At 36.8% G+C, this 256,295-nt stretch overlaps 5 protein-coding genes and 1 long non-coding RNA gene across 8 annotated transcripts; 3 read left to right on the forward strand and 3 right to left on the reverse strand.

Moving 5' to 3' along the window:
• Window positions 1-17,112: 17,112 nt before the first annotated feature.
• LOC139125224 (putative ankyrin repeat protein RF_0381) lies at window positions 17,113-68,669 on the forward strand. The gene is made up of 11 exons (XM_070691322.1): window positions 17,113-17,411; window positions 21,308-21,736; window positions 29,200-29,298; window positions 31,924-32,022; window positions 32,902-33,000; window positions 40,002-40,115; window positions 41,578-41,721; window positions 42,408-42,494; window positions 67,301-67,453; window positions 68,132-68,245; window positions 68,619-68,669. Exons 2-11 carry the CDS (start codon window positions 21,338-21,340, stop codon window positions 68,667-68,669), a joined length of 1,359 nt encoding a protein of 452 aa, XP_070547423.1. The 5' UTR covers window positions 17,113-17,411; window positions 21,308-21,337.
• A 3,145-nt stretch (window positions 68,670-71,814) lies between these two features.
• Window positions 71,815-195,635, forward strand: LOC139125597 (serine/threonine-protein phosphatase 6 regulatory ankyrin repeat subunit A-like). Its single transcript, XM_070691695.1, has 33 exons — window positions 71,815-71,940; window positions 74,911-74,997; window positions 94,905-95,003; window positions 104,089-104,187; window positions 126,294-126,392; window positions 127,856-127,948; window positions 139,696-139,830; window positions 146,649-146,747; window positions 147,552-147,650; window positions 147,983-148,081; window positions 148,685-148,783; window positions 149,007-149,108; window positions 149,416-149,508; window positions 150,282-150,380; window positions 160,109-160,207; window positions 164,101-164,199; window positions 167,624-167,722; window positions 168,396-168,494; window positions 180,061-180,186; window positions 183,094-183,192; window positions 184,023-184,121; window positions 185,512-185,610; window positions 186,121-186,219; window positions 186,774-186,866; window positions 187,651-187,732; window positions 189,306-189,463; window positions 189,615-189,771; window positions 190,722-190,834; window positions 191,073-191,284; window positions 191,814-191,913; window positions 192,545-192,798; window positions 193,975-194,081; window positions 194,526-195,635. The coding sequence occupies exons 1-29, from the start codon at window positions 71,848-71,850 to the stop codon at window positions 191,115-191,117; spliced, it is 2,961 nt and encodes a 986-aa protein (XP_070547796.1). The 5' UTR covers window positions 71,815-71,847; the 3' UTR covers window positions 191,118-191,284; window positions 191,814-191,913; window positions 192,545-192,798; window positions 193,975-194,081; window positions 194,526-195,635.
• LOC139125602 (uncharacterized) lies at window positions 131,205-138,321 on the forward strand. Its single transcript, XR_011550294.1, has 7 exons — window positions 131,205-131,523; window positions 132,174-132,263; window positions 133,900-134,065; window positions 134,516-134,570; window positions 134,930-135,042; window positions 135,414-135,502; window positions 137,205-138,321. It is a non-coding gene; the product is annotated as an uncharacterized lncRNA (long non-coding RNA).
• On the reverse strand, window positions 132,585-134,054 carry LOC139125600 (uncharacterized). The gene is made up of 2 exons (XM_070691700.1): window positions 133,831-134,054; window positions 132,585-133,081 (listed from the first exon to the last, which is right to left on the reverse strand). Exons 1-2 carry the CDS (start codon window positions 134,033-134,035, stop codon window positions 132,660-132,662), a joined length of 627 nt encoding a protein of 208 aa, XP_070547801.1. The 5' UTR covers window positions 134,036-134,054; the 3' UTR covers window positions 132,585-132,659.
• Window positions 195,636-215,171: 19,536 nt separating the features above from the next.
• Window positions 215,172-223,259, reverse strand: LOC139125599 (NXPE family member 3-like). Of its 2 annotated transcripts, XM_070691698.1 has the most exons (7): window positions 223,031-223,259; window positions 222,641-222,701; window positions 221,842-221,983; window positions 220,106-220,305; window positions 217,033-217,587; window positions 216,706-216,758; window positions 215,172-216,064 (listed from the first exon to the last, which is right to left on the reverse strand). In XM_070691698.1, exons 3-7 carry the CDS (start codon window positions 221,842-221,844, stop codon window positions 215,262-215,264), a joined length of 1,614 nt encoding a protein of 537 aa, XP_070547799.1. In that variant the 5' UTR covers window positions 221,845-221,983; window positions 222,641-222,701; window positions 223,031-223,259; the 3' UTR covers window positions 215,172-215,261. The 2 variants fall into 2 exon arrangements, with proteins under 2 accessions (XP_070547799.1, XP_070547800.1); XM_070691699.1 differs by lacking the exon at window positions 222,641-222,701.
• A 4,066-nt stretch (window positions 223,260-227,325) lies between these two features.
• LOC139125598 (NXPE family member 4-like) lies at window positions 227,326-237,322 on the reverse strand. 2 transcript variants are annotated; one of them, XR_011550293.1, is made up of 5 exons: window positions 237,084-237,322; window positions 233,423-234,132; window positions 232,781-232,827; window positions 230,479-232,068; window positions 228,229-230,330 (listed from the first exon to the last, which is right to left on the reverse strand). XR_011550293.1 is itself a non-coding variant. In XM_070691697.1 (4 exons), the coding sequence occupies exons 1-4, from the start codon at window positions 237,153-237,155 to the stop codon at window positions 231,239-231,241; spliced, it is 1,659 nt and encodes a 552-aa protein (XP_070547798.1). In that variant the 5' UTR covers window positions 237,156-237,322; the 3' UTR covers window positions 227,326-231,238. The 2 variants fall into 2 exon arrangements, 1 of the variants encoding a protein (XP_070547798.1); XM_070691697.1 differs by having other exon boundaries at window positions 227,326-232,068.
• Window positions 237,323-256,295: the final 18,973 nt, after the last annotated feature.

The following is a 256,295-nucleotide window of genomic DNA, read 5'->3' on the forward strand; positions in this document are numbered from 1 at the left end:
ACATTTCTGTCTCACATAGTTTTCATAGTGTTTAGTGTGATTGGCAAATGGAAATCAGATCATTGATTTGCGTGGTTGACGAAAGCTCTTCAATATTTTGAATCGGTTACGCAGTGACTATATTTCATGAAAAATAGTGTAATTTGGTTGATTACTTCTCGGTTATCGTCAAGTCGAAAATATAATCTGACAAATTTTAATCAAATGATGACTGTAAGACCCCTGCTACATCGTCAAGAACAGAGCATTGAATCTACTGGGGCGGGTACAATTCAATGTATGAACCATGTAATAAAAGAACTCGGCCCCATAGTATCACCGGTTACGTGGGTAAGCATTTGTTAGTGCCAATTGACAAAGATTATCTTAGCTGCGTATTAGCAGCCACACGGTATAATTGTACTGTTTCTACTTTAATATAGATTTATCAGTTTGCCTCAAACATTGCAGATGCTGATTGTACTGTAGAAAGTCATTCTTGCAAAATGGAAAGTAATGATGACGTCATTATAAAAGGGACTTAGCTATCTAACAGGGCAAGCTTACCTAATATGATATCCTCAAAATCAAGGTCTTGGTCAGAGTTCTGTTGAATTAAGGCTGCATTCATTGACAGTACTGACTGGATGTCTTCAGTCACTAGAGAAAATAAAATATTTCATTCTTCAGACTATTCCGAAAAATATATCTTTCTTCACGTTGCTACAATGTTTTCAGTACAACATTCTTATAGGAAGGTGCAGTAACATAGTCTTTGTAAAAGAATTGCAATTATTTGTACATCACGCTGTCTTAATATACGAAACTTTCAAACAGCTTTGATGATGACTATTAAGCGTTTATCGTAAAGTATTGTTAGTTGTTTGTAATCCCTCGTCATGTGGCTTCCCCTATATTTTTGGAACTGACAACAGTTACATATACAATCATGTTCATTGCATTACAAATGCATTTACACTCACCTTCACATGGGTCATTCCCTCCATCATTTCCACGACGCTTGGCTATTTCCGAAATTATCGCTTCAGAAATCACCTCAACACAATCTTCTCTTTCCATATCCATTAACACAGCAACGATCTGTCGCAGTGTCCTGGTACATAGCGGTGCTGTTGTCAGTGCGATGCAGGTTGATTGGTGTACTTTTCTCCCATGAATGCAATCCAATCGTATGAATATCCTAAGTTTTGTAGAAATATCTGGTAGTCCAATCCGAGCGGGTGACTCCGGTCAAGACGGAGAGACAAATCGCAAGCTAACCCAAACCTACTTGGGAAAGCGTTAAATGCTAAATCGCCAATGAGACGAGTAGACATCTTCACATGCAGGGTGTATCTAAATAAGTTTGTCGACCGCCAGACTATATAGTTTTGATTCACAATATCTATTTACATTTCTGAGGACACTCAGGTGAACTATGCTCCGGCGTAGAGTACTGACCCAAATGTCACCTGTCATGGGACTATTTATAGCTTTGTGATCAAATTATATTTGATGAGTATTTTGAAGTTGTAAACGGTTGTTTGTCATTTGTGACACTCAATCTTTCTATCAACATGTCAGTAAATACTGCAGACATAAGACATTAATTTTAGAAGTAAGCAGTTACCAACATCTACCAGCATTACGGAAGTATTTTCTTCAGTCTTTATGTTTACGTGATACAGTGACAAAAGAACCACGCAAGACCGCTCCGGTGGCAAAAATTCCACCCTGTACTGTCCGCTAAAGTGAGTCTGTCACACCTGACAACACAAACATATGGAAAGCAATTGGTTTCTTGTAATAATTCGCATCTTGTAACATCTTTAGTTACCGAAACAGCTTTCAAACCGCGTTAAAATGTTATACTGACTTGTCCAATATATATACAAAGGCCCTGATTCAGCGCACAAATTACACGTGTTTTTACAGGTCACCAGGCGACATTAAAAAATTGCGATTCATTTGTTTAACTGCGCATGACGTGTGAGCCCACGAACCATCTACGGCAATTAAGTGCAGTCTAAAAATATCCATGAAATCATAAACTAGTGTTCGATGGTGAATGCGTAGACTGCGTCGCTGTTTCACTTGGTAAGTGTATTTTTACCGGTCATGTTTTCAACATCATCCCTGTTCTCTGTCTGTAGAATGTTATGAAACAGCAATGAATTCAGTCTGAACAAGTGATATTTGGACTTGATTGTACGCAATATACATTCAAAAAATCTCGCTCAAATGAAAATACGATCATTTGAAATTAGTGGTGTCATGTCCAAAAAATTGCAAACCGTATCTTTTTGCATTTTACGAGCTGAGTACATGAAGTCGATTGTAAAAGATTGAAGTACAAGATTGAAAAACAACATATTTTCGTAAATGTGAGTCTTCCAAAAACACTAGATATTGTTTAGCGAGCTGTTAGAAGTCTGTTCTCTTAATACCGATTCCAGGCATACGATTCATCATCAGGTATTTTCAATCGTCAGGTTTTTTTACTATTTGCGCGCAAAGCCGATGAGTTTAACAGATCACAAAGACCGGTTGTCAATGTCATAAATATACAAGCTAACTCATAACGCCTCAGACTGGAGACAGTTGTATTAAATATCAAATAGAACCTCTCCCCTTTTGGCTGTAGGCTTTGTGCCATAATGTAAGGCGAGGGATAGCTCTCATGGCGTGGTCATTTCTCACCGAGTCTACAGTGCCGCTGAAGATACATAATATGAAACCACCATTTAACAGTAGTTTAAGATAACCCTATGACTATTTACATTTCTTACTTGTTCCGGTGACCCGGTAAATGATATATTCATATTGATTGACACTGGCTGTATGACTAGTTTTGATGTCTTACTATATGAGTATAGAGTTATGTCACGCTTGACGAGCTACAATGAAACGATTTGTAACGTAAGACTCTTCCAAGATCTCAACATTGACATGTATTTTTCGGCGCGCCCTTCGGGCGCGTAACTTTAATAATCAGTCTGAGTCATATCTTTCAGCACGCCCAACTTTAACATATCAAGCATATATACATCAGAGATATCTGTATGTTCAATATTTTTCAGCGTGCTCTTCAAGCTCATTACTTTAATATATCAGACATTTTTCAGCATGCTCTTCAGGTGCATGACTTTAATATACAAGGCATATATATCAGAGATATCAGATTGTTTCATATTTTTCGACGCGCCCTTCGGGCGCCATACTTTAATAAATCAGAGATATCTTGATGTTTGCTAAGTGAAAGTGTACCATTATGAAATCTGCATTTCATATGAAAAGGATGACAAATTCCTGATACTTTTCTGTTCTCTCTATGAGAATTCAGTATGAGAAAGCAACATGCACAAATATTTCACAATATATATTTGATACAGTGACTTTAATATTTTAGAGATAAAAAATGACAAGATATCTTTCCTTCTCATTGATGCAATTATTTTCCTTTGTGTCACAGGTTTTCTGAAGAAAGATGCTTTTTTATGAACAAAATAACATTTAAAAAAGGCAGTTTTTGTCATTATTAGCTGTGCTTTTATGGTTTCAATGTTACAAGAGAAGGTCCTCTCAGACACTGTACACATCAGATTTGGCTAAAAAAGCTCTCTATGGCTCCTCAGGAGATTTAATTGGATGGTTGGCAAGTCTTAACACCCATCAAAGTTTTTGATTCACTGCTTTTTAGTCCCCACGGACACCGTCCGGGGGACTTATAGGTTTGGTCATGTCCGTGCGTGCGTGCGTGCGTCCGTCCGTTCACGCAGATATCTCAGAGATGCCTGGAGCGATTTCATTCAAACTTGGTACATAGATTACTTCATATGTCATACATATGCACGTCGATTTGTTTTTTGATACGATCCAATATGGCCGCCAGGCGGCCATTTTATTACGATTTTTTCATGTACAGAGCCATTACTCAGGCATATCTAAACCGATTTTATTAGCGACGAAGTTACGTAACTGAGGAAGCTTATAGAGTTGGGAGAAGCAAAGTTGACGTCACTTCCATCAACAACTTCCGTAAAACTATTTTGTCACACCACGTGATCAGTGTTATCTAACGACTACAGCATACCATTCACGCTGCACACTCACTATCAGCGAAAATAGTATCGTGTTGGATTGACATTATAATTGAACCTAGAGCGTACGTGTGAGTGTATTGGCTTACATGAAAATGCGATAGACAATGATGCATTTACGTTAGAACGTCCATGCTCGATCAAATTGTTTTTGTTCTGTCGGTGTAAATTACGAGATTGGTGGATGTGGATGGACATCTTGCGTGCGTTTGGTCTTTGTCTGACATGCATGTCGTTTCGATCTCCTTTTTACTTTGCAGGGGAGAATGAATTACGTTCCTCATGGGTTTCAAATATGTAAAAAAAAAATACGATTTCGTTTGCAAAATTACGAGCGAAAATTTCAGCTTCCCATTTCATTGGCGCGACCGTGCAAGAAACCTCAGTCTCCTACTACCTCCATGATCACATGTTGTACTAGCCCTGCGTACGATGCTGTGTGTTCCGCTACAGCTAATCGCCCCACTCACCACAGCCCTGCAAAGACCCGTACGTAGGGTCGGTGACTTCAAATCCATTTTGGGACTTGACGTAAAAAGCCAAATTACTGCCGAAATTCAGCATTCTTGGGCCCAAGTCGTATCCCAGCCTACCTCAGCTACTCGATCGCTTCCAAAAATGCCAGTCTTTTATTCACTTCTCGTAAATAACTGTCGATGTCGGCAACTCTCTCGCTAGCCCTGCGTACGATGCTGTGTGTGAACTACACCTATCAATAAAATGTTGTGAGATGTTGAAACAGTTTACCCTCCTTCCTACAAAGTTGCAATGTATTGAAACAGTTTAATCTCCTTCCTACAAAGTTACAATGTATTGAAACACTTTACTCTCCTTTCTACAAAGTTACAAATCCCCTGGTACGTAAAACAAACACTGTTGCTGTTCGATACTACAATACATCATGAACGTAACGTCCATGAATACACTGAGGCCTGCTTTGCCTCTGTGAGTCCTGCAGGGTCGTCCTTGAGTCTATCAAATTGTTACCTACTTTGCTGTATCAAAATTTGGCCTGCAACTACTCAGTTTGATAGTAAAAACCATTATTTCAAAGGAAACTTTCACAAATGGAGTCATAATACAAAGGAAAAGGAGAAAAACTGAGGTTATCTGAAAGGTCAAGTCTAGGTCATCTCATCATGTGATGTCAGGCATGAAGACCCCTAATTACGCAATTATGGTTCACAAGAAACTACCTGGGGTGGTCCAATAGGTGAAAGGTAATTTTGCTGCCTTCCAATTTAAATGACATTTTGCTGCCTTCAATTTAAATGGCATTCAGCTTGATTGACTCCCATTCGGCCTACTTTCAAACTGCTATAACTTTAAACAAGAAATTATGTGATTCTGAATGATTTTAATATTATTGTAGATTCCACCAGTTTAATGATCTAGAAGTGAACATCACCAGACATTTCTTGATGATATCAAAATATCAAATGAAAATATATCTGGGCTAAAACTTTTGAGACTGAATTTGTAAATTTACCAAGAATTTTCGGAAGCTAGAGGGGAAACAGACATAACAGTGTGATGGGCGGACCAGAAAGTCCATGGAAATCAAGCAGGTTGTTCTTACATGAACATTGCTGTTTGGTGTGTTGATTTGTAACACGTACACTATGCTAACATGTTTCAACACCAAGGAAACATTTGCAACTTTATAGTCATACGACATATTAATAAAATTATTTTAATTTTGTATCGGAATATCACAAAACAATGTTGTGATCATGCGTGCATGTTTTCCTGTTATAATTCAATAGGGTCAGAATTTTGTAGCAAGGAACATACAAAATCTTGCAGATAAATCAATTTGGATGATCTATGTACATCTATGCAAATTCCAAGTTTGGTGGACATGTGAAAATTATGTTTTTTGCCTTCATGTACAAGATGGCATGTTTACCAAGCTGGACGCTCACTGCTAAAAAAACAATAGGTTTTATTAGCTCACATTTGGTTTTACCAATGTGAGTTTATCGTATAGGCTGAAGTCGATGGCGTCTGTATGTATGTGTGTATGTATGTATGTATGTATGTATGTACAGTATGTCCGTCAACATCAAAAACACGCAAACCGCTGCACGTTTCAGCTTGGTATTTGGTGTGTGGATGCATCCTGGGCTATAGATGGGATTTTGTCCAAATGAAGTCTGCATTGCCAAAATTATGCAAATGAGCTTACAAAATGTGAAAATGGTCAAGAATTAATAACTCTAGAACCGCTGTTTTGATTGCTTTGAAAATTTGTGTGCAAGTACCTTAGGTTAACCTTATACAGTTTTATGAATATTGTGAAGATATCCTTAATTTTGTATTTTTGCTGAATTTTTTTGTGATTTTTCTCATTTTCAGTAAAAGTTCTTCTTCTCTGAAACCGCCGGCCCAATTGCTCTCAAATTTGGGTTGTCTCTTTGCAAGGGTGTTACTCTTCTAATTTGTTGAAATTATGACAAAATTGGGAAAATTACTATTTTTGTGCAATTTTCTCATTTTTGGTCAAAAAATCTTAGACAGTGTTTCCTTTTTAAAACCCCTGGACAGACAGCTTTCATATTTCGTACACAGACGTACAGAGATGACAATAGTTAGATATGTGGAAATTGTCCTGAAATATAGAAAATTGTATTTTTAAGACAATATTGTCATTTTTGGTCATGAAAACTTTATCTCAACATTACTTGTTTGATAGCTTTGTAATTTGGTATAAAGTCCCTTGTTTGATAGCTTTGTAATTTGGTATAAAGTCCCGAAAGATGTTATTAGATAAATTTTCTGCTCAAAGTTTGGGAAACCCCAAAATTTGTATATTTTAGGTACTTTTCTCAGTTTGTGACCTTAAATGACCTATACTAACCCAGGATATGTTGTGAGACAATTTTGAAGGCTGTGAACATAATTTTGTCATATTTGATACCAATTTGTAGGAAAATTTGATCCAGAAAACAAAGCTGAGGTGATTTTTTCATTTTGGACCAATTTTTGCAACTTTTCTATGTAAGACATACAAAAACTGATGAGAAATTTGGATCCAAGATAATTCCAGATGTTGTAATCACCACCCACAGTGGAAGGCATTTCACTATCTGTAACTAACTTAAGTGCTGTTTACATTAGAATGATAACACTCATGGCATTAATTAAAAATCTCCAAGGTTGTAAATGTACTTCCTGTCATTTGGTCTTATGTAATACCAAGGGATGGAACATTTGATATGCAGGAGGGGGTAGGGTTTAGAAGATCAATGATGTAGCATTACTTTTTTACCAGATCCCTTGTGCATTTTTTGCCCACTCCCACCTTTTCTTTTTATCAAGCCTTCTCTGTTTTTTGTTGTTGACATTTGCTTATGTATTTAGGATCTGCTTCTCCCATTGCTATAGAAGTTGATATGCATGTTCCTAAAGATGACCTCCAGTACCTAAGTTGGAGACCTTATTTGCTTTTGTCATTCTTGTTTTTCCTGGTTTAAATATTTCTCAAATGGACCAATTCAAACCGAATGTGAGCACATAGTGTCCTTGACGGTATTTTTACAGTTTCACATTTCAACCCTTTCTTTGCATCTTTCTCAGCAACATTCCCCAAACCCCTCTCCTTGCATCCCTACCGCTAAATGCACTGAGGAGCACAGTGTCATCATTGACGCTATTTTTCAAATTTGGTACAAGGACATTGACTTATGTCATACATATGCACTTCGATTTGTTTTGTGATACGATCCAATATGGCCGCCAGGCGGCCATTTTATTACGATTTTTTCATGTACAGAGCCATAACTCAGACATGTTTCAACCGATTTTATTCAAAGTTGGTACAAGGACATTGACCAATGTCATACATATGCATGTCGATTTGTTTTGTGATACAATCCAATATGGCTGCCAGGCGGCCATTTTATTACGATATTTTCATGTACAGAGCCATAACTCAGACATGTTTCAACCGATTTTATTCAAAGTTGGTGCAAGGACATTGACCAGTGTCATAGATATGCACGTTAATTTGTTTTGTGATACAATCCAATATGGCTGCATTGCGGCCATTTTGTTACAATTTTTTCATGTACAGAGCCATAACTCAGGCATATCTCACTGATTTTATTCAAAGTTGGTACAAGGACATTGACCTATGTCATACATATGCACATTGATTTGTTTTTTGATACGATCCAATATGGCCACCAGGTGGCCATTTTATTACGATTTTTTCATAAACAGAGTCATAACTCAGACATATCCACCACTATCATTCAAAGTTGGTACAAGGACATTGACCCATTTCAGATATATGCTCGTCAATTTGTTTCATGTCATTTAACAGTATCATGTCAATTATTGAAGTTTCATAATTAGGCTGATTGTCAAGAAATACTGCATCAAATTTCATGAAACTTTGTACGGATGTTAAGCTCACATTCAATAACATGAAAAAGACATTTATCAATGTCGTTTTAATTAATTTGTAATTGCATATGTAATGAACTTTCCTAATTAGAGTGATATATCCACAAATACAACGTCAAATTTGATGAAACTTGATACAGATGTTGATCTCATAGTGTTGTAAATACTGCATCAAACTTTATGAAATATGGTACCGGTGATTATCTGTTAGTGTTAGGTTAGTAGGCAAAAATGTTTTGCAACATCCTGTCGATGAATTCCTAGTTGACTCATTTAATGACCTTTAGGATAGTGGCCTACATTGGTTTTATGTTTTCATCAGCATGGAACTCATTCTTGGCCATTGAGCGCCATCTGTATCAAAGTATTTTTATCACAGACCTAATAATGAAGAGGATTCTATCCTCTCTGAGGACTTGTAATCAAAGTATCAACTAACAAGTGGGGACTGTGTCATCAACGATGACTTGTTCATTTTGTTTCCTCTTTGATATTAATAATTGACATCCATTTCTGTACAACAGTTCAGGACATCTGGTTAAGCTTAGAAAGTGTGAAATACATTCACAGCTCATTCAAAATACAGTTCATTCAAAATGTACTGTATTCAAACTTTAAGATTGACACTTTAAGTTTGAAATTCCTATCTTACAACTGACATGTCAACGATTTCATTAAAACATAGAATGACTATTTAAAAAATAAATATATGTAAAATGTAAAATATAATATATATATATATATATATATATATATATATATATATATATATATATATATATATATATAATATTTATGTCCACCTTTGTTTTACCTATGTCGGCGCCGGGGGGGGGGTCACCTTGTTTTTGAAATTTGGAATAGGGGGGGGGTCACCCTGTTTTCAAAATTTGGAATAGGGGGGGTCAGCCACTTTTTGACGTCGGCAAAAAATAATCCACCGCCCCCCCCCCAGGCCGAAGAAACTGACCAGTCCCTTATACATTTTGGTACGTTCAGACTGACGACTTTGCGTCGGCCCAGGTCCCGACCAGGGCCGGGGCCGACGTAAAAAACCAATGTGGACACGCTGAGTCGGCCCTGGGCCGACTCAGTTTGGTCCCGGTTAGAAGGGGGGGTTCAGGGCCGACTCAGGGCCGACGCAAAATTTGGTCCGACGCAAATCGCCAGTGTGGACACGTTACGTCGGCCCTGGTCCCAGTTGACCAGGCCTCCGCTATGGATCGAAGTTGAACTAGTCACACTATTCGCACAAAACAAACGACGTTTGAAACTAAAGTTTACACCTATCGAAAGTTTTCAATCCAGTCTTTACATTTTAATATCATCCCATGTACGCTGAACTTCCCACCAACCTTTGTTCCGCAAACGTGACCATGTCATTCGATTCCACAGTGCACGTAATAGACTAGAGAGGCATGTCAAAAATGGGGGCGACTCGCAGCGATTTCGAAGCTGTTATCCAATTGGGTGGCTGAATCTTACCAATATAATGAAAACAATACAAATAGACTCCCTAAGTGGCTGTGAATAGTGACAATCGACCAATCAGATATAACCTTGCAAACACGGTGCGAGTCAGCCCGAAAAATGCCGCGCACTGGTTATTTCTCCACCGCGGTCTTATATATACCATATGCTCATCCAATAAATGGTGAAGATCTCTCCGATGATTAAAAGGGTGAGTGGTAGTCATATTTGCCCTTCTTGTGCGTAAAAACACAGGAAAATCATGAACAGTAGAAACAGCATGCCATATTCAAATGCGCCATTTTGAACTTTGACAGGTCAGAGGTCACAAAGGAAGGTAAAGTTACGTCGGCCCTAATTCTGGTACCGGTAGGTGTGGACACGGACCAAATTTAATCCCAAAAGGACAATTATTTTGCGTCGGCCCAAATTTCAGTTGGGTTGCCAATGTGAACAAGATAAATAACATGTATATTATGTGGTTACCTACTGTGAGGTCAAACTTTTAAAGTTACTGATGCCATGACAATAAAATATATAGATTAAGTTATAGTGACATTCATGGTAATAGTGTGTTAATACAGTTCACATCGATTTTGAAAAATGAAATATATTGAAATTCATTTACAACTGAAACATTGAAATTGAAATACATTTATAAATTTTTTATTTTATGTTTATTGCGTTACAGTATTGGCGCTGTCTGTAAAAAGCAAACATACAAATGAGTGGGTATCGCTGAAGTCAATGCAAATGATTAATAGTTTGAGTGTCACAATGTGCCACAATTTTGCTGGAACCATCGTTAAAATACCGGGTTCAAATGGCTGCCATGCCAGGTCAAGTAGGACTCAGTTCACACAAGGTCAGCCAACACCGAGTTAATAAATAATAATAGTCACTGATTCTGTTTAGGATTGACATTCTAGGAGAGTTTGGCTTTTATTTAAGGAAGACTTCGACTCTATCAAGGGAGAGAAATGTATTACCATGTCATCATCTGTGGCTGCTTAGACTCGTTGTCTAGATAATACTCTTAGTGACTCAATTTGTCCTCCAAGGTGTTGATATATGAAAGCACAGCGTTCCTATATAATGCTGACTAAACTCGTTCGTATTCTGAGATCACGGAAACAATTCTAACGTCACTGACATAGTTTCAAAACATTTGATGTGTCTGGTTCATTTCGCAAAGGTTCTTGTCTAAGGACATTTCAGTAGGAACCATCTATCTTTCAAAGATTTGTTTTTTACCTCTTTAGGTGTCACTTCGTTGATCATTGTGTCGCTAATTACTATTACAACGGTACCGTTTGGCTTTCCAAAGACATTTTTCAAAACACGTTACTTGTTGGCATTCGGGGTAGCCGTTTGCCGTAAAAGAAGTAGAAATATAACGTATACGCATGGAGGGAATTGGTTACTGACTACAAATAACTTCACATCCGATAAGGTTGAATTCGAACCAGTGTTAAACAACACTTCACATGGCTCCTGCGGCAATCATTGTCGCCTCGTATGACATCATGTATTATATTCTTAGTTGCTTGTTGAACCAAATGACATGACAAATATCACGCCGGAACTCGAATATGTTTTGTTATAAACAAGTAAGTTGTCAATTTGTCTATCTCTCGTTACCGTAGCCCGGAATACACCTTTGCTTTTTATACTAAATCATCTTGAATCAGAATCTTTGCCTAAATTAAATTTTGTAACTTAATACTCGGTGACATCAAAACAACAATAGAATACTGTCTTATCAGTTTTGGATTAAATATTTGTTTTAATGATATAAAAGAGTTTAAATCTTCCAAGACTATTGTGTTAAAAAGGTTTGCATAGAGCGAATCAAAGATATTCAGTGGAATATTGGCAATAGTGCATGTTGCCACTGACCGAGTTTCCACTCTAAAAAAGTTATTCTGATCGCTGGTTTAGAGAACAGTGCTGTTTGGTTGAAACTTACAGACTAATATTTTATTTAGTATGATTTTACATGGAAAAGTCCTTGCCATCTACGGATAATTTTTCTTATTCAGGCAAATTATAGTCTTTATATAGTCTTTATATTAAAAAAAACGAAACAGGAGTCCCAGCTACATGATAACGGATCATTTGATTAACAGTTATGGAAAGAGTCACTCATGAAGAAAATAATAAACACTTTATTACCATATGTATCAAAACAAAAATACAATTTTATGGAATTCTGGTAGGATCTGCAGAGCTCAGGCACGGGAATGACAAATAACAAATAACACATGAACAAAAAAGACACCAAAAGTAACACTACCAGCCGTTTAAAAGTCGAACAGCTATTGGATCAAAACTATTTTTGAAACGTAACGGTTGGTTTTTGTCCTAATCGATCTCTATCGAATGCCTGACCGTAGCAAAGTGTCTGGATTAGGTCATGTGGTTAGTTTGTGTGAAACAAGCACATGTTTGTTTAAACATGCAATAGAATGTAGTGTATGAAAATACAGAACGTCAGATACAATTTGTGTTCCATTTGCTTCAATTTCTTATTAACATTTTGTTGCATGGATTAGACGCTTTTGCTGGTGAGTAGTCAGATCTTGGGCGATGCACTTCTTATGATCTGTGCATCAACTTGAAGAAAACACCATCTAAGTCTTCCACGCAAAACTCAACGCCATAATAATTATCAACACAGTGAAAGTGACAAGTACGGGGACCTGTTGCAGTCTCTCCGCGCGTTGTTGATTCCAAAAGTAACCAAGTCCTGAAAGCAAACGGTGTGATTGTATTTCAATGAAATATTGGTGATACCATACTATCATGGCTGGAACTGAAAGTAACGATGCTAATTCATATATGGTTCAAAAATTTATCCATATTGACCAACATTTCATATTATATTCATGACAATGTCGCGATATTTCCCCCATACAAAATGTTTTCGCGTACATTAAATCTACACACGATTCCCAAGTATCAACAACGCTTCAGTAGTAACACCCATGTATAGAGAACACTTGTTGCACTCGAAGCTCCGGCGTCACACCTCTCTAAATCATGACAAATTACCAACGAAACAGTCAGTGAACTTTTCTGAATACCTGAAACTACCTTGGTAAACATTTACCATGATTATAATTAATATATGATGAACAGTTATTTACGAAACGCTTTCACTTGTATCGCTAAAGTGCAGCAATGAAAACTCGTCAAAAGGCAAGATAACCAAACACCAACGTTTTGCATAGCTTTCCTGAGAACACAAGTCCTATAAATCTTACCAATGAGGCATCGGTCTAGATCAAAACTGAAAAAGTCATTTCTATCAACCTGAAACGAAAAAATACCTGGTATTGAAATAAGACTCTCATACACGGGTAGACGGTCAGAACTCCATGATAGAACGTCTTCAATGTCATTTTCTGTAAACAGTCAAAAAAGTAATATCTTCATATAGATATGTCATACGTTTCATATACCGCGTTGTCCATTAGTGTAGTAAAAACCGATTGTTCGGTATATGTTAGTCGACGGTGACAACATCGCCAAATTTGGAGTAAAATATGAAAGTATATCAAATTTTACTACTGAAAATGTCGGCCCTTTCTGAACAAAATCGTCCGTCGCCGATAACTTTTTGTCTGCATTGAATAATCAACTTGATCTGCGTGATCGGAGTCCTAAAATTAATGTTTGTTTGTGACAAACCAAGAAAAACTAACAGACCACAAACCAAAACTATTTACCTTCATGTAATCCAGGATTGAACAAGTCGTGCAGATGGTCAGCTTTTCTTACTTCCTCGATGATCAGATCTTTTATAATTTCAACACAGTCACCTCGATTAATTTCTTGTAAAATCTTTACGATTTCTCTGAGTGTTTTGCGACCCGATGAACAATGGATCAATGCTTCCATGGTGGGATTCGTGTACCTGGCCAGGAAGAGGCATGAACTGTACTCAAAGCCAAGTTTTTCAAGGAACATCCTGTAATCCAATCCCAGTGGATGCTCCACGTCCAGATTTAGGGATAATTTCCTTGCAAGGCAATACTTGGCAGAAAATTTGGTGAATGGTAGAGAACCGATATTTGCATCCATGTTTGACGCTTTTGAAATTTCAAAATGTGACAAGAAGTCGAATGTGAACCACATAATATATATATATAACTATGAACACTCCGGCGACATATGCGCATACTTTTAAGTTTTAGAAGACTTGCACCACGCTTACTGAATTGTTTCCGCACAGAAAGAAGTCATGTGACTTTTTGTAGAACTGGTAACATTACTTCTTTCTCTGCAGCCGCTCGGTCAATCGTCAAAATTTCTTAGGTTTTGAATAACAGAAGTGTGACCAGGAGGAAGCTACAGCAACCAGAGAATGACCGTAGCGCACGTTACTTATGATGTTTGACTGGGTAGTTTAGCAAATATTTCGTGATTAGGTATGTAGCGGTTCATATGTAAATGAAAAACAGACTAAGAAAAGCTGGACTCTAGTTGGTCAAAAGTCAACGCGAACAAACGATTTATGACTTTATTCTTCAAGGAAGGATAATCGAGTTGCGCCTGCAATTATCAACACATTTCTAAATATACAGACATTTTATGTCAATGGTACGAACCAGCATCAAAACTGCATTTGGATTAGGCTAATACTGCGTTAGATGACAAACATATCTGATATACAAGTACATTACTTGTCATCATGTAATAAGACTTAAAGTTCCAATAAGGACTACTGTTACCGTCTGCGTTGAACAAATGTTCAAGAGCATTTTGTAACTTTAGATTGATTGTCGGATGAAATATATGTTGTCGTTATTCGGAAAAATTCGATAGGTCTACCACCTAGTCTCTGCCGGGGAACTTTCATTATTCTTTCCGACCTATATGAGACTGATATGTCATTCTGCAAAATGACCCTTTTCTTGTTATTTGAATTCCAATTACACAACTTCAAAATATGAGCAAGGAGGTCATGTTTGCCGTCTTCGTGAACATTAACATTAACGATGGTTTCGAAGGGTTTATCTGTCAACAAATGATTTGGTGAGAGCCGCGAATTTACACTGAAGCACGCTGGATATCTTGGCAGTATGACATTTCTTTTCACATTGCTCCCCCCCCCCCTCCAAAAAAATTAAAAAAAAATATTCGGATAGCACGAACCCGTCAGCGTCTGTACATGTATTAAAGGAATGTTGTTACGTGCATGCACCGTGTTTCGATAATTACCCAAAGACACTACTATTTTTGAGGATATATCAGTAAACGCGCATGTCACCAAAATCTCGGCTGTAGAAAAAAACGAAAAAATTATCTAGCAGACCTTTTGGCGGCGTCCTACAACACCCAAGACGGGCACTGCGAATGGTCATCTTTAAAGTCACGAGCAGAAGGGCCCTGTACTTTTCGCCGAAACTGACTGATGGCAGTTTTGTTTGTGTGGATTTTGGTGAAATATGACTCTTTAAATAGGATTTGGACTTCGTACTTGGTTCAGAGGCAACATCTGAACACTAAGGCCGACACAGATTCTCAAAGGTAAAGACCACAAGTGTATGATTGTGTACTGTGTACTCTGTGTAGCCTACACACATCTGTTTCCGGTTTTAATCAAAGGCAAATGAGCGAGACAAACTGGTTTCTGACGGTGCAAAGTCATTCACGCGAGAATATTATCACCAATCCGTTTGTGGAGAGCAATGTTTAATTCACGGTTACTATTTAGAGATGTCCCCAACACGAAGCTTGTGAAATTGACTGCCCCGAGATGATTGGTATCGGCCACGCCGCGGACAGCGGGGAATCCGCTTCGCATCCAGCTCTGCGTGGCTGGGCTGTACGTGTCTTACCGGCGTTATAAGGCCTCCCACCACATATATAACGCCGGTAACACACATCCCTGCCACACAGAGCTACCTCACTTCAAGCGCAGCAAGCGATAGCTATGGGTGGAACTGTGTGTGGTTGTTAGAGCAGGTCATGTACTTTTGTTCTGCCGAAGTAATTCACACTCTCTCGTACTAGTTGTGGTCAACCCTAGCCCTACGAGTATGGCGAGAGTGTCCGGCTTTGGAGGTGGGAGGCGGCGTAGCCAAAGCCGGACACTCTCGCCATACTCGTAGGGCTATGGTCAACCCCAACCCAGTGCGTCTGCCATTCTTACACGGCAAAGGCCCCTGGTAAAGCATACACATGCTATTAAAATACAGAGCCTTTACCGGGGACTAATCACAAGCAACTGTGGTAGTGTACCTAGCCACAAGCCGTGTACTAGTGATAGACTTCCTAGCTGCAATAATTGCATCCCTACCCGTACGAAAGATCAAAACTTGCTACATATTAGTACATATATGTTACAAATTTGATACACACTTTAATTGAACATGTGAAATATGCACCAAGTTTGTACTAGTTTGGTACACACTATGGGATTTTCACCATGGTAGTTGTGAATTTGTACCAAGCTTGTAGATATATGTGAAATACAAATCAAGTTTGGTACGAACTTCAGATTTTTTTAGCTGTCCCACGTGGCACTGTTTTGTCACAGAATTGAAACAATGATCGAACTACGTACCCTGTGTTCATTGTACAAAATGACAAATTAATTCTTTTTTATTCAAAAAATTTTTAAATACTCTCGGTTGTTAAACACATATGAATTCAATGAGGTTACGCGTGAATGCACAAATTTATCAAACCATGGAGGTAGCTACCTCCATATCAAACCATTGCAATATCATGAATGAAAATATCAAAAGTCAACTAAAACGTAGTTCAGCTGCCATGTTTTTAAACAATTTCCTTGGACATATTTTAAATAATTAGGATCCAAAAATGGTACTCGAATTCCATTTAAAGACTTTTTTGTTCCGTTCACGAGTCGTAACCACTGAAAGTACCTGTCAATCATGTGTCCGCCAAAACACATTCACGCTGTCATACCAGTATGCTCAGAGCAGGGAAAAGTCATTGCCACGGCTATAAATCATGATCGTTACTTGCATTATTACACATGTCCTAAGACCATGGATCCCAGATGACACCAAATGTCTTCAAATGATTGATTTCAAGTGCATAAAAGTTGGTCAAAAAGTAATATACTCTCCCATTTCTCGAGAAACTGACGTTTCGGATAAATGAGAGCATCGAGGTCACAGGTCACACAGACTATTATGTATTCGAACTTCGACCTTACAAGATCACATGTCGTGAAGAGAGACACTTGATTGGCTAATTTGGCCAACACCAGCATTTGAATTCCACTGCACCATAGCAAGTCATGGATCATGCACTGCTTCAGCAGTCAAATTTACAACGTTTTTACCTGCCGTTTTGGGAGAAATTGTAGACTATTTCTGTCATCCGACGATTAAGGGAACAAAGAAGAGTTTTGGGAGTACAATTGTTGTTTGATGAAGGACACATTGCCTCCGTTCGACACCGAGAGTTTATGTAAGTTAAACACATTCAGTGGATCATGGATATGTCCGTTATACACTCAAATGACCTTGGATAATTCCGCGGGATTTCAGTTAAGTTTCAAGCTAGAGTTTGCTGCTTTGACACTTTCCATGCCACAGAGGACCATTTCAAACCAACCACTGTTCATTGAGAACATCATGATGACAAGAAGTGAGACTGTCCCTATCGATCATTGCATTGGTTCTTATGATAGAAACTCCACTGCATGCTGTGCATTGGACAAATCGGACATGGCAGAGTTATTTTCGTCACAGTTGTCAGTATCTTACGGTGGAAACAATATTTAGGACTCGGCGGAACTAATCTATCATCCAAGTGATGTGGAATGTGGTTGTGTTTAGTTGTTGCTTTTTGAAGTTGGACTGAACACTAAGTGTCTGTTCAAATATCGCTGTTAATTAAGTCAAGGTCATCCCATGAAGTTTTTATTTTTTGTAGCTCTGGACAATGTTTTTCGATGATTTTGCGTTTGATTTGAACATGTAATAATACAACATTAAGTTAAAACTCTTATGTTTTCCATGTACATTCAATCGGAAAGGTATTTTGAAATGTTTAAAGTGAATTTTATTCGTCAACAAAAGTATATATGTCACAAAAATTACAAAATTTTTTGAATAAGTTTTTCATAGTTAACTATCTATGAGACTTTAATATTTTTTCACCACTCAGTTTCTATTTGGTACACATTTAAAAAAATTGTGATCTGTATGATCTTCTTTAAAGAGACAATTTACCATTTTTCAATCAATTCCATTGTCAGGGAATGTTTTGAATTAGAGTGTACTGTACATATATGCCAAAAAGATATATTTTACAGCTCATTTTATGTATAAAGTACAAAGATTGTATGTTTATTATAGTAGAGATACTGTTTTATTCTGCAGTAATATATTGTGTTTTTTAGTTAACAAAATTTATTGTGTGAGAAGTTTTTTCTTTTTACAGTGTAGTATAGTTGAATGTGTCGTAGGGTGAGTGCGTGTTGGATGTAGTAATATCCTCTCAACTTTTTCATAGATGTTCAACCTAACATCTGGATACATGACTCTAAGGTGAATTTTAGAATCTGCTGCTCACAAGGTAAACATATCTAAAGAGTGTACATTTATAAGCCAGTTTAGAAATTATCATTTGTATACAATACAATGGGGAGTAGCAGCACGATGATGTCATGTACCACATGTTGTGTGAGCATTACTTTGAAAAAGACGCTGTCAGGAATTACAATCATCTAAATCCCCTGAAATGTAACCAGGGCAACAGTATATGTCTGCTGTTGCTAAGGCAACAGATACCATGCCCACGATATTGAATCCCCCCCCCCCCCCCACATCTCCAAGCTTGGTGCACACTCAATACAAACAAAAACAAAATGACCTCTACATTCTCTTTACAAACTTGGTGCAATGTTCATCACACTCTCCACACATACTTGCTGCAAACTTAGCCTATTCTTGAATCAAAGTGTATATAACTGACTAGCAAGATTGGTGCTTGTTTGGATGTCAGAATTTGTATCAAGTTTGTAACAAATAAGGAATGCAAACTTGTGGCAAATTTTGATCTTTCGTAGGGTATGGCTAAAAGCCTCATTCTTGTTTCTTTTGTCATATGTTGGATGTGTGGTGCCGGCCTGTAGAGCTGTACACAATGCCAGACAATTAAAAGTGCAGAAATTTTGCCCAGGAGATCTGGTTGGCACAGAAGTGGCTACATGGTAGCAAATTTTCCCTTATTTCATGGAAATTTCACTATATATAGTGTTTCCTGATCATATATAATGCCATCAATGCTAACAAATGATCAACACTGTATAATTCAGACTTAAGTTGACGGTTTAATGACTCTGAGTGAGGTTTTCCTTCAAATGCCTCATAATTGACCATCTTTCAGTCTAGACTGTATACTGTCAAGATCCACCGGCGTAATTTCTGTGCTTTTGATGGCCTGGCATTGTAGCCCCACACAGCCGACACGACAGAAGAAACCGGCGCGCGGCTCGAGGGCTACAATTATTGCAGCTACAGACTTCCATACCATTCAGTATGCACTCAATCATGGCATGTTAGCTCACATTTGGTATATACATCAAAGTCTGCGGCATCTGTAACTCACGCCATTTTTTACAAAAATGGATAAAAATAGTGGCAAAGTAGCAGTTTAGGGCTTCATCAACTAACTTTTGAATCATGGGAAAAAATCCAAGTTTGACGCTTTCATCATGTGATATGGCAGGGACAATCTTCCGATATGGATTTGCCACTCATGCCCACACCAGGCTGTGCATATTTGCATTTCTATTGTTTATGCTATGCAAATACACACAACCTGGCAGAAGATGGTCCCTGCCATATCACACGATGAAAGTGTCAAACTTCGTGTTTTTTTCTGTGATTCAAAATACATTAAAGTTAGTGAAGCCCCTAAAGTGTAACCTCTGCCACTGTTTTTATCTGTTTTTGAGCTAATGTCGCAGCGATATCTGTCTGCCTGTCTGTCTGTCTGTCTTTTTCTTCATCTGTGTGCTCGATATCTCAAAAACGGCTCATCAGATCAGAATCAAATCTGGTACATACCGGAAGATTAAGTTTGCAAATGGCAAGAACTGATTAGTTTTTGGTGGATGTGGCTTGCTTACTTTTTGCTCATTTGCATAATTAATGATTTTAGAAAAAACGGATGTACATTGAGAATGACTGTGCACAATCTGATGAACTTTGCTACAAATGTTGATCATACCAAGATATATCAGCCGTGACAAATTTTAAGGGGTGACATGAAAGATTATTACTAATTTGCATATTTAATGAACTTTCTTAATTAGGGATGTATATATGAATTGACTGGATCAAAGTTTATGAAACTTGCTACATATATTGAAGATAATATAATACAACATTCTTGAAAGTTATTAGCATTTTTACTTCGTCCAACTCCTACTTTGCATATTCATGTCAGTTAATTTATAATTTGCATATCTAATAAGCTTTGTTTGGCATATATAGCTTGAAGGACTTGACCAAAGGCAATTCCACATGCTATATTAAGTGGTGATACAATGACAGCACTCAAAGAAATTAATTATTTTTATTTCAGCTAATTACTTATTTGAATCCTTAATGACCTTTAGAGTTGATCTGTAGTGAATATTGTTCATTATGTTGATCATAATACTTTCAATGAAGTTGCAAACATGTTGCAAAGGTTCAAATTTACACGTAAATGCAATATATAATGAAACACGTGAGCATTTTCAGTTCATATCTGGTTGTAAAATATCACTTGAGTTATAAAAGGCAAAAATGTCTTTTCCAGAATAAGCCATTCCAAAGCTAGCACATATGTAAAAATCAGTCTTAGTGAACTTCCCCTTTAACCATAAAACAAACAAATAATTGAAGTGTTGAAGTGTACACCATAAGATAGTTTCCACAAAACAATCCCAGCTGATAACACATATATCTTCTGTGACAGTCAAGACAATCCTTGAGTTAGTGGTAACATTACTAACAGTAATGTAAATATTCATTTTTTATGCCAGTTCTTGCTTTCAGGTAACCTAACAGATGAAACTACATATTGATAAATATGTTGATATGTCATGTTCATGCATAACTCATTTACCAGATTTAAACAAACCCACAAAAACCTTACAATGTGACAAATTGCTGACAGCCATTCAGGTCATTAGTACTCTTATGGTATTTTGTGTATGGCACCCCTGGAAAAGGTGAAAGGCCTTTTATGACGATGTTTTTTTCAGGTCACATCAACATCAAATCTGAAGACAAAGTTATTCTTTTCCATTCCAGGCAACTGAGCTCCAAAAAATGATCTTTTTCTAAAATTTTGTAATATTACAGAAAAACTGTGATGTTGATCAAAAATGAAAGATGACGTCATCAGCGTCAGCGTCTACTGATATTCAGGTATCTGGAGATCAGAGTGCAGAAGATAACACAGAGCATAGGGCAAGACAGACAGATGAGAGTTCAGAGATTGATGATTCAAATGGAGAGCAAGAGGAAGAAATGAGAATGGATGAGTCGTTGAAAGAGAATAATGGGGATGGAGACGGAGACGTTAAAGGGGATGATGGGAGTGAGGACGCTGAAGATGGTGATGGGAGTGGGGATGACAAGTCAGACAGGGATAATGAAGAAGAGCACATGGATACAGACATGGATACAGATGACACTATTACTGATGGAAAAGATTCGTCATCTGATGAAGAAAGTGATGAAGTATACAAAAGATATAGGATTAGTTGGTGGGGAAGAGAAAAGGAACCAGTAAGTATAACCCACATACTATTTATCATTTTGTGACGTAATATTTATTTTCAATGATAGAGTTTTCAGCCATTTTAAAGATCAAAACAATTTCAGGAAATACGATTTTCACAAACACAAACTTAACCCTAATGCATTAGTTCTGAAAACAAAAGTAATGAACTTTAAAACATGTGTAAATGAATCTTCAACTGCATGAACAATACATCAGTTGAGTGCTGATGAACGTCTGTACTTAATTATTTTAGATGATTACTTGAATTTAAACTCTGGCAAGCACAGATTTTTAGCTCCCATAGCCATATGTATATATGGCAATGTATGTCTGTATGTCTGTCCGTCAACATCAAAAACTCCAAAACCGCTCTACATTTCATCTTGATATTGGGTGTGTACATGGATGATGGGCTGTAGATGAGATTTTGTTCAAATGAAGTTGTCATTGCCAAAAATATGCAAATTAGGTGAAAAAATGTAAAAACAGTCAAAATTGAAAAACTCAATAACCACTGAGCAGATTACATGAAAAATTAGCATGTAAGTACTTTGGGCTGACATGAAATGATTGTGCACATCTTGGGTCAGTATCTTGGACTTGCTATTTTTCATGATTTTTTTTGTAATTTTCTCCCATTTTTGGTCAAAAAATCTTCTTCTCTGAAACCACAAGTCCGATTGATTTGAAACTTGGTATGGAAGTGCATAGGAGTGACCTTTCCCAAATTTGGGCAAATCGTGGTGAAATTTGCATATTTTTAGTTTACACGTCCATAGACTCCCATGTATAAGGCGGATCTCCATAGACTCCCATGTATAAGGCCACGAAAAATAAAAATTTAGTTTCTCATCGTATTCATATTGCAAAAAGGATGCAGTGACACAATTTTTAGTCCCCACGGATGAAGTCCAGTGAGCTTATAGATTGGGTCATGTCCGTCTGTTCGTCCATCCGTGAGTCCATCCGTTCACGCATATATCTCGGATATTTTGACAAAATGTCATGTGACCTTGATGACCTTTGATCTCAAATATACATATTTGTCCATAACTCAGTAACCACAAGTGCTACCACCCTTCATATATGGTATGATGGGACAGCTTATGACGCCACATATTGTACCTCATTAATTATGCACATATCTAATTTTGAGCGAGCCAATAGAGCTAGAGGTCTGATTTTTGGTATATAGGGATAACTTAGCAAAACAATTTTTTTGACAAAATGTCATGTGACCTCGGTGACCTTTGACCTCAAATATACATATTTGTCCATAACTCAGTAACCACAAGTGCTACAGCCTTCATGTATGGTATGATGGGACACCTTATGACGCCACATATTGACCTCATTAATTATGCGCATATCTAATTTTGAGCGAGCCAATAGAGCAAGAGGTCTGATTTTTGGTATATAGGGATAACTTAGCAAAACAATTTTTTTGACAAAATGTCACGTGACCTTGGTGACCTTTGACCTCGAATATACATATTTGTCCATAACTCAGTAACCACAAGTGCTACAGCCTTCATGTATGGTATGATGGGACACCTTATGACGCCACATATTGTACCTCATTAATTATGCACATATCTAATTTTGAGCGAGCCAATAGAGCTAGAGGTCTGATTTTTGGTATATAGGGATAACTTAGCAATACAATTTTTTTGACAATGTCACGTGACCTCGGTGACCTTTGACCTCAAATATACATATTTGTCCATAACTCAGTAACCACAAGTGCTACACCCTTCATGTATGGTATGATGGGACACCTTATGACGCCACATATTGTACCTCATTAATTATGCGCATATCTAATTTTGAGCGAGCCAATAGAGCTAGAGGTCTGATTTTTGGTATATAGGGATAACTTAGCAATACAATTTTTTTGACAAAATGTCACGTGACCTTGGTGACCTTTGACCTCAAATACATATTTGTCCATAACTCAGTAACCACAAGTGCTACAGCCTTCATGTATGGTATGATGGGACAGCTTATGACCCCACATATTGTACCTCATTAATTATGCGCATATCTAATTTTGAGCGAGCCAATAGAGCTAGAGGTGTGATTTTTGGTATATAGGGATAACTTAGCAATACAATTTTTTTGACAAAATGTCACATGACCTTTGACCTCAAATATACATATTTTTCCATAACTCGGTAACCACAAGTGCTACACCCTTCATGTATGGTATGATTGGACACCTTATGACGCCACATACTGTACCTCAATAATTATGCGCATATCTCATTCTGAGCGAGCCAATAGAGCTGGATGTCTCATTTTTGGTATATAGAGATAACTTTAGGAGAGAAATTTTTTGACCAAATGTCATGTGACCTCGATGACCTTTTACCTAAAATATATGTTTATGTCAATAAATAAGTAACCACAAGTGCTATGTCCTTTGTATTTAGTAGGATGGGAGCCTTATGACAACACACGCTTACCTCATTAATTATGTACACATCTAATTCTGGGCAAGCGAATAGAGCTAGAGATCGGATTTTTTGGCATATAGGGATTAATTAGCAATATAATTTTTTTTTCAAAATGTCATGTGACCTCGATGACCTTTGACCTTGATTATACATATATATGCATATTTCAGTAACCACAAGTTCTATACCTTCCAATTTTGATAGGATATTAGACCTTAAGATGTCACATCTTGTACCTCATTTATAATGCGCATATGTATTTCTTGGCTGGCCAATACTGCTAGAGGTCTGATCTTTTTTCCCAATTTTGAACTTAGACATGCCTCATGTGTTCAAATTGGGAACAACGACATAGACCTATGTGCCCATAGATCTCAACATATACACTCCAGTGATACTTCTTAATGACCACATTTTCCTGCCCCATCAAGACTAATACTCCTATTACAAGTGGGGACTATGTCATTGTAAATGACTTGTTGAGTTAATGGTTGCATCACAGTATTCGATATATCTAATTCTGTATTTTTTCCATGTTATATTCTGAATAATTACATTAAACATATTTCACTGTCTCCAGTACATTTCATTTAAGTATTTTCACTTCATGCACTTTATCCCTTTCACACATGTTCAAATATCTGACCAGAGAACAAACACTAAATAGTCCAGGATGGGAGCTACAGTGTCATTGACGCTATTTTTCTGTTCTTAAAATCCCTGTTTTAGCTGCATTGTCAGCAACAAGTTGCTTGTCAGACATATTGATCATCAATTGTCTTTATTAAACTATAAATGCAAACTCACTGGAAAACTTATTGGAAACATTTTTCGCTAAAGGTCTTAAGGGTTGACATGATTTAGAACTCTTTCAGTGATGACAAGGTTTACAATGTTAGGGCTAATTATACCTCTTTGTCTTAACATTTTTATAGCTCATATTTGGTTTTATATATAAATACCAAAAAGAGCTTATATAATGAGTCTGAGTGCCGTCTGTATGTCTGTATATTTGTGGGTTTGTATGTGCGGATGTATGTCCGTCACACACAAAGGCTCCCATACCGCCAAAGCTACCGTCTCATTATTTGATGTACAGGTAGATGTAGGGGTTGAGATGTGAATTTGTTCAAATGAACACATCAGTGTCAAAAATGTGCAAATGAGGTAAGAAAAAGGGAAATACTGCAAGTGTGCAGGAGTGATGGCAGTGAACTGAATCAGTCCACACAGTGAATAAGAGGATTTTGACCTTTAATCTATTTGTATGCAGGGTAACTATTATGTTTGGGAGTGGTAGCAGTAACTGAAACAGCTAATTGGTCATATGTGACATATTAACAGATCTGCTGAAGCCATGGATGTCTATTTTTGTACATCCATGGTAGAAAGATTCTCTGCTATGCATGTTGCTGAAGTTGACCTTCAGTACCTAAAGTTTCAGACCTTAATTACTTTTGTCATTCTTGTTTTTCTGGTTTAAATATATCTTGTTGTTTTTCTGGTTGTACTGTGCAGAAATCATTGTCACAACATCACCGTAGAATTTTCCTGCACTGAACAGACAGAAACATTTAACATTTACATTTATTGTTGATCTTTGGTACCCATACTGGTATGTACCAATTCTGATCAAATTTGAGCGACACCGTATAATTGCGGTATTTTTTTCTGAATAGATTTAATAAGTATCTTATCCTTATTCAGATTATTTACAATCATTGCTTAACTTTTTTGTGCTTTTCTCTTCAAATATAATTTCCATTTCTTATCTGATAGGATTCAAAACAGTCTGTAGATCACTTTATTCAGGTTTTATGTAATAATGGGGAAAGTTGCAAAAATATTTACGGCCAATATGCTCATATTTTGTAAAAATCTGGTTGTGCTCTGTTATTGGACTTAGTTTCGTGACTGTGGCTATGATCCAATTTTAACCAATTTTGTCTACGGCAGTGTCTTCAAATAAAATTGTGAGGCTCTGCTCTATATGCTCAGCAAATACTGTTATAAAATTGTTTTGTCTAAAAGCAACAGGAGATACTAGAACTATTTTGGTTGACCGAGTAATCAGGGCATGAGATTTGAGGCGAGCGATCGCTCCGCTCGCCTAGCGCTCGCGCAAATCAAAATCCACGCGAACGATTTTCCGCTCGCGTGGCAACTTGGACAGGACTGCGACATGTTCACAGAATGAATGCACTGCAAAAAAACTGGCGTCTGAGCACGTGTTCATCATCGGAATGACAGGCTACAGCCTGCAGACTTTCAGCTTCTTTTTTGTAAAAATTAATTAAATTGTAGCGAACATATGAACAAGAGAAACAAAGGCCATGCGTACGTGTGCCAATACCGTGTCTTCTATTTCTAAGCTTTGCTATACACGGTCCCTACAGGGGATTAGCCGTGGCCGTGGCTAGTAAAACTCATCAAATATTGTGTTGCTTTATATGCGATGTCTGTACAGAGTACGCAACCAGGACTATATTGAACGTAAGCCTTGCATCTGTCCGGAGCGGGCGCTCCCATAGATCATTACAGGCAATTCATTCAACACGAATTTTGCGATCCTCCCTCATTTGTTCGTACTTATTTTCTTGAAAAGCGTTTAGCTGACTTCATAATTAGGAAGAACCGTATTCTCGATGAATTAGGAGCACAGAGATTTCGACAAGAATTGAATATGCAGTTTGGAGAAATATTTGAAGACGTTGATGCACGATCGCCGCTCTCATATTATGCGTACTATGAAAACCTCCTCGGAAATACGGCGCGCAGTTTCTCCGCCGAAAACAGCCGATTTTGAATCCAAAACTTGCACTGATCTTCGTTTTCGAGCACACCCACCTCGCCTAGGTACACGATGTGCTCAGCCGCGCTTATAAACTTAGCCAAAGCCTAGTTTTCTCTATCTATGCGAGGGAAGCGTTCGTATCCGCGCGGCCATTGTTAATCTCATTCAACCCATGAGCACTCGGGCGAAAACCAGCCTTGCAAACAAAAGAGCATCGCGATATCGAACTTCAAAAGTAGACGTTCTGAGAGGAGTGCAACAAGAGAAAATTGTGAAGTATGTAAAACTTCTGAAGCGATGAAAAGAAAAAATTATTTTGTCAACAGAAAATGATCATCGTAGATTGTAATTAGCTAATAGGTGGTTGGTTATAAATAATGTTAATTACAGAGTGCTATATCGATAGTGTTACCGGTATATCATAGCACAGCAAGTTGTCTGTATTTTGTGACTTGTCCAGTGATCAGGACTGTATTGCCGATACTGGTTCTTACTATAATAATACTTACATTAAGTTCCTATAACAAACAAATATAACAAAAACAAAAAATAAGAAAAAAAAGTAAAAATAGATATTCTCAATTAGAATGCACAAGACACAATTAACGATTTCATAATTCTTTTTATTTGCTTCACTCTCCCTATGCATTTCAGGGGAGTAGTTTTATCACTCTCGTAACACTCCCGCAGATAATTTTAGGAGAGTGATTTTCAGCTCACCAGCACTTTTTAAATCTCATGCCCTGAGTAATATGAATTAGGTCCTATGCTATGCATTGATTCTGTTCGTGAGTTTCAGTCAAAATAGCATTGACTGTGTTAGCGCTGGGTTTGGAAAGCTGTTAGCCACTGTGGCGAATAGTATCAAATTTTTATTAGCCACAGACAAATTTTATTAGTCACACATTTTTACAAAAACAAAGCTTTCTATAATGCTATACTCTCCAATGTCGGTTGCATGCACAAGAATAAACTATCAACACATCAACCTTGTATTCAATTGTCTTCATTTTAACACTTGAAATTGCTTGATTCTGGACCGTGATGCAAATCGACAGCAACACGCAACGTTGAGACCACGATTAAAATGAACTGCAACACGGAAGGTTGGGACCGCGATGCAAATCAACAGCATGAAAGCAACACTGAACGTTCGGACTGCAATTAAAATAGAAGTTTGGTTACACGTAATTACGTTCCATCAGTACATGTAGCATCTTTGTCACGTTATAACAAGACGTCGGGTACATGTGGCACAGACGTTCGGAACGTCATCAAACGACACTTCTACACGTAGTCTTAATTACGCGTAGTAATTTTTAGATTTTCTTGGTGATTTGCGGAAATTTAGACAGGAAATCTCGTTAAGTATGAGTGTCATTGTAAATTAGCAAACATCTTTGATATCAGAAAATTCCGTAGAGTTCATCTGTACAAGACGTACGTGCTATGATTTCCTGACATGTTGTCGTCTAATTCAACTTTTTACCTGAAGCTGTCACTAAGATTTCCCTAAACCACATAAATAACTGTATTACAGGAAATCGGTAAATTCAATGCGAGGATACAACAAGCGTGAATAGTCCTCGGGTAGAGAATTTAATTGTTTCTTAAAACTTAGACAAATTTCGTATGTTTCTGAAAAACCAATACTGCAAAATCAACCAAAAAAATCACAACTGAGCATGGGTACGCGTACGCCACTGTGTGCCTTCAGACGTACACCTAATTAGATTATAACCTATGATGAACAACAACACGGAACGTCGAGACCGCGATGCAAATCGACAACAACACGGAATGCGTCATTGGGATGGCGATTTTAATGAACATCAATACTGGACCATGAGGACCGCGATGCAACTCGACCACCATTAAAATAAGACCTCGATTAAAATGCGCAACACGGACAAGCAACCGACAGTTTCCTCATAAATTATATGAATCCATTGTGCTGACAGATTTGGTTTTAAATCTTTACGAAGAGCATGGGCCAGAAAGCCAGTAATGAGGCCATTTTCACAGTTTGCATTACAGTATTTTTCAAAATAAGCAATATTGGTCCTTTAAAAGAAATGAGAGGTCTTTTTTTTAATTCAATAGCACATCTATAGCCGAGTTGTGAAGAGAATTGTGTTCATTTTTAGTTCAGTGAAGACATTTATGTCATATTACGTGTATCACTGATTGTATTTTTATCAAATTTTGTAACTTGTAGGGTCACGACACACCATTGCACAACTCAGCTGAAAATGGACACCTTGATATTGTTGAAAAATTACTTAACAGTGGAATGGATGTCAATGCGAAGGGAAAGGTAAACAAATACAGCAGAAACTGAAAAGATAAAGGAAAGATTACATGATTGTTATGTTTATCTTATCTGTGTCACCAGGAAGGGTGATTCCATGGTTCTCAAATACTTTCATTCACTGCAATGATTTATCTAATCCTGTACAAACTACATTCCCTGTAAAACATTTCAGTAGAATTATAATCCAAATGTTTCCATCCAGGATAGTTTATATAAGTGTGACATGACTCAGTTTTGTATGTGGGAAGTTCAAGTGGTTGATTGAGTAAATTCAAAAATGACCTCTCAATGTTGATAAACCATTGCCCTGATAGCATTATGCTGTAGCATATTCATATTTTTGTGATTTATATTCTCTAGTATAAACGCACAGCTCTTCACCTAGCAGCAAAGAAGGCTGACAGTGAAGTGATATCTTTACTCATTGATAAGGGTGCTGATGTCAATGCTAAGGATTTGGTAAGTTTGGTATACTTCACCTATTAATGTGTATGAGTTTATTTATTTTGACTGAAATAATGAGACTATAGCCCACGTTTAAGATTCTCACCAGCCGATGGTGACAGTGTGGACATGGACAATCCTTGTCAGTAGTCTAGGAGACAATGGTCACCAGAGTTAGGGATGAGACTGTAAAACATACCCATCAGTCATTGACAAGTCCACAGATTCTAACAAGCAATAGGTGACACTTGATATTCTTATCATTCATAGCTGAGAATATGAAGTATTCACATCAGAAACAATGCATGTTTGTAGCAACATTTATGCTTTTTATGCCACCTAAACTAATTTGAACAGAAACATGGCAGGGTCACAAAACAGGTTACTAGGTAGACTGGGTTTAACACTTTCACCGCGGGAGGGCGCATTCTGCGCCAACGGCCAGAGTGCGGGAGGCGCGTAAACGCGCCAAGAATGTACGCGTTTGTATGCGTTCGATATACGTTGGCTTTGTCTGATCTACATCATGTTTGTTGACTATTTCCTCAAGTCTAGCATAGTGCATGAGGTAGAGGTCAAACCTAAATGAGCATGCGCGCCAAATTTGTAAAAAAATGCCGCCATACTCTCAGTCTTTCTTCGCCGTGATTTGTAAGGATCGTGTGATCGGTTGTTGTTTTTCTGTCAGAGAGTATTTAAAAATGGCGACGCGGGCACAGTTTAACAATGACTAAGCCCTTGAGCATGTTTTTCTGGACAGTGATAGTGGAATTGTCACTGATTGTGAAACTGAACCCGACGGAAATAGCGGAAGTCAAATTTCAAATTACAACTCTAATACCAAACTTGAACATGTTCCCAAACCAGTTGAGCAAAGACAGAGATTGCAAGCAAGACAGGAAGGTAGGCCAGCTGAGTGTGCTGAGAGAAAAGTGCGACAAAGGGCCGGTGACCGACGTCACAAACGCTGATGGGGTATCCTGTGGATGTTGTACAACACCAATCCATCAATGAAAAATACACATCGGACTTGCTGACAGTATATAAGCTTATATATAATATTGCTCTTTTGAATGTCGGATGATACCTGTAGTTCGAAGATGAACTTGTAATAAATATGCATATTAACCTCATTTATGTGGAATATGTTTTAGCGTATGTGTTCCCCCTACTGAATTTGAGTTAATAAAACGTATGTAGTACTTTTTAAAGTGTTACGCTGAAAAAAATACATTTATATATAGAAATAACAAAAAATGCAACATTTTTTTATTTTTTTTTGTAAAATCCAATATGGCCGCCACGATCACGTGACCTTTTAGGTGTGTCACATGACTTTTTGTGCATTTTTATGATGCTCTGTCATATTGCAATACTCATTGAAAAAATTGTCCCGAATACACTTATAATTACAAAGATACAGCTCATGCATGTAAATCAATATCTATAAGGCCATATTTCCATAGAAAACTACGCACAGGAATGCACGTATAAAAATTAATTACGCAGTGAAAGTGTTAAGTCACATGGGAAAGCTTTAACTAAATGACAGCAATTCCACCCTATAGTCTATGTTGCATGCATTTGCGTTAGATTTACAGCCAGGGTAGTGGATTAGCACATGCATGGAGTGAATGTGATTAGCAGTACATGTACCGGTACATTTCTCCCTGTAACTCCACCACGTGGAGCTCAGAGAAAAAAGGTCTGACTACATCACATCAGTGTGTCCTCTTAGCCTATTTGGCGCGCCATGACTCATGAATATTCTCTGTGACGCAAGAAAATTTTCAGTTGAATCGGAAATTATACATCGTGGCTCAAGAAAATTTCACAACTTTTTCAATTGACTCAAACGTTTCCTGAAATCTCTTTTGTTAGAGGCCGCACTGCATGATCACATTGACTATATTACCTTTTATTCACACACTTGTACCTCGTCTAGTTACTAGTTTGTGTTATGTGATGGCAATGGTGACATAGAAATTTGTTTTGAGTTTATCTTCTTAATTCTCGATGTCATTCTCAAGATCACGATTATTATCCTGCCTTTGAAATGTGTTTGTAAATTATTCATACAGTTTGGATGTTGGAGTTTAAAAAAAATAAATTTCAGTAAAACTAATGTGAAGGAGACACATCAGCATTAATACTAACCAAGACTTTGTGATTTATATTCTGTAGTATGAACGCACAGCTCTCCATCTAGCAGCAAAGAAGGCTCACAGTGCAGTGATATCTTTACTCATTGATAAGGGTGCTGATGTCAATGCTGAGGATTTGGTAAGTTTGGTATACTTCACCTATTAATGTGTATGAGTTTATTTATTTTGACTGAAATAATGAGACTGTAGCCCACGTTTAAGATTCTCACCAGCCGATGGTGACAGTGTGGACATGGACAATCCTTGTCAGTAGTCTAGGAGACAATGGTCACCAGAGTTTGCGATGAGACTGTAAAACATACCCATCAGTCATTGACAAGTCCACAGATTCTAACAAGCTATAGGTGAGACTTGATATTCTTATCATTCATAGCTGAGAATATGAAGTATTCACATCAGAAACAATGCATGTTTGTAGCAACATTTATGCTTTTTATGCCACCTAAACTAATTTGAACAGAAACATGGCAGGGTCACAAAACAGGTTACTAGGTAGACTTGATTTAAGTCACATGAGAAAGCTTTAACTAAATGACAGCAATTCCACCCTATAGTCTATGTTGCATGCATTTGCGTTAGATTTATAGCCAGGGTAGTGGATTAGCACATGCATGGAGTGAATGTGATTAGCAGTACATGTACCGGTACATTTCTCCCTGTAACTCCACCACGTGGAGCTCAGAGAAAAAAGGTCTGACTACATCACAATGATCACATTGACTAAATTACCTTTTATTCACACACTTGTACCTCGTCTAGTTACTAGTTTGTGTTATGTGATGGCAATGGTGACATAGAAACTTGTTTTGAGTTTATCTTCTTAATTCTCGATGTCATTCTCAAGATCACGACTATTATCCTACCTTTGAAATGTGTTTGTAAATTATTCATATAGTTTGGATGTTAGAGTTGAAACAAATAAATTTCAGTAAAACTAATGTCAAGGAGACACATCAGCATAATACTAACCAAGATTTTTATAATTTATATTCTGTAGTATAAACGAACAGTTCTCCACTTCGCATCAAAGAAGGCTCCAAGGGAAGTGATATCTTTACTCATCGATAAGGATGCTGATGTCAATGCTGAAGATTTTGTAAGTTTTGTATGCATAATATTGAAAGCAATTAGTATGTGTTTATTTATTTGGACTTAAATAGTCAGACTACCTGTATAGCCCTTGGTGAGAATCATTTTGTCTCACGGCTGAGACAGAAGATTTTCACCAGTTGATGATGAGAAGGTTTACAATTCTTCCCAGTAGTCCAGTGAACAAAATTGCCACCATAGTTAGGACCGAGACTGGAAAACATCCTAATCAGTCATTGGTGTGTCCACAAATTCTCACCAGTAGTGCCTGAACCTTGATATTCTAACCATTTATAGCTGAGACTATGAAGCATTCAGATTAGACAAAATGCATTTTTGCAGCAACACTTTCTACACTTTCGAAGCCACAAAACAAATATAATTTAAAAAAAGGCAAGGTCAACCATCATTTCACTTAACAATATTTTACGACATTGCTGATGGTTAGTACCCGTATAGTGAAGAAATTTACAAGTGATCTATCACTTCACAGGTAACTTGGTAGACTTGAAAAGTGATAAGTTATTTCACTTCAGTGGCATATTAGCTGAAAATTGAACAGAAATGCATTTTTGTCAAGTCCGTGGTTCAAGTCGGTGACTATGTACCGGTAAAATAAAGTCATACGTCATTTCAGCAAGTAATAATGCATTAATGTTAAAAGCTTTCACTAAATGACAGCAATTCCATCCTATAGTCTATGTTGCATGCACTTGTGTGAAGTGAAAATCTAACTATAGGGTAGTGGATTAGCACATGCTTGGAAGTTGGAGTGAACATGATTGGCAGTACATTTCTCCCAGTAACTCCTCTGCGTCGAGTTCAGAAAATAAAGGTTTGATACCTTACAGTCTAGTAACTTGTTTGTGTTATGTGATATGGCAATGCTGACATAAGTCTCTTGTTTAGAGTTCAGTTTACCTACTTTATATATCTCTTAATATAATTTCCAGACCACAATTATTACCTAGGCTTTTAAGTGTGCTTATTTTGAATTTGAATTAAATTTATTTCACCAGATGAAAATATATATACATGTCAAGTAAGTAAACTTATCAAAAATCTGGTGAGGTCACGGAAATAGTTCGATCAGAACTAGTCTAGTCCGTGACCCAGACAACTTAGTATACATATACACAAGTATGTAACTGCGAAAGACATATAAATAAATGTACAAGACTTGCACTAATCTGTAACTGTACATATAATTGAAAAATGATATTTACATTAAATATAACTGAAAAGTAATAATTATACAAGAAAATCATGCAAAAACTGTTCAATGGTTAGAAGGTGAGTTTTTAAGATAGTTTTGAACGTATATCTGTTTGTTGTATTTTTTATGTAGTTAGGTAGAGAATTCAAGTTGCTGGTGGCTGCATATTTTACATCGTGTTTACTTTGTGAAAGGTTGACTTTGGGTAAAGGAAAGTTGTCTTGAGTAGCGAATCGGGTTGGGTAGTCATGCGGTATGGTCTGTAAATAACGACTTTTATCTTGAGCAAATCGGTTATTTAGTAAATCAAAGGTAAAAAGACAAGTATGGAGTTTACAGAGTTTGTGGACGTCTAAAATACCAAGTTTCTTAAATAAAGGACCGGTATGAGCGTTAAAATCGGAAAAAGTGATGAGAAGTGTAATTTTCTTCTGTAACAAAAGTATTGGCTCCAGGAAAGTCGAGAAAGTGTTACCCCAGATTTCGATACAACAAGTTATGTGTGGAAGAATGAGCGAGTTGTATAACAGTAAGAGAATAGATTTAGGCACATACATGTAATGTCGGAGATGTGAAATGATTCCTATTTTGGGGGCAATAGCTTTAACGACTTTTTGGATATGTAATTTCCAATTAATGTTTTGATCAAGTGTAACCCCCAGATAAGTTGCCAATGACACATTCTCAATTTGATGGTTTTCAATGTATAAATTACCTGCTAAATTCACTGTTTTACGCTGGGTTTTGATAATCATGTAGTTTGTTTCTCGACATTCATATAGTTTAGATATTAGAGTTGAAAAATAAGCTTCTGTAAAACTAATGTCAAGTCGGCAGATCAGCATAATACTGACAAAGACTGATGAGCAACATCAATCTGGTAATCAACAGCAGTAAGGGTACAAATTGACCATACAACTATAGGAATAGCATTGCAGTTTTAGTAGCATTATTTGAGTGATTGAGTATTATGGATAGTTATGAAGATCTAATACATGGCAATAAGAGCTATATTTCCCATTGGCCACCTCAAAGAGCTTTGCGTAACCAGAAATACATCATTTTTAAGATTTTTTGTATTCAAAGACACACCGTCTATTCATCATCATGTGCTGTCCATGACATACTGTAAACAAAAGAAGAAGAGCAATCCTGGAAAATATAAACTGTGACAATGAACAACCCAAAACAACCAACACACAAAAATCACTTACCGGTATAAAACTCAAGCTGGACATTCCTTGCAGTTCAGATTTCCAGTGGTAACAGGTTCAACAAAGATGGCATGCATATTACAAACACTCTCTGTCCCTAAGCCTCACTATAGTGACCGAGGTAGAATAACATATAAATTCTGTGCCTAATGTAGCTATCTAGCTTGAACATACTGCTTGATCAGCTCCAGCAATGACACCAGTCCAGATCTCTTCATTAATTTTAAAGTAATCAACATATGTGCTTCAGCAGGCATTCAATGTAATCAACTACCATAGGTGACATGATAAAACTTGCAAGATTGACTAACTTAACATACCACAGCATTTTGAAGAGATTGAAGATGGTAGCTGGACTTTGTTAATCCATGGAGGGTTCCAATTGCTAATGTTAATTTTTTATGAAGTGAACATGCTTGGTCGTAGATTTGCACATGTGTGGAGTGAATGTGATCAGCAGCTAGTTTATCACACATACATATAACTCACGACTCACGACTTCACAGTCAGAAAGAAACAATTAAGAGACTAATTGTAAGTCAAGATGGTGACCTGATATTTTTGATTTCCATAGAGAAATCTATTACAATAATCTAGCTGAGTTGTTACAAATACATGGATAAGTTTCCAAGTAGTGTCTTTACCCAGAGGTTTACAGACCCTGTCAATTGTATAGAACTAGATGTAGCCATTTCTGCAAAGTTCTTTATGTGATCAGACAATGAGCTGTTTCAGTACAAGATCACACCGAGATGATAACAGATTTACATAAGACAAATATCACAGTCACTGATTCTCAGGCTATGTTGTTCCATTGCATTGGATTTAACATATGAGGGAAAAATGGACAACTTCTAATCATGTTTTGTCATTGTTCAGAATTAATTTATCTAAATATATCCATCCATGGAATCAATCCCCAACGTGTATTTGCACATCATTTGGCTGCTGAAAATTGACGTACTCTAGACGGCCGAGGGAAATGGTAATTGTTTCAGTTCATGGGAGGCCTTGAGTGGCAATAAAGTTTTTCATACCGGTATATGCTCTGCAAAAGTGTATGGTTAAAAGTCCACTGGATGAGGGTTTTTTGCTGGCCCAGTGGTGTCCATATTTCTTCACAAAGTGAAAGGAAATGACATCAGCATATTGAATGATGTCCTTGTTACCTAGCTGGCTCTTCTTGAGGCTTGTAGCTCTGATCATTGTTGCCTGACTGGCTGGTGACTTATCAAGACTGAAGATGACTCTTTGTTCATCATTCATGGTAACTCATGAACTATTTGCCAGGAAAATAAACTTTGGACAAAAGACCTTCTGACTTCATTTTTTGAGTCATTGTTAGTAGCCACAATTTTTTTCCTGTCAAATGACTTATTCTAGTGGATTGCAATACACAATGAGCATATCACTCCTGCCACCAATGGGGTTCATCTGCAGGATGGTGTATCACTGTAGAATTGTGCGCAGTTCAAACATGAAGTCAGTATAATACACATGGTGTAAAATTGACATCATCTGTTAGTAATTATAGAGTGGTAGATTACAAGCACTGTCATTGGCCACTTTGACCCTAACATCAGTATTACCAAGTGTGATAGCCTTTTTAATTAGGAAGCATTTTATTAGCCCCACGGACACCGTCGGGGGGGGGGGGGGGGACTTACAGGTTTGGTCCGTGCGTGCGTCCGTGCGTCCGTCCGTCCGTCCGTTCACGCAGATATCTCAGAGATGCCTGGAGCGATTTCATTCAAACTTGGTACAAGGATTACTTCATATGTCATACAGATGCACGTCGATTTGTTTTGTGATACGATCCAATATGGCTGCCAGGCGGCCATTTTATTACGATTTTTTAGCTACTATAGACTATAGTCTATAGAAGCTATTGGGATGGGTATCCGTCCGGCGTCCGTCGTCAGTCTGTATGTATGTATGTATGTATGTATGTATGTATGTATGTATGTATGTCCGTTTGTGAGGCGTCCGTCCACTCAAATATCTTGAGAACCGCAGTACTTGCTGATTTGATATTTGTTGTGTAGATGAAAAATATGATTTTGAGAAACTGTTTTTTTTTAATTTTTTGATATTGTTGAAAATAGGCAAATTAATGCCAAAAAAGTTTTTTTTGGTAAAAATTTTCTTCTTCATAACCCCTGATCAGACAGCTTTGTTATTTGGTATACAGGTCCCTAGGGATAACCCAACTTAGATTTGTTCAAATTGTGATGAAATATGCAAATGTGTATTTTTAAGGATTTTTTTTGTCATTTTTGGTCAAAATTTGACTTACATTGTATGTAATTCTTGTACTGTATAAACCCTATCAATTCACCCAGAAAAAATAATTAATATGATTTTAAATAATTGAATTAACTAGGAAATCATCAAAGCCAAAATAATTTTAGTGTGGAATTATCAGAAAGTTCAACTTTTTTTGACAGTTCGTAGTGAAATGCTTACCATCTTGGAGGATTAAAACATGTAAAGGCAACTTTCCTGAATCCCAACTTTGATATATTCTGAACCACCATTTATGTTATCTAAAAGAAATTGCTCATAATAGTTTGTCATTATAGGGTGGTCAAATAAATAGAGATAGAGAAAGTTCTAATTTCCATTTACGGTTGACTTGGTAAGGATAAAATAAGATTACTTTTTGAGGAAAAAAATAGAGTGGTCAATTAAAAGAGTGGTCAAAGTGATAGGGTTTTTATGGTAAAGCTGGGCTGTAAGATTCCTTGTGCTATTTATAGCAATTATGCAATCTGTGTAAACAGTGAAATGAAAGTGTAACATGATTCCTTATAATGCTTTTGATGACCTTGAACTTCTTAAGTTACAAACATTTGTCTCTTCAGTGTACTTTCTCTGAGTATGTACAGTCTCAACTTATTCAACTGAACTTACTTACAATGTTAATTTGAAAGTTAAAATGTGCTTGGTTAATAGGATGAAAATAAAAGATAACCAGCTCAAGATTCTTTATAACCTGACAGATATGCTGTTTTATTATGACGTAAATCTTGATTTAAGCAAGTCTTGTTTACTTTAATTAGAATGTAATTAACTCTCGTTTATTTGCTATTATAGACTAATATAGTCTGATGAAATATGCAAATCTGTATTTTTACGGAATTTTTTTCCATTTTTGGTCAGGCTATCCTGAAATGAGCTATCAAAGATATCCACCTTCATCAATACATGTGTCACAAAAGGTTATTCTCTACATAACACAGCAGAGCTCTGTCAACTGTTGAGTCGCTTGTTTTTTCAAAACCGCTGGTCAGACAGCTTTAATATTTGGTTTACATGTCCCTAGGATGACTTTAGTGAGATAATTTCATACAGTCAGGAAATACTTAATTTTGTATCCATGTCTATAGTAGCTTCAGGGACTTTGGCCCTATGTTTTAAATTATAGTATATTAGTACTTCAAACAGATTAACAGTAATCGTGATGTCAACCCATAATTTTACTTCATCATAAAGACTGTAATTCTGCCAATTTTTTTTAATTTTTCAGTCATTTTATAAATTTGCACTGCACATGATGATTGAACAAATTGCAATGTTTGAATTTGTAAACTCAAAGAATAAAAATCCTTTCGTCACAGATTAAATTATTTTTTGAAAAGAAATTTACTCTTAAACACTTTTAGCATATATTCTTTAGACGGTCATGTATTTCAAGGAAAATATGCCTATTAAAAACAGTAATTTCTTCACTTTCAATTTTTTTTCAATACTATGACAATTATCAGCCATGAGGTTTTACAAACACAAGACCAGATAAGTGTTTTTCATCATTTCCTCAGGACTCTTTGGAAAATCCATTAAAAACAGTTAAAAGTGACTTAAAATGATCACTTGGTATACATTTAATTTACAGATGCCAGGTTGTGTATTTCACATGCACTCAGGTCAGTAGGGAAGTGCGTCATTACTATTTTGGACTGTTAATTCTTATTTCTGAATTATTTAACTTTTTTCCACATTGAACTATGTTTAGGCAGTTTATACTGTAGCTTAGAATGTTTTTGATTGATGTATTTAATCATCTTTTGGGTTCTTTGGGTCCATATCCCACCTCATGCCCCTACATCATCAACTATTTACCAACAACTCCATGCCAACAACCAATTACCTGACCTGGCCGCACATTAGAGAAGGTACAGCGTCATTGACAGTTTTTATAAGTTGAGATGGTGAGACAAAGTGTTCCAAGAGGGAAATGGAGAAAGAAAACATTTGTTTAGAAAATGCCAATCATGAACTTAAAAGATCATGCCAATCCATTGTATAAGTACCGTCAACCATTTCGTATACACCAGTGTTTTCAGATTGTGCATTCTCTTGTACAGAGAAAAAATGCATCCATATTCATAGGAGGTACTGTGTACTGCTGTTTCACAATGCATGAACATGTGAAAACAATACAAATGTTAACCCTTTGCACCCTGACCCCCTAGTACCCTATGACATCATGCGGACATTTTGTCCAATTGGGGTTCAAAGTATTAATAAATAATGTCAAAAAAGCTTATTAACTTGCCTTTCTTTCATTGTTTATAGCTGCTGCAAACACCTCTTCACATTGCTGTGAAGGGAAATAATACCAATGCTGTTAAATATCTGATTGAACAGAACGCTGATGTTGATAAAAGACAGAAGGACCTCAGTTACCGTGTGAGTGTTATGCTTCCCTATCATAAATGTTATTACCTGTAACAGTTGTGTAGCTGGTAACAACACAGTATTTAGAATAACTCTCTTCTATCTCCACAATAACAACATGATCACCAGGTTTGTAGATTCCATGCAAAGTCAAGTGAATGTACAAACTGTTTGTAGTCCTAGAACAAGTAAATAAAAATGATCAATCTATTGTAAGTCAATACTTGGTAAGGTCATTCTCCCCCAGTATTTTTGCTAGCAAGTACACATACACACCTCTTTTTCTCAACTGAATAGATCATTATATCAAATTGAGAATATCAGTATACGAATAGTTAACATTTCTTCTTCAATTCATTTTGTACATGACCTGTTGATAGCTTATTAGGCATATAATAATAATAATAATAATAATAATAATAATAATAATAATAATAATAATAATTTATTTCACCATAAGAAATGTTTAACATTTCATGAAAATGACTGTATGTACAATTGGTGGGGACCATGAAATATAGTTCAGCAGAACTAATCTTCCTTCATGGCCCCAACAAAATATATGAAATAAATAATTTTATATAATGAAGGTATTTAGAGTTGCAAAAATATTATACATGTAGAACAAAATAGGTGCATACTCTGATACTAAATACATAAAGAAATAACTTCAAAAAATAATCGGCATTGGTGAGGATACGAGCATACGAGTGAACATGCTGCTGTTATCAATTGTTCAGTGGCCAATGCATCACTGTTTAACTTGGTCACAGAATGTTTATAACATCAATAAAAACTTGTGATTTCGTTTACAATGCAATCTCTTTATGCTTTGCTGATTTGATTTGTATCCAAATTGATTTGTTAAGACTGTATTTCATAGGTTGTTTTTCCTTCACCCATTGAGGGTGCATGTGATATTTGTCAAAGTTGGCAGAACCTTCACAATATCTGTACATTCAAACAAATGGTCGTTAACTCTACATGATACCTAAGTTACTGGCAGTAGACACTTCAGATATAAGAGTAGGATATCTGTGTATGTACCTTCTAGCAAAATATTACAGTAACTATAATTAGATAAAAAGATAGATACATAGTTGTCTTGATAGCATAATAATCAGCTTACAGACCTTAACTCCCAGTGTCTGTTGCATCATTATCCAATACATATTCATGTACACTTTAATCACAGACATTTTATATAAAATTCATCTATTATTTTATTTTTTGATTCATTAGTCTTCATTTTCATGCTCTCAGCAATACAGAGCAATTAACTGATAATTCACCCATTTTCATGTAATATATAAGTATAAGATTGAAATATGTACACAAGTTTATTCACTCTAAGATTCTTCTATCTAGAAACTAGGCTAAACTAATCCCGGAATTGTACATGTACTTTTGAAGAAACGATGAATTTACAAAAAGAGCAATTTAACATTGATGTGTGTTACCTTATCAACCCTAGGATGACTGGGGCGGCTGGTCACCTCTGTACATTGCTGTGAGGAATGGATTTATGGACCTGGTTGACCTTATGGTTTCTAAAACAGCAGACATCGATATGGGATTCCATGGAACTAGGGAAGAAGATTATGATGGATATTGGAGGGTAAGAACTACAGTATAGTGATAAATTACATAATTATGATGCCCTGCTCAGTTGCATGTATATATTGCACTTGCCTATAGTAATGACATAGAAATTCACAGTGGTAAAATGTAGCAAGATGTGACTTTGAACCTTGATCTAGTAATATCGAGACTGTAATAGGAAAATTACACATTTCCTTTTTCGAACTCGCTGATGTAATGCAATGATTGTCATCAGCATTTGAACTTTGTGAAATATCTCTTAAGGCATATTTGTTTTGTAAAAGCCTTTGTTGAAATCTTATCCCAATTTGGATCTTGTATATTCATCAGGGTAAATAACCTACTCAATAAGTGCTGAGTTTGTAATATTATTAATAGATGCAGTACCTGGTATATGACCCTACATGTATTTCTTAAATTCGTCTTAAATGCATATGGAAACTGTTGAACACAAACTTTTGCAGGAACGGTCATGAATTTTTGGCAGTTTGAAGTTAAAGACGCAACTGTTACAATGGTTCACTTGTTTCGACAGTTAACGCATTGTGACAGTTTAGACATGATATTATCATCCAGTGACACTCTTGTATGCGTGTGTACATTACAATTTATGAAGTTTTATAGAGTCCTACAGACCAAACTTCTTTAGATTGAACCCACAGTAAACTCAGATTCATCTTAACCAATCTGTTTTGACCTTAGCTCACCTGTTTGGGATATGCTGTGAAAAGTGGAAACCATGACATGGCAAAATGTCTGTTGGAGAAAGGCGCCAATGTCAACTATGGAGTAAGTATCCTAACAAAACAGAGGATATACTGTGACTGGTGTCAAATCGGTTCCCAAAGGTTTATTTCATGATTGATGAATTCATTCTGTTCAGTCTCTTACATACTATTATCATATTAATATTGTTATAAAATGTATTTAGTGGACTACATGCAATGTATCCTTTTAGTACATAGGGTGGCTGTTACTGAATTATCGTCAAAGAGTTCAGAACGGACAGAGAAGAGTGTCATAGTTATTGTTATGGAAACGCAAGGCAAAGCACATCGCTGCTTCGAGATCATGTGAATCATGTCATTGTTGTTTCAGCATTTTCTAAAAATTCATTACAGCCAGTCCAGCCCATATTTTACAGGGTTTCTATACATTGAACAGATATATAGATTTCTGTAGCATGGTTTCTTCTCACTTCATGAACCCTAACAACAAGCTTGGTCAAAAATAATTACTGGGGATTTATGCTTTTAAACAGTGATCCTGATCTTTACATTTTTCTGTTAACATGAATGATGCTTAGATTGTTTGCCGTACCATTTTTAGCTCGCGTGTTCACACATGGGGCTAATGTCATAGTCTGTCTGTCTTTCCGTGTGTGTGTTCGTGTGTGCATGCGTCAGTGTCTGTGTGTGTCTGTCTGCCTGTCTGTTTACACGAAAACTCAAAAGTGCCTGAACGGATTCAAGTTAGATTTAGTAGACAGGTACATGTACCATATGCTACTTGCAAGAACTGATTAGATTTTGGTTAGTGTGGCTTGCATATTAATGAAGTTATGCAATATCATTTTATTTTCATATTTCCCTATGGAGACAGTAATGACAGTGTCGACATAAATCAAGAAATACTGCACAAAATTCATGAAACTTTTTCACAGATGACAATCTCAGAACATTATGGTGATACTGTGAGTGTTTTGTCAATTATCTGATCAATTATATGATTTGCATATTTAAAGGGATAGAAGCGGTAACTTTGATCATTTTTTCTGCACGACCATAATAAAAACCAAGCTAGATTATATCTGTCCCACCCTAATTGTCGTTTGACAAGGAAATACCGGTAAGTCGAAACGAACACCCGATTGTGAATAACGAATGGTAGTAAAACTGTTTGCTGGCCTACCGCTAAGCGAACTTTATGGCGCTTGTGTTTACAAAATGTTAGGGGATGAGGTGGTATGGAGCACAAGGATTGATGATATCACTAACTGTAACAATGGAGACGGAGAGCGTCGTTATGCATATTTATATCCAACTTACGCACATGTGTACCGGTATCTGTTTTAATTGTAATGTACGTCCACTGTTCGTTTGAATCTGGAGTGTTATTTGTTCAAACTCTTTTTTTCTGTCACTTAAGTATGAGAATACTTTTTACCTTTCAAGTGGTGATGCATTAGGTCAGAGTAAAAGAAAGGTAATTTAGGCTGGACCCGGCATTGGCAGTCGATGCATCGTGTACGTGAGCCAGCGCCAGGGCCCGAAACCACGGTCACTGCGTCAAAAAAACCTGAAACGTCGAGCATTTTTTCCACCAACTATTCTTTACCAAAGTTTAAAACCAGTGATGCATAATTCGGTCAGTTTGCTTTGTCATTTATAAGCGAACAAGTCAACTAGTTCAACGTAAAGGTGACGATGCGTTGCTGTACTTCAAGTTAACGGGATCGGAGAAATTACACTCGGGGCTCGCAGACACTAGTTGTGTAGGTACGTTTGATGTTGACCTACACGATCCGCCAGCAAAATTTTGGTGGTATTTGTAGTTGAGTCATTACATTTGCTAACTCTGGTTACGTTTCCTAAATACCAAACCAATAAATTTAAACATGCCACATTGTTTCTTCTACAGCGACCACTACAAGTACAGTGAGCAGTGACAGTTCGCGAGCTCGGACGGGGGGCCCGGGTCACCATCACTAAATAATCCTTCAGTGTACAACCGTCCGCGATGTGTACGGGGTGTTGCATCTGCTTATTTTCCTGAAAGAGTGTTTGCATTTTGGCTAAACAATCACTCTGAAAGGCGCTTTCGTACTTTAGACATTTCCATCGTTAGTATTGCCTATTTCAGTCTATTTTAAATGATTTTTGTTTGTTTGTTTGTTTTTAGGGGGGCATTCTTATAAAAATTTACTTCTGTCATGAGCATCACCAATATCTGATTATGGCAATTACAACACTAGTGTACATGCATGGTTACAGATATAAGATTATTTCGCAAATGAAAAAGACAACATAACTGCAAACTATATGTCATGCGAAGACTTTCTTTACATAAGTGACCAAATTTTACCCAGTTACCCGCAACTTAGCTCTGCGTAGCATGGCTGTGTGTTACCGGCGTTATACGGCCTCCCACCACAGCCCTGTAGACTGCCATAGACAAAACTGTGGGTAGATTCTCGGAAATACGGCGCGCAGTTTCTCTGCAGAAAACGGTCAATTTTGAATCCAAAACTTGCATTGATCTTTGTTTTCGAGCACACTCACCTCACCCAGGTACACGATGTGCTCAGCCGTCCTTGTAAACTTACGCAAAGCCTACTTTTCTCTCTCTATGCGAGGGAAGCATTCGTGGGCGGACGTATAATGCCGGTAACACACAGCCCTGCTACGCAGAGCTACCTGCAACTCAATTTGGTCTCCCACATTTGTAAATTTTCAGTGATTTCGAAATGTTCAAGGGTCTTGACTTTGAAGGCTAACATAAACATTTTACGTCCCATAGCCACACAGTGGTGGACATGTGAATAGGCTTCCTTGTTTAGACATGATAAGGATTGGATATTGCCATACTGTCAGTTATATTTCCAGCTGTCAATGTGAATGACAGATACATTGTTCGGTTGACCCATTGGTCGCTTGGGCTGTGGTGTGGACGCCATGTTGAACCAGAGTTGAACCGTTCGGTACTTCTCTTGCACATGCGTACAAAGTCGATTACGTTGCATTCCGTGTGTCAACATCGTTGAATTTCTGTCTGTTAGAAATTCACTTTGTCAACATTCTTTATCACGAGGAATTGATACACGTTACGTACTGAGGTCAATTAGTAGGTGATTCTTCATGATTCACTATGCTTATTCATGTGAATAGTTCGCAACGTGCAACAAAAATAGTGAAAATATTCTCAAAAGGTACAGCTACCATCCCTTTAATGAACTTTTGTAATTATGAAAATTCCTGCATCAAATGTGATGATACATGCAACACATATTGATCTGATATATAGCTAATTATACTTAGAAGCATTGGGCAGTGTCAAGTTAATAAATAGCTCATTTGCATATTTTATGAAGTTTTGTAATTAGTCATATAACTCAGAAATAAATGCACCAAATTTGATGAAATCTGCTGCAGATACTGATCCGACAGATATCTAACTGTGTTGTAAAGCATTTAGTAGTGTGAAGTTAATTAAGGGTCATTTACATATTTAATGAACTTTGTAATTAGGCATATAACTCTGAAATTACGGCACCCAATTTGGTGAAACCTGCTACAGATATTGATCTGATAAATATCTAATTCTACTGAGAAGCAAGGGGCAGTGTCAAATTAATAAATAGCTCATTTGCATATTTTATGAAGTTTTGTAATTAGTCATGAAACTCCGAAATAAATTGACCAAATTTGATGAAATCTGCTGCAGATACTGATCTGACAGATATCTGACTGTGTTGTAAAGCATTTAGTAGTGTGAAGTGGATTGCACCTGTGGCTTTCAAGGGTGTGCATCGTGCGGACCGAGCTCCTGAACTCGACAGAGAATGTCATTTTTCTTCTGTGAGTTTCGACTTCTTCTAACAAATTTGTTACCAACTGAGTGCAGTGTGTAGGATAGGAGTCACTCTTAGTGCCTGGCGTTGTCGTATTGGTGGTTTTCTACAACCAATTTCTTGGAAAATGGTAGATTTACCGTCCGAATACAACCCACACAGCAAGTGGTCCGAGCAATGGTATTCAGCTATCGATTAGCATGCACGCTAATAATAGCCACGACCATTCTGCTCTTCGGCACAGTTCTCTCTGACGGTATGGTACCATGTATTGGCTATAACGGATGCGGACGGAATGAAATGAACGGTAATAATGAACTATTATTGGACTTTAGCCTAATAACTTGTGCCACACGCATAGTATATGAAAATGGGCCTGTGATGTGAACAAGTACTGTCTTGGTATGTCACGGATATGTTATCGTGCTGATTTATTAATTCTGAGTGGTGATGTAGAATTAAACCCGGGACCAAACCAGTTCATGCAACCAAACAACCAAAGATAATGGAGAGTGTAAGTGTTGGGTTTAGAGAACTACGTAACCGTTTGGTCTCCATAGAGAATGTGACTTATGAGGCAGGTAAAGCTGGCGATAAAAACTATACAATGAAAGACATAATGGAAGAACTAGGTGCTGTAAAATCATCAATTACCACGGAAATTAAATGTCTCTCAGATGAAATTCATACCAAGATAGGCAGGATTGAAACGGAAATGACAGAAGTGAGACTAGAATTACAGCAAGAACGTGAAAAGGTGAAATCGCTGCAAATGGAAAACGCCCATTTCGTGAACGTATCACTAAAGTAGAGACTGAGTCTGACTACGTCTCATCACAACTAAAACGTAACAACATTGTAGTTCACGGCATTGAGGAAGCCGAAAATGGTCATGAAACCTGGGCAGAAAGTGAAGAGAAAGTGAAAACCCTGTTGGAGGACGAACTTGAAATTGACACTGTGGAATTCGAATGAGCACATCGCCTTAACACCCGTTTCAGACCATGGGCAATAATAGTGAAGTGTGTGAGCTTCAAAGACAAGGAACAAGTGCTATCTGCAGCGGCAAAATGGAAAGACACTAATACTCAGTATCGTATTGCCGAAGATTTTACAACAAGAGTCCGCCACATCAGAAAGAATCTATCCAAGTTTTTAAGACAAGCACGCGAGCAAAATAAACGATGTAGACTATCCTATGATAAGATTGTTATTGAAGGCAAAACATATACCTACGACGCATTGAATGACGATATCAAACTTGTTGGGAGCCTAGAAAGAGGTCAGGCCAAGGCCCAAAATTGGCGCATTGTATGACACATAATTATGCATAATAATACCTCTCCAGGTGTTTTAAACATACTTTCACTAAATGTCAGAGGTCTCAAAAACAAATTACATGCCATTGATTTTCATTTTCTTTTATTTCAAGTTATGACATTCTGGGATTTCTTGAAACTTGGCTCGGAATCGAAGAGTTTCCAAATATAGCATGTTATACAGGTTTCAATATGCCCAGACCAAAACGTTGTAAACGTGGACGTAACTCAGGCGGAGTTGCTGTTTACATTCGTAATGAAATTGCACAGGGTGTTACTCAATTGCATTGTCAATGCCAAGATGTTATTGTTTTACTTTTCATAATGATTTCTTTCACTTCAAACCCGCTAAAGATGTAATTTATTTCTGTGTTTATATCCCACCTGAGTACTCCACAACATACAAGGTGCTACCTGAGCAAAACGGCATTGAACTCTTAGAAGACTGTACAGCGGACATTTTGAAAGATTATCCATACGTAAATATAATTTAACCGGAGACTTTAATGCAAGGACGTCATCAGAAAACGATTTTATACTAGATGACTCTGTTGATTATCTGCCAGTAGATTTATACAATTCTGATACACTGACGCTACTTCGTAAATCAAAAGATAAGGTTGTATCAAACTGTGGTAAATCCCTCTTATCTCTGTGTAAAACATTTGATGATCATATTTTAAATGGACGTAAAGAACTGGATATTCCGGGCGAGTTTACATGTTTTACAAATAATGGTTATTATTATTAGTATAGCGTTGTGGATTACATATAATTTCAACCGATCTTGTTACATCTGTGATATCCTTTATAGTACTTGAAAAAGACTTTTCTGATCATTTAGCTATTGTTTCTAAGATTGAACTGCAATCAGATGTATTTCATTTCCCGAACTTTCCCCAAAATGATAGAAATAGTAACAGGGGATAGTCAAATACAAGTGGAAGCCAGAACTGAAGGATGCCTTTGTCAGAACCTCTGAGATATGGGACCTTATTAGGTCTGCAATCGATAGAGCAGATATTAATGATACTGTTAAGTATATTTGTGAAATTTTTCATCATGCTGATAAAGATATGAAAATTAGTTCTAAACAATGTATAAAGTATTACACTCATGTACCTTGGTTTGATATGGAATGCCAACAACTGAAGTCTGCCAAAAACAAGGATTTGCGTAGGTTCCGTATATTGAATAGAGAAAGTGATTTTCAGGATTATAAAGTAAGCAGAAACAAATTTAAATCGGTTGTCAAGAGAAGAAAAAGGCATACCAAGATGAATTGAAACAAAAATTATTGAGTGATGTCAAAACTAATGATTCGATGTGGGCGAGATTTAGACAACTAAAGAGCAAATGTATGGGCCTTGACATTCCGACTGACAAATGGTTTGAGTATTTTCAAAATCTATTCTACTCTATCCCAACTGACACCGAGAACCAAAACCTGACCATTGATGATACAGATAGTGAAAACTACCCAACCCTAAATAATGCTATCACTGAACAAGAAATTCGTAACGCTATACAGAAACTTAAATCTGGTAAAGCCCCAGGTGCAGATGGTCTGTTGGCTGAATTTTTCAAAGTCTCTGATGACATTCTTCTTCCATATCTCGTTCAACTTTTCAATTTAATTTTTGATTCTGGCTGCTTTCCAGAAGGTTGGTCGTTGGGGGTAATAGTTCCTTTTCACAAAGCAGGGGATATAAATAATGTGAAAAAGTATAGAGGCATTACGCTGTTAAGTAATTTTAATAAACCCTTTGCCATTGTTCTGAATGAAAGGCTCACTAATAAGGATGTAAAGTCTTGTGTTAGAGTAGGCAGTCATCATACAGACAACTTTGATTGGTAAAATGGGAGTAAGACAGGGCTGCATTCTAAGTCCGTTTTTATTTGCTATATTTATAAATGAACTGCAGACTATGGTTGAAAACGCAGGGTATATGGGAATTCAGATAACACAAGAATTGAAAGAAGTTTTTTCTTTTATTGTATGCAGATGACATTACACTATTTGCTGATACTGTACTAGGCTTGCAGAGACTTTTGAATGTCCTTAGTCTGTTTGCGGATAAATGTAAAATGACTGTGAATCTCCAAAACAAAACTCATCGTTTTCAGAAATGGCGGTAAACTTAAGAAAATAGAACAGTGGTTTTACAAGGGAATGAAAGTTGAACTTGTATCTTATTATAAATATTTGGGAATTCTATTCTCAAGTCGTAATGTTTGGTATAAGGCTACACAAACTCTTGCAGACCAAACAAAGAAGGCTATTTTTAGCTCCCATAGCCATATGTATATATGGCAATGGAAGCTATTCTTATAGGCTAGGAAAATGTCTGTATGTATGTATGTCTGTATGTCTGTGTGTCTGTATGTCTGTATGTCTGTATGTCTGTATGTCTGTCCGTCAACATCAAAAACTCCAAAACCGCTGTACATTTCATCTTGATATTTGGTGTGTACATGGATGATGGGCTGTAGATCAGATTTTGTTCAAATGAAGTTGTCATTGCCAAAATATGCAAATTAAGTGAAAAAATGTAAAAACAGTCAAAATTGAAAAAACTCAATAACCACTGAGCAGATTACATGAAAAATTAGCATGTAAGTACTTTGGGCTGACATGAAATGATTGTGCGCATCTTGGGTCAGTATCTTGGACTTGCTATTATTCATGAATTTTTTTGTAATTTTCTCCCATTTTTGGTCAAAAATCTCCTGCTCTGAAACCACCAGTCCGATTGATTTGAAACTTGGTATGGAAGTGCATAGGAGTGACCTTTCCCAAATTTGGGCAAATCGTGGTGAAATTTGCATATTTTGCATATATTTGCATAGTTTACACGTCCATAGACTCCCATGTATAAGGCAGATCTCCATAGACTCCCATGTATAAGGCCACAAAAATAAAAATTTAGTTTCTCATCGTATTCATATTGCAAAAAGGATGCAGTGACACAATTTTTAGTCCCCCCACGGATGAAGTCCAGTGAGCTTATAGATTGGGTCATGTCCGTCTGTTCGTCCATCCGTGAGTCCATCCGTTCACGCAGATATCTCGGATATTTTGACAAAATGTCATGTGACCTTGATGACCTTTGATCTCAAATATACATATTTGTCCATAACTCAGTAACCACAAGGGCTACCACCCTTCATATATGGTATGATGGGACAGCTTATGACGCCACATATTGTACCTCATTAATTATGTGCATATCTAATTTTTAGCGAGCCAATAGAGCTAGAGGTCTGATTTTTGGTATATAGGGATAACTTAGCAAAACAATTTTTTTGACAAAATGTCACGTGACCTCGGTGACCTTTGACATCAAATATTCATATTTGTCCATAACTCAGTACCCACAAGTGCTACAGCCTTCATGTTTGGTATGATGGGACAGCTTATGACGCCACATATTGTACCTCATTACTTATGTGCATATCTAATTTTGAGCGAGCCAATAGAGCTAGAGGTCTGATTTTTGGTATATAGGGATAACTTAGCAATACAATTTTTTTGACAAAATGTCACGTGACCTTTGACCTCAAATATACATATTTGTCCATAACTCAGTAACCACAAGTGCTACAGCCTTCATGTATGGTATGATGGGACACCTTATGACGCCACATATTGTACCTCATTAATTATGCGCATATCTAATTTTGAGCGAGCCAATAGAGCTAGAGGTCTGATTTTTGGTATATAGGGATAACTTAGCAATACAATTTTTTTGACAATATGTCACGTGACCTCGGTGACCTTTGACCTCAAATATACATATTTGTCCATAACTCAGTAACCACAAGTGCTACAGCCTTCATGTATGGTATGATGGGACACCTTATGACGCCACATATTGTACCTCATTAATTATGCACATATCTAATTTTGAGCGAGCCAATAGAGCTAGAGGTCTGATTTTTGGTATATAGGGATAACTTAGCAAAACAATTTTTTTGACAAAATGTCACGTGACCTCGGTGACCTTTGACCTCAAATATACATATTTTTCTGTAACTCGGTAACCACAAGTGCTACACCCTTCATGTTTGGTATGATTGGACACCTTATGACGCATATCTCATTCTGAGCGAGCCAATAGAGCTGGATGTCTGATTTTTGGTATATAGGGATAACTATAGGAGAGAAATTTTTTGACTAAATGTCATGTGACCTCGATGACCTTTTACCTAAAATATATGTTTATGTCAATAAATAAGTAACCACAAGTGCTATGTCCTTTGTATTTAGTAGGATGGGAGACCTTATGACAACACACGCTTTACCTCATTAATTATGTACACATCTAATTCTGGGCAAGCGAATAGAGCTAGAGATCTGATTTTTTGGCATGTAGGGATTAATTAGCAATATAATTTTTTTTTTCAAAATGTCATGTGACCTCGATGACCTTTGACCTTGATTATACATATATATGCATATCTCAGTAACCACAAGTTCTATACCCTCCAATTTTGATAGGATATTATAGACCTTAAGATGTCACATCTTGTACCTCATTTATAATGCACATATGTTTTTCTTGGCTGGCCAATACTGCTAGAGGTCTGATCTTTTTTCCCGATTTAGAACCATAACTTAGACATGCCTCATGTGTTTCAAATTGGGAACAACGACATAGACCTATGTGCCCATAGATCTCAACATATACACTCCAGTGATACTTCTTAATGACCACATTTTCCTGCCCCATCAAGACTAATACTCCTATTACAAGTGGGGACTATGTCATTGTAAATGACTTGTTGATTTAATGGTTGTATCACAGTATTCGATATATCTAATTCTGTATTTTTTCCATTTTATATTCTGAATAATTACATTAAACATATTTCACTGTCTCCAGTACATTTCATTTAAGTATTTTCACTTCATGCACTTTATCCCTTTCACACATGTTCAAATATCTGACCAGAGAACAAACACTAAATAGTCCAGGATGGGAGCTACAGTGTCATTGACGCTATTTTTAGTGTTAACCGTTTCACTAGGAAATTTGGAGAACTGCCCTGTAACTTGTATTTTAAAGTGATGTTATGATCCTTCCAATTTTGTTATATGGCTCAGAAGTTTGGGGATATCAAATGTACACATGTATAGAGAGAGTTCATTATAATTACTGTAAACGTTTTTTGGGTGTAAAAAGGAGTACTCCCAATGTTGCTGTGATTGCTGAGCTTGGGAGAATGCCAGTCTTTATTTCTACATTTACTCGTTGTATAAAATGGTGGCTAAAACTTCTGACCATGCCAGATAGTCGAATTGCAAAACATTCATACTTGATGTTACTAAGAGAAGATGATAGAGGTAAAATAACCTGGGTAACGCATATTAGAGAAATGCTGAACAGATATGGTTTTGGTCATGATGGATCAACCAAGGTGGTTGGAAACGAGCGTAATTTTATTTTTACTTTTACACAAAGAATAAAAGATAGCTGGCAACAAGAATGGTGGGGGGAAATGTCCAGCATGAGCCGATTGAATTTACTTTGTCAGATTAAGTTTCGTCCGAATTTTGAAAGTTATATATCAACTGTCACAGTAAATAAACACCGTAAAGCATTATCACAGATACGATGTTCCAGTCACCAGCTTGCTATTGAATCAGGTCTTAGTAGGGGTCTCGATCGCATAGAGCGACTCTGCGAAATTTGTCATGAAGGTCTTGTTGAGGACTAATTTCATTTTCTTTTCGAATGTCCACTCTTTCAAAATTTGAGAGAGAAGTTTTTGCCATGTTGGGCGAATGTAAATCGAAGACAACAAACTCTCATACGGCTTTTTACTACTAAAGATAGCAAAATTCTTTGTAATTTAGGGAAGTTTATTTATAAAGCATTTGAACTAAGGAACGAAGCTATGGAAGTGTAAGATCAATACTTTTCTTTTCCTCTTTTCCTTACATTGTAATATATTTATTTGGTGTAATCATGATATGTAATATTTCTTTGTCATATGCTCCAAGCAATGGGCTGGTGGCCTGTAAGCTAATAAAGTATGAACTGATGTAGTAGTGTGAAGTTAATTAAGGATTCATTTACACTTTTAACGAACTTTGTAATTAGTGATATTTCTCCAAAATTACAGATTAATTTGATGAAACGCGCTACTTATGTTGATCTGATAGATATCAGGGATTGAGGGCGCCCTACTAGAAGCAACAGGGCTGTGATTACGCTCCGCAATTTTTTAACTTCTACATGTCCAAACGTAAATCTACAATGAAGTGCAACGATTGCCCGATGACTAGGGGAGTGAAGATCCGTCAAGGAGATTTAATGTTGTGCCCGAACTGCAATAAGAAGAGGTTTGGCAGGCTATCGCCAGAGCAGGTCACGACACCAACCAAGATGGCCGACAACAATAGCGAAGTGAAGGTCATTGACGCCGACTGTGATCAACTTCAGCGTCTACTTCAACCGGTTTTAGCACAATTCGCGGAGATAGGGAGGGACTTACAGGATGTCAAACATCAACAAACACATCTGGCTAGCTCTATGGACTTTTTCAATGCCAAATTCGAGGAAATGTCAAACCGTATCGAAATCATGTCTCGGATCAACCTACAACTTCAAGAAGACAATCGAGAACTGGGTCAACGTGTACAGGCACTGGAGAAGGAACTAGCCAGTCTCACCAGTATCATCGTAGAGTCAATCTAGAAGTCTCTTGTGTCCCAGAAAGTGACAACGAGGACGTTACCGCCAAAGTGCTGTCAATTTTTAAGAAGATAAACCCGTCAATTTCTGATAGCGACATTGACATAGCCCACCGTACGAAAGCTGTTGACCAATCCAGTGCCACGTCTTCCCGCGCTCGACCTAGACCTATCATCGTTAGATTCACAACCAGGAAAGCCAGAAACTCCATATACGACAACAGAAGAAAATTAAAGGGTACCACTGCCAGAGATTTCGGACTTGATAGTACGTCAAAAATTTTCATCAATGAAAATCTACTACCAGCAACACGTCAACTACTATACAAAGTAAACATATCCAGAAAGGAAGCCAGATACCAGTTCATGTGGACTTACAATGAGAAAATCTATATCAAGAAAGACATCAATTCAAGACCACTCATCATATCAAGAGAAGCTGACCTCAGCCGCATTATTTAGTACAAGTAAGACACTTAAGAGACAGCCATTCAAAAAATCTACTCCTTTTCTCTATTTGGTATGGCTAACATCTAACTACTACTTTTCTAAACCATGTTTGAAGATATTGATGTAAATGACAGTGAAATAGTAAATGTAAGCCACTACTCCATGCCACCGCATGATTTTGATGATTGTTTTAATTCAATATTTCAAAAGTCATTCTGCTTATCCCATGTCAATATCAGATCTCTACAAAAAATGTTGACAGCTTAAAGCTACTGTATGAAGACATCATTCACTCTCAATTTGCAATAACAGGCATTTCAGAGGTTTGGGACACAGATAATCTAAGTCTATATAGTATACAAGGCTACACACTAGAAGTCAGTTCACGAGAATCAGGTAGGGGTGGTGGGGTTGGGGCATACATTCACTCATCATTAGTTTATAAATTGATTAAAAAGAATGTGATACATTCAGAGTCTCTTTGGTTGGAGGTATCAGTCAATAATACTAAAATAATAATAGGAATCATCTATAGAAAGCCAAATACCGATATCTCTGAGTTTCAGATTAGTCTGCTTGATGTGCTAAATACGTTCAAACTTGATAAAACTAAATGTATTTTAATGGGAGATTTTAATATAGATGCCAGAACACATACAACTAATGTTAATTCCTATTTTACATCTCTTGAATGCCTTGGTTTTCACCAGTTGATTTCTACACCTACCAGAGTGACCAGCTCATCTGAAACATTAATTGACCATATCTACACTAATATTATACAGTATCCAATTCATGCCGGTACTTTAATTACAGATATTTCTGACCATTTTCCAGTTTTTATTGTCATAGAAAATATGACAACAAATCTCTCAAAACAGTATAAAGTCTCATATAGAAATTACAAATTCTACAATTCTACTCGCTTCTGTGAAGATCTAACTCATGCTCCGTGGGATCGAGTTTATAACTGTAAGGATGCAAATGAAGCATATAATAATTTTCAGAGTGTTTTCGATGAGTTGTGCAATATGCATGCTCCCATTAATGTACAAATTCGCAGTACAAAGAAAAACCGGAAACCATGGGTCACTAATGCAATTAAAAAATCAATTAATACAAAACACAAATTGTATAGTAAAGTGCTCAAATCAAACTTTGATGTCATTGTTGTTGATAGATATAAGAAATTTAGAAATGTGTTGTCTACTGTTCTCAGGAAAGCTAAAAAATGTATTACAACAGCATTTTTATGGAAAACAAGGGTAATACCATGTAATTTGGAAAACTATCAAGCAAGTCCTCGGAAGTCATGAGGAAAAGGCTAAAAATACCTTGCCAGACAGCCTACGAGTACTGACAAATGGAGTGCATAATACATTGTCAGCAAAACCTGACATAGTAAATGCATTCAATAATTATTTCGTCAACATTGGACCTGACCTTGCCAACAACATCGATTCTCCTCATAAAAACTTTAATAGTTACCTCACTGAACCCAAAACACATTCCTTTTTTATGTCCTCCACTACACAATCTGAAGTTCATAACATCATCTGCACCCTGAATCCAAAAAAGGCATGTGGCCATGACAAAATGCCAGCCAGACTTATAATTGATGGGGCAGCTATAATATCAAAACCCTTGGCATATATATTCAATCTTTCATTTCAGACTGGAATTTTCCCCAATCTCTAAAAATAGCCAAAGTCACACCAATCTTTAAAAAAGGCACAAAAGATGATCCAGGAAATTATAGACCTATATCAGTATTGCCCTGTTAAGTAAGATTCTAGAAAAAATTGTCAATGCACGCTTAATTCAGTACATAGAAAAAAACAATATTTTATATGAGCATCAATATGGATTTCGTCATAAATACAGCACCTTTCAATTGTAAATCTAATCAATTATCTTATCAAACAACTTGATAATGGCAAAGTAACACTCGGTATTTTCCTTGACTTCTCTAAAGCTTTTGATACAATCAATCATGAAATTCTTCTTTCTAAACTTTCTCACTATGGTATTCGAGGTCTTCCTTTACTTTGGTTCAGAAATTACTTACACAATAGATCCCAACTAGTCTCTGTCAATAATAATGCCTCATCATTCCTTAATGTTACATGTGGAGTACCACAAGGATCTGTCCTTGGACCTACCCTATTCTTACTATTTATCAATGACATTGCCCGTTCCTCCACATACTTCAATTTTAGATTGTTTGCTGACGATACCAATCTATTTCATACTTTCCCTGCTAACCAAGTTAATATAAATTTAAATACTGTCGACATTCACCTCAATACTGTAGTGGACTGGTGCAGGGCTAACAAACTTACTGTAAACTACCTCAAAACAAATTACATTGTCTTCAGAAATCATAACAAACATATTTTCTTGAATGGTACTCTACACATCAATAATACAGTTATCAATGAGGTTGAAGTGACATCATTTGTAGGTATTCACATGGACAGACATCTTAAATGGTCAAAGCACATTAAATGATTAATTCTACTATCAGAAAAAAGGTTGGCATCCTTTTCAAATTGAGACAGTTTTTACCACGCAATATCCTTATTCTTCTATATAAAACTTTCATCCTACCACACATCACTTATGGTCTTGAAGTTTGGGGTTCAACATATTCCTCACATCTCAATAGTATCTTTCTTTCGCAAAAAATGGCAGTCAGAGCTATAACTTCAGTGACTTCACAGCAAACTCAGCTACTCTTTTCAAACAACTTAATATTCTCGATATATACAAATTACATAAATTACATATCAGTACATTCATGTATGATCTTATAAATAATAACTTGCCACACAGTCTTACAACATACTGTCAGTTGCCTTCTCATTGCTACAGTACTCGTCATAAAATTAATGGTAACCTTTATGTCCCAAGTGTCAACACTTCCTTGGGTAAATTCTCGATATCATATACAGGCTGCATCTATTGGAATACATTACCTAAACAAATTAAAACAAAAACCACTAGAAGTTCGTTCAGACACTCCCTTTCAAGTCTCCTCATACACGGTTAGTGTTTTACATGACGAAGAGTTATATTCAACTTTACAAATATGTATATCATAGATATATAAATATATATATTTCACTATACATTTTGTTTTTGTTTTTTTTGTTTTTGTTTGTTTTTGTTTGTTTTTTTTATTTTATTTTACATATTTTCTACTTATTCGTAATGTATTTTTGTAGTTGTTCTTATTTACTTAGTTAGTTACTTAGCACTTTCAAGTCTACTTTTACACGATTGTTTTTTGGTTTTTTTTTAAGTGATGAAGAGTTATATTCAACTTTACATATATGTATATCATATTTAAATATATATATATTTTATATACGTTTTTTTTTTCTCTCTTATCGTTTTCTTTTTTACGCATTTCTACTTACTCGTAATGTATCTATTTAGTTATATATTTATTTATGTAGTTGTTCTTTTATTCACTTAGTTACTTTGTTACAATTAGGTTACTTTGCAATCCCACTACTTTCATGTACACTACCCTCGATATACTTCAGTTTTCTTTTTTCTTCTTCGTTTCCTTGCTTTAACATCAAATGGCTTTGGGAACGGACTAGACTAGCATTTGCTATTTTCCGTTTCCATTTACCTTTATCACAGCACATCTCAGATGTACATTCATCATTGAATTGTAATATTATTATGATTAAGGTAATAAAGATTATTATTATTATTATTATTATTATTATATCCAATCGTCCCATTAAGCATTGAGGAGTGTCAGGTTAATGAACAGCTCACTTGCATATTAAATTAATTGTTGTTATTAGTGATGTTACGCTGAGAGTACTGTGCGAAAGTTGATGAAACCTGCTACATATAATGATCTGACGGATATCTTATTGGTCTGTGAAGCATACAATTATTAATGAACCTGTTGTGAAACACATGAGCACATTCAATTTAAATCTGGTTATGTTAAGTGCTCAGCAATACATGACTGATGCCTATTCACCCAGGGTCTGTACTAATGAGTCCATACTTTCCCTGGGAAGTCCTTGAAAGTTTTGGAATTTTAAGTGACTTTGAGTGTATGGACCCTTACGGAAAAACATCACCACACTTTTTCTTGCCAAATTCCATACCAGTACCACATTTCCAGCCTCTGTGTAACGAAGATCCATACTCATAAGCTTCAATAAAAATATTCATAAGGTATCATGTGAAGCCAAGTCAAAATCTATGTATAAATAACCTGACACTAATTCGATGATATGGTCGCAATTACTTTGACCAGCTCATCGAACCTGCAACCTTTGCAAATCAAGAATTTCATTACTTCCATCAGATATAAAAAATTGGTAACCCTTTGGTTATCAGAAATATAGTAAATTTAAAATGTGCTACACAAAATATTACTCTAATACTAAATTTATTAAGTACATTCGTTTTCTGCTGATAAATCCTTTCTTGATTCGACTAATATATTTTAAAGTGCATATATTGCCCAAAGTCTTCTCTTGGTGAATTGGCATAAAGTAGTCATCTGGATATTTTAAAATCTGGATATTTTCCTCGATTTTTATTCCAATGGTCACCTTTCAAGTAGGCTATATGACAAGAGAGATGATTTCAACTCTTTACTATCATCAATTTCCAACACCTCATCAGAAATATTCCACTCTCACCAACATACAGGTTGTATATTTCCTAGCTCATTCAATATGCAAAGCATGCAGTTCATATGGTGTTTTTGCAGAGAGACATAGCCTCTCCCTTACAAACTTTAAATCGAGGTTAAATTAACTTGTATATTGTATTTTTGGGGGCAATTTTTGCAAATTTTGGTCAAAAAATCTACTTGAAACTGTTTATCCAATACTTTCATAACTTTTCATTACGTTACTGACGCAGTGAAACTTTTGGCAAAATATTAATTTTGTATTTTTGCAATTTTTAGTTCCCATAGCCATATGTATATATGGCAATGGAAGCTATTCTTATAGGCTAGGAAAATGTCTGTATGTATGTATGTATGTCTGTATGTCTGTACGTCTGTATGTCTGTATGTCTGTATGTCTGTATGTCTGTATGTCTGTCCGTCAACATCAAAAACTCCAAAACCGCTGTACATTTCATCTTGATATTTGGTGTGTACATGGATGATGGGCTGTAGATGAGATTTTGTTCAATGAAGTTGTCATTGCCAAAAATATGCAAATTAAGTGAAAAAATGTAAAACAGTCAAAATTGAAAAACTCAATAACCACTGAGCAGATTACATGAAAAATTAGCATGTAAGTACTTTGGGCTGACATGAAATGATTGTGCACATCTTGGGTCAGTATCTTGGACTTGCTATTTTTCATGAATTTTTTTGTAATTTTCTCCCATTTTTGGTCAAAAAATCTCCTGCTCTGAAACCACAAGTCCGATTGATTTGAAACTTGGTATGGAAGTGCATAGGAGTGACCTTTCCCAAATTTGGGCAAATCGTGGTGAAATTTGCATATTTTTAGTTTACACGTCCATAGACTCCCATGTATAAGGCAGATCTCCATAGACTCCCATGTATAAGGCCACGAAAAATAAAAATTTAGTTTCTCATCGTATTCATATTGCAAAAAGGATGCAGTGACACAATTTTTAGTCCCCACGGATGAAGTCCAGTGAGCTTATAGATTGGGTCATGTCCGTCTGTTCGTCCATCCGTGAGTCCATCCGTTCACGCAGATATCTCGGATATTTTGACAAAATGCCATGTGACCTTGATGACCTTTGATCTCAAATATACATATTTGTCCATAACTCAGTAACCACAAGTGCTACCACCCTTCATATATGGTATGATGGGACAGCTTATGACGCAACAAATTGTACCTCATTAATTATGTACATATCTAATTTTGAGCGAGCCAATAGAGCTAGAGGTCTGATTTTTGGTATATAGGGATAACTGAGCAAAACAATTTTTTTGACAAAATGTCATGTGACCTCGGTGACCTTTGACCTCAAATGTACATATTTGTCCATAACTCAGTAACCACAAGTGCTACTCCTTCATGTATGGTATGATGGGACACTTATGACGCCACATATTGTACCTCATTAATTATGCACATATCTAATTTTGAGCGAGCCAATAGAGCTAGAGGTCTGATTTTTGGTATATAGGGATAACTTAGCAAAACAATTTTTTTGACAAAATGTCACGTGACCTTGGTGACCTTTGACCTCAAATATACATATTTGTCCATAACTCAGTAACCACAAGTGCTACAGCCTTCATGTATGGTATGATGGGACACCTTATGACGCCACATATTGTACCTCATTAATTATGCGCATATCTAATTTTGAGCGAGCCAATAGAGCTAGAGGTCTGATTTTTGGTATATAGGGATAACTTAGCAATACAATTTTTTTGACAAAATGTCACGTGACCTCGGTGACCTTTGACCTCAAATATACATAATTGTCCATAACTCAGTAACCACAAGTGCTACAGCCTTCATGTATGGTATGATGGGACACCTTATGACGCCACATATTGTACCTCATTACTTATGCGCATATCTAATTTTGAGCGAGCCAATAGAGCTAGAGGTCTGATTTTTGGTATATAGGGATAACTTAGCAATACAATTTTTTTTGACAAAATGTCACGTGACCTCGGTGACCTTTGACCTCAAATATACATATTTGTCCATAACTCAGTAACCACAAGTGCTACACCCTTCATGTATGGTATGATGGGACAGCTTATGACGCCACATATTGTACCTCATTAATTATGCACATATCTAATTTTGAGCGAGCCAATAGAGCTAGAGGTCTGATTTTTGGTATATAGGGATAACTTAGCAAAACAATTTTTTTGACAAAATGTCACGTGACCTCGGTGACCTTTGACCTCAAATATACATATTTTTCCATAACTCGGTAACCACAAGTGCTACACCCTTCATGTTTGGTATGATTGGACACCTTATGACGCCATATACTGTACCTCAATAATTATGTGCATATCTCATTCTGAGCGAGCCAATAGAGCTGGATGTCTGATTTTTGGTATATAGGGATAACTATAGGAGAGAAATTTTTTGACAAAATGTCATGTGACCTCGATGACCTTTTACCTAAAATATATGTTTATGTCAATAAATAAGTAACCACAAGTGCTATGTCCTTTGTATTTAGTAGGATGGGAGACCTTATGACAACACACGCTTTACCTCATTAATTATGTACACATCTAATTCTGGGCAAGCGAATAGAGCTAGAGATCTGATTTTTTGGCATATAGGGATTAATTAGCAATATAATTTTTTTTTCAAAATGTCATGTGACCTCGATGACCTTTGACCTTGATTATACATATATATGCATATTTCAGTAACCACAAGTTCTATACCCTCCAATTTTGATAGGATATTAGACCTTAAGATGTCACATCTTGTACCTCATTTATAATGCGCATATGTATTTCTTGGCTGGCCAATACTGCTAGAGGTCTGATCTTTTTTCCCGATTTAGAACCATAACTTAGACATGCCTCATGTGTTTCAATTGGGAACAACGACATAGACCTATGTGCCCATAGATCTCAACATATACACTCCAGTGATACTTCTTAATGACCACATTTTCCTGCCCCATCAAGACTAATACTCCTATTACAAGTGGGGACTATGTCATTGTAAATGACTTGTTGATTTATGGTTGTATCACAGTATTCGATATATCTAATTCTGTATTTTTTCCATTTTATATTCTGAATAATTACATTAAACATATTTCACTGTCTCCAGTACATTTCATTTAAGTATTTTCACTTCATGCACTTTATCCCTTTCACACATGTTCAAATATCTGACCAGAGAACAAACACTAAATAGTCCAGGATGGGAGCTACAGTGTCATTGACGCTATTTTAATAAAAAAATATTGTCTATTAGATGTGATAATCACATTACCTTTTGTGTTGCCGATTTGTACAGGTAACCTGAAGAAGACATGGTGAAATTTCATGTTAATTTTTGGGAATTATTTTGCCATATTTGGTCAAAAATATTCTTCTCTAAAACCCTTACCATTTTATTTGTTGTGCAGATTCATAGGGGTGTCCAAGGGGTCATTTGGTTAAATTGTGGTAAAATTTGAATATTTGTATGTTAACAGCCGTTTTGCCATAGCTTTGAAATCTTGCTTTCAGTTGCTTTCAAATGTGGTAAGCATGTGAAATGTAATACATCATTCATCCAATGTCAAGTACAGCCTATGTGAATGGTTTTGTATATGAGAAGAGTATGATTACCATGATACAGAAAGCGGGGCCTGTGTGTTTCAAGCTAATTTGTCATTTCTAAGAATGATGCAATTTTAGAAGCTTTATAAGGAAAATGGTATTTTAATTGAATTAGACTTACAGGTCTTTCAGGTTGACTGTTTACACTTGCATGTTCATCACACACATTTTCGTCAAAAAGTACACACAGAATGTGTTGATAAGCTAGACATTAAAGTTGCCAACTCATTTAACCACTGGTTAGAAAAACATGAAAGTCACTGGAGTCTCAGAAAAAAGTATCTCAAAATTGCAAGAAACCATCCTATATGGTCTTGGCAGAGACTGAACACTAATTGCCAGAACACAGGGTGCCATTTATGACCGCTTTCACAGAAACAGAAAGGCTGCACACACACATACAAATTAACCGCTCGCACACAATGATTAAATGAGTATCAGCACCTTAATGTCTGGCTTATCAACAAATTCTGTGTATACTTCAGATGAAAATGTGTGATGAACATACAAGTGTAGATGATCAACCTGAAAGACCTGTACATTGTATGTAACTCACATAATTCTTGTCCACAGGATAGCTTATGTGTTATTCATAGCAGTTATGCAATCGGTGTAAACTGTGCGATGAAAGTGGTACATGATTCGTTTTCTAATGCTTTTGATAACCTGGAACTTCTTTTATTGCAAACGTTTGTCTCTTTACTATATTTTTTTGGGTACTTGAACATGTAGTATTCACCCATTCATCAGCAGTTAATTAGTTTGTGAAAAATAGACTGGTAAAAATAATTGACAGTGACAGCTTAAGTTTCTTTATAACCTGACAGACATGCTGTTGTACAATGTACTTACGATGTGATCTTGATAAGCATGGCATGTATACGTTAGTAAGAATGTAATGTATTCTTGTTTATATTATTATAAGCAGCTGTATTAAGATGAGCAAGCTGATATTTATAATGTAGGTTGGTCTCTTATTGGAGGTTATCTGGTGTAAAAATGTATGTTATGTCAGCCTATCTGTCTGTCTGTCCAGTATGTATGGTATATATGTATGTGTGTATGTATGTTTGTTTATAGGTATGTATGTATGTATGAACGTATTTACGTATTTATGTATGTATGTATGTATGTATGTATGTATTTATGTCCATCTATCCACAGCAGTATGTATCTATCTATGTACCAGCATCTCCATCCACAGCAAGGAGCTGTATGGGTCAAGCTAATTTTTGGTGTAATGGTGCCATATAGAATGTATATGAGACGTCCTTAAAATGAACATGTGAGCATTGCAAAAATTTAAATGAGGTAGAAAAATCTGAAAAAGGTCAAAAATCAAGAACACAGGAACAACTAATCTGATTATTGTCGTACTTGGTTTTTAGGTACCTTAGGCCACCCATGTTAAGCCATATTGAATTGATGCCAATACCAGCTGCTTTCTATTTTTAATGAATTTTTTCTCCTTCTTTGCCATTTTTGACAAAAAATCTTTTCTCTCAAACCATTAGTCCACTTGCTTTTATATACCCCCCGTATGTTTACAGGTTTCTAAGGATGACAAAAATAGGGTTCAATGAAATTATGGTGGAATTTGCATATCTGTATTTTTGAGCTATGTTTGCCAGTTTTGGTCAAAAAATCTTCTTTGAAATGGTTTATCCCATTAATTTCAAATAATTTAAGGTGTGCAGGTCATTATGAGGTGAAGCATTTCATATCTGCTGGGGTAGGATTGATTTTCAGTGGAATTTTCCTGGTAATCGTTCTGCTGTAAGAATGCAATGTCATGTGTGTACTAGTACTGAGTATTTCTGTCAAATGTAAAATTAGATAGCTTGGTAATATAACATGTCTTGAGTATTTCATTACGTTTATGTATATGTCGGTCCTTCTTTTTAGTGGCATAAATTACTGGGTATATTATGTTATTATCTCATTGTACAGACAATGTGCGGTACTCTATGTGTAAAGGATTCACATGAGTCCCTAGAATCAAGACTTTGGCCTTCAACCATGTTTGCAAGCTACTTGAAACCTTGAACAAGGTTCCTAACCAGCAGTTCATTTATCTAATCGTCTCAAAACGGACGAACTACGAGCAGACCTACGAGCTCGTACGAGCAAAGTACGAGTGACGTAATGTGTCGTACTTTCAAAGTACGAGTGACGTAATGCAGGTCCCAAAATCGACAAAGTGAGCGTCAAGCTGAGCGTGGAAAACAAAAACAGCGTCGAACTGAGCGTTGAAAAAAAAAAGACAAAATAGGATTCGAAATGAACGTAGAAAACATGCCAAACAGAATGTCAAAGAGGGGTTCTGAGTACGGGTGCTAAAATATAGCAAATATGTGAAATAAACACGTAATGACTTGACTGATTTCAGCTTGAATGTAGCAAGTACGGGAACGACTTCAAAACGTCTTTCACGTGGGTAGGCCCTACTACTGACTTTGCAGCACTATATTTATAACACTGTTGACAAAATCTCAACAACATTAAATTGTGGGTTCATCGTAATTGGTATTGCATGCATTAGTGAATTTTCAAAAATGACATTCATAATTGCATATATTTCAACTTGGGTAGCAAGAAAACCGACGACTCTGAGTGACTGGCATTGGGCGTTCGTTCGTGTGCAAACATCGCGTGCAAGTTACAGACGATGGGCGGTACGGTGGGAGTAGGCACTAATAGCGATAAACAAAACGGCCAGTTTAGCCTACCCGGGATATTGTAATACATACGTCATCCACCCTCTGATGTGATTTTCCTCTAATTAACGCCAAATAAATAAATATATTTGTAAAAATACATTATTACGTCGACGCCGACTTCATTGAAGTCGACAAAATCGACGTCAGCATTTATACTACGAGTGATGCCTGGAACTTATCTACCGAACTGAGTGTAGCTAGGTAAGTTTGGAATGAGATGAGTTGGTTTTGAGTGATGTTTTTTTGTTGTTCAGGAGCGCGAACGAACGAATTGAATATAGAAGTATCGAGCATCGATATCTTGTATGGCTTCTGCAAGTTCCGCGATGACAAACAGGAATATTACCCCACAGTGAACTGACTATACCATTATTCAATAGGCGGGGCCGTATTCTCAACAATACACACCAATAATAGTGTGGTTCCGATAATGTGCTTTTTCAAAACTTGAAGTTGAATGCGAGGTCAGAAAAATGTTAGTCTTTAAAATCATTGTTGAGTAGAGGTCATTTTCAAATAGACTGTACAACATGAGGTACACACGGGTGCCACAAAAACACCCGCCAACTCATAAAATCCTTCATATTATTCATTGTACACTGTGATTAACATAATGTGGTGATCAGATTATTTCAAGGTCATAAGCTGACTCGCGAGCCACGCAGGTTTTATGTCTGTGAAATCATTGCACTTTCGAATTCGAGAAAGTAAAAAAGATTTACAACGGCGGTAGGTTCAAGTGCATTACAACCAATCGAGGTCTCTTCCTTGATGTTCGGACATTGCAACCTCTTCTTTGGTTCTTCTTTAACAGCTTAATGTTACAATCGACGTCTGCAAAAAAGTCTACCATCGTGGCGTATAATAAGTCAGAGAGTGTCGCGTCGTCTCCAGTCTTGACCCGTACGTACAGACTCGTCCGAAAGTCAAAGCCTAAAAGTATTCCTCCGCACTGCACTGAACCCGCTCTCACGACCAAAAAAATAATCATACGAAGTTCACACCCGCTCCTACTTCCGAGTTTCGAATATACACAGAAAATGTGTCTAAGCGTTCGTTTGTCGTAAAATCCTTTCACATAAACAAAAATCTTTCATCCATGGAATACAACATAGTCTTAAGCGTATTCATAAAAAAATTAGGTCAAAAGACATGTGTGACTTATAGCTTGCATACGTCACTTGTAATATGAAAGTACGAGCCAGTACTTCTGCTCGTACAATGTCAATTTCGAGACAATTACATACCTCAGCAGTTCAGCTCTTCCTTCATTTTTATGCACTATGCATTTGTATATTATTTATGTCATGGTACTTAAATTGCAAAGACATCATATTTAGTCTTAAGACTCTTATTACGTGAACATTTTAATCTTGAACAGCTTTGCTTTGCTTGTTGTTTATTCATGCTCTTATTGACTAGTTTCTTAGAGCCTAGTCTTTTTCTACTTCTTTAACTCATTTACAGAGAATAAATTATTTGTGTAATCTGAGTAGCTGTATCCATAATGAATTTAATTTTTCTTAATTTTTAGGGTGAATGGTCTCCACTATACATCGCAGTTAGGGAAGCAAAATTTGATCTTGTACCATTGTTATTGAGCCATAATGCTGAAGTTGATGCACTTAGTGAAGATCGTGGGTACTATTGTGAATGTACAAGCTACATGTATGGCGACTGTGAATATGTAAGTGTGTCATATGCTTTGCAAAAAGTTTTTAACAGCAAACACTGGACTCCTTAACTAAACTTAACATAGCTCTGGGAACATGTAACACGTCTGGGAACATATATAATTCTTCGAGGTTAACTGACTGGTACGGGTATTATATCCACATATATTCTTGTGATGTGTCCGTATTTTGACTCGTTGCTGCGCAACTCGTCAAAATACAGACACATCACTTGTATACGACTCGGTGTTGCCCAAACTTCCTGTAATAACCCTTAAATACCAACTTTCTCACAGTTAAATACAATAATGTACTCTTTCTGGTTCCTAATTGTTCCAACATTTTATGAAACCTTGCGCATTTTCGTTTATAATAGTTATGAAACATCTCAATGCATGACAGGAAGAGTACAATGTTTAATCTCTGTATGCTGTAACCAAAGTATGCTGATGGAACAGCATGCATATTTCAAGCATATTTTCTTTTACAGAATCAAAATGTTAATTTTCTAGTACAGAAACATTCTTTTTGTGATTGCCTTCATTCTGATTATTCGTCCTGTCTTTGAAGCTGAAAACATTGGTATACTGCTGTTCAAATATGCTACAATTTATATAAAAGTCTCAAAGAATGCAAATAATGTCCAAAACATACACTGTGTGCCTTTAATTATGAATTTTCTGTTTTGATAGATTCAACAAGCACCTATTCACATAGCGGTAATGGAAAACAAAATTGATGTCACAAGATTATTAATTGAGCATGGTTCTGATGTTAATCTGTCAAGAAGTTGCGCCAATGGTCACGTAAGTGTTGATACAACCATGTTGTATATATGATGTATTGTTAACAGAGGTGAAATACGTGATTGTACAACTTTCTCAATTAGATAAGGATATTGTTTTTGTCTGACTTCACCATAAGCATGCAATCACATGAGTTAGAGGTTATAAACGGCAAGCGAGGGTATTTGGTTGCGTATCTGAGAGCTCTGGGATAAAAATTAGCATATTTGGCAGGAAATAATCACCGAGAGAAGCGAGTTGGTTATTTCACCCGAATATGCTAATTTTCAGCCCAGAAGTCTTATATCTGCAACCAAATACCCGAGCACACTGTTTATAACCTCATTATAAATTGCTGAAGTTAAAAACAAGTGGACAATTGTCATTCTTTTAGGCCAAAGTTGGAACGAGAGTTCACGAGCGCCCAGCCTCACACAAACTCTGAAAAGAACGTTTCAGAACGCGCGCGTCCACAGTTGATTCAATAATTTAATACTGTAAGGTAACGCATCGATATTGCGACAACGAATTTGAAGAAATTTACTTGAAAAAACGCTCAGAAAACTTAAAAAATTATGTTGTTGTCAAATAGCCGTCGCTGCCTACAGAAATTCTTCATTTGTGTCTCATCGAGCTGCACCAGACTAAAATTTAACAATCAAATCTCAAGCCATAGACTTGTTCGATATTATGGCGCGTTGACGCGTTGAACTCTCAAGCTGGCGTTCGAAATTTGCGCGAGCTCAAAAATGTTACGCGATGCGCAGGTCTTGTTGTTGAGGATATAAACCCTGGCTCCAGCCAATCAGATTGCCGGATTCCAGCTAAGCATATTATAATAATATACCGGTATATATGCAAATTCTACGAAAGCTAATGGTGCTGTAAGTTGTTGTAGCAGGTTAAAGTAAAATGAGAAGATTATACACAATTGCCTGAGAGAAAGATGATTATTTACATGATCTTTTATTGACTGGCACTTGCTACTCACATCCTTCTCCACAGCGTTGATAACTTTATCAAATATGACAGTATAACTACTTTAATAAACCTTTTCACAATTCTGTGCTGTTGTGTTGTTGTACAATAAAGCCAGGCGTAGATCATTGTTTTGCATCTACATTTCAAAACATATATAAGTAAGGGCTTCAAAAGAATGCAGAAACGTTAATACATGTGCAAGTATATATTACAGTATTTTACTTGAATATTCTTGTGGACTTTAGGGCCCATTCAAATCAGAATCAAGGCACAAGTTCTTTTTCACCGCCAGCATTTACACTTCAGTGTGAATTTCTGCTAGCATGTGAACATGAATCAAACCGTGTCACAAAAGATAAGTTGATGCACAGTCCAGTTGTGTGCTGCCAATTCACCAAAGTGAATTGAAAGCTCAAGAGGCAAAAGAAAATTGTACCTATTATTAATGCATGGCCAAAAGGTGCTACCTAATGGTCATAAGGACAAAACAGATTTTTATCTCGACAAAGTTGTATAACAATTATAAAATACTGGACCAGGTTCTTTGTAGTGGTTTGTTGACTCTTGCTTCTTTCTTGATGGACAGCTACAACTGTGTCTATTCCTGCACTCATTGCATCTATTGCTTTCTTAGACATCCACAAATTAATGCCCTAATGTTGCAAGAGCTTTGACGTTAGCATGCATATGCATATGGGCAGTCTCTCAGGTATGATGACTGAGTAAAAATAGCCAGCAGACGCGACATATTGTGCCCGTTGTAGCAGTAAAATAAATTTTTCATGGCAGTATTTAATGGTCCCAGCCAATATTTTCCTAATTCACTAATTCACTCGCTCATTTGAGAGAAAATTGCTATACAAGGAGGATTCAAGCTGCGAAACATCAAGTAAAAGAGTTCAACTTAAAATATGATGAACTTCCATTCAGGATACATTACTAAATGACTGGTATACTTCTATGGTATACAAAGAGAATTTCTATGGCTGGTGATGACACTGATGGTTTTGATGTGTATAAACATGTAGATGCAAACCTACATAGAAATAACTGTCAGCAAAATCGAAGACTTCAAAACAACGATATACTGTTTATGCACTAAATATTGTGGTATTCAGCTGTGTCATTATGCATGGAAGCTCATTAAAGCTGCTAACTGCTTTTCCGCCTTCCCTCCAGGGTTAGAGATATACCGCTAATACCTCCGAAGGTACCACCTATTTGAATTTGACCTCTTCCTTTAATGTTAAGTCAAATGATCAAAAGACATTACCTGTAGACCGTCAGCAATGATACATGTTTGTTATGAGACGTTTTGATAGGTTCTTAATATAACATTTGGCCGACTCATAATGATTTCTTGATGCCTTATTGCATCAGCATAATTATATTAATATGTAGTGTCTCAACATTATTTTACAATGTTCACTTTCGTCAAACAAATATTCTTGAGTCATCACACAGATTTGACAATCACATTCGAGAGATTAAAGCCCAAGTATATTCAACTTTTGACATTATTTTGAAATTGATGATTTTACTTTCAAACTGTGATTAGTCAAAGTAATTAAACTTACTGTTTGGTGTGCACATACATGCATATCATCAACCTCTGTTCATGACGGCATTTTCAAATGTGAACAAGATAGTCGCTAAACAGGAGTGGCACTCATATATTTGGCCTTGAAATGCCATTAAAGTAATTGTATAAGATGTATCTGCATTATAAGTTGCACCCTCCTTTGATTGGCTTCTGTAGGATGAAATCCGTAAAAAAATCGAAAATGGAGAATGTATGCATAATAAGTCGCACCCCTTTTTCAGTAGATCTGTCACACTACCGGCCACCACTGAGGTTGGCTATGTTCATCAAAAGTTGATACTTTATTGTTCCTTGTGTTTTAATAAAATTGTATTACAGTACTTCACACAGTTCCCAACCTTCTGGTTGATGAAGGAGTATACCTCTTTTAAAAACACAAAAGTACATGTTATAAGTCGCACCCCTTCTCTCGGGAAACAGTTCAAGTTCAAAATTTGCAACATCATAATAAAAGACGCGTCTTATAAAATGACTTTAACGGTACCAAACTTTATTCAGCTATTCCATCTCCAATAGGAGGCAAATAGTGTAATAGTAAGAGAAAATTGGAAAATTTTATCATCATGATAAAATGGAAAAATTATATGCTAAAGTCACAGCTTTTGGATATTTACAATCAGTGATATGTTATAGTCTTAGTATTTGACAAAGAAATGTTAGTTCCTATTTATTCTCAAGCTATCAGCAATGTCTGCCCCTGTGTTCTCACACTTTCTTGAAGCGAAGAGTGTGACATTGATTGATTTAAAATTATTAATCTGTACTTGCATTGTTACAGCAGTTTCATGAAACCCCATGCAAGTTGTCTAATTTTAGTGTACCATTATCATGTAGAGCTAGTAAGGGATCCAAATCAATATTATACAGTTACACAATTACTCAAATAAGTAATCTTTTATATCTGTGAATTTGGTTAAACTAAAAAAGAGTTCCATTTGTGAAGTAATGAGGAAATCACAGTATTAGTTATAACCAGTGACTGTTGTTTTCCTTATCAAAGGAATGCTCACCTCTGTATCTCGCCGTGAGGAATGGATTTATGGACATGGTGGACCTGCTTACTAGTAAAGAATCCGACATCAATGAGGAATTTTATGGAACTGAAGAAGAACGGGAAGAGCTCTGTTACTCGGTATAACCTACAGCATAACAACTTTAATTTACTTAATGGCGTGAATCATGCCATTACAGTTTATGTTGCATACTGCTATGGCTGGATATGACTTTACATTCATATCTCTTATCAACCAACCTCTAATATCCCCTTTCTGATTTTATTCACTCTGATGTGAGTTAGCTTGCCTTTACAATGGTCTATGAATCATCATAAATTAAGATGGGATCATATATTGAATGAACAATAACTTATCATAACTGGACTCAAAGCATTTTGTTAGCAAAGGGACATGCACAGATTATAGATTTATGCTCAGCACAAATAGTGTCACTAATGATTTCACTTTCCCTTTATTTTTAAGCATAAACGTCAACATATATTATTGTTTGTGGTATTTTATCCCCTTGCATAGCAGCAGCAGAATTGAAAAAGTCAAGCCAGACACAGATATCAGTTGTCAGTCACAATTCCAGATTACTGTGAAACTCATCGATTGCAATAGTTTCTGTAAAGCAGCCTAACATGTTTTCATTTATCTGTGAAATGTTATTCTGTCTGCTTGGCCAATATAAAATACTGAAGCTGGGTGATCCTCATTATTGTGTTCACTTTACGTTTTATGAAGGTCTAGTTTCATAAATAGTTCATGTAAAATACCTTTTTAGGGACATAATAACTCATATAATAAAAGGGGGACATCCACTTCTCAGTTGCATTGTTAACAGTCAGGCTGTTCAGACTATAATTTGAGGCAAAAATCTCAAAACATGCATTTATGTTAGGCATTCCTGAATCTGACAACACTCTGCAAATCTGCATGGATATTTACATAAATGTAAAATCTGAGATCAATTTGATTTGCCGTTATTCAACATATTGAACAAATGAGGCCTTTGACCTTGCATCTTGATATAATTTGTTGTGCATACACTTCTGTTATGAGAGAACAACGTACTCACAAATAGCTCAAGATATCAAGCAATCCCAACAATAGATGACAAAGTTCATTTTCAAAATTAAGTCCTTTTCACAACTTTAGGAGTACTCTCTAACATAGCAAATCATTTGATTTAAACCTGAGATAGAAAATCTTATTATTAACATGTTGTTGCAATACCAGATTGATCCAATTTCCCCTCCGTGTGATTTTACAGCTACCTCCTGCACTTTCCTTGTTTTTCTATAGCAAGATGGTCTGTATCAATAACATATTAATTCACATAATGCTGGAGGGAATAACGTCAATAAAGTTAAAGTTAAAGTTAAAGGTATTGAGACCCAATAACAATTGTACAGTACTCAACAGTAATACAGTCAATACACAATGTAAAATAATTCTTTTTCCGTTTCTCCTTAATGCATGTGAGGAATGTTGAATACAATATGTCGAAGAAAAAGAATATCATTTTTAGCTCACATTTGGTTTTACCAATGTAAGTTTATCGTATAGGCTGAAGTCGATGGCGTCTGTATGTGTGTGTGTATGTATATATGTATGTATGTATGTATGTACGTACGTACAGTATGTCCGCCATCATCAAAAACACGCAAACCGCTGCACGTTTCAGCTTGGTATTTTGTGGGTGGATGCATCCGGGCTATAGATGGGATTTTGTTCAAATGAAGTCTGCATTGCCAAAATTATGCAAATGAGCTTACAAAATGTGAAAATGGTAAGAATTAATAACTCAAGAACCGCTTTTTGATTGGCTTGAAAATTTGTGTGCAAGTACCTTAGGTAAACCTTATACAGTTTTATGAATATTGTGAAGATATCCTTAATTTGTATTTTTGCTGAATTTTTTGTGATTTTTCTCATTTTCAGTAAAAATTCTTCTTCTCTGAAACCGCCAGCCCAATGGCTCTCAATTTGAGTTGGATCTTTGCGAGGGTGTTACTCTTCTACTTTGTTGAAATTATGACAAAATTGGGAAAATTACTATTGTGCAATTTTGTCATTTTTGGTCAAAAAATCGTAGACAGTATTTCCTTTTTAAAACCCCTGGACAGACAGCTTTCATATTTGGTACACAGACGTACAGAGATGACAATACCGGTAGTAAGATATGTGGAAATTGTCCTGAAATATAAAAAATTGTATTTTTAGCTCATATTTGGTTTATTTATAAATACCAAAGAGAGCTTATATGATGAGTCTGAGTGGCGTCTGTATGTCTGTATATTTGTGGGTATGTGCGGATGTATGTCCGTCACACACAAAGGCTCCCATACCGCCAAAGCTACCATCTCAGTATTTGGTGTACAGGTAGATGCAGGGGTTGAGATGTGAATTTGTTCCAATGAACTTGTCAGTGTCAAAAATGTGCATATGAGGTAAGAAAAAGCAAAATCCTGCAAATGTGCAGGAGTGATGGCCATTGTCTGAAACAGGCTTGAGTCATTTCCTGTCATTGTTTATGAACTGTTACATATTAACAGACCAGATCAAACCATAGACATTAGAGGGGGGGGGGGGAAAGACTGTCTATGGTCCAACTAAGAGGGACTAACGTTTTCTGCCATGCATGTTGCTAAAGTTGACTCTAGTACCTAAAGTTTCAGACCTTATTTACTTTTGCCATTCTTTTTTGCTGGTTCAAATATTTCTTGTTGTTTTTCTGGTTGTACTGTGCAGAAATCATTGTCATAACATCAGCGTAGAATTTCCTGCACTGACAGATAGAAACAATATGTATTGTTGATCTTTGGTACCCATACTCGTATATACCAATTCTGATCAAATTTGAGCGACACCGAATAATTGCGGTATTTTGTGAATATTGAGTGAAGAAGATTGCTATCAAAATAATTTACTTGTTAAATTGCTTTATGTCTTTTCGTATTTTACACACTGCATCAACTTCCTCTGACAATTGTAGATGCATGTTTACATTACAGAGTTAGATAAATTTCAATTTGCCATACCAGACTTTATTGGGATTAACTCAAACTAAAATTTAACCTAACTCATCTTTCTGACCCCAGCTAACCTCTCTTGGATATGCTGTGAGAAGTGGAAGTCAGGCAATGGTGAAATGTCTTTTGGAGAAGGGTGCTGATGTCAACAATGGAGTAAGTACTGCAAAAAATAGTTGCTGCCCTTTAGGATTTGTATTTGTATTTACATGTGTGTCTACAGTATATACACACCACTCCATTACCATGAATTAAGTTAGACTGTTTTCTTTTTCACCTGCCTGAAACATATTCAATAAGAAGAAATGATAGCTTCTTGCGTATCTACAGACATCTATTGGTGGCATGGTGTCACCCTAATGAGAAAATCTGAAGTTATAAACAAACTAAAAAATCAGCAATATACAAGAGATATTTAACGATTTAATTGACACACACAGTATAAAGGAGGAGTCTTTCAACACATAGTAAACATTCTTTAAAATCCCATGATATTTCAAGTACAATGAAATGTAGACAATGACATTTTTACCTCCCATATATGCATATGTATATATGCAAATGGGAGGTATTCGTATAAGGTGGAAAAATGGCGTCTGTGTGTATGTATGTAAGTATGTATGTATGTCTGTTAGTCCGTCCGAATCAAAAACTCCTAAACCGTAGCACCTACTGTCCTAGTATTTGGTGTACAGGTGTACCCAGGGGTGGAGATGTGAATTTGTTCAAATGAACATGTCAGTGCCAAAAATATGCAAATGAGGGGGGTAAAAGGAAAAATCCTACAAATGGCTAAAACTCAGTAAGCATTGGTCAGATTTGGTTGAAACTTGTATGCTGATTTCTTTAGGTATTCTAAATTATGTGTGCAAAAATTGGGATGAAATTTGCATGTTTGTATTTTTAGGGTATTTTTTCCGTTTTTAGTCAAAAAATCTTGTTTTCTGAAATTGCTCCTCTGAATGCTATGAAACTTAATATTCATGTTCCTCAGAATGACTTCAGTCATGCTTGTACAAATTGTATTGATATTGTCATATTTGTAATTTTGGGGCAATTTTCCCATTTTTGATAAAAATTTTTTTAATCCAAAACTGCTGATTTGATAGCTTTGATACATGATTTGGTATACAGGTATCTAAGATTAATCTCAATATAATGTATTAAGGTATGTTGAAACTGGCAATTTTTTTTTATTTTTGGGGCAATTTTTGCCTTTTTTGGTCAAAAAATTTTTCTCCTAAAACTTCTGATCTGGTAGCTTTGATATCTAGTGTACAGGTTCCTAGGGTTTATGTTAATTAGATATATTCAAAATTAGGATGAAATCTGCAATTTTGTATTTTGGGGGCAATTTTTCTCATTTTTGGTCAAAAAATTTGTTTCTCAAAATTTACCAGTCTGATTGCTTTGATATTTAGTAAACCGGTCCTTAGGGTTTTTGTTAATAAGATATATTGAAATTAAGTTGAAATCCGGAATTTTGAATTTTTGGGGCAACTTTGCGAAACTTTCAGTTTTACTGGGATATCTTTCATTTTGTATTTTTAAGATTTTTTTGGTAATTTTATACCTACTGGAACTAAGAGTATATAATGTGGTGATTTAGTAAGCATTTGATATGGTAAACTGTATTTGGTGTTGAAATGCAGCAAAAAAATCCTGGCAGATTTTGACAAAATTCCTAACAAATGCCAATAAAAAAAATTCAGCCAGAGAAGGTTTTTACAAAAAGAAAAGGTGAGAGAGTGGGGAAAAAAGAATGTACAATGGATCGGATAAAAAAGATAATGCACAGGTCTCATTGAAAGGCATAGTCAAGTTCATCACAGTTTAACTTTATCTCTTGTGTCATCATCCTTGTGTAATTGGTTAAGTTTGTAAGTTGTTCCAGATGTGGATGTACCAGCTGTTCTGGAAGAAAACAATGTTTACTTTTTCCTGTAGGGTTTCTGAGTTGATGATTGTATGTTGAAATTTCTCCATGTATCTGGTGTATGGGCAAAGTGTAAACATTGTTGCATGTTATGTATTTCAGTCTATGTCAAATATTGTAAATGAAAAATCAAGAACAGTTTACTGTGTGCTTGTAAAAGATAACATATTGTCAATACATAAACTGCTTGCAGATTGATTGTCTTAAATATTATCACAGAAGTAGAAAAGGAAAAGAAACTATTCAAATTGCTGTAACATATTCACCTTCAGTGCCTGTATAGGCCTATACTTAACTATTTTATCATTACATTCAGCTGTTTGTTATATCTTTATCACTCTCCATGGGCCAAGGCACACTTGGGGTCAATGTCATCACTCTGTGCCAGTCTGTGTATGTCAGTCTGTCTGTATATGTATGTCCATGTTTCATACAATTGTTGACTTGTTTTGATAACTATATGGGAGCGAACAGTGATGTTGTCACTATTTTTCTGTCTCAAGACTACATCCATTTTTTGCTCACGTGTTTACACACGTGAGCATATGTCGCAGCGATGTCTGTCTGTCTGTCCGTCTGTGTGTGTGTGTGTGTGTCTGTCTGTCTGTCTGTCTGTTGGTCCGATATCTCAAAAACGGCTCATCAGATCAGAATCAAATCTGGTACATATATTCAGTTAGCAAATGGCAAGAACTGATTAGTTTTTGGTGGGTGTGGCTTGCATACTTTTTGCTCATTTGCATAATTAATGATTTTAGAAAAAACGGATATATAATTAAAAACGACTACACACAATTTGATGAGATTTGCTACAAATGTTGATCACACCAACATATATCAGCAGTGGGAACCATTAAGGGGTGACATGAAAGATAAATGCTAATTTGCATATTTAATGAACTTTCCTAACTAGAGATATATGTCTGATTTGACTTGATCAAAATTAACCAAACTTGGTATGTATATTACAGATACTATGATTTAACATTATTGAAATTCATTAAGCGTTTTAGCTTCAGCCAATTCCTAATTTGCATGTTTCATAAACTTTGTTAATTAGGGATATATATTTGAAATGACTGGACCAAAGTTGATGAAACTTGCTACATGTATTGAAGCCACTATGATACAACATTTTTGAAAGTCATTAAGCATTTTTACTTCAGCCAATTCTGAATTTGCATATTTAATGAACTTTCCCAATTAGGGATATATATCTGAATTAACTTGATTGTAGTTGTTGAAACTTGCTATATACATCAAAGATATTGTGATATAACATTATTGAAAGTCAAAAGACATTTTTACTTCAGCCAAAACCTAATTTGAATATTAAATGAATTTTCATAATTAGGGATATTTATCTGAATTGACTTGATCAAAATTGATGAAACTTGCTATGTACATTAAAGACACTATAATACAACATTATTGAAAGTCATTAAGCATTTTCTCTTCAGCCAATTCCTAATTTGCATATTTAATGAATCTTTCATTAATTAGAGATATATATCTGAATTGACTTGACCAAAGTTGACAAAATTTGCTACATATATTGCAGATATCATGAAACAACATTATTGACAATCATTAAGCATTTTTACTTATGCCAATTCCTAATTTACATATTTAATGAACTTTGCTTATTAGGGATATATACCGGGATTTAATTGATCAAAGTTGGCAAAACATGCTATGTACATTGATGATTATACCAGGCACTAGGTTAAAACAATATCGAAAGTCATTTCACATTTTCATGTCAGCTAATTTATAATTTGCATATCTAATGAGCTTTCACAGCTCGGCATATATGGCTTGAAGGACTTGGCCAACGGTAATTACACTTGCTATATAAAGTGGTGATACAATAAGAGCAGTCAAATAACTTTAATATTTTTATTTCAGCTAATTACATATTTGTATACTTCATGACCTTTTAGAATTAATCGGCAGTGATTATTGTTCATTATGTTGATCATAATAATTTCAACGAAGTTGCAAACATGTGGCAAAGGTTCAAATTTACACATAACTTCAATATATAATGAAACACGTGAGATTTTCAGTTCATATCTGGTCATTGATTATATTGCACTTTTCAGGAGTGTCAGCACATGCCCAATTTTTGCCTCAAACACTAAGTTTGCAAACTTCATCTGTTTTCTTTAAAACTTCTAAAACTGTAAAGTGCTGATGTATGAATAAATTCATTTTAATGTTGAAGAGATGTCAATGCTTCTGAGTGAACCTTTCAACACTTGGAAATTTAAGTAAAGTATAAGTGAATAAATAAAAAAGACTCTGAATGTTATCGAAGAAAGTATTGTTTCTCAAGAATGAACATTACAGCTTGCTATTAACTATCTAAATCGGATTACATTATTGCTTGGTCAAATGTTTGTTGGCAGCATAATATTACATATTTTGTGTGGCAAAATATTGTATTTACTGCCCTAATTTAACTACATGTAGAAGTTATTGCTACATGTAGGTTAATTGACACACTGTCTAGCTAAATTTAACAACAGTTACTGTGTGAAAGTTTTGACTGATCATTATCAGTACTGATCATTATAAAAAATGAAATTTTGTTTTCAATGAAAGTGTAAGCTTATTAGTCACTGTTTACATCATGTATTTGATCAGTGTGATCATTTTGAATTATTCTGAAAGCAGGAAAAAGTGATTTGGTTGTAGATGGTAAATATTATTCTGGGATAATTTGGTATATGTACTTCAAAACCATACTACATGTTCTCCCGCTAAATGGACAATTTTTAGCAAATAATTTAAATTGCTGGATGATAATTCTGTATGAGTTAACAGTCAGATTAAGGACACTGTTGGAAATTGTGATATGAACCAAGTTGTGTTGTCGATCCTGACCAGGATGTAACTAGGTTGCAAGATGCAAAGGTATTTGGCAATGTGTCACATGTTTTGTAGTAAGGTATATAGCATTATTAGATCAGTAAGCATTTATTTGAAAGCTGAAGCCATTATATTTGTCCATGATCATTCATTAAAAATCAAATGTCTTTATTTTGTTTCACATATTAAAACATTCGGTTATAATTGCAAATGTACTCAAGCACTGCTTTGCTGACAAGGTATAAACTCATTGCCACTAAGTTTGGTATGTTCCAGCATGTTGGCTTGATGGTTCAATACAAGAAAAGATATAAAGAAAATGTAGTAGATATTGAATTAGCTGATACTTAGTAATGCCACAATGCAAAAGGCAGTACGTACCCTATGTAAGAAACAATTACTGAACAAATGTTTTGATATGATGCAACAAATCAACTTAAAAACTATCTACTGTTGATTGACCAATCAGAGTGCTCAATTCGGGGTGTTTTATCTACTCATAAAGCCTTGGTCACCAAAGTCCAGAAACGAATGACAGCGCCGTAGTAAAGTACTGTCCAATCAAAAGTGAACATGTCATATTCTGTAGACATCTGGTGCGTTTTAATATTCAAATTTGGTAACACAGTGGCAACCAGCTGCAACACAAATCTGCTAGGCATTTATATAATGTGCCCTAGGGCATTTATAGGATGTTCCATTACATTGGAAGGTCATTTCACAAATAAAAGTTTTTAATTCATATCCTAATCATGTTACATTGACAAAGGGGATGGTTGACGTAAACACATTGAAAACGAAAATATATCAGTTAGGGGCAGTAGTTTTTAAGTTGGATAAAACCCACATACTCGGGCTCTCCTGGTATATAAAGTCCAACCCTACAATAAAATGTCTCGGCCTGCGGCCTCGACATTTTATCGTTGGATTGGACTTTATATACCAGAGGAGCCCTCGTACTCGGGCTTTATCCTATACTTGGAGAACTGCAACGAATAAGAGTCATTAGAAATCACCCCACAAATACTGCATGTATAGTCCAGTCAATCTACGAGATTTTGGCACCTAACCCACCACAAATTGCAACAGAATTTTTTTCTTCAGAATGCATTTTAGAGAGGTACCCAGAACAACATATTAAAAGTTTACTCGAATCAACCTTGGGGAAATATGTCTAATTTGCATAAATCAAATATGGCTGCCAGCCGTCCTACAAAATAACATAATTGGGCATATATCACATGTTAAACAAGCTATTTCAGTGATTTCAAAGTCTGAAACTAGTTATTTGGCTCGGGGAATCATTTTTGGAGGTATAATATTTTACATAGGCACTTCCTTAATTTGCATAATTCCAATATGGCGGCCAAAATTCATCCAAAAGACATTTTCGGTCATATACTACGTATTAAACAAGCTATTTCAGTGATTTTAAAGTTAAAAGTATATTTCTTTGGCATGGACAAACGATTTTCAAGATGCAGTGATTTGTATTGGTACTTTGTTAATTTGCATAAATCCAATATGGTGGCCAACATACCTACAATAGACATTTCTGTCATATACTACGTATTAACTCTTTGGGCGCAAAAGTCTATTTTTGTCAACTTTATAAAATGTAACACAGTCAATTTTTCTGCTTTTAGCCACATTTTTGATAAAAAACTGTAGCTGCCGAAAAATGAGATCCATTTGGTCCAAAATTATGAAAAAACGTACAGAAAAGTTCACAGAAATTGGTAAAATATTGCATTAAAATTTTGGTTTAAAAAATTACAGCAGTCAAAGGGTTAAAGCCATTTCTGTGCTTTCAAAGTTAAAAGTATTTTTCTTTGGCATGGAAAAACAATTTTCGAGATGCAATGATTTGCATAGGTACTTCGTTAATTTACATAAATCCAATAGGGTGGCAAACATACCTTCAAAAGACATTTTCTGTCATACACTGCATATTACCCCTTTGGGCGCTAAAGTCTATTTTTGTCAACTTTATAAATGTACCACAGTCAATTTTTCTGCTTTTTGCCAAAATTTTGCCAAATTCTGGCTGGGTCAAAAATATAGCTGCTGAAAATGAGATCTATTTTGCCCAAATTATGAAAAAAACGTACAGAAATGTTCACAGAAATTGGTAAAATTTAGCATTAAAATTTAAAGTTAAAAGTATATTTCTATGGCATGGACAAATGAATTTTGAGGTGCAATGATTTGCATTGGCACTTTGGTAATTTGCGTAAATTCAATAGGGCGGCCAATATACCTACAAAAGACATTTTCTGTCATATATCATGTATTGAACAATCTATTTCAGCCATTTTGAAGTTTAAATATATTTCTTGAGCATGAAGAAACATCTTTTGCGGTTCAAAATTTTTAATAGACACTTTGATAATTTTCAGAAATTAAATATGGCTACCAAATTAATGTCCAAATAGCTTTTAATATAAACAAGGTTCTGGTAGAGTTTTTAGGCAATAGGAATATCAAGAAATAACTGTTAAGAAGCACTGCACCCAACACAGCGTATTTTTTTCAAAATAATATTTTTTTGCAAATATTGGTCCAATTTTGCTTAATTTGTTAACCCAAGATTAAAAATTGGTTAGGTTCACCTTTTAGCTGGGCAAGCAGTCGTAAGTTGCATGATATAGAAGGGTTAATGTATACAAATATATGCAAATCACCGATTTCCTGCTTCCCTTTTATCCCAATTTCAAGATTTCCAAAGAATATAACTCTAGTCTGGTTGGGTCAAATTTTCTGAAATTTTCACATTATGTTTTCTGAATGCTATATAACAAAACTATTTTGTTTTGCAATAAAATTCTTACATTTTGAATTAGAGGCATTTTTATTTTGCTAATCACGATGTTAAGCACTTTTTGAGTGTCAGTCTTTCAGCCCATGCCATTTTAGAATGAGGATAGATAAAATAATATTGTCGTATTTTTATACATACATTTTTATTTCAAGTGAAATATTACATTTCACAAAATAGTTTCTATGGGTTTCCTCGTCATATTAGATGAGAAATATTCTTTGAAAAACACTGTGTTGGCAACGTGCAGCACGACCTTCAGTCCTTGAACATTTATTTTTAAAAATGTGGAAAATATACTATAAATTTACTTACAATAACGATCCATTTAAGAATAAAAGTTTATTTTAATAGGTGTCTGTGATACCTGAATTTGTTAAAATACTCAATAAATATATTGTATTTTGAAAAGAATGTTAAAGCAAATTTGGTAGACTTACATATATGTGCTTCCAAACGGATTAAAATACGTATATGTTGATGTGCGTTTACTATTGAGATATAAGAAAGTCATGCAATTTTAATTATTTTGTAATTTTTCTAAATATGACAACCGTTAATGATTCTTAGTCGTCTAATAATAATCTCTTTCTGAATATAACATTGGATTCATCTGTGTACGCATTAGTTGTGATTTTAGAGGTGTTTTATACTCTACAGTGTTAAAACATGAAATCTTTAATGTTTACTGTTTTAAAAAAGTCGTGTACAAAATCTTTAGTTTATATTTAGAATTAACCCCCTCCTTATGGACGACTGCATCTTTGGTACATCCCCCTAGATGATAGCAAGAAGTCATCACATATAACAGCAAAAATACAATAAACACAACAAAGATAATAAAACGCAGAAAATAAGATAATGTGACCAAAAATAACACATGCCACAATACAGACAAATTTAAACTTAGCGGTGTTGCAAACAATGTCAGACTCTTAAAAAATTGATCAACAAACAAATCACAAAAATTGAAAATTGCATGCTTAGCAAAGGCTTAAAATTAATTCAAACAACTCATCAGCCCAACAGAATCCAACATTACACCATACATACATGATAATCTGGAAAAATGACACGTGGAAAAGTGAGTCAAGATGTACTTGTTTGTATTGTGTAATAGTTGGATTCTGTGTTGGATTAATGTCCTTTGCTAAAGCATGCAGTTTTCAGATTTTTTTTGAGTTTGTGGGGCCATAAAGTTTTTTTTTTATGAATCTGACATCGTTTGCATTAGTGCTAAGTTTTAATTTGTGTGTATTGTGGCATTTTTATTTGGGTCGTATATTTTTTCTCTGTTTTTAAGCTCTGTTGTGTTTATTGTATTTTTGCTGTTATGTGTGATGACTTCTTGCCTATCATCTAGGGGATCTTATAAAGATGCACCAATCCATAAGAAGGGGGTTCAGTCTAAATTAAAAACTAAAGATTTTTAACACGTCTTTTTTTAAAAGTAAACATTACAGATTACATGTTTTGACACTGTACATTGTTAAACACCCTTACAAATCACAAAAATGCCCTACACAGATGAATACAATCTTATATTCAGAAAGAGAATATATTATTCAGAAGACTAATAATCATAAATAGTCGCAATATAAAGAAAAATCAAAATTTTAAAATAAATATCCAATGACTTAACAATTTCTTCTTGATAGTTTCCTAGTGCTAAAAACTATACCAAACCCTTATTTATATTAGAAGCTATTAAGCAATGGGATATTAATTTTGCAGCCGTATTAAGTTATGCAAATTATCAAAGGGCCTTTGTAAAAGTTTAACCACTTAAAGTATCTTCATACCCAAATAAAATCACTGAAATAGCTTGTTTACTGCGTGGTATATGACGGACAATGTCCTTTGTAGGAATGTTGGCCACCATATTGGATTTATGCAAATTAACAATTACCTATGCAAATCATTTTACCTCGAAAATTGTTTGTCCATGCCTAAGAATATTCTTTTAACTTTAAAATCACTAAAAATAGCTTGTTTAGTACGTGATATATGACCGAAAATGTCTTTTGTAGGAATGTTGGCCGCCATATTGGAATTATGCAAATTAATGAAGTACCTATATGAAATATTATATTTCCAAAATGATTCCCCGTGCCAAATAAGTAGTGTCAAACTTTGAAATCACTGAAATAGCTTGTTTAACATGTGATATACGGCAAATTATGTTATTTTGTTGGATGGTTGGCCGCCATATTTGATTTATGCAAATTAGACATATTTCCCCAAGGTGGATTCGAGTAAACTTTTAATATGTTGTTCTGGGTACCTCTCTGAAAGCATTCTGAAGAAAAAAATTCTGTTGCAATTTGTGGTGGGTCTAACCCTATTTTGACTGGACTAGTAGGGTGATTTCATCTATACTGTGCTGTAAGTAGGGATTTACATGAAATTGATAGATAGCTACACTTATGATAAATTATATATCAAAAGAAAGTTCTCTTCAAGACCAATTGATTGCATTTTGTTGGATGAAAATTGGTTCAGTACGTGCAGAGATATGTCCTGTTGAATTTGAAAAAATCAGCTTCCTATTTAGAAATTATGCCATGGTAGACACCTGTATTTTTCATTACAACCAGGTGACCCCATATTGAACATTATTTGAGGAACCTAGAATTGCAATTTCTAGTGCTTTTTGCAATAACTCGAGCATTTCTTATTGAATATTGATGAAATAATTAAGAATTAACACGAAAGTTCGGACTAGACCTGCATCGAACGCGTACGTTCAACACAAATGTCATGTGACCTAAAATCCCTACTGTAAGGAATTTGTATACAGACACAAGGCTTTCTTTGCAGACAGGAGTGGGCATCATCAATTGACAAAGAAGAACATCATAGATTATTAGAATGAAGCTCAAAAGGGCACCTCTGTTAGAAAGAATTTTTTACTGTCACATTAATTGCTGTCATTCCTAATCCAGTGTAGGTTACAATTGGTATTGATAATATCAATCACCTCACTACCCCTATCTTGACTTATTGATTATGTAGGTTGCAATGGCTGAAATTATAGGTTAACATTAACATGAGACTTCATTATTAGTATAACCAGGTACAGTACTTCTGTGTAAGGCATTTACATTTATCAGAAAAACTTCAGCCTTTAATCTTTAACAACATTTACAGGTCACTTGACGCTCCAATGAAGGTTCCAAATCAATAGTGCTATGTATTTCAGTGATTATTGAATTGTGGAGATATCAGATTGAGTCCTGAAGATTCTTATTATATGAACACTTTACTTAATGAAAAGCAGTAGTCGGTGCACTTGTTTCTTGTTCAAGTTGATCTCACCTTGCAGTTATGACATTGGTATTCTTTCTTCTAATGCTCATGCATTGGGACTATATTATTTTGCATTGTTTGCCAACTGTCCTTATATGAACAGATTTGTATATAATGCACTTAATAAATATGTCACTTGCAGGGTCATTGGTCTCCACTGCACATCGCTGTTAGGGAAGACAAATTTGATATTGTACAATTATTATGGAGTTATAATCCTAACGTTGATGCTGGTCCTGAAGATATTGATTACTATGGTAATGAGTGTGTAAGTATTAAATTTTCATACACCAAACATATAGGTTACTTCATGTACTAAATGGGCATTTTAACAGGGAATAACTGCCTCCTCAGCTGAATTCATCATGGTAGTAATTGCATCGATTTACATGTAAACTTTGTCAGCTTTCACTTCAAGTTAAGGGACTTTTGTTCTAGTGTTAATTCTGTCAATCAATGCTAGCTTTCATATCATTGATCACTCCAAGTTTATCATCTCATATTTTTGTCCAACACCAAAGCATGCATGACTCAAGATCCTCCCGTTTGTCCTTCATATCAGGTTTAGGTTAGTCTTGTTCTTCCACATGTAAGATGATCAAGGACAGCAAAGTCAAAAGGCAAAAGATGTGAGACAGGAGAGCTTATATATATACATGTAGTTGTTCCAGTCTTCCGCATCATAGAATACAACGTAAAAATTGTGGAAACTCCCACCCCCTAAAAATATTCTTTGACACTGGATTAGCAATACACTTCATATTAATTATTGAGTATTGTTCAATATGAGTGACAATGCAGGAGAAATTAAACAACTTTTGTTGCATTTTACTTAATTTGTCAAAGGTTTGTTTTTGTTTGCTTAGGGTACACAAGTACACAAAAAACTTGGTGTCCTCTGATCTGAATTCACTCATGGTTTTAAAATATGGCAGAATCCATTTGAAATAACAGTAAATATTACAAGAGTCACAACAACAAAGTTGAACTCGGCTCCTGAGATACATGTACATATGCCAAAGGTAGTACTGTATGTGATTGTGTGACTAATTTTTATAATGAAACACTGAAATCATTTGTCTATTTTTTTTTCTGTTAAGTGACTGTTTCACAAATAATAAAGTTATCCCACATTTTTAGGATCAAGTCATAGTGCGTTTTATACAATGCTTTATACTTATAAGAAACCCAAATGTTAAGTGTTAAAACAGAGACACTCAATGCTATCGCGATCGCTATACTATATAGCACTAAAACATAATTGCTGTAATTTTGAAATGACATAGCAATTATAGCATATCTGACAATGAAATTTAAGTGATAAAGTAGTTTCATGAATACCTGTCATTTGTGTGGTCTTAAAGTATACAAGTGCATGTTAATTAATCCAACAACTGACAAGGCCATATAAGTTTATGCCTACTATGCATGTTATTAGATGTACTGTAAGAATGTGCATAATAACTGAACAGTATAAAGCGAGGACTGAATGAGTGGTTGTGTGATGGATATATATTGCATGAGATTGAAAAAGAAGTTTGAATAAATCATATACTAGGTATGAGACTTTGCATAGATATAACTAAAGTAGTCCTCATTAAACCTCAACAGAATGTCACTCCTCTGGGTTTAGCCGCTGAGAAGGGACAAAAAGAAATCCTAGAAATCCTACTGGAGCACAATGCAAGTGTTGATGTGGGAGACTGCACCCCTTTGTTGCTAGCTGCTAGGTGGGGACAAACACAAATCGTGGAAATCCTACTTAAGAACAAGCCGTCTCTGGACAAGTGTGATAGAGTAAGTAAAGCTGTAGACATTAAGTATGTTTGGTTCCACACCATCTGTCATCAAGAGGCCTGTATAATGTTTTGTCTATAACGATACAACGTTATAATAGACTACCATGTGTTTCAACCAGTTGAGAAACTTTTATTGGTCTGATCAATAAAAGTCTCAGCCTGATGATTGACCATTGAAGGGGTAGGTTTCTCATTAAATTCATCTCTTAACAAATTGCTTAACATCTTTCATTTTTGGGGGCTATTGAAATGACAAACTGAATGAACGGATTTCAAAAATCTGGTAACATTCTCACACAGACACCGCTCTGTAATGCGCCCATTGTTAATCTGTATGGTATATGGGTTCTTACTTGTCAATGTTCCATGGCAAATCTGTTCCTTGCAGACAAATTATCACAAAAGGATTGTCTTTGACTTTTTGGGTATTGTAAGAATATAAGGGCTCTGTGCTGACCACTGATTTATTGGCATAGTTGAATGAAAGGTGTGTCCCATTATTATTAAGCTTCTTCACACTTTTGCTCATGTATAGACGAATGATAATGGTCAGTGCGTCACTTATTCTTCCATTAGTGAGTTCAGTGTCCCTGCTCTGGCAGTCCATCAGCATTGGTATTATTGGTATCTGTCATTTGACCACTTGAGTTGTGTGATGACACTCTGATACAGTCTTATTCTCTTATTCTTTTCCATACTTTTAAGATGACAGTCACAAAAAAGAACGAATTTTTCCAACAAAACCTGTTATTTTACACAAAATAAGTATGATTATTTATCATTCCTCAACTCATCAGTTAGTATGACAGAAGTTGTATTAAAACAATGTTGTTTACATCAGCAAGAGAGTCTGTTATGAAGATCGTACACCAAGCATAGAGTACTGATACCACTGCAAAAGGTGAAAAAATTACCCCTCACCTGATATGAATGTACTATGACATTGTAAGGTTTCTACATGAACAGAAATTTAAGAAACCTGAGACAAAGACGGCATAGAATTTAAACCCATCTTTGGTATGGTTGAATAAGCCAGTCAGAGAGAAGAATTTCATTACAGCTTTGTCAGATTCCCTCAGTGGAGCCAGACATTCACCAGAAATTCCCTCCTTGTCACTGTAATCACCATGCCATGAGGGGGGGGGGGAGGACAACATGCAGCCTAACTTCATACTGCATTGAGATCTATGGTAATACTTTTAAGACTTGCCTTGAGCTAATACTATAATTACAGAAGAAGATTACCTGCTTAATTACATTTTCTTTTTGTTTTTCAATTTACTAAATTCCAAGACTGAGTATGCCCATGACAAAATGGGGTACCTTCATACAACACCCCATCACTATCCCACTCGTTTTTCAACTGGAAATAACTTTCATGTCCCTAAAATAAATTTATCACCCCCCCCCCCAAAAAAAAAGTCATATAAAATATTCAGAAAGCAACAGCTGGAATTCTCGCCCAAAGAAAAAGTATCACTTGAAGACGTGTATTTATTAGATAACATTGAACAATTATTTTAATGTATGAATAGTAGATATTTTAAACGTTTCTCAAGTGCTTTGTTTGTCATGTATTACTTTATTGTTTCTATTTGTACATGCGTTTTTCAGTATGCCATTCCTATTTGGGCCACATCAAGCAAAAACCTACCTGATGGTCAATATTATCAATTTTGTTTTTTTTAGCAATTTTGATGGTTCTCTATCTCCAGATTATGTCACTGAAGTTTAAGGTCCGAACCGCGATCAGAAGTATGATTTTAGCTCATTTGAATATAACCCCTGACCTTAGATTTGCATACTGGTTTTTCTTTGCTCTTCAGACATCATCAAATTACTGTATCTCTGCATTGTTTCTTCTACAGAAAAATCATGCTGATGAAAATTGTTGTTATTGGCAACATGATATAAGACAACAATGTTTCATTTAAGCTGTGTAGATGTCTTATTAACATGATTTCCAGGTTTACAAACAAATTTATGCACTTTCACTTTCACTTTGATTGATTGATTGATTGATAATACAACACACTTGTCCACTCTCACTGCAAAATAATACTTCAAACAGTAGATGTACTGGTACATAAATAAGAAATACTCAATCTTTTTATGTTCACTTTTCAAGTGTGGTATACATTTTACTTACAAATTTTACAAAAGTTGGCCTGAAAAGGTGGCCTTACATGCTGTTGAATAGTATCATGAAGTTGTCTATGGCGGGCATATCTGACAAACCTCCACATTCAAGTTTCTCAGGAAATCTTCCTTGTTGTGGGCGCCAAGTTACACTAGCCTAGATTCTATTCGTCTGCTTGCCTCCGTACCTCCGACCCACTCCCGTCTAGTCTCGTGAGCAGTATTTCGAGCAAGAGTCGTAAAAACTGCTCATTTGAATGTCAATGGTCACCAACTGAGACCATGACGTCACTAAGCATCCCTTTCAAAGTCAATCACTGAAAATGACCCTCTCATGATTGGCCTATGACTTGGTTGGGCAGAGCTAATTAATATGACGTCAAATATGTTAATTATGTTGACACTGCAGCTCTGCCCAACCAAGTCATAGGCCAATCATGAGAGGGTCATTTTCAGTGATTGACTTTGAAAGGGACGCTAGTGACATCATGGTCTCAGTTGGTGACCATTGACATTCAAATGAGCAGTTTTACGACTCTTGCTCGAAATACTGCTCACGAGACTAGACGGGAGTGGGTCGGAGGTACGGAGGCAAGCAGACGAATAGAATCTAGGCTAAAGTTACACCATTTCTTACCAATGCTATCTCAGTTTCAGTGTCATCATGGACCTCTCTTACATAGACTTTACCTGGATTATCTTTATTAAACCTAAGATGGTGATATTTCCGTATGCCTTTCAGTGGTTTTAGATATGCAGATAGATATGTATCCCACTGATACCATTGCCATGTGTGATCAGACTCTGAGTCTTGTTGTAGGACATGACTTTGATTGATATTGGCACTCTTGTTGACAAGAGTAGCTAACTGATCCATGGTATCCACATCACTACGCCTGTATCACAGACACATTTTACCAAAGCATGCATCACAGATACATTTTGTGTACCCAGGTTCCATAAAATGAATTTGAATTTAATCATGCAGACCGGTACTGGTTCTCCATGATAGTGCACAAAAGATTTGTTTTTATTTTGAACCCCACAGTTGTCAGCATGAAAGGAACACTGTTTCTTACCCAAACTGTGATCTGAAAGATGGTGATGCAATATGCTTATTACATTATTGGTCCTACACTTTTCTTCCCCTTCTGACCAATGCTATCAGCTTCAGTGAAAAGATAATTAATTTGTTCTTTACAAACTTCAACACCAAAACAGAAAACTTTCATTGCGCCAAGGAAGTACAAGGGACCAACTTGTTTTGACTGATGAGGAAGTGAAAAATGTTGTGCATAATCAAAACTATAATGAACAGAAAATAAATCTTGTGAACAAGGACTGTGAATACCAAGAATCTTATTTTGTTGTGGTAATGATTCATACTCTTCATGTCATAATCTGAACCATCCTCTTTTAAACAAATGCCTACTGCAGTCAAATATTGCCATTGATCTGTATGTGTAACACATCTGATGGGGAAAATGAATTAGAAACATATGTCGCATTGCCTCATATGATTACATCATAACCCCTTAAGAGAAAACCAGAACTCTGACATATTAAGCATCCAAACATTGCAACGTCACAGGACGTGAAAAGGTGACAAAGAAAGAAGGTGATAGTGAACAAAATAAGATGCACAGGAAGTGGCTTACTAAATGACATTGAACCAGAAGCCAAGAGAACGATATGATCTTTGTATGGCATCTGATCTGACTGTGATATGAGGCACTTGTCTGTTGTAAATAACGCATTATAGTATGCGGATTTCTATTAGCTGTTAAGGTCTCTGAGATTGGTTGTGTTTGGGAGGTAAATGTAACTAACACTAATATCAGTGGACAGTGTGTTTGCTATTGCTTACCACTTTTTTTCTTTTTTGCTCACGTGTTTACACACGTGAGCATATGTCGCAGCAATGTCTGTCTGTCTGTCTGTCTGTCTGTGTGTCCGTGTGTCTGTCTATCTGTCTGTCTGTCTGTCTGTCTGTCTGTTGGTCCGATATCTCAAAACGGCTTATCAGAACAGAATCAAATCTGGTACATAGATTTAGTTAGCAAATGGAAAGAACTGATTAGTTTTTGGTAGGTGTGGCTTGCATACTTTTTGCTTATTTGCATAATTAATTATTTTATTAAAAACGGATATTCATTAAAACGACTGCACACAATTTGATGAGATTTGCTACAAATGTTGATCACACCAAGACATATCAGCAGTGGGAACCATTAAGGGGTGACATGAAAGATAGGTGCTAATTTGCATATTTAATGAACTTTCCTAATTAGCGATATATGTCTGATTTGACTCGATCAAAATCGACCAAACTTGGTATGTATATTAAAGATACTATGATTTAACATTATTGAAAGTCATTAAGCGTTTTAAATATGCAAATTCGGAATTGGCTGAAGTAAAAATGTTTAATGACGTTCAAAAATGTTGTATCATAGTAGCTTCAATACATGTAGCAAGTTTCATCAACTTTGGTCCAGTCATTTCAAATATATATCTCTAATTAGCAAAGTTCATTAAATATGTAAATAAGGAATTGGATTTAATAAACTTTCCAAATTAGGGATATATCTCTGAATTAACTTGATTGTAGTCGTTGAAACTTGCTATATACATCAAAGATACTGTGATATAATATTATTGAAAATCAAAAAACATTTGTACTTCAGCCAATCCCTAATTTGCATATTAAATGAATTTTCATTATTAGGAATATTTATCTGAATTGACTTGATCAAAATTGATGAAACTTGCTATGTACATTAAAGACACTATAATACAATATTATTGAAAGTCATTAAGCATTTTCTCTTCAGCCAATTCCTAATTTGCATATTTAATGAACTTTCCTAATTAGAGATATATATCTGAATCAACTTGACCAAAGTTGACAAAACTTGCTACATATATTACAGATACCATGATACAACATTGTTGAAAATCATTAAGCATTTTTACTTAAGCCAATTCCTAATTTACATATTTAATGACCTTTGCTTATTAGGGATATATACAGGATTTACTTGATCAAAGTTGGCAAAACATGCTATGTACATTGATGATTATACCAGGTGAAAACAATATCAAAAGTCATTTCACATTTTCATGTCAGCTAATTTATAATTTGCATGTCTAATGAGCTTTCACAGCTCGGCATATATGGCTTGAAGGACTTGGCCAACGGTAATTACACCTATATACAGTGGTGATACAATGCCAGCAGTAAAAGAACTTGATATTTTATTTCAGCTAATTACATATTTGTATACTTCATGACCTTAACGGCGGTGATCATTGTTCATTACGTTGATCATAATATTTTCAATGAAGTTGCAAACATATGGCAAAGGTTGAAAGTTACACATAACTGCAATATATAATGAAACACGTTTTAACTTTAGCCAATTCCTAATTTGTACATTTAATGAACTTTGCTAATTAGGGATGTATATTGAATTGAGTGGACCGACGTTGATGAAACTTGCTACATGATTTGGAGCTACTATGATACAACATTTTTGAAAGTCTTTAAGCATTTTTACTTCGGCCTATTCCGAATTTGCATATTTAATGAACTTTCCCAATTAGGGATATATATCTGAATTAACTTGATTGTAGTTGTTGAAATTTGCTATATACATCAAAGATACTGTGATATAACATTATTGAAAGTCAAAAGACATTTTTACTTCAGCCAATTCCTAATTTGCATATTAAATGAATTTTCATAATTAGGGATATTTATCTAAATTGACTTGATCAAAATTGATGAAACTTGCTATGTACATTAAAGACACTATAATACAATATTATTGAAAGTCATTAAGCATTTTCTCTTCAGCCAATTCCTAATTTGCATATTTAATGAACTTTCCTAATTAGAGATATATATCTGAATTGACTTGACCAAAGTTGACAAAACTTGCTACATATATTGCAGATACCATGATACAACATTATTGACAATCAGTAAGCATTTTACTCAGGCCAATTCCTAATTTGCATATTTAATGAACTTTGCTTCTTTGGGATTTATACTGGGATTTACTTGCTCAAAGTTGGCAAAACATGCTATGTACATTGATGATTATACCTGTTTAAAACAATATCGAAAGTCATTTCACATTTTCATGTCAGCTAATTTATAATTTGCATATCTAATGAGCTTTCACAGCTCGGCATATATGGCTTGAAGGACTTGGCCAACGGTAATTACACTTGCTATATAAAATGGTGATACAATGACAGCAGTCAAAGAACTTTAATATTTTTATTTCAGCTAATTACATATTTGTATACTTCATGACCTTTTAGAATTAATCGGCGGTGATTATTGTTCATTATGTTGATCATAATACTTTCAATGAAGTTGCAAACATGTGGCAAAGGTTCAAATTTACACATAACTGCAATATATAATGAAACACGTGAGCATTTTCAGTTCATATCTGGTTTTTATCACAAAGAGTGTGACTTAGATGACAATAATCGAATTTCTCAGAGTTAAAGAGACATGTATTAGAATGTTTTTTATAACTCAAATCACAAAAAAGATTGCATTTCTATTGCACCATATTCTTACATAACATATTCACTGTGCATGACAGTTACAGAGTATTACAAGTGGTAATGACCAATATTTTGTATATTCACAGTATGGTGAAACACCTCTCATGGTTGCATTGCAAAGATCAAATACAGACATCATTAAGATGCTTCTTGATGCTGGTGCCAAGCCTGATTTGGCTGATGAGGTATGATTCACTGTAAATCATATACTACCTGATACTCCATCAATTCATTTCGATCAGTTATATTGCAGTACTAAGTATATTGGTTTATGCACATTAATGACTTATGGTTTAATAGAAAATGGAGTCAACACCAAAATATTCAAAAACTTTAACTTTTACAATATTTTTTATGTTAAGGTCACTGAGATTGGTTGCCTTTGGGAAGTAACTGTAACTAACACTGATATCTTTAGACAGTATGTTTGCTATTGCTTACCTCCTTTTTTCTTTTTATTTAAAAGAGTGTGATTGAGATGACAGAAATTGAAAAGATTGCATGTCTATCGCACCATATTCTTGAATTACATATTCACTATATTGCGTGACAGTTACAGAGTATTACAAGTGGTAATGACTAATATTTTGTATATTCACAGTATGGTAAAACACCTCTTATGGTTGCAGTGGAAGAATCAAATACAGACATCATTAAGATGCTTCTTGATGCTGGTGCCAAGCCTGATTTGGCTAATGAGGTATGATTCACTGTAAATCATATACTACCTGATACTCCATCAATTCATTTTGATCAATTATATTGCAGTACTAAGTATATTGGTTTATGCACATTAATGACTTATGGTTTAATAGAAAATGGAGTCAACACCAAAATATTCAAAAACTTTAACTTTTACAATATTTTTTATCTGTTTATTTATCAATTTAATTTCTGTCAACAACCCAGGATAATAAAAAAGTTAACTGATATATCCAATCTCTGACTGGCAGGAGTTGTCTGCTCTAAATAATACATCATGTTACCAAATTTCTGCATATTGGCATCCCACTATCCTAAACCAGACTTACCATCAGGCATTTCATTTACTGTATGCAGTTTGCTATGAGCTGTCTAAGTTGCTGAGATTGGTTGCCTGTGAGAGGTGACTTACTCTGATATCTTTAGCCAATGTGTTTGCTATTGCTTACCTCCTTTTTTATTAGCTACTATATTTGGTATTTATATATAAATACCAAAAGAGCTTATATGATGAGTCTAAGTGGCGTCTGTATATTTGTGGGTATGTGCGGATGTATGTCCGTCACACACAAAGGCTCCCATACCGCCAAAGCTACAGTCTCAGTATTTGGTGTACAGGTAGATGTAGGGGTTGAGATGTGAATTTGTTCAAATGAACACATCAGTGTCAAAAATGTGCAAATGAGGTAAGAAAAAGCGAAATTCTGAAACAGGCTTGAAACAGGCTTGCTCCCTGACTTGAGTCATTTCCTGTCATTGTTTATGAACTGTTACATATTAACAGACCTGCTCAAACCATGGACAGCAGAGGGGAGGAAGACCGTCAGTAGAGGGGAGGAAGACCGTCTATGGTCAAACTAAGGGGGGCTATGCTATGCATGTTGCTAAAGTTCTCCAGTACCTAAAGTTTCAGACCTTAATTACTTTTGTCATTCTTGCTTTTCTGGTTTAAATATTCTTGTTGTTTTTCTGGTTGTACTGTGCAGAAATCATAGTCATAAATAACATCAACGTAGAATTTTCCTGCACTGAACAGATAGAAACAACATTTATTGTTGATCTTTGGTACCCATACTGGTATATACCAATTCTGATCAAATTTGAGCGACACCGTATAATTGCGGTATGTTTTTTATTTAAAAGAGTGTGATTGAGATGACAAAATTGAAAAGATTGCATGTCTATCGCACCATATTCTTGAATTACATATTCACTGTGCATGACAGTTACAGAGTATTACAAGTGGTAATGACCAATATTTTGTATATTCACAGTATGGTAAAACACCTCTTATGGTTGCATTGCAAGAATCAAATACAGACATCATTAAGATGCTTCTTGATGCTGGTGCCAAACTTGACTCGGCTGTCATGAGGTTCACTGTAAATCATATACTACCTGATACTCTGTCAAAACATTTTTATCAATAATATTCTGGTACTAAATGGGTTGGTTTATGTTCATCTGCCACTTAGAAAATAAATTTTATTCCCAAAGATCATGTAGATCATAAATTTATTGCATTCTTCATTCAGTCTGTACTTCAGATTGATGTAGTGGTGATAGGGACTGATTCAGTACTTCTAACCGTTTTGGATTCGTCATTTTACTCCTTGAAATTGATAGAGACTGGCAGTACTTCATTGTATTTACGTTATACGGTAAATGAGGCGGTAAAAATCCAATTCAGTGCTGTCATGTTCTTTGTCCATGAATTGCTATAACAATAGAGATTGATTCTGTGTCGTTGTTATTTTAATTACTGTTTGTTTCTCACATATTACTGAGAAGTTGGAATTGAATCAGTACCGTTTTGAATACTACTATTGCACTTTTCGTAATTGGTATCAATATATTTTTAATACAAAAGATGTGTTCAGTGAGGTAAATATTTCAAACACACATTACTTCATCGATATTAAACAAGGTTTATGATTTTCTTTTACATAAGTTATGATAGATCAATTATGGTTCACATTATAGTTTTATTAGCTCCCATAGCCATATGTATATATGGCAATGGAAGCTATTCTTATAGGCTAGGAAAATGTTGTGTGTATGTCTGTATGTCTGTATGTCTGTATGTCTGTATGTCTGTATGTCTGTATGTCTGTCCGTCAACATCAAAACTCCAAAACCGCTGTACATTTCATCTTGATATTTGGTGTGTACATGGATGATGGGCTGTAGATGAGATTTTGTTCAAATGAATTGTCATTGCCAAAATATGCAAATTAAGTGAAAAAATGTAAAAACAGTCAAATTGAAAAAACTCAATAACCACTGAGCAGATTACATGAAAAATTTGCATGTAAGTGCTTTGGGCTGACATGAAATGATTGTGCACATCTTGGGTCAGTATCTTGGACTTGCTATTTTTCATGAATTTTTTTGTAATGTTCTCCCTTTTTGGTCAAAAAATCTCCTGCTCTGAAACCACAAGTCCGATTGATTTGAAACTTGGTATGGAAGTGCATAGGAGTGACCTTTCCCAAATTTGGGCAAATCGTGGTGAAATTTGCATATTTTTAGTTTACACGTCCATAGACTCCCATGTATAAGGCAGATCTCCATAGACTCCCATGTATAAGGCCACGAAAAATAAAAATTTAGTTTCTCATCGTATTCATATTGCAAAAAGGATGCAGTGACACAATTTTTAGTCCCCACGGATGAAGTCCAGTGAGCTTATAGATTGGGTCATGTCTGTCTGTTCGTCCATCCGTGAGTCCATCCGTTCACGCATATATCTCGGATATTTTGACAAAATGTCATGTGACCTTGATGACCTTTGATCTCAAATATACATATTTGTCCATAACTCAGTAACCACAAATGCTACCACCCTTCATATATGGTATGATGGGACAGCTTATGACGCCACATATTGTACCTCATTAATTATGCACATATCTAATTTTGAGCGAGCCAATAGAGCTAGAGGTCTGATTTTTGGTATATAGGATAACTTAGCAAAACAATTTTTTTGACAAAATGTCACGTGACCTCGGTGACCTTTGACCTCAAATATACATATTTGTCCATAACTCAGTAACCACAAGTGCTACAGCCTTCATGTATGGTATGATGGGACACCTTATGACGCCACATATTGTACCTCATTAATTATGTGCATATCTAATTTTGAGCGAGCCAATAGAGCTAGAGGTCTGATTTTTGGTATATAGGGATAACTTAGCAATACAATTTTTTTTACAAAATGTCACGTGACCTCGGTGACCTTTGACCTCAAATATGCATATTTGTCCATTACTCAGTAACCACAAGTGCTACAGCCTTCATGTATGGTATGATGGGACACCTTATGACGCCACATATTGTACCTCATTAATTATGCGCATATCTAATTTTGAGCGAGCCAATAGAGCTAGAGGTCTGATTTTTGGTATATAGGGCTAACTTAGCAATACAATTTTTTTGACAAAATGTCACGTGACCTCGGTGACCTTTGACCTCAAATATACATATTTGTCCATAACTCAGTAACCACAAGTGCTACACCCTTCATGTATGGTATGATGGGACAGCTTATGACGCCACATATTGTACCTCATTAATTATGCGCATATCTAATTTTGAGCGAGCCAATAGAGCTAGAGGTCTGATTTTTGGTATATAGGGATAACTTAACAAAACAATTCTTTTGACAAAATGTCACGTGACGTCGGTGACCTTTGACCTCAAATATACATATTTTTTCCATAACTCGGTAACCACAAGTGATACACCCTTCATGTTTGGTATGATTGGACACCTTATGACGCCACATACTGTACCTCAATAATTATGCGCATATCTCATGCTGAGCGAGCCAATAGAGCTGGATGTCTTGGTTTTGGTATATAGGGATAACTATAGGAGAGAAATTTTTTGACCAAATGTCATGTGACCTCGATGACCTTTTACCTAAAATATATGTTTATGTCAACAAATAAGTAACCACAAGTGCTATGTCCTTTGTATTTAGTAGGATGGAGACCTTATGACAACACACGCTTTACCTCATTAATTATGTACACATCTAATTCTGGGCAAGCGAATAGAGCTAGAGATCTGATTTTTTGGCATATAGGGATTAATTAGCAATATAATTTGTTTTTCAAAATGTCATGTGACGTCGATGACCTTTGACCTTGATTATACATATATATGCATATTTCAGTAACCACAAGTTCTATACCCTCCAATTTGATAGGATACAGTGTTCGCGGTGACTTTTTCTCCTCGCGTACGGCATACGCATTAGTCTGCTAAAATTGCGTAATGGCTGGATTTGAGTGCGTAATTTCACGTCCGCACTCGATTGATGAAAAAACTGACAGCAAAATACAATGTGTTGTTGAATAAACCTACACTACATATTCGGATTGTACGATGTAACATTATTTCAATGAAAACAGTTTAACGAACAACTTGAACAATGTTGAAACATAACAGCGAAGGGTATACATGCAACCGTCACAACACATCGGGCAACCTAAAAGTTAGAGTTATGGCAGCTTTAATCCAGACGGTTTCTGGACGTTTCGGCACCAAGTCGTTTCGGCCCAGACGTTTCGGCCTTCCAATGTCAGGCCCCAAGTCCGAGTCGTTTCGGCACCGCAACCCAGATGTTTTGACACCGCTGAAGGCTACCTGTGGGAACTAGTGCTGGAGCGTAATGTTACAAATCAAAGTGCTAAAAAGTATAGTGTCAACTAAACATTCACGTACATGCTTAATCTTTGTGAGAACATGGGAAGAGAACGTAAGAAAAAACTTCATATCATTTTCAAATCTGTGACACAAGTTTATCGATATCAATAGCCGCCGACACGGAAAAAGTTTGAAAGCGGTGAGGAAACAGCACGGCAAAATTCAAACAAAATGCACATAAAGTACATGTACTGGTCAGAACACAAAGGTCACGCTTATGAATATGACGGATCAGTCAACTAATTACTAAATAGTTTGAAAAAAAATCGAAACACAGATGCCGAAACGTCTTGGGTCGCGGTGCCGAAGTGACTTGGGACCGGAAATTGAGAGGCCGAAACGACTTGGGCCGAAACGACTTGGTGCCTGAACGACCAGTTACCATCCAGACACTTCTGCAGTGTTCAAAATTTATCGGGATTCCGACGAGCTCTACCAATGAATCATTTTTTTCACGGACTCGTAGAGCAAAGTTGAAAGAAATTAAAACAGATTTGTCTGCTTCGACGCCATGCTGCATGTGTGCTTGATCAAAATTTGGGAACTACGCGATGATCGTGCTCGGTTGGCATTTATATAATTTGTCGCAACATTTCTGTCAATCACTCACTTTCAGAAACTATCGCTCGCCTGAAAATTAGCAACGTAATTCATTGGCACAGCTGACATGATAACGTGCCTAACGTGATAACGTGTGGACTACGATGCCGATTTTTCAGACAACGCCCAGAGAATCCGAAACTTTCCACACAAAATGAGTGTTTGACAGAAATGTGTTGCAACAAATTTTGTCTGGTTGTCGCCTACAAGCTCAGTCGTGGGGAGTGCTTTCAGGTTATCCTTTGCGTATAGAAAACGCATAATGATGAAAAAAATGCGTAGAGAGTCAATTTCAATGCGTAAATACGCACGATTTTTGCGTAAACGCGAACTCTGGGATATTAGACGTTAAGATGTCACATCTTGTACCTCATTTATAATGCGCATATGTATTCTTGGCTGGCCAATACTGCTAGAGGTCTGATCTTTTTTCCCGATTTAGAACCATAACTTGGACATGCCTCATGTGTTTCAAATTGGGAAGAACGACATAGACCTATGTGCCCATAGATCTCAACATATACACTCCAGTGATACTTCTTAATGACCACATTTTCCTGCCCCATCAAGACTAATACTCCTATTACAAGTGGGGACTATGTCATTGTAAATGACTTGTTGAGTTAATGGTTGTATCACAGTATTCGATATATCTAATTCTGTATTTTTCCATTTTATATTCTGAATAATTACATTAAACATATTTCACTGTCTCCAGTACATTTCATTTAAGTATTTTCACTTCATGCACTTTATCCCTTTCACACATGTTCAAATATCTGACCAGAGAACAAACACTAAATAGTCCAGGATGGGAGCTACAGTGTCATTGACGCTATTTTTACGTTTGAAAATCATTATGTTGCATGTTTTGAATATTCTACAGAGGTTACTTTTCAAAGTACAAGTATTAGTCATGCAGTGCCCTATCTTAACATTCTCTGGATATTTCTTCATTTTTCCAGACACTTTTTCCTGTTTTTTTTGCACTCATATTTCAGTGCAGTGTTTAAAATATAAGTGGTGATCTTTTTATTATCCTTGCAATATTACCAGTATAGTGGTCCAATCCTCTGATTGAAGCATGAACTAAAAATGGCTCTGACTCTGTCAATTCTGTTTAGGCCATTAGTATTGCACATGATATGATCAAGTCATTGAGCCATTGCATAAGCACAGTTAATGTCAACATTGCAGCGTTGTGGCCAAATGGCTGAGAATTAAAATTGATGTGAAAAAAGGACAGGTTGGTCTGTCAGTATAATATTCTCCTTAATAGCAGACCAGTGACAAAAATGAAAACACAGAGTCATGGACATGTAGATATCCACAGTTCCTTTCTTCTGTTAAGGTCAACAATTACACAATTTGGCAATATTTGCAGGCTGATTATATGAGGTTATGAAGACACCATACAAGATGTATGGTGACAGTGACACAGTGTGTCACGAGGTCAATACATGTATATTAAGCTTATCTATAATAAGAAAGTTGAACAAATTGGACTGACTTGGCAATCTGGCTATTGAATAACTTTGATTCAGCCAACACTATGACAAGGAAACAACTTGAAGATTTAATGGACACACTTCCTGTTATTTTTGCTTTGACAAAACCATCTCAGGTACACTCACACTGCTCAAGATACCTATTCAGTTTTTAATTTCAAGCTAACATTTTTGCAGTAGCTTTGGATTTTAATAAATCGGGCCTGTCGTTAAGTTTTAAAGCACAGCGCCATACATATAAGAGGAAAAAGATTCCATGGTTGTGAATGTGGGCACCTGTGTCTTCCACAAAGAAACTGTCCATTGACAAATGGAGGAGATATACAACAGGATGCGACAAGTACAGGCTAAATAAACGGAAATAAACATTCTTTTTTTTCTTTTTATGATTATATATATGATGTACTGCGTATCACATGTTTTTAAGTTCTACCAACATTTCACAGATTGGACAGAATCTCCTCCACTTCGCTGTTTAAGTTGTACATGTATGGGTACATTTAGCTTTATCATTTTTGACCAGAGAGAAAACAGCAAGCTTTTTGTGTGTTTTGCAGACTTTGCTAGTTTTGGACTACAAACACTTTTGTCTTTCACATTCTTTCAAGACATTTATAATGAGGTTAGCTTGAATTAACAATAATGAAAAGATGAAACAACGAATTTGAATATACAACACTGAGTGATGGTGGATTAAGATATACAGTAACTGTTACAGATTTCATAATAGTTATTTGACATGTCATTCTCCTGATAAGCGATAATACAAATGGTAACGCCCAAGGCTATGGTTAGTGGTAAACAGATTCTTATAAATCTTAAAATGATTTTAGCTTTTGCTCGTTCTGGAATAGTCTTTAATAAGCAAAATCCAGATTTTCTTAATGACTTCGATTTCATTTATCTACTCTCAATAATCCGGGGATTGGACTCCCCTTCACCTTGCTGCCTACCATGGGAATGTTAATTACACTGTGCAATATCTCATCAATGCTTGTGCTGACATTGATCCTTAGGATAAGGTGGGCCGTTTTATTGTGTTACAAAGACATCCGTTTCTGAATATAAAACCTTATCTCAGAATTATTAAGAATATCCAATGTGCAATGAGGGGCTACAGCATCTGCTCTGTTTTTTTGATATCACATGAACTTGTCTCAGTGGTAGCTGTACATATATGTGATTAATGTTCTGCATATAAACAAACCAAGAACAAACAACTGATAAAGAAAACTTAGGTTTTCTAAATGAATTTTGATAACCAGAATTTTTAAGGCTAATCCATTACTGACTGAAAAGTGGAATCTGTGTTTTATCACAGATGTGTTTTGTGATTACACCTAGCTATCTGCCTTCCTTACATCTTCACTGTCGTCCCCTTAGCCAATCGGCTCTTCTACCCATGACTGTTATCAATCCTCCTTCCCAGCCAATCAGCCACGGTTGCACACGACACTACATAATCAAGCCTTTGTCTCATCGCTCCCATTTTACTTTTGCCGTTTCATCTTGTGCTTTATTATATACTTTGTTGGCGTTTACGTTCTCCTTTTTGCAATAAACCCTCCTGTCTTTCATCAACTTAGCGGTGGTGTGTTCACAAATACAAAAAAACATATACAAAGGCAAGTGTTCTTTATATCAGAGAGTTCTGCAATCCTACGTGTATAGTAATGCCATGTACCTGACGGCCTTTTTCTCTATTATGATTGTGTTGTTTTACAGGCTGAATTAAGTATCATCCACTTTACTCCTTAGTTAATTTATAGTGTAGCTATACCGTCATTGAAAGGAAAGAAAAAGAGCTTTCTTTATGTTTCACAGATATTGAGAGTTTTTAGATTACAAGCATGTTAAATATGGTCTTACATGTTCTTTCCAGAAGTCAAAAATGAGGTTTGCTTAAAGTAACACTTATCAGATGAAATGATGAATTTGAATATTTAAAAATGATTGAACCACTTAATGGCAGATTAAACATTTAATTCTTACAATTTTGATAATGAGATTCGTTTAACATGTCAGTCTATACTGATAATAAAAACAATTTTACAATCGGTAAATGTCAAAGGTTATGGTGAACGAAGGAAATTCAAATGTCAAAGTTTCCTTATACAGCCAATAATGATAGTCGGATTAATATTTTTCTGGTTCTGTGACAGTTTTCAAGAACTAAAGTGTAGGTTTGCTTCATATCTTTATGTTTTTCATTAGCCTGACGGATTCATTTATCATGTGTATCTACTCTCAATATTGCAGGAAGGTCAGATTCCCCTTCACTTTGCTGCTCGAAGGGGAGCTGTTTCTACTGTGCAATATCTCATTGATGCTGATGCTGACATTGATATGAAGGATAAGGTAGGCCGTGTTATTGTGTTACAAAGCCTTTAGTTTCTGAAGATACAATATTATCTCAGAATTGTTAATAAGCAGTAAGAGGCTACAGCATCTGATCTGATATTTTATGATATAACATTACCAATTATAAGCAGCAGCTGTACATATAATGAACTGAGAGCAAACCCAAAATGAAGAAAAGGTCTCGTAAATGAAGTTTGATTATTTGATTTCTTTAAGTGCTTATCAACGAGTTGTTGAAAAGAAAACAACACGTACGTGTATATAGTTGAAGGTTAGTGTGACAATGAATGGATAAGTATGAGTAGAAAACCAACGACTATTGTTATTATAGGCTGGAGATGATATCATAGACACGGATGATTTTACAAACTACAGTATCATGAGTCTTTCACAACACCTGTCTTCACATTTTTAGTCCCCCGGACACCGTCTGGGGGGACTTATAGGTTTGGTCGTGTCCGTGCGTGTGTGCGTGCGTCCGTGCGTGCGTGTGTGCGTGCGTGCGTGCGTCCGTCCGTCCGTTCACGCAGATATCTCAGAGATGCAAGAAGCGATTTCATTCAAACTTGGTACAAGGATTACTTCAAATGTCATACAGATGCACGTCGATTTGTTTTGGGATACTATCCAATATGGCCGCCAGGCGGCCATTTTATTACGATTTTTTCATGTACAGAGCCATAACTCAGACATGTTTCAACCAATTTTATTCAAAGTTGGTACAAGGACATTGACCAATGTCATAGATATGCACGTCAATTTTTTTGTGATACGATCCAATATGGCCGCCAGGCGGCCATTTTATTACAATTTTTTCATGTACAGAGCCGTAACTCAGACATGTTTCAACCAATTTTATTCAAAGTTGGTACAAGGACATTGACCAATGTCATAGATATGCACGTCAATTGTTTTGTGATAGGATCCAATATGGTCGCCAGGCGGCCATTTTATTACGATTTTGTCATGTACAGAGCCATAACTCAGACATGTTTTACCAATTTTATTCAAAGTTGGTACAAGGACATTGACCAATGTCATAGATATGCACGTCAATTTGTTTTGTGATAGGATCCAATATGGCCGCCAGGCGGCCATTTTATTACGATTTTTTCATGTACAGAGCCACAACTCAGACATGTTTCAACCAATTTTATTCAAAGTTGGTACAAGGACATTGACCTATGTCATACATATGTACGTCGATTTTTTATGTGATGCGATCCAATATGGTCGCTAGGCAGCCATTTTATTACAATGTTTTCATGTACAGAGCCATAACTCAGACATATTTCCACCAGTATCATTCAAAGTTGACATTGACCTATTTCATACATATGCTCGTCAATTTGTCTCACATCATGTAGCAGTAACATGCCAATTATTGAAGTTTCATAAGTAGGCTGATATGTCAAGAAATATGTACTGCATCAAATTCATGAAACTTTATACAGATGTTAACCTATGTTAAGCTCACATTGCTTTAACATTGAAAAAGACATTTATCAGTGTCATTTTAATTAATTTGTAATTGCATAAGTAATGAGGACGGCGAATTCGAGACTCTAGCTTGGTGTTGTGCCCTTGAGCAAGGCACTTTACTCCTAAGTGCTCCATTGGGGTAGTGGTATGGGTACCTAATCCTGTTGGATGATGGACAAACTTTCCTAATTAGGGTGATATAGCCACAAATTAATACAACGTCAAATACAGATGTTGATCTCATAGTGTTGTAAATACTGCATCAAACTTTATGAAATATGGTACCAGTGATAATCTGTTAAGTGTTAGAATTGTATGCAAAAATGTTTTGCAACATCCTGTTGATTAATTTCTAGTTGACTCATTTTATGAACTTTAGGATGGTGGCCTACATTGGTTTTATGTTTTCATCACCATGGAACTCATTCTTGGCCATTGAGCACCATCTGTATCAAAGTATTTTTATGACAGACCTAATTAATGAAGAGGACTCTATCCTCTCTGGGACATGTAATCAAAGTACCCATTACTAACAAGTGGGGACTGTGTCATCAACGATGACTTGTTTTGCATATTTTTTGTATAATACTTTATTTCGAAGTATGTCTGGTTCCTATGTTGTTTTTGATGCAGTAATGACATGTACAAGGTACATGTGTATCAGTGAGCTATGGGATAAAAGATTTAACATACCAGTACCAAGAACTTCACAAATGATTGAAAAGACCCTATTCTACTTATTTGAAATACTCACCCAGTTACTATCGGGAAATAACCCTTGGGGCTCCATTTATGCAAGATTAAAAACTTGAACTTCCTGCCTAGACTTCTTGTGACGTAGGTCATCGGAACTCCCTAAGTTACTCAGTTATAATTCTTGCACGACTGTCTATGACAGCTCCGTACGGCTCCCGCAAGTTTTTTCGTCGCCGTGGCTGCCTTATTCCGCTCAGGATCGACTGCTAAGTGGCAATTTCCCTATTGGGTACCTTCTTCATTGTTGTCAATTAGTTTTTTCTGCTATTTTTGTTTTTCAACGAGTTCTTGAACGTTTTCACGTGTCAGCCTTTTTGGCTATTGTGTTACGCCACAAGTTCCATAGCTTAGACGCTCTGTACTGTATTGTTCATCGGCGTTTATTTCACGGCCGAGTAGTTATACAGTCTACATTTTCTAGTGATCCTATTTTCAGTGTTCCTTGAAAATTCTTTATTGTTCTTTGAGTCATCACTCGTTTCGTCTTTTGTCATGGATTTTTCCTATCGAACGTGTGATTGTAAGCAGCAGTTCTCGCTGCAGGACGGACATGAATTATGCTCCAGTTGTCGAGAATGCACAAGGAGTCAACCTTGTGACATTTGTTTGACTTGGACGCAGGATGAATGGTCTAATTTCGCTCCTCGCTTGACGACGTCACCCCGGACATCCCCGGGGCTGACCCGTCAGTTTCCGAGTCGCGAGTTTTGGTTGGAATGCACCGTGCTCATTGGCTGGTGACACCAACACAGAAATTAGTTCCGTTCAGGGTGGACGACCTCCTAAGACAACGGAGGCTTTGTCCGACCCACAACAGGTAAGTGATGTCCGTCCGTCATTGAATGTTACCGAAGGGACGGTTAATCCCGGTGAAACAACGCAATTGATTTCCACCGCGGGTTCTAATCTGCCCGGTTTCGCGCCAAGCGAGACCACGCCACGTATCTCTGGGCAAGCTGCGGCCGGTACGGGGGGTCCTGGACTTCTGCACACTAATCAGATTGTCGAGGGGCCAATCCTGCCACAGTAGTCCGGGGTCACTTGTCATGATTTTGGCTTCCGTGTGCATTTCGTGAAGACTCTTGTCAACATATATCATTTTGTTCCTTAATATCTGGAGAGTCCAAAAAACATTGTTGGCATTTTTTCTTTCCACTTTGTCAAGGTCAAATTCAAGGTCATTCGTTACTCCACAAATTCCATTGATTAAGCATTGTAGTGCGTACAAAATGGCTATACTCATTGACCAAATTACATTATAATACCTTCAGTGGTGGAAGGGATCTTCACAGCTTATGAAAGATTTAAAAAATCTTATTGTTTTTGTTTTTTTACAATTTTATATGAATTTATATGCAATTACAAGGATTTGCTTGCATTGCAGTTTTACATCTTTTTCCATGCACTGTGTTAAATAATGACACAGATCGGTTTTTGACATGAACTGTGCTTGACAACTACATCATAAATGTCCCTGCATCTCGGCGTAAGCCGTCCGCAGTATTACCAACTCTGGTAGGTTGTAAATTCCAGACCTCTGTGCAAAATTTCACTAGTGTAGACAGGATTGCTGTGCAGCTAGCAGTTTGTACTCTCTGCTTGTAGTGAGAGTAAGTCATCCCTTTTCCTCGTATTTCTCTCCAAGTCATATAAAACGATTTGTATTTTTTCCTAACAATAGCAGGGATTAGAGACTTGTTGCTAATCATAGGCTACATGCAGAAGCCATTTATCAAAACTAAGCCTCTGCGCTGAGGAATATAGGCTATTACTTGTGGCTTTTGAAAATCAACTCTAGTACGCACAATGTTGTACTAACCAAGACACCCATTGTTAAAATATTGATACTGAGTACGAAAGATGATTCATTTACAATGGGTTGAACCTTTATTGTGAGACACTGGAAGTCCGTAGATTATTTAGGGTTACTGTCGTTTATACGACTTATCCGGACACCAAACTTGCTAATTACCCAGCAACTTCGCTGATGATATTGAGACTTTGATCGGTAATTACCAAAGCACTTCGGTAATTCACCTCAAACTTGATACTTGATCTGGCTGCATGAGTGCTCCATGGGGTACACAATGTGTATACAAAGTCACTGATAAGTATCACACTAGTGCCATAAACTAATTTGTTACCAGGGGTTGGCATTCCACTGAACAGCATTCCTCAGTAAAACCAACATATGTACATGTGTGCTGTTCATCTGTGTAACATGTAAACTCAACTACGGAGAGGTTAATAGGAGAGTATAATGGGTCGTTAGAGTTTGGTAAATTAGTTTTCAGAGCAGAAAAACTATCAGTAACGTTAAAACAAGCTGACATTGGAATTCCTGTTACAGCATGGTGAGGAAAATCCTACATTATCCAGTTTATTTATAATCCTATGACCATCCGTCTCCATCACCTAAATAGAATAGTCCCACACCACGCATCCACCATTGGTTTTCCTCCTCTAAAACCTACAGTTTCATTTGTTTGAAGCAATTATCCTTTCATCTGTGAAGAGTTTTTACCAGTGACTATTACAACTTTCACTGCCAGTCGTTGTTTTCATAAGATGCAGACCATTTGATACTGAGTACACTGAGTTGCAGGCAATGCAGATGCCACTTCACTTTTCACACTGTGCTGTTGATCGGCAAAGTACAAGACCTCTTTGTTTCACTTTTTTTTATTTCAAGATATGATTCATGTGAAAATTTTACCAAATGTCACTGATGGGATGGTGTTTTCAATTTCATTTGATGCAGGGATATGAAATACTGTGTTAGTTTAGCTCGGAATCGTTGCTGAGTTTTGCTGCCTTTTGGTAATGGTTGTCTATCAGCATAAATGTGATCGAGGAATGCCAGTTCATGGAGATAGAGAGATTGAAAATATTTTCTGTATTCTAGCTTCCTTTACAATTTCTTCAGGTGTAAGTCGATTTAGGAAAGTGATTGAAAGTTTGAGTGGTGTTCAATAATTGTGTCTAAATCAGTACAAATTGAGCAGAAAAAGTCTTAAGTAGGACTGTTCAATCAGATATGATGTACATTGAAGTTACAGAAATCTCTTTTAGTGCAGTTGCAAGTTGTATTTGTCCTGTGCCATTTTCATCACTTTGTTCAGCAATTTTTTGTATGGGTACACTGTTGAATACTTTGAGTGCAAACTCATGTCTCAAATTGGTTTATGCTATCACTGTATGCACTGAGATGTCGGCGTCTGTGTTTACACTTTGCCACCCATGGAGTTACTGCAGCCAGATCAAGTATCAAGTTTGAGGTGAATTACCAAAGTGCTTTGGTAATTACTGATCGAAGTCTCAATATCATCAGCGAAGTTGCTGGGTAATTAGCAAGTTTGGTGTCCGGATAAGTCGTAAAACCACAGTAAAAACGACGAGATTAGCCATATACGGTGTTAATAGTTTCTAAGAAACCGCTATTCAAAGGCTATTTACTCGATATTTTATTGTCACGGAATCTTGACATTTAGTGGTTGCATTTCACATATACATATTTCACATACCTGACATTGCATGCAAATAACTTCGTCAAAACTTTCAGTAAAAAAGCATTTCATTCCTCCGAAAAGAGGACGTTATGTCTGATAAGTCAGGATGCAAGTGGTGAGCTTGTGTCACATATCCCACTGAATACGACACAGTGCTGGAGTTTGTTCACCAGAGAGGTGAATTTTTTGATGATGTCTTTCCAAGAATATGTTCAAGACTCAAGGATGATGATTCCTCTTCCCTTCGAGATGGTGGTGCTAGCTGGCATAGGGAATGCTATGAAAATACTTGTCACAAAGGTCTACTCCAGTGAGCAAAATTGCGCTATGAAAAAGCGTTAGAGCAAGGTGATAGCTCTGTATTAATAAGTTTAGTTCGTGGACGACCCTGTACACCAACTTTACTCTCATCTACCATGTAAAGCGCTGGTTCATCTGAACCTATAAAGTTGCTTTCACTAGATCATCAGCTAGTACATACGACAAAAGCATGTGTTTTGTCTGTCAACAATATATATTTCCTTTGGGTCCTCTCCACGAGGTTTCTTCATTCAATGCTAGGGAAAAACCACAAAAAGCAGTAAACCAAGGAAAATCATATTTGTTAAAATTCAGACTCAATGGTGCAAAAGATCCAAAGGATGCTAGAGCCATTGACATTAACTATCAATCACAAAAGATGTTGGACCAAAACATTGAAAATGTACTGCGAAATTTAAACACAAATGCAGACCCATTGTGTGAGACTGGATCTGCAAATGTTGGTAATGATAAATACCACCATGCTTGCTGCAGATATCAATTGTTTCCTTGTTGGAAAACTCTTTAGCTGAAGGTTCAGTTTTAAACCTGGGTGAAGTACATGAATCATATTTGGCAATATGTAAGGAACATGGAATTGTGAACCCATCAATTGGAAATAGGAAATTAATGAAAATTATAACTGATCACATAAAAGTGTGGAATTTGGAAAATCTGCACGACACAGTAAACCAGAATTTGTTTTGCTAAATGCTATTAAAGATGCAGCAATACAGGGAGTTGCTGAGGAAAGTAAAGAGGAAAATGTAAGAGTACTGTTCAAAGCTGCATAAATTTTGTGAAAAGCAATATCATTTTCAAGATGTACACCAACCAAAGGCAGTCTTATCCAAGCAATTCTCAGAGTCCATTATCAAACAATGATATGGAAAATGATATCATTGTCTAACCCGACTTGCCACCTCCAGCAAACTAACAATGGAAGCTGGAAAACACATTCATACCCATAGTAAGCATGCTTCCTCCTTTCCCTGAAGCTGTTGTGCATTTGATCAGATGTTCTTGTTAACAAAATATATACAAAACAAATATCTGCTCTTGCAAGACGAATGCAATGACATCACATTTACGGAAATGTGTCATTGTGAGGCTGATGAAAATTACTGTCAGAACTGTTCACCTCGTATAAGTGACTTTTTTGTTGATGATTTTGATAATGATTAACAACTTAAAAGCATGAAAATCTTCTGTTTTTTTGAAAGTCACTCATGCAGAGTTATCAAAGTTTTGAAGTTGCTGTGTGATCGTATATATAACAAAACTTTCTTCAGATTAGAGATTATGGGATTAAAAGTCAATGACCTTTGACAAGAAATGTTCGACATCTGACTTTCTGAGAATGTTGTATAAGTTTTATGAATCTGAAATTGTATACAAGATAATCATTGTGACTTTTTAAGATATGGGAGGCATTTCTACGAAAATTAGAAAGAAATGTCATACTGACTTTCAATTGACCTTTGGTAAAGTAGTTCTATATATTTTTAATACAATAACCGTTTTTTTTCAAAAAACCTCAATGTTAATGATTGTAAGGAATAATTCACATCAAAATGCATGTTCCCAAAGTTAATATGGTTGCAAACTGGCCACAAAGTCTTTTCATGGCTAAGAAAAAACTATTTTTGTCGATTTTAAGGAAATGACCTTGAAATGACCTTCAGAGTTGTCAGAAAAAATGCCAACATTTTTTTTGAAAAACTTGGCCATTAAGTAAATCGATGAGCTAGGTTTGCAAAAATCTTCACTCAAAACACACGGAATGACAATTGACCCCGGACTACAGGGCGGGATAATACCAGCTGGAGCACGATTAGGTCTCCCTAATCTCAACCAGGGTACAGTGGGTGGGGTTCCTGGTCATATGTACACTACTCAGATGGACCAGGGACAAGCCGGCACTTTTCAGCCGTATGGAAATTATCCTCCCTTTTTCCAACGGGCACGTATTATCAGCCCCCAGGTTGGAATTACTTTAACCCAGTTGCCCCTGGGCAACAGCTACAGTACCATCACCCAGTTGGGATGAATGTTACACAGCCGGGGTTTCAACAACCGAGTCCTAACGTTGGTACAGGCTTCCTGCTGAACGCACTTGTCCCACAGGGCCTCCACAGGTACAGAGCTGCTCGTCTTCGACGGGCAAACAGGCTGTCGCTCGTTCGACTCATAAGTCGGTTTCCACGAGCAAGGGACATCGTGGTGTTAAGCGCATGCATAAGTCCCCTGCTGGCGTGAGTCATCCTGGTGCCCCTTGTGACGGGCCCTCAGTGTCGACAAATACCGGGCGGCCTAGCACAACAGGGCAGCCTTCAGCGGTTCAAACCGGTTCTCAGGTAGTGCCCATTGCTGCAAGACCTAGAAAGTCTCAATCCCATGACACTCATAAGCACCACTCGACCCCAGTGTCAAGCTATGAGGATAGCGAGGATGGCTTAGCGCCCACGTCGCACTCTCGGGATATTGGCGTTGACCTTGACAGTGTGTCCATCCACGCTCCCTCTGAGGATCATGATTTGGACGGTCATGAGTCAGACGCAGCAGTGCCCCAATCAGTTGCCAGCGATGCTAGGTCAACTCGAGGAGAAGGGGACGCGGAGGAATCACAGTCTTAAGTCGAAGATTCAGTTGAAAAGACATCAGACAGTTATTTCCGTCGCTGCTACGGATATATCTATGAGACATTCGGGGAGGAGTGTCCTCTGCCTCCTCCGCCACCTCGGCCTAAATCTCACATGTTATCGTATGTCAACCCAACAGAGAAACAGACCGAACCTCGTTCTTTGCCTAACTCTCTCGCGCTTAACGAAAGTTCAGAACGAGATTTCGGGGAACAATGCTAACACCCTGCCATTACCTATTGGTAAGTTACGGCGCGCGTCCAACCTCATGCGCAATAAACGATATAAGACGCATGACTCATTATTCACAGCCGGCCTCCCTAAATTGGATGCAGATGCCGGTAAGGTGGATAATCAAGCTGGCTCGTTTAAATCTGTCACGATTGACCGCACCTTATTGCAAGTAGTAGGTCAGTCTGTCAACGCGACAGTAAGGATGCTCTCTCATTTGGACTGGCTTGTTTAATTGGTACTTATTACCGAGTCCACTGATCACCCAGACCAATTTCCGGATTTGACTCGAGCCGTGGGAAACACCCTCATGCATGGCCTCGAGTTTTCCGTTCGTAGTCATGCTATGCTACAGTTATTGGAGCGTGATGCGTTTCTAAATCGCCCTTCGGTCCAATTAACTGACGAGCTAAAAGCCAGGGCCCGGGTCGTGCCCTTGGATCCTAAGGCTCTATTCCCGGGCAAGCTCGCGAAATTTGCCAAAGAGGCCACCAACGATGTTCAGAGTAACGCTTGGCTATTTGGTCGGGAGGGGCGAAAGTTGGACGGCACTGGGGCTACACGCCCGAAACAATCCTCCAAGAAGTCTAAACCCAAGGTAAGGCACAGTCTAAGTCATTTCGTACTCGTGCCCAACCCTATGACAAGGACAATAGAAATAAGGCTAAGAAGCAATTTTCAACATCCACTTCGTCAAATGCGGGCCCCAAAGGTCAGCGCTCCTGACGCCCTAATAAAACTACCGCCCATTCCGTCGCCAGACATTTCGATGGGAGGGCGTCTTCGTCACTTCGCCACCGAGTGGCAGAAAGTGACAAACGACCATTGGGTATTGTCAGTGGTCCAAGACGGGTACAAACCAGTTTTCTCGACCGACACCCCTCTGGCGTGGGACCCACCGTGTTTCGCCCGCCAGACAAGCCCATACTCGTCGGCAATGGCCGAAGCAGTGCAAGGGCTGATGTCAAAAAACGCGGTGTGAATTGTAAACCCCTCCGTAGACGGCCCGGGGTTTTACAACCATTTCTTCCTTGTCCCAAAAAGACGGGGGGTGGCGGCCGATTCTCAACCTAAGACCACTAAACCGGTTTCTGCAAGTAGAATCGTTCTCCATGGAAACCATTCAGTCCATTCAAGCCCCGGTACAGCCCGGCGATTGCATGGTCTCCATAGACCTCAAGGACGCGTACTTTTATATCGCAATTCACAAGGACTTTCGAAAGTACTTTCGGTTCTCAATAAACGGGATTATTTATGAGAACATAGTTCTCCCATTTAGCCTAGCATCAGCACCTCGCGTCTTTACCAGAGTAGTGATGGAGCTAATAGGGTTCATCCACCGCCAATCCGTCAGAACACATCCGTATCTCGACGATTGGTTAATACCCCATCAAAGAAGAGACGTACTCGAAACACATCTCACCCTGGTCTGGTCAATTCTCCTCCGCCTCGGGTTCATCCCGAGTGTAGAGAAGTCAACTCTCACCCCTTCACGCGACATGGCGTTTATTGGGATGAGGCTCATTACTCACTCAGGGATTGTTTGCTCAACCCAGGAACGAGTGGACAGACTGTTAGCTGTTATCAACTCTATCCTGCCCCGTCCATCTATCCCGGTCAAGCTCCTGCTGGAAGCTATCGGCATGATGGTCTCTATGCTGGCAATCATCCCCTGGGCGCGCCTTCGCCTTCGACCGATCCAACTGTATTTGTTGGCACTTTGGCGCCCCACTCGACAGCCGATTACTCACGTTATTCGCGTGAGACCAGCTCTCCGTGCCCACCTAGAGTGGTGGCTGGACACAGAGAATTTGCTGAAGGGCGTTCCCCTGCGGGTACCACCGCCCACTCAGTTTTGTTCACGGACGCCTCCACCACCGGTTGGGGAGCGCACCTGGACGAACTGACAGCATCGGGCAGTTGGTCGAACAACCAACGGGAGCGCCACATCAATTGGCTAGAACTCCAAGCGGTGTTCCTGGCGCTCAAACGCTTTCAGCTGTCAGTAGCCAACCAGCATGTCCTGGTCAATACAGACAATGCTACAGTGGTTGCCTACATAAACAAGATGGGAGGGACCAGATCCCCAACACTGTGTTACCTGGCATGGTGCAAGGAGCACAACATCCGCCTTCAAGCTCGTCACCTGCCCGGCAAACAGAATCACATCGCCGACACCCTATCTCGGGATCGAAAGTGATTCCAACGGAATGGGAAATTCCCCAGGAAATTGCCAACAGGATTTTCGCAATTTAGGGAACACCCATGGCAGACTTGTTTTGCGACGTTCAAGAACCGCAAACTACCTCTGTTTGTGTCGCCGGTCCCGGACCACAGAGCCTTGGTGGTCGACTGTCAATGTCATGGAGGAACCTGCTCCTGTACGCGTTCCCTCCATTGACTCTTGCCACTAGTTCTACGGAAAATAGCAGACGAGGTCACCACCGTGATACTAGTAGCACCAGCATGCTGCCAAAACGGTCATGGTATCCAATGCTGCTGGATCTGTTAGTAGAGCACCCTCTGGAGCTACCCCTCCGCGAGGACCTACCATTCCAGGGTCCACAGCTGGTTCATCCCGACCCAGGCGTGTTCAAACTTCACGCATTCAAGTTGTCAAGCAATCCCTCGTTGCGAGCGGATTTTCTCGAGCAGCTGCCGCCACCATCACTAGACCTCAGAGAGCCAGCACCTTGGCAACTTACGAGGACAAGTGGTCAAAATTCTGTGATTGGTGTGATAAACAGAGTGTTGATCGGCTCAAAGTCTCTGTTAGCCAATTAGCTGAATTCTTTCTATTTTACATAATGACAAAGAATTCTCCCCGAGCACCTTATCTGTTTATCACACTTCCATCGCAGCGACGATCAGAAGTGTCGGGAGCCTGGATTTTAGTCACAATACAGCCTTGACTGCAATGCTCAAGAATTTAAAATTGAGAGACCCCCTTCGCGGCGTTTGGTCCCTCAATGGAGTTTATCTTTGGTTCTGAGTGGCCTACAACGGCCGCCATTTAAACCATTGGAATCTATCAGTTTAAAGGCACTTACCATTAACCCCTTGACTACCAAGGCCAATGTATTCCTATATACCAGGCCCCTTATGTAAATATTGATAAAATCTTGGGTGTGGTCATTGCATCAACACTGCTTAGAGTAAAAATTAAGTAAGTACCAATAAACCATATATTTTCTGAATCAGCATGAAATTTCCCACTTTTTCATAAATAAGTTTTGTATTTCCAGGTCACGTGACTGATCACATGACACATCATGTGACCAGAGTTGGCAAAGAATATGAATATTTGAAGCATCAGGACGTGTTTTGAATCCATAAAATGATGCAAATTTGAATATAGTAAACTGTTGCAATTTTCATGGCATTTTTTTAACACATATGATATAAAAACCTACCCTATACTTTATTTATTGATGTACCTATTTAAGATTTTTCTCACAAAAGGCAGAGTAAATGAACCACAAACATCAGCATCTGACATGATTCTGTATTTGAAATCAACACATTTTATATTTGTAAACACCTGCTTTATGTCTTCCTTCCAGAAACATGCATCTAAAATGGTTATAATTTCACAATATTTAAAAATACATTTTAGGGAACATATCACATGACCAAACACATGACCAGTCATATGACCAGTCATATTGATAATATGGCTGGTATAAAATTTCACTGGCTTACAGTAAAAAATTGTATTTCCTCTAGTTTCATCACTAATATTGCTGTTAATGGAACATATTTACATATAAATCATTTTTTTTCAATAAATAAACATTTCATATCATTAAAAAAACAAACCATAAACATCTTCGTGATCGTCTGTACTTCTGAAAACTGTAAACAATCAGCAAGATGCTTCTATGATCAGCCTGACCTTTCTGGGTCGAGGTCAGGGGTCACCACATTTGCTTCCGGATTTTGGCCATACTCGGACGTACAGGAGAGCAATCATATTCAGGCCAGATCGAATTACATCAATCTTAGTCGCGCTGCGTGCCGACGCCGAAATTACAGGATTTTTGCGACAAAAACGAAGCAAATTAGCCTATTTAACTGTGCCGGATATTTCCAGCACTCAAGGTATATGGTAATTCAATATGGCGCCGGAAATATCCGGCGCCATAGGTAGTCAAGGGGTTAAAACTGTTTTTAGCTACTATAGACTATAGTCTATAGAAGCTATTGGGATAAGTATCCCGTCCGGCGTCCGGCGTCAGTCTGTATGTATGTATGTATGTATGTATGTCCGTTTGTGAGGCGTCCGTCCACTCAAATATCTTGAGAACCGCAGTACTTACTGATTTGATATTTGTTGTGTAGATGTAAAATATGATTTTGAGAAACTATTTTTTTTAATTTTTTGATATTGTTGAAAATAGGCAAATTAATGCCAAAAAGGTGTTTTTGGTAAAAAATCTTCTTCATAACGGCTGGTCAGACAGCTTTGTTATTTGGTATACAGGTCCCTAGGGATAACCCAACTTAGATTTGTTCAAATTGTGATGCAATATGCAAATGTGTATTTTTAAGGAATTTTTTTGTCATTTTTGGTCAACATTTGACTTACATTGTATGTAATTCTTGTACTGTATAAACCCTATCAATTCACCCAGAAAAAAATAATTAATAAGATTTTAAATAATTGAATTAATTAGGAAATCTTCAAAGCCAAAATAATTTTAGTGTGGAATTATCAGAAAGTTCAACTTTTTTGACAGTTCATAGTGAAATGCTTACCATCTTGGAGGATTAAAACATGTAAAGGCAACTTTCCTGAATCCCGACTTTGATATTCTGAAGCACCATTTATGTTATCTGAAAGAAATTGCTCATAATAGTTTGTCATGATAGGGTGGTCAAATAAATAGAGATAGAGAAAGTTCTAATTTCCATTTATGGTTGACTTGGTAAGGATAAAATAAGATTACTTTTGAGGAAAAAAATAGAGTGGTCAATTAAAAGAGTGGTCAAAGTGATAGGGTTTTTATGGTAAAGCTTGGCTGTAAGATTCCTCATGTGCTATTTATAGCAATTATGCAATCTGTGTAAACAGTGCAATGAAAGTGTAACATGATTCCTTATAATGCTTTTGATGACCTTGAACTTCTTAAGTTTCAAACATTTGTCTCTTCAGTGTGCTTTCTCTGAGTACGCACAGTCTCAACTTATTCAACAGAACTTACTTACAATATTAATTTGAAAGTTAAAATGTGCTTGGTTAATAGGATGAAAATACTGATAAAGGTAACCAGCTCAAGATTCTTTATACCTGACAGATATGCTGTTTTTTATGACTTAATCTTGATTTAAGCAAGTCTTGTTTACTTTAATTAGAATGTAATTAACTCTGGTTTATTTGCTATTATAGACTAATATAGTCTGATGAAATATGCAAATCTGTATTTTTACGGAATTTTTTTCCATTTTGGTCAGGCCATCCTGAAATGAGCTATCAAAGATATCTACCTTCTTCATCAATACATGTGTCACAAAAGGTTAACACAGCAGAGCTCTGTCAACTGTTGAGTCGCTTGTTTTTTCAAAACGGCTGGTCAGACAGCTTTAATGTTTGGTTTACATGTCCCTAGGATGACCTTAGTGAGATAATTTCATACAGTCAGGAAATACTTAATTTTGTATCCATGTCTATAGTAGCTTCAGGGACTTTGGCCCTATGTTTCTTGTAGCATTAGCATCTGGCAGTCGCAGGAGCGAAATTCATGCTTTTGGTGCCACAGATGAGTTGTTGACTATTACCAAAACGGAAGCAATCTTGCGTACTAGACCGGGTTTCTTGGCTATAAATCAAGTACTGGGTACTAAAACCACACCGTTTACTATTAAAGCTCTTGACTCGCTGACAGGCCCAGACCCTCAAGAGCGTCGATAATGCCCGGTTCGTTGTCTTCGTTGGTATTTAAAACGAACCGAGTCCTTTCGTGCGGGGAGAGTTAGACTTTTTCTACCTATTCCCCCGCTTCTTCACAGGACATTTCCAAGTCGACCATTTCAAATTGGATTACGAAAACGGTCCGTTGGACGTATAATGAAAGTTCAGAAACTGACTGTCGCCTTACCAGAGTAACAGCCCATGAGGTTAGGGCTCTCTCTGCTTCCTTGGTGTATTCGCCGGTATTCCTGCGGACGATGTCCTTCGCGCAAGTACATGGCGATCACCTAACTCATTTGTCAGTTTCTATCTTCGGGACATGGCATCAGAATGGGACGGTTTGTTTTCCCTTGGTCCGCTTTCTGTAGGCCAACAGGTTATCCCTGGTAATAAATACTGTTTCCCCGCCTCCTAAGGTCTGTGGGATTCTGTGTTTTTCCCGATAGTAACTGGGTGAGTATTTCAAATAAGCAGAATTGTAGTTAATACCTAAACTAATTTCTGCTATGTAGAAATACTCACCCAGCACACCCGCCCGCCTCCCCACTTGGTGTTTTGTATAACCTGGGGGAGTGTGTTACACTGTTTTTTGTGGTTGATGGGTGTGTTGCACCCCCCTCAATACTTGACTAACCGTTCTTTTCTGGTTGTTTTGCACTGGCGGTTCTTCTAGTCACTTCCTAACTGTCGTACTCTAATGAGCGTGGACATTCCCTTACGGAGTATAACTGAGTAACTTAGGAGTCCGGTGACCTACGTCACAGGAAGTCTAGGCAGGAAGTTCAAGTTTTAATCTTGCATAAATGGAGCCCCAAGGGTTATTTCCGGATAGTAAGTGGGTGAGTATTTCTACATAGCAGAAATTAATCTAGGTATAAACTACAATTTTGGTGCTTTACTTTTATTCCACCATGTGCACAGAAACTGTTTATGAAGATTTGTAATTAGGCTGCATTCATAAACCAATACAAAATGTCAACTTAACGTAGTATGTGCCTTTGAAGTGAAAGAGTTCAACTTTTGCTTAAACTTTCCTTAAGGAATCTTTCAACCATTTTCTTTTAAAATCAAGAATAAAAATCGGGGGTCATCGTGCAAATTTTGGTACTAGAGAAACAAATAATCCAAGATTTATCAATATTTAAAATTCAAAATGGCTGCCATCCCTGTGTCAACTCTATAGAGAAAAATAAAGTTTGTGAATTTAGGTAAAATAAGCCGCTGAAGAGTTTTCGAACACCAAGACCTTTAAAATGAACCCCCACAAGTGGTAGATAAGAAAAGAATCTTAAAAGTGTGAGAGTATGAATATCTTTCCCCGAGGCGCTTCTACCTTAAGTAAACTTTTTGGGTAAAACTTTTTTGTTACGGTGTTATCAATCATCGACGTATACGTCAAAACTCTTCTGAACTGATGATGCTTGACTGTCACATGAATCAATTTTGCTTTTAGCTCACATACCAAAAAGAGCTTATATGTTAAGTTGACGGCTTCTGTATGTATGAATGTATGTATGTATGTGTTACCCTTGCTTTATTTCGGTGTGGTTCACAGGCTAGCTGTGTAGGAGCAATTGTTCCTTGAAAATCAATATATATTAAACCGGTAAACTCTCGGTAGGGCCCTACCGAGAAAAATCGATAAAAATGGGCGGAGCAAAACTTAACTAATATGGTTTCTTTGTGAACAAAAAGTAGCAAATTAAAACACCTGGTTGAACACCTCCAAAAATAGAACGTGCACGCCACATAATGTAAACATTGACTGCACGTTGACTTTACGTATACTATTTTCACCCAATTTTACGGTTTACTTTCCATACGATACATCCACGATACAGCCACTCATTTCCCCCATAGGTTTGTCTTGAACTTTTTCGAAGTCTTACTGGAGCAGAGGTTCGGCGCGGCGGCGCCTCGGATTTGTACAAACCGTGATGAGGTTGCTAGGCAATCGATCGACACTCCTCAGTATATGTTTCTCGTCCGAAAACGAAGCGTTTGTCATTGTATTCAGCGCGTTTTTGAATGATTCAACATAATGCGTATCATGACAGTGGCAATAGCTATCCGCATCTTTGTATACGGGTAAACGATGCAGAAATCCAACGAGTATCTATTATCGGGGTTTTCCTCGGCTCAGTCATAGTGTACATCACTCTTGCAGGGAGTCTTGATTGCATAGTCCGAATGCCGTCCTAGAAATATCGCATTTCAGGAAAGAACGGAAAAAATCAAAACAGTTCTGAAAGAACAGCAAATTCGCCTATAGTATGTCCAAATTTATCGATTGTGGTTATTTCAATGGACGACGTTGGACATTTACCACAATGCTCAATGGCCAAGTAGTCTACCAAATTTTGTAGAGCTTTGTTCTTACAAACAATTCTTTCCTCATTCGACCTTAGCTCAGCGAGGCAGGGCTGTGTCTCCATTATAAAACGTAGTTTTCCACAGTTCTTGGATGGTAGTTGTAGTTTCCTTTTCAAAATTTCGTTGTCTCATGAACTCGGCGCTGTTGGATGGGAGGGTACCGACGACTATTCCCCCGGCTTCGATTACACGTTTTATGGTGACCGAAATGAAATATGGTGTCGATTTGTTGTCTTATGATTATTTCAAAAAGCTTCTGAAAAATACTTATTTTAGAAATCAACCTATTAATATTTAATCACCAAAAATAAAATCAGAATAAAGTGATCGCATGAATATTCTCGGAGCATTCGTTTCAATGTTCATCCCTCCTTCTAAAATGGTGAGTTCTAGTATTTCGCTACTTCGAACGATCCCGCCAAAATCGAATGCACTTACACTTCTACATTCTCCACGCAGTCGCGATACTAGTTCATTACAAACGCGTGGTCAGAGTCAGACTGCTGATCACACTATGTCAACTGGCTTTATGAAGATAGCGGTCACTGATGAGCACTAGAGGTAGCCTCGGGAATTTTCTTTGCCAGGAATGAATTGGAGTTAGCTGTGATGGGGATCGAGCGCGGACATTTGAGTGCAGCTATGGGGAGGATGTTATGGGACATAGTACGGTGACCTCAGCTGCCGCCGCGCCGGCGACGTTGCGCGTTTGTCAACTCGACGTCTGATCAGGATAAGTGACCCAGCAGTGACGACCGAATATGCCGAAGGCGATAGCAGGCGTCAAAAAAATCCCGGTTTTGTCAGCACATTGGATTCTGGAGGCTACTTGTTTTTTGAATTTTGACTTTGTTCGCTTTGTGTTACATAGGCATGCACGGCTTAGGTCGGGCAAGAAAATGTATATCACTTTTGGAAACAGCTAAGCGATAGTTACGCATATCGCATTGCGATGATTGCGCTTTCAACAGTACGTTGACTTGAGGGTAAAACTTGAAATTTGAAAAGAAGACAGAAGATATGCAGACAGTGTAGACAAAATGAGAGATCATGCCAGAATTCGTGCCAGCCTGGTACTTGTCCATGGTCTCAACCCGAACATACCAGACGTACTTATGTCTGGCAGAAATGGCAGTATAGGCCTTCCTGTCTGTAAAATGTACGGCTCAGGTAGGCCAACATAAATGAAAACGGTCCTTTTCAGGACCAACAAATTTTTCAAAAAGACCGAATCAAATGTGTTTGCATGTATTATTATACACAGTGTGTGTGCGTTTGTATCTTTCGGTACGCTCCGAGTATTTGGTGTTTTTCCCCGCATTGAACAATCAACGCTACGTACGTAAAAAGTAAACAACGTACCGCTAATGACTCATTTGCAATTTGCATATCATGTCAATCATGCAGATTCAAACTGAACATAGAACGTTATACCGGCGATATTACCGGCAAATATTTTATTCTTTTTCTGGTTCCAGACGTCATTTCAAATTTAATTTCGTCAGAAACCAAGTATATTGTGCTCCAAATACTTATACACCTATCCCTCAATTTCCAAGATCGGTAGATTTCTAAATTAAAGGTTTTTATCGACGACGTCCAGAGCGTACCGAGTACGTTTGAATATCCCACCATAATGACCACTCTCGTAGGTTCTCGCGCTTTTATACGGGAGTTGGGGCTTTAACATTAATTATAATAGCACAGTGACGATTTAGCATTCCTCCAAGGTTATACGTTTGTTGAGAAAAGAGGCGTAGCTTCACCTGCCAAAAGTCATTCCAGGCGTCATTATAAAGTAAATATCAAACGTAGAAGGCGTATTCACATAAGGACAGCATGAACACCAATATTCAGCTCACAAATGAGAGAAACTATCGACTTTCACCAATGAGGGCATTGTCTAACAAACAACAGTCACGTTGAGATGCTTCCCAAATCAAATGAGATGAGTTTCGGTTTTTGTTGATTGCTTTGAAACTTGATATTCTTGATCCAAGGGTTAACTTCAGTTGGATTAGATTTTTGTTGAAATTGTGGTGAAATTTTCACATTTTGTATTTTGGGGGCAATTTTTCGCATTTTTGGTCAAAAAAATCATTCTTTGAAATTGCTCGCCCGATTGCCATGAAAATTGTTATGCATGTTCCCAGGGGTAAACTTTGTCAAGAATACTCACTTTGGCCTGCCACATCAAACCAAATGTGAGCCAAGTCAGTGTCATTTACACTATGTTTTACATGTAAAGTTACACTTATTGAGTTTCAAGAACTTTGATGGAACTACCGTACCATAGAATAATTCTACAAGATTTAACATGTTATTATGGCTTCAAGCAATATCCCAGTTCCTGATAATCTTTCAAATGTTCATGTTGGTATATCGCTTTGTTGGCAGACAGCATCACCAATTTTGATGTTTTAATTTGTTTATTTAAAGTTGAAAAACAATGTAGTTCAGGAACATACCAAAACTGATTTCATGAAGAGTACATATCTCTACACTTTGCATGACAGTAGGGTGGTATTTTATGACAAACATGCATCACCAGAATAAAGCAACATGTACATGATAAATGGTGGTCATATGTATGACCACGAATTCAGATTCAGTGACTGTAAAATCATTCTCCCCAAAACTTAAAATTCATTTTAGCTTCACATTTACAATTAATGAGTGATTATAGCTTTAATTGTTATAATTATTGTTAATAAATGGAAGGACACGGAGAACAGGGTCTAAACCTTTGACTCTATGGGTCACCATGCGTCGCCTACTCCTACCACTCACTAGATACACTTCAGTCATAACCCAATCTGCCACCTTCCCTGATTTACAGTTTATCTAAACTACTTGCGTCATCCTAACCGCGTCATATCCATGCGCATATCAGTGTGATCAACGCTATATATCGTCCACACTCAAGTTCACACCACAAAATTCCCACCTACCCTCCACAAAAATAGCGTGCCTCGCTGCAGGGTAGCAGCTCACAATAAAAGAGTATTGTCTGTCTTCTATATGGATAGCTTATACACAATAAAATTCCAGGGGGGTACTGTCATGGGGCCTGTAGTGGGTGCCCGATAGCATGTTGCCCGACGTGCGGTGGGACCTGGTGAGAGGTCCAGTACCGTCGTCAAGGCCGCCACGACACCTCGACGTCCCTGCCGTGGCAGTACATGCATAACCCCTTGTCTCCGTGTCGTTCCTTTGCGTTAACCATAAGGTAACATATCAATCAAAAGATGTTCAAGTAAAATATCTCACAAAACATGATGTTTTCTCATAAGTTAGTACAAGAATTGAGAGAATTTTGTCACTTCTCAAGTTGTTTTTAGCTACTATAGACTATAGTCTATAGAAGCTATTGGGATGGGTATCCGTCCGGCGTCCATCATCAGTCTGTATGTATGTATGTATGTATGTACTGTATGTCCGTTTGTGAGGATGTCCGTCCACTCAAATATCTTGAGAACTGCAGTACTTACTGATTTGATATTTCTTGTGTAGGTGCAAAATATGGTTATGAGAAATCATTTTTTTTCCGTTTTTTTTTTGATATTTTTGAAAATATGCAAATAAGTTCAAAAAGCCGTTTTTTAAAAAAATCTTCTTCATAACGCTGGTCATATAGCTTTGATATTGGGTATACAGTTTCCTAGGGATAACCAAACTTAGATTTGTTCAAATTGCTGTGAAATATGCAAATTTGTATTTTTAAGAAATTTTTTGTCATTTTTGGTCAAAAAAATTTATTCCATCAAAAACGCTTGTCTGACAGCTTTGATATTTGGTATACAGGTTCATAGGGATTACCCAAGTTAGATTTGTTCAAATTGAGATGAAATATGCAAATATGTATTTTTAAGGAATTTTTTGTCTGATTTTGGTCAAAAATATACTTTAGCAAAACCGCTTGTCTGACACCTTTGATTTTTGACATACAGGTTCATGGGGATGATCAAAATATGATATATTCAAGTTATGATGAAATTGACAATTTTGTATTTTGGGGGCAATTTTTGCCATTTGGTCAAAAATTTTTTTTCAAAAATCTTGTCTGACAGCTTTAACATTTGGTATACAGGCTTTAAGATCTTCAAAATTGCTGATCAGGCAGCTTCGATATTTTGTATGCAAGTAGATCCATAGGGGTGAAATATTTTAGATTTGTTCAAAATTTTTGTTTCCACAGATTCCTCAGAAGTTCTTGTCTGATGCCTTTGACATTTATTAATAATTCAAAAAGCTCTTTTATCCAGCATATTCACAGCTTCTCTGAAACGCTTCTCCAGTTGGCTTCAATATTTTTATATGCACCAGTTCAACCGTCCAAACCACAAAAAATATCTACAGCATGTTCTGAAATTTGCTTCAAATATTCATATATGTGCCTTGTTCATCATTATTCCTCTATAAAATAAACAGTCACACTTATTACATGTACATCAATTGTTTTCATTACTACAAATAGCGATATCAGCCCCCCTTATAGTTGCTATTACATCCACATGTTGATTGTATATTTTATGTTAGAAGCTGATATTGCTTGGAAATTATGGACCTACAAGACAGTTCTCTCCTGGCTATTCTGAGTACATATCATCTAATATTATACTTTGTACTGTACATCTTCAAGTCTATAGTAGCTACAGGGACATTGGCCCTATGCTTCTCAATTAAAGATTTCTTTATCTTCTGAATTTATATTTCAATAGTCTTATATATAAATCCTCAGTTAACAGAAATTGAGTAAGCTTTGATAACACGCTATAAAAATGCAATTCACTCTCTCCTGGATGACAGTATGATTTTGAGATGAAAACATGAACTTTTCATGTAGTATTAAACATTGTATTTATTTATACAGTGAATAGATTTTGCATTTTTTTGCAGGAAGGGCATACACCAATTATTGAAGCAGCAAGGAAAGGTAAATGGAAGGCTGCTGAAATACTTGTCCACGCCGGTGCAAATGTCCAGCATGTTCTTCAGGTCAGTGGGAGTGATGTCATAACAATAAGCATATAAAATGACACTACAAGGCAATCTGATCAATGACGTAAATGAAAGGCTGCACATAGATGATGAACAGCAGAATTGAAAACTAACTTGTTTGTGCACACATATACCCAACTTGTAATTTGGCGATGTAATACCATCTTTATACATAGTAATATTTGCATTTTATTCATTACTTAATAAATATTTGTGCTTCCAGGCTCTGGCATATGCCCTTATCTTAAAACCATGTTTAACCTGTTCATGCACATTATAGGAAAGTGTAACACCACATAAATTATGTGATAAATATCCCAATTAAGATACAATTATACTGATATAAATAAAAGTTCATGTGACTCTTGACTCCAAAGTACAGGTTTAAGTATCTGTTTTCATTCAACTTCAATTTGCAACTGGTTATACCTGCTTGAGTGGTGATCTATTCAGGATGATTGAAACCCTCTGTGAAATTAATCTTTGGTTGTGAGGTGACATGCACAGGGTAGGGACCTAACCTGTATAGCGGTATTGATGCCTTGGCACATGTTTCAATGAAACTGACCTTTCTTTTGACCCAAGTTTGGATAACGTGACCAAAGGAAACCTGTGCAGCTGAAAGTTATAGTAGATCTAACTCTGTACACAAATAATTAAGAGATAAGCTTTTGAAATAAATATTTTAGAATGATTGAAACCCTCCATGAAATTAATCTTGTGTTTTTGTATGTTGACAATGGTTGTAATACAGGGGAGTATAGTATGTAGATATTGTATATCATTGTGTCCGTGTAACTGGGACACCTTTCTTTTCTCTGAATTCGGATAACATGTGTCCAAGGGACACCTATGCAACTGATAACAATGGTAGGTCTACAAATGTAGCTCTGTACACAAATAATACTATCACTGATTTAAGCTTATAAAATAAATATGCAAATATCTTAGCCTTTTGAACGCTATTTGCATTGTTCTCTTTGACATATTTGTCATGTTTGATAAACATTTTTCTTTCAAGACTTCACACAACACAACTTTGGTTATTAGAAACTCACCAGTAATACTTTGTGAGCACTTTCGGAGGTACCGGTATTATGGCACTGGTAAAAGATGTTATTAGACATATTTATAGTATGTATTCAGTCCATTAAAAATCATGATTTTCCTATAGTATATGTCGATAAACAAGAATAAGTGATCATGGAATTAAATTAACATCTCTGCTATCCCGTATGAGTAAACCCTTAGTCTGGCAACATTCCAGATGTCCAGCATTCAGGTTGGTAGCAGTCACATACAATGAAACCTATTTCACAAAACATTCTCTAACACAACTCCAACTACTTAATTGATAATTCTAATTCAATTGACTTAGCGAAGGTTTTACATGCTACTGTTATTTCCTACACATATCTGTTTGTATCACGTACTCTATCTTCCTTCTTACACTTTTTCAGGAAGTGAGACCACTATCACAGTTCCAATTCAACCTATTTGAGGGACTCAAATTCTACCTTGAATGTGGTATGACTGCTGATGATTTTCTTCGGGTAAGATGGCAAAACAAACATATTGACATGCTGTATAATACATATATTTGATCTATCCACCCAGGCATAAACATTCATTTGTCACAATGAACTCTTAACTCAACAGCTTAAAGACGTAACTTTCAATCCCAGGTTCTCGCATTAGAGGAGTCTCTTAGTCAAACACTTGGCCAGTATGATGTTTGATTTCTATAACATTAATTATACAAACTGAGCTCAGCCTTTTGGTGCCATTTGATATCCTGCAAACAGAGTTTACATTGACAGTCAGTTCAAATCGCCAACGGTCATTGATTCCCCACCACCAACACTCGAATTTCGTAAAAAACTGCTATTGAGTCGCGTTAGAATTTGAATATAACCACAGAGTTCGATCGGTAGAAGCTTCGCACTGACCGCTTGGCAGTCTGTCTGCAACTGTGTTTTCTGCAGCCTGAAAAACTAAAAAGTGGCATTTTCTGGAGCGCGTGTCCACTTACGCAATGAACGCCGCCATAGATTCGCATCCTTTTAAAGGGAGGCTCCGCCTTGAAGTCAGAGTATTTCATTTCCATGCTTTCAGCTTTGCCAACCATAGTTTGCTATAATTTATATAGGGCAACATATCTATATTCATGTCGTCAGATTGTTAAAATGTGTTGTCCTGTTTCAAAATGGGTTGCACCTACTGGAAGGAGACTAAGGGGCAACTTTAGTGTTAACTATAGGGACCTGTACTTAAGTTATTAATAGAGAGCAATTGAAATGTGACATATCACAAAAGTAACATATCTTGAACTAGACTGCATTGCATAAACAACTGTCAATCAACACAAAATAATGCCTCATACGTTTTAGTCCCCGCGGACGAAGTCCGGCGGGGACTTATAGATTGGGTCCCGTCCGTGTGTCCGTCCGTCCGTCCGTCCGTCCGTCCGTCCGTCCGTCCGTCATCAACATTTCTCAGACACTGCTAAACTAATTTTGTTCAAACTTGGCACAAAGGCATAGCACTATGACCTACAGATGCACGTCGATTTATTTTGTGATACGATCCAATATGGGCGCGAGGCGGCCATTTTATTGCGATTTTTCATGTCTTTGGACCATAACTCAGACATCCTTGAGCACATTCTGCTCAAACTTGGCACAAAGGCATAACATTATGCCTTTCATATCCTTGTCAAATTATTTTGCGATATGTTTCAATATGGGCGCGTGGCGGCCATTTTGTTGCGATTTTTCATGTCTTTGGACCATAACTCAGACATCCTTGAGCACATTCTGCTCAAACTTGGCACAAAGGCATAACACTATGGCTTTCATATCCATGTCAAATTATTTATAGATATGTCTCAATATGGGCGCGTGGCGGCCATTTTGTTGCGATTTTCATGTCTTTGGACCATAACTCAGACATCCTTGAACAGATTCTGTTCAAACTTGCCACAAAGGTATAACACTATGGCCTACATATGCATATTAAATTATTTTGTGATACAATCCAATATGGCCACGAGGCGGCCATTTTTTTTGCGATTTTTCGTGTCTTTGAACCATAACTCAAAGATCCTTGAACCGATTCTGTTCAAACTTGACACAAAGGCATAACACTATGTCCTACATATGCATGTCGAATTATATTGCGATATACAATCCAATATGGGCGTGAGGCGGCCATTTTGTTGCGATTTTTCATGTCTTTGAACCATAACTCAGACATCCTTGAACCGATTCTGTTCAAACTTGCCACAAAGGTATAACACTATGGCCTACATATGCATATTAACTTATTTTGTGATACAATCCAATATGGCCACGAGGCGGCCATTTTTTTTGTGATTTTTCGTGTCTGTGAACCATAACTCAAAGATCCTTGAACCGATTCTGTTCAAACTTGACACAAAGGCATAACACTATGTCCTACATATGCATGTCGAATTATATTGCGATATACAATCCAATATGGGCGTGAGGCGGCCATTTTGTTGCGATTTTTCATGTCTTTGAACCATAACTCAGACATCCTTGAACCGATTCTGTTCAATTTGGCACAAAAGCAAAACATTATGTCCTCATATGAACACCAATTTATTTTGTGATATGATCCAATATGGCCGACAGGCGGCCAATTTTGCGATTTTTTCATGTCTTTGAACCATAACTCAAACATCCTTGAACCGATTTGGTTCAAACTTGGAACAAAGGCAAAGCACTATGGCATACATATGCATGTATCAATAAGCTAGCGATAGGATCCAATATGGCTGCAGAACTGCCATTTTGTTGGAATTTTGCATGTCTTTGAATCGTAATTCAAAGGTCATTACACCCATTTTGTCCAAACTTGGCACAAAGATCAAGCACTATGCATACATATACATGTCAATTTACTTCGTGACATGTTCGAATATGGCTGCCAGATTGTCATTTTTTTCAATATCGCTGTCAGATAGTCATTTTTGGATTTTAATCATATATCATATTCTTAATCATATGCAAATATTCTTTAACCAATGTTGTTGAGACTTGGTACAAAGATAAAGTACTATGGCATACATATGCATGTCTACTAATTTTGTGCTATGATCCATATGGTCAATAGACACCATTTGATTTCAATTTTGGTGTGATTTTTTTATGTCTTTGAAACATAAACATAGGTCACTGTCCCTCGATGGACTGATTTTGTTCAAACGTGATACGAAGATAAAATACTATGGCTGCATTCTTGTGCACATTAATTTGCTTCATTATATGATCCGAAAGGGCTGATTACAACAACATACCCGATCCCATACCATTTCGAAAATTCCACCAAACCATGTGTATAGTATGTGCCATCATGACACTGGAGGCAGTAAGGGCATCGTTATGTGTGATGTAATCAAAAGTTCCTTGAGTGGTCATTACCGGCAGAGATGAGTCATTTATTTAACATTCCTCAGATTACTTTATTATGCAAGTCACAGGCCTTATGCACCCGTTGCATCAATGTCATTCCACAGCTACCAAGACCACAGCTACCTAGACACCAAAGATTATTACAAAATGGACAAGCGGGGACTGTGTCATCAACGATGACTTGTCTAAGATTCAAGTGAACATTTGAATTATATGATGATCAGTCATCAGCTAACTAGCTAGGTTGCCTAAAATCTCGAGTATGTTAAGGCGAGGCTCTAGAAATTTCTCATGAATATGCAAATTAGTACTAATAAATATTCATAACCCACGAGCGCGCTCAGCCAGCGTGGCCAGGTTCAACTGGATCGCAGACATGTCTGTGTACGTGTGGTGTGCGAGTGTACGCTTCGGCTCACGTGGGCAAAAGACCGAAACGGGAGGTTTGGAACGGCATTTATGCAACCCACCTCACCGTTTCGGTCTTTAGCATATTCAGAGCCCACTAAGTTATGACTTATACATATCGAAATCGCAAAATCGACTCAGACGAAGGATATCGTGTGGCTACGCCATCATGGTCGATGGCGGCCGCGGCCATCAGCACATGTTTCATGATGTTGATTCGCCATCATTCATCAAGCCAGGCCGGGGACAGACTCAGGTGCCGTTTTTGAAACTACACAATGAAGGTAAGTATATATCAATATTTTCAAAACGAATTCCAGGGGTCACACGCATACGATAACAGCATGTTTTGCCGTGTGTCTTTTGATGGGGGGGGGGGGGGGGGGGACCGCGAACTGCAGATCGTGCAAGAAATTTTAGAAACACGTGATCAGTTTTTCCTACATTCCTTCGGCTAAAGGCTGCCAGGTTATCGATATTTTGAAACGAATGTACTCGTAGGGCTTCTATTACCATGTAAGCATTAAACTAATTCAAGCTGACGAAGCATACAGCTTTCGTTAGATGTAGAGGACGTCGTTTAACATTTACTTGTTCCAAGTTGTCTCACTGACGTTTTTATGTTTGCATAATGTAATGACCTTCAATTCCAATGTCGTCTAGAAATCAATTATGTAGTTTACGTCCCCACTGTCTAATAATTTGTAGTCTTGTCGTCTCTTATGAAGTGCATCTTTTTTCCATTTCTATCTCGGTTTTAAATGTTGGGTTAGACAATATTTACTGACAGTGATTAGTTGTGGTGGTAAGGAAAGGGGGTAGTTCATCCATGTGAAGATGGGTATTTTATATGGCAATGAAACAGGAAGGGGAAGAATATTACTCATGCCAGTTGTGTGTTGATATTAAATGGCTTTCTCCTTATGGAATACAGGAAACAACCAGTGCATTGCAGTGGCAGTTTAAAACATTCTGCTTCATATTTGCTATTGCGGAAACCAATGAATTGAAGAGCAGTATTCAGGTAAGATCATGATACCCCATGAACAAGTTCAATACATATTATTAGTCAGTATTCTCAAAGACTGTATACAGCACTACAGGAGTTGGTTGTTTTTTCCCAACAAAATTCAATATTCCAAGAATATAAGAACAGTGCTACTTTAAAGTATGCATTAATTAAACATTATATTGCCAAGATTAGGTACTGTGCAATTTAACAAAATAGCAGCTCTAATATTGCTGCATGGAAATGCAAATATATATTTCGGATGAAAATTGATAAAACCATTTCGCCAATTGCCCATGCAAAAAAAATGCACAAAGCTCTTTGCTGCCCCTCTTACAATGTAGTAAGCTTTAAAATGCAATGATATGTACAATTGTAAACACAGTATTTGCCTTCGTTAAAATACAGATTCTAGCAATAATCAATATTCCAGCGTTTTAGGAATTGGGCAGCTAATTTTGTTTGTTTGTACAATTTCAGTATATGTTTATTCTTCTTATAATCTTCCAAATTCGGTGCACTGCCCCCATGATTTACACAATATTCTTGTTCCCACTCCTTGATTGACTGTTTGGCTATTCTGTATGATTTTAACAGCTTCGTTCCTACTTGTACTTTAGCTTCTACGTATTCGTCATTTATTTTCTGATTGTTGGGATAGGCCCTCAAACGATTACATGTTTTGTCAAATTTGTCTACTTCTTTTGTCTGTCCTAGCACAAATATTAGACTGTCAATTGTGGTGGATTTGTTGTTAACCTTCTTTGATGGTTCTTCTTGCATGACCATGCTTGAATTTGTTGTTTCTTCGACATGAGGTATACTTGACTGATCTGCATGCAAATAACATTTTTATGTTCAGTATAAGAAAAGTACAAATTATAAGTGTATACCAAAATTAAATAATCATTAAGCAGTTTCATTTGATATTGGAAAATCATATAATAGATATAAATTTCATGACAAGAAATCTCAGTGCCATACTTTGACAGCTCTGATGCTGCTTCCATAATTTCAGATGCTATTTGATTTTTTGTCAAGTAAATGCCCTCAGTGTGGATTGTAAATAAGCTCAGAGATATCATAGCACACTTGCTTAGCATTTGCAAGATCATTTTTTTAACATGATTCAGGTCCACACCAGTTGAGTAGCATTTAACTTTAATAGTCACAAACAGGTAAGTCATTGGTGATCCTGTCGTAAACCATGTCTGTGCGATTAATCTTTGAAATAATGTCAAACTGCATATTTCACATGAAAGGTAGCATATGGATCAGTTTCTGTTGTGTATATGAAAGCTGTGGAAACAGAGCTACATGTACCTGTGGTGGGGAAGGCTAGGCTATATGAACTCAACTCCAACATTCATATTGACCTTTTGATTACCCTCATAGACACAGCCTTTCCTGTCACAGATAGCTGCATTTCCTTAGCTATGTAACTGACTGAGAATTATTTGCATTGCTATCTGGTGACACAGCCAAGTGTTAGGAACATGTACTGCTTAACATGTCAAGTAATGTATTTGCCTTTCAGGTGAAACTGATTACTTTCTTGATGTTTCTACTAAAAAATGATTACCCTGTTGAGTGTAGCCATTGTCCATATCATCTGTTTCCATGTCTTCAACTTCAATTTTCTTCTCCTCAGGTATACCAGTAGGTTCAGGATCATCAAAGGTCATTGTTATTCCAGGAGCAAGTACATCATCCTCAACTGATACGACATGTTCATGGATACCATCAAACACGGAATCATCATCATCATCTGCTTTTGGAGAGGGCATGTGCTCTGGAGTTTCCTCTGTATCTGCAAGGTATATGTAAAAAATACCCATATTAATGTGTAGAACATATTTCTTCAATATATGTTATTATGCATAATGAGCAATTGGTACTAACAGTCAGAAAATCATTACATGTACCTTAATAAGCTATTTTACACTGTTGTTGTGTGTTTCAACTTCATGGATTCAAGAAATACATTGCAGTTGATACACACGACAAAATCCCTCAAAATAGCCGAAAGTTACACAATGTATGGCTAATTTAGGTTAAAGTGTGATATAAACCACTGATTCATTCACATATATACTCTTACCTCTTATGTCATCATCTTCAAAGTTTGTGGTAATTATGCTGCCACTTTTTTCACCATTGCTATCATAGAGCTTTATTTGGTAGAGTGGAATGGTAATTGCACCATTTCTTACTCCATTCAAACAATCCAACCAACATCTGTTGATATACTGTTGTTCCATTTGCAGGCAAGATGAACGGAAATGATGCAGAGGTGGTCCTGAATCCTATGGGAGTATAAAGGTAAGTATAGATTATTCAAGCATGTTTAGCTTTAAAACAGCTGTAACATTTTCAGTGTAAGGTCAGTGTAAAAGGCAGTTCCTGATACTACTGTATATATGTGATTACTGTGCTCTGGGATAATCGTGTACGTTAGAAATTTAATCATGATTATGATGTTCTTTAAGTAAGTGATAATGCTGAAAAGCCATAATTAAACACAAGTTCCAATACCCAATTGAGCAGTGAAATAAATGCAGCAATGCAGCAGCTATGTGTGTGATGAGTCATCACAAATATATCAGGAAGACTGCATGACAGTATATATGAAGCTGTAACTTTTGGAGTTATAATTTCAACATGTTCTCTTTATTAAACAGTGTTTTCTCAAATTTCCCAAGGAACATTGCAAAGCCTGGTATCCATCTTATCAACACAGCCTGTTGTTGTTTGTTGTCAACATTGGTCAATATCATGGACAATGATTATACAGGTAAACCTTGTAATTTTTGTGAAAAATAAAAGAAAAACTTTACGTACCTTGAAATCATCCTGAGTATCAAAAAATTCAACACCAATGTCATTCCTCTGCCACCAGACACCTTCACCTTGCATCAAGAAATCTGCTATTCTTTCATAGTGGCTTTGCACCAGTGTTGGTCTTCGACTTATTGTTTCAGCTGGGATAATGGTGTTTGGTCTTTTGGGAAGTTGTTTTGCAATTTTTCTGATGTCTGATTCAGTAATTTGTGATGGATCTCTCTCCTTGTAATTTCCTCTTCAGCATCCAGGCGTACCATGGCGTTTCCTATGATGCTTTGGTAACTCTCCGAATTCTGTTGAACACTCTCTCCTGGTTTTCAGCATTGGTTGATCGAAGAGAAACCACTCGAAGTTGATCCGGCTGATGAACAGTTAGATTGTGGAAGTACCTCCCGAACATCTTTTGTTTGGTAAGTTTCTTAGGATTACTGAAGATCGCTTTACACATGATTCCATGTAGAAAGGCAACATTATACAGTCGAAGAATCAAGCGAAGCATCTTTCGTGATCATGTTTATAGGCTTTTTCACTTATTTCAGCAAGCGTGTCTATGTTGGCTTCTTATACTACTTTGACTAAAAGCCTTTTGATGTAGGTACTGCGAATCCAAAAGGATCGCCTTCCCCGAATTTCGTCTTTGTGACCATATGTTGCCTGAATAAAGGTTTGTAAGTTGCCCGTTTCATCCTTGTCTTCAATGTGTGATGGCAGCTCTTCTAGTACATTGTGTATGTGACCTTTTATATCATGCAGGGGCTCTGATGGTAAGATTTCATATCTGGAGCAGTTGATGTCAGCAAGGTTTGCTTTTGGAGATAGATGAAGCAATGATGGTACTCTCTGAATACCGTGTAAGATTTCAGAGAGTTTAACTTGCAATTCAGGCTTCTTTAAACCTTCTGTTACATGTTTCTTCACCTCTAGCATCCAGCTCTCTTCCTAAGTCAGCCACTGTTAGGTTTGCAAACGGATGAATTGTTTGCCCTGACCTCTAGCTGTCTCCATATGGGACTTCCCTGGATCAGCAAGTCACGCTTCTTTTCCATGGATAGAAACTTCAACCTGTAACATGAAGAGAGATTGTCATGCTTTTTTGATTCCGCTCCACAGATACACTGGTAGTGACCACCCTTTTGGTGGTGTCCATCTTCAAATTCCTGTGCTGGTCCGTCACCATGGAAGAATCATGTACATCTTCATACTGCTGTCTTCCATCGTTGGATGTTATTGGTTTGACCGCACTTTTTAGATCTTCAACTCTTGTTTCAATGTAGGACAGCTGATCAGAATCGTTAGAGTTCGATCTGCCCATTATATATAAGTGAGGCTTCTCAACAAGACTATCAACATTTACTTGTTTCCCATATTTGTTCAGGTACTCTTCATTAGTGAGATAGGTAGCGCTGTCATACACCCAGCTTACCATAAACACAATATGGGAGTGGTTAGCTACTGTGCTATGGTCATGCCATACTTTGAAGTGACGTGTATGATGTAGTTTCTTCAGTTTTCTTCGCATTTCATCCAATGTTTCTCCTTGTTCGTACTCGTGAATTCTTCTTAACTCATCCTTCATTTCTTTTTCTTCTAGGTTCTGATAGTAGGAGTCATCATATCCATACACCTAACTTCTTAGAATGCCCAGTTTAACTTGTCTGTCAAGCTCTTGTTTTCTGATAGTTTCTAAATTTATTTTCCGAGCATAGATTGTGTAGCTTTCTTCTTTTAATTTGCCATCTTTTACAATTATCGGCTTTTTAAAATCTTTAGGTGCTATTAATTCACCGATATCAATTTCTCCATTTCTAATTTTTGTTTTCAGTATTTCCTGCAGGGTCCTTGCTTGCCTGCCCTGGGGTAGTGACACCTCCCCTCCAAGACCTTTCAGTGTTTTCCGACGAACTCGTCTATCAAAGTCACGACCTTGAACTTGCTTGTGAATATTGAACTTGTCAATATTGATGCCAGCTGATTTTGCATATTCTTTCAGGATTTGACCTCCGTTTGCAGCTGCAACCCCATACTTTCCTGCTAGGCTACTCCAGTTTACTTCCTTACCTTCCTCATAATTTGATATTTCACTTATGAAACTACTCTTGTTCCAATCCACAGATGATGGTTTTCCGATGTGGTCTTTTGGAATCAACTTGTTCGTGGACTCTAACTGAAGACGACGATTTACTCTCTTCTTGGCTGAATCAACAGACTCTAACTCAACAGATCGACGACATGTTTCATAGCTTGAAAATGACTGACCAGAACCAAACAGTCTTCAAATCTCTGTCATTTTCAGTGTGTGATTTTTCAATGCTTTTTTCATACTGGTGTATATCACTCGTCTTTTTTTCTTTTTTCTTGTTTGTTAATTTTTTTCTGCAAACCGATATCCTGAACTTTTAAAAGGGCTTCATCAAATGGTGTTGAATAAACATTATTACATGACTCTTCCAGTCGATGCATGGTATAACTGTCCAGCTGCTCTGACAGCACATTTAACAGGCACATTGAGCCTTGTCTCATTAGAATTTTGCAATTTTCCCATCTATCTCATTGTATCTTCTATGACATCGATTGTAGAGAAAGGTAGACTCTGAACATGATTCTGATAGTATTTGTTCAACAGCAGAATGTCAGCATTGCTTCTTTGACACTCATTACAATCTAATGCTGTGTGCAGAGTTTGGATTGATAAAGGCAGTTTTTGCCAACTGGCTAGAGAAAAATGTTGTAGAAATGTTGTCTTTTCATGTTCCCTGTTCAGATGCAACCACTGAGCTTTAGTACTGAGTGTCTTCTCAAATTTTGAGAGTTTGAGTTTAAACAGATCACTGTCAACTTGCATTTTACTGCTGGTTGCCATAACAGCCTGATAGGTAGCATACCTGTGTCGTAAGGATGTGTTGTACACTGGCATAAATCTTGTTTTGTTGACATTTTCGCCTTTATCCTGTCCAGGTTTAGGTAGCTCTTTTGTTGCTCTTGCTGCAATTGTCATAAAATAACCACAAAACGCCATATCACACTCTAAATGATTCAGTGAAACTTTGGTGAAAGAAGCCAGCTTTCGTCTGCTGCAAAATTGAATATGGCGCCAATTTTTTGTCCGATCATTTGAGCGAAGTTGAACTTTGACCTTTCAAGGTGTACGTTTTCAGAGCGAAAGTGGGTGAAACGCATATCATGCATATTGCGGCATCAGCACTTTCTCGAATGTAATGTAGTACTCAGACACGTTTGACCGCTGACAGTCAAAATAAAGCTTTATTTCCAAGAAAAGTTTGATCTTTTTTCTGTTTTTGCAACACCTTGTTGTCAATACTCACGACATGTACAAAAAACCGTCGGAGACAAAAGCAAGGTTGAGTATTTCTCGATCTCCAGAATTGCTCTCACACTGACGCTATCGTTGAATGCGACAGCTGAAATGGGGACAGTGAGCGTACTGAAATGGACGTGACCGTCTCGTAGCTAGGATACAATCAGCTGTCTCTACCCAGAAAGCATTGCATGTTGGCTACACAAAGGCTCATTCCGGTCCCTGGATGGGCTTCCCAAGGGGTCTCCCCGGGGCGGCTGGAGTCCCAAATTACGAAGAGAAAAATACAAAAAACCAGCTGCTAAACATGTTATATTTCTAAAATCGCTGATTTGAATATAATATTGAAATGTTTGTCAATATCATGCTGACAATTCTTTTCCACGGAAAGCAAGTGCTGGCACAGTTTGCCCCCAATTAAGCTCGTATTGGAGGTCGTCCGTCAAGGGTCAGCTGATATTTTGTGGCGAGTCATTAATACATGGGCGAAATTTCTTACAGTATAGGTGACACTAGTGATGATAAGTGGGGCCAAAGCGGACAATGTGGTAATTTACAGGATCTGGGGAAGTCTACCGGCTGGATTCTGTTCTTGAACTGACAATACCATTTTCGACCCAAAAATACCATTATTTAGTCTAATTAACAATTATTTCAGGGATTTCATCAACATAATACTATTTTGCGGAGTCGCTTTTTATAAAATACGTATACAAAGTTTGACTAGTACAGAAGGTTGCGCCGATTTAGCCAGTAAAACCGAAACGCACTCGTCGATAGAGGGCGCCCTTTAGGGAGCCGTGCCTGAACATACTCGAGATTCTCTGCCCACAGCTTGGTTGACATGTGAAAAATGCAAACAAACGTCAAGATTAGTTGTCAAAGTGAAGATTGGCATTTGTTTTCTAACTGAAAGAGGAAGACTGCTTGTTACATTAAGGATAACTAAACAACTATCAACTCAGAAATCTTATAGCACTAGCTCATGATAGATATTATAATAAATTAACGTACAAGATTATCACTGTACCGTATATTGTTTACCTCATATTGGATCATATGCAAAAGGCTAATTTAAAAAAAAACACTATCATTAAAGACAACTTGAAAATTAAAAATAATGTTTCCAATAATCAGAGCCATGAATTAAATTTTAATGGCTTGTACTTCTATGTGATTTAGTGCCTTGATCACTTGTGAAGATCTAAAATACCAGGTTATCCAAGTTTCTAAAAGTGCCTTTACAGAATGCACAATAATGACTTTTATTCAATATATTTTGAAAAGGTAACTAGCAACATACCATTGAACAGGAAAATACAACTTTACCGATCTGTTCTCCAATGGGCAGGAAGAAAGGGTCGACTTGATATCATCAAGGTTCTACTGGATAAGGGACTTCCACCATGTGGAAAGGATCAGGTAATTATGGACATGTACTTAAAAGTAAAATGAAATTGTGGCAGTGCAAAGCCATCCTTGTTTACATGAGAATAAAATAACCCGTAATGGAAAAAGTATCAGTTAGTGAGCTCAGGAGACAGACATAATATTGCTAACAATACATTTTATGCTTTATCAGGATGGATGCACTGCGTTACACTGTGCCGCCTTGCATGGTATAATGAAACTCTAATCCAAACTACGTCATCTTTATGACATGGACAAAGCATATTCAATGTGTTGTCTTTAGATGTTTCATTCATGATTAAGACATGATGATCTTTGAATTACAAAAAGTCATAAAAATACTTTTGTTCGAGTTTTCAAAATTTTGGGAAGTCATATTTAAGAGACAAAGAATTCATGATAACTTTCCGTATTTTTCATTCAATTCTTAAGGTTGTCAGTCATTGGAGGAAATTTTGATGCTTTCAAATTCCTGAGTTCAGATTCCTGATTCTCAGGGTGTTGGAACTGATACCGTTGATCATGTAAATCACTTCTCATAACACCCACAGATAAATTTGAATCTATGCAACATATTGTTTTTAGCTACTATAGACTATAGTCTATAGAAGCTATTGGGATGGGTATCCGTCCGGCGTCAGTCTGTATGTATGTATGTATGTATGTATGTATGTCCGTTTGTGAGGCGTCCGTCCACTCAATATCTTGAGAACCGCAGTACTTACTGATTTGATATTTGTTCTGTAGATGAAAAATATGATTTTGAGAAACTATTTTTTTTTAATTTTTTGATATTGTTGAAAATAGGCAAATTATGCCAAAAAGGTGTTTTTGGTAAAAAATCTTCTTCTTCATAACCGCTGGTCAGACAGCTTTGTTATTTGGTATACAGGTCCCTAGGGATAACCGCCAACTTAGATTTGTTCAATTGTGATGAAATATGCAAATGTGTATTTTTAAGGAATTTTTTTGTCTTTTTTGGTCAAAATTTGACTTACATTGTATGGAATTCTTGTACTGTATAAACCCTATCAATTCACCCAGAAAAAATAATTAATATGATTTTAAATAATTGAATTAATTAGGAAAACATCAAAGCCAAAATAATTTTAGTGGGCAATTATCAGAAAGTTCAACTTTTTCTTGACAGTTCATAGTAAAATGCTTACAATCTTGGAGGATTAAAACATGTAAAGGCAACTTTCCTGAATCCCAACTTTGATATATTCTGAACCACCATTTATGTTATCTAAAAGAAATTGCTCATAATAGTTTGTCATGATAGGGTGGTCAAATAAATAGAGATAGAGAAAGTTCTAATTTCCATTTATGGTTGACTTGGTAAGGATAAAATAAGTCTACTCTTTGAGGAAAAAATAGAGTGGTCAATTAAAAGAGTGGTCAAAGTGATAGGGTTTTTATGGTAAAGCTGGGCTGTAAGATTCCTCATGTGCTATTTATAGCAATTATGCAATCTGTGTAAACAGTGCAATGAAAGTGTAACATGATTCCTTATAATGCTTTTGATGACCTTGAACTTCTTAAGTTTCAAACATTTGTCTCTTCAGTGTGCTTTCTCTGAGTACGTACAGTCTCAACTTATTCAACAGAACTTACTTACAATGTTAATTTGAAAGTTAAAATGTGCTTGGTTAATAGGATGAAATATTAATATTAAAAGATAACCAGCTGAAGATTCCTATAACCTGACAGATATGCTTTTTTTTATGACATAAATCTTGATTTAAGCAAGTCTTGTTTACTTCAATTAGAATGTAATTAACTCTCGTTTATTTGCTATTATAGACTAATATAGTCTGATGAAATATGCAAATCTGTATTTTTAAGGAATTATTTTCCATTTTTGGTCAGGCCATCCTGAAATGAGCTGTCAAAGATAACTAACTTCTTCATCAATACATGTGTCACAAAAGGTTATTCTCTACATAACACAGCAGAGCTCTGTCAACTGTTGAGTCGCTTGTTAGTCCCCACGGACACCGTCCGGGGGGACTTATAGGTTTGGTCATGTCCGTGCGTGCGTGCGTGCGTGTGTGCGTCCGTCCGTCCGTTCACGCAGATATCTCAGAGATGCAAGAAGCGATTTCATTCAAACTTGGTACAAGGATTACTACATATGTCATACAGATGCACGTCTATTTGTTTTGTGATACGATCCAATATGGCCGCCAGGCGGCCATTTTATTACGATTTTTTCATGTACAGAGCCATAACTCAGACATGTTTCAACCGATTTTATTCAAAGTTGGTACAAGGACATTGACCAATGTCATAGATATGCACGTCAATTTGTTTTGTGATACGATCCAATATGGCCGCCAGGCGGCCATTTTATTACGATTTTTTCATGTACAGAGCCATAACTCAGACATGTTTCAACCGATTTTATTCAAAGTTGGTACAAGGACATTGACCAATGTCATAGATATGCACGTCAATTTGTTTTGTGATACGATCCAATATGGCCGCCAGGCGGCCATTTTATTACGATTTTTTCATGTATAGAGCCATAACTCAGACATGATTCAACCGATTTTATTCAAAGTTGGTACAAGGACATTGACTAATGTCATAGATATGCACGTCAATTTGTTTTGTGATACGATCCAATATGGCCGCCAGGCGGCTATTTTATTACGATTTTTTCATGTACAGAGCCATAACTCAGACATGTTTCAACCGATTTTATTCAAAGTTGGTACAAGGACATTGACCAATGTCATAGATATGCACGTCAATTTGTTTTGTGATACGATCCAATATGGCCGCCAGGCGGCCATTTTATTACGATTTTTTCATGTACAGAGCCATAACTCAGACATGTTTCAACCGATTTTATTCAAAGTTGGAACAAGGACATTGACTAATGTCATAGATATGCACGTCAATTTGTTTTGTGATACGATCCAATATGGCCGCCAGGCGGCTTATTTATTACGATTTTTTCATGTACAGAGCCACAGGGCTTGACAATTCCTATCGCCCGACGCCCGGGACAAGTGAATTTACGTTCGGGCAAGTCAAAAATAAAATCTGGTCGCCCGCCGGACAAGTTGTTTATACAACTTCTGGCGCAATCAACGCGAACCTAAGTTGAGGTTTGTGCACGTGTCGCCCGATTTGCGTTGTCGTTCACACAAAATAAATGTCAATCACTGACTTTTTTAGATACAATTGTGACGTTCTTCTGCGATTCACTTGCCGACTCACACAATGTTGCAATTTTTCGATGATCGACATGAAATTGTTTCATCGTCCAATTAAAAAGTCGCTTAAAATTTGGCGTAAACAGCATTTCTTTGTTGTATGCTGACTGCTCCGCCCCAACAAATTTGGTAAAAAATTGCAAAACCCAATGCCATAGCGCTTATTGGCAATCGACCGTGCAGTACTTAAAAATCATTTATGCGGCCTCACGAGGTAGACGAACATTGTTGGCAGATAGTTTGTGGAGTGATCGCTGTAAATATGAGTATTTTACGGTAATATCTCCACTAATGCAAACAAGGCATTGTGCATTTTCGCGAGCCAGAACGTAATTCCGCTCCACAGACCTACGCAAAAATCAAGCAAAGTGTTGCCGTAAAGAGGCACGTAGTTTACGACGATGGGCATTGTGTAACTCTGAGAAACGACATTGTGATTATTTACGACGGCGCCACGAGGGCCAGCGTGATCGACGACTCGATGTGATGATTTAGAACGATGTTTCTGACAAAAGATCTAAACATAAGCGTTATGATGAGGAAAAACGCCGTAGATGTTATCTCCCGAAATGGAATTTGGAAAGCACAGTGGCCTTGGTTGAAATGACGGTTCCAAAATGTTCAGTACGTCGTGTCTCAAATACCCCACCATTGCCAAAGCATGGATGTAGGAAGAGACTACCTCCATGGTCAAACCAAGCGAAATGCTTTGCTTGACAGATACGACATGTTTCGCGTTGAATCGATAAGGTCTCATGAGTTTAGTCAACCGCATTTGGACTGTTTGGCACATCGCAGATGAGATCGTGACGGGGACAATGATTGTGGAAATTTTGTGGGTCCCGCTGAGCCCGATAGTACGGTTTCACTTGCCAACAATCCGATCGCATGCACTCGCAATGCATGAACCGAATGACGACGACCAGCGACAGAAACTGACCAATCTTTTTACGACGGCATTTATGCTTGCCAAACACGGGAAGCCGATGTATGATATGTACCTTCAAATTCAATGTTAGCCCTGCGTACAGGTCTGTGTGTTCCCGGCGTTATACGGCCTCTTGTGGTGGAGGCCGTATAACGCCAAGAACACACAGACCGTACGCAGGCCTACTTCAATGTAAACTTTTGAAAAAAATCGGCGTCAACATCGGCGAAAATTACCAAGATAAGAAAGCCCTGAAAGCCGCTACGGAATTCGTCGCAAGTATTTTGGTCTTGATTATTACAAATGGAGGACAAGTAAAATTTTTGAGAGGACAAGTGAAATTGAAAATCCACTTGTCCGACGGACAAGTGAACTGGAAAAAAAATTGTCAAGCCCGAGCCATAACTCAGACATGTTTCAACCGATTTTATTCAAACTTGGTACAAGGACATTGACCAATGTCATAGATATGCACGTCAATTTGTTTTGTGATACGATTCAATATGGCCGCCAGGCGGCCATTTTATTACGATTGTTCATGTACAGAGCCATAACTCAGACATGTTTCAACGGATTTTATTCAAACTTGGTACAAGGACATTGACCAATGTCATAGATATGCACGTCAATTTGTTTTGTGATACGATCCAATATGGCCGCCAGGCGGCCATTTTATTACGATTTTTTCATGTACAAAGCCATAACTCAGACATGTTTCAGCCGATTTTATTCAACGTTGGTACAAGGACATTGACCAATGTCATAGATATGCACGTCAATTTGCTATACATATATACGTCAATTTGTTATGTGATACGATCCAATATGGCCGCCAGGCAGCCATTTTATTACGATGTTTTCATGTACAGAGCCATAACTCAGATATGTTTCGACCGATTTTATTCAAAGTTGGTACAAGGAGATTGACTAATGTCATACATATGCATGTCAATGTGTTATGTGATACGATCCAATATGGCTGCCTTGCGGCCATTTTTTTACGACTTTTTCATGTACAGAGCCATAATACTCTCAGGCATATCTCAACCGATTTTATTTAAAGTTGGTACAAGGACATTAACCTATGTCATACATATGTATGTCAATTTGTTTCGTGATATGATCCAATATGGCTGCATGGCAGCCATTTGGTAACAATTTTTTCGTGTCCTTAGCCAAAACTTGGGCATGTCTCAACTTATTTTATTCACCAATTTTAATCATTGTACAACGACAGTGACCTATGTCATACATATGCACATTGATTTGTTTTGTGGCCATTTTTTCCAATTTTTTCATGTCTGGAACCATAACTCAGACATGTATCAAGAGAATTTATTCAAAGTTAGTACAAGGACATTGACTTATTTATGTATGTCGATTGGTTTCACGAGATGGTCCAATATGGCCACATGGTAGCAATTTTGTTATGGTTGTTTCATGTCAAGAGCCATAACTCTGGCAAGTCTCAACTGATCTTATTCAAAGTTGGTACATGTACATTGACTTACGTCATACATATACGTGTTGAGTTTTGAAACAGTAAGATCAAATATTGCTGCATGGCGGTGATTTTGTTACAATTTTCAAATGTACAGAGCCATAATCAGAATATTTCCACCAGTATCATTCAAAGTTGGTACAAGGACATTGACCTACGAGTATTTCATACATATGCTCATCAATTTGTTTCACGTCATGTAGCAGTAACATGTCAATTATTGAAGTTTTGTAAGTAGGCTGATATGTCAAGAAATATGTACTGCATCAATTCATGAAACTTTATACAGATGATAACTGATGTTAAGCTCACATTGCTTTAACATTGAAAAAGACATTTATCAGTGTCATTTTAATTAATTTGTAATTGCATAAGTAATGAACTTTCCTAATTAGGGTGATATAGCCATAAATTAATACAACGTCAAATGTGATGAAACTTGATACAGATGTTGATCTCATAGTGTTGTAAATACTGCATCAAACTCTATGAAATATGGTACCAGTGATAATCTGTCAAGTGTTAGAATTGTGTGCACAAATGTTTTGCACATCCTGTTGATTAATTCCTAGTTGACTCATTTTCTGAACTTTAGGATGATGGCCTACATTGGTTTTATGTTTTCATCACCATGGAACTCATTCTTGGCCATTGAGCGTCATCTGTATCAAAGTATTTTTATCACAGACCTAATTAATGAAGAGGACTCTATCCTCTCTGTAATCAAAGTACCCATTAACAAGTGGGGACTGTGTCATCAACGATGACTTGTTATTTCAAAACCGCTGGTCAGACAGCTTTAATATTTGGTTTACCAGTCCCTAGGATGACCTTAGTGAGATAATTTCATACAGTCAGGAAATACTTAATTTTGTATCCATGTCTATAGTAGCTTCAGGAACTTTGGCCCTATGTTTTGTTTGTTTTACTTTTTTCCTATCTCACAAAGTACCGGTTGTTAGCTTTTGCAGATTACCCAGACACTCCCTTAATGATATTCATATTACTTATTGGGAATTAATATCAAGATCACTAATTTATGACATTTGTCTTGTTTGTTAATGTCTTAGAGTTATAAAATTCATTATAATCCTGCGTTAAGGTGAGCTTTTACTGTTAGCATTTTCGGAGTCAGATGTATTTTGCATTAAGTGTACATGTTGATATTATTCAGGAAGGAAACACGCTTCTTCATATTGCGGCATTTAATGGCAGAAGACGTATCATTGAAGAACTTCTCATTAATGAAAACGATGTAAATACATGTAACAAGGTAAGTTGAAGAAAATTGAACGTTTTGCTTGATATTCAAAATGCCATTATATCTTCATATAGGACAACTGTTAGCATACTACAAGCACACCATGAAGTTCATGTTCGATGAGTTCACTGGTGAAAATAGTAAACTAAGAATACCCGGTATACGCCAAAGTAAAACGTAATTTTGGATTAGAACCCTACTTAACACAGTTACAAGGTGAGAAAAGAAAATTACTCACCAATCTTCGTATTAGCTATCATGATCTAGCAATTGAAAAAGGGAGATACACTGTTCCAAAAAACCCAATTAATGAAAGATACTGCAATCAGTGTAACACCAACAGTATGAAGATGAAATGCACTTTTATTAGTCTGTCAGATATACAAAGTCCAAAGAAAGAACTTTTTCAGAAAAATAAATTTCCCAAACGATACAACTGAAAAATCAGCTTACTTCTCTACTAAGAAAACAAGAATTATCTTTAATGAACAACTTGCAGATTATATTTTTACTTTATATAAACAAAGAAATACCAAATTATATTTATTATTTGCTATTATTATTATACTGTATTACTTTATCTTTATTGGAGAAACATTTGAACTTATTTTTATATCACACTTTTATTGCCACAAATGTGATGTAAATCCTATATTTACAAGCAAGCAATGAAATATTATTATTATTATTATTATTATTATTATTATTATTATTATTATTATGTTTGAATATTACTGCTTTTACTTGTGCTGAAATATTACAAAGATTTACAAGTATTACACATTTTTTTTTCCGATACAAAATGTTACGATGAAGAAAGGACAAACTCCACTTCATCTTGCTGCACAAGGTGGACACTTGGCATGTACAAGTCTCCTTGTAAGAAAAGGTGCTGAGAGAAATAGAGTAGATGAGGTAAGAGTAACCAACAAGTATTTTACTGTATTCTTTTTACAGATGTCACTTAATTATTGCAAAGGACAACAAAGACATGCACTCTGATTTAAGCAATGTTTCAATGAAGCTGCTATGTGGTGTGAATTTGATTTGATCATAATAACTATTTGTGCATTCTCTTTTTATTGAATTTTGGTCTGAATGTGATAAAAGCAAACTATGATTGATTAAATTTTAAGTATAAAGGTGATGACTGTGTGATAGAAATGTTGAGGGTTATAATGTTGTAACATTGTTAATTGTGTTTTGTTGTATTTTTGCTATTGTTCTTTGTTTCATGATTGTCTTAGGAAAACCGTACTGCACTGTATCTTGCTGCTCTTCATGGTAAACAAAATATCGCAGAATTTCTCATGCAAAAGGATGAGGATATTGAATTGAAGGATAAGGTAATTGTCATGACATTTCCCCATTACATGTGCATGGTTGTGTCTATTTAGGTTTTATATAAGAGAATTTTCTGTATACTTTGAAGGCATTGCTTGAAATACATGTAGATTTCTCAGCCTCAAAGATGAGATGTTGCCAACAATAAAAATTACATTACAACATAGACCATGTATAATGAAAATAGATATGTAATAATTAGTGGTTATAAGCTACAAGCTGGTTACTGCTACCATTTTGTGTCTTAAATTATATTCTGTTTAAAGGTGACATAGGTAGCTAATATTTTAATGATTCTAGCACTGTCCCTTTTGTGGAGGGACCGTGATTCTAGTAAACCACTAACTAAGATATTTGGTTCAAGAATACACTGTCATTGACGGTTACTTTTAAATAGCTTTATATTGATTATGTGTGCGCATTTTAGGCACAATTACTTAATCTGTGTATCATTGTTAAGCACATTTAATGTCACCAGATAAAAAGTTGTTAACACCTCGATTCAACAGCTTCTAGTGTGCCAAGAGTTACTTTTTCAGTTTTCCTAGTATAAACAATGGTGAAGGAACGCAACTTTGCAATTTCTGGATATAATTCTTTGTTAGGATGGACGTACAGCATTGCATCTTGCTGTCCTTGGAGGAAATGTAAGCCTATTGAAACTACTGTTGAAGAAAGTTAATGATAAAGGAAAAGAGGACAATGTAAGAAAATATTATTTATTAGTAGCTGCTGTAAACTACTTCTTTCTACATTATAATTTTCGTTTTATGTGCATTGGTTGATATTACTCATATGTTCAAAGTACATAATATAGTACTCATAACGTTTGGTTCACAAGAGATAAAATATAAAATAAACACACATATTTATTGTAAAATGACAATTTTTATGCGTTTGTCACTTATGTATTCATGTTTGCTACAGCATGGATGTAATATATTTCACATCGCAATACTTGATGGGACATCAAGAGATATATTGGAATTCATTGAAGCTAGTACATATGACTTCCGTACTTCTGATAAGGTAAGTTTGCAAAGCGTACCTGATGTTTGAAAATTTCATTTTTAATATTCAAACAGAAATTTGATGTAGTTATCAGGTAAACATAAAATTTCAACAAACTTGTCTTCAGTTACCAATTTATATTGTCAGGCTTTGTATGACAGTTTTCATATTAGCTTGTAGCATTCAGAGACCCTTATCAATTGGACAGTGAACAAAAGCAAAAAGAAGCCTTAAGTATTGAGAAATTAATCATTGAGTAATTAAATTTTCTGTTTCTCAATCTACACCATCAGATGACAATTTCAACCTGTTTTGAATATTACAGGACAAAAGAACTGCCTTGCATCTTGCAGCCATTACAGGTGATATCTCAAAGGTTCTTTTCTTCATCCGTGATGATATAAATACTATAGATAAGGTTAGTACAATTTTACTGTACGTGGTCAGCTGACCAAACACCACGTCAACACCCATGTTTTCAATGTTGATCAACGTTGAATAGCATATACCACCTCCTCGTACTACCGTCATGATAATACAAGGTGAGGATGTCCTATGGTAACACAACTGCTAATCTAGAGCTATTGTTTTATGTTCGAAATTTACTTCAAATTGCATGAGTTGTAATATGAGAATGTAATGACTTCACTTAAATGATACATGATACATGTATAAGGCAAGGAAGCCAAATGTAGTCCAATTTCTTTGTTTGTATGTTGCTTTTATATTATATATGTAATTTAATTAGGTATGCATGTTTTACATACCTATCTGTATGCCAAGATTCAGTGTTTTCCCACAATTAGGGCAATCATATATATTTGTGATTGTTAATGTTTGCCTGCTTGAAATAGCTGGCCGATGATCTGGAGTAAATTTCCACAGCTAGTTTTAACATGTTTGTTAGGTTACACTGGATATATTCTGATAAATACTTTTTTGTATATACAAATGTATCTATCTACATGTGTTCATCTATGTATGTCCTTGTGTGATATATCTATATGCATGTGTGCATGATCATATTTACTAGTTATGTAAGGATAAGGGTGGTTGGATAGGCTTTCAGGAACTCAATATTAATTATTGTTTTCAAACCATGATGACCATTCAATTATACCTCTACATTATTTCATGGTAACACTTTATTATGTATGATAGTCAAATCATTTCTGTCTTTTTCATTTAAAGGATAAACGTACACCATTGCATCTTTCTTCTTTGCATGGAAAGAAGGATACTGTGGAGCTGCTAATAAACAGAGGGGCTGACAGAAATGTCGTTGACAGAGTTAGTGTTTTGTAATTAATCTTTTTAATGCTGAATACTTGCTTTTGTTTTTCCATGCAAATTGTATTATGTTGTGAGAATATACACCAAATGTATAAAAGAGACGACATATGATTTATGTGATGTATTTTGAAGTAAGAGGATGTGTGGGCATAGGTCTGGCATAAATAACAATTTGCCTACCTGCCTATATACCCACTTTAATAATCCTCTACATTCAGTTTTAAACATGAAAGTTAGAATGTTGAAAAAAATCTGCCATTCTTCCAATATAGTTTTAAAATAAGCAGGAGCTATCGCAAACAGCGTGAACACCATTGGATCACTGAACTCGGCACAGCTATGCCATATGGCTGTAATGACAATGTTCTAGGTGTGGGTAATCTATCAAGCCCTAGAGGGAAATCTGTCAATGTCATGGGTTTGTTCAACTCTCGTCCGAGAAGACGACGAAGCCATGGTCATAGACATGGTAACAACACTAGAAATCCCCAGTTCAGTGATCTCTTACCCATGCTTAACCAACCTTTTGGTGTTCACAAAATAAGAACTGAGCTGTTTGGATGTTCCTTGCAAAAGTTAAGATCGCTTTTGTTGACTGTTGATAACATGAATTACAATCTGGAAACACCCGAACATCGGTTAATATCTATTATTATAGATATAGGCCATCATCGGCTATTTAGACCTGTTCGGACGGACAGCATCAACAGTCAGCAGAGGATGTTTTTCCCTGTACGGTTTGTCAACAAAGGAATTGACAGTATTAATATCCGCAATATTTTACACAACAAGGATGTCATTGATAAAGTTCCTCCACATTTTAAATTTCAAGAACCACCTATAGTTTCCTACAGCTATTCTAGAACTATAGGTAGGAAACTATTTAATTACAACAAGGTTTTAAAGGATCTAGACCTGGAGAACATTCATGACATTACTTGTGATTGCACGTCATCTTCCTTTTGTTACAAGCCGTATGGTCATGTAATAACTGGTGACCTAAACATCGTCACGAATAATAAACTTCGGCAGTTGTTCCAGTATGGCCCTAAATATCGTGAGCCACCAACCATAAACTGGAACTATAATTTTAAAATCATTATGGATGCTGCCGAGACTTATGCAAAGAAGTGGGCCTCTGTAGAAGATGAAGACGTTGAGTGCCTCTCTGACTGGTTACGTACTGTCAGAGATAAAGTTCAGAAACGTATATCACGTCTTCGTTCTTCATATACTGTCATCAAGACAACATCTTCATTTGATGACTCCACCATACGTGAATGCCTAGATGCATTGCATGATAAATATGTTGTCGTGCCTGCAGACAAAGCTTCTAATAACATCATTTTTGTCTGCAAGCAATTCTACATTCAGTGTTTGATGAATGAACTGAAAATTAATTCAGGTGACAGTAATACCACCTACTGTCCATCAAGCCTGTCCAAACAGGAAATATTTGATAATCATTCATCGGTTTTGAATGCATTTGGCATCAAGCTATCAAATGATGACAATGTTCTACCTCGACTATATTGGATTCCCAAAATCCATAAGAATCCATATAAGCAACGTTTTATAGCAGGTTGCAGCAGATGTACAACCAAACGCTTGTCACAACTCTTGACCACAATTTTGTCAACCATCAAATCTGGTCTGGTACGATATTGTGACAAGGTTTATGAAACGAGTGGGATTAATCAGATGTGGATATTGAAAAATTCTAAAGAATTATTACATACTCTAGATACCAACAAAAGCAAGTATGGTTCAATCCGCACATTTGATTTTTCTACACTTTTCACCACCATCCCACACAACAAGCTTAAAACTAGGTTGTCATCATTGGTTAAGCAGGCCTTCTTTTACAAGAATGGCAGTCGTAGGTATGATTACATTGTCATCAAACACAATTCAGGCTATTTTAGTAACAACAGTGATGCCAAATGCAAATACACTGATACGGAAGTAATTAAGATGCTACACTTCCTAATTGACAACATATATGTCTCATTTGCCGGTATGACATTCAGGCAAACTATAGGCATTCCTATGGGTACAAACTGTGCACCACTTCTTGCTGATTTATTTTTGTATTCATATGAAGCTGAGTTCATGCAGACTCTTCATAGTTCAGGATCTAAAAGAGTTGCAAAGTCCTTTAATAATACCTATAGATATATTGATGATCTCATCAGTTTGAACAATCCTGGAATTTCTAATTACCTCCATCACATATATCCAGATGAATTAGAAATTAAACACTGCATGAAAACGCAATAATACAGATAAATTCACATTAATGAGTCGACTGTATTATTGAATAATACACGTGAATTCACATGAATACAGGCTTGCTGAATACAAGCAATGGATTATTGACTGTATTCATCTGTATATGCACTCTTCAGCTAAAATACAGGCAATAATCCATGCAAATACAATGAGTATTATTGGGTTTTCATGCAGTGAAAGAAACAACGGAGAGCATGAACTCAGCATCGTATCTTGATCTATTTATTGAAATTAGACACAATACAATACACACCAAGTTGTATGATAAAAGGGATGATTTTAATTTTGAAATCATTAACTTTCCCTACTTGACCAGTAATATTCCGTCGAGTCCAGCTTATGGTGTGTACATTTCACAACTACTGAGATACTGTAGAGCTTGTGATTCATATGGAGATTTTCAAGAGAGACACAGCTTATTAGTCTTAAAGCTGGTGAGACAAGGATTTTCACAAAGTAGTTGGTTAGATCTTTTAAGAAGTTCTATGGTAGATATGGAGATCTTATATCTAAATATGGCAAATCTGTCACTCAGATGATGAAAGACAGTATTCCCGACTTTGACTCAGAACAGTAATTTAGCAGATAGCTGAATTACCGTACAATAACTTTGTCACACTAGTTCAATCTTGACGGGTGTAGCATGCTAGCAGGGTACGCTTACCCATTCCGGACACCTGGTACCACCACTTATATAGTGGTTCAAGATTGTACTACCGATTTTGTCAGTGATCTTATGTTTCTTTGTGTGTTTGTTTTTACTGTTTATTGGACCTGGTAATTTATTTGCCTTGAATGATAATGATTGCTGGAATCGATTTGATGTCATATTGCTGCTTAAGGTAGTCACCAGGCATTGGTTTGTGAAAGTTACTACTATGGTATTTGTACTACATCTTTAAAACAGACAATGCCTAGGTTTTGATCAGTAGTAATTCATTATAAAATTTTCAACTTTTAGGGAAACTTTAGCAGTGCCATTTGTTTTGTGGCAATCAATTGCAACTGCTTTTCTCTGTTATTGCACCACCTTTTCAAGAGGTTGAGATTTAACCAAGTGGTTTTGTATGCTGCACTCACTAGGTGCAGGTTTGAATCAGACCAAGAATGGTACAGTAATGAATTGTAGTATATACGTAGACTCCTTCAAAATGCCCTTTGAGCTGACAGGGGTTGGGGAGGATTGTTCTAGTACCGTTTTTCTTCAACTCTACCTCTTTTTACCTCATCAGCAGCACACCCTACTTTTGCATTCTTATCTTTGTCAAAGTGTCATTGTTTATTCTGTAAGGAAATTGATATGGGGATTGCCTAGTTTGATTAAACACTCTGCGATAGAACTGTTGATGACTGGAACATTGGATGCAGTTTGTACAAAATCTCCCCTAAGGCAGATGGCTAGTTGGGAAAATAGGAAAAATATCGATAAATAAAAATATGGAAAACCTTTGGCGGGTATGAGAATTTGCCACCTCATTATGCTTGGCCCTGGCATTAGGGCATGTGATCATAGTGTTTGCACCCTTTGTGTAGTCGTGAAAGACCGGTTTAAGAAAACGCTTTAAAGGTTCCATCAATTAGCAATTAATTTCAAACAAATATCTCTAACTTGGTATCTGTCTCACCAAACCATAAAATGCAATCTAGGAGAGAGATATTTGACCTATAAAGTTTACATTCTTCTGAGTGTCTGTCATGATCTTTCAATAGCATCCATGTTCATTTTCACAGTGACTGTATAGTTTAATTTAAAAGAAATCCTTTACATCTCACAGAGAGCAGTAATCACATGAATATATGATAATGTAACATACCGGTAAGAGTTGAATTAACAGAAAGTAAGGACAACAAATAAAGTTTCTCGTTTGCTGCTGTCACCTTGTTTACCAAACTAGTTCCTATCTATTCTCCCAGGCACATAGACTGCAACAGCGGGATACACCTCAATGCGATCTTGAAAGTACATTTTTGTAAAATGTCATCAAAGTCACGATGCAAAGTTTGTAATTATAGGTGATCGTGCTATACTTCCATAGCCAATGAAACCCTATATCAGTTTTCTGTAACCAAACCTATCCAATATTTTTCCTCAGAACTTAGACATTGTTATTCATTTACAAATTACCGTATAAATGAACCAATTTTTCCCAAATTCTGCCTTGCACAAAATACGAATTAGGTAAGAAAATAAATAAATTTATAAATAAATAAATAGATAAAGGAATTTATGAAAGAATAAATAAATGAATATATAAACAATTCTCTGAATATTTATCTTATTTTTCAGAATTATGTACCTTGAAAATTACCTTCATTGTTTGCTACATTAATCATCCAATTGTGGTAACAAGGTCGCAGTCACTGAAGAAAATTAAATAATGAAACCCAATGATCTTGTCATGATTTTATCTTCTTACCAACAATATTCAGTAAGCGAAGCAAGTTAAGGTGGTTGGAAAGGCTATTTTTGCACCAATTCTTTTCTCAGAGTTAATGTCAAGTTTCAAGTGTTAGAATCAAGATATTTAGTTCAAATTTTCAGGATAACTCCCTTAGTTAATATTTTCTCCAAAGATATAAAAATTGTATATTTGCAGCCATGATTTTGAAATATGACACCAGTAAATATTAAAATTTAATTTTTCATATTTTTTTACAGATTGAATTTTATAATAATTGGATAGTATAAATATTACCAAATTAGTTATAAATATGTTGACACTATTTATTGTAAGATTTGTACGGCAGGATTTGTAAATAAAATTTGTTTTTATGATTTTACATGGGTTTATATATCAAAAAATTATTAAAAATTCTTTCAAATTTCAAAATGTGATTTTTCAAAAAGTACTTCAAATACAGGAAAATTGTGCCGTACAAATCTTATCTGTAACCTTGTTAATACGCTGTAAAAATTCCATGTCCATATCTCATTTCAAAGTTGGATTAAATTGGTATACAATTATGTAGGAAAACTGTTATTCTGTCAAAAATGTTGAAAACAAGCCATATTTGCACCCCTCTTTTGAAGTCGTAGAGCAGTTTTTTTGGTTAATCTCACTTTTGACACCTCTTTGACACTCAAAGAATCTAAAAATGCATTTACAATAGCAGTCACTCACTCTGAATGCCAGCACCGCCTTGTCAAACTTTCCTGAAAAACAGCAAATAATGACTTTCCCTTTTCAAACATTTTATTAAAAGCTAGGGGACCTCTACCATAGTTAATACACTAAGGACTCCCCAACTTCTTCTTATTTGGTCAGTTTTTCAGAAGTTTTAACAGGCTATAACTCTGCAAGCCCTTTGTGCCCAAATGTCTAGTTTTTTTTATTCCACAGAGAATGTTGACTACTTTTATATTTTAATAGTTTTGTTGAAATTTATAACTGACGCTCTAGCCTTTCCAACCACCTTAACATTTTGAAACCCTTTATATAGCCAGTCAGCATACATGTATGTGAAATGAAAGGGTTACATAGTCATAACTATGTTTTTAGTAGCTTGCATCAGACTGATTTTGATCATTGCGTTTACTTGTGCATAAAGTCTGGCAATTACTATCAAGAATAGTGTCTCTGACATCGCTATGTTGACATTAAATGATGTGCATATCTTTCAGCTACTGAGATATTGTAGGGCTTGTAATTCATATGAGCATTTCCCAATGAGACATTGTACCGTATGACCTTCTAAACTAGCTAGACAGGGATTTTCAGAATTAGACTAGTAGTACCTTTCAGGAAGTTCTATGACATATGTGATACCTCTGTCACTAAAATGATGAGTGACAGCATAATAAAGTATGGCTTCATTAAGGTAGCTTTCCGCCTTTGTTTTGGTATTTTGAGTCAAAAACACGATTTTTCTTTTATCCCTTAAAAGTATTCCTATAATATTGATCTTCCTTGTGTGTAGAATATCTTGGTTGTGAAGTTCCTGTTTTTGGGTGAAATTTTGGAATAAAAATGTACGAGAGGCACAGGTGTACATTTTGGCATTTGAGACTACCGTTCAGTCTTGATTGACAAGGGATTACGCTAAGCAAGCAGCGTCACAGTATTCACATGCACTTTGACAAAACCACTGTGAAAATCCCATTAACACCTACCGTTCACTGTGTGGGTCAAGACCATAGTGTGTACCTGGCAATTAGGCGTCGAAAGGTGGGTCTTACCATTTTTCTCATAGGGGTGGCCGCTCCCAAAAGATCACAATTTATCGACACAATCGGACAAGGTCAGATTTATGACATTGTTGACGGTACAATTTCAGATTACACAAATGGCCCACACACTAAATGTTTTATCTGGGACATTTTTGTGCTTTTGTAAAAGCACCAGGAGTGGTGGATAAGTTTCGTAATGTTAAACATCTTTGAAGAGGCTGTCCCGTATACATAAATGGTACGTTCCACTGGCGGCCTTAGTGACAGCAGGAACACTTGAAAACCACAACAGACACCCTTCACATCTTCAACATTCAAGCAACATTCGGCCTCTTTCGGCCGAAGTTCCGGCTTCTTTTGGCCCGAAGACATTTCGACACCCCCGTTACGATTTATTTTTTCCCTTCAAACTTATTAGTAACTGTCAGACCAGTCATATTCATAAGCGTGACCTTTGCGTTCTGACCAGTGTGACTTTTACAGTGCCGTTTAGGCGCCGCTTTTCAAACTTTGACAGTGTCGGCGGCTATTGCTATTGAAAATGATATGAAACTCTCACGGTTTTTCACCATGTTCTCACAAACTTTAAAGCATGTGAATGCTGACACTATACTTCTCAGTGTTTTGATTTGTAACATTTGGCACGAGTTCCCCCAACCAGGTAGTGCCGAAACGTCTTTGGTCGCGTTGCCTAAACGTCTTGGGCTCGGAAATTGTGCGGCCGAAACGACTTTGCGCCAAAAGGTCTACAAACCCGACATTGTCCGTTCGATGAGAATACTAAGTGAGTTGAACAATTTATGAATAAAAATGAAATATCAGAAGCACTGGAACTACTTGTGATTAGAAAATACAAGGTGGAAACAAATTGCATGGGCTTCAAGAGAGCGACAGCAAATTTTCCCAAGGCAAAATACGTAGCGATGCAGAAATCACACGCCACAAAACAATAGCTGCTTTGGTTTGCAGACGTTTTGGCACAACGGCAGTGAACTGATCGAAGTCGTTTCAATCCCGCGGTCCCGTTTTTCCTTGTCCCATTTTGTTTCCGGACCGCGCTATTACCCAATAATCGTACAATGCAACCACCCTACCACTAAATGAGAAACCGACCTTGACAAAGTAAAAACATACGTCGACTAAAAAATGTTCATCGTACACCGGACGAATGTGAATCAAATGATTTTATGGGAATGGACACGACAGCATTGTTATCAGTTATCATGGCAGTAGCCAAAATGCTGCAAGACCGAAGACAAATTTCAATATAATTTGAGCGTCACAACGTAATAACGTAATCGCCCTGAGTTTTCATCAACATGTCATCATTGGAAAACCATTGAATGAGACGCTTACGGGCTAACTACTTGAATACAGTGTAAAACACCATCCTAATCCTGAGATTTACATGTAATGAAGACGGGTCTGATATCATATTCGCCTGGAATCGATGGTACTCATGTTGGATACGAACAACAGCAGAGAGTTATCTATCTGTGACCATGGAGGTAGGAAGACTACTACCTCCATGCTGTGACGTATGACGCTTGACGAGCGGTCTATCGCATGCAACTTGCACTCGATGAAATGACGTACTTTGTTTTCTCAACTTCTTTCCTTTGACTTTTATGCCGCCGACAGGCGATTGGTTCATTTAAGCATAAATGACTCCAGAAACGGTCTTCACCCACAAAATGCTGTACAGAGTGAGGACGAACTATTGTCTCAGAAATGCTCGTAGTTTGATTAGTGTATATCGGTTTTCAGGCGCGTGAAGATCTAAAAAATGGCTGTTCACTGAATCCTTGGTTACTCTAACTGTAATGAATCACAGCATGGAGCTGTTCTTTTTTATCTCCATGATCACAGACACCGCAAATGTACATTCACATACAAACGCAGATATTTTTGTTGTCAGCCAATATTGTTTTCCCTATATCACTCATCGGGCTCGCTTTCATTCCGCAGCCGTGAGTTGTTTCTGAGGTCGAATCGAATGCTGCCATAAACTTACACTGTAGTGTACGCTTGTCATGGAGGTAATTAGTCCAAGCGCTCGTGTAGACGGCATCGAGATGCCGTAGCAGTTCCGACAGTTAGGTCGAACAGTTAATACTCTATTTAAACCTTACAACTAATCAGTCAACAGATTATGCATAATCCCTTCCCTGGCACTCCCCAAGTTTATTTACTCAGCAGCTACTGTGTAGATTGCGCTCTAAAAAGAGTACAACGCTCCCAAAATTCACCCTTTTTAGCCTCATTTCGACCGTTGACACTGATTTCAATGAGTGAATATACTGTTGAAGTTGAACACTTTGATTTCACTATCTGGTTTTAGTGTTTATCGGTTGAGTACATTGTTTATTGCCATTCAAAAGGAAAAACCAAACCAATTTACTAAATCGCCTTTTTCTCAGTTCGGCATTTTGTCACATTGCAGCACGTTCAAAATAGTTTAACTCGAGAACACGTGAACGGAAGTTCACCAGATTTTCACAGACGTTTGTCAAGTAGGTTGTCTCCAAAACATTGTCTCAGTTTCTTTATGAAGATTTTTAAAGTCAAGCTATTGCTGCTTAATTAGGCGGCATTGTAAGACTAATCGTTGGATAAACTTTGACTCAGCGATGTGAAAAAACAAAGGCCTTTTCCAGAAATCTGAGACACGGTTTTGTAGCCAGTATTCTGAAGACCAATTGCCCATTAACACCTAAACAATAGCCCCTCTCCGCTCAGACTTAAACTTTTTTACGTGAGATCACCCATGTTCTTTACACTTTCACTAAGATCTTCAAAAAAAATCATCGCACACTAATTTTCTTGATAAAACAAAAAAATTCATAGAATAGCTTACAGGTGATAAATAATACTTGGGTAAAAGTACACATCTTGATGGCAAAATTCACGTTTGAAAATAGGTCGTCGCAAAGGTGGAAAGCTACCGTAAGTAATTCATTAAATTGCATATTTATCAATTTGGACCAATCCTGACTGATATAGAATGATATCAGAGTACACTTACCAATTGCAAAAACCTGGTACTTCCACTACTATTAATTGTTTAAGATGATCAAAATTGATGTTATAAACACAAGATGTTTCACAGACCTTGTAATGTTTAACATTGAATGGATATGATTAGTCCAGATTTTGATGTCATATTTCTTTCGACCAAAAATCTTTATGAATAGAGTAATGACAACATTATGAATCAGTTCTATCCATCATCATTATTGTTGATTGTTTGTTTTTCATTTACCAGGATCAGCGCAATGCCCTTCACCTCGCTGCAAGCAATGGTCACTTGGAAGTTTTAGACTACCTTAGGCAGAATGGAATTGAAGTAAACAGTGTTGACAAGGTAAGACAGGCTATTTCTTTATCAAATATTCACACAGCATTGATTTCTTTTGGAATTAGCGACAAATTTGTACAACACTGATGTTTTACGTGTGTAGACAATTGAGACAGCTTATGAATATGTGAAGGGATATTCTGTGTTTTTGTGAACAATAATACTTGTTTTATTGTAGTTTAAATGGGCCGGGTTCGAGGCTGTGAGTGGGACGGTCTCCGGACGAGGCCACTTAATAGTTAATCAGTATTGGCTTCGCCCTCAGAGCGTTCACATGTGGATAACGTTTGTCCACAAAGCTATTGTTCCCGCCAACGAATAGCAACAATGTCAGACAAAGCACAAAGTTTCCGCGAATGGTGTGAGGCAGCAGGCCTAACGGAGGATACACATGACGTGCTAACTACACAAGGCATCCCATCAACCGATGTCCTGAAGCGGCTCAACAATCAGACATCATCGGACTTAAACTGCCTATAGGCCAACGCGGACTGCTCCGCTGGGCATGGAACAACTTAGACGCAAAACCGGCAAAACAACAGGCACCTCAAGACCAACCTACACACGGGACAGAAACATCAGGGCGACTACAAAGTCCCTCGCCAAAGATGAAGAGTTGAACAAACTCCTCGAGGCTTTCAGCAACGACGCGCTAAAAGACATTGTATCGGACCAGCGCACCACATCCCAAAATCTAACGAAGGATGAGCGTAAACCATTACTGATTCCGGACCATATAACCACAAAGACTGCTTCACTGGACTCTTCCGACGAGACGGAACTAGCAGCGAAGGGGACATGAAGCTAGTTATGCGGACCGCCAAGCGTAGACCGAAACCTGACCAAGTTTCCCTTCCTCAGTGGATATCGACCAACGCCCGAATCTTAAAGACATTGATTAACCGCGGCATGTCCACGAAGGACACATTGGCGTACCTCGATCACACAATTAACATCGGGATTATGCACAATTTTTTACGACATCATCAGTTTTATCTTATGATCACGAGTATCGCAAGAAAAAGGCCACAGACTGAATCACATTTTGCTCCTTGGACCTCCATTTATCACTGTATCACCTCGATAAACGACAGGCAAACGGAAATACGCCCAAGAAAAACACTACGAAGGACACTGCGCGCCGCAACTTTGTCACACGAGAAACCGAAATCTGCTTTGATTTCCAAAAACCAGCCGGCTGCAACCGCACTTCCTGCCGTTTCGCGCACGTGTGCATAGAGGACGGCTGCCGCAAAGACCACCCACAACACCGCCACAACTTGCTGCTCAGCCAAGAACTGGGTGGTCAAGCCTAGCATAAGGTAGCTAGCCCTCTGACTGATTGCCTGGAAAAATGGGAAAACGAACTCAAATACGACATGGATCGCGACTTCATTCTAAACGGCATAAAATACGGTTTCGACATCATCGACCCTGGCACCCCCCTTCAAAAAGTGGAACGATCGAACTATGCATCATGCACCGATCCAGCTTACTGCGAGGCGGTTGAACAACAAATTTTACACGGATATCAGCAGGAAATTACAAGATCACGAACAGTAAACCGCACATTATAAGCAGCCTCGGTGCTATACCCAAGAAACAATCAAACAAGGTTAGACTCATTCACGATTGCAGCCAACCTACCGGCAAAAGCGTGAACTCATATGCATCTACAAACTCGTTCAAATATGAAACTATCGATCACGCAGTCGCTATGTGCAAGCCAGGATCGTATCTGGCCAAAGTCGACCTGAAATCCGCTTATCGCTCTGTACCCATAAGTATTGACTCACAGCGTGCTACGGGCCTACGTTACAAATTCACGCAGCATAAACTTGGACATACATGGTCGACACAACGCCTTCCATTCGGTGCAGCGAAGAGCCCGGAAATTTTCACTCGCATCACGCAAAGTATTACTAGAATGATGCGCAGGAAAGGGTATGATGTCGTAATCGTGTATCTCGACGATTTCCTAATCATCGCGGACTCTAAACTAGCGTGCGAACAAGCATTTAACGCCTTGCAACAACTACTTCAGCAACTCGGCTTTTCCATAAACTGGGATAAGGTGGTCGAGCCTACGCAATGCTTAACATTCCTAGGGATCGAGATAAACGCGCAGACACGGACTCTGTCCCTAGACGATACCAAGCTACAAGAAGTAAGCGACCTCCTGGAATATTGGCTTCCAAAGCGGCGAGCGACGAAACGCGAGCTTCAGCAATTAATCGGCAAACTCAACTGGGCGGCAAGAGTTATTCGCGGCGGGCGCACATTTTTGCGGCGACTCATCGATGTGACAAATTCGGTCTCACGACAGTCTCATCACATACGCCTTAACAGGCAAGCGAGAGCGGACATCAGCTGGTGGGCGAATCTCAGCAAATCTTTAATAGTACGGCATTCTTCATGGAGGAAACTCCGTTGCCCCAGCAGATTTTCACCACTGACGCATGCTCAGCAGCGGGAGCGGGCATTTACGCGAACGACTGGTTCTACACGCGATGGTCAGCGGACCATCCAACTACTGCGGATGCGCATATCAACCTCAAGGAACTTTACACCGTCCTGCTTGCGCGTAGGCGATGGCATCGCTTCAAGGACAAACGCCACATAGTTGTATACACGGACAATACCACCACCCTGTATATTATAATAAACTCTGGCACGTCACGCAATGCAACAGCCATGGAGTGGCTACGCGAACTCTTCTGGCTGTCGGCAATCTCCAACTTTCAGATTACCGCCAGATACGTCAGAACTAATGATAACGACGCGGACTCCTTATCGCGCCTGCACGAAATTAAACACTACTTCAGAGCTTTAGACACCCTGCAAAGTCGCGAGGCACACCCTTTACAGGAGTGGCACTACCATATGTCTGTTTCCACACACTCCTTATTGCTCCAGGACCTTTGTAGTAAGAACTTTACAACTAATTATATGTAACATGCATGGACTCTTTTAGCGACAATGACGCTATTTCCAGGGCGCCGGAGGGCTAGCGCCTACTACTAGTGTTGGGGGCTTTTGGCGGAAATCGGCTCATAGCCTGTCAACATCGGAATAAAGTTGTTGACCTTGACCCCCAACACTTGTGTCTGTCTGTATGTTGTCAGTATAGGCATCATTTAAGTGAACAATAATACTTGTTTTATTGTAGTTTAAATGGGCCGGGTTCGAGGCTGTGAGTGGGACGGTCTCCGGACGAGGCCACTTAATAGTTAATCAGTATTGGCTTCGCCCTCAGAGCGTTCCCCCACCCTCCCTCCCTATCCTACTAGCTTGCAATTGAATTTTTTTTTTTCTTTTCCTTTCTTTCTGCTTTTCGTCTTTGAATATGTATCTTATTACGCCTAGAGTGGCGGAAATCGGCTCATAGCCTGTCAACATCGGAATAAAGTTGTTGACCTTGACCCCCAACACTTGTGTCTGTCTGTATGTTGTCAGTATAGGCATCATTTAAGTGTATGATGCGATATTAACCCTGACAGTGCCACTTATTGTAAAGATTAAATCAAAAAATTTATCAGTTCAATGCTGTCATTTATAGATCCCTTGACAACTAGACAACAAACAATTCTGGTACTCTTGTTTATTTAATGTTCTTTAGAGATACTCAATGAGTTGGTGAGTCCATATTTTTGGATAGGTCTTTACCAGTATTTGAAGTATGCTTGTACTGGTGATATACTGAAAAAATATTTTGCAACAGCTGCTGTTATGGTTGAAATATATGCCGCTATTGATTTCTTATGATATTTATGTATTTCTTCAAATAATCTAAAGATGATGTCTTTTCTTTCATTAATAATATTTTCTCCAATTTAAAATAAGTTTGACGTACAATTACATTCTATGATAATTTAAACATGTGTTTCATTTTATTACAGAATAAGCGGAATGCTCTGCATCTGGCAGCTCTCAACGGTCATCAAAATGTTGTTTCTAAGCTATTGCAACAGATCAGTGACAAAAATGCTGTTGACAAGGTAAATATATAACATGACTTTCTATGGATTGTATTGGCTTTGTCTACAGAATGGAAATCCATGAATGCAATAAATCTATTCTAAACTGCATATGTGTTGACTTTGTTTACGGAATAGAGATTCAAGATATGAAGACCGCTACTGTACAACAGGTGTCAATGAATCTATTCTAAACTATGTCATTTGTATGCATGAAATAGGTGAATAATTGTGTTCCTGTGTATTTTACATACTTATTGTATTTTTAGCTACTATAGACTATAGTCTATAGAAGCTATTGGGATGGGTATCCGTCCGGCGTCAGTCTGTATGAATGTATTTATGTATGTATGTATGTATGTATGTATGTATGTATGTCCGTTTGTGAGGCGTCCGTCCACTCAAATATCTTGAGAACCGCAGTACTTACTGATTTGATATTTGTTGCGTAGATGAAAAATATGATTTTGAGAAAATATTTTTTTTATTTTTTGATATTGTTGAAAATAGGCAAATTAATGCCAAAAAGGTGTTTTTGATAAAAAATCTTCTTCTTCATAAACGCTGGTCAGACAGCTTTGTTATTTGGTATACAGGTCCCTAGGGGTAACCCAACTTAGATTTGTTCAAATTGTGATGAAATATGCAAATGTGTATTTTTAAGGATTTTTTTGTCATTTTTGGTCAAAATTTGACTTAGATTGTATGCAATTCTTGTACTGTATAAACCCTATCAATTCACCCAGAAAAAAATAATTAATATGATTTTAAATAATTGAATTAATTAGGAAATCATCAAAGCCAAAATAATTTTAGTGTAGATTTATCAGCTGAAAGTTCAACTTTTTTTACAGTTCATAGTGAAATGCTTACTATCTTGGAGGATTAAAACATGTAAAGGCAACTTTCCTGAATCCCAACTTTGACATATTCTGAACCGTCATTTATTGTGCCCTGTATGTTATCTAAAAGAAATTGCTCAAAATAGTCAATAGAGATAGAGATAGAGAAAGTTCTAATTTCCATTTATGGTTGACTTGGTAAGGATAAAATAAAATTACTTTTTGAGGAAAAAAATAGAGTGGTCAATTAAAAGAGTGCTCAAAGTGATAGGGTTTTTATGGTAAAGCAGGGCTGTAAGATTCCTCATGTGCTATTTATAGCAATTATGCAATCTGTGTAAACAGTGCAATGAAAGTTACATGATTCCTTATAATGCTTTTGATGACCTTGAACTTCTTAAGTTTCAAACATTTGTCTCTTCAGTGTGCTTTCTCTGAGTATGTACAGTCTCAACTTATTCAACAGAACTCACTTACAATGTTAATCAAAGATATCCACCTTCTTCATCAATACATGTGTCACAAAAGGTTATTCTCTACATAACACAGCAGAGCTCTGTCAACTGTTGAGTTGCTTGTTCTTTCAAAACCGCTGGTCAGACAGCTTTAATATTTGGTTTACAAGTCCCTGGGATGACCTAAGTGAGATAATTTCATACAGTCAGGAAATACTTAATTTTGTATCCATGTCTATAGTAGCTTCAGGGACTTTGGCCCTATGTTTATATATAATCCCATTATATTTTTCTCTGTTTCATGTCATCGTATATGAGTGTTTTTCGCGGAAAACCGTACAACTTTGAGCCAAAGGCGAGTAGTTGTTCGGCTCCGCGAAAAACATTCATGAGTATACGATGACATCAAACAGAGAAAAATACCATGGGATTATATATTTATCACATGAACAGTCTTCTTATTTTTCTTTTGACATAGATGGATCAAAATTATCATAACAAATTGCATGAATTTCGTCGCGATTTGTGTTTTACTTGCGCGGATTACTTTCATTTAAAGAGTAAAGCGGCCCGTCACCCAGGAGATACTTTCATTCATAAATCCCATCAAGCTGAAAAATGATACATCGCATGGTATCTCCACCAACCAGATGTACGGATTCGGTCACGTGAACGTGTCAATCATTGTCTTGCACTGTACTGATGCCAAGGCTAGTCGGCCATCGGCGGACATAGCTTTCACCGTGCTAGCGACAGATAGCCATAGTATTCAGAGTTACTTAGAATATTTACAAATAGATTTATGAAGTAAATGCAACGACACGTTAAAAAAGTAATATTTATTCTCAGAGATGCCGTGGCTTTTCAAAATATCACACAAGTTTACAACCTTGCAGAGCGCAAAAGATTCCGTTTGATGACACACAGGATGTACCTCATTGCATGTTTGTGCCCACAACGCTGCCGTCACCGGTCTCTGCTGGTGTCAACTCGTCAGTCCCGATCTCGGTCGTCGATGTTTTCGTCTTACGGACTTTGATGTTTGCAGTGGATACATCCTAATTTTGTTACTTGACGGAAACTCTGTTTTGAATTTTGTCTGAGTCAACTTTCGAAGTACATCGGATTCCACAGCGCTGCACACAGCTCGACAGCTTATGTCTTCGCTACAGCCTTACGCCGCGCTGCAAGTTTGATTCCGAGCGAGAATTTACGGAATTTTTTGTGCAATGAAGGAAATTTATCGTTGTTAGTCAAATGACTTTATGCTTGTGCCTCCTATGTCGCTTTCCTGAAGATTATACTGTACACGTTTATTCAGTTGAACTTACGTTGAGGTGTAGGTTTCAGTTTTATCGCCAACTGGAATTGCCAGGTACGACGTCCACATTGAGCCCACACGACTCGACTCGAGCCGTGACCTTACTGAGCCATTAAAATAAAACGATCTACAGTATCTCCGTTCGATTCTCGGGAAAAGCTATAATTTTAGTGACTCGAAATTTCGTTGGACAAATATGCTTTCTATGTTTCCATGTCTGGATTTATCAGCTCACCTTTTCTAAAAATGTTGTGAAAGCTAGCATGGTATCGATCACGATAAATCTGTCTGTGTCGCAACGCCTGCATGTATGAACGGTACCATGCACGAAAAAAGTTGCGGTTGATGACGTACAACAGGGGTAATTCGGATTTCTTATCTGTTCTGTTCTACATCACACAGGTGGTTTGGGCCAGTTCATGTGATAAATGTATAAATTTTACAGCTATTTTGAATTTTCAATGTGATAACGTCTACCCTAACATTAGGTTAGCTTTATACTCAGCTGTCTGCTATCATGTTTTGAAGATCTAACAAATAGACCACTTAATGCAAAACTCAGATAGTAGTGACCAATTCAGTGACTCATGTTTATCTTATACATGATGTTTTTTATTTTTCAATGGTGAATCTATTTTTTTATACATGATTACTGTATATTTGCACTTAGTTATATACTAATGGCAAAATGTATGAAAGACTTCTGGTTGAAATATGTTAATTTGGATTTTCTATGATATTTATGTCATCAACTTAATGATAAGATTTTAAAGTTTATGATTAAAAAGTACTTGAATTCTTTAAACACATTTTGCATCTTATTACAGGATAAGCGGAATGCTTTGCACCTGGCAGCTCTCAATGGTCATTCCAATATTGTTTCCGAGTTAAAGGATGAGGTCAGCGATATCAATGCTGTTGACAAGGTAAATATATCATAGAGTTTTTATGGGCTGTATTGACTTTGTTTATGGAATAGAGATTCAAGATATGAAGACCACTACTGTACAACAGGTGTCAATGAATCTATTCTAAGCTATGTCATTTGTATGCATGAAATAGTTGAATTGTGTTCCATTGTATTTGACATTGTATTTATGGATAAATTTTACAGCTATTTGAAATTTTCAATGTGATAAAGTCTACTCTGACATTGGGTTAGCTTTATACTCAGCTGTCTGCTATCATGTTTTGAAGATCTAACAATAGACCACTTAATGCAAAACTCAGATATAGTGACAATACAGTGACTCATGTTTATCTTATACATGGTGTTTGTTATTTATTTATTTTATTTATTTATAATATTCATCCACAGCGGACACGATACGTGTACCGACATAGGATAGGATGACTGAAACAGGTGCGAACCACCTATACAAAGCCAGTCACCCTAAATTTTTCAATGGTGAATCTATTTTTTATACATGATTACTGTATATTTGCACTAGTTCAATACAAATGGAAAAAACTGTGTCAAAGAATTCTGGTTGGATTTTCTATGATATATATCAATGTTATCTACTTAATGATAAGATTATAAAGTTTGTGATAAAACAGTACTTGAATTCTTTAAATACATTTTGGATCTTATTACAGGATAAGCGGAATGCTTTGCACCTGGCAGCTCTCAATGGTCATTCCAATGTTGTTTCTGAGATATGGTATACGATCACTGATAAAAATGCTGTTGACAAGGTAATATATAATAGAGATTTTATGGGCTGTATTAACTTTGTTTACGGAATAGAGATTCAGGATATGAGGACCACTACTGTACAGCAGGTGTCAATGAATCTATTCTAAACTGCATCTTTCTTAAACATTGGATAAGTGAAATGTTCAATGGTGAACGTTGTATACAGAGTTTTACATGTAACCAGTGATTACAGTATGTTTACAGCAGCTTGACACCATCGGACAGAAGGCTAGAATGGTGTCTGCGTTGTCATAATGTCTGTTCATCTGTCCATCTGCCTGTCTGTCTGTCTTTCTGTCTCCACCTCTTTGTAGATGGATTTTGCTCAAGTCATAACTTAAAAAGCATCAGTCAGAATGTCATGCACTTTGGTACATAGCATCATCATGGAAAGGTCTTGATCTGACTATATTTTGGTACATTTGGTCTGCAAAATTTATAATCATTTGCATAATTAATAATTGTATACATTTGGCTATATCAAAAGAATTACTCCACCAACTTCAGCAAAACAATGCACATACTCAAACTGTTACATGCTCTAAGTATGATAAAAATTTGTTTAGGGCACAGTTTGTGAGGTTACCCACAATTCACCTTCATTTGTGCACTGAGACACTTTGTTTGCTGAAGGCTCATTCAATTTTATTTACTTCTGAAGAATTTAATTCTTAAAATTTACTTTCAAGATTATTTGTGAAAAGTTATCAATTATATTACAAATTCAAACATTAATTGAATTGAAAGCCGATCTTAGTCAGTGCTGTAAATTACACACTTTTCAAGGTTTAGAAAAGTTACCAGCAACTTGGATGGTCTTCTCTCAGCGACCTTTGACCTAAAATATACGTTTATGTCGATAAATACGTAACCACAAGTGCTATGTCCTTTATATCTATACCCTCCAATTCTGATAGGGTATTAGACCTTAAGATGTCACATCTTGTACCTCATTATTATGCGCATATGTATTTCTTGGCTGGCCAATACAGTTAGAGGTCTGATCTTTTTTCCCGATTTAGAACCATAACTTAGACATGCCTCATGTGTTTCAAATTGGGAACAACGACATAGACCTATGTGCCCATAGATCTCAACATATACACTCCAGTGATACTTCTTAATGACCACATTTCCCTGCCCCATCAAGACTAATACTCCTATTACAAGTGGGGACTATGTCTTTGTCAATGACTTGTTAGTCCCCACGGACACCGTCCGGGGGGACTTATAGGTTTGGTCATGTCCGTGCGTGCGTCCGTGCGTGCGTGCGTCCGTCCGTCCGTGCGTGCGTGTGTGCGTCCGTCCGTCCGTTCACGCAGATATCTCAAAAAATGCAAGGAGCGATTTCATTCAAACTTGGTACAAGGATTACTTCATATGTCATACAGATGCACGTCGATTTGTTTTGTGATACAATCCAATATGGCCGCCAGGCGGCCATTTTATTACGATTTTTTCATGTACAAAGCCATAACTCAGACATGTTTCAACCGATTTTATTCAAAGTTGGTACAAGGACATTGACCAATGTCATAGATATGCATGTCGATTTGTTTTGTGATACGATCCAATATGGCTGCCAGGCGGCCATTTTATTACGATTTTTTCATGTACAAAGCCATAACTCAGACATGTTTCAACTGAATTTATTCAAAGTTGGTACAAGGACATTGACCAATGTCATAGATATGCATGTCGATTTGTTTTGTGATACGATCCAATATGGCTGCCAGGCGGCCGTTTTATTACGATTTTTTCATGTACAAAGCCATAACTCAGACATGTTTCAACTGAACTTATTCAAAGTTGGTACAAGGACATTGACCAATGTCATAGATATGCACGTCACTTTGTTTTGTGATACAATCCATATGGCTGCCAGGCGGCCATTTTATTACGATTTTTCATGTACAGAGCCATAAGTCAGACATGTTTCAACCGATTTTTTCAAAGTTGGTACAAGGATATTGACCACTGTAATAGATATGCATGTCAATTTGTTTTGTGATACGATCCAATATGGCTGCCGTGTGGCCATTTTGTTACAATTTTTTCATGTACAGAGCCATAACTCAAACATATCTCAACCGATTTTATTCAAAGTTGGTACAAGGACATTGACCTATGTGATACATATGCACGTCAATTTGTTTTGTGATACAATCCAATATGGCCGCTAGGCAGCCATTTTATTATGATTTTGTCATGTACAGAGCCATAACTCAGACATGTTTCAACCGATTTTTTTCAAAGTTGGTACAAGGATATTGACCAATGTCATAGATATGCATGTCAATTTGTTTTGTGATATGATCCAATATGGCTGCCGTGTGGCCATTTTGTTACGATTTTTTCATGTACAGAGCCACAATACTCAGGCATATCTCAACCGATTTTATTCAAAGTTTGTACAATGACATTAACCTATGTCATACATATGTACGTCAATTTGTTTCATGATATGATCCAACATGGCTGCATGGCAGCCATTTTGTTACAATTTGTTCATGTCCTTTGGACACGTACGATTTTATTCACCAATTTTATTCAAACTTAGTGCAAGGACATTGACCTATGTCATACATATGCACATTGATTTGTTTTGTGATACAATCCAATATGGCCGCCGTGTGGCCATTTTTTTTCCGATTTTTCATGTCCGGAACCATAACTCAGACGTGTATCCAGCGAATTTATTCAAAGTTGGTACAAGGACATTGACTTATTTATACATATGTATGTCGATTGGTTTCACAAGGTGGTCAAATATGGCCACATGATGGCAATTTTGTTATGGTTGTTTCATGTCGAGAGCCATAACTCTGGCAAGTCTCAACTGATCCTATTCAAAGTTGGTACATGGACATTGACTTATGTAATACATATACGGTACATGTTGATTTTTTAAACAGTAAGATCAAATATCGCTGCATGGCAGTGATTTTGTTACAATTTTCTAATGTACAGAGCCATAACTCAGACATATTTCCACCAGTATCATTCAAAGTTGGTACAAGGACATTGACCTATTTCACACATATGCTCTTCAATTTGTTTCACGTCATGTAGCAGTAACATGTCAATTATTGAAGTTTTGTAAGTAGGCTGATATGTCAAGAAATACTGCACCAAATTTCATGAAACTTTGCACAGATGTTAAGGTCACATTGCTTTAACATTGAAAAAGACATTTATCAGTGTCATTTTAATTAATTTATACCCACAAATTAATACAACGTCAAATTTGATGAAACTTGATACAGATGTTGATCTCATAGTTTGTTGTAAATACTGCGTCAAACTTCATGAAATATGGTACCAGTGATAATCTATTAAGTATTAGGATTGTATGCAAAAAATTTTTGCAACACCCTGTTGATTAATTCCTAGTTGACTCATTTTATGAACTTTAGGATGGTGGCCTACATTGGTTTTATGTTTTCATCACCATGGAACTCATTCTTGGCCATTGAGTGCCATCTGTATCAAAGTATTTTTATCACAGACCTAATTAATGAAGAGGACTCTATCCTCTCTGAGGACTTGTAATCAAAGTACCCATTAACAAGTGGGGACTGTGTCATCAACGATGACTTGTTCAATATATATTAAACTGAGTTTGAGAAAGATGACCCACATTGCCAAAGGACATTTCAAACAGAGCATTTTTGTCACAAGGTCTGGATACAGCTGGTTGATATGAACTGCACAATAGGGTCATAAAGCAAATACTAAGGATAGATAATGGAGTTTTGTTACTTCACCTGTGTGATTATCATTGTTCAATGGATCTCTTGCAAAGTTATTTTTTGACTGTGACTCCAGAGATATTTCCTTGAATCGGAAACTAATGCCTTGTGTACGTGTTTTGACAAAAAAATCATCTATATTAAATATTTTATATATACAGTGTGAGTCTCTGACATACAGAAAGAAAATAAAGTGAAAAAAAACTGCGATAAAATTTTGATGACCTATGTCTGCTGACCTGGTCTATGAATCAACCTACATTGTATGGTTAGTTGCAAGACCCACCTATTTCTGAAAAAAATTTTGAATGAAATTGTAAATTTGATGTATTATCAGCAAGATTGCCATCATTGGCTCAAGCATTACCTACCTGTAGTCTTTCCTTTGGTCAATAACCAAACAATTGACAAAGGGAAATCTAATCATTACTTACACTTATAGGAGGGTTTCAAACTAAAATACTGAATAAAAGTTACTTGTCTTTGACACTCTCAAAAGTATTTAATTTAACATGATGTCAGAACTGATATCTCTGCATTCAGGAATGCTAAACTACCAGCATTATAATCCCCATAGACCCTCTAGCATGTGCTTGGAAAAGTATAATCCTAATATTCCACGCCTAATTTTTTCAGAACTGTTGATAATCTCTGTGATAAAGTTTACTCAAATTTTGGTGTCAAAGATTTTTGCCCAAAGAGTTACATGATGCACATAATATTGGCCAGCATGTTGCATTGCGTAGCGTGTGCAGTGTAGTACGCATGACACGCACCATGTAGAATATTAAGGTATGACAGCTTTTTAAAATAGTGGATATCAATAAAATGACACCATATTTGGCTATCAAAACAGCATGATTGTCAGCATTGACTTCATTATAAAAGCAACTCATCAAGTTATAGCAGACGTGAACATATCGCACCAGGGATCACTAAATTATGTCCTTATGTTTGCTGTAAAGGCATTCAATGAACATTGTTACAGTGATATCAAGCAGTGTTAGGGAGCCGTCATTATTTACGGCCTGGGGGGGGGGTCGGAGGAATTGCTTTCGAAACTCCAAAATTTCGAGTAACCCCCCCCCCCCTGCCAACCATGACGTGTTTGAGTAACCCCCCCCTCTCTGCTACAGAAAATTTGAGTGACCCCCCCTCCCCCCAAAAAATTGGGAAAGTTAAATATCTATACAGTAAAATGGATTGCTGCTGCTACAGGCCCTGTACAGACCCTGATTAAACCCTGTGGTATAGGTCTTTGTCGGAAGGAGGTTCCAATTGCTGTGGCAGGGGCTGATGTACAGGTCTGTATCCAGTGCTCTGGTGACATGCAGTTATTCTGTAGGATTTTTTTTCAAGAGGGGTAAGATGTGGTGCAAAAGCAAGAGACCACATAAGCGGTCGCGGGGGGGAGGTCAGGAGGGGGGTGTCCCCCCTCCTGCCATTGGAGCTTTTGAAAAATAGAGGTTAAAATGGTGTTATTTGTTGGCACTTGGGGAGTATTTTTTTCGTATAAAAAACTCAAAGGAAAATAAATCTGAGACAGTATTCCAAAACTTATATTGCAGTTCACTGATTTCAACTATATTTTTTGAAACCGAAAAAATAGCGACAGACATACATTTATTCACATTTGTTATTTATTATTATTTTCCTGCAATAAAAGATGGGTTTGTTGTCAAGGCATTCAACTGGTTTTAAACGTTATAGCATCAGAATAAGCTTGCTTTACACATTTTCCCCTATCGGTAACCTATACAATGTAGAATATAGAAAGCAGACGGTTCTCATTAATGATCAGGCAAGTATATCAATCTTTAATCAGGAAATACTGAAAATGTACTCAGTACTAGCCTCTAACATAATGCTTGCCACGTCAAATAGCTGATCATTCTCGTCTGAAGATCACAATAACGTGAAACACATAGTGTAATGAGATTTTAGTTTCTACTTGAAACCACCTGTATTATGATTTATATATATATATATATATATATATATATATATATATATATATATATATATATATATATATATATATATTATGTGTGTGTGTGTGTGTGTGTGTGTGTGTACACAAATACCGGGTATGAATATACATATCTTTACTATTATTGTTGTATTAATTCGTAACTCCACTAAATGCTTCAATACATGTCAACAAAATTGAGTAGCCCCCTTTCTTGTTCTCCACTTTTGAGCAACCCCCCTTGTAGCTTTCGATTTTTTGAGTGACCCCCCCTCAGATTCCTCCGACCCCCCCAGGCCATAAATAATGACGGCTCCCTTAATTGATAGTTCAGCTGTGCTAGAATTTCCTGAAGGTCAAATCATGAAACTTGGTACAGATGTTGAGCTTACATTGCTTTAACAGTGAATAAAGACATTTATCATTGCCATATTAATATATTTTGAATTTGCATAACCAATGAACTTTTTAATTGGCGTGATATGCCCAGAAATCCTAAAATCAAACTTTATGAAACGTAGTACAGATGTTGATCTCACAGTGCTGTAAAACAATTTAGTGACACTTAACAGTGTCGTTTAAATAATTGCTAATTTGCATACATAATGACTTTTTGTTTTTATGGTGAATATCCAGAGGCACAAACTAAAATGTGGTACAGCTGATAATCTGTCAGTGTTATACTCCAATTTAAGTGTAGGTCTTCCTCAGAATGATTTAGTAAGTCGACTCCCGCCTTCGTTGATAGACGAGGCAGTTCGTCTGAGTTTGCACAGTTAAAGTTCGTGTTATGATCTTCGGAGTTGACATGGGAGCCGTATTAAATAACGAAATTAGCGACCCACAGTAGCACATTTGCCGCTATCAAAAATAATATCGCATACCGAAACCTTGTCCTATTTTGAAAGATGGTGCCCTGGAAAACGAAAATGAATCTCATCAGACAGGCTGTGAATAAGACCCTTGATGTGTGGTAAATTACCCTTGACACCATTTCAGAAACTTTGCCACGAGGTACATCTGCACACTCTACAATATCATAGATGGTCAGGATTGCGAAGATTACACTTCCGCAGCCGAAAATCAAGAAGTGAAGTACTCTGTTCATCTTGCTCACAGAAATTGCTGTTTTGTTGTGTTCCGGTCGCAGATTTTACGTTTTTTTAACAACCATTGGCAGTATAACACATCCAAGTACTTCATGGTAAAACGACTAGGACAATTTCAATATTACTGGTCTTCTTCTCTGGCACATGCAAGATTCTTCAAATGATATCCGTTGTCCATGTTTTTCCTCACTGCCTGTAATTTCATCGAATGTTCTACTGCATAATTGCCTGTTATGGTCGAACCATCTGTTTGCATCAGTAATTGACTACATGGTCACACTAGTGTGCAGCATAGAGTCGTGATTGGTTTATTTCAACTAAGGAGAATGCGTAGAAGACAGAGAAACAAAAGCAGCAGACCAGGTGACAGTACTGTTGTAGACATTCTGCTTGTGGCAGTTTTGCTAAGTATTACAATTCAACTTGTGCAGTGGAATGCTACAGAGAACTCCACTTCTGATTGGTTAACACATTCAAATCAACCTGCTAGTAATGATACACAATGGTCAATCACTTCTCAAGCTATACCCAGAAATTGCAGCAATCACCAATCACCACTGGCATTATAGCCAAGCAGTTTCTTGTGGGAACATTCTATATCCCAAAGTTGGAGCAATCTATGGTAACATTAAATCAAAATACTGTTCCGTATGACTACCTATTGTGTAACTCAGGAGCTCATTCTTATAATGGAAACACTCATATTGCTAAGGGCCTGACAAGAGACCTTCCAGCTGGTTTGAAGATCAGCCACTGGAATGTACAAGGCCTCCAGGATGGCAAGCTTGACCAGCTACGGAACTGCTACCCCGAAGATTCTAAAATTGATTCAGATATATTTGGTATCAGTGAAACCGGGCTAACTGAATCCCATTCTGATGCAAGTGTGTCAATTGCCGGCTATGACATAGTCAGACGTGATCGGTCAGATAACAAGATGCACGGAGGAGTGGCTGCTTACATTAAAGATTCAGTACCTCATATTCCACGACCTGATCTCCAGGACGACCAGATAGAGGTTCTATGGATGGAAGTCAATTACCCAAGAACAAAAGGTTTACTCATTGCAGTGGTGTATAGACCCCAATATCACAATTTAAATTGGTGGATGCAATTTTTGAAAAGCAGTTAGGAACGGCTGATAGTTAAGTCAAAGAGATTTATATTTTAGGGGATTCGATTTAATGAATGGTATAGATAAACATCCGCAATGGGAGGATTTGATCATTTCTTTTCAATTTACTCAATTAATAACACAGCCAACAAGGGTTACGGAAACATCTAGGACATTACTTGATCACATATATGTCAATAATGTCAATAATGTACGGTGTGTAAGTGTTAAAGTCTATGGTCTTAGTGACCACTACCCGATTAGTATAGTTAGGAAACATAATTTTTCATGTAAGGCTAATCCTCTTACCATTAAATATAGATGTTACAAGAATTTTGAGCAAATTTCCTTGTAGATTTAGAGGAAATACCGTGGTCTGTGTTGGATATTTATGATGACCCAAACGATAGTCTAGTATACCAGGATGTTTTTGACAAGCACGCCCCTTGGAAAGAGAAAAGGGTTAAAAGGGCGGTGCAACCTGAATGGCTCACAGAGGATATTGTTCAGGCCATTCAACAGCGTGACAAGGCTAAGTCTCAAAAGAAGTATGATGAGTATAAGATGTGGAGAAATAGGGTGAATAAGCTTATTAAATCATCAAAGAAAGATTACTACAAAACACTTATAGAAGAAAACAAACACAACACCGATAAGCTTTGGAAGTATTTAAGAGAGTTAACAGGTGTAAAAAGTTATATTAAAAGTAAACAACACAGAACTTACTGACCCTGAGGCCATTGCAAATGCATTTAATGACTTTTTTGTAAATGTTTCAAAGAATTATGTCTCTTCTGATAATATTAATAATCAAAGTATGGATGACAAACATATGAAGTTAAATCATCATGTATATCAACACTTTCATCAAGTAAATAATTTTGAAATAACATATATAAAACACAAATTTGTAACTAGGTGTTTGAAGGAATTGTGCAATAACAAGGCGACTAGATTAGACAATCTGAGTGCTAAAATGCTTAAATTATCTGCTACTATCATTGCCCCCTCACTATGCAAAATTTTCAATCTTAGTACAAAAGCTGGTATATTTCCTGATCAATGGTAAGTAGCCCGAGTTGTTCCCTTGTTCAAGGCTGGTTCAAAACAAGACCTTTGTAACTACAGACAGTTTCAATACTACCAATTGTCTCCAAAATTATTGAAAAGCATGTGCACATTCAGTTGTGCAAGCATATCAAGCCGCTATTGAACAATTCTCAATCAGGATTTAGAGAGCACCATTCGTGCGAAACAGCCTTGATTAAACTTAGCAACTTGTGGCTAAAAGCTATGGATAATGGAAATATTAATGGGGTAGTGTTTTTGGATCTTACGAAAGCTTTTGATCTGGTTGATCATAGTGTATTGTAAGAAAATTTATCAATTTACAGGTGTGATGGTAAATCTCTTCGGTGGTTTAAATCTTACCTACAAAATCGCATGCAATTGGTTCAATTTAGAAATTTTTACTCTACAAAGCAACATAATTTGACTGGCGTTCCAAAAAGTAGCATACTTGGGTCTCTATTGTTCATCATTTACGTAAACGATATGCCACTTCATATCATAATAACATCGACTTGTACGCAGATGATTCAACCATAACCACCAGTGCCAAAGTCTCAAAAAATTGAGACAAACTTGAACTATGACTTAAATAATATTCATAATTGGTGTGAGAATAATAGAATGGCCATCAATTGTGACAAGACAAAGACAATGATTGTAACAACGCATCAAAGACGTAGACATTTGAATAAACAAACTTTAGACTGTAATCTTGGTGAAACGGAATTGCAAGCAGTACACTGTGAAAAGATTCTTGGTACGCTTGTCGATGAAAATCTGTCATGGAAGCAGCACTGTGACAAGATTTTTAAAAAAGTAAATAGTAATATTGCTTTGCTCAAGAGAATAAGACAGTTTTTACCAATGAATACAAGAAAACTATTTTATAATAGCTATATTTTACCACACTTGGATTACTGTTGTCATTTATGGGGAGCATCACCGTTTATGAAAAGGTTGCATAAGATTCAGAAACGTGCTATCAGAGTGATGTGTGATGCAAGGTATAATGCTTCGACCGAGCATTTTTTTAAAACAATGCATATAATGCCATTAGCAGATAGATAGTTTATAAGAATGTTTGTATGGTTTTTAAATGTTTAAATAATCTTGCACCACAATATATGACAAGTCTTTTCACCGAAATTGATCACAAAAGAGTTACAAGATCCAAGATGCAAAAATTGTTAGTGGTTCCTGCAACAATACGGATTTTTATCGAAAAGGCTTTACTGTAAATAGTGCCAATCAGTGGAATAATGTCGATTTAAATATAAGATCTAGTAACTCATTAAGCAGTTTTAAAACTGCCTACCTGAAAGCTTATTGGGTATAATTTTTTGTGTTTGTAAGTTTTAGTTTTCTTGTTAAATTTGTTTTTGTTATCTAGTGTGATTGTGCATTTTTTTTCCCTCCTGTGTGCAGGTGGTGACTCCTGGCCACTTTTTTCTGTGCATTGTATTGTTCTAGCTTTGTTTGTCATGTTTCATGTTGTTCTGCTTTGTATCAGTTTGTATGTTCATTTGAGGGCCCTGGGGAAGATAAGCATCTTTACTGAAGCTTACCAGGCTACCCTCGTTAAACAAGGTTTAATAAAATAATAAATAATAAATAAATACATGTAATACCGGTAGAATGAAAAAAGTCTGCGAACGTCTTGTCAAATAATTGCTTATTCATGCATTTAAATGACCTTTTGTAATTAGGGCGGCAACCCAGAGTGGTTTTACGTTTTCACCACCATGCAACTCATTCTCGGCCATTAAGCCTCATCTGTATCGCAGTATTTTTAATCACAGACCCAGTTAATGAACAGGACTCTATCCTCACTCTCCAAGGACTTGTAATCAAATTAAAAATTAAAAAGTGGGGACTGTGTCATCAACGATGACTTGTTAATACAGGTATACCAGCCCAGTTAACCTGTGCTAAAACATGGAATTTCCTTTCTCTAATTGTCAGAGTGTTCTAAGTATAAAAAAAGAGATAGGATGTAATGAATTTACAACTCATTGTGTATTCTCTCGAGTTTTAGCATCAACGTAGTAATAAGTATTGAAGGGGCCGTCTGTCATTCGTTGCTTGGTTGCACTATGGCGTGATCTCCACTTACATATAGCATAAATGGAGATTGCATCCATGTCAAATGTAAAAGCGTGGTTTTTTAACTATCACGGCACATTTTTTGGTTTGAAGATACAGTGTGCGCTTCAGATAATTCTCCTTCCAAAAAGAGGGATGCATTTTCCTCAGTGCTAAAGATAGATGATTTGGTCAGTCTGAATACTATTTCTATCTTCATCTTTTAATCAAATGTGATGTACTTGTGACATTGTAAAATTCTGCTGGTGATTTTAGGTCAATTCATGAAAATGGTGTCCATTACATGTATTACTGTAAAACATTACCTGCTACTTTGTTTAAATTTGTTAAGTAGAGATTCTGAGGATTACCAGCTCTGTTTATGTTCTTTAATTAATAATACAGTAGTAGCTTGAAAGTGTCTTCACAGTTTTTTATAACTTAATTTTCCCACTTTGAACTTATTAGGACAATCGAACTGCACTTCACCTTGCTTCCATCAAAGGACATTCAGAGGTTGTCACTGGGCTGTTTCAGAACTCTCCTTATTGGCCGTATCAGACCTCTTCTGTGCGAAAAGATATTGTTGATAAGGTAAGTGGTGTTCTCAATTACATATGCTGTTGATATTTAAAAATATTAATTCAAGTCATTCAATATTTGCTCGTTTTACAGCCAATGTAAATGTCAGTTTCCCATATTTTTATGTGAGATTCTTTCTAAATCAATTTGGTTTTATATAAATTTTTGAAAACAGTTGACTCACTATTTTAAAAGTGTCAATATGAGTAAATCAAATTTTTTTAGTATTCTTCTTTATTCTAAAACATAACAGAGGTGAATTCATTGGTCAATTTATGCGGTCAATATATTGAATCATAGAAATTATATCAGCCATTTATTAATTTTGTCGAATAATGAAGATATATCATCATAGTTGTTGGAGGTCAAGTCAACTGGCTACTTTGAATCAAATTGAGCAAGTAATAAGCCGACACCATTCACAGCAATGCAGACATTGGTTTAAACATTTTCTATGGCAGTGAATGAATGATATCCCTCAGTGTTGATACAAACGCATGATTGGTGCTATGTTTTGTCATAACATCCACAGTTGGATAAATAATTGATCAAATTACCGTAGCCACAAGGGATACCAACAGTGTGTCAGTTAGCTTGCAATGACTGCATTATGTTTAAATATTTAACTCTTTAAAGAAAATTGGTGCAAGCTGATTTATGTTGATATTCGATTTCATTGAAAGAAAATTGCACAAAATGTATTCATCAATTGTGTGACACAAACTACCGGTACTTATATTGAACTATATAATACAATTTTGATTATTTTCAATAGTGTGCTGTTTTATGTCAGAATCAATATTAGCAGCAAACGTCAAAGTGCAGTACCCTATAAGCTTGAAAGTTGTACAATTAAGCAATCTGTAAGCCTCCTTGTGTGCAAAATACACGCCATTAGAAGCTTCAGTTTCCCTGAAAATCATGCAAACTATCATGGCAATGGAATAATGTACAATCCTTTCTTCTTGTGTGTTTCAAAACTGAAAAAGTATCATTGCTGCTGTCAGAAATAATATACTCCTGTCGCTGCTAAATGTACATGCCTGAAAATGAGATCAAACTTTAGCAGTTTATCTGTGTTGTTCTGCAAAGCATCCGTGTAGTTGATATTGTGTTCAATATTGTGTCATCGTTGACTTTTGTGATGTTGGTTGGCACACTCAAAAGATGCCTGATGGCAGTAGACGGTCCTCATGGTATTGGTTAATTCTTGCCGTTTTCAGCCCTGGTCAGTATATCTGACATGTCTTTCTGTTTGGTTAAAGAGATAGAGTGTAAGACTTTTCATAATTGGACATTTCTCTAAATAGGAGTTGAATTTCTACCGTGATTCTTTTGTGATCACTAATCTTTTTTTAGTTTTTGGTCTATTTTTACTCACAGGTAGCTGTTTGTACTAATCTTGATTGTGATGATTTTAATGTTTGGCCACATAAAAAGGATAAAACAATGAACAAATGTTATTTTGGCAATTAGCTCTTTTTAGTTCATAGGATTCAGTGTGACCTACTTGCATTCCTTTAACAATGTAATGTTTTGAGGCTTAATGACTAATGTTACCGTATTGTCCACCATATTCTGTATTGTTGTTAAGTTTGAAAAAGACTAGTATTCTACATGTCATTATAGTTTTCCAAAATATACATGGATGGTCCAAATAATGATTCCTCTCTTTTTATCATGTATGCTCACTACCAAACAATATTTTGTTATTCTACAATATCATTTACAGGACTAATTCTTGATGATAGTAGCAGAGTAATGTCTTCACCTTACCTAAGTTTAATGCCATCACGAGTCATCAGCACCTCGAATTTTATTACCCTTTGACTTCCAATTACAACTCTTTACTTTGAATGCCTCTTGATACCAATAGCCTTATTACAGAGAGTGATTGATTGCTAGTTTATATCTCTTCATACACATTACTAATATACTATCACTTTATCGGCTGAAGGAGACTCTGTGCACAATGTCGATCTGAATTTCTAGGGAAAAAATGTAAATCCCATAGATTTTCAAGAAACAGCAAGAAGCTTTCGTTCCTATTTTTGTTTCTGTTGGCATAATTATATCCCAGTTGTTCATATTTGTGTTTTTGTAGGCATATTTAATATCCCATATTTCTCTAATTTTTGAAGACTCCAAAGTTTATGTATTGGGAATTATGTGGAAAGTACTCCAGGCCCTAAAACTTTGTCAACCATTTGAGAAATCTTGATCCATTTGATGTTACAATAAATGACAACCTGTGCCAATTTAATGTTACAATGTTGATATACACAAGGAAATAGTTATCATTAATGTTGTGTTTGATTAATTGTTGTCATTGTTGACACTTTAAACATCCATTCCTCTGCACATTACGATAATCGAACTGCCTTGCTCATCACTGGAAGGTTTATCTCAATGACATGTAAAAATTATATTGACAGGAATGTAAGACACAAGTTAATGTCTGAACTTTCAGCAAAATCGCAGATGTATGTTCATGTATGCAACCAATCTTTCCAGCTTAAAATATACATTTCTTTGAAATTGTTTGATTGGATGGTTTTAAAGTTTCAAACAACAAATATATTAATTCTACATTAGATATCTGAATCCCTTGTCATTACTGTCTAACTTACTTTTGTAAACTGATACAATTCGAATAGAATTGTTGAAAAAAGAGTGAAATAAAGGACAAGAACCAAAAAAATAATCCAGAATGTTTGCATAGACCATATTTTCTATCAATGAGTGATGAATCATTTGATCTCATGGAATACATGATTGTAAATTGCCCAAATGTCTGTGATCATAATGGCATTTGCTTAATAAATACAATAATCACTTTTGCAGTAGGTTGCCTTCTTATTCTACATGTATAGGTAATTTAATCATCTTATTTTCTCTTCACATATTGTACACAAACAGGACAAAAGAACAGCTTTACACCTTGCTACAATTCACGGGCACTTAGAAGTTGTCAAAATTCTGATTGAGAAAGGAGCCCATAAAGATGCAGTTGATAAGGTAAGTTGGGGAACTATGGAACTTTAGTTTGATTTAGTAATGACACTATTCCAAAAGGAGAGAGAATTTCAACATGTACAGAACCATCAGATCTGTTAGCATAGTCATGCAGAGATTATGGTACTCCTTGACAATATTTTGGATGAAGAAACACTTCAATGATTAATGCCAATATTCAGTAATGTTATTTTCATATAGTAACCACTCCAATATCATACTTTTACAAGGACAATCAATCTACCGTTCGCCTTACAGCGAATAATGTTTACAGCAGTATTTCTGAATATCTCCCTTATAATGACATCAAGATAACATAATTACCGCAGGCAAGATACATTAGTAGTATTGCACACGCACTATTTACATGCCTTGATATAAGGAGATCAACACCTCATATACATTGATGTATTACTGTGTCTTCAGTTCCTTTTAACCTTAGTCATCATTTTATCACCTTAACTTCTATTCTCATTTTGTATAAACAAAAAGAAAACAACTGCTTATCATCATCCTGCTATTAATAGACATTAGACTTTGTCAACAGTCTGTGTTAGAAAGGAGGAGATACGGAGTTGTTGACAGGGTACCTAAGAAAATGGAACTTAGATTTTGATATTATTTAAGATAACATTCAAAATTCAACTTTAAAATAGAAATAAGTTTACTATATACTTGTCATCACATGTGTAGGCACAGTCATTCATAGATAACTCACCATTGGAGTTTATAAATTACATGACAGTCACAGTGCTTATAGTTGAATATTCGGAAATGTTGATTTTGATGTATTTTGATGCAACAACTTTCTCTTCTTACTCCATACACTCTAGAACAATCGAACAGCACTTCACCTTGCAGCAATTAAAGGTTTCCTCAGCATCACTGAGTATCTCTGTGATAAGGGCATTGGCTTGAATGCCACTGACAAGGTATGTTTGTTTATTCAGTAACGGTGCATTTTCACTATTTGACATCATTTTCTAATATTATATAGGGCTCAGCCCTTGGTGTCGCGCCAGGGGTTAAGATTGGCAATGTTATTTATATTGATTCATGATAAACTCTAATTGTTACTTCATAAACGTTTATATGACAACTATGCCCAGTTTCCCTCTGATGAAAGCAGTTCACGTACGTACACGACGTCAAACCCTGCAGCAGGGCAGGTATAGATTTTCTGTAGCGTGTAAAAATGTTGGACAAAAATTGGCAACTTTTACAATGATAACAGCCTATTGCGTTAAACAAGGGACGTATTATGCAATCATTATCATTGCAATGGTAAACCGCACTGCCCACCTTCCACTTGCAAGCTGAAAACTGTAGCGTTCCGTCTAAAAACTGGCAATTTTTGATTCTAATTATTGACACAGGGGGCGCTCTTCTGTAATTCAATCCCAGCATTCTTTGCGTATGCCCCCGTTCATATGCATGACAGTTGTCCCCCTTTATCTATATTAACGATATTTTGTATCAGCGACAAGGTGCATAATAACATGTACTGGCTAATAAAAGAGGTATATTTTATAAAAGGCATGTTATATAATAGTAATTTGTTTCGTATTTGTTTATTTACGAGTACTCGAGAAAAAAACATGGCGGCGCACACAAAAGAAGGGTACACTTCCGGTTACTTGCATAGTATATTATGAATAAGCGCATGCGTAGTCAGTAAGCTGCTGGCGCGACTATAAATAGATAAGCAGCGCATGTATAACCAGAGAGAAAAAAATCGGTAAAGCATAAATGTAGTGAAATCTTTAACACTGACAACTATTTGTCATGATGCTGTAAATGTACATGATCTCTTTGAGAATGGCATTTTCTTGAATGCCGCAGTCTAGGTAAAACAGATATTTTCAGCACAAGTTACACCTGCAAATACTGAGATAGAAAGTAATGATATATAGCTTTTAACCTTTAAGTTGAACTTTCATTTGGATTTTTCAGACTGAATTGTTTGAACTTCAAACAAAATACTTTCACAGCAATTAATAACTCAACAATCAATATATCAAGTCACTGGATATCAAACCATAGATCTCAGCCTCTGTCTTGAGTATCAAACTTCATATTCTAGATGAAATAGGTTGCCTTGCTGACAGAAACCAACATAAATAGCATGAACCTGGAAAATCATTCAGAACATTTCATAGACCATAGTACCAGTTATTTCTGAAGTAATCTCAATGAACACAGAGACGGCTATAAACTGGCCAAATTCTAGACAATGTGAGCAATCACTATTGTAGTGTCTTAAATGCCTATTTTTGTCTTCTTTTCATCACCTTGTTGTTCTGTTATCATTTCATACACAAGGACCAGAGAAGTGCTCTACACCTTGCTGCGTTTCATGAACACCTTGATGTCGTAAAGGCTCTATGTGAGAAAGGAGTAGATAAAGGTATTGTTGATAAGGTAAATGGAAAACCACAACTTAAAATGTTTGGTAGCAGTGAAAATAATCTGAAAAAGAGCGATAATTTCACCATGAATAATCAGACGTGGAGGCACATTTGTGCATAGATTTCTCCACATCTTTGTTTTCATTCAAGAAACATCCAATTTCTAAACACTCAATGGGAAATCCAACATCCTTTTACCTTGCATTCATTAAAGGTCACCTGAATATTTCTGCTGAGCATTTGTGTGACAATGGAATCGACAAAGATCCCACTGACAAAAACATTTTCATCATTAGTGACTGTCAACCTATACTGGTTTATGTGCTCAGTAGATGAAAAAGCATAATGACAGAGAATATATCAGGTTTAGTTGAAAATTCAATTTTTGCAATAAGTAGAATATTCAGAAAATGTTGATAAATACTATAAACACTATAGATGACAATAACTTAAGCAACCTGACCACAATTCTCCAGTTTTCTCTTTGTAATTAGTTGATGCTATTTCTTTGTTCATATACTAGGATGAGAGAAATGCCCTTCATCTTGCGGCTCTTAAGGGATACTCAGAAATTGTCAGCTTTCTTTGTAAGGAGGGCATAGATAAAGATGCAGTCGATAAGGTGAAGTAGTATTAGTGATGAATTAGTCAATGAAATAATTTGGTTAGGGGAGAGAGAGAATGTGCAAGAGTATGTGTTATATGTTCCTGTCAACATTGTTCATATCCGGTGGTGTTTGCTGTAAAATTTCAAATTTGTCGTCGTAAGAGTAGTTACATGTAAATTTCTAGGTATCTATAATAGACATCATCTGATATAGATATCAGCCATGATATTTATGGTAAACATCCAGATATGCACCATAAACATCATCAATTTTGGAGTTTTCCCAAACTACATTTTCAATTTGATACTGAACAAATTAAACAAATTTAAAAAAAGCTGCCTCTCTCTCCCACGATGCAATGTTACCAACATTAACATATGAGCAGTTTCGAGTAAGAAGTGTATTTCGGACAGGTAAATAAAGGAATAATATATATTAATCTTGTAGTGTCATCCCATAATTATTCAATAAACTTCTTGGAAATTTTAGACAAGCTCTAGCAAATATTCTATGGTACAGTCAAGCTCCAATATACATAATAAGTATTGATTTCAAATACCTTTTCCAGGACAAAAACAATGCCCTGAATTTGGCATCAAGACATGGACACAGTCAAGTTGTCAGCATATTGCTTCAAAGTAACCAGCCTGAAGATGATGAGGTAAATAAATTTCTCCATTTTTTCCACACAAGGATAATTATCCTACAGAGTCTTTATTTATTCATGTATGAAGGCATCTTAGCACAAAAATTACAGATCACTTGGCCTGTTGCCAAAATAAGTCTGCTATCTTTATTCTGCTATCAAAATTTGAACTTTGTGAAAGTAGTTCCATATTTTCAATCTATTGCCAGGAACATTAGCAAAACACCTCTTCACATTTTACACCTCATTGCAACATTGACATTTGATGTATTTTCCTACCTTGGATTTGCCGTCTACATGAGAAACACTGCAAATAGATTTTGTCCAGCAAGCCGGGTATTTGTTGTACAGGATTCATCTTAAGGGTAATAGGGGAGTGTTAAGACAGTTGGAGAATACAAATCTCAAGAAGCCAGGGATCTGAGGCCTGACACATTTGCATGATGGCATGCTGATTAACCTTTCCCAGGGAAAGTTCTTGTATCGGACTTGACAAATTTACCAGCCATGTGTTGAATGTGCGTTCATCGAATTACCGGTAGTCTACCACAATATTGCATTATTCCATGGATGGTACAGCCATGGCTACCGGTAGTAAAAACACTTGGTGATAAGTCTTTGGCAATTAACTGGCTTTCCAAAATGGTATACTTAGAGAAACAATGGATGTCAATGCCATCCAGACATAACTACATGCATATGTTCATATCAAGAGCTTAATTGAAATATGTAACATTGTATACTTTTTCAGACATGTACACTGCCAGTTACAACTTCATGTTCAACATTCACATCACAGCCTACTAGTTTTGGAGTCTATCAAGATAGCAATTATCAGTCAGTACCTCCGGGCAATCAAGAAAATCCACAAAATTTAACAGGTAATACTCCTCATGTCTTTGCTTTTAATATCAAAGTCAGACAACCACCCACAGTGTCAGACCAGAACAGCTGCTCTTTATTTGGTAACATTTTGTCTCTGTTAGCCTAGTACATCTCAATAACAGTAATCCCTTGTTTACATGATTTTATCCTTCTGGTTACGAGGAGAGCACATTAAATATGAGAATTTGTTTATACAATGGGTAAGGATCTGTACACCTACTCCACCATTCCTCTTAAGATGATCCCAGAGTCTTGCAGAAATGAACAGAGCAATTGTAGTTTACTATACTTTTTAGCATTTTGGTTACCGTATGAAATTCTTTGCTGTATTCTGCATTAATTTGTGCAACACATCATATTCTACCTTCAGAGTATCTCCATTGGAATGTGATCTAACCATCACTTCTCTACATTCCTTGGTGGTGGAGGGTAGAGATGTTGGGCCAACTCTCAAAAAATAGAACTTTGCTTCCACTGATTAGCATTCTTCGTTGTTCAGATTGTAAATTATATTAAATTTTTGTATTGTATGATTTTTCCTCATCATTGTGAATTATGAATGTATAATCTCCAAAATCTCAGGCATGTGTCTTCAGAATTTTGAATTGTACCGCACCTTGACATGACACGTCAGCAGTTTGTGAATATGCTAATTTGTTCTAATGTTGTTGAATTATAACAAAAAATTGCTTTGTTTGTTGTCAGTTTGTAAGTCGTATAAGCCATGGCAACGGCAAATGTTGATAGATTGAAATACAGTCAATGTAAGGAATGTAGATCTCAACCATTGGCATTGCTGATTGTAGTTGGAGATATGGAGTAACAGTGATGTTCCACTACCATCCTTTGCCCTTAAAACTTTCTACAAATTTCCTTCAAGTATAGTTCTGCATGTGACTACACTTCTAGCATGTCCTGACACCAAAGTGATAAATGGGTTATCTTTCTCTGCATTTTGCAAGTAACTTTTCTTGTCAAAGTCAGAGCATTAGCTAAGACATTGCTAGAGTATCAAAACTTTAGAACAAAGTTAACCTTAATGACGAAACCTTAGCAACGCATTACTTTATCCTTAATGAAAATCATACTGGAAATGTAAGTTGATATGGTAACTATTCTAAAATGTCTTGCATATCACAAAAGCCATTCTTGTGTTAATAGACATATCGAATAAGCAATTATATATTTATAAACTAGACTTCAAATGTTGAAATGTCCTGACTTGCATTGGTTTATTTATGGTTTGCTTCGGCACATTCACATCCCAATGTAAGTTTCTATCTTTAACTTCTAAAGGATGCATTGACTATTGATAATCAACTGGTGTGTAGTTCAATCCAAAATCAATTTTGCCTCAACAGGTCAATATAGGGAAGAATGAAGGTGATATTTTCCATTTCTCATGTTCATTTTATTTCTTCCTCCCTGTGTTACAGCCATTGCCTGAAAACTTGACCGAGTAACTCTTGAGCATTTGAATGCAAACTGAAACAAACAAAATTTACATGACTTGTATGGCTTGTATTTTGTATTTGTAAAAGAGGATTCTCCTCCCTTTTTCAATTCCAGGTCACCTTCAAACATTACCATCAACACGAATGCAAGTATCAACTGACCCAGGGACAAGTCAACATGGAGATAGCATCAGTCAGGTTATGGGTCTGAATCGTCAACCATTCAATGATCAGTCGCTGCTACCAAGACCTGCAATAGGGGCAAATAACCAGGTTCAGCAACCTTTTATAATGCCTCCCATTATTTCCGATTTAACTGGATATCCTATGTTTGCACACTTGTCTTCCATTCAGTTTTGACAAACATAATGTTTCAACTCAAGAGAGCATTGATCTTACATATCCAACTGCATTCCACTTCCAGATGTTCAACAGTACGAGTTATCCAACAAATGCAGGCATTCAACCAGGAATACCAATCCAAAGTTCAAACCAACTGTCATCGTTTTCTATTTCACAACCTCAGCCAAGTGACAGAACTATTGAAACTTATGTTGCAGCTCCACAGCAGTTTATACCAGGTATGTATCATCGTTGATAAGTGTTAGTCAGAGCAGAAATAATGTGTAAAGATAAGAGGAATATTAAATCATTTAATGTGACGTAAATCACCTTATTATTGCATTAGCATGTCATCTTGCTGTTGTTTGAAATAAAGTCTGACAGAATCATGTTCATGAGATGAGTGTAACGTGATGATCCAGTTTAGACAGTGTTTGAGTGTAACTGTAATGATCAGTATAGACAATGTTTGAGGTGTAATTGTGTTGATCCAGTTTAGACAGTGTGTGAGTTAAATATGGTGATCCAGTTTAGACAGTATGTGAGTGTAACAGTGATGATCCAGTTTAGAGAGTATCGAGTGTAACTGTGATGATCCAGTTAGAGAGAATGTTAGTATAACTGTGATGATCCAGTTTAGACAGTATTTGAGTGTAACTGTGATGATCCAGTTTAGACAGTGTTTGAGTGTAACTGTGATGATCCAGTTTAGACAGTGTGTGAGTATAACTGTGATGATCCAGTTTAGACAGTGTTTGAGTGTAACTGTGATGATCCAGTTTAGACAGTGTTTGAGTGTAACTGTGGTGATCCAGTTTAGAGAGTGTTTGAGTGTAACTGTGATGATCCAGTTTAGACAGTGTTTGAGTGTAACTATGATGATCCAGTTTTGACAATGTGTGAGTGTAAATGTGATGATCCTGTTTAGACAGTGTGGGAGTGTAACTGTGGTGATCCAGTTTAGATAGTGTTTGAGTGTAACGGTGGTGATCCAGTTTAGACAGTGTTTGAGTGTAACTGTGATGATCCAGTTAAGACAATGTTGAGTGTAATTGTGGTGATCCAGTTTAGACACCACCCTATCACTATTTTGTTCAATGGAAGTAGAATACTTCGTTGATAAACATATTTTATTGCTGTGTGTAGATATGTTACTTATTTTCTTTTAAATTGTCATATTGCATTGCAGCTTATACTAACCAATATCAAAACCAAGTCCTGGATCTGGGATATGGTTCCTTTCCATCAACCATTACTACTGCCATGCTGCTCCCTCAGCCCTCCATTGGCAATACCAAATTTGTAAGTTTGCCATTTCATGGTGTATACATTTATGTCTTTTGCAACAAGGTTATCACACATTTGTCATCTTCAATTGAGGAATAGGTTGATGTTTGCTTAGCATACATTTTTTCGTAAACCCTAAATACCATGAATGTTGATATGAAGGTGTTTCCACTTATCTTTGAAGATGTATGAACAGTACTCCTAACTATTAAGAAATGTAGCATTATTTTACATTTTTTTTGTTCTATACTAGAATCAGCTCTACACAGAGTCAGCCACATCTAAAGCGTTCACATGATGGGTCATTGAAGCTAACGGAAGCTACCTTGCCACCTTCTGAAAGTAACCATCCATTAATAGAAATGCACAATGAAAGAGAAAAACGGCCAAGAGTTAATAACACTGTCTCAATGACAGATACCAATCCCAGCCAGTATTTAAATATGAATGATTACACAAATTCAGGTAATGCTCATCTTAGTGACTTTGGGGTTAGATCTCAATATCAAAAAGTGAATTAAATTTGATGCTTATTCGTAGCAAGATGCTTACAAAAATTCAGACATTTATCAAATGGACTTCTCTTTGCATGTTGTCATTCAATGGATATTACCCATATGATGTTCACATAGCCTATACCAAATTTTACTTCTGAATAGGTAACAATTCTGTCTTACCATATGCAGTTGAAGGTATTGAACAAGGAAATATTCAATCACATACAAGTAAATTTTGATATAAATGCCAATGTTTGAGCTGTGTTCAAATTATAGTATTTCAGTCTTTCTACTTAAAGTATAATTAGATGTATGAAGCACAAACTTTGTCAAATGAGAGGGGAAGGATAAGTCAAAGTAAAAAAGTGATTTAAAATTAGAAGTGAACATTTCATTTAAATGAATCTTCAAATGTCACAATTATACTAACATTAAAATTACTTTTTTTAACACCTCAACATTCTATTTCATTTTTTTTGAATGATTTGAAAACCTAGCAACTGTACCCAGTCAGTTACATACTCCAATACCACCTGGTCCAAGCCCTTCTGTTACAGTGCAGACACCTATGTTAGTGGAAAGAGAGAAAATGTAAGTGTGCTTAATGAGAAATATATCAAGATGTCTATTTCACTTTACATTATTAGAGCAATTAGACATCAAGCAAGTACATATTCCTTATAATTCAAAATTGTACAGTTGAACTGTTACCAGTTAACACTGTTTGTACTGCATAAGAAGGCACAGTTGACGCCTATAGCCATCATTTATCAATACAGAACCACTCAATAAACTGTATATATACCATTCATGGTCGCAAAGTCCATAAGCATTTTAAATGTTACCTCCACCCATGATGCACTTCGATAAGAGTTGATAACTTCTGCAAAACTACAAACAATTATCAGTCATATTTTACATACAGCTTTAAGAAAAGATTATTGGTACTTGAAATTGACAACATTTTTGAGTTATCTTTCTGTAAGGATTTATCATGATGTATTTTGTCATATTCCTCATTGTCTTGTGTTTTCTTCCTTTTTATTCTGTGTTTATACCATGAGGATCTTGTATATGACATCTAATCAATACTATTTGAGATATGATGGTCTGAGACACTTTCAGCTTTCTGTTGCGCTAGTTGAAATGTATTTTATTAAGTGTGTTATGCCAACAATACCAATATGTTTTATTGTTGTCATTTTTATAAACTGCAATTACTTTCCAGAGCTCAGAATCAGTCATATCACGTGCACAGTCAACTTCAAAATGAATCAGTGACACATGTAATTTCCAATGGTCCACTCACTCAAACGGTTGAGCAGCACCAGCCAAGAAGCAGTGGTTCTAACACCGAAAGAGTTGTCACTGGGAAGACCTATTTAGATCTAGATAAGCAGACGAAAAGTGGTAAGTTCCGAAATTCAAAAAGATACAAGAAATATTTGATCATTTGCGTCATGCGATGATAATGTGGTTCAAGTTTCAGTTTCAATATTGCATCAAACTTATTTGAATTGAAAGGTTATACAACCAATGTGTACCATAATATTTGGCTCGATTTAGGTCTGCATTGTTATCCAATGTTAGGTGTATGTATCAGTAAGTGGGTTTTAAAAGTATTATATTTCTGTGGGCTATCAATCCACATCAACTAGATATAGTAAGAGAGTATTTGGTTCAGATCATTGGCACACAAGAAATTCATGCCTATAATAGGCTTTTCCATTCTTCTTTCCTTACAGGCAAATTTCTATGATGGACTTGCTGTTGCAAGCTACTGGTATTACTCCTGATAATAATCAGGGCTTGGAAGACTCAGGTATGAATATTATAGAAGAGTCTTAGAGTAAAGAATAAAAAACAGCTACTCCAACACTATTCCTTTTTTCATCGTTTTAACAGTATAAATGTTTGTCCCTTTAAGAATGAACATCATACTTGTCACCATCAGATACTCTAAGTTATTTAATTTAAATGCCAAAGTAAATTCACTCCATAGAAAGTCTTTTATGATGTTCACATAACAAGGGAAGGGTTTGTGTGGCACTGAATGCAAAGAATAACACTCTGTAAACCCTTGTTACTTCTATCATGCTATCATGCAGTAAATTTTCGATCAGATTTGAACTCACAACCTACATCACCCAGTCACCTAGTGAAAATATCGTAATCAAAACCACCAACAAAAATTACCACAGTGACCTTAAAAAAGAGTAGTTCAATAAGTAAGTTAAGTTGTTAGACTGCCACCCCTACACACATTTTAGAGTTTGTGAACACTCGCACTCACATACTCACTATCACTCATCTAATACTAACTTTATGAACGCAATTAAACGTTGCATAAATGGCTGAAAGATGACAACCATTTATCAAATGAATTATGTTCATCAAATTTCACCTTCAAATTAGACTGCTAATCCCATGCTGCCTACCTAAGAAACTCATTTCACCATTTTAGACCGAAAATTTTCCTTTTCAAGATAATCTGATGATATCATTTCATGATGACTGTGATTTCATAACATAATCAAACATTGTCAAATGGGTTTGTCCAAACAAATTAGTTTGATTTTTATTTTGTGTACTTCATTAATGCCGGTGAATTTTCTCAATTAACTGAAACATAAACAATTTTAAATTTGTTCACTACAGGTGTAACATCAAACATGGAAGAGAATATTACAAATGTACCTGGAGCCATCACTGCAACCCACACTGCTTCCAATGTGCAGACAGGTTTAAATGTTCAAAATGAGTCAGTAAGTGTTTGTTGTTGGATAAGTTGAACACACAGAAAATTATATCATTTTAACATCGCCCAAGTAGCCCATTTGCCAAACAATTAACATCTGTTGTAGCTGTAATTGTAAAAAATAAATCAGGAGTAGAGATTTGGGAATATTCATTGCTTTCATTACGTATTCACTGCCTATGGAAAGTTGTTAATGTATTAATGTACACGTTCTATAAAATACTGAAATTGGACACATCTTTATATTCATACAGGTGAATGTCTGTACTGTGTGACAATCCTTAGATATGATCAGAGATTTACTGCTTTTTACCTGTAATAACTTAACTGTAAAATGTCAGCCCAGCATTACACAGTGTTACTATAACTTTGGTATTTTTGATCTTAATATCAGCGTTCCGTGATTTGACATACAAACAGTCATGATTGGTCTCATGTATTACCTTTACAGCATGTCATCTATCATGGAACTGACACTCCACAAAGAGACATTGGAAGTCAATCAAGGATAAACGATTCAACGTCACAACTGTCAGCAGCTAACCTGAATACCAAGCCTAGCAGCTCTCATGTTTGTACTATTTGTGACAAAACATTTATGTCTAATGATGAACTTGAAGACCACATGAATTTACACAGAGATCCTAACATCAAGCCACACCAATGTGATCAATGTGATGCCTCATATACACTGAAAAGAAACCTGACAAGGCACATCAAATCAGAACATGGTCCGTCAATACAAATAGTATGTGACATATGCAATAAAACATTCAAAACAAAACAAAATCTGAAGGAACACCAAGTTGTACATAATAATGATGAAGCATCATTTAAGTGTGATCATTGTGGAAGCAAATATAAACGAAAGAAAGATTTAAATCATCATCAACGTAAGAAACATAATATATCACTGAATTACAAAATGAGACAGCAAAACCTGTATTTCTTCTCTCATGTTAAGAATTACTAATTTCCCATGTCATAATGCAAAGAAAAGTCATTGAGGCTAAATATTAACACCGTTTACACGCAACCTACGTGTGCAGTTTTCCACAAAAAAATGTACAGGGATTAAGTTGCAACCCGGAGAAACCCAAATTTCAAATGTATACTCAAGTGTCAGTTTTAATGGGTTTCTGTCTCATGACACTTAAGTTTACCGATACTAGTTTTTTCAAGAGTCACAAATATAATTATTCACTATTCAAATACTAGGTTTTTTACTATGGTTTATGTGGAAAAAGAAAAACAGAATCAATTCCCATCCTAAGAATGAGAATGATTATAATCATTCTCATTCTCCAACATGTAGCTTTAGGATCTTCAGACTTAAAAAGGTCAGATTAGAAGTATTAGGTACAGGATAACCAACACACTAATAATAAGATTAATAAAATCTAGGGATTATGAAATTTATATTCCATTATATAATTTGTGCACTTATTCTCAATTGTGAAAGTAGTTATTGACGATGCCATACTCATTTTTGGTCAAGTTATATTCTGATGACAATGTAAATACAACGTTACAGAATTTTCTAATGTTAACCTTATCATTTTGACTTCTTATGAATATTTTTAAATATGCATTTCTTTGTTTATCTTTTATATCAAGTAAAATGTTTAGAGATGCACATAAATTGTGCGTTATATTTTCTGTATTACATTCTGCATTCTATATTCTAAATTATGTCTACTTTATCATATTAGATATCACAACAGCTTTTAAATTAAGGTAGATGCATCTCAGGGACAGATATTCGGTCTTTCAAATTTTTACAATTCTTTTGTAAAGCTCTTGGAGTAAGAAAAACTTGTTCCACTTGGTTTAATATTTCCCTATATGAGTTTAAACAGGAATGGTGACCATTTTGAATTCAAATGTCAATAAATATTGTGTAATTTGTTCCTCTAGTAACAAGTTTGTGCAGTGACCAATAATTTTTGTTCTTGATTTGGTCTTTGACTTTCACGGTGCATACTACTACAAAAACGCCCCTCAAGTATGGTATGGTATGGATATTTATTATAGTGACATTTGCACTCGCAGCTCTCCGCTGCAACTGAGACAAAATACAAAATGCAAAACTGTAAAAATACAATACGTGCAACCAGCCCACACGGGCTTACAGGTCACTTCAAAGCAGTAAAGTACAATAAATTAGCACTGGTGATACAAAAAAGTTTTCCTGACATAATAAGCTGCTTCAACAAAGCGTGCTAACGGTCTACAACAATTTGTAAATGAAAATTTTAACTTTTCAGGGTCTGATAAGTCACTGAAGTTTGCTAATTTTTAGCTCCCATAGCCATATGTATATATGGCAATGGAAGCTATTCTTATCGGCTAGGGAAATGTCTGTATGTCTGTATGTCTGTCCGTCAACATCAAAAACTCCAAAACCGCTGCACATTTCATTTTGATATTTGGTGTGTACATTGATGATGGCTGTAGATGAGATTTTGTTCAAATGAAGTTGTCATTGCCAAAAAATATGCGAATTAAATGAAAAAATGTAAAAACAGTCAAAATTGAAAAACTCAATAACCACTGAGCAGATTACATGAAAATTTGCATGTAAGTACTTTGGCTGACCTGAAATGATTGTGCTTTTTTTGATTTTTTGATATTGTTGAAAATATGCAAATTAGTGCCAAAAAAGGCGTTTGGGTAAAAAATCTAATTCTTCATAACCGCTGGTCAGACAGCTTTGATATTTGGTATACGGGTCCCTAGGGATAACCCAAATTGGATTTGTTCAAATTGTGATGAAATATGCAAATCTGTATTTTTAAGGAATTTTTTTGTCATTTTTGGTCAAAAATTTATTTCATCAAAACCACTTGTCTGACAGCTTTGATATTTGGTATACAGGTTCCTACAGATAAAGTAAATGTGATATGTAGAATATATGATGAAATCTGCAATTTTGTGTTTTTGGTGCAATTTTTGCCATTTTTGGTCAAAAAATGTGTTTCTCAAAAACTACTTGTCTGATGCCTTTGATATTTGGTATACAGGTTCCTAGGGGTTCTCTTAGTGTGATATAGTGAAATTTGATGAAATCTTCAATTTTTGTATTTTGGGTCAATTTTTGCCGTTTTTGGTCAAAATATTTGTTTCTCAAAAGTTAGTCATGTGATAATGTTGATATTTGGTATACATTTTTATACATAATTATGATGAAATCATCAATTTTGTATTTTTGCAGCTAATTTTGCCATTTTAGGTCAGGCCAACCTGAAATGAGCTATCAAAGATCTCAACCTTCTTCATCAATACATATGTCACGAAAAGTTGCTCTCTACATAACACAGCAGAGCTCTGTTGACTATTGGGTCGCTTGTTTTTTTCAAAACCGCTGGTCAGACAGCTTTAATATTTGGCTAACAGGTCCCTAGGATGACCTTAGTGAGATAATTTCATACAGTCAGGAAATACTTAATTTTGTATCCATGTCTATAGTAGCTTCAGGGACATTGGCCCTATGTTTAAGATAATGCGGTGATTCAGTAAGCATTTGAAATGGTAAACTGTATTTGGTGTTGAAATGCTGTAAAAAATAATGAGAAAACATAGCTGAGGTGATTTCAGCAGGTTTGGTTTCCAACAAATATATTCAAAGTTTTTTTCAATGTTAAAGAGTGATGGAGAGGGGGGGAGTCCTGGCAGATTTTGAAAAAATACAAACAAATGTCAATAAAAAATCAGCCACAGAAGGTTGTCAAAAAGAAAAGGTGGGATAGTGGGAAAAAAGAATGTACAATGTATCGGATAAAAAAGATAATGTTCCTCATCAATCTTCCAGACAACCCCCTTTTATCAAATGGTACACCCCTGATGTATTTTTGTGTGCAATTAACCATGCAGTGTATTTAGTTTAAGATGTCAATCAAGTTAGGTAATGATTTGAAAGGAATAGTCAAGTTCACCACAGTTAAAGTTCTTAATATTATTTCTTGTGTCATCATCCATGTATAATTGGTTAAGTTTGTAAGTTGCTCCAGATGTGGATGTACCAGCTGTTCTGGAAGAAAACAATGTTTACTTTTCCCTGTAGGGTTTCTGAGTTGATGATTGTATGTTGAAATCTCTCCATGTATCTGGTGCATGGGCAAAATGTAAATATCGGTTGCATGTTATGTATTTCAGTCTATGTCAAATATTGTAAATGAAAAACAATGAACAGTTTGCTGTGTGCTTGTAAAAGATAACATGTTTGTCAATACATATTAAAACTGCCTTGCAGTTTTGTTGTCTTAAAAATTGTCACAGAAGTAGAAAACGAAAAGAAACTAATCAAATTGCTATAACATATTCACCCTCAGTGTCTGTAGGCCTATACTTAACTATTTATCATTACATTCAGCTTTTTGTTATATCTTTATCACTCTTCATGGGCCAAGGGACATTTGGGGTCAATGTCATCACTCTGTGCCAGTCTGTGAATGTCAGTCTGTCTGTATGTGTATGTCCATGTTTCATACAATTGTTGGTTTGTTTTGATAACTGTATGGGAGCGAACAGTGATTATTGTCACTATTTTTCTATAATTTTGTCATACAATATTCTACGATGATGGTCATATGCCTTACAGTAAAACAGAAAATGCGTTTCTGTTTCTGGGGTACGCAAATCACAAAATTCACAAATTCTATCTTCTACGTCTAGGTCTTGAAATCTACCCTTTTCAAGGGGAGGGTACCTGATCTCAACTGAGCAATGAGAGACCTCCGGCTCCGACATAGATTTACCTTTATATATAGGTACTCTTCAGGGCCATAGGTCTCTTTAAAAGTTACGTACGTACGTAGCTTGGGTTTGCTCTGTACAGAGCTAGCCCATTCCCATTTAGTGTGATTATATAATAGGTCCTTTACCATGGACAGATTACATGATACGACAGAATCAAATATGTCAGCCCTTCCTAATTCATTGAAAACATCATAAACCTCTGAGGACCAGTTATTATTATTAATGTTAAGATCCCAAATGAACACTTTCTTCGTGAGCCTGTTATCAGGCATAACAAGTAACCTGTTCCACATTCTTATCATATTCAACTTCGTCTCTCCGTGAAGAGCCCATCCCGTATCTCCAGTAATGGCGTGAATGGGAGCAAAGCGATTAACCCCAAGGTAGAAACGAATCGCTCTACTCGCAGCACCTGAATTTCTTAAAGCCCCATACTCCACTTCAATAATCCATAATGGGAACAACTCCTACATTAAATAAATGCGAGTATGTACCAAACCCCATGTCTTTAAGGAGGGAAAATTTAGACATTATGGCACCCAGGGCTCTTCAGCAGAGTCAGCAAGTGTAGACGCAGTAAGTCAAGATTCAAGTGCTCATGAAAAATAACCCAAAGTACTTATATTTATCTGTATATGTAAGAACTTTGTTTCCGAGGCAAAATTGAAAAGTACTACGTTGTATATGAGTTGGTCTAAAATGAACGAACTGTGATTTAGAATCATGAGCTACCACCATACGCCATTTTAAACACCAATTATGAACAACTGACAACATTGATTGTAAATTATCTTCATTTCGGCTAAAATGACTACATCGTCTGCATATAGAAGAATAGACACCTTGAAATCATTAACTGGGACCCCTAAACGTAAGTCATTGATACTCACTGCTAAATCATTGATGTATACAGAAAATAACCTAGATGATAAAACATCACCTTGTCGTACGCCATTTAGTATTTCAAACCACTCTGTATATTTACCATTAACATTGACGCTGCAAAAAGGTGCTCTGTAAATACACTTGATCGCTCTAAACATTTTCCCCACAACCCCGAAATACCTTAATTTAGAGAACAACAACTGATGATTGACGCAATCAAAAGCTTTTTTCAAATCAATAAAGCAAGTATATGTTTGAAGTCCTAAGTTTTTGCGATTGCGAAGAATGGATGACAAGGTAAACACATGATCCTGACAACTTCTGTTTCTGCGAAAACCGTTTTGCTCATCAACTAACATATTATTATGATCCAAATACTTTGTAATTCTATTGTTCAGAACAGCACTATACAATTTGTAAACTGTACAGAGAAGACTAATTCCGCGATAATTAAGTGGTACTCTAGGATCGCTCAATGCACTTTTTGGAATTGGAGAAATTATGGCCTTAGACCATACAGACGGCATAATACCTTCATCAAAGCAAAGCTGAAACAGTGTCCGCAGAAACGAAATGGTAGCACTGTTTTTAAGAACCTCGTAAGGGATTCTATCTATTCCTACTGCCTTCCCCTTTGCTGAACGTGCTGCCACCATTTCAACCTCGTCTAATGTAATATCATTATTGAGCTCATTTTGGCCATTAACTTCATACAAAGGAACTTCATCATTAAATTCCTCAGTGCATCCCATGACTCTTTCATAAAAACCATCATCAAAGTTTTCAGAGGCACCAAAGCCCATGTAGAGCCCTTTAAAATCATCTTTCCAGCGTCCTAGTACTTTACCTTCATCTGTAACAATATTTCTACCGTCATTGCTAACAACTTCCATGGGGATACATGAACGCTTTCGCGGGCCCAGATTATTTAGCGAATTCCAGAATGAGTTCGGGTCACTCGAGATAGCGGACTCCAAATCGTTCTGTAACTGTTTTTGATGCGCACGTTTGGTCTTCCTCAGAGTTTTATCAAATAGATGCCTAGCGTTCAGAAAGTCCGTTCTAAGTTTCTTCTTATTTGAACTATTTCGTCCGTCTTTTAGATAAATCTTTTCTTTGAGACGCATCTGTCGCCAGAGTCTATCCAGCTCGTCATTCCAACAAACAGCTCTTTTCCGCTGAAATTTACGAGTTGACTTGGAAGTGGAAGTATCCCGATAACTAAGCTTGTCATCCATCTCTGTAAATAAAGCCTGGCAAAATTTTGCATAGATATCATCAATGCTTGCTTGTCTCTGCAATCGTTGTTGGTAGATATCAATTATACGTATCAGTGTTTCTCTATAAATTTCAGAATCAGCAAAGTTTACAGGAAAGTCTCGCAAATTATACCTTCTATGATTAGACTTACAAGAAACACTGACACCTGTTTGTTCCTTACACCCTGGCGAGTGCGTTAGAATTACAAAAGACAAAACAGAATGGTCAGGGATTGTACAGCGTTGCAACAAATGATGCAAATGAAATCGATCAATGAGAGAGGACACTGTATCTATCTGAAGGAAAAACAGGTGTCTAGGACATCATGTGAAACACTTGCATAATCGACAACTGCTTTGCCTTTGTGTGAAATAGATGTAAAATTGTCGTCCAATGGACAGATCCTCCCATTCAGAATGCAACATTTTGAATCCTTGAGGAATTCTAACAGTGAGTCACCATGCGAGTTACTCGTATCGTCTAGCGCAGACCTTAAAGGTACTGCATCTACATTGGAAATGAAATCAGACTTGTCAGAGATTCTAGCATTGAAATCCCCGCAGATGTAGACAGATCTACATCATTTAATAAATACAGTTGTGTCAATAAATGTGCAAAGTAACCCGTGGTATTACGACCAAAATTTGATGACTCAGGAGACAGATAGCAAGAGTAAATCACAAAACAATAATTTGAAACGCGATGAGTAAATTTAAGACCTAAAATACCATCTATTGATTTGTCACTTATTTCAATATCATATACAGAAAAGACTAAGTTTTTAACAAAAATGCCAACTCCTCCCGAGGCCTTGGGGGCTCTTACATGAACATCAGATCTATTGAAACCAAACCATTGATACCCCGGCAATTCCAATTTTTCACCGGTTTTAAGATGAGTTTCGTTTGTAGAAATAATGTCAGAGTTTAAATTCAGGAGCATTCTAATTCTTACATCACCATTTGTTTTTGTCCAACCGTTCACATTCCAGTGTGAAATTTTGATACAACCCGTGGGCTGGTTTGTTTCCTATGCATTTTCATCGCCATCTGTGGTTACCCTCTCTTCTTGACGTCGGTCTTGCATAGTTTTCTTTATCAAGCGTCCACTTCCAGTAAAGCGATAATCGCCACCGTTTGGGAGGTCTTTCAACAATGAACGGAAATTCAGTTCAATCACTCTATCTGTATGTGATTTAGCTGATCGAAGATATACGAATTTGTACTCATCCGTATTTTTCAGCATTGGTTTGGCACGCAACACAGTGATCTTGCTGGCACGATCAGGTAATTCCACTTTGGTCACCCCTGGTTTACCATATCTTGAGTTCAGACGGATAATTCTGACTGGCAGTACATCACCTAGACCTAAGCCAGATTGGATCAAACTTTTAACTTTCAATGAGATGTCTTCGTCGTCATCGTGTGGCAGATTCGAAATAATGATAGTTACGTCCGGATCATACTCATTGGCGTTGGAAGTATTCCCTTGGTTAACTTTAATTTCCAGTGTTTCAATTCTTGCTGTCAATCGACCAACCTCCAAGTGCATCTCATCTACAACACCTTTGATTTTATCGTCGATTGTCTTCAGTACTTCTCTGTGGTTTTTCTGGACTGAACAAGTCAGTGACGTGATCAAGGCTTTCAACTCACTGTTTGGAATGTCATTGTTCTCACCTAGGACATTTGCATGGTCATCTGCTATGTCAATCACGCTGCTCGTTCCGGAGCCCTTCCTTCCGTTTTTCCTCAAATTTCTGCCCGTTGCAATCTTCTAAATTTCTATAAATAACACGGAAGTCTTCCACAAATACTTACTTAGGGTCGTTGACACAGAAAGACACAATAAGTTCTTTTCTAAGGCGTAAAAACTCTTCAAAAAGTGCAGCTCAGGGACACCCGATGCACGCAACACCATATGCTAATACACCATAGTACCTGAAGAAACCAACCACAATATTGACTGTAATACAGTCCCCAAGGGCCTTGAATTTCATTTTTTCTTCACACAGTTTTCAAATGACATCTTAACGTTTTACACCAATTAATTTGCAAAACAACTCATGAAAACCTGTCCGTGCCTGATTTTAAATCAATATCAATGATTCCATTATCAACAAATTCAGGCCGTTTTGTCAGTTATTCATGATTGACTTGTGCATTGAATCGCAATAAAACTTTCAAATACTACTTTTTGTCTTTCTTGCTTGCTTTGATTTCCCTGTTCAATTTACTGTCACTTGACAACAATGAAAGGTCCGCCATGGTTCTTAATCAAACTCAAATCGTAAACAGCCTCTTGGCATATACAGTGCTCTCTCTGAATGAAATCATTGTGGTAATTTTGTTGCTGATATACTGCATATCAATTTCATATTACAGCAACTGTAGCTGTAACTCTTGAAATTTGTTGACCTGAAAAAGGCTTTCTATTTTCTCTCGTTTTCTTTAAATTCTACAAATTTAAAGGATATAGTATTGTAGTAGTAGTAGTAGTAGTATTTTATTCAGTAAGTACTACAGGCCACCGGCCCAATGTACAAGCTTACAAATCAATACATAGCAAACACTTAGAGAGTCAAAGGTATATCTGAACTGATACTGCCAAACAGATTTTCAGTCATAAAAAAGGCAAAACCATTACAATCATAAATCTTGTAAAAACAATGCTCTTTTTTCAAAAGCATAGAACAAGTATCTCGCACAATTCCTTATAACTACTGGGTCTATAGCGTTCATAATTCTTATGAATTTATATTGTGATAGTGGCTGATCTGTGAAAAAACTTGGAATATATTGATTTCTGAGTTCTACATAAAGAGGACAAACGAAAAGGAAATGAAACTCATCTTCAATACTATCCATACACACCGGACATTTTCTGTCCATTCTTTGAATTCCCAAGTGTCTTCCCTTTTCAATCATTAGAGAATGAGCAGAAATTCTAGAAAAGGATATAGTATTTTACTACTGAAAAATTGGACACGTAAATTTAAATTTTAACCGTTTTTAGCTCCCATATATGCATATGTATATATGCAAATGGGAGGTATTCGTATAAGGTGGAAAAATGTTGTCTGTATGTATGTATGTATGTACGTATGTATGTATGTATGTATGTATGTATGTATGTATGTATGTATGTATGTATGTATGTATGTATGTATGTATGTATGTATGTATGTATGTATGTATGTATGTATGTATGTATGTATGTCCGTCCGTCCACATCAAAAACTCCTAAACCGTAGCACCTACTGTCTTAGTATTTGGTGTACAGGTGCACCTAGGGGTGGAGATGTGAATTTGTTCAAATGAACATGTCAGTGCCAAAAATATGCAAATGAGGGGAAAAAAGGAAAAATCCTGCAAATGGCTAAAACTCAGTAAGCATTGGTCAGATTTGGTTGAAACTTGGTATGCAGATTTCTTTAGGTATTCAAATTATGTGTGCAAAAATTGGGATGAAATTTGTATTTTAAGGGTATTTTTTTTCCGTTTTTAGTCAAAAAATCTTGTTCTCTGAAATCGCTCGTCTGATTGCTATGAAACTTAATATTCATGTTCCTCGGGATTCCTCAGGATGACCTCAGTCATGCTTGTACAAATTGTATTGATATTGTCATATTTGTAATTTTGGGGCAATTTTCCCAATTTTGATAAAAAAAAATTATCCAAAACTACTGATTTGATAGCTTTGATATTTGGTATACAGGTATCTAAGATTAATCTCAATATAATGTATTGAAGGTATGTTGAAACTGGCAATTTTTTTTTTATTTTTGGGTCAATTTTTGCCTTTTTTGGTCAAATTTTTTTCTCCTAAAACTTCTAACTTCTAACTTCTGGAAATTCTCACTAAGTACAGCGAGAATTGAAATTCACTGGCGAAAATCATCAAGACTCGCCTTTCGGAGTCTTTATGATTCTTGCCAATGAACGGCGAGTCTTTATGATTCTCGCCAGTGAATTTCAATTCTCGCTGTACTTAGTGAGAATTTCCATTCTCACCGGTGAGAATTTGTTCTCACACTTGATTCTCGCCAAGGAGTGAATTTCTCACCAATCTCCAGTGGAGATTAAAATTTTCTCACCGACAGCAGTGAGAATAAGAACAGATTCTCACCGATTGCGAGAAAGCGTCAGTTTCTCGCTCTAGTCACGCACTTTTTCCCTATAGTGACTATGCATTACATTGGAGTACTCTGTTGTTTCTGTGAAGATTCCAATGCATATATGCACGACGTACAGTGGTTTTGCTTTATTTGCATGAGAGCGCCATTGTAAGTTTGGGCAAACGTTCATTATATTATATCATGCTAGCATGCGCCATTCTGATTGGACGAGAGCGATGCTAAAATATTGTTTTAGCACTGATAGCGGTGGTAAAACGGGCCCCTAAACTAGCATTTTTGAAAATTGCCCGGTCGGTGCATTTGAACGATGTAGCTCTGAACTTAATCCGAAATAGTCCGCTTTGTTTCAAAGACCGAGTTCGAATTTCGATACAGAGATAAAGTATGGTTCTGTAACTCACCTCTTGGTAAAAATAAGCGGTCTATGATGAAAGAAATCTCCGAAGCAACACATTATTTGGTATGATGATGTACAAAATTGTATAGGGTAACAGCGCACTGTGTAGTTTGTTGATCGATTCAGCAGGAGTCGAGACGCGACATACCGCTCTTTAAAACGAAGCTACTACTAGCATTCATTCATACACAAATAAATTGAAACTTCCTCACTGTAAAGGTACGTCAGATAGTCCTTCCTAGAGTTTGGGCTGTAACAGACCAGGATGTTCTAACGATGTAGCCCAAGAACTTGAAAAAGTTCAAAATAACAATGCGATCATTCCTGGCGACTGCGACGAAAATCGCTGTGTCAGCGTCCAGCTCTCGCTGAATCGGGCAACACACTCTGCTCGCATTACATTCGCCGTAATCCATGCCTTGATTATTTCAAAACTGCACGTTTTCTGGCACAAATTATCCATCCAAAATATCCATCAAAAAATAGAACCTGTAACCCACTGCACCATCTCCTCTGTCTGAATGTTACGACGACGGTTGGCGCACACCGGACTGACAGTGAATGAGACAAATCTATTTTAGTTACTACACCAAAAAAAGCCAGCGCTATTGATTTATGTAAATTTACGAAAAAATTGTTACTTTTTCTTTTGCTTTGAACTCTTGACCCATTTCTGTGTCTGAAGCAGTTCGTGTTGCATGTAAATATTAATGAAATTTTGATGAACGTAATGCGTATGTTATCGTAGGATATTGTGTTCGTGTGTTGTCAACGTAATCCAAACTTATAAAAATGCTCGGTCTCGGGCGATGATTTTCCGACGTTCGATCTCTCAGACGTCAGTTTTCTGCATTTTGGGCTGAAACTGACGAAAATGCCGGACCAAGACGACAAAGACACACAAGTTGGTATAATATAATAGCAATAACCCCCTTCGCAGTCGGGTATACACTCGATTTTGGTACAATTCGCTCCATATAGCACTCGCCTATCGGCTCGTGCTATATGTCGCGCATTGTACCAAAATCTCGTGTATACCCTCCTGCGGCGGGGGTTATTGCTTAATTATTTGTCTCGTTCAACGTGCGCATGCAGTTCCGCTGCACAGTTTATTATACTTGTATAAACACCCCTCAATAAGTACATTCCTACAACTTGTTCTAGTTTGGAAGTAAAATCACAAAAATAATGCTAAAAGATACAGCTAGCTGTATCTTTTAGCATTATTGCTAGCTATTGGGCCTTGAATCAGAATGCAATAGCATAATATCGTGAGCTAAATAAAATATTGTGTGGAATAATTTTGTATCATTTTCTGTATTAATAAATTCAACAAACCAACAAGAAGTGTAAGCCTCCTCTCCATAATAATAGACAGTTACTTTACATGCATGCACTATGGTACGTCACAATTTTGTTCAAAATGTTGCAAGGAAGAAAGCAGCATTGTTACCAGGTGCACAATATGCAAATGAATTCATCAAGTTGTAATGATTCTAATATTATTGACACATAATTTGAATTTAAATCAAACCAAGGAACCAAATCAAAAATATACTGACAGTCATCCCTCTGAGAGTGGAAGTTTACAGTAACACCTTTCAGGAGTTATACTGATCAATATCTTGAGATAATGATTGAAGACAAAACATCTATTCTATAGGGCATTAGATTCTGGTAAACCACCGGTTATGAGAATATTTGTTCTCATGTATTCATAGCAAAGTAAGTCGAGATTGATTGTCACCACGGGCTGGTAGGAAACAGAAATTCTCTAACTCGTTGGATACTATTGAACTCTTGTATACAATGTATGTTAAGCCTATATACTCCATTGAAATATATATAGCGACCCGAGTAATAAGATCGTACATTCGTTTGAGGAAACTCTCCACTGGCTATGAGCGTGCACATCCTTTTTAATGCGGCCGGTCGATTTGATCTGTAAGCCCGAACCTGAAAATGCAAAGTGGGAGGTTGCGAATTAGGGTTTCAAAATAAATCATTTAGACCTAAATATATACATGATGAATTTAAGTTAATGTTTCTCAAACAATTGTGGTTGTATGAAACCAGTTTTTCTCTCCTAAACAAATTGTCTTAGAACAAGTAGAGTGTTGTTATCGACACTTAAAGTCACAATGGCTGTGACTTTAGCATTGATTGTCACTGTTCCGGCGTAAAAAATCCGTTGCACTTTGCGACCAGTCCATTTTCTAATTTAGGTATTCAATTAGGAAATATAAGCCTTAATGAAGGGCAATTATCAAATTTCAAATATTTTAAGAGAGAAGGTGAAGCGCATTCTAGCCCTTTTTAAATATGTTAGATTTTGCCTCAAGTGAAAGTGTAAGAAATAGGTAAAAATACTTGTGAGGATGGTACATTGCGGCCAATCAGAATTTTGCTTGGAAAGCTTCATTGAACATATGAAAATCTATCTTTTTTCAAATTCTGTTTAGCTAATACCTATTCTCTTTTTTGACTTTCCAAAAGTCTTTTAATTTGTCATATCATATTTCAGTTAATTCGATGGCCATATGGCCAAACTTTGAATGTCATGTTGAAAAGCAAACTGTAAACTAGATCGAAAATCCTCATTTCTATTAGGTTTAGGCGTGGTCTATCGTGGTTTTCCCGTGACGTAAATGATGGACACCCCAGTCAATCATATTGAACCAAACAATGATAAAGAGGCGATTGACATATCACTTATTTGAACAAAATTATACTTTTCGTTGTCAATATTTTACCAATAAGGTCCTTTATTGCATTATTATTTAATTCAGATGTCAAATATGCTTTCTCCCTCTGTTACAGAGTTCATTGACTCTGACGTCAATTCTGCATAAAGTTAATTATCAGGTTCAGACAGGTTCAGACTTTGTTAATTATGTGCGATGATTATACCTTATGTGAGAAATCTAACAAGTACATATTGTTCTGATGTTTATGGTCTTGGCGATTGATACACGTAGGTACTTGGCACCAAATACGTCAGGGAAAGATTGCATTTTATTTGTATGTAGATAAGGATTGTATGCATTAAATTGTATATACACGGTGTCTTTACGAACACCAGCTCAGACGAAGGGACAACATCTTGAGAGAAGGAACTATCTGGCAATATGTATCATCCATTTATAAGAAATAAACGTCTTATCTTTGAAGACATGGAGTCTCTACGCTGTTTCTGTATCTCGATATCCTCTCGCATGGCGATTCCCCGAGGAGGATAATTGTCGATGGCAACACCTCCAACCAAATAGTGGATAGCAACAGATCGAATGGTCATCAGAATGGCGGCGAATTTTACGGCGTTTGTGCGGAGAGGTACCGAACCAATCACAAAAGTTTGTGACATACTCTGCGTGTTTAATGTTTTGTTTAACTTTTTGCTATTTTCCTTTCCTTGGCTAGGCCTGTACCACACCAAATTGACATATCTGCGCGCTGCGGGCACGGTCAGTAGTGAAAGTTATAAACTAAATCAACCGCTCCCAGACAGTGTACATTGCATGTAAATTGAATTGTAAAATGCGAAAGGTCTTCTCAGAGAATTATGTTTTATTTAACCAGGTAATAAGAGAATGCGTTCATATCAGCAAGTGTGGTGTGTTTGTATCCTGCGGTAGTGTCATTTGTTTTGACCACAAGTCTGACCTCCTGCAAGACAATGTTTCAACTTTCGTAGAGTTGATTTTTTTTGGTGGTCGGCTGATATTACGGCTCACAAGATAATTACAGCAGCCAACGGTTCAACGTAACCCAGAAGTAGCAGGAGGAACTCATGGTGTACAACTTAAAAACTCCGATGTTGGATATCTTGACCGGCATGATATCCAGATCGGGACAACTTCCCGTGCCGAGTAAAATTATTTAAATTAATCTTGTGAAATATTCACTATTTACTGGTTCCCTCGTCACGGTTGCAAAGTACGCGAGGAGCGCTTGGAATGTACCGGAGTGATAGACCTCGGCGCGTTGATCAACTTCATATATCTATTTTGCCTTTGGTGTGTTTGTAAGAGCATGCTATGCTATAACGGTGGAGAAAATGAACAATTCAATCATGTCAATCCTTTCATTTTTATAAGAGAAATACTTCCAGAAAAGTACAGAATAGGCCGATTCATAATGAGGTCGCGAAGTGCCAGAAATGTATCGAAGATGGAATTGTGGTTAGCCTTATCGTAATATTCACTGGAACGCTTAGACATGTATCAATAGAGAGAGCATTCGTATCGGTAAGCATGGTGTGTTTGGATCTATGGTTGTGGTGTCATTTGTTTTGACTACAAGTCTGACCTCCCGCTAGACAAAGCTCCGACAAATAAGAGCTGATTTTTGGTGGTCGGCTGATATTAGCGCTGAGCAGATACTTACAGCTGAGTGTTGGTCACTTTAAGGGACAAAGTCAGCCATTTTTCATGAATTTTGTTTGATACGAGATACTACTTATATTGTTTGACATGTTGAAAGATACTGAATAAATGGGTGACCATGCATGTATATGACACCGCTTTTAGACATGGTACATGAAACCATCGCAAAAATGAATTAATGGTTATGACCATAAATTCATTTTTGCGATGGTTTCTTTTAATTTGTGTAAAACCAGGGTTGAATATATGCATGGTAACCCATTTATTCAGTATCTTTCAACGTGTCAAACAATATAAGGAGTATCTCGCATCAAACAAAATTCATGAAAAATGGCCGACTTTGTCCCTTTAATATAGACAGCTAACGCTTTCAAGGTAAACCATATGTAACAAGCAGTTCCGATCTTGAATGTCTTGACCGGCATGATATTTCAATATAGGACAACTTCCTGTAGCCGAATAAAGTGATATATATTTTTCTGATATTAGTTCCCTCGTAGCGGTAGCAAGGTACGCAAGGAGCACTGGGATTGTACCTGACACATAGACCTCGGTACCTTGATAAACTTCATATATCAATTTTGCCTCCGAAGCATTTGTGTGGGCATGCTATGCTATAACGGTGATGAAAATGAACAATTCAATCATGTCATAGGCTGATTCATAATGAGGTCGCGAATTGCCAGGAATATAACGATCAAACACCCATGAAATTAAGATTAACCTAATCGTAAAATTCACGGGAATACTCAAACGTGTGTAAATCCGGATGTCCTAATAACTCATCGCGTGCTCTCCTTACCATAGACCATGCCCAAACTCAAATAGGAATGATAAAATGGCTAATTGGAAATTAGGTTGCAGTTGCCAATTCCCACTTGCAGTTAATTCAAAGGTGAACACCAGACTGCACAGAGTTACCTAAAATAAATGAAATTGGGCACGTTTCTGAAATAACTAGAATTTACGATGGCGTTAGTAAATAAAATACTGGCTGGCCGAAAAGAACCATCCTCACGAGGGTTTTTACAACTGTTTAATAATTTCACCAGCGTTAGCAACTTGTTCACCTCGATAAGGACCAAAACGTGCTTCATCAACATGAAAAAAAACGTTTACACATTGATTTTTAGCCAAATTTCTATTTTCTATTTGAATGAATAAATTGGAATATCGACTGGCCGCAAGGTACCATGGATTGTAAAATATTCCAATCTTCTCTGTTATATTTTAAATGTTAACCGCCTCCATTAAACCATATTACTTCCATTTACTCTACACCCATTTGTCTCCTAAGTTGGCGACAGATAAGTTGAGTAAAGTTTTGGGACTTTCGCGGTTTTTTAAGGTAGGTTACTCTCAGGTGGGGATTTGAACGCAGTACCGAAGCAAGCCATATTGACTTAAATGTTTCATCAACATGAATCATTGTTACAGCCTAAATTTTTTGTGAGCACGTTACATGACAGGGCTCGAAATTAGCGGTAGTCCCGCGTCCACAGACTACCAACTTTTCCCTGGGGCTACCAAAATCCATGAAATGGTAGCCCACACGGACTACCAAAGACCGGGACATAAAATTCAGTCAGTACTTGGCGTGCCATGTCGGGTCCGTCACTTTGGAACGAGCTAAATTGCAGTCAAATCCAGTTGGACACAGTGACATGAGTAAGGCCAGACTATGACTTTGTTATGCAAATTACAAAGACAACCGTGCAGTGAAACTTTGCAACCAAGTTTCAATATCTCAACTGATGTACTTGGATGACAGGCACAGGAAATGATGGCCAATGAAAACGCATTTTCATTGCATTTTGATCATAATGTATCAATCACAGACAATATGCCTCCTCCCTACAGAAAGCCCATGGTCTATTTTAGCACTGCTACAGTATGTCTAATCGTGCTGAGAAGGTCGTGGTCGTTGTCATGACGACTGTCAAAATTTGCGTACAACTCTGAGTGAAACGAGTTGTTAATAGGTCACCAAACTTTTAAGTATCACTGTTGTCCATAAAGCCAAAAAAAGATCGTTTCTGGTCACCGCGTATGTCATTACAGAACCTGCGTGTCATGGTTTTTTTGGGGTTACGTACTCATCAGTACAGCTATCCTTGATATCCCTGTTTGCATGTCAAAAATGCTAAAAAGAAAACGAAAGTATTATGCAGCCGGTGATTAAAGACAATACCTGTTTCATCAATAGTGCCAACCCAGCACAGTTAAGAATCAAAAAAAGGAAAACCGCGTTGCCGCATCACTTTTGCTGAATGTCAAAGACCAGAAACATTTTTGAGGGGCATTATACCTGTTGGGTATTAGGTGTGCAAGTATTCACATCAAATGGCTAGAAAATTCACTTCATGGGCGGAATCTTGAAAATTGCTTTTTCTTGTCTGGTTAATGAAAAATAATAACTCTAAAGTAAAATGTGCATGGGCTACCAGCCATTGTTTCTGGGCTCCAACTTCAGAAAATGGTAGCCCAGTGGACTACCAGGTAAAAATAGTTATTTCGAGCCCTGCATGAAATATGCTTTTTTGAAATCACTAAATACGTACATATACAGCCACTGCTCATCATGCGTTTTTTGTGTAAAATATCTTAGAATCCCTGGTACATTGCGGCCAGCCGATACACAAATTTATCCAATTAAGAAAATAAAATAGGCTAAAACTACTTTTTAAACGTTTCTCAATGTTGATGAAGCGCTTTTTTGGTCCTTATTGAAGTGAACAGGTTTTCATCACTGGCGACATTATCAGAAATTGGTAAAACCCCTGTCAGGGTCGAACTTTGCGGCAAATTATTATTCATATAATTCCAATTCCGAACATTATCGTGAATCTTGCTTATCTTAGAAATATTCCCATTTTCATTTATGTTAGATCACTATGTGCCGTGTGGTGTTCACCTTTCAAACTGCAAATGGGAATCGGCAACTGAGACCTAATTTCTAATGTGAAATTTCAGATTTCCTTCTTGAGTGTGGGCGTGGTCTATGCTAATGAGAGACTGAGCGTGAGATGAGTAATCATGACATCAGATTAATACATGTGTAAGCATTTCCTGTACACAATTACGATTGAGCTAATCATTAGTTCACAGGGTATGATCATCGTTACATTCTTGGCATTTTGCGGCCTTATCATAAATCAGCCTATCTCTGTACTTTTTCTAAAAGTATAATTCCTGATAGAAATGAAAGATTTAACATCATTGATTTTTTTTATTTTCTCCACCTACATAGCATCTCTGTGCATCTACTACGGTGGCAAAATAAATATATAAAGTTTGTACGCGCCGCCGAGGTCTATCACGCCAGTACAATCCAAGCTCTCCTAACGTACCTTGCTACCGTGATGAGGGAACCAGTAAATTCAACATATTTCACGAGATCATTTTATTCGGTATGCAATTTCCCTGAGAGTGCCGCCATCGCGTTACAACCCCGGCGTCAGAGCAAATCTGGAACTAAATAGGCGGGTTGATGATTTGCCGAATGAAACTTACCATTTCAGCGTGGCGACGCAGAATACCACTGCACCTGTCGACGTCTACACAAATTTGAAAATAGCTAGAAAATAGATTGCATTATTTTCCTGTTTACTTCGGGCTGAAGAATAATGGAGCATCGCGTTTGGTCGCAGTCAGCTATCCAGATGTGCCATCATGCTCATTTCGAAATTATACATTTATATTGAAAACAGGAAATAAAGAGTTTAGCATACCAGAAAAATCAACAATTAGTTTTTTGTCAAATCATACAGGCCAGTTCTCGCTACGCTTGTCTAAGCTAACACACGGTTGTACGGTAGCTGACGTAGCTGTGGGTCCATAGCTGTGTTTTTTTCAGACGGGATTCCTGCCTTTTATGGGCTGATTTTGGCTTTTATGGCTCTTAAACCCTCCACCAAAGCAATGGAACTTCCATCGACAAACGTCTAAATCAGCGAGCACGCACCTTATTCCCAAGTTTGTTCGACTATATTTAGAAAAGTTTCCATCCAAATTACAAACTATCGAAATTCATCGAACGTTTGGTTATTAGGGACTCACCATAACGAGCAGTCTGCACAATATTCACCAAAATACAAAGTTTTTGCTAGCTTTCCCGATATGACTTCCCAGAAACAGTTAATTTTTGACATAAAACTGTTGGACGAGACATAGTACAGCACGTCACTACAGTCACGTGAGTGCTGCAGTACGATTTGTATAGTTAATCGTGACGAGTACGGCACCCTTTCAATAAATAATTTGCTCATTTTAAAATATTCAGCCACGAACAGACGTTTACAATATGTGTATGACAAACCCAACAGTACGTTTATCTACATGGACTAATCGTCATTTTATTAAATTATTTAATTATGTACAGGAGGCCCGGGGGGGGGGTAACTCCTATTGATGGCTATACGGGGAGGGTCCGCGCGAAAGGGGTCGATTTTTTGCACTGTTTGGTATCAGAAAGGGTATACTTTTCACGAAGTGTTGGTATGAGAAAGGGTCCGGTTTTAAACACAAACTGATATTTGTTAAAAAATCATGCTATCAATACTGGAAACCCATGAATCTACATCCCAGATCTACCATTAAAATTTCCGATCTGTCGGTTTGATTGTTGGTACATGTATCCCTGGTACGCAAGGCGAGTGAGTCGTATCTGCATACGTATGGTATTGTATGGTATCAGATAGCTGTGGAAACGCAACTATATGTTGGCGAGGTAGCGTGAGTTGCTATGCGGGTCAAAGGTCAACCCCGCAACGGATATCCGTGGCGGGATTGACCTTTGACCCGCATAGCAACTCACGCTACCCCGCCAACAGATAGCTGCGTTTCCACAACTAGGTATCAGAAAGGGTAGGTTTTTTTGCTCAAAACTGGTATCACAACAGTTTGGGTTTCCATGTTCGTGAGGAGCCCCCGTACTATTATCCATGGAGTTAAACCCCCCCCCCCCCCCGGGACAGGAGGTGCAGCTTCATGGGATTTTAGGAAAGGTTTGTTGGTTGACGTGGCGTTTTTGTAAATACATTTTTGTTTTGTCAGGAAGTGCAAGTGTCGCTGATCCTTTTGAAAATAATGTCACTGTTTCAATCCCATTTTATTGAAACTAGGTTTACTAAAAATTGAAAGAAGTACAAGTTCTCAAACAATTATGCACAATCAAATTTTAAAAAATATGTTAAACATATGACGCCTGTAGTCAATGACCATTTTTCTCTTCTCTGTAACATCTAAGTTTGAATAAAATTGATCGCAAAATTTAAGGTTCCAAAATAATGATCTTTATTCAATGAAAACTAAAATTTAAGGTTTACTTAATGATACAGATTTACACAGAGTTTATGAATGATTCTACTGTGTTATGTTCTGATTATCAAAATCTGGACAAATGTAAGACATTAGGAGGTCGATTTGCTGCCGAATGACACTGCCAAGAGGCATATGAACTCTATTTCGGGCAAAGTGTGACAGCGACATATCGTACACATCAAGAAACTTGACACCAACTCCTTTAAAGATTGCCCGCATCATGTTATTCATGTCATATAAGGTCCAGTCACTGCTGTGTATATATCCTTCTTTTCTAGCGTGTTCCCTGGGATGTGAACTTTTCACGATAATAATTACGTCTGGACAACGAGATTTCAGACGAACAGTGGCCTGTCTGACTTGGAGAAGCCTCTCTTCATAAGAAGCCTTTGTCCATGAAGCAAAGTGATAGCTGAGGCTTAACAAAATCACCGAGTTACATTCCGTCGTTGTAATACCATCAATTGTGTCACTTTCAAACTTCTGTCGCCAAAAGTCGATAATTCGACTGCCTATAAGAATTGGATGAAACTGGTACGTCACAGTTGTTCGGTTCGCGGTTTCTGTCCATGTCCGTTCTATCGGATTTGACGGCAATTTTTGTCCGAAGAGTTTTGTAATTAGTTCGTATATCTGCCTAACAGTTGAATCTCCGAGTATGTACAGTGTTTTCTCTTTTAGGCACTGTCTCATTTCATCAGTACTCCAGTGACGTGCTTTGCATACTCGAGAAGTCCATGTTACGTCATTTTCCCAGAAACCATCAGACATTGGTCTTGGAAGGTCTTCTCCGCATCGTGGAAGGTCATCGCCTGGTCTATCAAATTGCAAGTCGGTATTTTCTTCTGAAGCAAAAAAATGTTTGTTCAGTTGTGTCAATGTCAAGTACGATGAATTTCATCTTTTCAAAGAACTTTGAATCTTTTTGTACCGTTAATATCCATCCTAGCAAACTGCAAGCACAATTTCGTACCATCCTTTCTGGTCCAGATCTAATGCTAAAAGCGTGACAGATTATATTAATTTACACAAAGTTTCAGTAGGCAAGTTCGCATTTAATGAATCATTAGGAAAGGGCAGTATCCATATATCTCGGGTGTGTGAACAAACATTAACCGCTATCATGAACAATGCGACATAATTTTTTTTCAAATCAAAGGTTAAATCGTAGAGGGCGTGATTCAACTCATGTGATCCATTTAAAGAAGCTGCGTAAGGTGTGCAAACAGTAATATTTAATAATTTAAATAATGTTCAATAATAATAAAAAATTTATATTTCAATTTTACTTTACTTTTTAATAACCTGTTAGCATTGAATTGTAAAACCGTTGATAATTATTACCTGTCAGTCATTGGATATTGTTAAAACTAAATGTTACGTCAGATTAACGTCGGATGTCCCACTGTTTGCTAAAAAATATGATATTTGAGTCCCCGAATAATGAATTAAGCGCCGTACTGAAGTCAGGCTTTAATAATCTTACCTTGAATTGAAATCTTTATCGGACTCCCAACCACAGCCGTCATTAAGTATGGCCTGTGGAAATAAATAAAATGCATGCTTAGGTTTTGCATCTCAAAATCGTCCACTGACCATACACCGCAATATCTAGTTACAACCACTTAAAGAGAGCAGCAATATCAACAACATCGAATTCAGGATAGGAGAAGACAACAGGAATCCTTAGATTCAACATTTATGACACTACACTGTACTTGAACTCAAGCTGATGCATATGCAGTTCTGTCTTTTCTGCATAATACCTTAACCCGTTTGACACGCCAATCTCTTTACTATTTCTATGGCTTACTTTTTAAAGAGAATGTCCAAATCCTCTGAGAGACTTTTGTTGACTGATGCGTCCAAAGACGTCACTCTAGACTTTGTTGTTTTAATCTCCTCACACGATAAGTGTTGTGGTCTGTCGCACACGAAGGCTGTCCTTCCAAGGGCATTTTCATTGACATACACGCATTTATTTGGAAAAGTTAGCGCTCTTGAAACATAGCAGATACTTTCTTCCGTCCGAGTCCCATTTCTATACCAAGCATTCCATTCTACGTGTCGCTCCTCGGTTCTATAATGATTCTCAATCCAGTCCACAGCCGCCCGTGGATGTACCAATGTGACCGCTATGTCTGCCGTTCCAGACCATCCTGCGTAAAAGAAGACGCTGTAAGAACCATTGGTGTGATCGATAATCCTCCCAGTAGTTGACTTTTTCTGTTTCGTGCTAGACATGACGGCAAAAAAGAAGTCACCGCTAACAGGACAATCTTCATCGTCACCAGAACTATGTATCATTACATGAACGAAGTCACCTCTTGAAAAAGATGGCGCTATTCCATTCCCTTCTGCTGTCAATCTGAACCAAGACAAAGAGAAATAAACGACGGTGAGATATTATCTTTCACTTCCCCGTGTTCAAGTTCTGCGTGTCATCAAAGACGTCATCAAAGACGTCATGATTGGTTACCGATGTCATTTATAGTTACAGTATCAGAAATACGATCTTAGTCTAAATGTAGCGATTCTATCAAAAACGTTTGAGAGAATTTGATCTTTAATTTTTTTTTTTTTAGATTTATTAAATGTATCAGATGCCCTATTGCTACAAGTTGCAATGATGCGAATTACCCTAAAAACAAGTGCATTGCAAAAACAGAAAAAGATTAGATTAAATTTGCTGATTAAGGCTGCGTTCACAAATAACAGTTGGGGGACTGGAGGAATCGCTATTGAAATCTTTTTTTTTTCAGATGCCCCCCCCCAATACCCGAACAAAATTCAAATCCCCCCAACTATTACAGGCCCGCATATTTGTAAAGGATGTCCGCGCAGAAATACTAAAAACGCATTGAGCCGTTCTGCTCACAGATGTTCAAGACTACCTGTGATTAGCACTGTCTATAGTCATATTCCCAAGCCAAGTTCTTTAAACACATCAGTGAACTTTTTGGATTTATTGGTCTAAGCTAACTTGAGTTAATCTAACTCTGCCCAGGTCAATTGCTCCTGCCAAAGAGCATACAAAATGGCGATCATGAAAGAGTAGGCAAATTGTGAATTCTGGCTTATTGCCATATTGTAAAAAACTGAGCAGAGTGAACTACCAAAACTTTGTTTCAAAAGTATTTACATGTATGAATTAGACGCTACTCAAAATTGACAACACTGGAAGGTTAAAATATTCTATCAAATATATGTTTTCATCTCTGAAATTTTGGGTGTAATAATTGCAAATTTGGTTAAAAAATAAATATATTTTTCATGTCGTCTTTACTGTTCAAAGTGTTACTTTTGTATTTTTTATGACAAGAATGTTAAAATTTCGAAATCACGCATGGTGACCCCATCTGTTTTCTTTAGTATTTGATTATTCTCAAAAGCCAGAATTCAAAAATGTCTTTGTGTTCTTCCATGTATGGCTGTCTGGTCTGATCTTGTTTAGTAATGTTTCACTGTCATGGGCGTCATTTGACACATTACAAACACTTCTTCAACTACCATGTACATCAGAGTCAGAGCTATCTCTGTCACTGTTCACGTATGCAGTAACATTGACACTACAGTATCAGGGCAGTATCTGATAGAGACAGTAGCCCGTAGGCAGTAGCTGTATTAACTTTGATAATTTTGACAATATTTTTGTTCACTTTATACAACTGTGTTCTTGTTCTACTCCCTACAGCATGTTGAGCTGTCCAGTATTTAGCTTGCTATCACAGCCTGTGTATGTGTACCATGCATTTGTATCACTGACAACTGACTGTCAGTCTGGACTCTAATTAAATTATCACCTAATACATATTTATATATACAGACTTTGTCGACAAACTGAACACTGTGTGTTTGAGCAAGCTGTAGGGAGACAGCAAGAAACTATAGTTGATATATTGCATAGAAATATTGCAAAAATCATCAACAGTTGAAGCTTCTGCCCTGTTGCTAGGCTCGTTTGATTTTTTACGACAAAACACACGTTTAGATTTTTTCGAGATAAAACTCATGGAATGTGACAAAATGGTTCTAGATTCTGTTAAATTATTACTAACATTACAACATTTGGATGACATAAAACTGGTATTCATTTTTCATTAAATTACCTACAAAAACTTGGAATTGGAAAATGTAAACATACAAGGGAACCAAAAATTTTCAAGTCACCCTTACAGGTAGAGCAAAATTTTAAAGTCCCCCTCTACTACAACCAAATTTGTCGAATCCCATCTGAATTCCTCCAGCCCCCCTAATCGTTTTTTGTGAATGCAGCCTAAACCATCAATACTACAATTTCCAATTATCCGAAATTAGTTCGTGAAATTAGTGCGTGAGTGCTTCACGAACTCTACATTGTGTTGAGCGGTCTCAGTCAGAAAAATGTAACAACTTAGCCGGCTATTGAACCACTCTTTATTGGGAGTGGAGATTTAGCCGAGTGGTTCTGTCTGTGGCCTCTCAGCTAGGCGACTGATGCCGTATGTTGTGGGTTCGAATCCGATTGAAAACTATCCAATAGTGTTATTGATTAAGTGCATGTTACTGCAACATATCTTATCCAGTCTATATCTAAGTGTTTCTATTATACTGCTGACTCTAAAAGCGTGTTCACTTGTTGTTGTTGTTGTTGTTGTTGTTGTTGTTGGTTTGTTATGCTGCAGTGTTGTGTCATAATCATTTTGCGTCGATAGCCGAACATTTACATTTAAAAACCGCAAAAAAATGACAATTTAATACGTAATAGTACATGCCTTTGTAATGTAATTTCTACAAGCTTGCACATATGAAATAATTTTCATACGGAATATGCAAACATCATACGCAGTTTACTTGCCCTTATGACACGTTAAATGACCAAAGGCATTATCTTAACTCTTACGTACCTCATGCTTTCTGCTGATGTTAGACAAAAGATGGTCGTGTGAGTTATGAAAGGTTTATTAGTTTTAGAGTAATCTGTCGAGTTATCCTTTTGGTCAAAATGTTTACTTGCAACAAGTTCTTCGTGAAGCGTTACGATTTCATTATGGCACTGTTGAACTAAACCGTCGGTGAGAGTTGGTGTTGGTTGGGTGAACAAAGACTGAAGGAAAAAATCATGCAAATGAAACTACATTGAGACAAATGCACTGTATGATAATAAGACCATTCTAGAAATGCACTGCCTAGTTACAATGGGGTTTTAGTCCTCAATAATTTAACTTAATTATGATATCTTTTCATATAAATTCTAATCGACACCTGACTTTTACAATCACGATATTGAATATGTTTCAATTTTCAAATTCGACTTTGTGACAGAGTTTCTTGTAATTATAGTTCCATCGTGTCGAAGGTATGCTAAACATATACATTTCACTTTAAAAACACTTTTAAAGGAGGTCCTTGTTGTGGATATCTTCAACGAGTATACAAAACCGTTTTTGTGATGATACTGCGCCCTCTAGCAACAAGATCTGACCGGGTTGCTAGGATTTTTCTGTGCTATCTAAGATCTTGAAGTTTTAATGCTCTAACGTAATACTCTCATGCTCTTACAATATGGCGGTTACTAGGTCATAATATGCAAGCCGCAATTATCGGTAAAAATATTATTCATTTTGCGCTGTTGTGTTTATTTTTCGTTTTTAACACATCGCTTTTATCTACGAAGAGGGCGCTATCAATGTCTAGATCTTTCTCTCTTGTATATTATGCTTGTGTTAAACGTTCAGCATGCCAAGCACGCTGTACATATGTCGCAACTTTACTAACAGAACTGCAAATGTCGAAACCAAAAACAAAATCATTGCGGACTTATAAACACTTACTCATCACATTAACTAAAAGATCCAAGTAATGGACAACTAATTTTAATAGATGGAAATGTGAATTTTATTAAATAATAACACATGAGAGCGAGGGCAAGATCACGATTTTTGCCTGCCCAAGGATGGTGGTCATGATCGAAATATTGATGATGCCCGAGCCTACGGCTCGGGCATCATCAATATTTCGATCATGACCACCATCCCTTGGGCAGGCAAAAATCGTGATCTTGCCCTAGCTCTCATGTGTTACTGTTTTTATTACACCGAACAAACTTCTTCGAGTACAGTTCGCCTTTCTGCATGAGTCCGGACCTCAGCGTAAAATGTTGTCAGTGCCAAGTCTAGGGTTGCCGCTGAAAGTTTGCCAATCTCCTCGGTCGCGTATCCAAATTTGTTGCTTGCATAGTCGCTGAACACAGAAATTGCATTCCTTGTTGCCATTTTCGTTCGTTTGCTGTTTACTTGCATCAAAATATCGTCTAACTGTGCCGGTGACAGCTCTGCATGACGTTTCGCAGCGATAGTAGCAAGTACAAGCGAACGACAATTTGTTATGCGCAGAAAGGATGCGCAGTAAGTAAAATGACGTCATCCATGTAATATCAAATGCAGAGGGCATCATCAAGTTCGCAGAGGGCATCATCACGTTCGCAGAGGGCATCATCACGTTCTTTTACATGTCACGTGAGTCGTGTTTAACCAATGGCAGTGCACGCTGAATGAGTGAGGTGTAATATATATATATATATATATATATATATATATATATATATATATATATATATATATATAAGTTGTCGGACACGTACCATTTCTTGGATAAGAGCTCCAAGCACCACGCCCACAACCAGGGTGAATATTCTTGATGGCTTACACCAGTATAAAATCCATGTTGCTTTTTATTTTGTGTCGACATGCTGTCTGCGGTAGATCTTTGATAATAATTCACGGCTGCACAAACAGAAATTACATATGATGTACGGTCGTAATCTCAAATTTACTTTAGGTTCCACCCCATATTGAATGACTACACCATTGTTTGTCCTGTCGTAATATTTAATTTGTTGTATGGCACGGTTGATTATGTCGAATAAAAATGGCGGTGGTAAATGCATTCGTTTTTACATTGAACTGAACGAAATTATCTTGAAATCATCGTGAATTTTATTTGATGTTGAATAGTGGCTCTGATTACAAAAATATATCCGAGTCAATTGAATTTCTCTTCACACTGAACTAAACTGATCTTAAAGTAAATAATTCTTACAGTTAACAATTGTGTTCCATCGGGAGCTATGCGAGAGGTCGTTGGGTGACATGAACATAGTAGTGGCTATCGATCTTCAAAGTTAAAATCTGTTTATTTCATACATCTTTGTGCATCTACCGCCAATACTTTGTGTATTCATTTTGTATCCAAGTCGACCAATAATTAAGATTCTGGTGATTTAATTAATAGCTGCATTAGTGTCGACTGTCACTAGGATCATTGGCCTTTATGTACGATAAACTGCCTTCGTAACAAACATTCCATTATTTCCTTGTGGTGTTCACTTTATACACCCTTTTATGACGCGATGGAAGTGTCATCATTCAGCGAGTACGCACCTTGATATCGAAATACTTTAGCTCAAACTCTTCTTAACTTAAGGAAACTTCAAATCATTCCCTTTTGGAAAAATAAATATACGGGGTCACCGTTGAAAAGTTAAACTGTAACTTGGGCGTCCGTTGTTAATAGTATAACATATTGCAAGCATCAGTAGAATAACATTTCCAAATAATTTTCCAATAGTTCTTGTTTTAATTAATCAGGAGAGACATCCTTGCAGGCAATGGTGCCTAGGAAAATCAAACGAGTTAAAAGAAAATGCGTCACGGGTTGTTTAATGAGCTTCAAGAACGAACATGGAGGTGTTTACTGACACAGACTAGGAGTACAAGGCCGCCATCACGAAGGATATATACATGTTAACGAAATGTTAAGTTTGGACGTACCTGTGAAATGGTGCCAGCATTTGACTGTCAACAGGTAGGTTAATTTCCGATTGTTTTATAGTTCAACGTGAATTTGATGCACGTCGAAGAACATCAACGTTACCTTTCCCAAAATATGTTCGTCGTTCTTCATAAATCTGTACTAAAGAAATTTTCAGCGCACAACATCGACTGTTGAAAGAAGTCAGTGAGGTCAGTAGTCCGATTAAACTCTACTACATTTGCTGTACACCGTTTTATAGTCCACCAGAAGTAGTGAACCGGCCCAGAGCGAGGCAATGTAAGGACCTGAAAAACGAGGGCTGTTGCGTTTCAAATAACGTTCTCCAATGGCAATAAGCGAATATCTAAATATTGTGATAAGTTTAATGGTATAGTCGACCGGCGATGAACGACAACCACGACGCGGTACTTACACCCGAAGGATATACGAGCCAATAGAGCAAAGTTATCCAATATGGCGTTAAACCCATGTCATTTTTAAACTTGACCGGCTTAACATGAAAGTAGTCCATTCAAAATATATAAACCACATTATTCCTCGGATTCTTCGGAAACCCCACAAACTCAGTAAAGCTTAACAGAATGCATTACATACCGGATAAACGTAATGTTTGAGCTGACCTCATCAGGCAGTGAAACAGTCACAGTTCAGTTCCGGTTAGCTAGACAGACTTTAAAGAGTGTTTTTCGTTATTGGTATTTTCAATATAACTTTGTAAATGACACTCTGGCCTCATATAATTATCTATCAGGCTGTTTTACTGGTAGTGAAGAGACAAATACCACCAACTGTAAAGGTTTTTAACTTTTCATGATCTTTCTCTCTGTTTTTTTTTGTTTTCTATGCCAATTTTAAGTTCGTGCTCTACTCCCTCGCCATGTTGAAAAGCTGCTTCTATGTTTGCTTACACAAGCTCTGTATGTGTAAAATGCAATGTTACTGCTTACATTTGAATTTTATTGTGGACCGTGATCCACTTCGTCGACAATATTTTATTTCTTGCTGTTTGAACTTATGTGTTTTTTATATTTTCAAGTTTTTTGTGCTATCACATAATTTTCTTTTATCTATTCAACCTCCATGAAAAGAGGTGTTTCAACCATGGAGTTATCGATTTTAAAAAAATTAATAATAATAATAATAATAATAATAATAATAATAATAATAATAACAATAACAATGCAGTGTACACATCTACAGACTGAGCTGATAAGCTCAAGGCAATATATCTAAACATACTTCAGGCACAGAAAAACGGAACTGTAGTTGACACTAAAACAAAAAATTGTGAAACAGTTATCAAAATACTACTTCCCCTTTAATGTCGTGTCGATGTCTGTTTGCGTGTCTGTGAGTCTCTTTCCGACTGCAAAATGTTAGTGGAGAATTGACCGTAGCAAAATGAAATCCGCTGAATTGTAGCTTAGCCTGTATGAATGTGAAGATTGAATAAGGTTTGTTTGTCCTTAGCATTTGTCGTTTGCATAAACATAGTGCGTATTAATGAGGGAAGGCCATGACGACATCTTAGCAGACGCTACGAAGGCAGTTTACCTCACTCGAAGGTAAATGCACAAGGTGGACATAGAAAAGAGTAAAATAATGAATTAAACCATAAGTAAGTCAATTATAAAGCGACTAGCATAACAATCAGATAAACACCACATAGCCAATAAAATACAAATGAGCTAATTCCCTTCTACGAGGATATTTTCAAAGTTTGGACGTAACATATGTTTGAATGATACTTGACACTTAATAAAGGAACATGAGAATTTCACATGATAGGTTTGTAACGTATCACAGTGAATTGTAATTATTATTTCTGACATGTAAATTGAAGACCAAGAGCTGTAAGGATCTTTGTGATTTAGTGTATTGTCCTATTTTCAATTCATATGTATCGTGTGATCAAAATCACGCCCGTTGTGTGTCGTATACGAGAGGTCGTTCCGGATACATGAACAACGTAGAGGCTCTGAGTCTTCAAAGTTAACACACATTTATTTCATACGTGTAGAAGTTCCTTGTCGTCATGGATACAGGTAGCAGACCTTCTCTCTCCCGTGCCGGTACTCTTCCTCCGGGTATTACTGACATCTTGTTTTCTTATACAAAATATTAATTTCTTGAATCAACTTAAACATTCAAGGCAGTTTTTCAACACTTTTAAAACCTTTCGCGTGTCACTTTTTCCACGACTGAAAAACTACTGACTTTATCCCAAGAGACAAGCATCCCATTAACATCTTCAACGAAACTCTTCATTATCGACGAGCACTTCGTAAGATTATACATGTCAATTACCATGATCAAGGGCATAACGCCACATACCTTCCTTTGTTAGCTTAAAGTAGTGATTGCCAGGTGTTCTATCAACATCGACAATAACATCATTTAGATTATAAAGAGAACCAAAAGATTTCATCTACATTTATCTGAATTTGTTTTTTTAAGTTGGATTCCATAATGAAATTGCTCTCACGTCTTCCACTGTTACGCGATGTATGTTACGATTTAGAGAACAAGGATTGGAAATTTGTCAAAACGCATTATCATTACTCATTTTGTCATTACTTTCAATATGATTAATATTGCTATGCTTTTAACAGATGCATGTGGCGATCAACATTATATTTGTAGTTGATCTCACACCATATAAATCGTGTCAGTATCGCAAAATATACCTTTAAGCTAGAGGCTTCGTAAAAAGTAATACGCTTCATTTCCGAACAGATTTTATCTTTGACTTAAATGCTCAACGTCATTCGTTTTCGATCCTCATCCCTTTCCGGATTGCAATTGTAGCTTTGTGGCCAAAGCAATGTTTGTTCCAGAGACGAACATATGTTTTGCAAACTTCAAATTTTCTCACAAGGGTTTGCAAGAACATTGGGTGATCCAATCTCATCCATACCTTTTTGTGCTAAGAAAGATAAATCTTACATGGAACAGAAAGCTATAACGAACGCTTCGTTGAGCACTTTGTCCAAGACTTAAACTTTAGACAAGCTTTCTCAGATTGATATGACAACAAAACCACACTGCGTGTTCTACATAATTGCTACCTTAGTGAGCGTAAAATGTCGGCTCCATTCTTTTAGGAACTCGTGATCTTTTCGTAACAGTCATTTTGAAGCCTGCCATGCTTGTTTCATGTGTGTGCCATGGGGTAAACAGTTTATCAGTAAATCTGAAGTTTATTTTTTTAGATATAAATCAAGTCACATTTATATTTTTGTCTGGATCTGGGGTCCTAGTTTGAAATAACTCAGACAGACACGTACTACACGTACCATACTAAAATGAGGTTGTTTTACTCTAGAATTCATTGTGGGATCGTAGACTTGCTTTGTAACATGTTGTCATTTGTAACTGATCTATAAGAATCCTGTGCTCATAAATCAGGTGTCTGCTTTGACGGAATGGATCATAATTGTTATCTGTTCCTTGAAATATCACTTTAAAACATAGGCTTAGACTGCTTTGACATTTACAAGTTTACTTGTAATTGCTGAATAATTTTGATGACTGATGACTACAAGCTTGGCCGAGACTGGGAGTAACGAAGAGGATTCCCTTGTCAACAGGACTAGCATATATCACACACCATACATGAATAAGTTTTCACGAGTTACGTACTCTCGACCTCACACCTTTATATGGAAAAGTGATTGTCATGCCGTAAAATTGTTAAGAATTTTTAAAGCTGCTAATCTTGGACAAGATTGAGGGTCGTATACTTGGTGCGATTTCAGGTAAAATTTTTAAAACGTCGAAACTGTCTGAACTTGCTGAACAAGCAGAAATCGCTTTAAAATAGTAATATTTGATCATTTAATTGAAATATGATATCTAATAGTGTTGTAAACTTTAAATAAAATATTTTCATCGGCTCCAAAATCTAAGGAGCGTTAAAATTTTTGCACGTCATGACGGGTAATCAATTTCATTCGGCCAGCACGATCATTCCAATTACGATCATGAGTGTAATATCGAACAAGTTTTAGAGCAAAGCAATCCAGGTTTTCCTTACCATACCTTTCATTCTCTTTGTGGTGGATGTGCTTGTGCTGTTGTAGAACCATGGTTGTAACTGTAGCAGACTAACATCAATCTTGTATCTTGTTGAGGTCAATTTAAAGTATTTTACTTTAGGTTCTGTAAACTCTCGAAATATTTGTGAGAGAAACTGCCAGGAAAACTCTACGTTAGACGAGTTTTTGCCTCTATTTTGGTTGACAAGACACAGCACTGATTAAAAAGATTCATCAAATTAAATGACGACTTTGAAATTCTTAAGTACAACTTTTAATAATGTAATCAGTTAACATTCCAAAACTGAAAATATCAGGTCTGTGAATTTTAAGCAAGTCTGCTCCAGTACAGTACTCGTGCATCCCATTAGATATATTTTCAAAGGTATATGGTTCTGTCTGTCTCTGTCTTTCTGTGTCTGTCTGCCTGCCTGCCTGACGTGTAAGTCTGTCTGTCTGTCTGTCTCCGTCAGACATCAGTCTGTCTGTCTGTCTGTCTGTCTGTCTGTCTGTCTGTCTCTCTCTCTCTCTCTCTCTCTCTCTCTCTCTCTCTCTCTCTCTCTCTCTCTCTCTCTCTCTCTCTCTCTCTCTCTCTCTCTCTCTCTCTCTCTCTCTCTCTCTCTCTCTCTCTCTCTCTCTCTCTCTCTCTCTCTGACAGACAGAGTATATTGCAGTCTAGTTACATCGGCTTGACATACGGTCAGGAAAGACATTTTCGAAACCAATATCGGCAGCAAGACCAAACATCCTATCGGACCAGCCATTCTGTCATAGATTTTTCGGATTCCATATCTAGGACTATTTGGTTAGGGACTTTACACTGATGTATAGTGTTCCCAAAGACCTATTAATGTAGGGAAGAGGTTTTTAGTTGTACAAGATGGTGGTTATATTGACGCACTGACAGACTGGTGTGGTTGGTAGGAATAAATGTCAGGTGTTCATTCTCATCGACATGAATGTGATCAAAGCATAATCAAGGAATCATACTTTTATCCAAATCAACCTGAAATCGTTTACTTTATGAAATTTTTACTAGCTGAAAGAATTAAGAATTAGGAAACAAGAAAGGTTTTCAAAATAAAAAACCCCACCTGTCTACCCTATTTTTGAAAAGCATTGCATCAGAAAAAAATAGATGAACATTAGGAGTTAACATGTAACTAATTTATTGGTAAAATGTTTACCTATGTAGTCAAATATTTGACGGCTAAAAGATACAAGTATAGGTTCCACAATATGTCGACCAGGAACGTAAACAATTCATCAAAGTAGCAACCACACGTTACACTCATTAAAGTGACATTGACAAACACGCAGACCAGCTTTCGATTCAGTGAATTGCGTTGTTTGACTTTTTGGCATTATTTGTGTTTTAAATTACATATTCTAGTTTTATGACAGAGTTATCATAGGTCAATTCTTATTGATTCAATGTCAAACAAACATCAACTGTTTTTAAGAGAGAGACAGTGAATCGTGAAAGCCGTGTTTACCTGTTCAATAATCATGTTCAATGATCATTGCACAGATAAACGTGAACAATTTGTTCATTCCGTCCACCTGTAAATTCGCATAAAGCTTCATTATTAGGATGATGGTTGGAACAGATTAGGCATGATATTGAGCAATTTATTTTAAATTGAGATAGCCTTTTAAAAAGCCATAGCTATGCAATAGTATTTTAAAATGGAACCATTTCACTGCATAGCTTTGAGTTAAAGGTAAAGATTTCGAAACATATTTGATTTGATTTTGATAGTTGAATTGGTATATTCAATATGGAGCGACATATTTATGTTCAAAATTTCGAGCCAAAATTCAATGTACCAAGTTTCTTGATACCATGAAATACACCAATCCTAAATAAAATGCCTATATTCTGATGTACTACATTACATCATTAGCCAACGGCTGAGAAGACATTTCGCGGTCATATTGTGTCATCTATATATTAACGGCCAATGCATGACGTCATGCCTCTGAGAAAAGTCCTGATCCTGCCATAGGGCTATCGGCAGTTGACAACTTTGGACGGTGTTCTGCTATATAATAATTGTTGAAGTTGACCTAGGATAGCACTTGTCAGTGTAGAAGAACTGGCCTGCATTTAGTAGAATGCACAATTTTTGATGTCTTAGAGCTAAGAGGCATAAAAAGTAAATACATTGCATCGTTTTCATTTTAATCATTCAAATAAAGGAAGACGCGAGCGAATGACCAGTACGTATCTTAATTGAGGGATGCTAAATGCGATTATTAATGCAAGTCATCTTGAAAGCATATGTGGATCAGACTGCAAAGGTTCGTTTGACCACGGTCTCCCTGGACCGTGATTCGACAAAACAGCACTCTATTGTCACTGTGAACTCAGGTATCAATTCGTAGGGGTATCGATGGCTACCATCGCGCATTCTTATTCTATTTGACAAAAATGGATTACATAGGTTTTTTCAATTTGGAATGATTAATATGGTTCTGGTTGTCAAGATGGCTGCATTAACATTCCCGAGCCGTTCAGCATAGCAGGGCGCAACAGTTCACTTTGAGGTGCCTATGAAAGCAGTAAAAACAAACACTTGAAAACATGGCGTCGAGCCACACCCAAAGTAGACACATGTCTCGACAAGCTTTAGTATGTGTATCAACTTTGAATAGTGAAAGAGTTCTAATGTATGTAATTATGACTTGTGTTAATGATTTTCAATGATGAAAGAGTAACATCAATACAACGATGACTGATTCCACACATATCCTATCTTTGTCTGACAGATGTCTTTTTTTTGAAAATGTCGATTGCAACGATTATGATCTGATTATTGTATCGAGTTACTTTAAAGTTAACTCTCATGGGAACCAGTTTCACTAATTTAAGGTGGAATGGGCCTCAAAAGGGAAAGACTTAAATTTTAGAAACTTTCTGAATGAAAATATCAACCATGGCCTCACAAACCGCAAGGGTCACCGTGTGACTTTAAGATTTGGAGAAACAAATTGACTAACATTTACCGATCTTCGAAATTCAAAGTGGCCGCCACGCCTAACTTATATTTAACTAGGAAATAACAATTTCAATTTTGAAAACAACTATGCCGATGAGAATTTTCCTCACTACAAGAGCTTTATAATAAACCCGCACATAGTTGCATATCATATATGAATTGTTAAAAATTTGAGAGTCCCGTTGCATGTCTCCCGAGGCACGTTCTACCCTAATTTGTGAATACATGTTTGTTCGGTCACACGCAATGGTGCAAACCTTTGAACCAGGCGATTCCCTCTGTCAGACATCAGTCTGTTTGTCTGTCTGTCTGTCTGTCTGTCTGTCTGTCTGTCTGTCTGTCTCACACTCACACAGACAGACAGGCAGAGTATATGTTTGTTCGGTCACACACAATGGTGCAAACCTTTGAACAGGCGATTCCCTTGTCTTTGATTTACAGAGCAAACCCATGGACGGTCACTACATCGCTTTATCAGGTTCTTAATGGGTCAATTGAAGAATATGGCTGTAGACGAAGCAACGTTTAAGTTACACATGTCACCTTGCTCGTCGATAGGCTATCATAAGAACGTGGCTTTAAGACACATTTTATAAGCGTTAGTGCATCAGACTTAATTTTTTCGTTAATACGTTTAAACGCAAAGCAAGAAAATTTACAAACGTTTATTGGCGCACTTTGAACTGACAACTTTATGACTATAATAAGTTCCCAATAAAAATAACTGAGTGCAGAAGTACTAGCTGGCTCGGGTCTTCGACTTGAGAACATGAAATGAAGTGGAAAGGATGAAGAAAAGCGGGGCAGGGCGTCAGTTCTGTGACCGGGCTAAGCCATAATGAAAGTCACAAAGGTGACATGCGGTTGTTTTTACTGATGATGAGTGAATGAACAAGAAGCCCATATTGTTAGACCACCTTTTTAGACGGCTGAGTACAATGAACCTTCCTTGCTTAAATTCAAGTCACTGTGATTGTAGATATATTCTGAACATTGTTTTCCTCTGAAAATACAAGATAAGTGGTATAAGTATAAGGCAATGAATGCTGGGTAGTATACAGCGAATATGAAAACCTATCTTTTCATAAGTATTTTAAGTCGTGGGACACCAGACGTTAACTTTATGAAATTCAGACGCGACTGTTATCATATGAAAATTACATTATTAAATTGTCCGCACATTCTCGAGTTCAGCGGGACAAATGTAGGATAGATATAGTCGTATCTCCTCGCGTATAACATCAGGGGACATATGAATATAAATTTTGCCAGGGTAGGAGAGATTAAGATCCCATGAATCATAAAACATAATCCATTCTTCATCGAAAGTCTCCTTTAATTGCAGATTTAAATGGTGAAGCAGCCAGTCGCTGTTGTATATGCGATACTGCCATGATGATTGTTCCCTCACGTGGGCCCCCTTGACAGCTACCACGCTATCTGGGCAACGTTGCTTGAAACGAAAGAGAGCCATTTTGATATAATATAACTTTTCAGAGAAGGCCTCTTGTGTCCAAAATGTGTAGTGCGCCCACGGACTAACAACGATAAGATGATTGCAGTCTACCAGGTCATCTATGATGTCTCCAGGAAAGGTGAAGTCTTCAAGCCTGTATTTACTACGCGTTACCGCCAGTGATTGAAAGAAAAAATTAACCGTAATGTTTGGTTCTTGTATCGCGTATCCGCGAATTTTGCCAGTATATTTACCTTCTTTCCGTTCGACGTTGCTGTATTGTGTATCCCATTTTATAGTCGTGGCGTTTATTTTCAGTACGTCGCAGAAGTCAACGAACCATTGCCTCAGAGTTGAGTCGCCAAAGAGGTATATGTTTTTACTTCTAAGACAAGATTTCATTTTTTTGATATCGAGCGTCTGTGTCTTACAGTTAGTGGGATGCCAAGATCCATTGAACCAATGTCCATGGAATGTTTTTTCGACAGATTTTGAAGAGCATTGCGGGATTTGGTCGATGGATGTACTTTGATCAGCGTCTGCAGACAAATTAAAATAACAAACTGAAAAATTAAATTCGCATTAGGTCGTATATATTGTAGTGTCATTTCCAAAAGACAAAGCCAACGACCGGTACAATCTTCAAAGATCAAAACACGCGCTAGTTGCATTCTGCTAAAATTATTTAACTCGTTCTTTTATAAGATTTTAGAGACTGTGCGTGTTAGATTGACTCTACTTGTTTTCTCGATTATAAAAAATGAGACAGCACACATCAACGGTAGTTACGTGGGTAGTTTATCCGGGTGGTAACGTTTGAAGTCACTGACTGGTTCCAATTTTGAAATAAGACTGCCATACAGAGTTAAACCAATTAAATGATCACAAGCGAAGGAAGAGGATTCAAAAAAAGCTATGTAAGTCTGAGTTTGTGCCCATTACAATGTGCTTGCTTGCACGTACAAAGTAAATTAAAGAGGTCAATTGTGACCCCATCAAGGCGGAAATTTAGCCTTCTTGGTCAGTGAGTGAACACGCTCGGTTTAAGTTTGTTCTCTCAAATATACTACCACGTTGAATTTGGTCACTTCTAAGAGGCCTTTAAAAGTCGAGAAGTGAGTTTGCACTACCTAATTTTGAGCAATGTAGTATTATAAATTTCAAACAACTAATACAGCATATTGGTATGTGTTTTATCATACGGTCGACGAACAAAATGTTTGATTAAAAGTCATTTGTCAAGGTACTCACCACGAATATGAATTTTCATTGGCGTTCCTGCAACACGTACTGGTCCCCTACAAAAGACAACCATGAAGAATGATATAACTTTCAGCATTCGCCATTTATAAATATTCATTCAGATTCATGACGCAACGTAAAACTAAATTTTGATAGAGCGTAATCGCAACAATATTAAAGAGTTAACTTTTGTACAGAATAGATTTAAATTTAAATTAATAATGGAAAAACGAAGAATGTATTTCTGCATAATTCTTTTCAAATAATGTTTTAACATTGGAGTCACAATATGACATTTAACTGGTCCAATGATCGTTTTCATTCAATATTACCAGGTCCATGGACATTTTTGATTTACAAAGCTAGAAGGATCATCCTAAACCACTAATTATAAGTAAGTGGTTGTACCAGGTGTCCAGAATGGGTATACGTTCCCTGCTAGCTGGCTGCATCCGTCAGGATTGTCCCAAAATTGTCTAAATCGTATGAAATGATACAGTATATGAATCACTGTAATAAGTCAAATCCGGAAATGCTGTCGCTAATCATTTGAGTGACTGAGGTGTCGTACTTGGCCACAATGTCGTCATATCGACCATAGACCTATTTGAAAGTCCTCAGTAGTCAATACTCAATAAATGTAATACTTACCTCTCGAACAATGCTTTTTGTTTACTTGCAACATCAACTGCTTTTTGTGAAGGAAATGCGGCCACAAGATGGTGAAGGCTGGCACAAGATTGCTTCGGCGGTTTATCACAAAGCAGTAAACTTCTTCCAAGACCTGTTTTGTACCTGTATTCACACTTATTTTCCCAAGTTCCTTCTCGATGTAACACGCACATGGTATGACTGCTCTTAGCACCTGTCCCGAAATAGCCTTTCCACGCAGTTTTGTCCTCTAGTGGTAAGAACTCTCGCTCTAAGAAACGAACAGCCTCTCTCGTGTGGGTCAAGGCTATAGCTATCGTTGACTGGCCTGCGCATTTTGCAACAAATGTGACAAAGTATGTGCCGTTACCCAAGTCCTCAACATGGCCTGGTACACTACACTTCCCATTATTCTTGTTGGTCAGCAGAGCTTTCCAGAAATCACCGCCATGCACACGTTGGCGTCCGTTGATGTCCTTTGCATCAAGCCGAAGTTTAATAACGTCCCCATAGTGAATTACTGTAAGGTTACTTATCGGAGTTAGCAGTGTTCTCGACGCATCTGTAACGTTCATACTACCTAGCTCACCATTTGTACTATTCCAATATGGCTCTAATACAGCATTAAGATTGTGTACCTCAAAAGTGGTTCTTGGTTCAGCAAGTATTGTAGCTGGCATTTGTTGGTAAATGTTGACAGCGTGATATACCTTTAACAATTAAAAAATGACAGACATTGAATGAAATTATGTTACTAGTTTAGACAGCCAAATAAATAACAAACATTATTGTAATAGGCAGTTTCCAAAAATGAAAAGTTTCCAATATTATATTGCTTACCTTCGTAAAAATTTGTTCAAGGAATGCGACGCTGTGCAAATTTTGAAAGTAAAAATAGATACGTAACTGTCTTTGATTGAATATCGTTCCAAACATATGTCTAGTATCATAATTTCCATGAGAATATGTGAATATATGTTTTTGTTCTCGGTCACTAAAGTACTAGTCTCATTTTGTTGATTTATCAGAATTAAGATGAACTTTTTTCGATGTATTTACAGTAAAATTTGTGTCAGATATGCCCTGATTATATTTAGCGCCTCTTCTGTGTCAAACGAAAAAAATAATGGACATTTCAAACACACCTACACTCAAATATTGTCATTTTGAGGTTTTTTATGCATTTAATATATTTTATCGTTGTTTTTTTTGTTTTGATGGATGAAACAAATACTTCCATGTTTACACAATTCTATCATTTTATACAATTTAAAAAGTAAATTTTGTGACATTTTCCTTAGAATGAATCCAATCGAATTTTCCCGATTTAGTTCTATTGGTTAAAATGGTGACGTAACCCTATACTTGCAATTACAATATTTCATTTTGATCTTGAAATGCGCCTAAAGCTCTTAAAGTAATCCATGTAGTATGTCAGGACGTTGTTGATTACATATTAATGTTCAGAGCGAAAGGGTTTTAAAGATCTCCCGATATGCTGAAATAAATATTCCATGTCATGATCACTTGTATGATTATATTATTTTCTGCTTTTGTTATTAAGGCAAAGTATAGTAATAAGGAAAATGACCCGGCGTTTTAAAGGGACAAAGATGCTCGTTTCTTAGCTTTATTCAACCAGTATGTCATCTTGTTCCAAGAAATCAAACAACACAAAGTACTTTTATATTGAAGCGTTTTCTTTTCTCTAACAAACAAGTTCGAAAATTCAAGTATGTAACTCCTACTATATATGACTGAATATTGTTACATGAAGTCTGGGTCTCATGCGAGCTTTTGTAATGAAATCTTAACTGATGGTGTCTTTTATGTAGATACGCAAAGCTTTGCAAAGCGGTTCTTCTCCGCTAGGTGACTGGATGCTATATGTTATCAGTTCTAACCCGATTGAAAAAACCGTATTTTCTACCCTGGTGGACAGAATTGTATCCGAGGCTGTCTTTCGCTCAGTGTAAGCAATTTATTGACTGCTTAGATAAAGTTTGTGTGAGATTGGTTCAGTTAAACCACTGTACAATGAACCATAGCAGCAGTAGCGATAATAGCGAAGAGTCAGTGTAAGTACAGAGACACATGACGTTAGTTAACCATCAATTAAAAGTATACGTTCTGGGAATCGCCCTGGAAATATTGTTTTTTTTATCAGCGTCACTGTGTATTCGAAAAAATTGCACTTTTTCTAAAAAATCTGGGGGGAGGGGGATGCCAGCTACGGCTATGGGATGAGTGTACGAGCGTGAGTGCTTCATGAACTCTACAACGTGTTGGGAGGTCTCAGTCAGAAAAATGTAACAACATTACCGGGATATTGAACAACAATAATTTTTCACAGTAGGGATTTGGCTGAGCGGTTCTGTCTGTTGCTTCTCCGCCAGTGATTTGATGCCGTATGTTGTGAGTTCTAACCCGATTGAAAACACCGTACTTTCTACCCTAGGTTGATAACTCTGCTGGTGGACAGCATTTTCCCCGAGGCTGTCTTTCGCTTAGTTTAGATAGAGGTAGTATGCGATTGATTCTGTAAACCGAACGTACAATAAACCATAGCAGCAGCAGAAATAATAGAGATGAGTCAGTGTAAGTACAGAGACACTTATCGTTAGTAAACCATCAATTCAAAGCATGCGTGCTTGGAATCGCCTACAGGAAAAATTAGTAATTATATCAGCATCTCTGTGTATTCGAAAAGTGTGCACTTTTCCTAAAATTTCAAGGTAGAGGGAGGGGCAGCCGGCCCCCCACAGGCTACCGCTACGATATGAGCGTGAGTGCTTCATGAACTCTGCAACTTGTGGGGAGGTCTCAGTCAAAAATGTATCAACATTACCCGGTTATTGATTCAAACCATTCTCTTTTTGAGAGTGGGGATTTGGCCGACTGGTTCTTTCTGTTGCTTCTACGCTAGTTACTGGGTGGTGTATGTTGTGAGTTCTAACCCGATTGAAAACACCACATTTTCTACCCTGGGGTGATAGCTCTGCTGGTGGACAGGATCGTCCCCGAGGCTGTCTTTCGCCCAGTTTAAGCGATGTATTCATTGCTTCCATAAAGTGTATGTGTGCGATATGAGTGAAAGTGAGAGTAAGAGCGTGGGTACTTCATGATCTCTACAACATGTGGGGAGGTAACAGTCAGAAAAATTTAACAACTTAGCCTGCTCATTGAATCACTCTTTTTAGAATGGGGATTTGACCGACCGAATCTCACTGTTGCTTCTCCACGTATGTCGTGAGTTCAAACCCGATTGAAAACACTGTATTTTCATGGTGGCAAAGTTTCTTTGTCATAGAAAAGCAAGTCTGAATAAGAAAAATCTGTTTTAGATGGAGGTTACAAACGCATTGATGTGTTTGAATTCAGGGAAAGGGTAATAGTGGCCACTTTTGCAGTAACACGGTCCTTTGGTACACTGAGTGACTTTATGCAAGTATTCCACTTTTAGGGTCAATTTTTCAAGCTTACAATTGATGTCTCTGTCACCAAATGCAATCATCGTTGTAAATGAGAAATAAATCCTTCAATATTCCCTTGCTGTTGCTAAAATAATTTAAGTTGGAGGTATGACGTGAGTTGAATATTTGTCTACTTCACGTACGGAACGGTATATATTAGTAAAGATAATATTGTTTCGGTTACTTACCGCAATCAACAATAGCATGGATCCCAGTGTGATCAACACGTACAACCGACAGTAAGTGGTTTTCAATGCCATTATCGCTATTGTTTGATTTTACTTATTCGTTTGGGATATATTCTGCGCAACACAATCGCCGAAAAGTTGCTCACCGAGGCCGGCAAAGGCATACACTTCCAGCTAACCCGCCAACTGCTGCTTTATCATTAAAGACCGGTACATGTAGGCCACACCCTCTGCACCTGACAGTCTGGTTCGAAGGGGTGACGAAACCAGCGTATGCTCGATACTAACGTAGAGAAAAGAAAATGATACTCCCGATATCTTCTTGTTCAAGGCTGTAAAACACACACGTTGTTGGTTTTCACATGTGCGCAGTCATAATTAGGACAGTGTTTAGGACATCGGACTAACCGGGGAAATGTTCCTGCCTCTGTTAATAAATTTGTAACCCAAATTGAAGTAGGTAGGAACTGTCAAACAGGACTGGGTAAATTGTGGGTACGGGTTCGAAGAGCTAACGTCTCCACCATTTGAAAGTGGAACTCGAAACATCAAACCGTGTTGAACTCAACTTATGAATAATATTAAGACACCATAAACTGAATTTGCTCTATTTATTCCATTGAAACGTGACTGACAACTGCAATTTATGTAAATCTGAAAACCTAAGCTTCGTTCAGCAAAAGTTAAATTATGAAAATTTTTTTGGGTTTAATCACTCATAGTGTGAATAAAATGTTTTTGAAGTGTGATCAAATAATATTCCATGTCGTTCGTCTAATTAAATGTCTCGTTTATTATGCACCAACCAAAGTGAAACGAAGCACAAAGCTCACAAAAATATTGAGACAAACAGGGCGTCATTCCCTAATAGCCACAAAAGTGTCTGACCTTTGTTAGAACGGCTGACTGGTCAAAGGTTAAGAACTTTGCACAGTTACAGTGTTAATATTATATATGGTATTTGGCTCTGTGATGTACTTTTATTTTGAGACCATATCACTGATTATAAGAATGTTCACAATAAGGCAAGTCACACAACGATAATATTCAGATGTTCATATCATAAATTCTGCAGTGCATTCCCTAACAGCAAAAGACACACAAAGAGTTAACTGCTGTTTTTTGGTCAACGTTTATTTGGGAAAGTTGTACCCTGTTGCAATGGCATTGGTGTGGGTTGTTTATAACACATGCAATATCTATGAGCGACTTTAGCCAAATGAAGCATGAGTATATCCATGTCTATCCTTTGGGAAAGAAAGAGGTGAACGGTATTCCGAAGAAGAAGACTCTTGCTAATATGAAGGAGTAGCCATGAGGTACTTATGTTTGTGTGACCAGACTGAGTCGTTGCAACTCACAGCACAGACATGGTAGTGTGGCGTGCACAATTATAACCTAGATTGGGGGTCTGATCAATAGTTTTACTTATCTCTGCTGCAGGTAAATTTTAATATTTCGGACTTGGTTTTCTTTCAATCCTGCGCTGCTCAGTTGGCTAAATACCATAGCGGACATCTCAGACTGTCGTAAGAACTGTAAGGCGAGAGATAGCGTTTTCCATACACAAGGAGAAAAATCATGATCGGCTATAACCTTGACAATCGCGTCTTCAAAGTTGACAGCAATAGGGACAGTCATCTTGGATCGTTCATCGATATCTATGTTACCTAGAGCAAGGTCTATGTTTCATTTGTAAGTGTGCACGAATTCGTAGATCGATACAAACCGGTGTATTTTATTCATATTTTGGTTTAAAATATAAATATAAAAAAACAGGTTAGAACCATCCATTCCACTCTACAAGCACTGTGCGGAATCTGGATTCGTATGATATTTAGGGGAACTACTGACAGATCACTAAATCATCAAGAGAACATTCATCACCTTTATTGCTCAGGAATATTCTAAAGATACCCGTATCTTTGATAAAGCATGTGTTGAATAAATAGATATCAATCTCTAATCAAATCAGTCTCGGTGAAAAACCTAATGTGAACTTATTTTGGTCTAAAATTCTGGTTACCAAGGTATTTTAGAGGTCTGTTTCGGAGGCGCACCGTTAAATAGTGATTCAGACTTGTTGGTACTTATGTTACCGCCAATAATTAACAAGGTGTGTATTTGATATCCTTCGGTTTACGAGAAGTAAAGGGAACCACCAGACCATTTGAGCGAGCTGGCCTGGTCTTTCTTCATCACTATCTGTATTTTAGTTAAAATTGTTGTTATATTGCACTTTCTTTAAAAAGTATGTAAATTTTTGGTACAGTTTACAATAATGTGTAGAAATAAGATTTTTGGGGGGATCAGGTTTCACAAAGTCAGTTGAATAACAAAATACTACCAGTCAAAAATTAAACTTAACATGTCCCGTTTCAGGGCAAGATTAACTACTCCAGTCAACTGTTGGTGTATAATTCTGTTGATGTTTAATTCCGTTGACCTTTTCGAATGAAAATCATGCATTACAGATAAAAATATATGCCATTAATTACAGTGCCTTGCGAGGCAGCCATGTACGATATAATGTATACAACAACTTTAAATGTCAAAGAGTAAAATATATTTATTTTTAATGTAATGTCAGTGGCTTATTATGAAACTGAACTAGAATACTTCTACCTTTTGTACCTCATGAAATTTTACTCTATAATCTGAAGTAAACGTGTAACAGGTGTTATCATAAGCCAATACCAGTAGAGCTCTTGTTACGTACCATCCATGTGCGTAAACTTCGAGGTATCCACGTTAAACGTCTCAGTCAGTCTGGGGAGTTCCTGACTGGCACTTATGCTGATACCATAATGCACTGAGAGTGAATGCATCCTTCTCAGGCTGATTACCAAAGAGGTTACATTCGTTGACATTGTTATGTAGGTCATTTTCCCCCACATTCATGACCTGTGTTTAATTAGTCTGGAACATTCTCAAGGTCACTATCCTTCACGACCTTGAATTCAATTAGTCATGTTTGGAATGTTCAAGAAATTTAATCGGTTGGGTAAGAGAGATAATTTTAGAGCAGTAATTAGTATGTCAATAAATGTCTAGATTGTTCTTATATGCTCTTATATAACCACATGAGTATAAATATGGCACAGGCACAACTTGCCGTCAGACATTTGGGATCGAGTCTCTTGCGTGTTACTTCAAGACTTTGGAAACTCCAGCAGTATTAATTTCAAGACTTTTCAAGACCTTCACTGCCACGCTGGATTTATACTGTGGACTTTGTGCAACTTCAAGCTTGCAAGCCAAAGGACTGTTCATTCGTCCGACTGACTGTTACAACTCTGAGACTGGAGCTTTGCCGTCCCAGCTGAGATAAGTAGCCTGTACACTTTTACAGTTTGTATTCTATCCCTCACTTAGCAATGTTTTATTTTCGTAATAAATTTCGTTTTATACAGAAACTGCTGAGTTCACCTTTTGTTCGTTTTCTATCACGTACCAAAATTGGGGTCTCGTCTGGGGTGCTTGACAACATTTTGCCAGCCTTTTCCAAACTACTGTATTGTGAACTCAGCGAAATTTAATAATGGCGGAATTTATGCCAGACGAAATGGAGGACCTTGATCAGGACCACATTTGATTCCCTCAGAAAAGACGACCTAATTGTACTGCCCGATTTCCTTAAAGTAGAAGTCAAAAGATCTATGCGCAAGAGGGAAATACAGTACAATATTGCGAACATTAGTTAATTTAGGCCAATTTGAGGAATCCACATTAAAAGGTTATAAGCCCGAGTCTACCTTTGAACTCTGAAAATTGGAATTGGAAATGCAGGCAGATTTGGAGCTTAAGGAATTGGCATTAGATGGAAGAAAGACAGAGAGAAAAAGAATTACAATTTGAAGAACATCGATTACAGGTAGAAATGAGACGTTTAGAGCTTGGGCAGTCAAGAGGGAAATACAGTACAATATAGTACAATATTGCGAACATTAGTTAATTTAGGCCAATTTGAGGAATCCACATTAAAAGGTTATGAGCCCGAATCTACCTTTGAACTCTGAAAATTGGAATTGGAAAGCAGGCAGATTTAGAGCTTAAGAAAATGGCATTAGAAAAAGAAAAATTACAAATGGAAGAAAGACAGAGAGAAAAAGAATTACAATTTGAAAAACATCGATTACAGGTAGAAATGAGACGTTTAGAGCTTGGACAGTCAAGAAAATTCTCCCTTCTGACAATTTTTATATCGCTAAGCATTTCAGGTTAGTTGCCCCTTCCAAGAACAAGGATGTTGACAAATATTTTCTCCATTTTGAAAATATAGTTAGTCCTGGTCTATGGTTTTGCAGAGTGCTTTGGTGGGTAAAGCCAGAGCAATTTACATTCATTTATCAGCAGAGCAGGCTTCAGATTATGATTCTGTGAAGGAATTAATTCTCAAGGGCTATGAGTTGGTACCTGAAGCTTACTGTCAGAAATTTAGGGATTGTGAGAAGGCGAAGGATCAAACTTATGTTGAATTCGCTCGAACAAAAGAAAAACTGTTTGATCGTTGGTGTTCTTTTGAAAATGTCAGTGGAAGTCACGAGAAATTACGACAACTTGTTTTGATTGAGGAATTTAAAAGGTGCATTCAGATTGACATCAAGACGTTCATCAATGAACAAAAGGCAGATACATTAGAGGTTGCTGCAGTTTTGCCGATGATTATTCATTGACCCACAAACTTCATTTGTCAGCAAACCATCCCAGTCCTTTTCATACAAAAACAATGAAGGAAATTTAACTCCTTTTTCATCCAAGAATTTTTCAAAGGAGAGTGGCAAATCAAATGACAACAATTCACAGAGTTCAAGTAACACTTCCACATATCAGATCCCAAGTCTCAGTCTCCTTCTGGCAAACAGTTTTGTACACTTTCTTGTAATTATTGTAAAAAGACGGCCAATTAATGTCAGATTATTTCAAATTGAAAAGAAACCATGAAGGTCAAAGTGGTCAAAGTGGATCTAAGCCCACCGGCTTTATTTCTTCTCCATCTCAATTAGAGTCTAATAATGTATGTAACACATTTTCTGAGGTTAAACCCCTCTTATCCCCAATTAATGAGGTCAAGATCAATTCTTCTCAAGATAGCAGTATGGTTACTTTTGAACCATTTATTCACGATGGTTTTATATCACTTTCTAGTGATTTGTCTACCACTACCTCTGTTAAATTTTAAAGAGATACCGGGCGTCCCAGTCTCTTTTGTTGACAGATACCCTGCCATATTCTGAAGTCATTTTCAGATTCTAAAATTCTTATTAAGGGGGTAGATTGTAATGACTACATTTCCTGTTCCTCTCCATAATGTCTACTTGTCTTTGGACTTTGTTTCTGGACCTGTGACTTTAGGTATTAGGCCTTTTTTACCTTTTGAAGGGATTCTCCTTCTTCTTTGAAACGACCTTGCTGGGGACAAGGTCATTACTAATTCACTTGTGACTGATAATCCTAGTTTAGTTAAGGATCCGCAGCCAATAGAGGAGGAAATTCCTGGTGTGTACCCTTTATGTGCTGTTACTCGAGAGATGTCAAAGAAAACTTCTGAGAATCAAAATAGTCTCAAAAATGATGTCACAAATGTTGACTTAAATGACACCTTTCTTTGTCAGGTGTTTGATTGGGATCATTCCGTTATCCCTCGTGGATTTGAAACTTCCAGTAAAACTTCTGCTGACCAGGGTCAGACATATTCTAGATCAAATCAAATTGCAGAACAACAAAAAGACCCAGATATTTTTGTTTGTTTGACACAAATAGCTCTGTGTGTTATTATACGAAGTCTGGTATCTCATGCGTAAGTGGAGACCTCCAGATGTCTTGGATGATGACGATTGGGCTATAAAACATCACATTGTGGTTCCAAAGTCCTATCGTGCTGAAATATTACGCCTGGCCAATGAAACCCCCTGGGCTGGCTATTTAGGAGTCAGGAAGACCTATCATAAAATTCTCAGTCACTTCGATTGGCCTAATCTCAGGCAGGATGTAGCACATTTCTGTAAAACTTGTCATACATGTCAAAAAGTAGGAATACCAAATCAGACCATTCCAAAAGCCCTTTACAGCCAATTCCTGCATTCCAAGAACCATTCAGTAGGATACTCATAGACTGTGTTGGGCCCCATGTTGACAATTATGTGTACATCTTCTCGGTTTCCCAGAAGCCATACCACTGTGAAATATAAAGGAAAGACTATAGTGCGAACTTTAGTCAAATTTTTCACCTTATTTGGCCTCCTAAATGTGTCCAGTCCGATCAAGGCTCTGACTTTATGTCTGGAATTTTTCAACAAGTAATGGATCAGCTAGGCATTAAACAGTATACGCCATCCGCCTACCACCCAAAAAGTCAGGGTGCTCTCGAGAGATTTCATCAAACTTTGAAAAATATGATTAGGACCTACTGTTTTGACACAGAGAAGCAGTGGGTGAAGGATTCATTTTCTGGCTTCAAACATCAGAATTAAGAAATCCTGGAGAGTCTTGAGTCTTCAAAATTGGCACACCTCCAGTCCTCACAACAACAACAGAAAGAACTGATCCTTGAATATAAACATCTGTTCCAAGATGTTCCAACGAAGACAAACGTCATCTATCACGACGTTGATGTTGGCGACAGTAAGCCTGTGAAACAACATCCATATAGACTGAATCCAACGAAAGCGAAATATCTCCAGGAAGAAGTCAAATACCTGCTGGATAATGACTTTATTGAACCAAGTAAAAGTAACTGAAGTTCGCCGTGCATACTTGTACCAAAATCAGATCAAAAACATAGTATACTCTCCTCGAATATCTCCGTTAATTGTTCATTGATATGACGTAGCCTTCAGTCGCTGTTGTATATGCGATACTGCAATGATGTTTATTCCCTTGCGTGGGCTCCCTTGACAGCAACTACGCTTTCTGGGCAACGTTGCTTGAAACGGAAGAGAGCCATATTTTTCAGCAAAGATGTGTGGTGTCCAAAATGTGTATGTGCCCATAGACTAACGTCGACAATTAAGTTGGTTGCAGTTGGTCAGGTCGTCTATCATGTCACCAGCAAAAATAGAATCCGCAATCCTATATCTACTTCGCATTACTGGTAGAGCTTTAAAGAAGAATTTGATGCGCTTATGTGTGATTCCAGTTTGGGGTACCCACGTATGTGGGTATAATATTCTGGCTCCTTTGATTTCACTTTGTTGTACTATGTGTCCTACGTTATTTTCTTAGCATTTTGTACCTTACATATCTCATCGAACCATTGTCTCAGCATCGAATCTCCAGAGAGTAAAATATTCTTATTTGCGAGACAAGATTTGATCTTTGTAACATCAAAAACTTTACAATGCGCTGGATGTCAAGTTCCATTGAACCAATGTCCTTGAAATGTTTTATCGATAGTCTCTGGAGAACAGTGGGGAAGTTGCTCGGTAACTCTATTTGGATCATTATCTGAGGGAAACCGAATAGATCCATATAAATTATCGAGAAACTTTCTGATACGATGACATCTTTTAAATTGAACACGATTGGAACTAATTTGGGATAATTGGATGGTGAAGTAATGTCGATTTCATCTACTAATGTAATCTCATCTGCTTTTCTTTTAACACTACACACTTGTTTTATGAGTAATTTGCAATTTTGTAACATTCAGCTATACGGCACCTAACACTTTTGAAATATTTGAAAAATATGAAAAGCCAATTATCACAAATTAGTTCCAATCGTGTTATTTGTAAACATGTTTAATAAAATAAAGACTTTAGAATAGTTAGATTGTGAACTAATTTAGATAGATGCGTAAGCTTGTCTCGTAGAATTTGCTTTATGAATATGTGTACGAAACTACTCGTAAAATTAGATATATATTTCAAACGATAAATCCATCGCTTTAACCCATCTGTTCCGGTAATCTTTCTGTCGGCAGTTTTATCAGGCAAAATCCACTCAATGTGTGTGCATAGCTATTACAAATACTCATCAATAATGAACAGATTTTCCTTAGTGCCTGTGACAGCTTTCGTTCCTCTTTCAAATAAAAATGAAAAATTCCAGTTTTTAATAAAATACTTCCACCAATAATGATAATTTTCTGCTTAGTGTCTGTGACAGCTTTCGGTCCTGTATTAAATATAATAAAATACTTCCACTTTTAATGATAACACCTTTGTATTCTATATGTAAATTACAGCCAACAAACTAACATTAATAGCTTCTATTTGCCACATTCTTAATTGAAAACTACCTAGTCTTGACGAACATTTTAATTGCTCGCGACAAAACTACCGTCTCTACCATTTGATATTGCATCAAACATCAATCCTTGTTCCACTCAACTTATCAAATAATATTAAGACACGCTAAACTAAAATTCGTTCTTTCAATTTATTCCATTGAAACATGAGTGACAACTTCAATTTTATGTCAATCTGAAGGTCTGGCTTCGTCCAGGCAACCGTTAAATACTTGGAAATGTCTTTGGTTTTGTATCTGTCACCAATGTGATTGCAATGATTTTGAAGTGTCATCCATTATATTCCATGTTCCTTGTCTAATTGAATTTCTCGCTTATTCTGTACCAATCAAAGTGAAACGAAATATCTATACTTAAAGCTCACAAAAATATAGAGACAAAACAGACCACATCATCTCTCAGCGGACAGAAGTACTTGATCTCTGTCAGAGTGGGTAACTGGTCAAAGGTTAAGAAGCCAGTAGTAAATTTCGCAAAGATACATTGCTAATATTATGAACACTTCAGATTTAGCGAGCATATCACTGAGTATAAGAATGTTCATAATAAGGCACGTCACACAACGAGAACATTCCTATGCTCTTAAATTCTGCTGTACGTTTTACTCGAGTTAACAAATATAAAAAGACACAAAAATGTATATCATTGAAAACGATCAACACCCAGCAAGTGGATGTAAAATGTCACCTGCAGTAGAGATTGGTGGAGGTACGCGGTTAACGACTCAGAGCGTCTCTCAAGTCGTGAGCCAGGTTAGAATTATCCACTCTGCTCTACGATCATTGTATTGCACTGAGTCGTTGCCTGATATTTAGAGGAACTACTGACGGATCAGTCCATCATATAAGAGTAAATAAATATCTATTCAAATCAGTATCGAATGAAAAACCTAATTTTAAATCATTTGTCCAGAAATTCTGGCTCCTAAGACATTTTCGAGGTCATTTTTTGCAGGTACACCACTCGATAGTTCTTCAGACTTGTTTTTTACTCATGTCACCATAAATCATTAATAAGGTGCGTGTTTTTATGTCGTTTAGTAGACTATTGCAGCTGGTCTGTTTTTTCTCCCTGTTTGTCTGCATTTTAATATTAAAGTAATATCATGATATTGCAAAGCTTGTATGATATTAAATCCCTTTGACCTTTTGGAATAAAAAATGTGAATTAGGAATGAAAACATTGATGTAATTCATTATGTGCCATTCGCGTCAGCCGTACATGATTGATTTTTACACAGCAGATTAAAATTATTCTGCTCAAACAAATCATTAATGTCAAAGGCCATATTGTACGAGTCGAAATCACTGTACCAAGTATCTTCAACTCCACCAGTACCATTCCTACTGAATGGGTCATGTGATGTTTGATGGGGCTACGCCTTACTGAAGGAAGTTCAGATTAATGCAGTTCTGAACATATTGTGCTTTTCTTCGTTGGTCCTCAGTCAGTTTAAATCACATACAAAAGAGTAAATACATTATTTTATGAATGTAATGTCAGTGGCTTATTATGAAACTCAATTGGCATCTTCTAACGTTTGTACCTTATGAAATTTGACTCTTGATATCTGACGTGACCCTTAGCAGGTGTTATCATATGCCAGCAGTTATATGTTCCAAGGGACAAATATAGGATAGATATAGTCGATACATGACATAATGAGGCATGTGAATGTATTTTTTTCCGGGATGGGAACGGTTTAGTTCCCATGAATCATAAAACATAATAATTCTTCCTCGATTGTTCATTGATATGGTGTAGCCGCCAGTCACTATTGTATATGCGATACTGCCATGATGATTGTTCCCTTACGTGGGCCCCCTTGACAGCAACCACGCTATCTGGGCAACGTTGCTTGAAACGAAAGAGAGCCATTTTGATATAATGTAATTTTTCAGCAAAGGTTTCTGGCGTCCAAAATGTGAAGTGTGCCCATAGACTGACGACGAACTCAAGTTGGTTGCAGTTGGTCAGGTCGTCTATCATGTCACCAGCAAAAATAGAATCCGCAATCCTATATCTACTTCGCGTTACTGGTAGAGTTTTAAAGAAGAATTTGATGCGCTTATGTGTGATTCCAGTTTGGGGTACCCACGTATGTGGGTATAATATTCTGGCTCCTTTGATTTCACTTTGTTGTACTATGTGTCCTACGTTATTTTCTTAGCATTTTGTAGCCTATATATCTCATCGAACCATTGTCTCAGCATCGAATCTCCAAAGAGTAAAATATTCTTATTTGCAAGACACGATTTGATCTTTGTATCATCAAAAACCTGCATACAATGCGCTGGCTGTCAAGTTCCACTGAACCAATGTCCTTCAAATGTTTTATTGACAATCTCTGGAGAACAGTACTGACGTTGTTCGGTAACTCTTTTTTGATCATTATCTGACGGAAAACCGTTCGACGTAAATTATCGAGAAACAGCGTACTTTCTGATATGATGACATCTTTCAAATTGGCAAGCATGTTAAATAAAATAAATACGTTATGATAGTTAGATTGTGAACTAACTAGATGCGTAAGCTTGTCTCGTAGAATTTGCTTTATGAATATGTGTACGAAACTACTCGTAAAATTAGATATATATTTCAAACGATAAATCCATCGCTTTAACCCATCTGTTCCAGTAATCTTTCTGTCGGCAGATTTATCAGGCAAAATCCACTCAATGTGTGTGCATAGCTATTACAAACACTCATCAATAATGAACAGATTTTCCTTAGTGCCTGTGACAACTTTCGGTCCTCTATCATATAAAATGGAAAACGTACACATTTTAATCACACCTTTGTATTCTATATGTAAATTACAGCCAACAAACTAACATTAATAGCTTCTATTTGCCACATTCTTAATTGAAAACTACCTAGTCTTGACGAACATTTTAATTGCTCGCGACAAATACATACTTTTTCGTCAAAATATTGTTAATTAAAACAAGAGTAAATGTCCTTGCAGCGAGGGCACAATATGGTACAAATTGTTCAGTGTTCTTGCCTGCAAGGCATTTACACGAAGTTTAGATTTCTACAAAATGCAATTTCCTCAAAACGTACAAGACGTATCGTATAAGTCGGTGGAGTGGTACCATGGAATGCGTAGAGCTCCGTACATTAGTTAAAGGGGCTTACCCTACCCCCCATAAAAAGTGTTCTTTCAAACATCAAAAACATGGCCATATTTACAAAGTCCGACTATCAACTTTTCTATTTTAAAGACAAGTATCTAGAACATTCGCAATTCTACAACAGATGTTTATGTTTACTGGAGATATCGACTGCTGTTATAGAAGGAAATGCGCCAACAAGATGCTGAAGACTAGCATAAGATTGATTCTCTGGTTTATCACAAGCAGTAAACTCATTCCAAAACCGCTTTTGTAACTGTATTCACACTTATTTTCCTAAGTTCTTTCTCGATGTAATCAGGCTGAACATATGTTATATAACTGCCCTTAGTCCTGTTGAGAAATAGCCTTTCCAAGCAGTTTTATCCTCTAGCGGTAAGAACTCTCGCTCGGACAGCGTCTCTTGTGTAGGTCAAGGAAATATCTATCGTTGTCTGGCCGACACAGTTTGCAACAAATGTGACAAAGTATGTGCCGTTACCCAAGTCTTCAACATGGCCTGGTACACTACACTTCCCATTATTCTTGTTAGTCAGCAGAGTTTTCCAGAAATCACCGCCATGCACACGTTGGCGTCCATTGACGTCCTTTGCATCATTTCATTTTTGCGTGGAGAACACAGCTAACCCAGACAGGTAATCTTACAGTACTTCACTATGGGGATATTCTCGACGCATCTGTCACGTTCATACTACCCAGCATACTGTTTGTACTATTCCAGTATGACACGACAACAGCAACAAGATTGTGTACCACGAATGTCTTTCGGGAATCAGCAAGTGCTGTAGCTGGAACAGTTGTTGGTAAACGTTGACGACATGATATATCTTTAACAATTGAAAATGGGTGACATTGAATAAAATTCTATATGACTAGTTTAAAGAGGCAACATGAATAACAAACATGATTGTAACTAGTTTGAAATAATAAGATTAGATGCTTCAAATATTCAGCTACATTTTGCTTAGCTTCTTACAAATTTTATTCAAAGAGTGTGACGCTGTCCAAATGTTAGGAGTAAAAATTACTACTTAACTGTATCTGATTGAATATCGTTGCAGACATGTAGCTAATATTAAAATTTGTCATGAAAATATTTGTCTACACTTTATTGGTCACTGAAATACTAGTAAGTGTCTGACTTTGTTGATTTGCCGCCACCAAAATGATTTTCCCTGCCTATTTACAGTTAAGTTAAAGTAAGGATCTTTTCAAATATGCCCTGACTACATTTAACTTTTATTATATTTCAAAAAAAAAACAAAGAAAAAATAAGAGACATTTCAATAATTGGAGGACTCAAAGGTTGTCATTTTGAAGGTTTATATACAGTATGTATCGTTTCTCAGTCGATGTCTGTTTGTTGTTTTGATCGACGAAAACAATATTTTAATCATATGTTGCACAATTCTATCACTTGTATAAATTAGGCTATAAACATTTCAATTTGGTGACACTTTCCTGATAATTACTGCCATGTAATTTTCTCAGTATAGTTCCAAAATATAAAATTAATAGAAATGTCACCTTATACTTGCAATTAAAATATTTTATTTCGATGCTGAAGAGCGGCGCAAAGAGCTCGATCGTAAAATAATCTATGTAGTATGTTCGAACGTTTTTCATTGCATCTTAAAGTTCACAGGATTTTGCCAATCTCCCGATGTTGTCCAATAAATCTTCGATGACATCGACGGTCTTAAAAACGATGACTTTGCCAGTATGAAATTTCCATCAGCTTTCCTCATGAAGGCTGCTTCAAAGTAAGGTGATAAGAAATTTCGATGATCGCTGTTTTAAAGGGACACAGTCGCTCTTTTTAGCCTTTTTTGTGTATTTTGTTTGATATCAAATGTATTTTATTTTGTTTGACGTCTTGAAACATGATCAAATACTGATCAACTTGGCACAATTCCGACTATGCTTGCCGTCACACAAGATTAAACATTTAGTGTTACGTCTTGCGGCCTTTACCAAACAATCAAGTTCAAACATATTTTCAGAAGTGTAATTCTCACCATACATGGCTGAACATACACTTGTACATAAAGTGTGCTTATGCAAGCTTTTGTAATGAAATCTTAATTAGAGGTTCCTTTTATATACTATTAGATACGGATGGCAGCTTTGCCTTTCGTTGTGGCAATGTTTATTTGTCATAGGAGAGCACGTCGGAGTAAGACGTATGTTTTATCTGGAGGCTATAAACGAAATAATCTGTTTGCGTTCAGCGAAGAGGTTATTTTGGAGACTTTTTAGTTATGTACCATCGTCATTTTATACAGTGAGTGATACTAACCAAGTATTCAATGTTTTCTTTGTATCACAAAAAGGTCCACTTTTCAAATTGAAAGTTTGATGTATGCTTTACCAAAGACAACTCTTGTGGTTAAGAAATGTATTCTTTCATATTTCTTTGGTAAGTGGCCCAAAAGATTTGATTGTAAGTTGGGGTATGACGGGGATTGAATGTGTGGCTATTTCACATACATGACCTTACAGCACCCTAAGAAGTGATTACCAAAGATGGATTTCATTGTTTTATTTTATTAGACTACATTCCTTGATACGACCGATAATCCGATAGCTTCAGATAGTTTCAATTGCACGGGACACATTACATGATCCAAGGCGACAGTTTATATCAGTTTGAAGAAAATATTGACGGAGCTTTTGTTTCTGTTACTTGCCGCCATTGACAATAGCATTGATCCGGGTTTAATCAACACGGACAGCCGACACTAACTGATTTTGGATATCATCGTCGCTATCATTTCCAAAATATTCTGCGTAACTTTTCTAGGATAACTAAGGCGTACACTTCTAGCTAACTCGCGAGCTGCTGGATTATCACCGAGAACTGGTGCAAATCGAGCGGCCCCTCTTTGTTCAATAGTCTGATGCGAAGGACAAATAAGCATATACGCTCGATACTCATTTCTAGGAAAGAAACATCATATACCCGTAATGCATGCGCTTGTTTTGTTCAAGGCTGTGAAACAGACACACGTTACTGGTTTTCGCATGTGTGTGTACATAGTGGGTTTCGGGTACCAGATTCACCAGAGTTGTTGTCCTTGCGACTGTACTAACACATCACTGTTAATAAATTTGTAACCCAAAATTGAAGTATGTAAAGGTGCAGCCAAACAGGACTTGGTAAATTGTTGGTGCGGTTCGCAGAACTACCTTCTCTATCATTTGATATTGAATCAAACATCAAAACTTATTACACTCAACTTATGAAATATTATTAAGACACGTTAAACCGATATTCATTATTTCAATTTATTCCATTGACACATGAGTGTCAACTACAATTTTATGTCAATCATTAAGTCCAGGCAACCGTTAGATACTTTCGAAATGTCTACGGTTTTATATCTGTCACCAATGTGATTGCAATGTTTTTGTAAGTGTGATCAAATTATATTCCATGTTCTTTGTCTAATTGAATTTCTCACTTATACTGTACCAATCAAAGAGATACGAAATTCCTGTACTTAAAGCTCACAAAAATATAGAGACAAAACAGGCCACATCTCTCAGGGCATAGAAGTGCTTGATCTCTGTTTGAGTGGGTAACTGGTCAAAGGTTAAGAAGCCAGTAATAAATTTCGCAAAGTTACATTGCTAATATTATGAACACACAGAACATACCAGAGTTTTATCAAACTTCGTTAATCGGGAAACACATACGGTGTTTATTTCAGCTCTGTGGTGTATTTTTATTTGGCAAACATATCACTGAGTATAAGAAATTTAATAATAAGGCAAGTCACACAACAAAAATATTCTGATGCTCATAAATTCTGCAGTGCATTCCCTAACAACCAAACAAACAAACAAAAATCACATAAATAGTTTATTTGCTGTTTTCTGGTCACGTTTGTCGGAAAAAAGGTACCTTGGAACAGGTATGGGTTGTTGATGACACATGCAATATCTATGAGCTAATTTAACAAAACATTTAAATGAGTAAATGAGTGTCCAGACTGAGTCTTTGCCAATCACCGCACAGACATAGTAGTGCGGCGTGGATAATTATGACCGAGATAGGGAGTCTGACCAATAGTCATACTAATCTCTACTGCAGGTTAATATATATATATATATATATATATATATATATATATATATATATATATATAATATATATTAATATATATATATATATATATATATATAATATAATATATATATATATATATATATATATATATATATATATATATATATATATATATATATATATATATATTTATTATTTTTTTTCTTTCAATCAAAAGATAATACTTTCTGGACACCTATAAAAATCATATCGGCCATATAGTCTGGTGCCGAAGCACAAAACCCAAAATTCGGCCCCACAATGGTTCTTGATGGTTTCTGTATCTTCAAAGCCTACTGAATCAGGATCTACATGATGCCACCCTGGCACCCTTGGGCATTTTAATATATTCAAGATGGCCACCAAGATGGCCGCCAAAACATGTAAATGGTAATATCTCAGCTCTATGAAATGCTATCAAAGTGATTTTGATGTCATTTGCCAGGTAAACAGGGCCATGGAATTCAATTCTTTCTTTGCCGAACGTGTGCAACTCTTAATTTGCATAAATATCCAAGATGGCTGCCAAAATTACCTCCAAAACAGGTAAAATACCATATCTCAGCTCCATGAGAAGCTGTTGGAGTCATTGTGGTCTCCTTTGCCAGGTAAATGGGGTTAAGGAACTCAAATCTCTCATTACCTGACATGTACAACCCTTAATTTGCATAAAAATCTAAGATGGCTGCCAAAACGATCTCCAAAACAGTTAAAATGTCATATCTCAGCTCAATGAAAAGCTGTTGGAGTCATTTTGGTATCCTTTGCAATGTATATTGAGTCAGACAATACATATCTTTCATTAGCTGACATTCGTAACCCTTAATTTGCATAAAAATTGCATAAACATCCAAGTATCTGTTTCAGTGTTTAACAAGTCACACTATGCTACTGATTGTGGTGTCTTTCGGTATGTTTACGGGTCAAAGAATTGGTATCTTTTGTTATATTTGCTTTAAAATCAACCATGAAAATTTGAAATTGATACTACAATCCAAGATGGCTGCCAAGCTGGTTTCCACAATACATATCAAGGTATATCCTAGTTGAAATTGCATCCTACAGACTAATGCATTAAGGGTTCAAGGCTGAAGGATCAGTTTCTTTTGTTATATAAAGTGTAAAAATATTTCATTGAAAGCCAAAATGATCACCCAATTTCAACTATTACCGCACAAATGGATGCCACAAAAACATTGAGTCGTATCTTAACCTACCAAGCATTCTTGAGACCTATTTTGTTGTGCTTCGTCAGGTTTCATTAGTTGCAGGGTTTACATTACTTGTTTTCTGAGCTGGAAAAATCTTACTTCTAATGGAGGGATTTTATCCCGAATAGCTGCTATAATGGTTACCTAAAACATTACACCGTATCTTAATTTATCCAGCATCTTCGACACAAGGTTTTATGTGTTTGAGTCCGCTTGAGAGGTCATGGAATTCACATTTCTGTTCATATAAATTGTCAACCATCCATTTAAATTAAAATATTATGAACTGTATCTTCCCATACCACAATAATGAGTTTCAGTTATTCGAGGCGACTTTGCTGAGCATGCATGTGCACCTGCATAAAAGTGACTTGTTCCGTCATCTTTGAGCCAACCTGAGTCATCTGTCTCGTTTATCTTTGCACCAACTTAGTCATTCAGATCATTTTTAGGAGGATCTTTAATATTGCTGCCCTTTAAATATATGACCGCAAGTGGGTGTGGCAGAGGCCTTCTATGAATATCTTTATCATTGCGGGTATGGTTTTCTGATTTAACAATGGAGATACTTGTCTTTTGTCACTTTTGACGACCAGGTTTCATGTCATCCGTCAGACGTTGTGCCCTAAGCTTTGCAACCGTCATGCTGCAAACAAGTCTCTAGTTCCTGCTATAGTCACTCATAGGCAGCAGGAATACCAACCTCTTGCGTTTGACACTAATGCAGAGCACTTTGAGCAGTTTAACTGCATTACAAACACCAATGTTAGATTTAGTGAGGTGTGAATTGCTTCTTTGCTAATCAAGCATTCTTAAGACCTATTTTGATGAGTGTGGTCATGTTTTATTAGTCGCAGAATTTGAATCTCTGGTTAGCTGACGTGAAAAAAAAAACTTTCAAGAACGTTACAAAAAGAGGGAGTTTATTTTATAATGCTAATAATGAGGTCAAAGATATTACATCATGTCTCTATTTAGTAAGTAGCTTGCCGGAGCCATATTTGCGTCTTTGGATACATTTGAAGGGTCCATTGTATATGAACTGTACAATCCAATATATCAAAAGTGAAGTCAAAACATCATCCGTGCCCTTAAGAGAGTCGCAAAACAGGCATGTAGTCTTAACTTATATTATCATTGATCATCTTTGAGATTGATTCTTAATCTTTGGCCGCATTTTAGGTATCGAGCAACTCACTTTTCCCATTACATGAACTGTTTATGTACCATTTATCAATTAAATGAAAATATGATTTCTGGAATAACTGCCATATCATTTAATATGTAATACTTCAGTTGACTGAGTATTTAATGAAAATGACTTGGGTGGTATTTGGTGGCACGTTGTATAATACTTATCTGTAACAATGTACCAAAATACTCATTTACAATTTTTCGACCAGAGTTGTAAGATTCCGTAAGATTCTTGCACAACATCATCTTCATCGCTTTTGTTATTAGCAGGGCCATTTATATTGGCAGTTGCTTGTTATACTATACTCGCAGAACATACAGATGAAGTATAATAAAAGGTTTAGCAATATCAACAACAAAAGAGTATTAAATAAGAGATAAATATGAATATCATTCTATACATGCGGATATTACATGTTCATCGATATTTTCATTTTTCCTTGTCTAAATTTGTATATTTATATGTGTGCCAGTTGTTTTGCCCGTTATTTTTAGAAGCAGTTTTAGTGCGTTGCGGCTCAAATGGCTGGCATGTAGGCCACTGCTCTATAACAAGACACATCATGGGCACCTAGCAGTTGTGGCTCTTTGTATGCATACATTTTGGTTGTTGGTATGTTTCTTATCATAGTCCAATAAAACTTGTACAAGCCATCAAAACAGTACAGGTTGGTCTGCAATCCATCTATTGGAGAAGTGATGTGATAGGAAACACATCAGCACTGTTATGTACTTTCGGTTTCATTCCGAGATACAAGGAAAATTGCACATGCTCATCAGTATAATCCTTTTGATGTCAGGTAGTGGATTAGAACTAGTGATGAAGATTGATTTCGGTGGATCAAGGTGTCTAGATGTTTAATTATAAAAACAACAACAATTCAATTAAATATTTGTTAATTGTACTGCAATGAAACTGTTCAAAGTGCTTTGCGTGGGTGTCAAGCGCAAGACATCCATTTTCTTGATACCCATACGGATGACCCTATCGCAGAAACTATAAAATTGTTTGCAGCATGACGGTTACAAAGGTAAGGGTAAAACTTCAGAGGGATTACATAAAATCTTGTCGTCAAAAGTAGCAAAAGACAAGTATCTTTCTTGTCGTAAAAGAATAATATTATTCATTTAAATGGATGGCTTGACAATTTGTATGGACGGAAATGTGAGATCAATGACCTGTCAAACAGACTCAAACACAAACAACCTTGTGTCGAAGATGCTGGATAAATTAGGATATGGTGTAATGTGTTAGGCAACCGTTATAGCAGCTATGTTGGATAAAATCCCTCTATTAGAAGTAAGATT

Source organism: Ptychodera flava, assembly GCF_041260155.1.
Source record: "Ptychodera flava strain L36383 chromosome 3 unlocalized genomic scaffold, AS_Pfla_20210202 Scaffold_25__1_contigs__length_14229661_pilon, whole genome shotgun sequence".
Taxonomy (NCBI): Eukaryota; Metazoa; Hemichordata; class Enteropneusta; family Ptychoderidae; genus Ptychodera; species Ptychodera flava.

What these genes read in the sequence shown, in the direction of transcription:
- LOC139125224 (XM_070691322.1), top strand. Translation starts at nt 21,338, where the DNA reads ATGACGTCATCAGCGTCAGCGTCTACTGATATTCAGGTATCTGGAGAT. An exon ending in ATGTCAATGCTGAGGATTTG is followed by an intron (nt 32,023 to 32,901) that starts GTAAGTTTGGTA and finishes TATATTCTGTAG; the next exon opens with TATAAACGAACAGTTCTCCA. An exon ending in ATTATGATGGATATTGGAGG is followed by an intron (nt 41,722 to 42,407) that starts GTAAGAACTACA and finishes TTTTGACCTTAG; the next exon opens with CTCACCTGTTTGGGATATGC.
- LOC139125597 (XM_070691695.1), top strand. Translation starts at nt 71,848, where the DNA reads ATGGACATGGTGGACCTGCTTACTAGTAAAGAATCCGACATCAATGAG. An exon ending in ATATAAATACTATAGATAAG is followed by an intron (nt 149,509 to 150,281) that starts GTTAGTACAATT and finishes TTTCATTTAAAG; the next exon opens with GATAAACGTACACCATTGCA. An exon ending in ACCAGCCTGAAGATGATGAG is followed by an intron (nt 186,867 to 187,650) that starts GTAAATAAATTT and finishes TTCACATCACAG; the next exon opens with CCTACTAGTTTTGGAGTCTA.
- LOC139125600 (XM_070691700.1), bottom strand. Translation starts at nt 134,035, where the DNA reads ATGCCCTCTCCAAAAGCAGATGATGATGATGATTCCGTGTTTGATGGT. An exon ending in CAATGGCTACACTCAACAGG is followed by an intron (nt 133,082 to 133,830) that starts GTAATCATTTTT and finishes ATTTGCATGCAG; the next exon opens with ATCAGTCAAGTATACCTCAT.
- LOC139125599 (XM_070691699.1), bottom strand. An exon ending in ACATCAGCAGAAAGCATGAG is followed by an intron (nt 217,588 to 220,105) that starts GTACGTAAGAGT and finishes GTCTTGGTTCAG; the next exon opens with ATTGACAGCAGAAGGGAATG. An exon ending in TTGGACATTCTCTTTAAAAA is followed by an intron (nt 216,759 to 217,032) that starts GTAAGCCATAGA and finishes TTATTTCCACAG; the next exon opens with GCCATACTTAATGACGGCTG.
- LOC139125598 (XM_070691697.1), bottom strand. Translation starts at nt 237,155, where the DNA reads ATGGCATTGAAAACCACTTACTGTCGGTTGTACGTGTTGATCACACTG. An exon ending in CAAAAAGCATTGTTCGAGAG is followed by an intron (nt 232,828 to 233,422) that starts GTAAGTATTACA and finishes TGTCTTTTGTAG; the next exon opens with GGGACCAGTACGTGTTGCAG. An exon ending in AATGAAAATTCATATTCGTG is followed by an intron (nt 232,069 to 232,780) that starts GTGAGTACCTTG and finishes ATTTGTCTGCAG; the next exon opens with ACGCTGATCAAAGTACATCC.